The 288,358-nt window shown below is 35.9% G+C and overlaps 1 protein-coding gene and 1 long non-coding RNA gene across 3 annotated transcripts; one reads left to right on the top strand and one right to left on the bottom strand.

Moving 5' to 3' along the window:
* The first annotated feature begins 59,787 nt into the window (after nt 1-59,787).
* Angpt1 (angiopoietin 1) lies at nt 59,788-271,527 on the top strand. Of its 2 annotated transcripts, none has more exons than XM_090339262.1 (9): nt 59,788-60,087; nt 180,788-180,943; nt 189,343-189,464; nt 205,615-205,844; nt 223,020-223,144; nt 228,520-228,621; nt 237,856-238,022; nt 256,751-256,881; nt 269,096-271,527. In XM_090339262.1, the coding sequence occupies exons 1-9, from the start codon at nt 59,788-59,790 to the stop codon at nt 269,254-269,256; spliced, it is 1,494 nt and encodes a 497-aa protein (XP_090195388.1). In that variant the 3' UTR covers nt 269,257-271,527. The 2 variants fall into 2 exon arrangements, with proteins under 2 accessions (XP_090195388.1, XP_090195387.1); XM_090339261.1 differs by having other exon boundaries at nt 205,615-205,847.
* On the bottom strand, nt 138,789-141,302 carry LOC150059121 (uncharacterized). The gene is made up of 3 exons (XR_016536593.1): nt 141,136-141,302; nt 140,069-140,224; nt 138,789-139,335 (listed from the first exon to the last, which is right to left on the bottom strand). It is a non-coding gene; the product is annotated as an uncharacterized LOC150059121 (long non-coding RNA).
* Nucleotides 271,528-288,358: the final 16,831 nt, after the last annotated feature.

Genomic DNA, 288,358 nt, shown 5'->3' with positions numbered 1-288,358 from the left:
CTTGAGGCTAAAAGAACGACCAAGTTAAAAACTAGAAACAAATAATCATAAAGTGTCATAAAAATATTTTCTATATATAGGTAAGCATCTTTATCTCTTCTTCTTTGATAAACATATACATCAACAGATAGATGTATGTATAGTATATTGACATATGTACAAATGTATATACAAATAAAATATATACCTATACAAAAATAGATGTAATCTGTTTATACAGATTACATTGTTTCTTTTATATATGTGCATACATGACTATGAACAGTACAGATATATAATTCATTTATAATAATACTATTAAAATTTAATAAATATATTCAACTAAATGCTTCAAATATCTTGGAGAAGAATGTTAACTCTATCTTTCCTCACATTTTTGAACTGGCACCTTTTTTAAAATATTTTTTATTGTAATTAATAGAAGGGTTACATGATATTTGCCAGATTGAAGGTGCAATAATTTACATATATTGATACCTTTTCACATGTCTTGGTCCCCATTACCCTCCCCTCCACAACCCCCCCCCCCGTCTTGGTTTTCCCCGCTCCCCTATCCAATTTCAAATAACCAAATACAAATAAATCCAATATATCAGATAACAAAATGAGATACTGTAACAATATGAGATAACCAAGGGACAGCAAAAGAGATGAGAGATAACATAGCACACTAAGGAAAACAATCACTCATTATATGGCTTTTGTTTCAATATCCTGGAGGTCCTTTCAATTAGCTTCCTACTATATGGCCTTATGTATCAAGGTTTTGCTCTATTGCAGATCTCTGCTAGTAGAGCCCAAGGTTTCTACTGATTCTGACAAATGAGGGGAACCATGGAGCCTAATTTCCTTTGAGTCTGGCTTACTTCACTTAATATGATTTTTTTCTAAGACTTTCCATTTCCTAACAAATGGGGTGATGTCATTCTTTCTGACATCCCCATAGAATTCCATTGTGTATAAATGCCACAACTTGTTGATCCACTCATCAACTGAGGGACATCTAGGTTGGTTCCATATTTTTGCTATGGTGAATGATGCTGCAATGAACATTGTTGTGGTAGTGGATTTAGTATGCCCTAGTTTCTGGATGGTTGGGTAAATGTCTAGTAGTGGGAATTGCTGGGTCATAGGGGAGCTCTATGTTTAGCCTTTTGAGGCATTGCCATACTGCTTTCCATAGTGGTTGAACGAGTTTGCACTCCCACCAACAGTGTAGTAGTGATCTCTCCTGGCCACATCCCCTCCAGCATCTGTTGTTATTCATTTTCCTGATCCTGGCCATTCTAACTGGAGTGAGGTGGAATCTTAGAGTTATTTTGATTTGCATTTCTTTTATGGCCAGAGATATTGAACATTTCTTCATGTGTCTATAGGCCATTTTTGTTTCTTCTTCAGAGAAGACTCTCTTTAAGTCTTTGGCCCATCTTTTAATGGGATGGTTGTCACTTTAGAGATTAGTTTTGGATTGATTCAATTTTTTGAGCAGTTGATGTATTTTAGATATGAGGGCTTTGTCTGTTGTATTGTTGGTGAAGATCTTCTCCCACTCTGTAGGCTTCCTAATTAGTTTACTAGCTATGTCCTTTGTCATACAAAAGCTCTGCAGTTTAATGCAGTCCCACTTATCCAGCCTTTCTCTGATTTGTTGTGTTTAATGAAAACAGAACAATACAGAGCTTGTCTAATTCAAAGCACATGGCAATTGGAAAAACTATGAAAATCCCGAGTAAGTCATGTTATATTTCGACACTTGTGTATAAGGGACTACAAAAATACTAAGAAGTATTACGTTACTCTAATTGACAATTAGAATATGTTTGTATTATAAGTTTTATTGTCAGTATAAAACCTATACAAGTAATAACTAACCATTTAGTTCCTACTACTTTTATTTTCTGATTTTTTATTGTAAATTTAGCATTTGTTTCCTTACAACATTATTAAGACTCTATTAAGCTCTATATGCTGGTTGGTGCCACTCTCAAGTAATCTTTCCAAGTAAAAGTGATTGCATTGTCCTTAGTAACTTGAAAGTCTAAATAGAAATGTTCACATGGGAACTTGTATTAAAACGTGTGAGTTAAGCTCCACTTGTGTTTCTAATTTTCCTTTACCTGGTTTAGTAGTTATGCATTGTAAATTCCAAAGAAATAAACACAAACCTTTCTTATGCCAAAATTTAAATACCAAATATTTCAAAAATGTATTCACAGACTGTGACTGTCTTCAGAAGTAAACTCTTAACTGCATATATGTTTTCAGAGAACGATAACAAACTAGACATAGTAGCAAATCTGTAGTCCCAGCATCTCAGAACTTTAAAAAGGCAATTTTGAGATCAAGCCAGATTAAATTTCAATTATTCAAAGTATTATGCTTTCTTTCTCCCTTTCTCCCTTCCTCATTCCCTCCCTTCAGCCCTCTCTCCCTATTTTCTGCCTTCCTTCCCTCTTTATTTCTCTCTCCCAAAAGAAGGGGAGAGGGGAAGAAAGATAACGTTAGCCAAATAAAATTGTTGATAGACTGTTACATGAGAATGAATGTCACATAATCCCATACTGAATGTTTACAACATATATTGAATGTGAGTATTAAAATGATACATGCTGAGTATGGATTATTTCTGTCATGCAACTCTTCATTGTTTATTCAACAGGTTGTGTGTTACTTTTATGTTCTGATATACAATTTTAAAAAAACATTGCAGAGACCACTCACATTTATTTGGATTGAACACGCACACAATTCTCATGTGCTTTCTATATTCATTTATGATATAAGGAAATATAAAATTATTTGAAATTACATAAAAAAATATCATTTTACAGGTGAGCGTTTGGAACCATTAGCAATGTGATCCTTGTGAGATCACAAAAGTTTGAACAACATAGAAATTGTACTTCTAAATGGGTTTGTTGACAACCCTTTTGTACAACTACTTAAAGATAATAAAAATTTTATTTAAAAATTAACTTAAAGGCCAAAGGAGAAAACAGAATCAAGGTCACTGACATTTTTGAAAAGAAAGAAGTAGGCAGTTTCCATTTTCTTTGCTCAGTGTTAAACATTTCTTTACATTTACTCTATACATTTTATAAATTACTTCTAATATTTTTCTTGAATTTTAATATAAATTGCATTTAAGTATATAGATTTAATTGAGAAAATTTATGGCTTTGTAATGAGAAAAATGTAGTGTCCATGAACATGGTATGCCTTTGAACTTACAATATCAGTTGTAAAAAATGAATTTTATTACAATATTTTCACACATGTATTAATGTACTTTTATTGATCACTTCTCCCTCTCCCCATAATCTGATTTTTCTTTTGCTGCTTTAAATAGTATTTATGAGCTTTATTATATTTTTAATTTATTGTTGGGGTAGAAGTATAGCACAGACATTTGCACGCTGATTTTATATCAGTCAGTTTACTAACCTGTTATAATGTTGCTATTAGTTTATCTAACTTTTCACGTAAATTAATTATAAAAGGGGTTAAGCTTGTGATATTTCTATGAACATAATGTGTTTGGGTTAATTTCACTCCCTCTATTACTATTACTTTTTTTCTTATGTTCCCTAACTTCATCCTTACACAAACAATTTTAAGTGAGTTTCTTTTTGCTATTTTGAAACATACATACATACATACATACATGTAAGAAAAATATTTTTTTTTCACAATCCCCTTTTGGTAACCATATTACTATTATTGTTGTTACTATTATTGAAATAAGTCTATATGTTTGTTCACATATGACTGAAAACATGTCATATCTTTCTTCTTGGTGTAGTTTTCATTCACTATGCCCTTTTAGAAAGTAACCCACATAGTCCTTCTCTTCCTCTTCTTCCTTCTTCTTCTTGTGCTAAATTCTAGCTAGAGATAAGAGCCTCCTGTATTAATCTCCCTGGACTGACTTAAATCATTGCTTTTCAGAGTTCAGCCTCCTAGACAGTAACCACAGTGAATGCTGAGAACTGCCTTAAATATATTTAATATATAACATTTCTATTTTTCATACTTTATTCCCTTATCCCTCTACCATATAACATTGCATACATTTACTCCTACTTTATTTCTTCTGAGATTTATTATTTTAAAGATATTTTATTAAGTTGCACTTTACTATTTGAAATTTATCAAATTCTGTGTAAACCTCCAATGACTATTCATGTGTTGTATGATAGTGCAGTCTGAACACTTTTACCTCTGAGCTGCACTTTCCCAGATTAAACAACAAACCCAAATCATTGTCCCATTTTTGATATTAATAGTAGTTTACGATATTTTAGTATGACATTATTAAGAATAAGAAATTTTACTCAGGAGGGTGAGATAGGAGGATTGCAGTTCAAAAACAGCCTCGGGCAATATGCAAATAGGTTGAAAAACAAAATTAAGCAAAAAGGACTGAGGATAGGTTCACAGAGCAACATGAAGCCTGAAACCCTGATATTGCTAAAAAAAATAAGAAAAGAAAAAAATCCTGTGCTGTTCTTTCTGCTAAGAAGTGTTTTTGCTATATGTGGTCTTTTATTATTCTATATGAAATTTTGGATTGCCTCTTCTATTTCTTTAAAGAATGGCATTGGGATATTGATGGGTATTGCCTTGAATTTGTAGATAGCCCTTGGCAAGATTGTCATTTTCACGATGTTGATTCTTCCAATCCAGGAGCATGGGAGGTTTTCCCATTTCCTCAGTTCTGCTTTAATTTAGACTCTATTACAGAGCTATAATTATCAAAACAGCTTGGTACTGGCACAAGAACAGGCCTGAAGACCAATGGAATAGAACTGAGGACCCAGATATTAAACCACAGATCCTATGGCCACCTAATCTTTGACAATAGAGCCAAAAAAATAGAATGGAAGAAAGACAGCCTCTCCAACAAGTGGTGCTGGCAGAACTGGTTAAACACCTTCAGAAAACTAAAGTTGGATCCTTCTCTGTCACCCTGCACTAGAATTAACTCCAAATAGATCAAAGACCTGGAGGTAAAAGCAGACACACTGAAAACTCTACAGGAAGGAATAGGAGATACACTAGGCCTCCTTGACACATGTCGAAATTTTCTTAATAAGGACCAAGAATCACAACAAATCAGAGAAAGGCTGGATAAGTGGGACTGCATTAAACTACAGAGCTTTTGTATGGCAAAGGACATAGCTAGTAAATTAATTAGGAAGCCTACAGAGTGGGAGAAGATCTTCACCAACCAAACAACGGAAAAAGGACTCATATCTAAAATATATCAACAGCTCAAAAAATTGAATCACTCCAAAACTAATCTCCAAAGTAACAATGATCCCATTAAAAAATGGGCCAAAGACTTAAAGAGAGTCTTCTCTGAAGAAGAAACAAAAATTGCCTATAGACACATGAAGAAATGCTCAACATCTCTGGCCATAAAAGAAATGCAAATCAAAACAACTCTAAGATTCCACCTCACTCCAGTTAGAATGGCCAGCATCAAGAAAAATAATAACAACAGATGCTGGAGGGGATGTGGCCAGGAGGGATCACTACTACACTGTTGGAGGGAGTGCAAACTTGTTCAACCACTATGGAAAGCAGTGTGGCAGTTCCTCAAAAGATTAAACATAGAGCTCCCCTATGACCCAGCAATTCCACTACTAGGCATTTACCCAATTGTCCAGAAACAAGGACATACTAAATCCACTACCACAAGGATGTTCATCGCAGCACTATTTACCATAGCAAAGATATGGAACCAACCTAGATGTCCCTCAGTTAAAGAGTGGATCAACAAGATGTGGCATTTATACACAATGGAATTCTATGGGGATGTCAGAAAGAATGACATCACCCCATTTGTTAGGAAATGGAAAGACAGAAAAAATCATATTAAGTGAAGTAAGCCAGACTGAAAGGAACATAGACTCAATAGTTTCCCTCATTTGTCATAATCAGTAGAAACCTTGGGCTCTCCTAGTAGAGATTTGCAATAGAGTAAAACCTAGATACATAAGTATCCATATAGTATGACACTAAATGAAAGGATATAGAAACAAAAGCTATATAATGAGTGATTGTTGTCCTTAATGTACTATGTTATCTCTCATCTCCTTTGCTGTCCCTTGGTAATCTCATATTGTTACAGTATCTCACTTTGTTATCTGATATATTGGATATATTTATATTTGGTTATTTGAAATTGGATAGGGAAGGGGGGAAAACAAGATGAGGAGTGGGGGTGGGAGGAGGGAAATTGGGACCCAGACATGAGAAAGTGTGTCAATGTATGGGAATTGATGCACCTCCTATCTGGCAAATATAATGTGACCCTTCTATTAATTACAATAAAAATATATGAAAAAAGAAAAGAAAAAAATCATAATATTTTTTTTTTTTGCCAGTCCTGGGCTTGAGCTCAGGGCCTGAGCACTGTCCTTGGACTTTCTCAAGGCTAGAGCTCTACTACTTGAGCCTCAGCACCACTTCCGGCTTTTTTTTCTATGTATGTGGTACCGAGGAATCGAACCCGAGTCTTCATGCATGCTAGGCAAGCACTTTAACCACTAGGCCAAACTCCCGGCCTCATAATAATTTCTTAAAGATCATTCTTTAATTAGGAAAAAAGAACTTATTACATTCAATTTCCCTTTATTTCCCAGATATGTCATGTTGGATTAGCCATTCTTACTCATGCAATAAATCCTCAAAAATTATTTCAAACAGGTATCATATAGAGTAAACTTGGCAGAAACTCATTTTTTAGTTTGTTCTGGGACTTGAACTCGGGGCCTCGTTGCTGTCCTTGAATTCAATTTGCTCAAGGCTAGTGCTTTATCCTCTTTGAGCCACAGCTCCACTTCTAGTTTTGTGGTGGTTAATTGAAGATTAGAGTCCATTGTCTTTTCTGCCCCAGCTTACTTTGAACTTCATTCCTCAGACTTCAGCATCAGGAGTAGTTTAGGATTACAGGTCTGAGGTATCAATGCCCAGATTTGAAAATCTTTATTTTGCCATGCATATACAACTGTAGATTGCATTTTTTTTGCTGAAATATAGTAGGGATAAGTAAGTATTTGCTGACATTGGAGTGACTACCATGAAAATATATTTTCCCATAAAAATAGAAGAATTCAGAGTATTTAAATGAAGTCAATCATAGACAAAATAATACAAAACCAAACAAGATAGCCCAGTGCTCTTAATCCATATTAATTACTTTAAGCAGGAACACGGAATAATTTATTGTTCTATAAGTTTTGGAGGAAAATAATATGAATTTTAGCTAAATGTGTTGTCAATAATGTTCAGTATTCCTGAATTTCAACTTGGATAGCTATGACACCTTTATTTTTTTCTTAAAAATAGCTAGGAGAGAATGAATTGAAGGGGAAGTACTGGCGTTTGTTCCTTCAGTGCCAATTAGCATCTGAGATTTTAAGATTATAAATTCCATTCACACACAACTGCTTTCCGACTACATCTTAATGCAATTGGATAGTGCAAGAGACATGATAGCTTCCTCCCACATATTCCCATAGGTCTTTCCAGATTGTTGTTTAATCACTTGCTGTGTATGTCTCCCTCTCTCCTAACAACGCAAACTCCTTCTGGAGTGTGTCCCTCATTTCTTCATTCACCATGTATTTATTAAAGTTTGCCTAACTGCCAAGCGCAAAAGCCTGGCCAGCAGGGACATGTGTACTCAGTCAGAATCTGAAGTTGATCAATGAATTCTCTTTGCCTCTAGTTTAGAACATCTCGTCTCATATCATCTATATAGTCACACATATTTTGCTTGCAAGATTTTCTGCATCTTGTTATTAAAATTCCAAATGTTCATGTTTTCCTCTACTTCTGGCAATATTTCCATAATACTTTTCAAGGAAAGATTTGCATATAATTTAGTATATAGAGTTAATGCAATTGGAATTTAAAAAAAATCTGGCTAAGGCTTATCAAATAAAAAAATTTAATTTCTATAGAGTCATAGGATCTAAAGCAACATACAAATGAAAAAAAAGCGACTCACATCAGTTTGATTTCAAAAGCATAGTAATTTAAATAGCATAATGATGGACAAATAGACTAATGATAAAGAAATGCACTCTTAATTATAACGAAATTGATATATTCAATATAGCAATCAAATAAAAATAACTAAAAGAGTAGGGCAGAAGTTTAGCCTAGTGGTAGCCTGCTCATCTAGCATGCACAAAGCCTTGGGTTCAATTCGATATACACAGAAAATGCTGGAGGTGATGTTGTAGCTCAAGTGGGAGAGTGCTGGTCTTGAGAAAGCTCAAGGACAGTACCCAGCCCTACTGGGTATTTAAGGCTTAGGACTGTCAAGACACTGAAAACAAATATATACATATTAATTATATATTCCTTACAAATCAGGGGCCAATGTTCAGTATTTTAAAATAACTAAACAAAAATGATATATTTAATAATTTAAAAAGTTATTCAAAGAAATGTTTGAAACAGAAGCTGTAAAATTCTTCAATTCTGAAAATAGTAATACTTGTGTAATGATATAGCTTTCCACTTCTAAAAATTCCCTTGATCCTAATTATATTGGAGGGTGAAAGGAACAGTATGCTGTTTCAATTAGTTGAGTGATGAGAAAAGGGATGCATTGTGAAATCAGCACTAGCAAAGATCTGTTTTAGAAGCTTCAGTTTCAACCATCCTTTACTAATAATACTATGTATAAATGATCCTTGAAAACAGAACCTCCTGTTTGGGTGTGGGTAGCACTGTGCTAAATTAGCTGGCTCAGCTTTGCAGAAAAGTTTAGTTCTTATTCTGAACCACACCTATAAGAAATTACTTTCTCAAAGAAAAAAATGTGTCAAGAAAATAAACCCTCTCAGCCAAAGAGCTTCAGATCATTTCCTACCAATATGATTGTCTACAGAAGAAAGTAAGATGGTGGCTTGCAAATACAGGTCTTTCTGAGCCCTGTTTGATATTTAGGAATTGATCTTAACGTTTTGACACATTATTTTTTTAACCCTATGAATATTCTGAATTTCAAACCAATATTGTCAACGCTTACGATGAAACAAATAAGGAAGATTTCTAACAAAAGGATGATTGTAGCAAGGAAAAGAATAGAGTTTAAGTTCCTGACTTGGCTTCATGAATTATCTTGTGTTCTCTATGGCATACCCTAAAGACTTTATCAAAGGACAATGGTGCATAGAATTTTGTATTTTTGACAGTCACAAGTTTCTTTTAGCCGTTTTTATGGTTTGATCACAATTTTCTTTTAGTCATTTTAATGGTTTTGGCAGGATTGTGCCATAAACCTTGGCCATATACCAATTATTAGTGTGAACATATGACTTAAATGCTTCTTTTCTTAGCAATCAAGGAGGAGATGGGAAGTATAACAATTTGCTTAATGTCATTTATCAGGCAAAATATTGGATGTGTTTCTGTTGATGTGAGCTTAGTTGTTAGAAACTAACATGGGAGGTACTGCCATTTGATCTCTGAGGTTCCGATTACAGGATTTTGCTAAAGAACAGAGGATAATGGAAAATAAAGTGCCTTGGGTTTTTACACTCCACAGAGATCTGTGACCATCCTGTCTTAGGCACGATTTCAGTATTATAACCCTGGACATGAAGGCCACTTACTGAGCCAAACCACATGTTAGACATGCCCATCAATTCATTCAAAATAATAAATCCAAACCTTGGAGCATATGTGATGTGGATGTAGTAATTACTAAGAGTGGTTTATTGATCACTATAGAAAACATTACAGCTCAGTGAGATGTAGACTGTGCTCTGACCACACAACTGAAAACCTTAGTTCTAACAGCAGGGGTCATGCCTCAGACTTCATGTTCTTCTGCTTACTTTAATCTTCCAGAATGAAGGGGGAAGATCTTTAATTTTTAAATCTACTTTTTTTCTGAACATCATATAAATCCTCCATTCCTTGGCCACAGTATAATTATTAAGGTTTCCCAGCTTACTTAAATATACTAATAAAATGCACATCCATCATTTGAAAATCACTAATTTTTATTTTATTTTATTTTATTCTCCTTATCTTCTTCCTCCCTCCCTTTCTTCTTCCCTCCCTCCCTTCCTTCTTTCCTCTCTCTCTTTCTCTCTCTTTCTCTTTCTCTCTTTCTTTTTCTTCCTCTCTCTCTCCCTCCCTCCCTTCCTTTCTTCCTTTTTGTCTTTGTCTTTTCTTTCCTTCCTCTCTCCTTACTCCCTCACTCCCTCATCCCTCTCTTTCACTCTGTTCTATCTCAGAACAAAAAACAGAATTGGGATAATCATATAAATAAAAATTAACCAGACACAGAAAAATAAATACTGTATGTTAACTCTCACATAAAATATCTAGATTAAAAAATGAAAAAGAAAATGAACATGAAAGGAAGGTTATTTGAATTAAGAGCCAGAGCTATTGGAAATAAGATGGAAAAAAGGGAAGGTGTGGGGGAAAACAGGATCTAAAGCATATTGTTTGCACATAAAAAAGTTGATAATAAAACACATTCAAAATTTTTCAAAGAAAATTTTAAAACGCAACAGGAGACAGGATATGAAACAACAGTAGGGAAAGTAAATACTGTGTGAAAGAAGTAAATAATAACGCATGCCATTCAGTGTTTACAAGTAGAGTATGCGAATAAAATTCCCTGGGTTCAATTTCTCAGTTTTGCCATATTGTACTCCTGGTCTCTTGAGCCTGATAACTGACTTACTTAAACATAATCAGAAATGTAAAACCTGCTACACTGACAAGTATTTTTCTATATTATGAATTACTTATGTAGATTATATGTGAATCACCAAATAATCCTCTGTTTAAAATATCATTAAAAAATTCTCATTTGTAGTATCAATTCTCTTAGACAAAGCATTTATCCTCAAATGTAAAGAGTAAAGTATCCTCTCACTTGGGTATTTAAACTTGATTATGCTTGTCTAATATAAGATCCTCACATATAATTAAGACAATTATCTAAATAATAAAGGTCATATGGTATCTTTTATCTTACATATAAAAATCATTATTCAATTAAAAAATCCCAAAATTAAAAATCCTAGTGGGATTCTCATAGTGATATGCTGATGATTTAAGTGTAGATGAATCATAAACATTAGATTAAATTTTCCCTGAAAGAATCTTATGTTTAAATTCTATGTAGAAATACACTTGGCAATGTATATTTTGAGTTTTATTAAAACCAAAGACTAAGTGAGCATAATAAGATGATTGAGAGATGGTGGAGGGAGGGAAATGGGGACAAAAACATGAGAAGTAATACATCTATTATCTGGCGAATGTAACTGTAACTCCTCTATGCATTACAATAAAAAAGAAAGAAAGGAAGAAAGAAAGAAAGGAAGGAACAAAGAAAGAAAGAAAGAAAGAAAGAAAGAAAGAAAGAAAGAAAGAAAGAAAGAAAGAAAGAAAGAAAGAAAGAAAGAGTTTGTACTACCAACAGTTCAACCACTGTGGAAAGCAGTATGGTAGTTCCTCAAAAGACTCCCCCCCCCTATGACCCAGCAATTCCACTACTTGGCATTTACCCAATCATCCAGAAACAAAGACATACTAAATCCAGCAGCACAACAATGTTCATTGCAGCACTATTTACCAAAGCAAAGATATGGAACCAACCTAGATGTCTCTCAGTTGATGAGTGGATAAACAAGATGTGGTATTTGTACACAATGGAATTCTATGCTGCTGTCAGAAAGAATGGCATTGCCTCATTTGTTAGGAAATGGAAAGACTTAGAAAAAATCATATTAAGTGAAGTAAGCCAGACTCAAAGGAACTTAGGCTCAATGGTTTCCCTCATTTGTCATAATTAGTAGAAACCTTGGGCTCTCCTAGCAGAGATTTGCAATAGAGCAAAACCTTGATACAAAAGACCATATAGTAGGACGTTAAATGAAAGGATCTATAGGATATAGAAACATAAGCCATATAATGAATGATTGTTGTCCTTAAGGTACTATGTTATCTCTCATCTCTTTTGCTGTCCCTTGGTTATCTCATATTGTTACAGTATCTCAATTTGTTACCTGATATATCGGATATATTTGTATTTGGTTATTTGAAATTGGATAGGGAAGGGGGGAAAACGAGATGAGGGGTGGGGGTGGGGGGGAGGGAAATGGGGACCAAGACATGTGAAAGGGTATCAATGTATGTGAATTAATGCACCATCTATCTGGCAAATATCATGTAACCCTCCTATTAATTTCAATAAAAGTATATGAAAAGAAAGAAAGAAAAAAAAAAACAAAAGCCAAAGACTATGAAAATAGTTTGAGACAGTTTGCTGAGAGGAAAACTGGCTGTTCCCTAGAACAAGGAGGCACCTGACACAATTATCCTGAAAGTTTCAAGTCATGAATATGTCAGTAATTTTCTGATCATTTATTGATAGTTTCCACAAATATGGTTTGTTATGTGCTTTTTCTGTTTCCAAAGGAGAGCAAGACACTTTTCATGTTCCTCTATGGTTCTAGATGCCTGCAGAAATTGCTCTTCCATCATTAATACATATCACTCTTCATCTCTCAATAGAAGGGAGTGGGCATTAGTCCACTCAACATCAAGGATTCAAATGATCATGATATGATGTAGAAGATAAGAAGGCAGACCTTACTGTGTTGAAGGTTGGTCTTGCTTAGAAAGAATCAGGAAATAAATGATTTAAACAGGTACCAAAGAATGTATTCAATCCCAGAATGTGACCTAGAGGATACAAGGAGATAGCATTAAGGATAGGTAAAGAATTTTTATCGTCAACTGGAAAGAACATGCATGTATGTGAAGATGTAATTGGGTGTGTGGAGGTAGTGACCTGAATGTGGTTTGGAAATGCTGAACTATATGGTTATGTGGTAGAAAGAACATGAATGATGCTTGAGAGAGTACTAGGAATTTATGGAAGGAGAAGTGTCCAGAAAGAAATGGTCAACAGAAAGTCATATGCTGTAAAGTAATGTGTTTGACCAAGGTCAATGAATCCCACAGAATGAATGTAGGGAGTATAAAGGTTTTTGTGGTTTCGGCCTTAAAATAGACTCAGTCTCAAATTCACTCTTTATTGTCAGGAGAATAAAGGCAGCAGAACTGCTGTCCTTAAATGCTCACAAAAATTGCCTTAATTTACTTCATTCCATAGGTACAGATCTTGCATACATATCCTGTTCTCAGCATATCATATGATTTTTTTCAAATATCTTGGGTTTAATAAAAAGCTAAGTTCATTTTGCCAAGAAAATATCACTGTGATTTTTTAGGCCTGTTTATTTTAGAAGAAATATAATCCTCATGTTTATGATTCATTTACACTTAAATCCAAATACTGCCGAGAGAAACCCGTAGTACATCCAAGACCATTCTTGTCATTCATGTATCGTTTGAAAAGAAGTTTTCCATAAGTTATGTAACTCTGAAGATTAAACCATATCTAATTTAGAAATGTAAGAGATTGTGCTTCTCCATTTAGGAAGTAACATGACCACATTGGATTGTGAGCTTACAGCACTAGAAGGGGCTTAGGGACTTATCTAATACCCTCATTACCAAAGAAGAAGAAACTGAGGAGCAAATGGATCAGCTGACACATCTACTATCACATTATACATAGAGGAGATTAGGAGCAAATGAGTTGTGTGGTATTTAATTAATGCTTCTCTTTGAACACATGAGTCCTTAGGAAGTGATCTTGAATGTCCTATGTGCCAAATAACATTTGCCCAATGAATGTAGCATTAACATTAGTCTCCCCACCTCTCAGATAAATGTGCTCTCATTTGCCATTTGGTATATTCATTAATCCTTTCATCAAGATGGGGTCTCTGTGATCAGCTTTGTGCTAATTTGTCTTATCAGACACAGTTATTGGCCTCAAGAAACTTTTGTCTCCAAAATAGCAAAGCAAGTAAAATATTCAGATATTAAAGAAACAAAATCTGGCAGGTACTCTATTAATATATAAAGAAATAGTTTTCATTTTCTATTTGTCTGAGAATAGAATAAAAATATGCACAGTACATTAAATAAATGAAATACATCCTTCATTTTATATGCCTGTAAAATATATTTGTGGGACAGAAGGATCTAATTGGCCATCAGATCGCTCTGCTAAAGGAAACATTCACAAAAGCATTGTATAAAATAAGAAAAGGCTGTAGACAGGGGCCAGAATTTAAGTAAATGGAATTAGAGAGATGTGTATGGTCATAGAGCTGCGGGAGGTAAGATATAAGAGGAAAGATAGTGTAAAAATGGATTGATGGAAAGAAGGCACATTTTGCAAATGCTAGGGAAAGGATGAGAACTTGACAATTATAATATCATTGATAGCATATAGTTTTTTGTCTGATTTGGACTTGATCAAATGAAATGTGGAAATTTTGTGTTTGGTGAGATATAAGATTTTTTTTTACTCTATCCTTAGTTAAGAAGAACCACTATGGTACCTTTTGATGGCCATTTTCATGGTTAGTATTAAACAGACAAAGTCTAGGTTGTAATGAAGTTGTAATGGTCGTCTATTTGTGCATAGGACCTAAACATTGACATAAATAATGACAAACATTGCACATGTCATAAATATGATCTATTTCAAGCTACCAGAATAGGTGCATTTATTTGGAATATCTCAAAACTACATCTTAGAGAATGTGCGCAGTCATGGTAATTGGTGGAAAATAATGTGCAATGATCAGGATAAAGAATAGGAGAGAAGTGAGATTGATAGATGACACGGGCATGGTACCCAAACAGAGTGAATAATCAACATACAGTTTGAGGTACAGAACTTTTCTTATACAGCCCCAAAAGCTCATTAATTTACTCTGGTGTCTCACAGATACAATTATATTAGCAATGTAAAATTTCAAACATCTTTTTAATATATATTATATACATGTTATATATCTGTATAGTCTATATATAGATATACAATGTATTAAGTTCAAATAAAAATTCTTCCAAATAGAAACTGGCAAAGTTTTAGACAAAGAAGAACCTGTGCAATATAGTTTGTCTATAAGATTGTTACAGAAAGCACCTGAAACACCCAGTGACAAAATTCTGCATTCCTCTGGGAAACCTGAGATCCAGCTCCTGGGCCCACCTCTTCAAATTCTTTACTTAAAGCGAAACTGTTTGTCATGGCATTGGTGTCTGCATATCTGCAGTACAAAGTGTTTTAGAGTAACACCATAGTATTTGAATTTGTATAAGTAACATTTTCTCATTCAATCCTCTTTGACTTGATGCAAAGCTAAATATTGATTTGGCAGGTATGCTTTTGTTGGACATCCTCAGTTTAGTATGAGTCTCACCTTTGTTCTTTGATAATAGCTCATGTTTGAAAATCAGGATCCTTAGGTGTTGTCAACACATTGGTAAAGCGCACACCTCCATTCGTTTCTTCAGATCCTATTGCTTTGGAATAGGTACTACATGTTAGATACTCTGCTGGAAACTGGCAGTTTGTTGGAGAGCAGTATGTTGACTTTGGCTGGATAAAACATAAGTCAGGCCAGGAGTTTGGCCTAGTGGTAGAGTGCTTGCCTAGCCTGCACAAAGGCCTGGGTTCAATTCCTTAGTACCACATACATAGAAAAAAGGCAGAAGTGGTGCTGAGGCTCAAGTGATAGAGCTCTATCCTTGAGAAAGCCCAAAGACAGTGCCCAGACCCTGAGTTCAACACCCAGGACTGGCAAAAAACAAAAAACATATAAGTCATGGGCTACTAGAAAAAGAAAAATGATCAGATTTGGAATTGTCCTGAAGAAAGCAGAAAAGAATAGGCATTGTGAGGGGATGGATGCTAAACACTAGCTATAATTTTAAGTGTTTGAAGGACAATTTTAATATATACAATAACCTTAACTCATTCAACTCCACTTTGTGAAGAACGGAGGCACAGATAACTTAGGGCCAACTTAGCCCTGATAGGTGAGGGTATTGTGATACGAATCCAGGCAGCCAGCTTGGCTCAGGGGTTTGACTACTTCAAGAGATAGGTTCCTGAGAGAAATTGTTTTTTTAACTAAGGCAAAAAAGAATAATCACATGCATGCTTTTGTTTTTTTTAAACAAAAGCAATAATATACTAGGGCATTTTCTCTCTATAACAAATCTCCAGTCTGAATGAACACTATGGGATTTGCATAAAAGCATATTGTGTCAGGACACACTGAACAATAGCTTTAACAAATAGCTTTTTCTCCCACAAGAGATACAATTCTTATTATGTGCACTTCAAATAAGCAGAAGTCATCCAACCATGATCCATCATAATACAAGCAGAGTTTCTGAAACCATCTGGAGGGTGAGATAGGGAATATATTCATTAGACGGTCTAAAATATCAGATGTCTAAAGATTGCACAGGTGCTGGATTTTGTTCAATTTGTAAGCAAATCCTCTCATAACTACCTTTATTTACAGTTTCTCTGTATTGCTGCCTAACCTGAGAACCAGGTGAGAGAAGCAAAAGAGACTTTCTCTGGAGAAAATTGAGAAGTCAGCCTGTTACATCCAGCCCAGAAAGAAGTTCTCCTCCTTACAGTATGGGATAACAGCACCTTTCTCAATGGCTACTAAAACCATCATTTGTCCTTCTTAACACCAGCATTCCTGGACTTATGTTAGATACTGGATGTAGATGAACAAATTGTACTTATCTGCAAAGAGCTTCCAGTATTACCAAAAGTTACCAATTATTTTCCCCCAACTTTCACATGCATTCTTGGTTAAGAATTGAGTTTTCTACTAAAGCTGGATCCTTCTTTGTCACCTTGCACTAGAATTAACTCCAAATGGATCAAAGACCTGGAGGTAAAAGCTGACACACTGAAAACTTTACAGGAAAGAATAGGAGATACACTAGGCCTCCTTGGCACAGGTCGAAACTTTCTTAATAAGGACCAAGAATCACAACAAATCAGAGAAAGGCTGGATAAATGGGACTGCATTAAACTGCAGAGCTTTTGTATGGCAAAGGACATAGCTAGTAAACTAATCAGGAAGCCTACAGAGTGGGAGAAGATCTTCACCAACCAAACAACGGAAAAAGGACTCATATCTAAAATATATCAACAACTCAAAAAATTGAATCACTCCAAAACTAACCTCCAAAGTAACAACCATCCCATTAAAAAATGGGCCAAAGACTTAAAGAGAGTCTTCTCTGAAGAAGAAACAAAAATGGCCTATAGACACATGAAGAAATGCTCAACATCTCTGGCCATAAAAGAAATGCAAATCAAAACAACTCTAAGATTCCACCTCACTCCAGTTAGAATGGCCAGGATCGGGAAAACGAATGACAACAGATGCTGGAGAGGATGTGGCCAGGAGGGATCACTACTACACTGTTGGTGGGAGTGCAAACTTGTTCAACCACTATGGAAAGCAGTGTGGCAGTGCCTCAAAAGGCTAAACATAGAACTCCCCTATGACCCAGCAATTCCACTACTTGGCATTTACCCAATCATCCAGAAACAAGGACATATTAAATCCACTAGCACAACAATGTTCATTGCAGCACTATTCACCATAGCAAAGATATGGAACCAACCTAGATGTCCCTCAGTTAATGAGTGGATCAACAAGTTGTAGTATTTGTACACAATGGAATTCTATGCTGCTGTCAGAAAGAATGACATCGCCCCATTTGTTAGGAAATGGAAAGACTTAGAAAAAATCATATTAAGTGAAGTAAGCCAGACTCAAAGGAACTTAGGCTCAATGGTTTCCCTCATTTGTCATAATCAGTAGAAACCTTGGGCTATACTAGCAGAGATCTGCAATAGAGCAAAATCTTGATACATAAGGACATATAATGTGAAGCTAATTGAAAGGACCTCCAGGATATTGAAACAAAAGCCATATAATGAATGATTGTTGTCCTCAATGTACTATGTTGTCTCTCATCTCCTTTGCTGTCCCTTGGTTATCTCATATTGGTATAGTATCTCACTTTGTTATCTGATATATTGAATTTATTTGTATTTGGATATTTGAAATTTGATAGGGAAGGGGGGAAAACCAAGACGGGTGGGAGGTGTGGGGGGGTAGGGAAACGGGTACCAAGACATGTGAAAGGGTATCAATGTATGTGAATTAATGCACCTTCTATCTGGCAAATATCATGTAACCCTTTTACTAATTACAATAAAAAAATAGAAAAAAAAAAGAATTGAGTTTTCTATCACAGTGTGTGAACTGCAGTCACAGTTTCTTAGTCTGTCATTAATGACAATGGGCTCAACTAATTCTTTGTAGCAAGATGCTATTACAACATAGCTGCATCCTTGGACTGTATGTTTCAGGTGCTAATATACTATGCTCCAGAAAGTGACTTCAGACATCATTTCTGGATGAAAATTATTACATTAACCCATTTCAAAATAAACAAAACAGATGTCAGTGGCTCATTCCTGCGATCCTAGCATCTCAGACATCTGAGATCTGTGAATCACAAGCTAGAAAGTCTATGAGACTCTTATCTCCAATTGACTGCCATTTTTAAAAAAGCCAAACATAGATCTGTGGCTCAAATTGGAAGCTCAGGGACTATGTTCAGGCCCTGAGTTCAAGCCTCAAGACACACACACACACACACACACACACACACACACACACACACACACACACACACACGTGCGCGCTAAGGAAACGTCTCAGGATGATTTGACCCAAGCTTCATATTAAAAGATGTATATTTTATTATCGGTAAGTAGTTGTGTAAAGGAGCTGCCATTTACCAAAGCAGTTTATAAATACAGTGCATATAGATCACTATCACCCCTTTCAATATTCTCATTCACTCCTCCCCAACCATCCCTTACTTCATTTTCCCTGATTTTGTAGGATATGTATTGATTTTTTGCCATTTGACAAAGCAGTACAATAGATCTTGAGCTTTGTCATATTTTCAATATTTTCACCCCCTTCAACCCACTCCTTCCCTTATTTTTCTGAATTTTGTGGTATATACAATAACTTCTTGACTGTTTTTCTGTTCCCCTTTCATTCGCCTACTCTTATCCCCTTAACCCCTTTCCCATCTTTCAAGTATCTATTTCCTGATACTTATTTTGTGGGGCTTTGACTTAGTCTTGTACCCTCTAAAACATGACTGCTATAATGTTCATGTCTAAGGGCTCAGATATTACAGATCTTACCAAATGTGTAGGCCTAATGTAGAAGTGTTTTACAGTTTTACAGAATTTTTCTCTCCTGAGAGGAAAGTTGGTTACCATTGATTACATAGACCTGAAATCTTTTAAATCCTGTTTCATTTTTAATTATTTTCTTAGCTCATCAATTCAGACAGATCCCAAGAGGTGCAGTGAAGTCTTATACACCAAAAATCTAATTAGGTTCATCAGAGACCACCCACTAAACACATTTTTTATTTTCCATGGCTGAAAATCAGGCACCTAAGAAGCAAGTAAAACAACTCCTTCCTCACTTTAGTAGGAAGAGCATAGTAAATATTCGATAGACATTTGTCTTTTCTTTCTTTTTTTTTTTTTTTTTTTTTTTTTTTTGCCAGTCCTGGGCTTGAGCTCAGGGCCTGAGCACTGTCCTTGGACTTTCTCAAGGTTAGAGCTCTACCACTTGAGCCTCAGCACCACTTCCGGCTTTTTTTCTATGTATGTGGTTCCGAGGAATCGAACCCGGGTCTCCATGCATGCTAGGCAAGCACTTTAACCACTAGGCCAAACTCCCGGCCCCTCTCTTTTTTTTTTTTTTTTTTTTTTTTTGAGAAATCCTTCACTGCTTACCATTTCCCAAAAGGAAACACCAGTGGGCTGGGAGTCTGGCCTAGTCGTAGAGTGCTTGCCTAGCATGCACTAAGACCGGGGTTTGATTCCTCAGTACCACATGCACAGAAAAATTTACAAGTGGCGCTGTGGCTCAAGTGGTAGAGCATTAGCCTTGAGAAAGACCAAGGATAATGCTTAGGCCCTGAGTTCAAGCCCCAGGACTGGCCAAAAAAAAAAAAAAAAGATACACCAAGAGCCCTCCTCCCCCAAGGATAAAATATCAGCAGATAGTCTCTTTTTATATAAAAGAAAAGGCAAAAATGAGCACGGGTTTGGTATGCAGTCATGTTCTCTCTGTTGCCAAAGTTAGACAACAAATGTGGCTCTTGGCAAATGTGGCAAAGAGGAAAACATAACCAGTTGCATGATTCGAGGTCTCAAAGGCAAATAAGTTGCTCAAGAGAAATTCCTGGCTATTTCTTGTACCCAATTAGGGGGAAATGTTCAGCTTCTCTTGAAGAAGAGAATCAGAAGAGCTTCAACTGAATTCAGTATAATACTGAATATTTTTGGAGAACAATCTATTGCAATAGTTTCCCATAGGAAGTGGTATGTGCAAAGTCCAAGTGTCTAGAAGATTGTCAATAGGGCATTAAAACAATGAGGTACTAATGATTAAATCCAGAGCTAATAAAGATTAGAGGAATGCAATTACTTACACCTTTTTCAATCTACAGTTCCTAAGCCCATGGGTAGATCTGAATGATGATTCCATTCTTGAAGAAGTAAGTGCAGCGTAGTTCATTTGTGCAATCACAGATTACTAGAGTCATATTCTAGCATACACACATGTGTGTGTGCTAGTATGGGGGCTTGAATTCAAGGTCTAGGCCTTGTTTCTTAGCTTTTCTATTCAAAGCTACTGCTCTACAATTTGAGCTACAGCTCTACGTCTGGCTTTTTGCTGGTTAATGGAGATTTACAGTCTCTTGGAATTGACAGAGCTGGCTTTGAACCAAAATTCTCAAATCTTATCTGCATGAGTAGCTAGTACTACAGATATAAGCCACTGGCACTAGCAAGAGTCATTTTCTTAGTTGGCTACATTGAGAACACTGTCATCTTTCAGAAACAAAATGGCTTACCAAGGCAATGTGCTCTTCTCTGTATTATGGTATGCAACCAAGGCCAGCTATTGGAAAAGGAATAGAAAACTCTTAAAATTACCAGAACACAAACCAAGTCAACTCAAAAGGACCTTAGAGCTTTAAGAGTCCCCTATCATAAAGATGAGTTTTAATGATCTTAAATAATTCCAAAGAAGATATAAATGGAAACAACCATGTTTTTGTTGTAGCATATTACCTAAAAATCTATCTTTGACCTATGGATTTTTCTGGTATGTCTGCTAGTGAAAACTTGTGAGGAAGATTAAAAATGGATGCAAGCTTTTTGCTATACCTCATATTCAGACATGAATACAAGTTTCTTCCCATTCCTTCTCTAACACAACTGATGAAGGTTTTGAGGCAATGAAGTTCCTTTGTACTCAGAAGAAAGATGGTTTTGTTGTTATTTGTTTGTTTGCTAGACCCTTTTAGTTTACATAAATGTTTTGATTTAAAAAAATCTTTCAGATTTTCCCCACCTTCTCCACCTTTTGCTGCTATTATAGCTTGAATTCAGGACCTCATGCTCTGATTTAGTTTTGCTTTTTCATCACTGATGCTCTACCACTTTCACCATAATCTCCCATTCCCTCTTGATAGTTATTTGCAGTGGAGTCTTATAAACTTTTCTGCTTAGGATGAGTAGCTAGAATTATAAACATACACTTTTGCCCTTTTGTTCTCCCTGTTTATCCTTCTTTCTGTTATTTTTTTCTTCCTCCATTCTCCCTCTCTTTTCCTCCTTCTCTTTAATCCTTTATTTCTATTTCCTCCTCTTTCTCCTTCTCTTCCTTCCTTTTCTCTCTTTCTTTCATTTTGGGGCCTTTTCTAAAAAATATATCATGTTTGGAAAAATCTAAGTACTGAATATCTGATCTTTACATTTTGTGGCTTTATAATGAATGACGTATATGTATGCATGTTTATGTATATTTATGACATTCATTTTTACACAAAACCTTGTAAATGTTTAAAAGTTTCTCAAACTATTTACTGCTATTTATCTATTTAAAGGTTTTTTTTTTTTTGCCAGTCCTGGGGATTGAACTCAGGACCTGAGCACTGTCCTTGGACTTTCTTTTTTGTAATTTATTTTTTTTCTAAAGGCTAGCGTTCTACCACTTGATCCACAACACCACTTCTAGCTTTTTCTGTGTATGTGGTACCAAGGAATTGAATCCAGGGTTTCATGCATGTTAGGCAAACTACCATTAGGCCATGCTTGCAGGCCCTAAAGTTAATTTTTATAGTGCACTGGTTCTAATTTCATACAACTAGCAGATAGTATTTAGTTTAATGATAAATTCAATTTCCAAGAGAATGTGAGAATTAGGTAAAGGAATTATCTGATTGATACTTTGCAGTATTTTAGTTTTATGTATATACTTTTGTTTACTCTATCTAGAGCCCCAGGTTGTTTTCATAAATTATTTCTCTAAAAGTAATTGAATTTCAAACTGTCTTCACATAAACACCTTGAAATGAAAAAGCAAAATACAACTCTCCTAATTTGTGTTTTTGGTTTCTTGTATTGAAAATTAAGTTTATGTTTCTATGGCTCTTGAGTCACACTAACATATTGTAAACCTGTTTTTAATGGTTTCTTGAATTTACTTAATTATAAAACATGATGATTCCATGCCAATAATTACTGCCTTGTAGCTTGTTCTTGTCCATCAGCTTGCTCTGAAGCATTTTATATTTGAGAGATCAGACTGAAAATTCAATTGTCCTTCTCTCAATAGAGTAGTGACCCTATAGATGCACAGTTCTTTAAGTACAAGTATGTAAAATTTAATGTGATTTTTAACATTAATTTTTATTGTGTCCTATTATAGCTATGAAGCTTGTATTCTATAACAAGCAAGCCTTAAGGATAATTCATTCTTTTTGAGAACTAATTCAAATTACACTTTTATTGTGAAATAAGCTTTTGTGATCAGGTTATAGGTGATATTTTTGATATACAGACAAAATGGAAATGTCTTTATATAAACAAGTTTCATTATATGAATAACTGTCTTCATTGCTATGATTTCCTTTCATATTAATGAGACCTTTTAAAAAGGAAAATTCAGAATGGCATGAAGATTGAAATGCTAAAAACAATTTGGTTGATTTTATAAAATTCAATATTTGTAAGTCTCATATGTATATGTGTAGTTGCATGCATAGACACATATGAAAAATACTCACAAATGTTGACCCAATGGGATTATACATTGAGTGTGTTTTTTCTAAATTTTCATTAACATAACTAAATTTCTTTAAATGAGCAGTCTTTTGATCTTGATTTATACAGTGTTCTAGGATTAAATACACTCTTTTACAGACCCACACTATCAAAGTTTTTTTAAACTATATATTTGTGACATTTTTAAAATGAAAAACAGCTTCACAAAGCTATGTGTGTTGAGATTGACATATCTAAACATGCAGCATTTTGATCAATTACTCTCTTGACGAAATGCAGTCTCCTTTTCAAATTTTACATTGCAGAATAATAAAATTTCAACACAGCTTGAGAATCACTGACACTGGCATTTATTGTATTGATGAGCACATGGAACAATAAACTATGGTGGGGAGGGAGGGAATCTCTAAACTATTATATCCCAAGTGATATGGTGATAGGTCAGACAAAGTATGAACAGCATAGATTGTGCTCCTTAAATGAATTAAGACTATTAACATATGTTTATTGCAATCTAATTGAGAATGTTTACTAAGTGTCTAGGATTCACAGTTAGTTTTGATTCCCAGGGGACACATAAGTGAATATAAATTCACTAATGAATACTTTCAAGACCTATTTTGTAAATGTTTGATATGCTCTGTAGGGAATCTGCCCTTAGAGTAGCTTAACACCAGGAATGCATAGAATTATAAATGAAAACTCTAAGTTGAAGCTCCTGCCCTTGTCTATACTCAGTCTCATGAAGTGCTACAATACACTAACCTAAATATGCCATAAAGGAGAACCCATTTTCACCTTTTTGTCTGACTAAGACAATGGCTAGTTTTGTCAGATCACTCACACTATAATGGTCAGATTCATCATTATCTCAGAGAAATTGCAACAATTCTACCATTTTAATTTTTGTTCCGAGTCACTCATTTCAGTGGATAAGACACATATTTTAGCTGAGCAAAGGTAACACACCCAAACCATAACAATTGCCAGTTTCACTGTCAGTTTTAGTATATAATCGTATTTGAGGTTGTGGGAAGAGACTACAAGTCCTTCTCTTCATTAAAAAATATGATGTCTTTCTGATATTAAGATTATTTCCCATTATTAATTATAGGAACCATCTTGTTGAAATGGCATATTTTTCTAAAAAGAGGTGCTTTGACAAAATATCTTTGTCCGTTGCATTAGTAGGACATAAAAAAGGAAAACAACCCATGTTGGTGACTGGCCCCTGGATTCATAACTACCCAGGAGGCTGAGATCTGAAGATAATTTAGAGCTGATCCATGCAGAAAAGTCCATGAGACTTATATCTCAACCATTAAAATGCAGTAAGTTGGGGTGGGGTACAAGTGGTAGAGCTCCACCATTCATCAAAAAGAAAATCCAAATGATAATGGGAAACCCTCAGTTCAAGCCCTAGCTAGCACTGGCACAATTTTATTTTAATTAGAGTGACAGAAGTTTAGGGAAGGCTGGAGCTCTAAACTCATCATTTCTTTCTGTCATGTAATCTAGTGATGTCAACCCCTTTGGAAGAACAAAACACAGACAACCTGATACTGTATCTAATATAAGTAAGGGTCTAAAGAATGAAAGAAATGTTAACTTCTCAGGAACAGTGAGAGATCATAAAGAGTATGACTAGAGCTTAATTAGCTGAGAATTTTACTTTTGATGTGTCTTTCAATAAATTTCTTTTTTTTGTCTTTTCTTTTTTTTTTGGCACTGGGGATCGAACCCAGGACATTGCACTTCCTAGGCAAGCACTTTGCCCTCAATAAATTTCTATCTTGCTTAATTTAAGGAATTTAGAAGGTTAGTCTCTTGGCTTTCAGATCTAGCATATCTCAGTAAGCAGATAGTGCATTTCTTCCTTGCTATTAGCTGGATAAGACAGTAACCATCCACAGTTTACACTGTCACCAGTAAATCTTTCCCAGTAACCATACACCATGATTCGGATTCAAAAGGAGATTTACTCTTAACATGTGGGAATGCTTGTTTAAATCTCTCATCACTCCTGTGATATGTGCTATATTTGCATTACGTGTCCTCTAGTGATCTGAAATATCTTTAGTGTCTCATATGAAGCCAGCAAGGAATCATCCTCCATAAAACATATTTGTTTTGTCAGAAAATACATACAAGACCCCAAAGATAAACAAACCTCTTTATCTAAACTATAGATTCCCTCCATCTCTACAAGAACTGAGTCTTGTCTGTCTTTCATTTTTCTTATTTTTAACTTACAGATTGATTACTGCACTTTCTGTTCAGAACTTGGCATTAACTTTGATGGTTCCATTAGTCGCCTGTTCAGTGCACCTGAAATCTCAACTTTTTACCTGTTCATCTACTTGCTTGCCATGTGTCTCTGCTAAACATAATATATTCCTGACATAAATCTCACCACTGGCTAACACATCCCATAACACTATTTTGTTTCAATGTTTGGATGTGGATTCCAGGACAACCAGGGCAAAAGGTGTTGATAACTTGTCTCAAAAACAAGTCAACCTCGGCCTAACCTGTAATCCCAGCTTCATAGGATGCAGAAATAAGAGGACCAAAAAGCTTTCCAGGTGGCTGGGAGTTTGGCCTAGTGGCAGAGTGCTTGCTTAGCATGCACAAAGACCAGGTTCAATTCCTTGGTACCACATACATAGAAAAGCTGGAAGTGGTGCTGTGGCTCAAGAGGCAGAGCGCTAACCTTGAGTAAAAAGACCAAGGAGAGTGCTCAGGCTCTGTGGTAAATCCCCAGGACTGGCAAAAAATAAAAATAAAAATAAATGAAAAAATAAAGCTTTCCAGGAAAGAAAGAATCAGGGAGTAGAGTACCTGGCCAATAAGACGGAGACCTGAGCTCAGCCCTCAGTTCTGCCAAATAGAAATGAGAGGAGATGATTAGGGATATAAAATACAGTCTTTAAGTAGGGAAGTTCAGACAGCTTTATTATAAAAATGTGTTAGACTGCCTGAGAACATCTCTAGCTGTAATATGTGGCATTTCTCAAACTTAATCAATTGCATAATCACTTTTAGTAATAGTTAGACTGGAGATGTGGTTTAAGTGGTGGGGTACCAAACATAAGCAAAAACACCCAATGAGAACACAAATCCCCAGAGTTCAATACCCCATACCTGTATAAAACACACACACACACACACACACACACACACACACACACACACACACACACACACACCCCACAAATAATATGTGGCAAGGTGAGAGTTAGGTAAACGCAAGTTTGAAAGCAATGCTCTAGCAGACAAATGTTAAAGGAAGCAGAAGTATTGAGACTGTAAGTAAGCTGACTACATACATTTTCATTCAAAGCTGTTATTGTTTCAAAATGAAACAGCAAGGGTTTGTGATTATATTAGAAAAGTTTGTCTTTGGGAAAACCAAGCATATGGATACTTATAAGGTACTCTGTCTTAGCTTCCCTGTACATTTAGGGCTGGGCTTAGTGGTAGAACTTTTGCCTAGCATCTGTAAGACTCTTACATCCATTTCTAGCAACATACACATACAGCTTATTAGATATGAAGTCATATTTTATTCTTAGTTATGCATTCATGTTTTTTCATGCATACCCCTTTCTCTTAGATTCTTCAGCTTTCTTGTGAGGTGGAGATCAAAGGAGATCGTACATGAAAAGAGCAACAAGTTAAGCAATCTTTTTGAATAAAGATCTCTTTGGTAACATTATATAAGAAAGAAAATTTCAGAAACAAAATCTTAGAAAGCATGTCTTTCAAAATAAAATAAAGAATTATTATTCCTGAAGTTATTAACTTTGTGAAATTATTTTTCTTAAGGAATAGTTCAAGCTACCATTCTAAAGATATATGAGAGGTCAATTTTAGCTATATCGATGTACTTATGATCATGTTTTTTTTTATAGGGTCAGAATCAATGTTTGCAAAATCAGTGTCTGTCTTCTTCTTCCTCTCTCTCTCTGTCTCTCTCTGTCTCTGTCGTCTCTCTCTCTCTCTGTCTAGGTCATGGGACTTGAACTCAGCACAGGCGCTGTCCCTGAGCTCTTCAGCTCAAAGCTACTGCCCTACCCGTTAGCCAAGCCCCACTTTCCATTTTCTAGAGGTGAATTGGAGATAAGAGTCTCAGGTCCTTTTGTGCCGGGCTGGCTTTGAACCTTGATTCTCAGATCTCAGCCTCCTGAGTAGCTAGGATTTCAGGTGTGAGCCACTGATCCTGGCTATCTTTTCTTTTCTCATGGGCTTAGAAATATTATAACAAATAAGCTAGGTGTGCACTTGGGAGGTGGGGAAAGGAGGATTGTGAGTTGAAGGCTAGCTCATTTGTATAATGAGACAAAAGAGGAAAAGAAGAAAGGAAGGAAGAGGGAGGGTGAGAGGGAAGAAAAAAAGAGAAGGAAAAGGAAAAATAAAGCATAATTTCAACAAAAATTAACCATTTAAATTGTGAAGATTATTTCAAGCGTCAGTGAGCAATCATTTATATAGTTAATTTATATATCTCACTGTGGAAAATTATACCAAAATTATGAAAAAGGCATTTCAATCTTCGTACCATGCTCTATTTCACCAGCCAATACCTTGTTATTCTCCAAATGAAACACACTAATTACAACCATGCTTCAACAAACCATTTTTAAATAAAGCATTTAAAGTGAGGCTTATTGTGTATTTCTTTAAAAAGTAAACCTTATTGGGCTGGGAGTTTGGCCTAGTGGTAGAGTGCTTGCCTAGCATGCACGAAGACCCGGGTTCACTTCCTGGGTACCACATACACAGAAAAAAGCCGGAAGTGGTGCTGAGGCTCACGTGGGAGAGCTCTAGCCTTGAGAAAATCCAAGGGCAGTGCTCAGGCTCTGAGCTTAAGACGAGGACTGGCCAAAAAAAAGTAAAACCTTATTAAAATGGCCCATACAATTAAAGATGTAATATTTTTATAGAGTTTTGAATGAATATTTTATGACTTTAGGAAAAAGGAAGGTCTAATTTTATTAAAGAACATTTTGTTCTCCTATCTCCTTCCAATTTCAATAAATAATGTACTCTCCAATGTGTGAGTACTCACCAGAACTTCCTTATGTTAGTGATAGTGCTTTTGCCACATTAAAAGAAATTCAGTATTAGCATGAAAACTTCTCTGAGTTTCCCTGCAGAGTGATCACATCATGGTATTTCTGAAGTAACAAGACCATCATAATTTGCATTTTCTCTGTTTCCTTCCCTCTGATAGTCTGTCTCCAAAAGAACCAACTAGCCTTGACATGTTCAGACAGAGGACATGGTTTCCTTGGCAACAGGCAGCATAGACCACATGTGACCCCTCTCCAAAGAGTGTCTATGCCTCTTTTTAAAAACATTAACAAACACAAACAGTTTTGCTGTCTTCTACATCAAACAAAATCAAATGGTTGGTATTTTAATGTTGACAGAAAAATATAATTCTAGCTATGTTCTGTTTTATTGTTTGGCAAACTAACTGTGAATTTGATATGCTTGTCCCTTTGGCTTCATTTCATCATCATGAGTAATGTCCTGGATTAGGTAACTATAAGATCCTCAGCTTCTCTCCAACCTTCCGTCTGAAGGTCCAGCAGAGGGAGCCCACACATTATGGTTCCTTACAGGTCCATATAAAATGATATTCTATTTTAAACTTTCTGATAACTGGAGTCACAGTATTTGGAAATTCTAGAGGTTACCCAGCCAAGTATAAATCTTTAATATCAATTTAGCATCCTTATCTTTTCATCTAATTGTGAGCATTTTCAAACTTTTATATTTATGTCAAGTAAATATTTTAGGTATATTTTGTTAACCAATTCAGGACTGTTAGAAACTTCTATGTCATGTTTCTCAGAGTTTTAGCCATATCTGCCCATCCTGTAATAAACCAGTTGGGTTGTGTATAAGCAGCTTACACTCACAGAAAAATTAAGGATCGAGTTTTTTTTTTAATTTTTTATTCAGCATTGAAAAAATGAGGAACCCTAGTTGTTGTTGTTGTTGTTTCTTAAAGAGCTGAAGAGGCTTCCAAAGCATTGTTTCCACATCAAGAAAGATGTCTTTAAAAGTGACATGTCTTCCATAAGAAGCTGTGGGGTTCTGGGACTGGCCTCGCACCCAGCAGACATATTGAAATTCTGGGTGATGTTCGTCAACCAAGGTTTAACCATTTGCTGATGTAGTCCTTTACAAGTGAAACTAAATGAAAGCCATCTCTAGGATATAGAAACAGGAGCTTTATCTTGTGTGATTGTTGTTCTTAATGTACTATGTTATTTCTCTTCTCTTTTTTTGCCCTTATGATTAATCTCATGTTGTTTCTGTATCTAACTTTGTCACCTCGTATATTGTTATATGTTTATTTGTTTCTTTGAAATACGGAAGGGAAAGGGGAAAAACAAGATGATTGGGAGGGTGTGGGAGGAGGGAGACCAGGACAAAAACATGAAAAGGGGTATCAATGTGCGATAAGTAATGCACTGACTACCTGACAAATCAAACTGTAACCCTTCTACACATTATCCCAACAATAAAATTGAAAAACAAAACAAATATTCATCAATGCTCACTTTTAGTCTAAGTTGGAAAAATACTAGCACATAAACAGAACTACCATTTATTGAGTTCTTACATGATAAGTGGTATGGTATACTTTCTTAAATCTTATAACAAATCTCAGATTACTGATTATATCTCTAAAAAATTAAAAATTTCCTGTGGTCCCATGATAATTAGCTACAGAGATTCAATTCGCACATAAGTGTGTAAAGGCCTGAAGTGCCTTGCTGATAATCACTGTGAAGTATTACCTTTTTACACACACACACACACACACACACACACACACACACACACACACAGGATTTTCTGCCTGTTGTGTTTCCCCTTTTCTACTGAAACCAGACATTCTTGTCCTTAGCTTGAAGACAAGCAGGGAATGATGCAAAATAAAGGGGTAATACTAAGTGTTTATCATGAACCAGTCACAATGCTTTTTGTGTCTCTCATCTTTACAACTCTGGGAACATATAGGTTGTCCCTTGATAAATAAAGAAACCAAGACCAAGTGTTAATATAACTTACCCACAATAATACTATGAATCTAATTAAGATTTGAATCTAAATATTTTATTTTACAGTTTCATTATTTTATAATTGTGAATTTTCTTAATTTAATTTTATTGTGAAGATGATTACAGAGTGTTTACAGTTGCTTACATAAAGTAATGAGTACATTCCTTATCAAACATTATTATCCTCTCCTTTGTTTTTCTCACATTTTCCAACCCCCTGCCAGTTGAAAAGTTCATTTCCAACATATTGTCTTGTGAGTATCACTTTTTCATTGATTAACCCTTTGTCCTTTCTCTCACCATTTTACTGTTTCCCTTCCCTTTCCCAAAGTCAGATAAATGTATATATAAAACATAGGGTACAAAAATCAAATACAGTCACAGCAGGGGATAAACTGAAGGGGAGAAAAGGAAAGAAAATAAAAATAACTTTATATAGTGCATTAAAAACAACAACAACAAAGAAAAACCTCTTGTTTTCATTTCTTGCAGTTCATTTCAATCATTTCATATGATCATATGTACATAGATATTGAGATACTATGAGCCTCTTCTAGGACTATCCTAGACATATAATATTTATTACAAATGAAGGAAACTATGGACCCTATGTTTCTTTGGGTGTAGCTTGATTCACTTAACATGAGTTTTTTCTAAGTCTCTCAATTTCCTTATGAATGGGGTGATGTCATTCTGATGGAAGCATAGAATTTCATTGTGCATGTATACCACATTTTCTTAATCCTTTCATTTACTAAGGGACATCTGGGTTGATTCCATATCTTAGTTATGGTTAAATAATGCTGCAATGAACATGGTTGTGCTTGTAGCTTTAGTATGCTGGTAGCTTTAGTATGGCCTTGTTTGTGGTCATTTGTGTAAATGTCCAGGAGTGGGATTGTTGGATCGTATACAAGAAAGTTCTATTTTTAGTCTTTTGAGAAACCTCCATAGTTCTTTCCACAGTGGTTTAATGAGCTTACTTTCCAACCAACTGTGTTATAGCTTTAGATTTCTTGATAATGGTCATGCTAATTGTGATAAGGTAGAATCTCAATGTGGTTTTAATTTCTTTTATGGCCAGAGATGTTGAGCATTTCTTCATGTGTCCATTGGCCACATGTTCAGAGAAGTCTCTTTTTAAGTCTTTAGCCCATTTGTTTATGGGGTGGTTGTTTGAGGATTTGTTTTGGAGGGTTTTAACTTTTTGAGCTGTAAGTATATTTTAGATATGAGGCCTTTGTCTGGTGTGTTGCTAGTGAGGATCTTCTCCCAATCTGTGGGCTTTGTACTTACCTTGCTAGCTATGTCCTTTGTCATACAGAAGCTCTGCAGTTTAATAATCCCATTTATGCAACATTTTGTTGATTTGTTGTGTTTCTGGGTCTTTATTAAGAAAATTTTGACCTATGCCAAAGAACTCTAGTGTTTCTTCTATTCCTTCCTATAATGTTTTCAGGGTATCTGCTTTTACCTCAAGGTCTTTGGTCTATTTAGAGTTGATTCTATTGCAGGGCAATCTATAGAGGATCTAACTTCAGTTTTCTACACATAATTATTCAAATCTGCCAGTAGCATTTGTTGAAGAGGCTATTTTTATCAATCTTTGTTTTTACTTCCCTTATTAAATAATAAGTGGCCATAGGACTGTGAGTTCATGTCTGGGTCTTCCGTTCTGTTCCATTGGTCCTCAGGCCTGTTCTTGTGCAAGTGACAAGCTGTTTTTATTACTATGGCTTTATAATAGAGTTTCATATTTGGCATTGATATTCCTACAGAACAGTTCTGCCTATTAAGTATTATTTTTTTCTATTCAGGGTCTTTTATTATCCCATATGAATGTTTGGATTGCTTCTATTTCATTGAAGAATGATGTTGGGATATTGATGGGTATTGCATTGAATTTATAGATAGTCTTTGGCAGAATTACCATTTTATATTAACCCTCCCAATCCAGAGCATGGGAGGTTTTTCCACTTCTTTAGATCTTCAATTTCCTTTTCCAGACTTTTAAAGTTTTCATCACAGAAGTCCTTCATCTACTTGGCTAATTCCTAGGTATTTTATTTTTTTTAAGGTTATTGCAAAAGGAGTTGCTTTCCTAACTTGAGCCTTGCTCTTCTAATTGTTGACATACATATAATCCATTTGTTTTTATGGATTTGTTTTATTCCCTGCTACTTTGCCAAAGTTTCAGATCAACTCAAGTAACTTGAGAATGGAGTCTATGGGGTTCTTTACAGGATCATGTCATCTATAAAGAGGGAAAGTTTTACTTCATCTTCCTCTATTTGGATATCCTTTATGTTTGCTTCTTGCACTATTGCTCTAGCTAGGAATTCTAACACTATACTGAAGAGGAGGGGAAGGAGTGGATTTTAGAGGAAATGGTTTTAATTTTTCCCATTAAGTATAATGCTATCTGTAGGTTTGTCATACACACTTTTTATTATATTGAGGAATGTTCCACAGATTCCTAGTTTGTCCAGAGCTTCATAAATGCATATTGGATCTTGTCATATGCTTTTTCTCCATCTTTTGAGATGGTCACATGGTTTTTGTCCTTGTGTCTATTGATGTGATGAATTACATTTATTGATTTGCATGTACAATTCTTACACAATTATTTATACAATTATTTCTTCTAATCAATTCTTCAGATATAGTTTTTCAGGTAGTTATTTGGTCTTAGCTCACAGTAAGAAATCTTTGCCAGATATCTTTCCAAATCTCAAAAAAAAATTCCAGTTAAGATTTTAAGAGTATAAAATGAGCCGGATGCCAGTGACTCACACTGGTCTCCTCAGGAGGATGCTCTGGAGGCTAAGATCTGAGGATCACTGTTAAGGCTAGCCCAGGCAGGCAAGTCCAGCATATTCTTATCCCCAATAAATTACTTAGAAAAAGCCAGAAGTTGCTCTGTGGCTCAAGTGCTAGCCTAGAGCAAAAGAAGCTTAGAGACAGAGTCCAAACTCAGAGCCCAGGCTCATATATACACATGTATACACACACACATAAACCCACACACACATATATATATATATACATATATGTATATATGTATATACATGTTTTTATTAATATTTTCAAAAATATAGCTTGTTTTGTGTCTTTCAGAAAACATAAACATTTAATTATTAGAGAGTCATGGGATTAAAAAAAATTGGAATATCTGTGCATCTATTTTTTTTTCAGTCCTTTGGCTTGAATTCAGAGGTTGGGCACCCTCCTTGGGCTTTCTCCAGACTAGTGCTCTGCCACTTGAGCCACAGCACCACTTCTGGCTTTTTCTGAGTATGTGACACCAAGGAATTGAATCCAGACCTTCATGCATGCTAGGCAAGCACTACTCTATTAGTAGGCCACACTCCTGGCCCATGTGCATCCATTTTATGAATGAGAAAGTTGAGATTTAGAGAAATTGGGATTTACTTAAGTTCTCATATTCAGGGAATGGTAGCTCAGGACCACCACTCAAACTCAGGGATGCAGAATGTCCCTGCTTTGTTTCAAACAGAACTTAAAGTTAATGTGCCACAGATAGACATGGTCCTCAAATCTCCTTCTGCTGCTACTCTGATGTTGAATTTTGCAATCTAAATACATTTTCACAGGGCCAAATTGGCAACAGCCAAAAAAGAAAATCAAGTCACAACTCCAACTTTAATAAAATGTACTTCAAAATTCTTTTGAGGTCAAACAAATGAGCCAAAGGCAATAGTGTTTTTAGAAGATTTTATTTGGATATAAAACAAGTTGAACCCTGTAATGAACATTAAAAATACCAAGTTCAGAAGCCAGTGATTATGCCATTGGCTTACATCATAAGTCACTTTTAGCTATATGCATGTAAATGTGCACTATAGATTTTAATTAATGTTAATTAGCCATCCATGATTATCAGGGACTCTTTTCTATCACATGCAACTAATTTCTCAACAGTACAACAATCATAAAGATAAACTTTTGTTTCTATATCCTAGAATTTATTTCACTTAGCCTTATCCTATATGGCCATATGTACATAGCTTTTGAGCTATTATGGTCCTCTATTAGGAGAATCCTAAATGTATACTAATTGTTACAAATGAGGGAAACCAAGGAGCCTATGTTTCTTTGGGTCTGGCTTAACTTCACTTCATATGATTTTTTTCCAAGTCTTTCCATTTACTTACAAATGAGGTAATGTCATTCTTTCTGATGGCAGCACGGTGTAAATATACCACATTTTCATGATTCATCCATCTACTGGGGGCATCTGGGTTGCTTCCATATCTTAGCTATGATGCATACCTGAAAAATTTTCAGAATTGGTCAGTGGCAGAGAAAAATTAAACAATAATAAATGTAGTCACTGTATTCTACATGTCATTCCAAAGAAATTCCAGGTATCAGCTCAGTTTGGAGGAGCAGTACAAGTCACTAGAGGAAGGAAGATCTATGGAAAAATATCTAAAAATACAAGCATTTGTAAGAAAACAAAAGTTCCAACCAACGTGTTCCACATATATGTCATTCTTTTTCATGGCTGGTTTACCATAACTACGTCTCTGACATCAGTAATTTCTGGAATAAATAAAGCTGGCAGTCAATACTTATAGTGATACTTATAGCGCTCTTTGATGCCAAGAGGTATAATGAGACCTTCTAAAATACATTATCCCGTTGAATCCACAGTATGAATCTATGAAGTACTGTTGTGGAACTGAGAGTTTGTCACAAACCCAAGGTCGCACCTTTAGGGACAGAGGCTGGATTTGAAGGGAAAGCTGTTTCTCTCAAGGATGGCGACTTTAATCATCAGGCAGATTTACATTGGAACGCTTCCCTCCATAGCCTAAACAATCCATGTACTCTGTTTCTCCTCACACAAATGCTATTTTTCTTAAATGGCAATAATTATAGCATGATCCTATTGTTGCTGAAACTTTTCCTGACTTATGTAAGTACTTTGGTTTGTTGTAAGTACTTCAGAGCACATAGAGTATCTGGATTTAAATATAATTTCAGGTCACTGGTTGATCCATATCCCAAATTCCTGTGAAAATATTGTTTCCCACAGGGGAATGTCCCATTAGGGACACTGAAATTGGCGGACAACATGTCATTTCATGCCGTGGAAAAAGAGCCAGCCTTTCTCTTTCTACTTTGGATCGTGTAATGCTGTAGCTAGCCTAACACCTTGACACCTTAGCGATCACTTCTTTCCCAAATTTAAATAAAATTTAAACCCAAAGTGAGATTTTGATGTTCACCTCTGAGCTCATGGAACTGTGAATAAGGTCTAAGACCAGGCCAACGTGTTCAAATAGCTTGAATTCAGTCTGATTTCTTTTTTCTTTTTAATTAAAACAGAGATCATTTTCTTTTGCTAGTGAGTGGCCTTTGGGCTGGGAATATTGTATAACCCAGGGAAGCATCTTAATAAATTAGCCAGGAAACTCACTGTTCAAGTAATCTTAGTTTTTTGGCCCATGGGGAAAATACATGGCTAAAGCGCCTGCGCTGAAGATGAGGGTTATAGCAGGTCAAGAAATTTACATGATGAACATCCAAAAATTGCATTTTTTGTGTCTTCAGCATCTCCAATAATTTATTGCACTGATAAAATGCCTATAAATTTATTTCACTGATCAAAGACTTGTGAAGTAACTTTTAGAATGTTGGGTGCATAAAAAAATGGATCACCACTTTGTTAGCTAAATTATCTAAGAAAAGTCTTGTGTTATACAACTAGATAAATGAATATTTCTTCCTCGGTGCCCTTTCGTGATGCCAGACAACACATTTGTTATAGTATTCTTTTAATCTAAGAATTCCTTATTATCACAGGATGCAAGACAAATTAAGGGCCAATTCCACAAGTGACCTCTCTTTACTTTGCCATAAGTATACTTGCTCAGTACAGTTTATTCCTTTGAAAGTAGTCCAAATCAAATCTGATTTTCCAAGACAATCTAGAGATAGAATCTAGAAGCAGCTAGATTCAGCCACCTCTCTAATCACAGAATCTCCTGCTTTTTCAAGTACTTCAAAGGTCACACAGTACAACCACATTAACCACAGTTTACCATTAACTACAATCAGTTAATATTCATCAAACACTCACCAGCCCCAAATGCTCTGAAGTTGCAGGATGAAAAATAATAATAAACATTCTAATTTGAACTAGTAAGCCTTCGTCACCTCAAAGCTCTCCTGAAATGGCTCCTGCTCATTGCTGCTCATGATGCAGAGTGGGAATGATGGGGAAAGGAGCACATGGGTGGAGGCTGGATGGTGCATGGGTACGCGAGACTGCTGACATGGCATTGAGCCTGCTCCCTAAGCACAGGTATTTTTCAGGTAACATACTGTCCACATGCAATCTGTTCCTGTGCTGATTGCTAGCTCTGAACTACTGTCCTAATGGATCAAATGGAAGAACAACACACCCTCTTAACAAACTCATTGTGAAGATCAAATGAGATAATACACACACACACACACACACACACACACACACACACACACACACACCACGTGACTTAGCATGATATATCACAACTTGCATGCCCATAAGCAATGATTGTATACAGTATTTCATTATTACCCACTGTGGCCCTTGTGACAGTAGATGGCTGGCACACAGGGGTTTCTTGGCAGGCTTTAGCTAAGGAAACAAATGGATACTAAAGATAGTTTCTTTCATACAAAATCGGTTAAAATAAATGAATATTCTGCTCAAGTGTTTAAACCTTTTTAATACTAGCATAGTCTATATGCATACATAAGGTATTTGTCCAATGATCTCTGTTCAGGCTGGGAAATATAGATCTTGACAACAGGGAGTACAAGTTCAGAGGGAAACATATTGCATGAGTTAATTTTACACAGAACAAGAGCTGTCGTCTTTTATTATATCCACCTAAACATAGTAAGCTTGGCTGAGACATGCTTCATGGCCAAAACAGGTCTGGTGGGTTGGGGACAAATAAAATGAAGAGCAACTGTGGTTTAAGTAAAATAAGGCAGACATAAATTCAGTGTCCTTTTGTTGATTTTAGGTAGTGTTCAGTGTAGGATTGCATATTTCCACAGAGAAACGTGCTATAGTGAATATTCTCAGTGGTTTCTTTTTCTTCCCCATTCCTAGTAAAAGCATAAATAAATACACAAATGAAAGTGAGAAAGAAATACATGAAAAATTACTAGCAACTTCAGTACATGAAGATGTCAGTGTCGTGAAATATGACACTTGCTATGATTGTTCTTCAGAAAAGTTTTTTATTGTATTTTGAAGTGTTGAGGAATTATGACATTTTACATGTTCTTAAAGATTCTCTCATCTATTAACTTCAGCCTGGTCCTGTTATTTCAGTTCAACAGCTATTTCCAAAACACTATATACTAATACTTTAGTCTCTGAGGAGTTTCAGTTGAAAGATTGTAACAGCAAGGATAACTGTGAGGATATTACAAGAAAAAGCCAAACCAGACCAGAAAGGTCACAGTTTTTTAGAGGAGATGAAATGTGATACATGTTTTGAAAAATGAGTAGCAGTGGGGCAGAAAGCAGAGGTAAGGAGAATGTATTCCAGGGCATTCCAGGTAAAAGATGCAAACATGCCAAGATACACAAGGAGGAAAAGGCTGCTGTGAGGAACTTCAAGTCATCCAGGATTCTCAGAATGTAACCAAAGGGGTGAATAGGGCAGGAAATGCTTCAGGGCAGTAGACTAAGTCAACCTTACTTCATTTTCCAAGCATGATCCATCACCAGGGGCCAGGGTGTTCAAATCATATTCCACTGGCTGTTGATAACCATCACTAGAAAAGAAGGCATTGTTAAGTAAATATGCACTGTAAGTTAAGTACGTATGCAATTTACGACAATCAACATAGGCAGTTAGGACTGCTAAGACAATAATAACTCTGTTAAGAATGGGTAGCTCTTCACGGAAATGTTTTTCTCCTACTTCTGTATCCTGGAAGTCTGAAGTCAAGAGATCAGTATAATCAGCTTCTAGTGGAGGGAGGTACTCTTGTGGGTTTGTAGACTGCACACTTCTTGTATATTTATTTGGAAGAAGCGGATTAGAGTAGCCCTCTTAGGAAAGCATTAATCCTGTTCATAAGGACTCCACCCTCATTATTTAATTACTTACAATATTCACATTGGAAGACCATTGCAGTGGGATTAGAGTTTAAAAAATGATAAATATCAAGTGCTTATCTGAATAATTTCAGGACCTTTATTATTTAAATAGCCTTTTTGGAAGAGGAGAATTGAGATGCAAAGTTTTCCTAGTTGAATGTGAACACAGATTCTGGCAGGATTTATTTTCTGGAACACAATTTTGGAAATCACAGTCTGGCTAAGTTGAAGTAGCAGAGTAGCTCATTGCGATTGCAGAGCTGATGAAAAAGGTGTAAAGAGAAAAAAGTAGATGGGAGTAGATGAAGTATGATGTCACTGTATTGTCCTAGGATGGCCTTAAGTGAGATGATGTTGGCTGAGACCTTCATTCATACATGGAGAACAGAAAGAAGAGGCAATTGATTGAGAAACACTTAGAAACCACAGGGAGCACAGCGCAGTGGATGCTATTCTTCAATTTAATTAGAAGATTACAACCAGGAAGATGAGACAATTGATTGGCTGTAGCAGGAGAAAAGATTAATGAGTATAATAACTCAGATTTGTGAGTTGGAATGGCCAGAAAGTGTTGCTTTTTGTTGAGACCTGACACAATATAGAAACATCTGGAAGAAATAATTACAAAGACTGTATTTTTGACCTTCATTTCCAAGTATCTGTGGAAGAGGAATGTGAAATGTCTACATGACACTCATGTGGGTCACAGGAATGTACAGTGGTTCAATCACTTGGAGTGGATAAGATCAGTCATCTAGGGAAGACCATAGGCAATTTTACCAAAAGACAATTTAGAAAAAGGCATCCCTTTCAAGGAAATGATTTCCAGAGAACTAACCATTTATAAAATTGTGTTTGGCCTAATTGGTCATTGGCTGTAGGCAAATGGAACCAAAGTTACCAGGAAAATGGAACCAAAGTTACCAAAGAGAATGCGGTGCATAGATGGACTTTTGGATTCAGAGATACCAGGAAAAAGAAAACCAAAAGGAGAAGTTGAAGACTTTGGAATGCCATCATATATTTTCTTTATTATAAATTATACTTCTAAGTGGGTATTTATTTATAGAAAAATGGACCGGCTCAGCAGAAAAATTAATATCAATGTATTTGAGCCATAAGTCAGGAAGGTGTGTTTGGCTTGTAATGTACTTCAGTGATCCAAGGTTGAGATTAACTGAACCTCCTTATTTCTATCAATAGGCCAACGTTACTCATATTATCCATTGTTATGGACTCTTACCAGAGCTCATACTAAACCTAGAACTCACAGCCTGCCTATTATAGTGATGAGTGCACATAGCTAGACACATTACACATGCATACAACAAGAGCCAGCATGTTTTAGAGTTGAAATAATATGAGGACTTTATTTGTGAGATTCCTTGCTTAAATAAGACATGGCTATAATTCCTGAATTCTAATTTTGGCTTTTTATAACCATGGGCATGTCATCAGCCATAATAGGAATGTGATGTGGTTTCTGCTAGCCTGTGCCCAGGACCCTCAACCTTCAACGGAGAACAGGAGCCATCATTTGTATTATTAGGTCTTATGGGAGGCTCAGAATTTGCTTGTCTGTTATGAATCAATGGAACATGAAATTGGTCTTAGTAAAAAGGGAGTGCAGGTGTGCACGTTGGTATCTGTCACAAGAGTCTATTTCTATAAAACATTAAAAAACAACAGAAAAAAAACCCTGGAAGTCAAAAGACAAAGTCAAGATGTGCAAAAGCTGTTTCTCTTCCTAACTTCCAGAAGTCTGTGTTTTAAATATTCTGGTAAATAATGTGAACCCATTCCTAGATTATAGGTCCTCGGTTATGAGGTTATTAAAAATATAGGAGAAATACATGAAGGCTATAAATGAATAATGCCACCATCTGTGACTTGAAGAAATATCTCTTAACATGTTTTCTGCCAAAATCTAGTATCCAGACTCTAGATTCTTTTGCATGATCTTATAACATGGAGACATCCTCCCTGTACCTTCTGATGCTTCTATGCTAGCCCCTGGTGTCTTAGGGCAGTCTGTATCCATGCCTGGAATGCTTTCTTCTTACCCATCTAAAATTCTATGTTTTTCCAGTTTGGCTGAAGATTACTCCCTGAATATTTCCTTGACTTTTCTTGTTACTACATCATTGTTCTATATCATTAGCTTGTTGAAATTTTTTCAGTAAAATAAAAATGGTCAGCCATGCCTCAAAATTCATTACTTTATATGTAGAACCCAAAAACTAAGCCTACTTTCCCTATAGAGTTACCACGGTGGGGAGAGGAGGCAGGAGAGGGATAAATAACTAATATGATCTTTCTTTCTTCATGTGTAGATATAACTAGAGATGTAGGTAGAGATAAGAGATGAAGATAGAGACAGGTAGATAGATCTACAGACAAGAGGACGGACAGAAAGCTAGAAAGAAATAGAGGTAGTTGATAAGGACTATAGGAAAGTGATCTGGTTATATTTGGTGATGTGCTGATTCTTTATCCGGGATGTTATTAATCTCTCCAGCCACATTCAAGAGAAAAAAACGTGTTGTTCTATTTCTCTCCACATTGCCAGGGCACAGGGTGTACTTGGGTAATAGGCTTAACAGATAATTGTTTATTGACACAATTTTCCACTTTTTATCCAGATAACTTTGGCATCACAGAAGCACAGCTTTAGTTTCCACTGAAATGTCAAGTTGGCCAAACAGGCTAGCTTAGAGAATTTGTTTGGTTTCATATTTATATGCAAAGCAAGATGCTCTAAATAAACCCAAAGGGATTCAATAACAATTTTTGGCAGCAGTTTCTCCTTCATGGGTCTATTTTTTTTTTTTTTGCTTTTTTGGTTTTCCCCAATGTCCTTGCATTACTGGGAGATTTCTACATCCAGGTCATACAGTTCCACCCAGTGACCTTTTCACCATCCCTCTGAACAGATGGACAAATGGAGCCAGAAAGGGAAGAAGGGTTAAGGCAAAGGTTATGAAGGGCACTCTTTGAGAATGAAAAGGAGCATTGGTGTGGATTAGTTTCTTTCCTCCAGTTAAGTCTCACCCTACCCCTGTTCTAACTGTTCTTATTATAGGGGGGCATAGGTTGTTTTGCAAAAAGAAGCTGGATTTTAGCCCAGGAACTTGTAATGGCACTGCCAGGAAGCACAATAAATAAATAACATAAAATAAAAACAGTGGGAGAATAGGAAAGAAGGACAAGGAAATAAACCCATCATCTCAGGGGGTGGAGAGGAGGGAGGTCATCTCAGTGACTCGTGCCAAAAATTCTTTTGCCAGGCTCTTGTATCAAACATGGGTTCCCCAGATATGGTTTCCCAACCTTAGTGAACTTTCAAATGGATTTAGGAAGACATTCCAACTTATTTGGAGTTGGGAGAATTTATAGTATTCTTGGAAAGGACTTTTAAACATTGCTGGTCCACAAAGAAATAAAACTAGCACCCTGATTTGCTGTTCACTGTTTGCCTTTTCCCTTCTATTTATTAATATAGCCTAAATTTATATAAAAAACACAAATGAAAACTGCACTAATTGGGTGTATGTGAACACCAGGTATTCTGTTTATGATATCTCCACTCCAAATTCCTAAGACCTAGAAGGAAGACACAGTTACCTTGGTGTTATAAAAACAGCTTAGCCATCCAAGTTGGTCACTAATAAAGAGCTTTTCTCCTAAAGCACACAGCAGGTAAGTGTCAGGGCAGAGTTTGAACTCAAGTCTCCATGACTACCAGCCGAGTCCATGAATTCTTTATTTCCTTTCATAAGCATCAAATCGTTCAAGTGAGAAATTCCAAGTATAACACTGATGTCTGAAAATAGAGGTCAGTGTGTCCAGGTTGGCATGCTTTATACGAGGATGAGAGGTTTTAATCTTGTCCGTCTTTTCCTGTAAGGCTATCAGATGATTAATTCAAATGGCACACATATCTTTTGCCCCCTTGTTTAGTATGATCTCTGTCTTCTAAGTCCTTTTTATTTGTCAGATTCCTCCTAGGCCTTGTGAAAGTAGTCTGGCAGTCTGTCTGTTAAGCCATGTTTATTTATAGTCCTGTTTCATTTGGTTTGCCATGTAAGAATTAATCATGATGATCTCCAATTCCCTCACCAGGTGTCAGGTAACTTTGTCATGCCATTGGGAGGTCATTTTCGTGAAAAGTAGGTGAGGATGTGATGAAAAGAAGAGAGAAAATTTACTACCACAGAGTTTAGCAGTGAAGACTCAAAGTAAAAATAAGGAAATAACTTCATGACATACTAAAAACGTACTAGATATTGATATCCTTATTTGGATGTTGTCTTTCAGGAACAAATGATGACAACTGTGGAGAAACTCTTTGGGAGTGAGTCATCCAGTCTCCACTTGAATGTCACTGTAACCTGGGGGAAAATCCTTGAGCCACAGTTTGCATATCTACAAAACAAAAGTTTTTTTTTTCCTGTAGAATTTTATGATCTTTAGGAAAACAAACTTACCTTGGGAGAGATGAGGGAGAATTATGAAAGGAGTGAGATTAATCAAGGTGCATAAACTGATGTGTTAAATTGAAACACTTCCATATTTTTTAAAGGAACTTTAATAATTTATTTTCTGTATAATTGATCATATATTTTTGAGCTCCAACTGAAGACCCATTCCTTGTTGTTTTACTGTTTCATAACTATCTATGTCTTAGAAAATAACATCCCACAAAATATCCTACCTCCTATAAAATGTAAAAATAGCAAGCCCTTAATCTATATTTGGGGTTTCTAAGTTACCAACAATATTATGGATTTAATTTTCTATATCATAGCCCTTTGTGGAAAATAGATTATTTTAAGGATCATGAGCATTAGAGGTTGGGCATGCATACTTGTTCTCTTTCAGTGGAGATATCACTACAATTGTACAGTCCTTCTCTGTAAAGTCATCTCTCTTGGGACCTTTTACCTAATAAACTTTATAGATCAACCCATCAGGAGGCCAGTAACTAAGAGCTGCAGGCATACAGTAAGTGAGAAGAGCCAAAAGTTTGTTTCTTTTGGTGGCTAAATACAACAGCCTCAGTCAAAACCATGGGGACATCTGTCCTACAGAGGTAGAAGTACTTGGTTATGAGATAAGGCATCCAGGAAGCAGTGCAAGAAAGGATGGCTTAAATCTTCATTAGTAGGTAAAAATTAAAAAGTTGTGAACATGTCATTTGAAATATAATGTAAAAATCAGTGTTAATAAATTCCTTAATAAAAAAGAAAAATAAAAAATAAAAAGAAAGGGGACCCTTGCATATAAGCCAAAGACAGAAACATAAGGAAGGGATTTGAGACATGATTTTTCACTGTAATTTGGGAACATTCTGTAGAAGTCATTGAAATTTTATAGTAAAACCATAGTAAACTTATAGCCTTAGCACTTTGTGATGACTTGAGTATGTATGAGAACATGTTTCTCATGCAATTAACCTTGTTTTCCTTTCCTTCCTCCCTTCCTTCCTTCCTTCCTTCCTTCCTTCCTTCCTTCCTTCCTTTCTTCCCTCTCTCCCTCTCCCTTTCTCTCCCTCTCTCCCTCCCTCCTTCTTTCTCTCTCTCTCTCTCTCTCTCTCTCTCTCTCTCTCTCTCTCTCTCTCTCTTTCTCTCTCTCTCTCTTTCTCTTTCTTTCTTCCTTTCCTTTTTTCTTTCTTCATCAGTCCTAGAGCTTAAACTCAGGGCCTACTTACTACCTTGAGCTTTCTCAAGGCTAGCATTCTACCACTTATACCCCAGTACCACCTCTGGCTTTTTCTGTGTATGTGCCAAGGAATTGAAAGCAGGGGTTTGCACATTCTAGGCAAGCACTCTACCACTAGGTCATATTCTCATCCCACAAAAACCATAAAAGTCAACTTAGATAATAAAGGTCCTGAAAATATGCAGAGAAAACACTTGATATTTATCATTTTTTAAACTCTAATCTCACTGCAATGGTATTCCAATGTGAACATTGTAAGTAATTAAATGATGAGGGTGGGGAGATCCTGGAGTGTGGCCTAGTGATAGAGTGCTTGCCTAGCATGCACAAAAACATGGGTCTGATTCCTTGGTACCACATATTTAGAAAAAGCCAGAAGTAGTGCTGTGGCTAAAGTGGTAGAGCTCTAGAGCTGAGAAAGCTCAAGGACAATGCTTAGGCCCTGAATTACAGTCCCATGACTGCACAAAAAAATGATGAGGGTGGGGTCCTTATGAACAGGATTAATGCTTTCATAAGAGGGCTACTCTAATTCGCTTCTACCAAATAAATATACAAGAAGTGTGCAGTCTACAAACCCACAAGAGTACCTCCCTCCACTAGAAGCTGATTATACTGATCTCTTGACTTCAGAATTCCAGGATAGAGAAGTAGGAGAAACACATTTCCGTGAAGAGCTACCCATTCTTAACAGAGTTATTATTGTCTTAGCAGTCCTAACTGCCTATGTTGATTGTCTTAAATTGCATACGTACTTAACTTACAGTGTATACACACTTAACAATGCCTTCTCTCTTAGTGATGGTTATCAACAGCCAGTGGAATATGATTTGAACACCCTGGCCCCTGGTGATGGATCATGCTTGGAAAATGAAGTAAGGTTGACTTAGTCTACTGCCCTGAAGCATTTCCTGCCCTATTCACCCCTTTGGTTACATTCTGAGAATCCTGGATGACTTGAAGTTCCTCACAGCAGCCTTTTCCTCCTTGTGTATCTTGGCATGTTTGCATAGTCAGACTCAGAATGTCACGGAAAAAAAGTTATCCTTAAGATGAATTCACTTACATGTTCTCAGCCAAGGTCTTCAGTGTTTATAGCTGTCCTAGAGTATATTCGTTTGAAATTTAGGCTAGAATTAGTAGGTGTGTCTATGGGAAGATTCCATGGAACAGTGACACTTTAGGGACATGAATGATGAACTATGGGTGCAAGTATAGGGAGATCAGTCTGCCTACACTTGGAAAGAGGAAGGCCAAGGAGGTTCGGAAGGGTAATGAGGTGAGAGGCCATGACTCTTCACTGCTCCGCAAAGATTAGGGTAGAGGAATGGAAGAAAGTGCTCCTAGGAAGCAGGTACATGAAACCTGAAGAAAAACAAGTGTCCTAATATTCATAGTATAGTGAGAAATAATCAGAAGTACTTGGACATGCAATGCTAGCTCCTTAGGCAGGATTTCTATTCTATTCAAGAGGCACACATGGCTCTGGGCTGTTTAAGAGCAGGTACATGGGAATCAATTTCCAGAAGCTTTGTCTGTGCCGTGTTCCTCATCCATGTACTGCTACTGCCTCATTGTTAGCTGGGATCCAGCTAAGAAGAGCGTGTTGCTACCATGGAGAACAGTGATTACTCCAGGTAGCAGCAGGCGGAGGGCTAAATGTGTACCATAGAAGTAGAAGAGTATAAGAAGGGTATACCAGAGGGATGAATTTGGAGGAACTTTAATTCCAGGAATTCCCACTCTTTTATCTCCAATTTTTCTTCTGTTTTGAAGACTGGAGAAATTCTGTAAAGTTAAATAAATAGAGAAAAATAAATGAATAAATGAATAAACATGAACAAACTGAATTTTTATAATTCTCCGTGTCCATAAACTTACTTAGCTAGATTGTTACCTTTTTTTCATATACATTTGCCAGCAAGTCATTTAAAGAAAAATAAAAATAGAAGATAATATAGTTTATTTTCCTGTCTATTCATGATTCAAAAGCATTTCTACAAGTGTCATGTCATTTGCTGATAAGCAGGAGATAAGCAAGGTTTGTGTGATCAACTTTGTAGACTAAGGAATCAAGTTAAGCATAACTAAATTACTGTTCCTCCTGTCACTTTTAATATTTGAAACTTCAATACCTATGGGATTTGCCTATATAAAATGTGAACTCAACTTTATCATTTGCCTGATGCGCCAACACAACCCTATTATCCTAAATTCTATTTATTTTAAATCTTTTGCCATTGATTTAAGCTATATTGAAATTTAAAAGGGAAATTTTCTTGAAACCAGATCATATAAAACTCAAATCAATAGCATTTTTGTGCCACATTTGAATGAAAGAATTGAGAAGGAGTCGTGATTGTCTTTCATGTGAAGAAGTTTTAAATAGAGCCATTTATAAGCCCAGAAGAAAAATTCTTCTGTAGCTATTATTGCTAGACAATCCTCAAACAACAGCATTTTTTTCCTCTTATTTCTTAAGATGTTGCCAAGTCATTTCAAACCACTCAGGAGGTCTTTCCCTATAACTGGTCAGGAGGTGAAGAACCCATGATAATTGAGAAGGGAAATGAAAACAAATACATTTAACTCCTTCTGTTATTCACCTCACCTTTCATTGAAAACTACAAAGCTTCTACCATAAGGACAGAAATGATTTTTATTTCAAAAAACTTTATCAAGCCAAGGAAAAGTGTTGTATTTCATTCGGTTGTCTATAGTTGCACTTACTTTTCTGGCACCATTTTTCTTTGAATAAAGCTTGCTTATTTGTACGAGAGTTGAGGAGAGTATATTGGCAAGTTCAGTGATTGCTTTAGTATGTCTACTGGCACAACGTGGTAGAAAAATAAGAATGAAGCCAACATCTATTAGGTCAGTGTGCCTATGTTAGCAGGTTTCACACCAGGACTGGGGGCTTAACTCCTGGGTCTTCATTTTCCCAGAAAATGCACTGGGAAACCTGTCCAAGTATCTCTTTATGAGTGTTTCCTTCTCTAGGATTAATGTTCCTAGTGATAGCAAATCTATGTAAGGAAGTCTGCTTCTCTAAAGGATCTAGGGACATATCAAGTATTCTTATTTTTCCAAACACTAGTTGGCAGGAGTTGCTCACAGCCTTCCATTGTTTTTCCACCAGCATGAAAAATGAATAAAACTGCATCTTTTTGACCCATTTTCCATTCATCTCCCTCCACTCTACCAGGCCCATGAGATGAGATTGGTTTCATGAGAATGATGGCCACACCTTAAAATTTGTAACCTTGATCACATCCACAAAGTCTTTTTTACAGGAGATGAACAAATTCAAAGGTTCTAAAGATTAGGATGTAGACATCCTTTTTAAATTTTACTTAATTTTTAAAAAATCTTTGAGTAGTTGTACAAAGAAATTGACATTCAACAAAGTAGTAGATAAATACAGTGACTCCCATCATTCTCTCACCCCTCCTAGCTTCACCCTTACCTTAATTTATTAATTTTGTAGAATATATATCGAACTTTATGACTATTCCCTCTCACCAGTGGACTTTATTTTATTAGTTGCACAAAGGAGTTGTCACTTAACAAAGAAATTTATGAATATATCTTGATCAATGTCACCCTAGATATTCTTTAGAAGGGCACATTATTATTATAGCCAACTTAATTGCTTAAATACATGACCAGATATCACTTTTCTATGAAATCATTCCTGACAATCCTATTTAAATCCACTTACATACCACTGTACTCTTCCTTATATTTCTTTTTCTGCTTGATTTAAAAGCAGTCCAAATCACGATAATGTGTATGCATATATAAATATACATAGAGTTTACTTTGTCTCTCTTTTGTAGTTGGTAGATTAACTACATAAGCAAGAAAGTTTGGTTGATTCACTGGCAAATCCCAATAATATCAAAAATAATTTCTGTTATGTAATATTATTCAATAGATACTTATTGAATAAATGGCTAAATTTTACATAGATAAAAGGTAGTTTTAAAATCAAGAAACAAATGTATTTTGATTGTGTATCCTTGTGGTTTCACTCTAGATGTTATAAACCTAATTTCTTGTGGAATCTCACTCACAGTACATTAAGAAATGGAGTTCCTTCTCTTTTAATATAAACACAGTAATGTAGTAGACTCTAAATATTCACAATCATTATAGTGCCTACCTTATGATACATTAACATTTCAGGAAGTTACTCTAAGCCAACAATTTTTACTTTCATAGCTCTTTCCTATGTTATATCACATTTAATTTATAGCATGTATGTGAGTATGCTCAAATGAATGGAGTAAGGCACTTTAGATCCAGGATGACAGAACTGTAAAATCATGTTGGTGATTAGGTACATGTGATATGATTACATAAAACAGTTCATAAACTATTCTAATATCTAAGTCATAATTATGTAAGTATAACCAATGGGGGAAATGTGGTGGGTTTTCCCAGAGTTATGATTGTAGTTTCTTATTAACCTATGATTATTTCAGAATAAGTTAAAATTGCATGTTTTATTTCATAGATGTCAAAAGGTACATGTTTATTTTTTTAAATATCAGGTCAATTAAAATTATTGTTATTATTACTGTATTGCTTGAATTTTGGGCACTTCCCTTGAGCTTTCTCAAGGTTAACATTCTACCACTTGAGCCACAGAACCACTTCTGGCTTTTTCTGTGTATGTGGTACAGAGGAATTGAACCCAGTGCTTCATTCATGCTATGCAAACACTCTATCAATAGGCCACACTCCCAGCTCTAAATTATTATTATTTTTTAAAATTTTATGTGGATGGTAGCTTTCTGAACTTGCTTTGGTTTTATTTCTATTCAAGGAACTCTTTGTCACAGGACTGATATTGGATCAGAGCACAAATCTCCCACTTCTGTCTCTAGCAAGTACTTTAGATCACAGGTATGAACCATAATATCTGGCTTGTTTTATGAGGTATAACATTTTCCCCCAAGTTAGTCTTGAACCACATCCTTCCATCTTTACTTTCTTAAACTATGTTGTGAAACTGAAATAAGATATAAAATCAGTCATTTCAAAACAAAATGCATTGTTATTTAGCAGGGCATAATATTGTATAATCAATTATTACCAATATTGTGTAATCAATCATTACCCACACTTCTTTCTAAGTTATTAACATCATACACAATGAGGCTCTGTAGCTATTAAATAGTCACTCCCTAATTTCCCTATCCAATCTTTCTGTCATTGTGGATTTATCTTTTCCAGGGTATTTCATGGAAATGAAATCATCTATGACCTTTGTATCTGGCTTCTGTCAGCCTGAAGTTTTCTGTGTTGGTCCAGGTCATATAGCATGTATCAATTCTTCATCCCATTTGTGGCTGACCAACATTCCTCTGTACAAATCTGCCAGTTTGCTTATGCATTCCTCTGTTGGTAGAGCTCTGAGTAGTTCCCACCTTTTGGCTATTGGAATGGTGTTTAACATTCATATATTCCTTTTTTGCAACCTGAATGGTGTCAGTTTGGTAGGAGAAAGTACTTGTTACAAGCCTTCATGGTTTCTTGGTGGAAAATGTCAAATCTGTGTATATTAAATGATTAATAATGGAAACACTTCCATCAATTGTTCAGTGAGTTTCAGTCCATCTGGACAAAGTTAGTGAAAACATATCTCAAACATAATATAGAAAATTAAGAAATGTGAGGGAAAGAGTGAGTTGGGAGGGATGAGTTAGAATGTTGAAAGGGGTGAGGTGACACTGATCAAGATGCATTGAATTCATAAACTGCTTTGATAAATACAGCCAGTTAAAAATTAGAATAAAGTGTAAAAAAATAAAGTTAGTTTAAATAAAACTAACAAAGATGCTGAGGGCCATATCCCAAATGGTAGGGCATTTATCTTTTGTGTATGAGGCCTGGAATTCAGTCCCCTACTATTGGAAGAAAGAAGGAGGAGGAAGAGGATGAGGAAGACAAGAAAGAAAGCAGCAGCAGCAGTTGCGTTCCACTCAGGCTTGATTCATTACATCACAGTGTAGAGGATTTGGTATTACAAATAAATTCTCAGCTGGAACTGATGGCAGCCACCAGGAAAATATTTTGGATATTATAGATTAACCTTGACAGCGCGAAGAATTGTTTTGTAAACTGTGCTCCTCATACCATTAGTACATGGAATGTTTAGGTTTCAACTTGTACTTGGACACTCATTTTCACATTCTATACTTCCTTTTAATATATATTTGGGGGGAGGGGTAGTGAAGTATTTGGTTTTCCAGTAGCTATTGCTGAAAATAAATAAATGATGAACAGGTTTACAATTTTAATAAACTTGGACTACAACATTAAAAATAAAAACGGAGGCTGGGAGTGTGGCCTACTGGTAGAGTGCTTGCCTAGAATGCATGAAGACTTGGGTTTAATTTCTTGGTACCACATATACAGAAAAAAGCCAAAAGTGGTACTGTGGCTCAATTGGTAGAGCACTATCCATGAGAAAGCTCAAGGACAGTGCCTAGCCTAAAGTTCAAGCCCCAGAACTGGCAAAACAAACAAACAAAAGACAAAAGGAGTATGAAAACAATGCAAATATAGGAACTATTTTGCAAAATATGATTTCTTAGAATTCAGACATGATCCATCTTTGTCTATCACCAGTAGAAGGAACAGGATAACTGAATAACAGGATGATATGACAATCTTTTCTAATAGTCATTCACCTAATTTCTGCATTAATGCAATTCTACTTTTATAATCTGTTATTAACTATAAAAGAAAATCATGTATTCAATGGAAAAGGAAGTGTTATCTTTTCAGACTTAATTGATACTATAAGTAAGGTTACAATTAAAAAGCACTGGTCTTAGCCAGTGGCTCATGCCTGTAATCCTAGCTACTCAGGAGGCTTAGATCTGAGGGTCATGGTTCAAAGCCAGCCTGTGCATTAAAGTCTGTGAGACTCATCTCCAATTAACCACTAGATAAAATCCGAAGTGGGGCTGGGGCTCCAGGGGTGGGGTGGTAGCCTTGAGCTGAAAAGCTCACGGACAGCGCCCAGGCTCAGAGTTCAAGTCCCACAATCGACAAAAAAAAAAAAGAAAAGAAAAAGAAAAAAAGAAGGACTGATCTTTGCCAGATAATAATTGACCCTGGTTAAAGTAATAATATTTTTAAATACTTTCTATACCACTGGAATTTATTGCCTAATTTAATTGCCAAATTTGTAACCTGAGTAGAGCCTGAGGAGGAGGCAAATTGGCTTTGGAAAGAAGTTGATAAAAATAAGGTTTCCCTTGCTTTTGTACAAGTCACACCAAATTCCATCCTTCTTCTGAGATAAATACTAGAGGGTGTTAGTACATTTTCATTGTATCTGAGGCAAATGCATTATCTCCAAGGAAACAGAATGGAATAATACGTGCCACAATTCTAGACATAAAATTTTTCTTAACAATAATGTCATTTACTTGAAGTCACTGGAAATGAGTTGGGTAACAAGTCATGGTGACACAGCTACAAATGACATCTATACTCGTCCCATGGTTCCAAGGACATCCACTATCACATGTGATTATTTTACATGTCTTTTTGCCTAGCTAGATGTGTCTCTGGCCTCAGGACCTAGAGTACAACATTCTTACTATGTCTATTCCCAATTTGTTTCATTCATTCAACAAATATTTATTCAGCACCCAGCATGTGCCAGGCACTCACTGTTCCAGGTGCAGGAGATACAAGAATGGAGTACATCATTGAGATCCCCGCCCTCAAAGAAACCAGAGTTGTTTACACGACCTATCCTTGTGAAAGTGTCCACCCTCCTATTTTAATATGTACTTCTTGAATCTGCAAATTTTAAGAGGATCAGCAATGACCTTAAACGTTTAAAAGGGTGAAGTGATAGGGAATGGAATTAGATAAACATAGTCATAAAATTCAATTATACAAGGTTAAAGAAGAACCATTTTTTTTTTTGGCCAGTCCTGAGCTTGAGCTCAGGGCCTGAGCACTGTCCTTGAACTTTCTCAAGTCTGGTGCTCTCTGCCACTTGAGCCTCAGCACCACTTCCAGCTTTTTTCTATGTATGTGGGACCATGGAACCAAACTTGGATCTTCGTGCATGCCAGGCAAGTACTCTTACCACTAGGCCAAACTCCCAGCCCAGAAGAACCATTTTTGAATACAAGAAATACATGGAAAAGAAACAAGAACTAATGTTTGAGACACTTTCTGTATTCTCACTGCTCTCAGTACTTTGTAATTATTTTCTTAATTCCTCTTAACGGCATCTTTATAAAGTTAGTACTGTTACAGAAGAGGAAGCTGATCTTAAAATAACTGCTCCTTCAAGGTCATTTGCTAGTACAAACATGGAGAAGAAATGATGAAAACAACAAAATATGAATAAGTAATTTTTGTTCCACTTTAATCATGAAGGAACAGTCAGTCCAACCTGTCACGAGGAAGAGAGATTAGTGTTGTATCAGAAATAAGACTAGATTAACCAAGTACAGTAGAGACATAAAGAGAAAGAACAAATGGCTTTAGAAAAATCTGGAGATCTTATTTCTATAATATATATTTTGTGTTGGTACAAAAAGATGGAAATCCAGGTCTCACACTTGTTCATCACGTACTCTACTGATGAGCCACTCTGCTCATCCTTGCTTTTATGTCAGTGCTGGGGTGTGAACGGAGGGCCTAGAGTCTGTCCCTGAGCTTCTTTTACTCAAGTTAGCACTCTACCACTTGAGCCTCAGCATGTCTTCCAACTTTTCCTGAGTAGTTTATTAGAGATAAGAGTCTCACAGACTTTTCTGCCGGGACTGGTGTGGAATCATGATCTTTGATCTCAGCCTCCTGAGTAGCTAGGATTACGACAATGAGCCACTCTTACCTAGCTTCTGCTAGCCCTTTTGTGTTGGTTATTACTCCTAGGCTGGCCTGAACTGGGATCCTTCTACTTGTGCTTCACTTTGTCCTTGTACATAGTCATTGGCTGAGATGGAATCTTACCTTTTATGACCGTCCTCCCTAGGAGCTGAGACAACTAGCTTAAACCATTGGGTCTGACTAACATAATGTATTTATCTCAACCTGAGTTTACAATGCTTAGGAAGATCCTTTTTTTAATTCACCACTAAAGATTAGAGATTGTCACAAGTCTTTAACGTCAAGATGAAGGCCTTTTCCCTTGAACAGAAAATCCTAGGTCATACATCATTGCTTACTCTGTGTGTGGGGGGGGGGATGTACTTTGTAGCCAAAAGCTGATAAATCATGATCCCTCCAGTGTTAGTTCCAATGTTTCCTGTAAGATTATTTTACATTTTGAGAAAAGATGTGAATTGGAAAGCTAGAAGTTTAGGAATAGAGAAAAGAAGAAGGGAAAGTTAGGAAATATGCAGTTATTTCTGTGCTTTCCTAATCAGATCTCATCTCACTGAAATGAGTTTGAAGTGATAGTCTCTTATTGTGGTATGAGGAGAACATTGGTAACTGCCTTTCTGCTTGATCCAGTCCTCATGTCTTCATTTTCTGATGTGTCTGCTTATGGCACTTATCTCCATTGTAGATTCAGCAAATGATGGGCTTGAAGGTATTTCTGCAATGTTTCTTGAATAGTTTTTTTAACCACGTTCAGGACTATACATGTCTGGAAGCATAAGAAATTATCTTACCACTCTTGGCATTCATTTTGGAATCTATAGCCTCTAAGTGCCTTGTGTGACTTGTCAGAAAATAGAATCTCAGGGTCTAGGAGAGTCAGTGCCTGAAACCCTCTAAACAATAAGTGATGCTGTATAACTTTAGGTCTTCACACTGAAAATTAATGTACAGCATTGTAATATGATCTAAGCCTTCTTCATCTGTGTCAGGAAAATAGGAAACAGAGTGACTGATAAGAGAGACACAGTTTTAGCCCTTGAGACTAATCAAATCTGGAAAATCTACATGGAATTGTGCTTATATCAAGAGTCTGGGTAATCGTAGTTTAGATGTTCCCATGGATAGAGCAAGGACCGATGGCAGTATTTATCATGTTATGGAAGTCATACCACTTGCCCCAAACTATGTTTGAGGTAAACATTATGTGTGTGTGTGTGTGTGTGTGTGTGTGTGTGTGTGTGTGTGTGTGTGTGTGTATGTGTGATTTAATCTTCAGAGAAAAAAATTCACTGCAAGCCTCCCTACTTGACACATCTTTCTTAGTGTCTTCATTCTACACAAACATAAATCCTTTTCCCTTTTGACTCTACTCCAAAAAACGTCCATATCTCTCTGGCTCCAGTCCTCTATCTCGTGATCTTCCATTCAATTTCTCAGTCCTTTCTTTCTTTTCTTAGGGAGGACCACATTAACTCCATCTCAGCTATTTCCACATTGATATAGTTAATAACTAACCAGGCATGCAAGACTTAGAACAAGCACAAGGGCCTTCTCTCCTTAGAAGGCTGGGCCATATTGATATATATGCCTCAGTTCCCCATGTTTCCACCCCTTATCCCACTTGCCCAGTGTCTGCAACTTGTTGCAAAGTCTTTTTAAGAAGCCTAAGAGTTCCTTCATATCTGAGACTTTTTTCATATTTTACGAATACCCATTCAGTATTGTCATTCACTAAGTAACACTCCCCATCTTACTTTAAAGAATTTATTTTCATTGTTTCTCTACGGGTGATGTTTAGAGGGGTTAGAGTTATTTAAGTCAGGTAAAGAGTACATTACTTTTGGGGCCATGCAACACTTTCTCTCACTTCCATGTTTCTTTTGTAGTTTAATGTCTTGTGCTATTTCCATCTGCAGTAGATATCTTTGCTGCCTACATAGTTGAGTGAAGGGGAGTTGGCTTTGCTTCCAGGGACAACTATAGCCAACTATCCTCCCTTTAGCCAGGATGGTCACTTCCATCATTCTGATGCCAGTCTTGATCACTGAAAAATGCCATAGCAGAGAGGTAGCATATGGAACACCCTGTGCTGAGCCACAGCAGGTTCAGAACATGAGCATTTCTACTTCTGCCAGTAACAAGTTTCATATGAAAACCAGGGGAATGTGTCCATATATCTCAATTTCTGATGGTGATGTGGGAAGCAAGTTGTTTAATGAAATTCTATGTATTTTCCTTTTATTTTAAATCATGGGAGAGAATGAAGACTTGTGACAGGTGATGGTAGCCAGAACTAATCATTCAGAATAGACTAAAATCATAGCGTTAACCAGCCAAATGGACTGTGGATAGACACATGAGGAAAAAGAACTGGATATTCTGGCTTAGTATTAATCTCATTTAGAAAGGCTATTACTCTGGGCGAGGAGAAGAATTTAATTAAATTATAAAAGCCATACCGTCCTTATCCTCTAAATTTTAAGGTTTCCTGATTACATGATATATTAACAATATAATCTGATAGGATAGAAATACATACTTCAATGTTAGATGAATCAAGGATCATATTCCACATACAAGTCAAGAGACATTGAGCAACTACCCTTGAAAGTGCCACAATTTGCTCCTATGAAAAATGGGTATAATTAATAAATAACTGTGGTGGTTCCATAAACATTTAGAAATTGTTTAAGGGTAAAATTATTGTGTATTTTTTTTTTGCTAGTCCTGGGCTTGAGCTCAGGGCCTGAGCACTGTCCTTGGACTTTCTCAAAGCTAGAGCTCTACCACTCGAGCCTCAGCACCACTTCCAGCTCTTTTCTATGTATGTGGTCCCGAGGAATCGAACCTGGGTCTTCGTGCATGCTAGGCAAGCACTCTACCACTAGGCCAAACTCCCGGCCCCAAATGGCATTTTTTTTTTTTTTTGGCAGTCCTGGGCTTAAGCTCAGGGCCTGAGCACTGTCCTTGAGCTTCTTTTTGCTCAAGGCTACAACTCTACCACTTGAGCCTCAGCACCACTTCTGGCTTTTTTCTATGTATGTGGTACCGAGGAATCGAACCCGGGTCTTCGTGCATGCTAGGCAAGTACTCTACCATTAGGCCAAACTCCCGGCCCTATTGTGTATTTTTAGTCTAACTCACTTTAGAAAAAATTTAGCATCCTCCTCAGTCCCTAATGCTTAGAGATGCTAGGCAAATTCACCCAACAAATGCAGCAGATATGGGCAATCATTTAATAGCCAGGTAATCAAAAAGCTGTACAAAGTAATTAATTAATCCATTCACTCAATCATTTCTTCTTTATTCCATCAAACAAATTGCAGAAGCGTTCCAGAGAATCAATGATGAAAGAAAGATTAGGAGCTAGCAGCTAGAGGTGGAGCCAGGCTTCACCCTCCACAAAAAGAAAGCAATTAGCAAAAATCAGGACACCTGCTATTTTGGAGATATGAAGGGAAGATTCTTGAAATTCAACAGTGAGAGCCACTTACTAGGCTTTATTGAAATCAGGAAAGTTTCACAAATAACAAAGACATAGGGCCATATAAATGAGGATCCCATATAAATGAAGCTCTGCTTTCACTGGAAATGTTAACTTTTACTAGGACTAATTGTATCTAGTCTAGTACCTTAACACCTACATATCCTTATTTCAGACTACTTATATGCAAAATAATACATAAAGCTTTTGAAATCAATTGAATTGTCTAGTTGCTTAGACTAGAAAGTATTGGCACAAGAATTTTTTTAAACCTTGCTCTGCATATTATTTCCTAAATTTCAACATCTTTTCACTTGTGCATCATTTCTGAAAAAACCAGCAACCAGCAAGAGTGTGACTCTTGGTTCACATCATGGGCCTTAAGCACGTTGTCAATAGCAGAAGAAGACCCTTAGATGCACAAGAGGTAGCTATAGGAACTGTGCTTCTTGATCATCTATTTCCCTATTGATACTATCACATCCACAGTTTTGCATTTTCCTTTCTGGAAAAGAAAGAAATTGGATTCTAGCTCTTTATTTTTTCTGTCCACCAATCCATCCACTTTTTAAAAAGTTGTATTTCAGGTTTCCTTTCCTTAGCTGTGAGCTCCTTTTTCCTCCAGGTTCAGAGTAAGAAATTTACATGGTCAAGCACTTACAGACACTCACACACCACTTACACACACACACACACACACACACACACACACACCATACATGGGTGTGGAGGAACACACTCCACTATCACAGCTGTTGGAAAACACAGGGGGTTTTAATACAGAGTTCACTGCTCATCCTTTAGTTTTTCTGCCAGGTTTCTGCTGTATTTAGTTCTTAACAAAGCACTTAGAACTGTTGATTTTGGACTCTTCTTTCCATGGTGAATTTTCAAGTCAATCAGTGCTGAGAAGTGCTTGTAGAAAATCTGGGCTTGTCCCTTTTCCCTTGTCCTGTGAATGAGCATGTGAAGATACCTGTTAATTTTGGATGTGGGGTAAGGAGAGAGAGACATACAAAGAATTAAATCACATTACAAGGTAAACTGGCTTTTGTAGTCCATTATTTTACCCTACTTTAGGTTTGTTAGTCAATTCGGTGGAGCCATTGGGGGCTCTCTTTCATTCCTCATTGAGGTTCACAGGGACCAGGTTGTCTGCTATTCAGATATATAGGCTATTGTGTCCATTTGCCTGGGTTCATTTATAGACACCACTGTTTGTTAGCTAAGTTACTTGTGACCCATGACCCTTCCCTTGACTCACTTTTCTTATTGATAAAATGGGGTACATGAAGTATACCATACATGCATTAGGTTGTTGGGATGATTAAATGAGATAGTATGGAAGGAGTGCTTATCTTAAATTCAGTGAGTGTCAGTTTTATGACACAGGAAGACAAGCAATAGTGCAGCATGGTTTGGTTGACAAGCTTGTTCCTATTTCTGATCCATCTGAAATGTGGTATTTGGTGGAGAAAGGACTGATGAGTCCCAGCAGGAGTTGTGTTTCTTTTTTTTTTTCCCCCTTTTTTTCCTTCTGAGTAATTCACATTCTTTCTGGAATTTGTTTTGACCTCTCCTCTGACTTTTCCCTAAAGGCTCATCTCTGAGCACCACTGACCTTCACCCACTGCCCTGCTCCCATTCCAGGACATGAGAGTCACCCTGTGGCTTCCGTATACACACCAGGATTCTGCTGCAGAGATCTCATAGCCTAAAAGCTGATCCAGGTCAGGATTTAAAAATCCTTAGGAGTCATTTCTCAGTGTAGTTGTCTAGTCAAGCTCTCGGTGCTAAGTTCAATTCTGTCATTATCTCCCATTCTTTATAGTCTATGGATCCTTTTTGTTTCAGTGTCTATCATGCACAGTTGGGTAATCATCTTGGATCATTTTTTTTTCTTTTATTTCTTTCTTCAAACCACAGAGATTTCTCCTGTGCAGGTCACTGGCATACCTGCTAGATGCTTGTTCTCAATAGTTTGCGCCCACAACCACAGAGGATGTATGTGGAATTTCCATACCGGTGCTAAAGATAGCCATAGCAACACCAAAGAGGTCCTTGTGAATGACATGATTAGCACGTACCACAGGAATTAATAATGCTCAGGCCACTGTCTTGAGTTATAACCACACTGTTTTTGCAGGGAAATTGCTCAATTCACACACACACACACACACACACACACGCAGTATGAAGAGCTGCATTCTAATCAGAGAATCCTCTTCATTTAAAATTCCCATCCCAAAGTATACTTAGATATGCGTGCACCGGGTTGCTCATGAGTGACAAATTATGGTAATTTCCTTGATAATTTGATCCTCGTTCCAGTCTCCAATTCCTGAAAGTCTAAATGAGTACAAAGAAAGAATGCCCATCTCTAAAAGTAGCTTTAAATAGAGTTCCCCCCAGAGTGGAGAAATTAAACAAATGTAATAATGATTTCAGACTCATCATTCACTACCAAATATAATCCGTCATCAGACAACTTCCTTTGTAGTTTTCTGCCATTAAACAGTAACTTTAAAGCTTGCTAGATTTTAGTAGGTCAGCATGCACACCGAAAGTGTATTAAGGTGGACTGCTCTGGGTATTGATTTTCCTTGGATGTGCTAAGGACTCCGGGGGCAACGGTCTGCGGAAGGGGTGGGGGTGGGGTGGGGGTGGGGCGGCCCCTACACGATCCAGGTCGCGCACATCTAGCCAATTTGTAAGCCGATCCCACCGCCCAGAGCCATCAGCAGTCCTTAGCATCGGGGCAACACTCACGCATTCCTGTCAAGTCATCTTGTGAAAGACTGCCTGCTTCCAGCTTGGCTTGGATGTGCAACCTTAATAAAAACTCACTGAGGTCTGGGAGAAACTAGCAGATCTGCAGCAGATAGGGCAGAGGAAAGGGGCTAGAATATGTACACGCAGCTGATTCAGGCAGGCTCCACGCTGCCGCTGCCGCCGCCGCCGCCGCCGCCGCTGCTGCTGCTGCACAGTTACACCGAGAGGAAACAATAAATCTCCGCGACGATGCAATAAATAGCTCCAGTTTTCACGAAGGAAACTTTCATTACAGTGAAATAATAACAATAATAATAATAATAATTAATAATAATAAAGAAATTCTATGTCTAGGCAACATTGTAGAACCAAGCTAACAAATGGCTACTTGGCTATGATTCTTCCAACGTTTTTCTTGGAGGAGGCAAAACCAAACAACAACAACAACAACACGTCCAACAAGCAAGCCAGCCAGCCAGCAGTCTTACCTGAAATAAAGAGCTAAGCGTAAAGGTCAGAAGAGAGAGAGAGAGAGACACGGAAGGAAGGCCGGCGCTGCGGTGGCTGTACAATGACAGTTTTTCTCTCCTTGGCTTTCTTCGCGGCCATTCTGACTCACATAGGGTGCAGCAACCAGCGCCGGAGTCCGGAGACCGGTGGGAGAAGATACAACCGGATTCAACACGGGCCATGCGCCTACACCTTCATTCTTCCAGAACACGACGGGAACTGCCGGGAGAGCCCCGCCGCCGAGCAGTACAACACCAACGCGCTGCAGAGGGATGCTCCCCCCGCCGACACCGACTTTTCCTCCCAGAAACTGCAGCATCTGGAGCATGTGATGGAAAACTATACTCAGTGGCTGCAAAAAGTAAGTGATTGCTTTCAGTTTCTCCCTGCGGGGGTTTGAATCCCCCCTTTTCTCCCCCCCCCCTTTTTTTTACCCTCCTTTTCCCACTCTGCCCGGGTGTGTGTGTGTGTGGGGGGGAGACTTGAAGGAGTTTCTTAGGTGGTGTGTGTAGGGGTGGGGGGGGGACGTTGGTTGGAATTTTTGTGTGTTTACCTTGTGCTCTAAGGGGGCAGTATTTGCAAATGCAAAAAAAAATGCGCTCTCTCTCTCTCTCTCTCTCTCTCTCTCTCTCTCTCTCTCTCTCTCTCTCTCTCTCTCTCTCTCTCCTTTCTCTCCCTCTCTCTCTCTGACTTCCTGGGTAAGTCAAGGTTTCTGGGCTTGTGTAAATCTATGAGTGTCTTGTTTTGCATAGTGGTCTTTGCATGTTTGATGACAGCTCTGACCCTTAAATGTGTTTCTGAAGTGTACTGTCAAGATTCAACTTAAAAAAAAAAAAAGCATACACCTATTGAGCAAATGGCTAAAATCAAACAAGCAGAAAAAAGGCAATATTCATTTAATCTCTAATTATATCTAGAATGGGAAATCATAAAAGGTCATCCCCCCTCCAATCCTTAGTAAAGGTAGGATAAATATAAAAGTTTTATGATATTTGGTTGGACAGAGTATACATGTAAATGAGAAAGCTGTTAATTACAGAGTAGTATAATAGCAGAGGACTTTAAAAAAAGTATCTGTCACATATTTCTTCTTCTGTTCTTGATTCAAAAAAAATCAAGAAGATACATTTTAATGTGTGGTTGTCAGGAAGGGTTTGTCTAGTCACAATTGGAGTGTCACAATGGAAAATGAGCGGGTAATGGCTTCGCGCAGAGTGCACCTGCAGATTTGAGCTGAAAACATAAGCTATGCAGATTCCTATTGGATCTCTTTCCTTGCAGCACTGCTTCCAAAACCGTGTCCTCTGTGAATCTCAGTGGGCTAGGTATTTTTTTTTTTAAGTTCAGTTTTGCAAACTCCAAACACATTATTTCATTCTTTATCCATTGAAACACCAAAAGATTTTTTTCTTGGAATTCTACCCATTATATGCTACTTTCTGAAGTTCATTCTCGCTTTTCTCTATGTAGTTGTATAATGAGTGCATTGGAAATAAGAAATGTATTTCATTGGCTGTGTCACTATGAGGGTGGCGGTGTCCCCATGTCTTTCTCCTCAGGACCTTTGCTAAGCTAGGTGGTATATATAGAAGAAGACAATCGGGTTTCTTGAAGGTAGTCTGTTAACACAGCAAGCATTGTAAGAGGATAAAAGATAGGCAAAAGACAAATGTTCTTTTTTGTTCCTGTCTGGTCACACTTGGCTTGTGCCTGCTGAATCATGCCTAGTAACAGCTATTCTACTTTTGTCCACTAGGGACTGAACTAAGATCACTGTTACTTTGTTTGACACATAAACTGGGACTTGGTGGTTCTAAGTTCCCAAACTTGGAATTGCACTTAATCTTTCTATTGCAGACTACAGGTGGAGTAACAATAGGTGGGAAGACAAAAGAAAACAAACAGAATTCTTTGGTCTTTGGATAATTGTAGCTGCATTTCAAGTCACTCTCACAGTAGTAGTTCATAATAAGGTCATAAGGTATCTAGTTTCTCTTTGGCAAATCCTATTTCCATAGTAAGCAAATGAATTTTATTAAACAGCTTGTTATTATTCTCACTTTTCCATCCATATGATTTTTACAGAGAATTCAATCATGAGAAATTAGTCTAGATTCCTGAGGGATATACAAGGAGAGGAATTTAGGCTTAAATTGTGAATGGATTATTCTAGTAAAAAAAATATAGTGCTTTGTTTAATGCATACAATCAACATGACAATGGAATGATAGTAATGCATATTTTTGTTGCTATGCAATTATTTAGCAGTGACAAGGAAAATACATAATTCAGCTGAGCTCAAAGCATGTACACATTTCATATGTTAATTCATCTTTGAAATAAGCTTGATTATGGTTTGCATTGTTCTTGGTCAGTGATTATGGCATAGCTTTCAGATTATAGCTAGCCATTAAATTGTTCCTCGGTCATATCCACCCATTGCAAGAGTGAATGAAGCTGAGTAGATGCTGAAAATTGTCCCAGTTGCTGTGAGTCAGAGCAGTTTAGCTGGACTATTGTCTGCTCAAATTTGCATATCTTTTGTCACTGTTAATCTGATTGGTTGGGGGAATCAAGAAATCAAATAAATGCATTCATCAAAGTACTTGCTTTCATAAGTTTCCCTTAGCTGAAAGTTTGCTTCCCTCCAAGTTCTAAATTTTATGTAATATATTTATTTTGAGTGTTCAAATGGACATATTTTAGCTAGAACTGTTTGGCATATTTGATTCTGCAACTTGAACTACTTTTGTTTTGATTCATTAGCAGTTGCTCTTGAGTCAGAAGTACTGAACTGAAGAAACTAATGCTATCAGTGTGTAGAAGTGAAATTAATTCATCCATTTGTTTGACAAAATAATTAATCAAAACATGATGATAAGTATACAGCTCCTAGAGTTTCTGAATGGACAGTTTCTGCTCCAGAACAAATGTATATTATCAATGCTAGATGAAAATGAGTGTAATTTAACTTATCTATGAACACTGGTCAAGTAGATTTTTATAAATATTCTTTGAAAGATATTGGCCACTGCTAGAATTCACTTTATGAGATTTATACTCTCAAAAATTTTACTCCAGTTCTTCTGATCTTGAAACTGAATAGGATGAGAAGTGAGGTATTTGAGGAAGCAGAAGATTTATAGGTCACAATAAGTATTGGAATTGTTGAGGCTTGATCTCTTGACATGATGGATTAAATTTTAAAAGTTGAGCTTTGTATGATAATTTATTGGTTAACACAAAGTATATTGTAACACTATCTTGTCTTGTCAGGTTTTAGAGAAAAAAACAAATACATGTCTTCCCATGTGTGATGTTGGCCTTCTGATTCCTTAATCTACTGTTTCATATGGAGCCTTCTTTCATATGGAACAATTGGTTTATCATAATTGAAAAGAATATGCAGATCTCTTTCTTTACATCTTACGGTTTCTCATTATATAAGAATAAAATGAAAATTCCTTAACTTAAGGACCTCAATGATGATATTCCCTATACCTTTCTCTCTCTTTCTCTGGCTTCCACCTTCAAAGGACATTCCTGACACTCCAATGGCATTACCTTTCTTGTGATTTCTTCTACAAGCAAGCTCAGTCCTGCCTCAGGCACTTTAAAAGCTATTTACTCAGCTCAAGAAAATTCTTTTTCCACTTATTAGCATGGATGGCGCCTTCTCACCATTGATCTCTTCACTGATGGAGAAGTCTCCTCAGAAAGACCCCAGCATCATTACCTGCCACTTCCCCACTCTGCCCAGCAACGAGCTGATGTGATGTACTGTTCAGTTGTTTCATGGCACTCACTGCTCCGAATTTATTCTGCCCTTTCCTAGTAACAATGTGAACTAGATCAGGGGCTTTGTCTATCTCGTTGGTGCGATCTGCCCCATATTTGGAGGCATTTATAGCATACAGTTGATTGAGTGTATATTCTACAAGGTTGAGACCATGGCTGCATTCTTTACTCATGTTCATTGATTATTTCTTTATTCTTTTGGCAACAGGTGAGTATCTTGGAACAGCCTAAAATATAAATGGTAGAGGACACAGTTGGCCCTCTATATTTGCAAGTTCTACCTCCATTGATTCAACCAATTTCAAACCAGAAATATTTTTTAATGAATTGCTATGGAACACATACAAAGTTTCATAGTATTATTCCCTGAGTAATATGGTATGACAACTCTTTATATGGCATTTCCATTATATTAGATATGATGATCAAGGGATTATTTGGCATATCTATGGTAGGATGTGTGAAGGTAATTTGTAAATTCTATGTCATTTTATATAGAGGACTCGAACATCCACAGACTTTGTGGTATCCTAAGTATACAGGGAATATCCTAGAACTAATCTTTTCATAGACATCAAGATGTGCCAATGTTAGTTTTTTAACCAATAGGTTAAATGTCCTGAAAGATATGACCTATAAATATATAAAAATAAGGTTCAACAACATTCCATACATTTCCCTTTTGAATATGAAATGGAATAATTTATGATTAATATTATGGATTTCCATCCTTTATATCCAGTCTGTAAATATTGACTTTGGGCCAAATCTTGCCTCTTACCAAAGTTTGTAAATAAAGTTTTATTGGAACAGAGCCACAATCATTTATTTATTTGTCCTGAATTACTATTTTTTCCCCTCCCCAAACAGACTCCAGGGTTTGTAATAGAGACCAAATGGGAATTTCCATTTCATAAAATGCTTACTGACTCTTGCTTTATATCACAAGTGGAATTAGTATATTAATATTGGGACCACCATAAGACAAACTGTGAGGTGGTTGTGTGAGAAAAAAACATTGTCCTCTAGAAGGCCCAGTAAGCTTCAGGTCCATGCCAGTTGGCTGAGAGCCTTACTAAGCCATTTCTTGGCTTGGAGTCTGGCATGCTGTATGGTGAGATTTTAGAGCAGTATAGGCAGGGGAATTTCATGTCTTTTATTCCCCCTGCCTCTTCTCACTTGATCAAATATTCCGATTGCAGATACATCTCAACAGAGAATAATAATGGAGAACTATAGCCTCTGGATAAAAGAGTCTGAGCCACAGGGTCCCTCATTATATGGGCTATTTCTTCCTGTTGTCTGGAATTAGCAAAAATACATGACCAGAGACGGGCTGTGTTCTGTGTTCCTAGAAAAGCATTTCCAACACAGCCTGTTGCATTCTATGCATTTGGAAACCTTTCCTCCTGTAGCATATGTTAAGCACAACACTGGGGTAGATGTTGAGAGGGGAGGATGAACCCATCGGCCACTCCGTGATGAAATGCAGGGCATTATTAATCCCTGTGCTCTCATTTGTGAATTTAGGAAATGTACTTGCAGTTTTTCTTTGACCTCTGTGTAGACATATGAGCAGACTTTGCTAGGCCTTGTCTTCTGCCTTTTCTTTCTTTCTTTTTTTTTGTCTCCCACAAGCTATATTGTGTCATTTGCTATGATGCATAACACTAATTACATCTGACTCACCCTCCATTTTTGTTCCAATACAAGATTATCTTTTGCAGTGAAGTTGGGAAATTCTAAACCCCCTTTGGTTTGAGCCCCATGAACTGTGGGAGGGTGGACCTCTTAGCATTTAAACCTTTTCATGATGTGTACAAAAGATGTGTCCCCTCTGCTGTCAAAGTATTTAAAAGAATGAAGCACTTCATGGGTTATTTAGGGGCTATTCGCATGTAGGGACTGTACCTGAACACACACTCCTGTAACTCTTACATAGAATCTGTCACTTCTAATATTAGAAGTGAGAGGTTTTCAGGCTTCTGTGAGCCTGGTTATAAACCCAAATAATCTGAATTTCAAGCAAATAAAATGGATGTAGAAATCCAGGTACTGTCCTACTGTACCTAATAATGTCACTGATAATGCATTCCAAAAATGCAGACTGTTATTACTGTTTTTAGTAAATATAGACTGAGAGAAATGTTATACATTTACATTATACTAGAGAACTATTTAGGCCACTTTCTGAAGGTGTACATCACAATGCATTACTTAAATTTGTGCTGAATTATTGAAAGATGGTGCAAATTAGTGCAAGCATCAAGATGTATATAAAGTAAATCAGCAATTGAAATATGAATGAAATGTAGGAACTGTGAATACCTCAAATCATCAGTAATACATACAAGCCACCCAGCTGCTGGCATCAACTATGTAAACTTACACATTTATGTAGAATTCTGAGGATGATTTTGGAAGATTCTATATCTTAAACTTTAATGACACATACTTCATTTGTTAGGAAGGAGTGCCCTTTATAAGCTTTATTTCTGAAAGATGAACAAGTTAGAACACTAGACTCTATAAATATTGCAGATTTTCCATTTCCTGAAAATAATTAAGTCTCTTAAAGTCCCAAATTACATTTCCCGTCTAAACTGTTAAAGATAGTTCCAGGATCTTGTAAAACATTTTAACATTATTCTTGTCTTTACTATTAATACACAGCTGACTAAATTGAAGTCCAGTGGGTATTTATTGTGGCTCAAGAATTGCTGAGCCCAGCAGGCCTTGGAATCTACCTAGTCTTAATTGCACAGATAAAATATGAGAGGAACTGTGTTCTTATTACTAATGTCACCAACCTTAATTATTTTTTTACTTTATTTTAATTTAGTGGGGAGAGGGAGGATACTGGGGTTTGAGTAAACAGATGCTCAATTATTTCAAACCATGTCCCCATGCCATTTACTTGCCTTTTCAATAATAACGATGGAGTTGTCAGATGACAGTGTTTTGTTTAACATTTATTGGAATAATGCATACATTTATTTAATAAACTCAGTAACAAGTTGAAATGCCAGTAATCAAGGTTTTTAATAAATGAATTGATAAATACTTTTGTGTGGTATTAGGGAGAATTCGATGTGACTCTTAGGAGTATAGAACTTAATATTCAAAGAAAGGCAGAAGATTCATGTGTCATCCAGAGTAAGTAGTGGATATAGAACAGACCAGGATTGAGGTCCTGCCCTGGAGTCACTCCACTGTGCCTTCCCCAGTGGAGTTCCTCAGGGGACCCTCTTATATAAAGCAATGTAGTTTCAAATAGACATTAGCACTTTCAGGGAATGAAATAGAGGGAGGTAAGGCACTCACCTACGTAAATTCACTGGTGAGCTGGACTTCAAAAAATGTTGAGCCAGGAACTGTGGTTTATGCCTAGAATCCTAGCTATTCAGGAGGCCGAGAGCCCATGATGTTTATCGGAAGCAAGTCATGGCAGGAAAGTTCATGAGATTCCTATCTCCAATAAACTACTCAGACAAAAGCTGGAAGTGATGCTGTGGCTCAAGTGCCTGAGTGCTACCCTTGAGCACAAAGAGGCTCAGGGACCACCGTGCCCAAGTGCTGAGTGCTGGCCTCAGAACCACACACACACACACACACACACACACACACACAGAGTTGAGATTCAGTTCTATCTAGCATCATAATAACTAATTCATAGTTAACACAGGAGCAAGTTGTATAATAATTTAACCTAATTTCTAAATCACCATTTAGATAATGTATGTTTAATTTAGGAATGTAGAGTGCTAGATGATTGCCCAATATTGCAATTTTAATTTAGAAAGAGTTTCCTGTTAAGCTAGCAGAAGAAAATGAGAATTTTAAGTAGGATTCTCGATATTTTCAACTTTAAATTAGCTAACTTTGGGGTTTTGTTGTGTTTTTTGTTTTTTGTTTTGTTTTTGCCGGTCCTAGGGCATGAACTCAGTGCCTAAGCACTGTTCTTGGACATTCCTCAAAGCTAATGCTCTACCACGTGAGTCGCAGCACTACTTCCAGATTTTTCTTTGTATGTGGTATACAGGAACTGAAACCCAGGGCTTCATGTATGCTACAGCAAGAACTCTACCACTAGGCCAAACTCCTCCCACCTTTCTTTTTAATTCTAAGCATGTGACACCTAAAAGGGACACAGATTCTAAGGACTGCCATTTTCTTGGATGGACATTATTACAGTATGGTAGTATTATAGATTTTAATACTTGTTGGGAAGATTAGTTTTGTTACAACTAGAGAAAATTTTCCCTAATTCTTTCCCATACACACCTAAGCCCTGTACCACAAATTGCTGAAGGAAAACAATCACATGAGTTCAGTACCACTAATTCTATTAGCTCTGTAGGCTTTTCGCCTTTCTTTGGCACATGAATAATGCAGGGATATTTGATATACCAATGGAGAGAAGTTCCCACTGTCCAGTTTTAACATGGATCTATTATCAATTTCTCACAATAGGCAATCAAGGATTTTTTTTTCTGATTACACTGGCTTGCTTTTCCCACATTCCACTTGACTCATTTTGTACATTGAAACTTTAAGTCCAGGAAAACAGTGACCAAGGGACAGTTGTCAGAACTGAGAAGCAAAATGACTCAAAGAGACTTCTGCTGTTTGCTTCTCTTCATTTCTCTTCTTTTCTCTGCTATTGTTTTATATAAAGTGCCACCAGGGGGCTTGGCACTTTCCTATCAGCTAGGAAGGGGGAACACAGGAAGGAGGATGAGTAAGAGGGTGGCAAATGATGAGCAAGCCCAGGGGCTCTCCTGTGATAGGCTAGGGGAGAGGGGTCTGATCCAATGGGATAGCAGTGAGTTTGAGCATGGGACTTCACAATGCTGGCAGGGTGGTTGAACTAGGCATGAACAAAGGCCAAGCTGCCTGTTAGCAAGTTACCTAATCAAATAGGCACTGTGTATTAGGTGGTGTGCAGGGTACTGGGAGGTGGGAGGGATGAATCTATGACAGTCCCTGTCACTGAAAATCCTAAACCCACTGACATAGACAGACGTGAAAGCAAATACGTTCCTGTGTCAAATTTAAAGACAGTATGCATGTAGTTATGCTAGAATCAGCCTCCATGGATTTGTATTCTGACAACATCACTTACTTACTGTGTTACTTTGGGCAAGTTTCTTTACTTCCCTGTGCCTCGATTACATTCTGGGCAACATTGAGGCAATAATAGATAGGGTTATTGTTAAGTAGAAGCATAATTCACATAATTTACATTGTATGCATTTTACCACCCTATAATTGTTAAGTAAATATTATTTGGGGGCATTTCTGGATATATGATTAGTTAACGATTGAACATTTTTAACAATTTGAACACTTTTTCTAGACCTTTTAAAGAACATTAAATATGCTAATTATGAAATACTTCTGCAGGCCAATATGAGGAAGACAGTATAATCATTGCTTTATTTAACAAAGAGGGAAATGTTTTTTCAGTCATCTCTGTTGTTTAATCCATTAATTCTTTCATCCTAAGTGAGTTTCCACTTTCTGACGTTCTGCTTTTAGTTGGTCATTGGTCCCTACTCCTGTTCTAAATCCCCGTGGTTAAATTGGCCCTGGCAGCTTCAGGTCCTCTCTGCCTCCATCATGGAGTACAATAGCTGATTCTCCCCATCCTTCCATAAGTCTGTGGACAGACGAGTCAATCTTGTGTCTGCAATGTCTTTTGTTTGTTTGTGTCCAGCCACCATCTTCCTGAAATTATAGAGCTTACTTGAATATATTCATCTAAAATTGAACACCCCTCCCCCCAAGTAGGTTTACAATTGCTTTACATGGAATAAAACTGTCCATTTTAAACATCTATTCAATTTAATTACCTCTCTCTTGGATTTATCTGCAGGCAATTGTGTTTGGAAAAGCAAGAACACATCTTGAACTTAAAATATTGTTTGCATGCACTTTCTTAAGTAAGTCTTGCAGAGAGTTGTAAAAATGAGAAGAAATGCCTTGTTTCCTTAGGCAAGGACTTCTTATCTCATTTCCTATTTTATTTATCATTGTCCCTATTAATTAAACTATTTCTGGTATTTTGGCCCAAAGCCAAGAACACTAGTGCTTGCTGACAATTGTGACAGATCTTTCTTCTTTACTTCTGATCTTGGATGTCTGACCATTCAGATAGATGCCTGGGCTGTCAGGGCTCTGCCTCGGTGGCTGATGGGCATAAATTGAAGGAGATGGGAAGACTCAAGGCTAGTCCAACTTCCTCGGGTCCATTTGGTCCATTCTTCTTTATGGAATCTCAAAGAGGAGATAGAACAACATAAGTTTCTGACAAAATAGCATTCAATTATGCTTTTTCTTTTGAAGTACTTGCTTGACCTCAATTCTCCATTGAATGCTGTGTGCTACCATGTGAGGAACACTGGCATTTAAAGTGTTCAGGGATTGCTACTAGAATGTCTACATGCATAAATACATGCTTCATTGCCCAAAATATGTGGAGGCAACTATTTGGATATAGTGAAATCTAATGATATTGTTGAATGCTAGGTGCCCTTTTCTCTTTATCAGGAAACTATTAAATCAGGGAGTAAATCTTTGTTAGCTGAAAGAATTTATTCCTTAACCCTTTTGTCATTTCATCTACTGTGTATTATATTTGCTCCATTTCTTCCCTTTGGAAGATATAGCTAATAATATAAAATGCCTATTAACAGAATCTTGGCAATCACTTTTTACGCTTAGTTGTATAGCTTATACTTTTTAGGAGACATGATTACAGTTTTATTTCTTCTCATTTATATAATATCATGGTTTCTGCCACTGAATTCGTGATTGTTTTGTGTGTGAACAAGTAATTTTACTTCTAAAGATGGAAATGGATACTGGAATTTGACACAAAAAAGTATAAAAATTAATATGCTATGAAAAATGTTAAGTAGAAAGCAGCAAGACAGATAAGTAAAAACAATTTTATTCACAGTAAATATTAGCAATCCATTTCATGAATATGAAAATTTAGGGCCATTGAAATCAAATAACATTTGAAAATTCATATTTAGTTACAGGTACAGAAGGTAAATGACAGTCTGAGTGTTTAAGTCTGAAACTCTTCTGTATTCTTGTCCATTTAGATCTTATCTTCATGAATTAAATTTCAAATGGTGAAAAGTAGGGAATAGTTTTTTATGGATAATAATTTCTTATAAGCTTTTTGACAAAAATATTTAATAGTTTTCATTATCAATGAGAATCACTTAGCATATATATATATATGAACTTTTATAAGGAGGCTGTTGTTTTTACAATTGCTCACCAGAACTCTTCCTTTTCTAGTATATTTTTTCTTTGTAAATAAATGTGTTAGAGACAAATAATTCATTGCTAGTTCCACTTTTCTCCTCCAAGAAATGAATTACTTGAGACAGAAGTTGTGGTTATTTTTGACATGACAAATAAAGATAATTACATATTTTATCTACATTTTTTTGCTTAGAAATGCATTGTAGTGACAAATTTTATTTCCTTTAGTTAAAGAGTAAAAAGGAATGAAAATAATCAATAGAAGATATAATTTAATATTTCCGTGTTATAATTAGGGTTCTGTTTGTGTTTTGGGGGGTAGAAGAGACTTCATTCTTGGCATTTAAAAAGACTATAAGTCATATGTGTTTTTATTTTTTTTTTTTACAAAATTCTTCAGAATGTAGAAACAATTCTTGAACTCAAAAAAAAAAAAGAAAAGAAAATTAATAAAGACTTCTGAAAGTGAAACTATCAGTATGGCATTCTGACAGTCAAGATAAAATAATTAATTTAAGAGACCTTGTCTCAAATAAATGATTAAAGTTAACAGTCTAAGTGGTTACCCCACACTCCGCCTTTCACAAAGATATCACTTAGCTGAGAACAGAATATATACAAGAGCCAAGAATTCTCTATGTCAGGAAGACAGGGAAATTTTTATCTTGAGACCATTATGTTTCTTATGGGACCAAATACTACAGACTTTGAGTACACAAATCATACTTGTATAATTTTGTAGGGCAAAGGGTCACTATAGAAATGAATTATCTGGAGCATAAATTATCTCTATATATTCATGTGCTACATGAATACATTTTGCAAGGACTTCTCTTGATTCTAATTTTTAAAAGCATGGCCTAAAAGATATTCTAAACAGCTAAAGTAGCCATAGCAACTGTATATTTTTCCTTTAAAAATAGTTTTTTATGTCACTTTTGAGACTTGAAGTCAAGGCCTGGGCACGGAGCTTTTGTGCTCAAGGAAGATACATGTCTAGTTGAGCCACATCTTCCATTCTAGCCTTTTTCAATGCTTCAGTGGAGATAAGCATCCCATGGATTTTGCTGTCCTGGCGGCCTTGAACCACGATCCTCAGGCAGCAGCTTTCTGAGTAGCTAGGATTGCAGGCATGAGCCACCAGTGCCCAGCCCATTTTTACAGTTTAATGTCTCAAATAATTTACTGATACTTTGAGAATCTCTATGGTGTCACACATAAAGTAACTCCATACAGAAAATGAGCTTATCATGTGCTTAATTCTTCACTAACTCTGAGCAGTCAACGGCAAGGAAGTGATATTCTATCAATAATACTCATAGTGATATTTCCACACTCTTTGAGAGTTGTCTTAAATTTTTTTAAGTTCTGTATAAATTTTAAAATTTAGAACCTAAGTGACTGAGCACAATAATGACAAAGAAAATTCAGTTGTCTAATTTACGAAGTTAGAAAGACCAGATAGAAAATATGGCTAGAAGTTAATGGTGTCCCATATTTTTCAGATAGTTATAATAACAAGCTTACATATCACCTCTCTTAAATTAACCCCCACTTACCCTGGATCTCCTGGTTTCATCTCATTTATTACTACCTGCCATATTGGGAGGCTTGAATGACAATGCTGGAAGACCATCATATACTCGGGGGGTTGTATGTTGAAATGAAGTCAAAGGACTGACATAGAGTCAGGTGCTCTGGTTAGCATGTCAGGCAGGGTATTTAAGTTCATTTAGATTAGTATCTAGATGTATGGATAAAGGACCCTTCAAATGATTCTAATTCCCACTCACTGGGTTGCCTCTCTATTTGGAGTCAAATCCCTGGACCTGCTGCCATTTTACTTTTTATGAAACCATCACCCATAAAGTCTGTGAGCTCAATGCACATAATCAAATGACACTAACTTTAAGAAGGGTTACATTGAGACAACAACAGTACCTGTCATTATGCCAATCATTGGATAGCAATACACTCCCTAACCATGGGTTCTGCCTTCTAGAAATGTGTGTTCCAATAGGTAGATTTGGTTCGATGGGTAGGATGAAGTAACTCAATCATGTAGTTCCTTTCTCTATTGTTATTTCAGTTTCATCTAAATTTAGTAAGATTCACTAATTGTGACTTGAAGATAGCATGCTATCTATTTGTTCTTTTGAGTCCGAATTTCTTTTCATCAGTAAAATTTTTCTACCTTCAAAACAGTACTTTTAAAAAGGCTCCAAGGCTCAGAATTCCTTAAAGCCCAAATGATATACTATACATAGATTATGTAAGTTTTCATGCTTACCCATTTTATGATCTTTGTGGTTATTTAAGAATTATGAAAAAGCTCAGAGAATTCAGATTTTTGAAACTCTAGTCATGAAACTATTTTATTGTTCTTCTGTACTACTTAACCTGTCATGTTTAGCTATAAGCTTAGATCCAGATGTTCACGAGAGCTGTTTCTGAGCATGGCTGACTGGTAGTCTCCCAAATGTAAAATGAGTTAGCAGCATCTGTTCAATTCCCAGTGGTTTGGAATTCCTGCAGTAAAATCAATACCAGATTCTCCCTTTCCTAATGGATGAGGCTGAATCTTGACTTAAATGAAACAGGTATAGAGACATTCTTTAAATGTATGAGGTGTTTTTGTTCATTTCATTACATATTTGATTGAAACTTACTAAAAATAGCATAAAAGCTAACACAAAATATAAGCATTGTTGTAATTCTTAAGTACTCTAAGTTCTGACACTCATTGTCCAGGAAAATAATTTGACTGAGTGATAAAAAAATCAATGCATATAATCATATTCCTTACAGCTATTATAACAGGAGCCTTGAAAGAGATGAATGGAGAAGTATTACCCAAGTCCTGTAACTCTTTCTTATGCAGCAGAATTCCATAGAGAAGGTGTTTGAAACATACTGTCAAATTTTTATTAGGCACAGACCTAAGAAGTAATCATGGTGAATAAATGGGTTTCGATGCAGTAGTTGCAATATGGAAGAATGAGTGACTCAAAGCTGGGAGAGGAACTTCACAGCCATGACACTCTTTTAAACTGGTAGGAAGCAGGAAAACAAATGGAAGAATGGGGAAACGCACAATTCACCAGCTAACAGGTTGGATTCTGAGGACAGGATTTTAATTAATTAAGCTAAATAATTTAGATGTCTCTATCAAAGATCATTACTATGGAAATGAAAATTTGCTTGCATTTTTTGTCATAGAAAGCTGTTAACTTTAGGTAGCTTAATGATAGTTCCCAATATTATGTAAGGTGTGATTGATTCAGTCCCATCATTCTGAGAGGAAAAAAGAATAATCCTATGTTGTTTTAGAGCTTATTAACTCAGATAAAGAACTTTTGTATTCCTTCCATTTCTTTGTATGAGTCTGTAGATGGTAACATATAGAATGTGTTAGAGAAATGGTTGAAATTACCAAGTTTTAGATAAAGTTTTAGATAAAATTACTCTTGTCTATTAGACAAGACACATGCTAAATTCCCTTGATGTTATTGGTGTTATATACATAGGATTCATATAAAGACATTTTTGTTTTACATATATATATATTAATATATGCATAGCCTACATAAGCAAATTATATTATTCTTTTGAATTGGTCTGATTCTTACAATTTAAATGTATGCCAAAGGAAAAAAATATAAAGTTTCTTGGTTTTAATTTGAAAATAACTGAAAAATCATTGAAGTACGATGAATCCAACCAGGGAAGCAGTAAAATGAACTAGGTGATATTAGCTGGCCAATATGCCTCCTGTGGCTCTGTTTCCTTTTAAATAATGCAAGTCTAGTCTTGTGTTTCCAATTGGCTCATTACACATTTGTGAGCATATGTGTTCTGTAGTAACCAAGTGTGGCATGTTCTTCAGCACTCACCGAATGGGACCATGCTTTAGAATGTATTTTGTGACTTTGTAGAGCACAAAGAGATTCCTGGTTAATATTAGGACGATGCATGCCATGGTAGTTCTTCAAGCTTCAATAAAATATGTGAATAGAAATCTGGTTCTGTGAAAACATGATCCCACATTTGCCATGCAAATATAACAGTCTTATAACATGGACCATGTGGATGTTTGAGTAAGCACATATTTATACCTAGAAATAAAATATGCTCACAGGGAAACTCACATCTCTTAAGAACACACACTCTTCTTAAATTCTCATTATTTATATGAGGCAATTTTATTCAGGCAAACAGTAATCTCTGGAGAGCTAGAGACCTCAGGCCACGTGATGACCAGTGTTTGTAGGAGTGGGAATGGTGAGCCCATTTACATTCTTTATGATGGAAATCTAAGTAGAGTGAAACAAGAAAGCTCCAACTAGTCTTCTCTTTCTTACCAAAAAGTTGAATTAAAACACTTGCCATACTTTCTTCTCTTGTTAAATAGAAAGTCATTTTATAAGGCATAGATCTCTTTCCTGTAGATGTGTGCAAATATGTTTGTATGAATGCATATGGTTTTATTTTCAGCATGGGAGGGATTGCTAATTGTGAAGCAAGAAAGACTGGACTTCAAATTTATTTTCTTTATTATTATTTCTTTATCTTACTTTTCATTGTTTTATTATCATCATTGACTAGTTGTACAGAATGTTTGCCATTTAACAAAGCAGTTTATGAATGAATCTTCATCAGTGTCATCTCTTTCATCATTCTCTTTCATCTCTCCACATCTCTTCCCTCTAGTTAATTTTGTAAGCTATATATTGTACTCTTTTTTTTTTTTCTTTTTGTGGGTCATGGGGCTTGAACTTGGCCTGGGTGCTGTCCCTGAGCTCTTCAGCTCAAGGCTACCACCCTACCCTTGAGCCAAGCCCCACTTCCTGTTTTGTGAAGGTTAATTGAAGGTAAGTGTCTAGGTCATTTTGTGCCAGAGCTAGTTTTGAATTTTTTATTGTAATTAGTAAAAGGGTTACATAATATTTGCCAGATAGAAGGTGCATTAATTCACATACATTGATAACCTTTCACATGTCTTGGTACCCATTACCCTCCCCCCCATACCCCCCACCTGTCTTGGTTTTCCCTCCTTCCCTATCAAATTTCAAATAACCAAATACAAATAAATTCAATATATCAGATAACAAAGTGAGATACTATAACAATATGAGATATGCTGTCCCTTGGTTATCTCATATTGTTATGGTTTTGAATTTTGATCCTCAGATCTCAGCCTCCTGAGTAGCTATATATTGTATTCTTGACCTGTCTTCTCCTCTTCATTCATCTACCCCTTCCCTCTTAGCCCCACCCCACCTGTGCTTCCTGCTGTTTATTTTGTTGAATTTTGTCTTTACCTTTTTACCCAATTACACTATTTAAGGTCTCCCTTGAATTTGCCATAGTTCAGTTAATAAATTTGTCTATATTGCTTACCACCCATAAGTTTATAGGCTAAATCTAGCTTACACATAGAAGGGAAAACACAAAATATTTGTGTCTCTGGGCCTGATTCCACTTAGCATAATTTTTTCCAAGTCTTTCCATTTCTTTACAAAGGGTACAATATCATTCTTTCTAATGAGTGAGTCCAATTCCATTGTGTATATATATATATCACTAATTTTTTTGGTGGGGGGGATGTCATGGGGCTTGAACTCAGCCTAGGAGTTGTCCCTTCAGCTCTAGGCTACCACCCTACCCTTGAGCCAAACTCCACTTCCCATTTTGTTGAGGTTAATTGGAGATAAGAGTCTTAGGTCCTTTTGTGGTTTGAAACTTGGTCCTCAGATCTCAGCCTAGTTAGTAGATAGGATTACAAGCATGAGTCACCATGCCCTTCCACAGTCTAATTTTTAACACAATCCCAGAAGAATCACAAGCTAGCACCATTCTAAAAATACTTCTGATAAGCACTGCTCAAAAATGTTCTGATCATCATAAATAAATAAATGAATAAAGGTATACTCCCTGAGGAAATGCTGTAAGTGATGGTGAGTCCTGGCTGAGGTATTTGTTGAAAAAAAAAAAGATATTAAGTAAACTTCAGAAAACCTGAAAACCTTGGGCAATTGTCACTAAAATGAATGAGTGAGTGAATAAACAAAACAAACATGCATATAGACCCCAGTAAAAATATTTTCTCTCTTGAATTTGATAGACCAAACTAGTTCTATTATAATGTCCTTCTTACAAAGAGATATACTGTTACTCTCTATGTAATGTGAACAATTCTCTTAATGAGAATCTGAGAACTGCTCAGTTTTGTACTGCTTGCTCTTGATGTTGATTTATTTGGAAAAGAAAACACTTGCAAAAGAGTGAATTTGGCTTATCAGACCTAGAAAGTTCTTTGAAATCACCTTAAATCACAGAAAGTTGTCTTACCTATAATAAACCTTAACACACTTCCTAATATTTATGGATAGTATGGTAGTTATAAGTGGGAAAGTTTATACTCTAATTTGTAGAGGGAGTGGACAGGCAGTATGATAGTGGGAGTAAGATTGATTGGAAATACAGTGTAAACATGTAGAGATATAATAAAGATTTCCCCCCTCCTGTATAATTAATATAAGGTAAGAAAAAAATAAGCCTAGAAACATGGCTCAGCTATTCTACCAGTACTACCAGTGCTAGCTCTTGAGTTTAAACCCCAGTACAACCAAAATATAAAAGAGTAAGCTTATACTTTCAAAAGCAAGGAACACTGTAAATATGTAGATATACAATAATGGATTTTCCAGGTTTCTAAGGATGTGTTAGGTTCAAGATGATGTGTTTTATTACTCACCTGAAATAATGCAATGCAAAAAAATAGTAAATTTATTAACAGCATATACTTGACATTAGATAACGTTTATGAATGTCTTTCTTTGCATTCCCTTGAAGTGTCAGGCTTAAAAACCAAGTAACAAAACTCAATAGTTACGGTTCCTTTCACAAAAGGTGTTTTTATTTTTCCTTAAAGTGCTATGCTTTATAGTAGAACAAGAAATCACAACTATAACATCATGTTATTGAAGTATTTACTGTAAACCAAAATGTCCACCAACATTTTTAGTACATTACATCAGATCTGAAAAGCAGTTGGTTTGTGACTGTGGATACAGTTTTGACGCATCTTTCCTGTAACTGCTATATTGAACAGATTGTACACACACCAATTTTGGAACATTTCTGCTTATTTTAACCTTTAGAGAGTGGTTAAAGGCAATATTCAAGCAAGATGGCAAAATCTGCATCATGTTATCCTTTGTGTGCCTCATGAAAGGGTGTTTTTAAGATGTGGTATGGCATTGTTCTCCATGTTGCTTGATGTCAAATCGTATTGCTTTGGTAAGTCCTGACAAACCTGTTGTGTGTTAGCTAAGAGCTTATGAAGTGCAATTTGACATGCCAGAAATATGGCTTAACTTTTTTTTTTGGTTAAATAAGTAGATTTCAGTGGTAAAACTGCATAGACTAGGGAGGAAAAACATTCTAGACTTTGACCAAGTGAAGGCCTGGTTTATGGGCTATGTCTATTGTCTTTCTTACTTTTTCAGAGATGACATAATCAGTAGCACTGCATCGAAGAGCTTTTTCTTGCTTCAATGTATCTAGATCTTATATGAATGAGTGTAAACCCTCACTTAAAAATATTGGCCCTCACACCCCCTAAACAATGATTCATTCAATGTCACTAAACTTGGATTCGAATTTAGGCTTTCAAGTTTAGAAAGAATACTGATATGTATTGAATTAGCTGAATTAATTTTTTGTCCTGTTATGTAATACATCTTTCATTTTTGTTGCTGTTGCTGGTCATTTCTTTTTTTTATTTTGCTTAAATAAAAGGCATGTCATTCCATTCATGTTATTATAATTAAAAATAGTAAGCAAAACTAAAAAATTGGCTCTCAAATTTGCATTCATTATTTTGTATTCACTGAAGATTTATTGAGTGGTACCATGTGTACATGTAGAGATAGAGTAAGCAAAAAATGTTACAATTCACCCATGATAGGAAATCCAGCAAAGAATGGGATAGTAATTAAGTAGTCACACAGTCAATTTAAGTTAATGGGTCACTGGAAATATATCATAAAATATGAAAATAAAATTTAAAATGAAATATTGAACTGGGTCAAGATGAAGTCTTTGCAGCTACTGAAATTTCACCTTAAAATGATCAGTTCAAGTTGTTCTTATTTGAGTTCTAGATATTAGGAACTAATATTTAGAAGTTGTTCATTCCTGTTATAACAACTGTAATACACTATTGATATGACAGATTATTGGTGGGTGGGGGAGAGGAGAAAAAAGAAAACAAATGAGGCCGACTTGTATTACTAGATCCCATATCTGGTTTTGTGTTTATAAATGGGAAACCCTGGAATTTTGTGGTACTACTCTACCATGTAACCAATTCTTACTGTGAATCCTACTAGTTTTATTACGGCTGCGTCATGCACATAAACTATAGTCACCACTTGAATTTGACTCTCAATCAGCAAGGACTAGGGAGAAAATTGGTTTGTGTACACACTGTCTATATTTCCCACTTGCATAGGGAACATTCTCTTGTAAATTCTGTTATCTTGAGCTTAACTGGAAGCATTCCATTCATTTACAAGTGGCCTCATAACAGCTGAAGAGTTTCTATCTGAGGAAAGATGTGTGCTCATAATGAACTCTGATTTCTCATTGACACACGTTGGCTGAAAATTTCTCCCTATTGTGGTATGAACATATTTTCAGAAACTCCATGTCAACAGCATCTTCTGCTTTTGCAAACTGTGAGCAATTAGAGCAAAGTGAGTGATGGGAGATTTAGAAACACCAATTGTATATCCTTGTGGTTATAGACCCAGTTATCAATCTTGCTCCCTTTTTTTTTTTTTTTTTTTTTTTTTGCCAGTCCTGGGCTTGAGCTCAGGACCTGAGCACTGTCCTTGGACTTTTTCAAGGCTAGAGCTCTACCACTTGAGCCTCAGCACCACTTCCGGCTTTTTTCTATGTATGTGGTACCGAGGAATCGAACCCGGGTCTTCATGCATGCTTGGCAAGCACTTTAACCACTAGGCCAAACTCCCAGTCCCGAATCTTGCTCCCTTTGAACCACTCACTCCTCCTCCTCATATTTCCTATAGTGAGTCTTCTTTCCTATCTTACACTGCCCTGGGTAGCAATAGTATTTATTCTGTATTTACTAAGCTTCAAGGTCTGTCTTTATAGGTTCTTCTTTATTTAGTTATTCAACACAATGCTTATGGGATTCTAACTATTATTATTCCAGTTTCAAAGGAGTGATAAACAATGGTGTGGAAATGGTTCTAAACCATGAAATACAAAGAAGATCCAGCAAATCAGTTTCTAGAGCCTTAGCTCTTATCTACTACGTTAGGCCTCTTATTTAATTCAGCTCACAAGTCAGGCATGACCTTTCGCCTTCATATTCAGTCACATAAAAATAAAAGATAATGTCATAATGACATTGTTTGTACAGTTGTATTATTGTTGAAAAGATACTGTTTATAGAATCCTTGTTGATGCTAGAGAAACTGGAATATATTCTGCTCTCAGGAAGATATTTGAGGATTGTATTAATTCTCTATGCCACATTATAAATTATCCAGAACTTAGTAGCTTGTAACCACACACATTTCTCATCTGAGACCTTTTGTGTTTCAACAATTTGGACACTGTTCCCACGGGTCCTCTGTTTCAAAGTCTCTCACAAGGTCGTGATCAAGACATTGGTGGTGGCTCAGGGCTCTACCAAATGTTCTCCTCGTGAAGAATTCACTTGTAATTTCATGTGGATTTAGCTGCAATAGTTCTTTGTCACTTGGGCCTCTGACATTTCACTTACTTCACTGGAGTAACAATGCTGAAAAGCCAACAGTGTGTCTTAGAAAGATGGAAACAATCTTTTGTAGTCTCGTCTGAGAGGGACAACTCTGCCATGGTCAACTGGAAAACCACTTTATCCAACACTTGCTTCAGGGAAGGGGGGTGAGTGAGTTTGTCAGTTTTAGGGTACAAGTAAGACAGAGGCATCCTAGAAGTCATGCTCCATGCCATACCAGACCCAGAAACGAGAGGTTTCTTTCAGAAAGTGAAAGGGCCTATCTGAGAAATGGAGTTTCAATTTTCAGCAACCAACTTATGACTCCTTCTGGCTTCATGAGAGTTGTATGGGGTTATTTCAATTGAGAGGGTTAATTGGTCCATTAGTTGGTGGTATTGTATTTTCTATGTAATATTTGATATTATTACTCCTCGTAAATTGCAGGTCATCCAAAGGTATTTTTACCACACATGGAAGGTTTCCTGAATGCATACTTGAATAGCAACAAACTCTCTGTGTGTGCATGTTTCCAGGTTTGTAATCATAAGTTTTTCTAAAATAAATGCTCCCCTAACTCACCAATCACATTCTATTGTATTTTCTGAGGATCCCAATAGTGGGAGTTTGACGTTCATCTGCAAGGCAGACGTGTCCACCCTACACTTCATGGGTGAAATTGACCACATTTGACACTCCATTTTCTAATTCCCCCTACTTAGTGCTCAAAAATGCCATGTCTACTTCTAACACTACCCCTGGGACGCCAGTGATTTTCTTATAATGTCTTTGAATAAAATTTCTTATCTCATTTGGATGATCCATTGTGTGTGGTGATAACTACTTTTACTATCTAGGCCACTGGAGAGAGTAGTAAAAAGTCTTCACAGAGCTAACATCGGTTTTGTTTGTTTTGTTTTTTTGTCGGTTGTGGGGCTTGAACTCTAGGCCTAGTCACTATCCCTAAGCTCTTCAACTCAAGACTATCACCCTACCCCTGGACCTGGTCATTGTCCCTGAGCTCTTCAGCTCAAGGCTACCACCCTACCCCACTGAGCCACAGTGTCAGTTCTGGTTTTCCAGTAATTAATTGGCAATAACAGTCTCTTGCACGTTAGTGCCTGGGTCTACTTTGAACCATGATCCTCAGATCTCAGCCTCCTGAGTAGCTAGGATTACAGGTGCGAGCAATCAGGCTCGGCCCTAACATCAGTGTTGGCTGTCAACTTTTATCTCTGTTTCCTCTCACTCTTCACATCCTTATTGCTAATGTCATTGTTATTGCCATCTAAAAACATGCACTTACTTTTCAATTAAACAAAATGACAATAGTTTACTTAGCTCAAACAAAATGGAACTAGACAATCTGCACTATCTGTCCTAGTTTATAAGGCAGAGCAAAACACTTGTGTGGTCATTATACAGTTATGCAAAACACTCTAACAAGTGCCCTAAACTGTAGTTTGTTTATTAAACTAATACTTCCTGCACCTGTTGCTTCTATTCTTTAATAATAAATGGGATTGTTTGTGAACTTAAAATGCCATCTAACACTTTTTGTATACTTTGGTATGTAGAAAGAGTCCCATATACTACCAAAACAGATGTATGTATGTGTATATATATATATATATATTCATTTTTTTAAAAACAGAAACAGCAGTAAGGAAAGTTCAATTAGTATTCAGAAGTCATGTCTTTCATTTGAATGTGAATTAAAAGTGACTGAGCTTTAAAGGATATATTTGGTGACATTAAATCTATAACAACTTTAAATTGTGTAATCACTACATATGTTTTATTGACCCTAAGTAACCCATAATTGTAACTGGCCTCATTGTTTTTGGTAAAGTGATAAAATTATTGCCAAATTAACTATCACATTATCATTTCTTATTACTTGAATTATAAGTGTATTCTGTCTTAGAAAAGTAAAAATATGATAAAATTAAGTCAAAGCTAGTTAAAAGAAATAAGTCAAAGATAAGGAATAATTCAACCACTTTATTTATTGTAGATAAATAAATTAGAATTTTTTTTTTTGCCAGTCCTGGGCTTGAGCTCAGGGCCTGAGCACTGTCCTTGGACTTTCTCAAGGCTAGAGCTCTACCACTTGAGCTTCAGCACCACTTCTGGCTTTTATCTATGTATGTGGTACCGAGGAATCGAACCCGGGTCTTCATGCATGCTAGGCAAGCACTTTAACCACTAGGCCAAACTCCTGACCCCAAATTAGAATTTTTAAGAAGATTTTTAAGAGTCCTAAAATTTTGTTATGTCTGTACTATAAAAATTATTCACTGATTCTGAATCTTTCTTTCTAAAATGCTCCCAAATTGAAAGAGAGGAAGAATGAGGAGAGAGAGAGAGTTAGAGAGAGCAACAAAGACTGAGAAAGGAAGAAAGATAACATATATGGTCTGAAATAATATAAAAACATGAGAAAATTGATGTTATTTTCACATATAAAATAAAACTTCATTTATATATATGAAAAAAACATATCCCTCCCTTAAGGACAACCTACATTTTTTCCTTTGGTTTTGTGTCTCCTAGGTACACTATAGTGTGCCTCTATCCTTCAAGACAGAGTGTGCCTCTATCCTTGGAGACAAAGACAATAAGAGACAATATTAAAATTTGACAAAAGACCTTGATGAATTTTTATTATACCCCTCCTTAAATCTGACAAAAAGCCAACAAGTTGCATAATCTCACTGTTACAGAACGAATTTTTTTCATTAAGCCCTATCTGGATGTTACATTCTTGTGAAAAGTTGGTTAGTGAGAATTTAACTGCAAATTATATGGAAAAGGGAGAAGGCTGGAGTGCCTTTGTTTGATCATAAAAACTGCCTGGAACTTAATCGAATGACTGATGGTTTTTCTTCTAACCCTGTGTGTATTAATCAGACAACAAATTGACTAATATATAATGTTCTTTGCTTAACTGTATATGTATATGTGTGTATGTATGTGTGTGTGTGTACATGCATGGGTATTATTGTAGACATATTTCTTTGAAAAGTCTTTAATTTTCTAATAAGGAATCACATTGACCAGAGTTTAAAAAAAAACAAACAGTGGCAGAGATCCACCCTCATCTGCTTGCTCATTTATCAAGGAGAACTGATGTGTTCATCCATCCATACTCAAATGTACCAGCTCCTTCTATCTCATGAGAAATTAATTTCATTGCATTTGTGATTTTATTCACAATATGCAAATAGGTGGCTGGGAAATCCTTTTATGTGCATCCATAATGTATGCATATTCTGCTCCAACTTTTCCATCCTCAATCCCTCCCTACCTGGTTTATTCTTCAGTAGCTCACCAAAAAGAAATGTCTACATGCTACATGAGCTGATTGTAAATACAGAACCAGAAGTAAACACTCTCCATCTTGAGATTGCTCAACAGTTTTACTTTGAGGATCCCTGGAATGTTTTCACCAGACTCTTACTATGAGAGGCTCAGATTTGCTCTTCTCTCTGGAATGAAAGGATAGCAGCAAACATCCATGTCTAAAATCAAGTAGGGAGATTAGGATCATGTAGTTCACAGGTTTTCTTCGGGCAGGGAAATTCTGCTGAAAATCACTTGATGTCTGTGAACTTGATGACAGATTTTGGCACCCCTTAGTTATCAAGCAGCAGCCATTTGTTTTGTTTCTAAAGCTGAGGACAGAAAAGTGGGTTTTCAAATACATTTACGTTTCCACTGTTCATTTGAGATCTCTGATTCCTGCCATTCCTTGTTCCCCCACTGCTATGGTATAATGACATTCTGGAAAATCAGCCAAACATATATATATATATATATATATATATTTTTTTTTTTTTTTGCCAGTCCTGGAGATTGAATTCAGGGTTTGGGCACTCTCCTTGGACTTTCTTAAGGCTCTACCACTTGAGCCACAGCTCCACTTTGGGATTTTTCTGTGTATGTGGTTGAGGAATCAAACCAAGGGCTTCATTCATGCTGGGCAAGCACTCTACCACTAGACCACACTCCCGGCCCCAGTCAAATGTATTTTGAAAGCCCTAATATTACACACACACACACACACACACACACACACACACACACACACACACACAACTCCCACACGCACATGCGTTTCTGGCCAACTAAATATGTACTATGCTATATATGAAGTGAAAGTAGTCATCTTTGATGTGTGAACACAGAACTTTTTGCACACATTGATAACAAGATACAGAGGGTTTTTTTTCTTTAATGCATGCCCAGTTCTCACACATTGTGGGCTTCATTCTTATTAACTTCTCATTTGGTTGACTGAAAATTGTCTACTTGGTTAAAATGGTTTATCTCTAGGTATTTGAGGAAGAGTAGGACAAGTTAACTCCTTAAATCTAAAATAACAGCAGAAGTTCAGAGAGAGAAAGAGAGACCGAGAGAGATAGGGAGAGGAAAATGGGAGAGAAAGTCAGAGAGAGACAGAAATTTGGGAGGAGTATGCAGAGCTGTTCCTGTCTGGAATCCACAAGCTCCACTGAACATCTCAGAAAATTTGCTAAACATATTTCAGGTTGTAAGTGAAGTAAGCCAGACTCAAAGGAACATAGGCTCAATGGTTTCCCTCATTTGTCATAATCAGTAGAAACCTTGGGCTCTCCTAGCAGAGATTTACAATAGAACAAAACCTAGATACATAAGGCCATATAGTATGATGCTGAATGAAAGGACCTCCAGGATATAGAAACAAAAGCCGTATAATGAGTGATTGTTGTCCTTAATGTACTATGTCATCTCTCATCTCTTTTGCTGTCCTTTGGTTATCTCATATTGTTACAGTATTTCATCTTGTTATTGATATATTAGATATATGCGTATTTGGTTATTTGAAATCGGATAGGGTAGGGGAGAAAACAAGATGAGGGGTGGGGATGGAGGGAGGGAAATGGGGACCAAGACATGAGAAAAGGTATCAATGTATGTGAAGTAATGCACCTTCTATCTGGAGAATATAATGTAACCTTTCTATTAATTACAATAAAAATATATGGAAAGAAAAATGGAGTTACAAACTTTGCTTTGCATTTTAACTATATATCTTGGGTTTAGATTTGAGGTTAGAAAATTAGGATTTACTGGTAGTTACTTCTCATTTTATCATACATTATAATTAAGGGGAGAATAATGGCATTTACTTCATAAAGTTATTGGAAAGCTTGAGGTAGTATATGCAAAGCAACTGAAACATATTCATAATTAGGTCAATTCATACAAAGCTTCCATGTTTATGTGTTTATGTAGTAGGATGACTAAGAAAATGATACTTTATAAAAATTAGTTCCCTTTCATATATATATACATAACATATATATAATAAAGGCCACTTTGCTGAGCTAGATATAATATTTTGATGCATTTAGAATTTTCTTTAAGCACTGTCTCACACCTTATATATACCTAGTCATTCCATTCATACTCAGAATGGATGGTCTACTAGATGTAATTGTTGAGCTTTGCCTTAAGTATTTAAACTTATTGATTTCATTTTCAGTTTAGAAAGCATTTTGTACCTTAGAAAGCTTCTGCTTTGTAAATTAACAACATTTCTAGGTTACAATCAGGTCAAATACTGTAGACTTTCTTTCGATAAGGACAATTGTAAAAGTGTCTGATAAGCTTAAGTTTATTAATATCACAGCCTGATCCAAAAGTCAGGTTTTCGATTAGCATATTCATTATAATAGACGACAAATACAGAAATAGGAAAATCAATTATAGGGACCTTAACAAGAAGTAAACTCACAGTATATTCCTGTATACATCTATCCTGTATGATAATACACAACTATGTCCAAAAGTCCACAGAAGAGACTTACATTCAATCAATGTCAGTACCATGAGTCAACTTGAATTGTGGCTATACATAGGTAAGAACAATTATAATACTAATTTTAACTTCAGTTTCAGAAACTTGAAAAGAAGTCAAATGTCCTATTTTATTTTCAGTTTCATACTGAAAAAATGAAAATAATTTCTGTAAGATGTAGCATTGGTAGAAAGTATTTATTTAGAAATCTGTATGAGTATATATAAGTGGTTAGATGCACTGTGATTTCTCAAATCAGAAATTTCCTGGAAGGTAGTAGACAGCAAAATAGATTACTTATTTCTCTTTAAGATACATAGCCTAATTCACAAGGTAAAGCATATATTAATTGTTTTATTTGACCTTATTACAAAAATGGTGGCTCTGAATTTAGTCTTAGACCTAAAGTCAAACATTAGTGTTTGCCACTTACCTTACGGAAAAGAGATCAGCAAAACTTTATTATTTAAATATTCTTCTTAATGACATTAATTTAGAGTGACTAGGATCAATTTTCAACTCGAAATAATCCACATGGATTAAATTTACTCCTTTTATAACAGCAGCTTATTTAGTGGCTTGACAATCATATCCCTTAAGGATAATTTTATGGCTCATTAGTATTAAAGCATATCATAGTTAAGATGATTATCATTATTTGTGGATAAGGGTAATATATTCTTGTGCTAAATATTTCTGCCATTTTTACAGAAGATTAGTGGGAGAATCCTGTATTTACGTCCCTATTTCTATGAAATGACAAGTATGCATTAGTATACAGAAATCTAACAAATTCATATATGCTTATATATGCATTATGATGCTATACATTTGAATATTAAAAGGACATATATTTAGCTCTAATGTGTTAACGAAAAATATGATGTATGATACATTTCCTATTGGCTGAAGCAGAGAAAAGCAATTTTATTTATAAAAATATTTCTTTATTAAATAGCATTATGCTCAAACTCTAGGGAAAGATGCTTAAAATAAAATTCAGAGATTTACATATTACTTTTTTGGTTTGAATTACTAGATCTATGTTTTAAAAAGTAAATTTTATGTCCTATACACTTTGAGATTTGAGACTCATATTTTAGAAAAATACCATGAAAATGGTAGGTTGTATTGAACATTTTTATTACCAGACCTTGAAAAAAACCTATGCAAGTCAATTTTCATAGTGCATTTCACCTTATTCCTTTTTTTTTTGCCAGTCCTGGGCTTGAGCTCAGTGCCTGAGCACTGTCCTTGGACTTTCTCAAGGCTAGAGCTCTACCACTTGAGCCTCAGCACCACTTCCGGCTTTTTTCTATGTATGTGGTACCAAGGAATCGAACCTGGGTCTTCGTGCATGCTAGGCAAGCACTTTAACCACTAGGCCAAACTCCCGGCCTTCACCTTATTCTTAATTCTATATTATGAATGGTGATTTATTTTGTTGTAGAAACCTCAAATATTTTTAGAAGATATTTGAAAAGAAATTGGGCTAGAGAGCTGAAAGTTCAAATTTGGGGATTATAGTACATTTGTTCTTCTCATTATTGTCATTTTAAGTCACCCATCCATGATTTAAAAGAGAAGTCAGAAAGCTTCTGACCTCTACATCTCAGCTTTTAGAACAGGACTTTTGGTTTCAGATGCTTTTTATTTAGGCCTTGAACCCAGAATACCAATGAGTGTGCAGTTGCTTTTTAAAGAGAAATATGCATGTGGAATGTTGTTGCTACAGAAAAGATTATGCAAACATTTCAGCTTTGCTCAAGACATCCAAGTTCACAGAAAACTATTTGTAACTTCAACTGCTACCCATCTTTCTGTTTTTTTATTTCTTTTTTTTTATGTTGACCAAACTCTGTTTGGTTGACTTGATCTCAAAGTATAAAGAATGTTTTTGAACTATAATTATTTTGCTCTTTACTTAATAATAATATATATTTACATAATAATATTATGATGGCTCTTGAGACCCTGCTGATAGACCTGGTAAATTGAGTACATTCCACACAATGGACAGAAAATCAGTGTAAATAATTTTCTGATCTCCTGTTTTTAGAAAAAGCATACTTTCTGTGGCTTCATCTCCATTTCAAAGTTATCCATTTGAGATTTTTCTTTCTAAGGTTGTCCCTGTGCTTGATAATATGGCCAAAAGAAAATAAGGAGGATAAAGATGCTCCAACATAATTTCTTCTTGTAGATATAATCTTTGATGGCGAGCTTAGTCAGTCTTACTTTCTCGCTTCTTGAAATAGTCTTATGGTAAGATTTGCCACAGTATGAAATATTTAATAACTATAACATCTCTTAAACATTATCTGTATATATTGTAAAGAGAGGACAACAATTACCACAAATCTCTCTTTTCTTATTAATGGTCTCGCCTTTTGAAACACAAAGTCAAAAAATTGTTGTTATTTTAATATTTTTAAAATAAAAAGTTGACCAGTACTTACTTGGTTTTCAGTCCTGGGATATACTACCAGCCTTGAAACACTTATTGACCACAGTGACAGAAAATTCAGTGATAGTTGTTAATCACAGGATGTGGGAAAGTAGGAGACATTTGCTGGAAATGAAGCAGAGAATTCAATTAATACATTGTACAATAACATTCGATATATTGAAGTCACTTAAGAGGCTAAAATATAAGATGGCCCCAATCTAAAATTAGACAAACACTGATATCTAAATTAAAAGTTTAAAGCAAAGAGCTTATTGAAAAATCCAAGCATTACTTGTAAGTAATGTTACTGAAAACAGTTGACTACATTCCTTAACTATTCTGGGAGACATAGAAAGGACCTTCTATGCAGTCAACTCATTGAGGAACATAAAATGTTTTCCCCTTAATCTCTCCCCTCTATCATTTCTAATCCTGTTATCTTATCCAGAAAGAAAGTGCCTGCACATTCAGGTAACAAGACATCTGGGAATCATTTTTCGGTTGAGTACAATGTTTTTTGGGGGGAGGAGTATTTTGAGAAGGCGGGCAGAAAGGAAGACATATTGGAGCCAAAGGTCATCAGAAGAGGGTGAAATCTATTTCCAACCCATTTCATTTCATAAACATAGCCAAAGTTTTGGAGGAAGTCTTCTGGACTATTTTACCCCTTAGACAATTCTCCAGTTGTATACTTTTTTGTCTTCTATACTTAGCAGATAAATTTAACACTGAAATGAATGTGTACCTGCAAACAAACAACAAAAGAGAAGAAAAACAAGAAAAAACAAGGGAATTAAAGAGTCATAAATAAAGTTGGGCAGGTGGTTTCTCAGTGAAAGTCAATGTGCATTTCTATCCAAAGTTCAATTCAGAATTGAGAGACAACTCAGGGCGTGGATTACATCTCAATCCATTCACTGGCTATTTAGTTTGTCTAGCTCACTAAATATTATTGTCAAGTAAATAATGTGCTACTTTTTATATAGAGTGCATTCTATACATGTAGGAAGACCTGTAATGATTTTTTAAGAAAATCAGTTAGAATATCAAGTTGCCTATGACATTACTAAAAAATCAAAGAACAAATTGCAAGAAAATCAGATGAAAAATTGGTCTAAGTAACTTTGTTTGGGAAGTGGTTTTTATTATATATATTATATATGTTATAACAGAGCAGATACTATTGTCCCAGTAGAAGCCTAGGGTCTTAACCTATCTTGAGTAATTGAAATGAGATAAATACAGACAGAAATGAGAGTACAATAATCCCAGTCACTCTGCCAACATAATTCCATCTCCACAATTAGACATATGGGCTTTCAAGCTCACCGAAATATATCAGGTAAAAAAAAATAAAATAAAGGACTGGAGTATAATGTATGCCATGCTCTCTTCTTTCCTAAACCATTTGTCTTGGGCTGTATTTATTACCACTTAAGTAAAAACCAGAAGGGAAATGGGGCATAAATGGACTGCATGTAGTTATTCTTTGTTTTTAAGTAAAATGATTCTCTCATTTTTAAGTGATATATCTTTGTAATTGAAAAATTTGTAACTTAGAAAATATTGATAGGCCTAAAGAAATATAAATCATCTTCCACTGTGAAGAGAAAATCATAGTCATCCTTAATCTTTATGTAATTCTTCACCTTGCTCTCTGAGATATTAGTGTTTCAAAAATATGCTTTTATTTCATGACAGTGCTTTAATTTTTTTAAATTTTATTGTCAGGGTGCTGTATAGAGAGGTTATAGTTAGATTCGTAAGGTAGTAAGTACATTAGTTCTTCTTTTTTTTTTTTTTTGCCAGTCTGGTGCTTGAGCTCAGGGCCTGAGCACTGTCCTTGAACTTTCTCAAGGCTAGAGCTCTACCACTTGAGCCTCAGCACCACTTCCGGCTTCTTTCTACATGTGGTACTGAGGAATCTAACCCGGGTCTTCATGCATGCTAGGCAAGCACTTTAACCACTAGGCCAAACTCCCTGCCCCACATTACTTCTTGAATAGTTACCCCTTCCCATGTTGTTCTCCCAATTTCCCTTCCCCCATCCACTCCCAAGTTGTAAAGTTCATTTCCAGCATATTGTCTTGTGAATATCACTGTTACATTGGTTCATCCGTTGTCCTTTGTCTCACCATCTTGTTTTTCCCTTCCCTTCTCTAATTCAAATAAACATATACATGTATATATAATATACCAAGTACCAAAATCAGATACAATAACAACATGGGATAAATGATAAGAGGGAAAAAAAGAGGAAAGAAATAAGTTCACATAGTACATTAGAAACAACAACCTCACAGATAAACCTCTGTATCCTGGAGTTCATTTTGCTTAGCATCATCTTATATGGTCACATGAATGTAGCTTTTGAGCAATGTCTGTACTTTATTTCATCTTAAAGAATGTGTTTCTTTCTCATTTAATAGCCATTTCACATTCAATTGTTCAAATGTATTCTACCCAACCATTTGCAATTGAATATTGCTATATATCAGCATTATTGCATAATATATAATATAGAAGTGAATAGTTGTATAAATAATTTTCTTTATATTTATCTTCAATTAGTTTTTATATTTATTAAATAGTTTATTTACTTTGTGCCAGTCCTGGGGCTTGAACTCAGGATCTGGGCACTGTCCCTGAAACTTTTTTTTTTTTTTGCTCAAGGCTATCGCTTTACCACTTGAACTACAGCTTAATTTGCAGCTTTTTTTGTGATTGATTGCAGATAAGTGTCTCATAGAATTTTTCTGCCCGTGCTATCTGCAAACCATAATCCTCAGATCTTATCCGCTTAAGAAGCAAGTGGTGTGAATCACTAATGACTACTTATCCGTCTCCAGTTACTTTTTATCAAAATTCTTTTAGGTTCAATTTCTTTTTGTTTGAATTTCAAAAATAACCTGCAGAGATCCAATGACTTCTTAAAAGCAAGTGGTAGCAAATTAATGTATACTTACATTGGCATTCTGTAACAACGAGCATTCCTTATGGCTTAGAAAGTGCACGCGCACACACACACACACACACACACACACACACACACACAAATGCATACACTTATATTTGAAGTATTGGCCCACAACACGTAGAAAATTGTTAATATATTTAAAATCATTTTAAAACAATTTTAGCATTCAATATTATTTTAAGTACTCATGTAACATCTTTTTAGACATTTTCTTGTTGCACAATGAAAGGTAAACACACCAGGTCTGAGAATTGAGAAAGTTAAAGCAAATGGCCTTCTGGTACTCAAAATATCTTCCTAGTTTCTTTTTTTAATTCCTCCCTCCTTCTCTCCCTCCCTCCCTCCTTCTCTCCCTCCCTCCCTCCCTCCCTCCCTCCCTTCCTTCCTTCCTTCCTTCCTTCCTTCCTTCCTTCCTTCCTTCCTTCCTTCCTTCCTTCCTTCCTTCCTTCCTTCCTTATTTTTTTCTTCTTTTCTTTTTCTGTTGTGTGGCTTGAACTCAGGTTCTCTTTGTGCTCAAGGCTATCACTCTACCACTTGAAACAGCACCCCTTCTACTTTTTGGGTGGTTAATTGCAAATGAGTCTCACAGGGCCCTGCCCCAGCTGGCTTTGAAACATGATCTCAGTCTCCCAGTAGCTAGGATTACAGGCCTGAGCCACCAGTGCTCTGCTTCTTCCTAGTTTCTTGATAAGGGATGGGTAACATCCACTTGCTGGTGATTACATGCTATTTGTGTTTCCCTATTAAATGTCCTAGGTAGAAGACCATGTAAATTATTGTACAAAATATTTGTTAAAAAAGTTCTGCCTTCAAGTGAGTCATTCGTATCAGTCATTTTGGGAAAATGAGACATAGAAAACACGATTAATAGATGTAGTGGTAATATCATTAACAATGAGACAGAATTGTCTACTGATAAAGATCTTCCAATATATTAATTAAATGTTGTATTTTGACTCAGTATCTGTTAAAAAGCTTTACTTTTTAAATGCATGATATTTTTTGGAAAATATTCATCCTAGTGTAGTAAGGGTAGTGTGTGTGTGTGTGTTTGTGTGTGTGATATGTGTGCAAACGTAAGTCATATGAGAAAAGTGTCTCTCCTTGTTGTCAGCCCCTTTCCTATACTTCATAGAATCAATACTCCTGACAAGAGAAAGTTAATATACATTTTTAATGCATTTTGTCTTAAATTTAGGAAACCCATACATGAAGCCACTTTCTTTGGCCCTGTTTAAAGTGTAATCATTAAAAACTTGGAGGTGTACTATATGTGGTCAAGTTTTTTACTTAAATAATACTTGAAATGAAATATCACCATACTTCTGCAAAATGTTCTATTAAGTAGGCAGAAGGCAATCATAAATTTCCAATTTGTAACATAATACTAAATTTATGAGGTCATTATGGAGATTAAGTAAATAAATGAAGAGTAATTAGCAGGCTGATTAGACCAGGAATAAGTATTCAAGAAATGTGATTGATTCCCATGTTGCTATAGTTTTAATAGTTCTGTCATTTCCTGTCTAAAACAGGAATAAAAGTATATATATTTATTTCAAATTTTTCACATTTTTGTTTTCTTGGCAACTCTCTTAGTAATATTCGTTTTGAGTCAAGCAAATTTTCAGAATTTTCTTAAAATAAAATAACATTAGACTTTGTTTCATTTGTTTTGGTTAATTTTGCTGTGCATTTTTTAAATTGGATGCTCTTGGAAATTTCATATGTAGTTGTTATTCTGATCCTAACCTTGGAGGAAAGGGAGGAAAATATTCCACAACTCTGCACAATTTACTAGACCACACAGTGATTTATAAGGGTCCCTTCCCCCCCAGTGTAGCTTTTAATGGGGAAAGCCCATCCATATTTCTGTGTCAAGAAATCACCACCTTTATCACATACCACAGACAGAAATGAACCATATTAAAGCAAATAATCCTCAACTCCACTACAGGAAGCTAGGGTAGAATTTGAGCTTTAGCAGATGCTCAGAATGTGTAACTAGCTGTAGAAATAATGGAATGTGAGTGCTAACAAGAAGTAACAGCTAGTTTATGTAGTGCAATGACTTTGAAATAACTTTTTCAAAAAAAAGCCCAAACATTTTCAGCAGCATCCATGCCATTCTAACTCACTAAGAATATAAGTCATTTTCAGGGCTATGGTAACCTTTTTTGAATTTGGGTGGGTCATTTTTGCCACCCCATTGTTTAATGTTGTGCCTTTAATCAAAATAAAAATTTAGTATGGCTTCTTTTTTACATTAATATATTTATTTTATTGTTGGGGTAATGTATAGAGGGGTTACAGTTTCATTTGCCAGGTAGTGGGTACATTACTTCTCGCACATTAATACCCCTTTTCATGTTTTTCCTCCTTTTCCTTCGTCCATCCCATCCCAATCATCTTGTTTTCCCCCTTCCCTTACCTATTTCAAATAAATAAACATATATACCAGGTAGCCATAAAGTCAGATACAGTAACCACATGAGATTAACCAAAGGGGAAAAAACAACTGTATAACTACACATAGTGCATTCAGAACAACAGTCACAAAGATAAATCTCTTGTTTCCATATCCTAGAGTTCATTTTGTTTACTCTTATCTTATATAACCATATATACATAGCTTTTGAGCTATTGTGATCCTCTGCTAGGAGAATCCTAGGTGTGTACTAATTACTACAAATGAGGGAAATTATGGAACCTATGTTTCTTTGGGTCTGGTTTACTTCACTTAATATGATTTTTTTTCCAAGTCTTTCCATTTCTTTAAGAAAGGGATAACATCATTCTTTCTGATGGAAGCATAGAATTCCATTCTACATCAATATTAAATTTTATATTTTAGTAGCATGGATATAAATATTCTATAAATAATACAAATGAATTTTTACAAAATTGAATGGCTAAATATAACATTGCCACATTGTTATTTAATTTTGTGCCTTTAATCAAAACGAAAATTCAGTATAATTTTATATTTCAAAGATACTAACAATTATTGGCCATGTATTCTCAACAAAATATGGATTCTAACATCAAATTGTAAGTGTATTATAAAAAATTGAGACAAGACAAGCCTAATCCAGTGAAAATTATTTGACATCATTTCTTCTATATTCATCATATATAATAAATATAGAATACATCACAAGATAATTATGTGAATTAGTATATGCTGAGAGGACTAACAAGAATGCTTTGACTACTCAAGGAATCAATAAACATTACAATAGGGCCTAACTTCAAAATGTTACCACCTACTATAAGGAAGTCACACAATGTTAAAAAGAAGATGAATCCCAGCTAAGATAAATCTGTCTACATGAGTTGAGGCAGATTTTGAGAAATAGGTTTCATATTATATAACAAATAAATCATGTTTAGAAACTAGTCTCTAAATTTTAATGGTTATTTTTTCTATCTTGTTTGGGTCCCATAATTACAATTCAAATCTTTGAACTAGGGTTATCTCTTTCTGGTGCATTTTTCTTTGTGAATTTCCTAGTAATAAGGAATTTATAATGGCAGGAAAAAAATCATGTCTATTCTCCAGAATGAAGCAGTATATATATATATAAATATATATACATATATACTATATACATATATATACTAGTATATAGGCAATTTATTTATTTTATATGCAATAGTAGCATCGTTGAGAAGGGGTTCTGTGTTTTAGCCTTTGTTATACTGATAACCTTTTACAATATCAGGAACAATATAAGATGTAGAAGAGAAAATGAACAGGTATCTAAAGTAATACAAGGTTCCTCAACATGGGAATTTGCTTAAGGCTACTGAATTTACTAGTTTATATGGCTAAAAGGAATCACTTCCTCCCTTGTCTTCTGTGAATATCATCACATTCCTGCCTACATCTTAGGTCCTCCCTGGTCCTGGAACACACACACACACACACACACACACACACACACACACACACACACACACACACACAGCAAAGCAAGCACACTTTCTGTCTCTCTGCCTCTGTTTCTGTCACCCAATTCTCTACACAGGTCAGGACAGAGAGATTATACTGTTCTGTTCAGAAATCTTCTGAAGTCATTCTGTTTTATTGGATACTTAAGTATCACCATCTATTTAGCTTTCTGTACTCCAAGGTAATTAAAAAAACACAAGAAAGATCAGGGAAAAAAAAAGTTGGAAAGAAATGAATGAATCTGTTTAACCAATATACTCTCAATTTCAGAAATGTAACTACTCCAAATTGAGATTGCTTACACATATAAAATCTACTACTTATCCAAAATCTTAAAAGTATAAAACTGATAAAATGCTGATATTTCAGATATAACGGATTACATAAACTATGCTATTAAATGCCATTTGTGGCACAGTATGCCACATTTAAAATTATACGTATGGCTTCTGATTGTTGGCTTGAAATTTATTTTTATTGTACAATCCTGGTTTTGAGCATGCATTCCACTATGTGATTAGACATATTGACTCTGTTTTCCTGCTAGATTCTGAGTTTTTGGAAACAGAAATTATGCATGATTCCCCTTTCCAAAGTCCAACAGAGGTTAGAATGGATTCGCACAATAAGATTTGATCAATTTTTGGTTGATGCTCATGTTCAAAAACATGTCACCTATAATATAAACATAAGTAGAATTTGAAAAGGCATTTCCTATAGGAGCACATATTAAGGAAGCCCAAGTACTTTGCCAAAGTCAGCTTCAGTTTTACCTAACCATATATAATTTCTAAACTATAAATTATAATTTTTGAAGGAATTCCAGGAACCCAGGAAATCATCAAGGGGATAAAAATATGGATAAGACCATAAGATTCTTCTTTTTCAGTTTTCTACTTTCTCCACCCTCATTGCAACTTTATAGCCCTTCTCACTTAGAAAATAAATTTTGCTGAAAGTCTTTACTGCATAGTATAATGAGATTATGATCCTCTCAAATGGATAATGCATATTGTATTCTAATGGAAAAAAACAATAAAACACTTCCTGACTGTCTGCCTCTGAGGGTCAAGATTTCCATATGACTGGTTCATAGGCAGAGAGAATCATGAAACAGAAAAAGACAAGTTACAGAGTAGGAATTAGCATGTATCAACATTCCCCTTCTGTAAAACACACTGAATATAATGACAAGTTTAATGTGTCTAGACAGAGCTATCTCTGCAGGGGTAAAACATCTCAAGATATGTTAATTTCATGTAAATTTCCTTTGACTTGACCAGTTTCCCCTTTATAGTTCACTCCACAGGGTTTTGATTTCTCCTTTGATCTCCTATGTACTATCCTTCAACAAAGAAGAAGCACAATTTATCTCCCATGATAAATCAATAACTATCATCTAGTAGATATTGTCTTATATGAATAGTCAGACTAAGTTATTTTCATTTACAGACTTGAAAATAATAAAGCCAATGCCTAAACCTGAGATGGAAAACTCTGGGATAATACTCATGAGTAATTAAGATAACCTCTATGAGCATGGTTTCAGATTACATGACTTTCTCTACTCGAGGTCAGATGGACTTAACCAGGGGTAACAATTCAACACATCATGGATGATAGCCTCATAAAGTTTTACTTCTATATGCAAAATGTTCTCATACATTTACATAAATATTTCATTTCCATGAGAACAAAAGTCAGACCTTTTACATCTAGAATGTCGAGATCATTTGTGAGTACAATGGTAATATTTTTCAACAAATACTTTTCCAGCTGACATGGACAGATGAGGGTTGACCTATGACTTGGACATACAAACATGTTCCTGAAAAGGAAGTGGTTTGTTTTGTCCTCATTTTCTAAATCTAGTTTTTTGGGGAGAGAGTATGATGCTCAAGGTTCAATTTAATCCTTATAAACCAATTCTTTCCCCTAGGTATCCGAGCCAAAGTACAATGTACTTTCAGAACTTCCAGTGTTGCTAAATATCTTGCTCAATATTTAATAGCTTGAGGTTTAGAGGTTTTAGTTGATATTAGGCACTGGTGCCAATGATTCAGACGTGGTATATCCACATATAACCCAGGGATAATTGAGCCAAATTCTTCGCACACAGAAGCTATTCTGAGAGCAATCCAATCTTGGAAGAAGTCTGACTTCTTGGACACTTGTGATGCCATTGTTAACCACCATTGTAAGCTATACAAAATAGTCTCTCTCTACTTATTGTCAGTGGAAGAATTTAACCAGAATTATTTATGGTTTTATTAGAATGGCAACTTAATGTTCAATCTCACTTTACCTTTTTTATTAAGGTAAAGTACTTTTCAAAACTTTTACTATCACTATTTAAAACTGCTATTATATGAATGTAGCTATATGCATATTTACATATGACTATAGCTATAAATCTATCTATATACATAAATCTATAAATATAAATAGGGACAGAGACGAGCTTTCCTTCTCTGTGTATAAAGGAGGATTCACTTATAAGAATAAGAATTTTGAATCTGAAAAAATTTGTTAAAGATGATTCAGCTCAGGCTGGGAGTATGGCCTAGTGGTAGAGTGCTTGCCTAGCATGCATGAAGTCTTACGTTCAATTCCTCAGTACCACATACACAGAAAAAGCCAGAAGTGGTGCTGTGACTCAACTGGTAGAGCACTGGCCTTAAGAAAGCCCAAGGACAATGTCCAGGCCCTGAGTTCAAGCCCCAAGACTGGCAAAAGAAAGAAAGAAAAAAATTAAGAAGAGGAAGGAAAGTAGGAAGAAAGGAAGGAAGGTAGAAAGGAAGGAAGGAAGATAGATCATGGTATATGACAATATTTTAAGGGGATTGGTTAACTCATTCTTACTATCTTTGGGCAAATAAGTCACCTAGTAATGAGATGTAACAGCTATGGCACTTATAAATTCTTTAAAATAAAACTAGATCAAAAGAGAAAGTAGAGTTGCGGTTCAAAGTTGTAGAGTACTAGTCTTGAACATATAAAGCTTATGGACAGCCTCAGGCCTTGTGTTTAAGCCCTATGACTGACAGAAGAACCTAAAAACATGTATTTTGAATTCATGTTAAGTGACTTTATAGCCATATGAAAGAATATAAAATAGCATATATTAATGTTTACTGGCCTGAATATCCTTTGTCAAAATGTATTAATTTCTCTGTATCAGTTATAACGTTGAAAATGTTCAGTGGAAATACATTGGGTAAAGTGACACTCGTGACCCCTTTATGAGGCCAAGGCTATGTGAGTAGCTATGAAATGTGCAATTATGTAAATAAAGTTTCAGCTCTTCCTGGTTTTGGACATCTGGATTTAAGAGGTGATGGGAACTCCATTTTAGATCTCGATCAGGAACAGGAACATGTACAACTTCATTTAGTCACCAGAGAGGACTTTTTATTTTTTAGCCTGTCCTAGGGCTTGAACTCAGAGCCTGAGCGCTGTCCTTGGGCTTTCTCAAGACCAGAGCTCTACCACTTGAGCCACAGCACCACTTCTGGCAATTTCTATGTCTATGGTACTGAGGAACCCTGTTCTTCCCGTATACTAGGCAAGCACTAGGCCAAACTCCCAGCCCATCATAGAGGTCTTCTGAGGATATTATTTTAATTGCAATTGATAGATAAGAAAACCAAGACTGAGGAAGGTAACATAAATTATATAAAGATCCAACAGCCTGCCAGTGATAAAGCAGGGATTCAAATAGAGATTGTTCCATTTTGGAATGGACTTTTTATTCTCTACTCTACAGTGCTGTACCTCACTACAAATCCAAAGAAAAAACAGTAGTTCTAGAGGCTTAGGACAATTCACAGGAGAAATGGCCAGAGACAATGAAACTCAGAGGGAGCCTACAGCTTTCATGAAATACTGAATGAATTAGTAGGCTATAATGGAGCTACTATGATTGCTTAGTATGACTTAAAGGAACAGAATCCAAACCAATATACATGTGGAAGTTTTAGGGAGACATAGTTTTATGAAAGAACTTTCCAAGAGAGATGATTAAAGATAGACTGAGCTGCTTGGAAGGTAGTCAGTTTTCTATCATTGAACTTACTCAATTATATAAGCTCTATAATCACTTACTAGTCCATTACTGAAGAACAATGAAATGCAAAACTTATAGCTTAATGAATTTGCCTTTACTGTAGCTACTGATAGATAAATAAGCTGTACAGTTATACTGAGGATCAAGAGAGCAATTAAATGATTTTTCCAAATAAGCAACTGAAAGCTAACAAAGTATATTATTGCTATACTAGGTTTCTATTATACTTATTTCTTTTTCTTTGTTTTTATCTTAGTATATAAAAGATAATTTGAAAAACATATTCTCTTTTCTGCAGTTTAGTGTATCCACATTTCAAGTTAAGCACATATCATGGCTGGGATCAACATTAAAAATGCAGTCATAGCATATGTCTTTAAGTTTAAAAAATAATCTCATACTTCATTATCCCAACTTGCTCCTACTATGACAAGAAACATTTCTAAATGTAGATATGCTTAGATATTATCAGCCTCATTTAAAAGGACAAACTGTAGATAAACATTGGTATTTTGATTATTGTTTTATAGTTTGGGTCAATAATTTAAAATATGCATATTTTAAGTCAGGTGAAGTGGCTCAAGCCTGTAATCCTAGTTACTTAGGAGACTGAGATCTGAGGATCACAGTTCAAAGCCAGCCCAGGCACTAAAGACATTGTGACTCTTTTCTCCAATTAACCACTAGAAAATCAGAAGTGGCACTGTTGTTCAAGGGGAAAGCAGTAGCCATGAGCTGAAGAACTCAGGGACAGTGCCCACCAGAGTTCAAGCCCCATGACCGAACAAAAAAAAGAATATTTTAACTTAATACAAGGCTCTCTTTAATTAACAGTCTTCCCAAATGGCTGGTTTATAAGCATAAATATGTGTTCCGATATAGGATTTTAAATTGTACATATTTGCATTCATTTACACCTGCCTATTTGAAGTTACTGAATTAATGACAAAATGAAAACCTATCTACTAAATAATTTTGAGTTGTCAGGTCACCATTTTGGTTTCTGCTTAGCTATAAACTTCAGGAAAATGATCAGAAATCTCTTACCTTAGTGCTACATAGACCTGTAAAATTTAATACTATATTATCCCACAGAAAGAATTCACAAATACTTGAAAAATAAATGTAATTAGAAGAGTTCCTGCTTTTTTACATAATCTGTGGTTTTCAAGTCATGCTCTCTGAGTAAGTCATGAATGCTTGGGGCCCCAATTTTATTTACCACCCACCTCTGTGTAGACAGTTTCCAGATCTTCCTCTCTTGCCCTGACCTTTTATATTTTCCTGAGTTGCAGATTTCTTTCTGTTTATGGAACATCTTTACTTAGATGTTCTGCCATCTCCTAAATCTAAACATGGCAGGGGGCAGGAATCCATTATCTCTTCCTAGCCCATCTATTCTGCTGTCTCTGCAGCCTGGTTTTCTAGGTAGAGTCTGGACTTTACCTCCCATCCTATTCACCTACTTTCTCCAAGCTATTCCCGTTTTAGTGGATTCCTACTCAGTGTTTCATTCCTCTGCTTCTGAATTCCAACAGTCTCAGCTTGACCCGAGCCCTGTACACCTAGACTCTCTAAAGCATTTCCCCATAACCTTGATTGTATTCTATCGTCTTTTCATAGGCACTATATTTTAAAAGCCATATATTTTTACTTGACTTCCTTTAGCAACAAGACAAACTCCTTTCTGGAGTCTAGTTTTGCGGTCAGCTTGTGCCTTCACAATTGTATTTATTTTTACACGTAAGCTTCAAACATAAATATTGACTTAAAAATTCTGTCTCCCAAATTAGACCCAAAGTTGGTTTAACACTGGAAACAGGCCCTCTTTTATCTTCAATCCTTCTTTGTACAATTTTTAAAAGAATATATCATTAGTATAAAATATTAACAAGCAATAATATATATATGGTTAGACACTATTCTATTTTATTTTTCTTTTTTTCTTTCTTTTTGTAGGTCCTAGGGCTTGAATTTGGCCTGGGCACTGTCTCTGAGCTCTTGGGCTCAAGCTTCTGCCCTACCCTTGAGCTAAGCCCTACTTGCTGTTTTCTAGAGGTTAATTGGCAATAAGAGTCTCAGGTCCTTTTGTACCTGGGCTGGCTTTGAACTTTGATCCTCAAATTTCAGCCTCCTGAGTAGCTAGGATTACAGGTATGAGCCACCATTCCTGGCTACTATTCTATTTCTTAAAGGAGACTAGACATTATAATGAGTATATTTATATAGGAGTATGGGTAATGAATACATGACATAAACCACCTCATTGAACCTCTGGAAAATTTTTCACAAGGATGACCCCAATTTTGTAGGTGAGATCAGTAAGATTAGAAAAAGCCAAGTAATTTACTGGTCTGCACTTGAAGCCTAGTTCTTACTGCACTCGCTTTTAGAATCTACAATAATTGTTCCTAAATGGATGGCATTTCCTGGCTAAATCTGTTCTTAAAACAACTGAACAATTTTCTAAATGGTTTAGTGATCAATAGACAACCTATTTTTTTTAATTTTCTCCCTACTAAATGATTATCTGGTTCTTAACATTGTCACATTGTTATGAATAGCCTTCATTATTACAATACATAAGATATTCCACATATATAAACAGCTTTGTTAAATGGCAATTCCTTTGCATTACTTATTAAAGGTAGTAAAAATATACTAAAAAAACAATACACTTGGAGTCAAAAGGCTAACTCATTTAAAATGCACATTTTGTTTGTTAAATATGTTCTTTTTAGACATGTTGCTTATAGCTATTCTCTTGTGTTAATTATATTTTATTTATTAATCCTGTTTTTTATTAAGTCTTGATAGAAATATCTAGTGATGTTTGTTTTAAACTAAATAAGGCTAGCATTTTTTCCCTCTAAGACCACATGCCACATAAAAAAGATTTCTCTCTGGGGTGGTTTTGTCAACAAACTTCAAAAGAACGTATTAGATAATTTCTATGATAACTATGGCCTATGACCTCCGTTGGTCTTAGATTTATGTAAGTAGTAAAGATAAACGTGTGTGGATTTTTTTTTCTTTTTTGTGTGTGCCAATTCACTGTATTCTAAAAAGACTTCAATAAATAAGTATATGACAAAATGTCTTTAATTTCTTCTTCTACAATGAAACTTCTGCCTCTCTGGTAGGACCCCTTGTATGAGAACATGATGGTTTTGAGCTGCAAAGTAAAACTCTTTAATTATCAGAAAGTACCACTGAAATTATTTAAATGGAAAAGAAATCACCTTTCTTCCAAAGATGAGTGAATAGGATGATGATAGTGATGATGATGATGATGATGATGATGATGATGATGATGATGATGATGATGATGATAGTGGGGCTGAGTAGTGGGGCTGAGTGGTAGAGTGCTTGCCTAGCATGCACGCAAGCCCTTGGTTTGATTCCTCAGTATCACATGCATAGAACAAGCCAAAAGTGATGCTGTGGCTCAAGTGGTAGAGCTTGAGGAAACCCAAGAACAATACTCAGGCTGTGAGTTCAAGCCCCAGGACTGGCAAAAAATAATGATGATGATGATGATGAAGGGGAGAAAGGAAGGAGGAAGGAGGAAGGAAGCAAACAGAGGAGCAGGGGAAGAGAGGAAAGTCAGAAAGACTGAAGAAAATAATGTTAAATGCAAATTAGCATTCCACAATTATTGACAGAGAGTTTTGTGTTTCTCCATTCCCCATCCTTGAGCTGGGAAACGAATCCCAGAGTTTATTTTCCTTCCCAAGATTAGACAGCATGGCGAAGAGTTAAGGTATTTTGTACCTATCAGGAAATTGTGTACTTAGAGGCAGCATTTTGTATGCTCGTTTGTTCCTGGTGTGGGATTTTCCTGACACCAGAGAGTGCTAATCGTCTCGGCCTGGCAGGTCAGAGGGTACTGGAAGGAACCTCCCACTCGCAGTTCCTGCTCTGTGTCTTATGTGTCTGGGTTTGGTAAATGGTCTCCAGTCCCGAGTGCTATCAGATCTGTGCTTTTCATAAACACTTCATTCAGCTTTCCTTTTTTCTTTCTTTTTTTTCCCTCCAAATTCCAGATAACAAGATACCTGCCTATCTCGGTGTCTGCTCTAGGCTATCTATCAGCATCTGTGATTCCTAAATACTAACCTGTCAATTAAACATGCTTACAAAGATATAATCTGTAATAATGTTTTTAGCATGTTTAATAGAATCTAGTTAAGTAAACATCCTCAACAAAAGCAGCAGAAGAAGAGCTTAAAATAAACAAAGCTACTGTGCCAAGTTCATAATTCCTTACACATTGACCACTTTGCCCCTCTTCTAAGTATGGCCATTAAAACCAGATTTGTGTACTTAATATAATTGCCTTGAAACCATAGCTGTTCCAATACCTTAGGCCCTTAACATACTTGGGCCTATATGTTTCCTACTCTTTTTTCCTCCAGCCTTATGAAAACTGGAATGTGTTTCTAAAGCTTATTTTCAGGTAGCCAATGATGAGTTTCCATAAAGCCTTAAGTTGCTAGAAGTTTTGTGAAAAAAATGACCATTTCTCAGAGCGTAACTGTGTTTTTGACAAGTCCAGATTTTCTAAACCAAGTGCCCTTTGGTTGAGTATGGCTGTTTTTATTTCCAAAATTAGAAAGTTTGCATGATTAGGTTCTTAATGGTCTAATTAGGACAACAAATATAAAAAGACGATACAAGCTGGGGACAGTGGATCATACCTGTAATCCTAGCTACTTAGGAGGCTGAGGTCTGAGGATTGCAGTTCAAAGCCAGCCCGGACACTAAAGACCTTGAGACTCTTATCTCCAATTAACCACTAGAAAACCAGAAGTGGTGCTGTGGCTAAAGTGGTAGAGCGGTAGCCTTGAGCTGAAGAGCTCAGGGACAGTGCCCAGGCCAAGAGTTCAAGCCCCATGACCAACCAAATAAAATAAATTAATAAAAAAAAGACAATAGAAAAAATAAGGTTACACATACTTGTATATACATATATATATGTATATGTATGCCTATAAAACACACTGAGGATGAGAAATTGTCAATTTTGATGGACAAGTTGAGAAGTAGAAATAAATTTCCTGAGTAACAGACATCTGACTGGAGAAAAGCTTTTTGGGAGAAAGTACTGGAAATGTCTCCTTACCTTGCTGAACCTTACTTTCTAGTCTTACTACTGTTTGGCAGTGGTGGTAAGAAATATGACTATATTAGAAGATGATTTTTTAAATTACAGATACTAAAAATACAATTATCTAATTGGCATACTTAAGTTCAATAAATATTATCTCTTATGTTTAACTATATTAGCTTATAATTTCTTTTATATATTTCCTATCATTGCACATAATTATAATAATTATAATTATATAGAGGTTTTAATTTTTAGCTATTTCTCCCATATATTCCTAAAGATGAATATATAACACACTATATAATAATTATAATAGAATATATATTTTAATATATAATTTTTTCCATTCTCTGCTTGTACAAGATTTTGAAATCAGGATCTTCTACTCTTGCTTGGCTTTTTATTCCTCTCTCAGCTGGAAGTCTCCACTTGAATCACACATCTAATTCTGGCTTTTGTTTTTTTGTTTTGTTTTGTTTTGTTTTTTGTGAGAACAGGACTCTCACAGGTTTGTTTTCCCAGGCTGGCTTCCAACCAAAATCTTCAGATCTCAGCCTCCTGGATTAGCTAGAATTATAAATGTGAGTCACCACTGTCCTTCAGCTGGGCTTAGTAATCAACATTCTTGTGTACATTTCAGTGGTTTATTTTTGTCCCACTGTGGGCCCTGTAAGCTATTGCATTCCAATGTGGAAAGAATGATTGCCTATAAATGATCACAAAACATGGAGAGGATGTACTGGGTCAGTGTTGGATTTTTATTTAACAATATGATTAGAGAGCTGAACAAGGAAGTAAGTAGCATGAGAAGTATATCTGTGGATGATAAATAAAGATGAACTTCAAATTCCCAGGAGAGGAGAGAATAAATAGATCCTGAGAAGGTTGCTGTAATTGGTAGCAAAGAACAGAAAGAAATGCCATCGTAAATAATGACCTTCCCTATAAGCACAACAGGGCCTTAATAATGTGAGACCCAGAAAGACCAGAGGAGTAACTGATGTGCAGCCCATCTATGAAGTACATTATAGTCCCAAAGAACATAGTATTCTGTGATTATACATGCAAGACGAACTTCTTGGTTCTTGTGCCTGACAGTGAACTTGACCACAGTACAGTCTAACAGTTTAAGTCCTGGATTAGAAACTCAGCCCTAGAATTGTTTGACCTTGAAGAAAGTATTTATCATGCTAATTATTATGGTCTGCTTCTGTTAAAAACAGAAAGAATTGTACTACATGTCTTACAGGATTGAGAAAAAAATGAGTCTAACACCAGATTAAAAATTCCATGACATCATTATTTATGATTTGTTCACAACTACAGTATATCTCTAGTACCTACCATGATGCTTGGTACATGGTAGGTGGTAAATAAAATGTCATCGTAAGATTGTTCAGAGCACTATTGGATATGAATGAAAAACTACTTAGCTTTTATTTAATGACTTGCTTGTTACTTGTCTCTCTACCTAGGATGTGTGATTCATGTGCACAAGAAAATTATCTTCTTGTTCTCTTGATGCAATCCCTGTGCCTAAAACCTTCCTAGATGTAGCTTCTCACCCAGCACCTGGTAAATATCTACTCGATGTTTGTGAAAGTGAAGATTTGTGGATTCAGCTTTAGACTTGCTGAGTTAAAATCCATATTGGCTATCCTGGATCATTTTCACTCTGAGTCCATCTCTTTGTTTCCCTCACACCCCTCCCCCCCCCACTCCGCCACTGGGGTGTGAATTTCGAGCCTCAAGTGCATTCACTTGGCCCATGCTTCTACTCTTTTTTGTTGTTGTCAGAGCGCTACACTCCTACCTAATCCTCAAGCCTAGATGAAATTAAGCACATGAAATCTCATGAGAACAAGCTTGTTCATTGAAACAGGATCTAACACACTTCGTGTCTGTTCTGATTTTACACTGTGTCTTCTCAGTCTCCACATCTGAAGTGGCTGGGATGACGGATGTGAGCCACCACATGCAGACTAACCTCTGCTCAGCCTAAACTTGGGAGAAGCACTGACTAAGAACACACCTTCCCCAGTAGTTTCTCTATAAAATGTCTACTAGATGCATGCCTGCATATTTGAGTGATACACTCAGCAGATTTAGAATCCAGAATCTGGACATGGTAGTCCATGCCTTTAATTCTGGCACTCATGAGGCTGTAGGATTGTGAGTGCAAGGCCAGACAGGGATGCATGACAAGACCCTACCTCATAAACAAAAAGGAAACATCTTAATATATGCATGTACATCAATAATGTTTTTAAGCAGTTTTACTGAAATGTGGTTTATATATTGTCAAACACTACCATGTTATGTGTACTTTCTAAAGACTTTAATCATTCTACAGAGTTGTACAACCTGCAACAGAGAATAGCTGCAAGAAAGTTCATTTGTGCCATTTGATAGGCATTTCCTATTGCCAGCTCTATACTAAGCACTGTAACCATGTTTATGAAAACTCCAATCCTGCTAGTTCCCATTTTGGATACAGAATCCATAAATGAAAAATTACTCCTTTTCCAAATACTCCTCTCTCAATCACACTTCACTAAGTAAATGAATTATTGGTTGAATCTCATTACGGCTAAAATAGTCTTTGATTATTTCTAGCACTTGTTAAGTAAGAATTCAAGAATGCACCAAAGGGAAATTATTCTCTTATAACTTACTTCTGAACTTACTAGTCACACATTTACAAGCAAATCTTATCACTCTAACAAAAATAGAAGCCCTAGAACTTTGGTTTTACTTTTATCCCCTTTAATACATTAATTTCAAATCATAGCTACCTAATCAGATCCAGGCCTCTTGTGTGTCCATATCAACTTAATTAAGTTGCTATTTGAAGTTTTGAAAGCATTTCTTTAAAAGAGTGCATTAGTTAAGATACTGTTTGGACAATATCTCTTTAATTGTCTTCTTTAGTTTCTTAAGATCTTGCCTTGGGATTTTCTGATTAAGGCCAATAAATGATATCATTGATCCCAGTTATGCTGGCTTTATCCCAGCCCTTCTAACATTCCCTAACCTCAAGAGGAAGTATTCTAACATTGGTAATGGGTGTATTGCATACACATTTACTTGTTTATTTGAATCAGGGAAGGGAAGGGGACAAACAAGATGATGAGACAAAGGACAATGAACCAGTGTAACAGCGATATTCACAAGACAACATGTTGGGAACGAACGTTACAACTGAGGAGAGAGTAAGGTTAGGGAAAGTGGGAAAACATACAACAAAAAAGAGGAAGCATTTTTATTCTCTGCTTAGAAGCTTTCTGTGATTGCAAATTGTTCAAGTAAAGAAGTAAAAATCTCCAAAGATTATCCACTCTGTGTTTCCTGTCTCCTTACCAACCATTCCCACCTTCCCATCCAAGCTATTAGAAATGCTACACATCTCCTGATTTCAAACCTGGCCACGTGCATCTGACCTTCTATATCATTGCTCTACTTACATATTAAAATTTTATTGCACAACAACTCAAAAAGTCTCCATAGTCACTTCTCATATCATCACCCTTTTCTCCATCTGAATTGTCCGTTTCCACATGGTATCCATGTAATGGGACTATAGCATATGAGAGAAAAAGGGCTAGATTGTAGCTCATCATGTTTTTCCCACTTTTTGCATGATCTAGATTATATTTGAAGCTTCATAAGGAAAAGTATCAGCAGATGCAAAGTTATTTTGTAGTTCATTTCTGTCCCTTCCAAAAGAAAAATTATCTGTTGAGACTGTTAATTCCTTTAGAGATAGGAATTACCATTAACAGGAGAAGATATCAGTAAAATTGATTCTAGAATCTGGTTTCCAATAGATGTCAATAACTTATTTTGTCATTTGAAGCCACAGACAGTAATAACTGCCTGGAATTCAAAAACAGTCCATATTACAATCCTCTCACTTTCCAGATGAGAAAAATATTACTCTGTCTTCGGAAATTTTCTTTTCACCTTGTGTGATAAGGAGTTGGGGCAGTCCTTTAGTTTTATTCAATGTTGCTTTGTGAATAATCTAATTAAATGTTGCTGTTGCTTCTGGAAATATCCTTTCTCTGCATGGGATTTTGAAAAGCATAGAACTATTTCATGTAATAAATGTGGTCTCCTGGAGAAGAACTTTGCCTCTGGTACTCACTGCATTAAAACTTTCCTCATCTATTGTTTGTCACTCGTCCACTGGGCTTTGTGTGCAATGGGAAAGAATCATGTAACACCAAGTAAAACAAATTCACTTTGGGAAGGGGAGGGAAATTGGGAGGAAAACATGGGAAGGGGTATCAGTATTCAAGAATGTATCCATTACCTGATGAATATAACTGTAACCCCTCTAAACATCACCCTGACAATGAAGTACAGTAAAAACATTCACTTCTGTCTTTGGCCCCTCCTCCACTTCAGTCCCTTATTCATCAATAGTGTTTTTTGGAAACCATTTTTTAAAATGATCTGTTATAATGACAGTAAAATATTATGAATTGCTGCAACAGGTACAAGGAGAGTTTGTCAAGCCCTGGATGTCACAGAAACAGCATCATGAACATTCTCCAGCACATAAAGTATTATCAGGACCCAAATCAGGTTTTCATTCAGAAACACAATAATTCTCACTAGAATTGTGCTCCTGGCACTCTCAAATGATCACCATGTCACATATTACTTTAGCAAACATAATGGTTCCAATAATTTTTAAAAATATATTTGTCAAATTACTTTACAGTACACATCAGAAATAAAATCCTGAGAAGTTTGCTATGTGTGTCACAACTTAAGCTTACTGCTTGCAATGAAAAATGACCTATATGATGAATGACTTCTTTTCCTCTCAGACACAAAATATAAGCCAGTCATTGACCCAGCCGAGTGTGTGTGTGTGTGTGTGTGTGTGTGTGTGTGTGTGTGCACACGTGCACGCGTGGGTTGGATACTCTGAATTGCTTTTATTTTTACATTAATCTTAGCAAGTTACCATATTGTCAGTGTTCGCAAAGAAAAGATTAATGAAAGCTGCTTTCAAAAGATATCAGTGTTCAGAAAACGCTTTCACTATATGAAAACAGCCACCATCTTTTGCTTGTACTCTAGGAATTTTTCTCTCACTAAGACCAAAGCAATCCAGAAACTTCTGGCTGCTAGGGATCCAACAGAGTTGATTCTTTTCCACCCTTCTGGAATTCAGCAATAGGCTTTCATACTTTCTTCAAGCTCCCCTTGGCTCTAAGGAAAAAAAGACAAGTGATTAATCCTGAAGGAAGAAGCATTTCACTGCAGGCTCTCCCTGCTGGGTTAAGGAATATCTCTGAGAAAGAGAGCTTCTTGGAAGTTTACCATTCACAGTGATTATTGGTTAGTGACACCTATTCTCGGAGGAAAGCCTTTAGAAAGCTACAGCTTCCTGGGGGTTGATAATTAGGGATAAAGTTTTCAGTTGTTTTTTCTGTCCAGTTGATTTTTTTTGTTAACTGAACTGTTAAGTGATGAGAAGCCTGTTAGAGAGCCTCACTGAGAAGTCCCGTGACCAATTCTTCTCCTGTGCTGACTGGGCTCCTTCATGGTTTTCATGCACTTCCTCTATTCTTCTCATAGCCCTGTTAGAGGAAATATCTACTCAGTAGGATTACCAAGCTCATAATTCTTAACTAGTTTGGTTACGTACTAGTCCACTCATTTTTTGGTTGTTTGTGTTTATTATTATTACTATTATTATTATTATTATTCTGTGGCAGTAATTGGGTTTGTACTTAGGACCCTTCACTTGCTAGATAGATGTATGATCACTTCAGTTATATCTTCAGATCTTTGGCTTTATTATTTTTTAAATGTTTTCCCCTGGCTGACCAATATTATAATCTTCCTTCTTTTACACCTGAGTACTAAAAATGGTAGCCATTTACCATCATGCCTATTGAAAAAACATTGAGCTGGGGGGGGGGTCTGGCTAACTTTTTGTTTGCTTAGGCTTAAAACTTAATTCTCTTGATTTCTACTTTCTGTATACCTAGAATTGCAAATGTAAGCCACTGCATTTAGTACCTTTTTGTTTTATGATAGCATTTGGATTATGTAGGATAACATGATACATATGATGGACAATAACAAAATAGTCTTCCATTAGAAAAGTTTTTAAGTTTATTGTAAATGGACTCAAGTTTTCAAGAGGCATGAAAGGCAATATGGACTGAATAACATCCCCTTCCAGTTTGTAGGGAGACCCTTGAAGTAGGGAATACTTTTGAACATGTTGTTTGTGAGATAAACGTTGCCAAACTTGTTAGTTAACAAACTAATAGTGAACAAAATAACAAAGAAGATAAACTATAAAGTGTAACTAAATATTGGGGCAGTGGCTTTTACCATTCACTATCAAAATGTTCGGCTCTGTTTTAAAAAGAGCCTCACCTGTCAGCTATCTGTGGGTGTTTTCTTCAATTTTTGCATCTGAAAATGCGAAATGTAAAAACTACCAAATATTACTAAGACCAACAGCAAGAAAAATCATCCACATAAAGTATGTGGAGTGACCAAAGGTGATGGTCTCTTGGATAACTACTGTATTTTCTTCACATATACATAACTACAGCATTGTATTTGTTTCTATCTTAGGAAATCTCTCAAGATAGGATACTAAACTTTGCAATATCTGTTGTTCGAATAAGAACTAGGATTCTATCTGTTCCCCACATTGCAGGTCTAGGATCTCCCATATATTTTATAATCTTTTAAGGTGTCCAGCATAAGCTAGAAATAAGGAGACATTGCACACATACCAAATATATATTGAGGTACAGGTAATCGATAATAATAGATGGCATTACGGGTAAATATCATGTGGTATTCTAAGCAGAAACATGATATATTTCATTATCTGTAGCTTGTGAAAAAGCATTCTTATTTCCCAAAGAGCAAGCTCAGGTGCTTTCTGGTGGGCCATCAGCAGAAAAAGGTCAAAGGAAAAAGGGAAGAAAATGATAGTTGTGCCTGCCTGCATCCTGAAGTTTTAGCTAGTGGATATGCTAGCTTTCAAGTTATAGCTTCTTCATATTGCAGTGTGAGATCTTTTCACCTTACCCTACTCATTAGGCACATCCTTCTTAAAATTCTGTCATTCTTCCCCCCCGCCCCCGGGCCCCAGGGCTGAGGACGGAACTCAGGGCCTTGCACTTGCCAAGCAAGTGTTCTTCCACTGAGCTAAATCCCCAACCCCAAAGTTCCGTCATTCTTAATGAGTCTAAGAACTCAATGTCAATGTTTGCTTATGGGAATTTTGTCTTCCCCATAAATGACACTGAGAATTAGAACTATCTCCCCTATCTTCTCCTTAGGAGAAGACCTCTCCCACAGGAATTTGTTCTTACTGTATGAGCACATCTGAGAACAGTAGTAGAACAATGCAAAATAGGTCCATGTACCAGGTCAATGTAAAATAGCTTAGAGGGCCAACCTTCAGCAATTCTGATTCTTTTGGAAAATCATACCTGGGCAACGGGAAAGTGAACCTTGTTAGAAATGAAGGGGATCAAGTCGGTAGAGCACACTGGGAAGTGACTGAAGGCAGCTGCAGGACTGTCAGCACTGTCATGAAGTGATGAGGACATCTTCAGGGCAGTTTCTGGGAGTGGAAGGAGGAAATGCCTCAAGAGCTGAAGGAAGAGCCAAGGAGGCTCAGGCAATACCAGTGTCTGCTGCACAAAATCATCCACGCCTGCTCCCTGATGCTTGCTTGAAGCTGGCATCAGAGCCCCGCTGGGCAGACGTGTCTTAGCTATTTACAACTTACTGTGGAACAGTGCAGAAGCTCAACAGGATACTAAATGTTGTTGTGGAAGACATTTCAAAAGAAAGTTTTGTTCTGGACTCTGCAGTCCCTAAACTTGCATTCTTAGACATAACAAAGTTTCCTTTACAATTTTACTAAGCCAGAAACTAACCTGTACCTTTTTCTTTTATTTATTTTATTCATTTATTCATTTGTTTATTTATTTTTTGTGCCTTCCCTGGGGCTTCAACCCAGGGCCTGTGCACTGTCCTTGGGTTTAGTGTTCGAAGCTAACAGTCTACCACTTGAGCCACAGTTCCACTTCTGGCTTTTTGCTAGTTAACTGGATATAAAAATCTCATAGACGTTCCTGCCCATGCTGTCTCTGAACTGCAGCTCTCACATCATAGCCTTTTTAGTAGCTAGGATTATAGGCTCAGCTACCAGCTCCTAGTTTACTCATTTATTTTTAATACTAGTACTAGAGTTGGAACTCAGGACCTATGTGCTTTCCCATGGCTTTTCCACTCAAGGCTGTTACTCCACTCCTTGGACCATACCTACACTGCTGGCTTGGTGCTAATTCATTGGAAATAAGAGTATTATGAATGAGATCTTCAGATTACAGCCACTTGAGTAGTTAGGATTACAGGTGTGAGCCATCAACCCTTGACTTCTCTTTGATTTTAATTGTATTATTGACTATGCTAAGTTGGTCCTGATTAGAATTAGCAGAACTCCCTATTGTCATTCTATCCCTCGTACAGTATTAATTTTATTCTGAATCAGCAAACAACAGGGCATGAAGAAGAAAATGTGGACTCATTTTCTTTTACTATATAACAATTATGAATTCTGTGAAAACTGAATGTATTTGCTTATGGAATCAATAATTTCAATATGTATCTTTTAAATATATGGAGAGTTATTTTCTTCTGTTCTTAAACTTTCCTCTGGTTTACAGTCTACCCTACCCAATACATTGGTGAACTCTTAGCAACATAGATCCTGTATTGAAAAGATAAGCATTTGCTATTCCAGTTAAACTTTTTGATGTCTTCAGGATCATGGTGGAAAAGAGGACAGCCTCATCATTTGTTACTGTGTGGTCCTCACTCCTCTTCTTTTTGGAGTATTTGTTCTGTTTATTTTAAAGACAAGAATAAACCATTGAGATCTGATGGAGTAATCGAGAGAATAGAAAGCACATGTAGCACATAAAAATCCTGGGACTGGGGCTTTGAAGTCTCTCCTTCCTAAAAGCTCAAAGCCTAGGAAGCAGAGGAGGAGGAAGAAGAAGAGGCCAAGCAAGAAGAGAAACAGAGGTAACTGGTGCATTTTAGGATGACTTGGACATGGTTTCTCCATCTTGCCATTGCGGCTCCAAGATTCCTATGTCTTTTCCTTTGTCTTAATTTTTAAATAGGATAAACTCACTCATGCCTGTAATCCTAGCTACTTAGGTGACTGAGATTTGAGGATAACAGTTCAAAGCCATTCTAGGAAGGGAAGTCTGTCAAACTGTTATTTCCACTTAACCACCAAGAATGAGAAATGGAGGTATTGCTCAAGTGGTAGAGCTCTCGCCTTGAATACTAAAAGCTAATGACATTACCCAGTCTCCAAGTGCAGGCCTAGTACTGTTACAAAACAAAGTAAAAATATTAAAATAAGATAAACTTTCTCAAGGAGCTCTTTATCCCTAACCGTAACTTAAGGTGAAGAACTCATAGTTTTGAATCCTTTCCTCTGTTAATCATCTTGTGAGTGCTTGATTACACTTAAGGAAGTCTTTCCTGGTACCATGATTGCCTGTTTCCTGCTTTTCTCCCTTGCCCCCACCCCATTGGACTTTCTATACATGCATTGCTGGAGACAAACTCATTTTTATGCTCATGCTCGTGATTGTGAAGAGATTTCTCTGTAAAGAGGGGCAGTTTTCAAGTGTACAGTAATTCTGTGTCAGCCTTTGTGACACTACCAAAGACAAGGCTCTCCAAAAGTCTATTAATTTACATTTTCCTTATCTTCAAAATAAAATAACTGACTGGTCCTTTGAAGATCCTCAAGTAGCATAAGATTTGGACCTCATAAAACCTTGAGTTCTGGCTGGTTGCTTACAATAGTGAGTGCTTTCCTTTGAGGCTCAAGACACTTGAACCACTCTGTGTGATAGATTGATTCCCATACCAGCCACAAGAACCAGAATGCTTGGTGTTTCAAGAATGAGAATTCAGAAACTTTGGCTCTATTCTTGCAGAAATGAGAAAATAACCATTTGCAGTCTTCCATTGACAGGTTTTTCAGATCTAAGAGATAAGAAATTTGGTTGGGATAATCCAAAAATAGGCCTCAGACAGGTTTCACTAAAGATTATGAGTCCAAGCATTTAGTTTCAATGCTGGTCTCTGACAGAGCTGTGTGAAAAGGATAATGAGGATGAACCATGTGAGGACAAGTGTGAAAACAAATACAGAACACCAGAAAGAAATCCACTAAATCAATTTTACTGTGAAGTAAATTTACTTCTTTGCATGTGTGTATATTTAATGAAATGGTGGCTTAAGAGACATACCTTCTCTCATTTCTCTCAGTATTCTGAGTGCTTTCTGTAATATCTTGCTCAGAGATGCTTGAGGACAAATGAATAGATAGAAATTAGGTTGACAGTAGTAAAGTATGTTTGATAGATTACTAATGGAGCCTTCTGAATTCTGTGCTTGGAATTATAAAACAATTAGTAAGGTTCCTTTTCTAGGATTTTTCAAAGCAGGGAAAAGAAAACATTAAAAAGGATAATCTAATATGTTTGAGATTTTTTATTTAAATGTACAACCAATATCTGAATTCTTATGGCTTAATTTTGAAACATTCCTCATGGGATGCTAAGAAATATTATGATTCAAAATAAAATAGTAAATCTCTTTGCAGTCATCATGGCATTCATGCATAACCAAGTATGTATTCAGACTATGGCCTTACTGAGACAGGAATGACTGCCCAGTATTTCTCAACTGCAGTTTGTAGTGAATCCATTCAAGAAACATTAGGCTTAGGTACAGTATAGTCTCAAGAGAGAAATAAATAGTTATCACATAAATTTTTGATTTTGTGTGAAATTGATCAAAGAAGTCTTTTATCAGCTAAGCAGATTAGTGCAGAAATTTCTTGCTCCTCCTTCTGGGAACAGTGGGCTATCAATTCTGAATTTATGTTATAGTGAAAGATTCCTGGATGCACTGTCTTCTTAGAAATGGTTGATGTGTTTAAGGATCAGCAACTATTTTTAGGAAATTATTACCGTTTTTTCATTACTTCAGGCATGTTCAACCTTTCCATTTTTTTGGATTCTTAAAGAAATTTGGGAACCCCCAAATTATTGGTTCAAATCCAGCATTTACATAGTAACCTAAGGCGACCACGGAGATAAGCATGATTGTTTTCCACAGAGGAGCCGTTTTCAACTTTTTAAGTTAGAAAAGATTTCCAAAGACATTCCTTTCTATTCTCTCAGAGAATAGATATATCATTGACATCTAATTTGTGTTTTTTGCTCATAATATGGCAGGTAAGACTACACGGATGTCTTACATTAGGCTCTGCAGGGACAGATTATGGGAGAGAGGGATTTTTGCACGTATTTCTGTATAGGAGGGTCTACTCTCAGGGGGAATATTTGGTGAAAGAGAGAAATGGGGAGTCAAGACTGGGCCAAGGGAGAAGGTGCATTCTGATGTGGTTGCAGTTAGTCCTACCAGCTAGACTGGTCTTTTGGGGGAGGGGAAGGGTTTTATAATTTCACATCTGTCCAGTGAGGAACAAGATGTAATCCTGAGCAAGACAACACCTTTAAATGATTGGAAAGCCACAAAGAAGAGACATCTGTGAGCAATCAGCAGTTAGACTTCTCTGCATCTGGAGAGATAAGAGCATGCCCAATGGCCACTGTGAATTATTATGTCATTCTACCAGAGTTGTGCTGATAAATGTTTAATAACTGGATCTAAACAGGGGAAAATAGAGGCAGGATTGATTTCCAGAGGATAAATGCTCCCACCATGGCCAGTTTCAGGTCCCTCAAGTTGCTATTAGTAAGCAGAACATTGAGGAGAGATGCACATATACAATTCCCTCATACCATTGTAAGGATGATCCAGAATCTAACCTCTCCAATTCATTTTGGTAAAAATTGTTTTCAATGTATGTTGTGACATGGGAGAATATATAAGAATGATATTGCTGAATACAGATGTTATGTGAAATTACTAGGAAACTAACCAATTTAGTGATCCCCAAAAATCTCTACAAACAAAAATCCAAATTTTTACATTAGCTTTTAGACCTATCTATCTCTCTCTATATATTAACTTTTCACACACACACACACACACACACACACACACACACACACACATTTCCCAAATGCCATCTAAATTTAGAGTTGGGCATTGGTGATGTGTGTTCTAGAAAAAGTTCACATTAGACTGAAAACCATGTAGACTCCAAACGGAAATCTAATCTGAATTCCCTTGTTAGTCCAGACCTTTTCTAAAACCCAGTGTGATATTTAGAGGTTTAGAGATATTTGGGAAGATAGGCAAACTCACAAAGGTAGGTGACCCATCTTACAAACTTATCTATAGGAAGCTCTCAGAAGATACCATGGCACTGAAAGTAGATTTGAGATCTGATGCAGAAAATGATACAAGTATTAGCTGTGCTCTGAATGTAGTCGAAATGGGTTTTGTACATTCCAATAACACAGTCTTTTTTATAAAATAGTTATTGTCATTATGCACAGGTATATTAGTTTACTAGGCCCTGAATTCAGGGTTTGAGCACTGTCCTTTGCCATTTTTTGCTCAAGATTGCTACCCTACCATTGAACCACAACTCCACTTCCAGCTTTTTAGTGATAAATTGTAAATATGAATCTCATGCACTTTCCTTTCCAGGCTAGCTTCTAACTGTGATCTTTATTTCTCAACCTCCTAAGTAGCTAAGATTGCAGGCATGAGCCACCTGTGACTTATTTTTTTTTAAAGATAAAGGAACACTACTGAAAAAAGCAGAATGTATTATAATGAGGAAACTTGAAATATTCCCATTGGAATTATAAGCAAGCCAGTAGGCAAATGGTAAAGAGTCCTAGTCTCTGTCTGCTTCATCAGAGAGCAAAATTACAGGTTGATTATAACTTTAAAGGTGGCAGGAGATTACCTTCCATTCAAGTGTATCAAAAATTATGACAGAAGGAAGATAAGCATTTGGAACTGGATATAAAGTTTCCAGTGGACTACACTAATTGTCTTATGTCCATATATTTTTATTGTAATTAATAGAAGGGTTACATTATATTCACCAAATATAGGGTGTATTACTTCATATACATTGATACCCTTTCTCATGTCTTGGTCCCCATTTCCCTCCCCCCCAGCCCTGCCCCTTCTCTTGTTTTCCCCCCTACCCTATCCGATTTCAAATAACCAAATATGCATATATCCAATATATCAGATAAAAAGGTGCAATACTGCAACAATGTGAGATAACCAAGGGATAGCAAAAGAGATGAGAGATAACATAGTACATTAAGGACAACAATCATTCATTATATGGCTTTTGTCATAATCAGTAGAAACCTTGGGCTCTCCTAGCAGAAATTTACAATAGAACAAAACCCAGATACATAAGGCTATATAGTATGATGCTAAATGAAAGGACCTCCAGGATATAGAAAGAATTGTTTTAATTTGTGTGGAAAAGAAAAATATTAGTCGAGTTAAATTAGAAGGGTTTAATAAGCAAAGAGCAATTCACAAGTTGGGTGACTTTGATCCACAACTTGGTCAAGTCAACATCTAGGCACAGTAGAGGAGAGTAAGCTATAGAGGCATCCTAACTCATTGTGACTTTGAGTCCTTCTTTCGAATCAGATGACCACTTTTGATCAACTGACATTCAACTGTTATAATTGAATAAGACAGAGGTATTCTCTCAAATTAGGCATTGAGCTAGTTTACTATATGCACACAGTAGACCACAGTTCCTTATATAAGGAAGGAACTTTGAAGGCATGGCTAGACGTGGTTTAACATTTTTATTATGTTTCTGGAATTAACCTTAAAACCTGGAATAAACTGTTTATGTTTATAATAGATGATATTAGTGAACTCTCATATGGGCTTGTCCTTGATAGAATGATTCTCAAAGAACAAACTCTAATAGGTGTTTAACATGGAACTCATTAAAATTCTATAGCACAATTCTACTCCACAAATGGAGTGGAAACAATGAGTGGCAGCCAGGACAAATAAGAACATCTCAGTCCCTCCAAAATCGGATAGAAACAAAATATGTAAGTTATCATGTGCAGGCATAGTATGTAGCAAATGTACTTTGTTTTCAATGTAAACACTCAAATCATACAATTACAACCAACTTAGCACCATCTCTTACTTGTTTTACTGAAAGCAGAATTCTTGCTATGGAGCATCATGTTGTACTGAGTCTTGTGACACTCTGAGCTGCAGATCCACTCTATTCACTGAGAGATTTTATTAAGTAAGCAATTCAAAGAGCAGCTTTGCTTTTGTACCAGGCCAGATATTGACAGATGCTAACCTTACCAGCAAGACTCCTCTTTTGTATACTTGTGATGAGGAAAGAGATTTTCATTCCCTTTTCTAGCTTGGGAGAGAATGGACAGAGAAATCAAAGTTGATTTTTTCATATTCCTCAATGTGCTTTAGAAGACGTGTAATTGGTGCTGAGGAGTGGGACTTTATTGTCTTTATTCTTTTCTCTTCTCCAGATTTTACTTTGTTTTGGCTGGTATGCTTAGTCATAAATCTTCATAAAAGCCCACTGGACATTTTTATTAGGCTTGATGAAAAATGTTATTTAACTTTCTTTTATTGGCAGTTTCCAGGCAAACTGTGACTAATACCCCTTCCATGGTTATTTGATGAGAGAAGAAAAGACCATTTTTCATTGAAGATAAGAAACACTGGCAGCCATTGTATAAATGATGGTTGTACATGTTACCTTTCAATGCATTGCTAGTATTCTTAATATTCAATTGAAATAACATTTTCAATACTATCTAGGAATATGTAAATTGTATCTTCTCTGACAAAAATAGTATACTGTATTGCTCTTTCTATCAGAACATACTTATGTAGGGGCTCAACTTGTGAAGGCATGTTTAGGCCAAACTTAGTTTAACATTTTGTAATAGCTAAAATTTATATTAATCTTTAGAAAATTCACAACAGAAAAATATTTCTATTCTAGTAATAGAATTATTTTTCTATTTGGATAATAATAAAATACTAGAGTCACTTTTATAGAGTCACAATTATAGAGACACAATTTATATACCAATAATGTTCACAATTTATATACCAATAAATGTTGGGTGGTAGGATTATTAATGAATGAATGAAGTTCCATGTGAGATGTTTCTCTTAATGATGAGCAGTGTAGTAACATTTTTATTGAGCAGACTTGATAAGTATGCTTTATTTTAGGAGCTAGGATGATTATAACATTATAAACCTTTATTGGTAATTTGGTGACCTACTTGTGTGTTCTTGTGGAATGAAAGGACACTTCAAAACCAAGTATGTCATGACACTCTCTCTAAAGACTATCCATGAGTGATGATCTCAGTGACAGATTGAAAACATAGTTATGGCCCCTCCCCAATTCCTCCAGGGTTGACAAGAAACATATTGTATAGAGGAGACAGTGTGAACCCCAAGGCTGTTCTTCTTCACCTGGTTGGAAATGGATACAAGTTTTAACAACTTACTCTTTCAGATTTATGAATAGAAGTCAGGTAAATGAAGGAGATACTGATGACTAACAAAGTACCTTCAATGTTTTCCATGGACTCCTGTGGTTTTAGTAGTGACTCAACTAAGTCCTGTTTTCATGAAACAACAGTTTTATTTCTGTATCATCCTTTCTTTTTTTCTTAAAATTTCTGAGAACTTATGGTCTGTACATGGTAAATAGCTGTTTTGTCCACAGATTAAAAACACTCTTTATATTGAGACTGGGGATGAACAAAGCCAGGTACTTTTCATTAGCTATTCATCAAAAACATACTTTTCAGTACTAACAGTTATATTTGCAAATACTTTGTTTTATACCAAATATACTTATTAAGACAAATGGTTTCTGATGGCAAGTCAAATGAACATTAACATCTTATCAATCAAACTTCTAGGAACTATGGGCGATTTCTAATGTGCAAAGGCAGTATGGCATTCTTCCCCAACCCCCACTCTCCAGAAAGCATCGTGGTTGTGGTCATTAGAAGTCAGAGTCAATCCCAAGTTGAAACACTGGCTTCTATTGTAATCCTCTTCATATATGAAACAGGCTCCTATTAACTAATGGGATTATTGCAGATGTCAAATAATATTGATAGAAATTAGTTATCCTGTTCCAGTTAGCCTACATAGGAAGTGTTATGCATTAGCACAGTATGTGATGTATTAATTCGGTCAATTATCCCAAACCTAAAAATCTGAAACCTAAAATGATCCAAAAAGCTGAAATTTCTTTCCACGAGTAAAGCTTTCCACAATTGACCTGGTAGAAAATCAAGACAAAATATGGGCACATTTATGATCTAGAATAATATTTTAACTTAAGATCTGTATATGACCTGTGTAGGAAACAGAAAGAGATTTAATGCTGTGCTTACATCTAATTCCATTTCTTGTTATATATAGACAAATATTACTCTATACCATAAATTCTCTAATCTGAAAACCTTCAGATCCTGAGCATTTTGGATAAGTGATTCTTAGACAGGACTATGACGACAACTGAAAAGCATTATTTCATGAAATCTTTTAAGTCGACCCCAGATTTCTGATCTTTTCAATGCTTTGAACAGATTGAAGCTCATCCAGCTAGATCGATTTGTGCACTCTCTCTTCTCCATCTTTAATACTCTATAAGGGAGAAACGTTTCCTTATAAATTACATAACACAAAGCAAAAAGTATACAGATGTCATGCATCTCATGAAAAGAGATGCTCCAAAGAAGCAAGAAAGCATGGCTTTTTATGTTGAGGTTGATGTAGAATGATGTGGAGAAAAGCCCTTGAGGGACTTAAAGTTCTGGTCTAATGATAATACGCTTAGAAGAATCTAGCAAGGTCCATTCATTCAAATTCTTCTGTCTCTGTGTCATCCATGATAAGGATGCTCTATTCCTCTGAGTCTAGTATGGGTACTTCTAAAAAGAAGGGCTTTAAGATCTACATCAGAGCTTGGCTAGATAATGTCTTAAATGGCCTGATTCAGAGAAGAATGGCAAGAGAATGTCATGGAGTCCTTGTTATTTTTATGGTTTCTTCATCTGTTAAGCTGTAAATCTCATTGAAAGAAGGGTCCCTCATATCATGACATCATCATGGTCATCATCATGATCATCATCATCATCATCATCATCTTCATCCTTCTCTTTCTTTCTTGTGTCTTTCTTTCATGGAGATCCTTTCTCCTATCTCTCTTTTTCTCCATACTTATACATGACAGGATGAAATCATGGCTATAGCTAATTTAGATTTAGGAAGTATGTTATTGGTAAAATCATTAATTAGTTCCCATGGTTAAGATACTTGTTTTATTTTCTACATCAGAAACTGTCAGTCTGTTTGTCTTTTATATAAGGAACTGAATGCATAACTCCCACAGGAAGTATTCCTTTGCCTTTATTTTGAAAGTGTTATTGCCCTCAGGTAGTTTTTATAATTTTGAGAAGAAACATATCTCCATTCAGGAGAACTGAAATCAGAGTGCCACTTTACAGCTGGTGACAGAACTCAAAATTTTGTCTTTGGTTTTAGCTTGCTTTATGACAGTAAAGTGCAAGCTTCCCTGGAAAGACTGAGTATAAAGTTGTTCTTTTCATGTGCCTTTTTCTTACTTGTTAATTGAATGTGAAGTATCACTTTATTTGAACTTTCAAAAATTTTCTGATTTTGAAATATTACTATCTTCCTTACTAGAGTTTTAAAATAGTTTTTGTATTTATCAGAAATGATCATACATCAACCTTATGATTACTTACAAATAATTAGTCAAGCATGGTAGTACCCACGTAGGCTAGTGCAATGTCTTTTCAAATATGTAAGATTATTCTAGTCCAATACCAATTACATTGAAAGGCATATAATTACCAAGTGATTTTGTACTGTTTAAACCAGAGAACACAGAGACATTCATGTCTACTTTTTTTCTAAAGTTCTTCCATCAGAAATCGATGCTGTGTAAAGTGAAGAAGCTGCGATGCTTTTGACTTAAAAAACTTGTACTAGTTTCAGCTCAAGAAAATTACCATGGAAAGTGATAAAATGGTGGAAGTAAGACTATCTAAACCAAATAACTCATCAGTTTCCATTTAATTTAATTTAATTATCATAGTTGCATATCTTGTTTTATATCCTCTGGGTTGAATAAAAGAAGCCCAAATCTTCTTCCTAATATAAAATCAATCCCCAATTATAAAGAGGAAAAGTATGACATAATATGTCTGTCACTTGAAAAAACTAGAAAATTTTAATTTCTAGGAATGATCCGAAGGTAAATACAGAAATTTCAAGTTGAAGAGACAGGTGAATTTTATCTGCCTTCCTTAATATATTTATTATTTTGTAAGATAAAATCTGGGTCCAAATGCTCTCATTTTATACTGTGAATTGGGATACAATTTTTAAATTCCATAATTTAAAATAATGATGGTATTTAAGTTGCTTGTTAGATTGCTTGAGGTTGAAATGACTGAGCACATTCAATCACAAAATATGTTTGCCCTGTCTCCTGACTTCCTGCTTTTTGTTGCAGATTACAGCATGGCTTTCTGATATTTATTGTTCAAATTTGATTCCCACAGATGAGCTTATAATTTTTCTTTAGGAGATAAGATTCAATCTTCCCATCAGCTGCTCTTTGTAGTTGTTCCTGTTCATAATCTCTTTGAGGAAAATAACACATAAGTGTAGACAGATGGGGAATTCTGTTCCCAGAAGTAAAGCATCACAAGGGGTGGGAAAAATTTATCTTGAGAAATTTTTGAGTAAAGAAGACTGGAATTGGTATGCTGAAGCTTGGAATAATCTTTGTAGAGAGAAAAATATTTTCCAAGTGCTAATACAGATGTATCTCAACTTAGAATGAATCTAGGGTTTGAAGAATGCTCTGCAAAAGTTGAAAATCTCACAAATTAAAGATGATTTAATATCTTTTGGCCACTGCATATCACAATTCAGCCTTTCTTTGCCTTGCTCAGAGCACACAGCTAATTTACAGCTGAAAAAAATTATCAAATACAAAGTCTACTTTATAATAAAATGCTGAATTATCATTTTTAAAAATCTAATCATTATTTTCAGTACTTGTATTTATTTATTTATTTATTTATTTATTTATTTATTTATTTATTTGCCAGTCCTGGGCTTAAGCTCAGGGCCTGAGCACTGTCCTTGGATTTTTCTTAAGGTTAGAGCTCTGCCACTTGAGCCTCAGCACCACTTCCAGCTTTTTCTAAATATGTGGTACCAAGGAATCAAACCCGGCTCTTCGTGCATGCTAAGCAAGCACTCTAGTACTAGGCCAAACTCCCGGCCTCTAAAATGCTGAATTATCTTAAATAATTCACTGAATATTTATTCCCCCCAAAGTGCTGACATTATAGTTCACTGTATATATCACTAGTTTACCTTATTGTTATTGCTCAGCATTGTGGGAGGTCATTCTACATATCCCATTCCATGGAAAAGATTAAAAAATTGTGATGGTTTTCCCAAGAATTGTGCAAATTTTTTTTGCTATTTTTATTGTAATTAATAGAAGGTTGCATTATATTTACCAAATAGAAGGTGCATTTCTTCACATTGATACCCTTTCTCATCTTTTCCTTCTCCCTACCCCCTCCCCTCATCTTGTTTCCCCCCTTCCCTAAGCTATTAAATAGACATATATACAACATACCAGATAACAAGGTAAGATACTGTAACAATATGAGATAACCAAGGGACAACAAAAGAGATGAGAAATAACATAGTACATTAAGAACAACAATCACACATTGTATAGCTTTTGTTTCCATATCCTGGAGTTCCTTTCTTTTGAGAAAGCATGAGTTGATCCAGCATGACTCAGAATGCCCTTTCCTGGAGTCTTAGAGTTCTATACAAAGAGGAATTCTTTTCTCAAAGAGTTTAGGTCCTGATATTGGCAGCAACCTTTAACTAACTGGCCTTTCATCCATCTGTTCCAGTGGACATAATACATTTTCTTGTAAGTAGAATTGCATCAGGACTTCTCTTCGCAGGAATCTAGAGTAGATACCCAAGATTCAATTCTTCTCTTCTGTAATACTGTTCTTATATCACAGGATGATAATCATCCATCTGTGCATCTGTAGTTTTGTTGCTTTTGTGTGCACCAAATTCGCTGATGAGTTTTCTGTATCTTAAACATATCCTAAATTTTCCATCTCATCTCTCCAAAGCCCTACTTTTACCTTAAACATTAAAAAAAAATTGTATCAATATGATCACTCCCTCATCTAAATTGGTATTTCTTTTATGACACTAGTTATAGGAATATTGGCTCAAAATACTGACTTTTCTGGTCATATTGCTTCATCATATAAACTGTGGACTCTGTAAAGATAGGAATTGTATGTTGTGCACTTATCTGTCTCTACTAGTGGCAACATGGTTGCAAATAATTGTTCAGCAACACCATTAAGATTGTGTGAAGTCCTGCCCACTATGGTTACCTGTGATGTACATAGAGAAGGATTGGTTTCAAGGTGTGGGAGGGATTTGATGTGTAGAATAATTGATGTTATTGATGCCACACAGTATGGGAACAGACAAGTTTCTTTGCATTGTTTGTCCAGAAAGAGCTAAGTTGTGACCCTTCACTCAATCACTTCGCCTTATCAGTGATATATTCCATTGCTTCCATTGAGAAAGATTTTAACTTCCTGGTTAAAGCAAAGCATGGGCAATTTCAGACTTAAGTTACATCATGGAACAGGACACAAGAGATACTTGATATCCATTTGAGTGAGGTTTTAATGGATAAAATAAGCCTTTTCTGGCTACAGGGAATACCTTAATAAACTCACTTTGTATGTCACTTGGTCTGACATACAAAGCTCTGAGATGTGAAATCAGAGTATGGTCTTGGAAAGGTTTCAGGTTCATTTTATAAAATTATCAATGGTTTCCATTTAGGGTAGAATGTCACTAAAAGAAATCATAGTTGACTCTAAATACAAGCTTAGATAATACTAGAAGTTACTGAGCTCTTTCATTCAATTTAAAATTAAATTGTGCTTAGTTTCACTCTGTACAAAACCATCCCACACAGACATAACCCCTTCTGTGTGACATGTCCATGCATAGTTTACCATATAATCAGGGTGAACAGAATACTCTGACAGGCAACTAATTTTAGTGCTGTTCCTTTCATACAAGGTATCTTTAAGTCATTCTGGTTTTGAATCAAACAGCCCACATTCTTTTACTTGGGGCAGTGAAAAATAGATTTGACAACCACTTAGTGCAAGCAGCCACTTAGGATTAAAGTTATATTTTAGGCCTGCATTGTAATTGTGTCTATTTATTGTATATAAACCAATTCACCACATTAGCATTGGAAGCCATTTTACATTAAAAAAGTGGCAGTTCTACAGGATGTTGAGTGTCATGCTCTGCCCTTCACTCAAAAAGGCAGATCCTTTCATATCTGGTGTTTTCTCAGATCTCGATTTCTCCCCCCTCCTCTCTCTCTCCTCTCTCTCTGTCTCTGTCTCTGTTTCTGTCTCTGTCTCTCTCTCTCTCTCTTACTCCCTCTGTCTCTCCCTCTCCTCTCTCTCTCTCTCATATCATTTGACAAGTAGAATGTCTCTAAATACTTTAAAGATTTATGTTCATACTTAGATATTTAGTGCTTAGACAGGCTCTTAGAACCATCAAGTGCTCTGCTGGACCACCACAGTTAATGTGAATTCATGGGAGATTACATAATTTTCTGATTTGTTTGAGCTCTTAGTTTGGTCCTATATTTTCTTTTTTAAAATTGTAATGATTTATTCTTTCTTTCTTGCTTCTGGGATCCTGTGGCTCAGTTTGCAGCCACTGATGAGATCTGCTTCTGAGAGCATGCTAGTATATGCTGCTTGGAGAGGCAGCTCTGGCTTTCATGGCCAGAAAAAAAAAATCTTGTTTCAAAATTTTTAGAATAAAAACATGTCACAGCCATGACTGTCTATTCAAAGGAGAGCTCTGACAAAACACAAGGCTCTAGAAATATTAAAGGAAGAAAAACTCCCCTGCATGGTGAGTTAGTATTTTCCCTCTGATTAGACTGGAGCATAAACGGATGACTTCTCGATCTCAACTTGCCTGCCATGCCAATTTTTTTTTGAAAATTAAATTTTACTTTTATATATTCAAAAATTATCTTTAGTTATACAAAAGAAATTCCATATAACAAAGCAGTTTGTGAATACAATGCATCTTAATCAGTGTCACCCTCTCTAACATTCTCAGTCTCCTTTGAATTACCCCTTCCCTTATTTCCCTTGATGTTATTGCATTTGCAATGAATTCTTGGCTTCATTTTCCTTTCTTTCCCTCTTCATTAGTCTACCATTTTCCTTTTGATGTTGCCTCTGCTCACATATGTGCACATTTCCTGGTGTTGATATTTTCGGCTATGCCTTAGACTTTCTAAAAGTTATACTATTGGAGCTCCCCATAGAGTCTATTATAATGCAGTTAATTCACTCATAACCACTTGCATACTGCCCAATATATTTACTCATAGATTTATAGCTACATTCTAACTACTACAAATTAGGAGAAACTAATTTGTTTCCTTTGTTTCCCTTGGTCTGGCTTACTTCACTTAATATAATGTTTTCCAAAACTTTCCATTTCCTTATGAATGGGTGCATTATTATTTTTTCTAATGGATGAGTAAAAGTCTATTATACATATATACCTACATATGGAGAGATAGGAATATATGCATACAAATATACATACATCACCACTGAGGGGCAGATGGGCGGATTCCATCTTTTGTCTATGGTAGTGTTGCAATGAGCATGGTTCTGCTAGTTGCTTTACTGTAAGCTTGTTTCTGTTCTAATGGGTAAATGCCCAGAAGTAGGATTGGTGGGTCATAGGGTAGTTCCATATTTAGTTGTTTTTTTTTTTTTTTTTTTGAGAAGCTCCATACTCCTTTTCAGAGTGGTTGAAAAAGCTTACTTACATTCCCACCAACAGTGTAAATATTATAGTATTTTTAATTATTTATTATCTTTATTATTATTTATTATGAGGATTCTGGCAGAGGACTTAATACTGTTGCTACGTTTTCTTTTTTCATCTGGTTTATTTCCTGTGATCACTGTTCTGATTTCAGTGTCCTTTGTGTTGTAGATAAGTTTATCTGATTTGGGAAAGGGTAGGGAAATCACAGTGAGAAAAAGGGACAGTGGGACAAAGGGTAAACCAATGAGATACTCACTAGACACTATGTTGGAAAGGAACTTTACAACTTGACGGGGAGTGAGGAGAGAAAGTGAGAGAGAAGGAGGGGGTGAGTAATGCTGCTGGAAAGGAAATGTACTCATTACCTTATTTATGTAATTGTAACCCCTCTGTGCATCACCTTTACAATAAAATAAAATTTAAAAGAAAAGGAATCTTGGCAAGAACAGAGAATGTTTTCATAGGAGGGAGGGGTATATTCACTGCATCAGATATATTAAGTTGCAGAAGCCTTTTCTTTAAGGTATTTAGTTGTATTAACAGAAAAAGAAGCATCCAATCCCCTTCAATGGACGTGGTATCATATAGCTGCAGAAAATCTAGCCCTAGGATAAGCACCAACATTGTAGATTTTGAAAATAAGAGATGCAATCATGATAGGAAGTAATTTGAATATATTCTGAAATACCTAAATTGAGTAATAATAAAACTACTCTTCACTATGGACTTTCCCTTATGTTATTTCCTTACTGCCATGTTAACTTGAGCTGAATTATTTTTCAATATCTATTAAAAGCACTTCAATGTAGTATTTCTTTACTACATATCAGGAATGAATCCAGTTGCTGATTCTACTTGACCATTAAACAAAACATTCTCTAAAAACTAGTTCTATGTACAAATTTTCTATATAGACACTTATATTAGTACATTTTATCCTGAATTTTTTGAGAAAGCTACTAAAGTTTTGAGTATAATATAAAGTCTACTGTTATATATATATATATATATATATATATATTTAACACAGCAAGAGAAGGTTTTAGTTAATGTCTTTACAACAATCATTTACTGAAATTTAAATAAATACCTTGATTTTTAGACAGGACAGTTTCATCTGTTGAGACAATTCATGTCCACTTGCAGAAAGATGATGGAAGGAGAGATTTAGTAATTAGTGAAAGTGATGACATTCATATGTCATTTGTGGCCCACAAGAGCAAAAGGTTTTTTTTTTTCCCATATGTAGCTGGATGTAGACAAAAACTAACCTTGGGCAAAAGGAAATTTTAGAGTTTCAGGATTCTGACATAAGAACTTTCTCCTTCTTTCCTAGAAGATAATCTTAAGAGCTGCCAATCACCATGAGAAGGTCTAGTGGGGAGAAAGTTATGGGGTTAAAGCATCAAATGCCTTCTTAGCTGAGTGAATACAAACAAGAACCTTGAAATTGAAGGTAACAGTTTAAAATGCTTTCCAAGTTGTTGCAGGTGTCAGGAGCCAGTGATTTGTGAGCTCTGTCCTTGCTCTTGCTTCACCCTCTAACCTTTGTCCAGGGCTGGCCTCACAAGTGGCGCAAACAGCTGCCAGTGGAGTGAGATCTGAAGGGCAGCAAGAGACCTAGTTGGCCCTAGGTATTTTCCCATGGGTCTGTCTATATTACTTAGCACAGCATCTGGATCAATACATCTTGGATGGATAGGTGGATGGATGGTTAGATGGATGGATAAATGGATGAATTTATTCAGCATATATATACAAATGTGTGTGAATATATATGACTTACATGTATCATATGCCAAGTATTTTGCAAAATGTAGGCAACCCAGAAATAAATACAATCACAATGTTTCTAATTTTCATGAGATGCACAGTCTAGTTAGAAAAAAGTAAAATCAGTACAAATTTATAATTGTATAATAAACACAAATAATTAGAATTATAAGAAAATAAAATAATTTCAATTACAATTATAATACAAAAATTATACATTAACTAAGACATAATAATTATAATTATAAATGTAAAAGTTTAGTATATAAAAGTTTCTAAGGCTCATGACCTTTAGCAAACTATTTGTAATTGTAATATAGTGACACTCATTGAAGTATAAAATGATTGGTAGGAAAAGAATTATTATTTAACATTGTAGTGACAAAAATGTAAAAAATTCAGGAAATAACTAAGAACTTCTGATAAATGAAATGCAATTCAAGAAGGGAAAACCTGAATGCTCAGACTGCTGTCAAAGCAGAGTTGTACTAACTAGAACATGAGGCAGAAACCATACAAACCAAGACAAAGCCACCACTCCTGGAGTCAGGGGCTGAAGAAGCTGGAGGATGGAGAATCAACAGATCAGAGTCCCAATGATAAAACTACTGGCATGCAATCTTAGCAGACAGGCTGTCCACAAAGCCCCACTCTGAAAAAGTTTGCATGAAGAGCTTCTTTTTTTTTAATGGAAATGTGAGAACTTTAAAACACACTGCAAATTGCTAATACACTAAGTATTACAATGAAAGCTTAGGGTGATTTCAAATACATGATTTCTTCACTGCAGACTAGAGTATTTCTTGTCATTTCTAATGCTATCTGATATTTCATGTCATTAGGTTAGTCAGCGAGAGTTATCTAAATAATAATAAAATGACTGTCATAACCGGCTATACTTTATCTTTCCAAGGTGGCAAAGCTGCTACTAATTCTACTGAATGAACAGATGAATACACACAATCTGGTGATATTTTCTATCCTGAGATCCATTAGATTTATGGCACATTCATAACATCATCCTTCATTTCAGTTCTACTCGTGAGAAAATTATAAAAAAAAAAGACAAAAGCAAAAGACCCACAAAAATGTCCAAAGCAATTTAAAAATTCCCTTGAATTCCTGTTTTTTTTTTATGTAAAGTGCCCTAGCTTTGTTTTTGTATTTGATTAGTCAGACCTTGGAAGCTCTATTATGTATTTCTGAAGCACATCAGCATAGCCCAAAGTCAGCTTTTCAGGGTAAATAAGTCTTCAGCTAAATTTGCCCTGCTTCCTGGTGTCTATTTTAAAATTCCGAAGATAAGAGTCCCCGTATGTACAATCCATTATCACTAAACATCTTTCACTGCTGAAGTTGTGCTTTCTAAGAAGTTGTATACATTGAATTTAAACTGTTCATAAAGACAGCCAAGGCCACTTCCCCACCATATCTCCTTCTTTGTTTTGCTATTTTCACCATGAAGATTCTTTTTAAAATCAGATGATGGGACAAATGAAGGAAAGTCAAACCTCCAAAGCAAACATTTTTTAATGTGTTAAGTTTCTCGCTAACAAATTATGAGTTCTGCTTTCTAACAATACCCTCAGAAAATTCTGGAACATCATAATAGCTCTCACACAATGACTTGAAAAAAAATAACTGAATTTAAATTAGAAACACATGCATAAAATAGCAAACATTTAGAAGTCAGTGAATTAAACGGAAAACACCTCTGAAAATACATATTATATTGGTATTGCAAAACCACAACTTTCCTAATATTGAATAGATTCTGAAAACAGCTGGATTTGGATTTTCTCTAATTTCGAGTGACCAGAGTGCCACCAAAAAAAAAAAAAAACCCAGATGATTAGCATTTCTGTACATCCCTCTTACTCTGAGAACTAAGTAATGAGTAAGAGTGAGCTGCCAGTCCACAGCTGGGTTTTTATAGTAATGGAGTAACAATGGTCTTTGAAAGTCACAGATAATCCTCACTTCTCCTTGTGATCATCTGTTTCAACCCAAACTTTCTCTCTGGAACACATAGCAAGATCCAGAATTGACTGATGAGCTCTGTTTCCCCTTCCTGACCCTGGGTGCACACTCCTCTCATAGAGGTGCAAGTGACCAAAAAGCAGGAGTGGGAGGAAGACGAAAGAAAAACAAACCAAGGGATCAACCCCCAAGTGACTGCTGGTTGGATGTTTTCTATTATTACCTCATTTGAGCTGTTTCAGATGTTCGTTCCACAGACTTTTATGTGGTATTTTCTTTCCTCTTTAGAGCTAACCCGACATTTTCTACATAGGCTGGCACTCAGGATGCTCTAACATAGTATTGCCCTCCTTTCATTACACCTCCCCTCCCCCGAAAACAGCCTTCTAACTTGTACATGATATGATGCCAGTGATGAGCTAAATGCAAATCAGATAATAGGGAGTGACAATTGAAAGGCAGTTCTTCCGTCCTGGGTATTTTAATGTAGCTCTGAAATCACAGAGAATTTTTTTATAATCTGCTCTTTGGCATTTGGTTACATCTGCCATAAAGGGTAATGTGCAGTTTATAAAAATATGATACTTGCTGAATTGTGTTTGATCTACCCTCTCTATCGGGGTTCTTTCAGATTCCTGTATCATGAATTAAACATAGGAGGCTCTCATTCATTTAAATAAAATCCACCTACTGGGGCCATATGTAAGGCCTGGGTCAGATTTGTGGAAGTACCATTGTGGAAGAGAACGCCCTCTGACCAAGTCTTTTCTGTTTCAATTGTGCAAAGGCTAAGAATGAACACCAAAGAGGAAGGAACACATCAATCTGAGTCACTAGCACTTCAAAGGTGCTGCTCTTTCTCAAAGGACTAATACACTGCCAGCTTTCACCAGATATGGACTAACTTAAAGGAGGGTTTCCTAAAGGAGGCAGACTTTATGTAAAACTGCTTTGTGTTTGCTGAAGGATTTAATGGTAGAGAAATTCCTTTGTAAAGGATAAGAATACCTTAAAAAGTCATTATTATGATGATTTATGAAGTCAAACTTGTGTTCCAAGCATTATGCTAAGTGCTTTTCGGAAAATCTATGATTTAATGATTTTAAAGAACTTCTCTTTAAAAGAAACATTATTCCTCATCTATCAGAGTAAATAAAAAAAAGACAGTATAGGGAAATACTTGCCCAGGTTCCTTTATTTTCTTCCACAATGAAATTAGGCCTGGAAGAGCACATACTTGAATATTTTATAGGGATACTTAAAATTGTCTTCTAGAATTTATAGATGATGATACAGTTCACTTTGGGGATTCTCAAAAGAGACATTTTCAGAAAAAAATTATTTTGACTACTAGTGGTCACTTATAGTAATGTGAGGATGTCTTTGAACAAAATATTATCTGTATATATGGTGAGACTCAAATTGGGATACTTTTAATATTTGTTTTCACTTTGTATTGTCATACTTTTACTTAAGTTAAATCTATTTCTTCATGTGTCATGTTTATTAAAGGGAGAAATATAGAAAATAAGAAAAATCAGGTAACTGAATAAAAGAAGTTATCAGGAGCAGGATGAAGGAATCCAAGAGGGAGTAAATTTGAACACACCCTCAAACAGGGTTAACTAAACAATATAATACTTTACTGCATTGTTATAATATTAGACATATGGGCACTTCCAAGCAGAAGGGGCGAGAGTATGAATTAGTGAAATACATCCATCCATACATAGAATATAAGATATAAGTAAATCCAAGGCATTGCTATTATTATAAATGTTTGCCTGAGTAAACCCATGAAGGAAGTTAAAATTATTCATCTCAGAAGTCCAAGTTAAAACAAATACAATGGCTTCCCTTCCTGTCTGACTACGTCCTGTTCTACTGATGGTGGAAATTACAGTCATTCGCAAGCTCTGATGACTGGAGTTTGCAAGTGGGTCACAGACACAACTTTAAATGGGATTTTCTTCAGTCATAATAATTACTTCTATGAATAGATTGCATAAAAATATCCATGCAGGAGAATAAAATTTGACAAAATCTTCATTGAGTTTTTTTCCTAAGACTGAAACAACAGGGCAATAGGATGCAATGCCAAAATAGTAATACAACATATAATATGTAATATGCAATGTTCACATATATAAGGTGATATTAATTTTTCGTAATATTAAATGGAACATACAACATATAGTCTATGCTTTATATAATGTGCAATTATATAGGTAATTCAAAATGTGCTGCACAATGTACTCTAGAGTTTACAGAGAACATATACAAAAACACATGAGAAGCACAACAAAGTGTTAACACAATTGAGTCCTTAAATAAGATTAAATACAGAAAATATCTGAAGAGTTAAATCTGAACTTTAACAATAGTTATTTCTGTAAGCCACGTGAAGGCCATGGAGGAGGAATTTTATTTTCACCTTTTATTATTAATAGCATTTGCAGTTTATGCAGTGAGACATATTTATGTATAGCAATGAGAGATATCTGTGGATAACATATAATTAAAATGATTTAAAATGTTTAATGACTAAAAGAAAGTGTTAGCTATTTGCTTTAGCCAAACACTAAAATATTGGCACATATCAACAAGTTGTTAGAACTGTGAATTACTTCCTACAAAATATGAATGTTTTCCTTCTGCCTTAAACTATTTTAATTTTTGTGGCCAGCACAAAGCTGATCTTGGCAAGAACAGTGAGTGTTCTCATAGGGGGGTGGGGATGTATTCACTGCATCAGATATATTAAGTTGCAAAAGCCCTTTCTTTTAGGCATTTAGTTGTATCATCATCTCTTTAACAAAACATTTTTATTTTTCCAGTTTTAATATCCTTCTGTGACCATCTCACTTGATTTCTCTTTGGTCCTTCTTCCTGACAGTAATGCAAAACAAATTTTGATAAGAACGTCTTGTTCACTTTTTGACTGCTCAACTCCTCTACAGCCAGGCAGAGCCAAAAGAATGTTAATATTTTGATAGAAAATCATTTTATTCTTGAATTAGGTTGATTTTCAAACTGAAAATAGGCACATTTTGTTATAAATACAATTTCAACTTATTTAGATATATAATGGTATACAAAATAAAAAATGAAATGTACTCTTAATTCTTTCCCAACAAGATTATATCAGTATTGTATGTTTTTGTTTTAGGTGTATCAAATTTCTTATAACTTGGTTATTTTTCTATATAATTTCCTCATTGTTCTTATTGTCATTTATAGTAGCTACATGGAACTTTGCTATATGATATTGCCTTTTTAGACATTAAGTTTTGTATCCACTTGGTAGCCAATTTGACTTACAATAACAAAGGCTGAATGTTAGCTGTTCAATTTTCTTGAATCCCAAATCTATCAAATAGAGTTAAAAAGTAAAGTTCTGTGAGGCTGGGTGTGGTAGTAACAGAGGCCTCCAATCCTAACTACTTCAGAGGCAGAGGTCAAGTGATAAAGGTTGAAAGCCAACCTGGGAACAAAAGTTCACAGGACTCCATTTCAACCAATGTCCTGGCTAGGTGTCAGATACCTGGTACCCTAACTACGGGAGAAGCACCTGTGCCTGTCATTCTTAGTAACCTGGTAGCATAATTAGGAGATCCTAGACCAAGCTAATCTGGGCATAAAAATGTGAAAGCCATACCTGGAAAATAACCAGTGCAATAAAAGGTGGGGGAAGGGGGAGTAGGGGCTGGAGGTATGGCTCTAGAGTTAGAATGCCTGCTTGTCTAGCAAGCCTGACATATTAGGAGGTGGGAAGGTGGAGCCTTGAGATAGGTTTCTTCCTTGATAGGAACAGCAGCAGGGGCTGGGAGTTTGGCCTAGTGGTTAAAGTGCTTGCCTAGCATGCATGAAGACCCGGGTTCGATTCCTTGGTACCACATACATAGAAGAAAAAAAAAAGTCAGAAGTGGTGCTGAGGCTCAAGTGGTAGAGCTCTAGCCTTGAGAAAGTCCAAGGACAGTGCTCAGGCCCTGAGCTCAAGCCCAGGACTGGCAAAAAAAAAAAGAACAGCAGCAACAATAAATAGACATGCTTAGAGAAACTACCTTCTTCCATTTGGATATAACTGAGGTGTGGTATATACAGAGCTGCAAAATCATTTTATGACCATGGGGAATGAAATCTAAGAACAAAACTATATTATCAATAATATAATTTGAAGAGTAAAAAAAGTAAATTGCTAACATCCTTTTATCTTTAAAAACTCAATATGTAACAAAAAAGTAACGCATGACCTATTATCAGCTGGTTTAATTGCATAGCCTAGGGTTTATTATTGGTCAGAGACACTTATAGTCACTATTTAATTGAATTCAGAAAACAGTTCTAAGTAATTGCTTTGCACCAAGCTTAATTCTTGATTTTTAAGCACATTGGTGTTTGAGCCTCTGTCAGTGGTCTTCTGAGACCTGGTTAACACAGGCATTCTGAAAAATAATTTTCCTTAAACCCAAAGGTTAAAATTATTCAGGCAGCATAGATAGAACTGAAAGGTCCACCAAATAATGATCTCCCATGGTTATAGAAAACGAACTATCAAGGTAAAATGGACAGTATGATTGAAAAATAATCTCCTGCCTTGAAAATAAATTTTAACATTGGACTTTCATTTTTGAGGTTCTTTATTTGCAGTTGGACTTGGAACTCAAGGCCTCGTGCTTGCTAGACTGATGCTCTCATATCATCTATTACCCCTATCACTTCTTGCTTTCATTATTTGCCTACTGCAATCTTCCTATCTATGGCCTCTGACATAATTAGAATGACATGCCAAACTCATTTGCTGAGTTTTATATGAAGTCCCACTATCTTGTACTTTGGCTAATAACTATTAAACAAATCTCACTTTTGCTTTATGCTTTTAAAGGTTTGAAAGTATGTTGCTTCAAGGGCATTAGAACAGTATGTCTTCTCTCTAACCTACTCAACAGTATATGAGAATCCTAAAATGAAACAGCCAAGAATTTCCTAGTGATTTTTTCCAGTAAAAACTTACATTTTAGTGGTACTGTGAGATTATTTTTAATTTTGGTTAGTGTTCTTTTGTGTGTTTGTTTAATTATTTATTTTCTCTTGAGAGGGTATTTTCATTCAGAGTGTGAAAAACAGATGGGAAGAGAAGGTTATATTTGTACTTTGAGTCTTGAAAAATATAATCAATAACAAGGAAAGACCATGCATATTCCACTTTTGATTTAATGACATGTGGTAAGTTAATATAAATGAATAACCCAGAATATTCCACTGAACAGGAGAAAAACAGTGTAAGAACAACAGAGACTTACACTACTGATGGTTTGGGATAATTTTTACTAGGTTTTCTTTACCAAACGTAAGTCTATGGACTGAAATGACTAAAAGTTAGCAAATTACCAAATGTATTGCAAAAGCAGCAGGCACATACTTCAAAAGTATGTGACAGGATAAAGTTATGTACTAGGGTAGTTAGAGTACATTTTCATGTTTTTGACAATCACCAGTGATTTCTTCACAAGCCCAGTATAAATCTGTCAACTTTGCAGTTATTTGTAGGAAAACATTCATGTACTAATACATGCAGACATTTTTCCTTGCTTACAAAACCTATTTTCTATAGCTATCCTACTGTGTTTTCTAGTTGATAATTATTGTCTTCCAATGGCTATAATGTTTGAGGTTTACTGCTATAGAAATGTACCATTCAAGCTGAAAGCATTCACTCACACCTGTACTCCTAGGCTATCTGAGGATCATGGTTCAAAGCTAGGTCCAGCAGTAAAAACCCAGAGATTCTTGTCTCCAATTAATCACTAGAAAACCGGAAGTGGTGCTATGGCTTAAGGGGTAGAGTGGTACCCTTGAGCTGAAGAGCTCAGGGACAGGGCCCAGGCCCAGATTCAAGTGCAACAACCAATAAAGAAAAAAAAAAAAGAGAAAGAAATGTACCGTTCATTTTTTTTTTCATTAGGTTTGTTGACAACCTACAGTTACACTATTGTCCACTATTTTAGGCATTTAAAATATATAGCAATGAATCAAGCAGTCAAAATTGCTTCCTCTCCTAGAATGTCTACAAGGTAACATGCTGGCCCAGGCATGCACACATGTTAATATATTCATGGAGCATATTGTTGGAGTTGGATCCTTAGTTTACAAATACACACACACACACACACACACACACACACACACACTCACACACACATTTAATGTTTCTATAAGGAATTTTAGTGTAAGTTATCCCCTTCTTCCTCTTCTGACCACTCACAAATCAGAGTTGTGGGACTTACGTTGTGCCTCAACTCTCAAACATAAGATGGTATGTGTTTAGTCAATTGTTACATTTTCCTGAGGATGTCTGAGTGGCTCCAGTAGGTTTCTTGAAGCCCTATGTTTGGATGAAGAGAAGAGATACATCAGTCTACTTTGTCATGTGGACTCTTCCTGACATGTGGGAACTAGCCAGTTTGCTCCAGATTTTACTAACTCCTTTGTGCTCTACAAGTGTATTATGTATTATGTATTATGTATTAACCAAGCAAGACACATCTTCACATAATCCAATGCCTTCTGCCATGATGGTGGATCATTTGATTGCCTCTGTCAAGTTTTGACACTTCACCAAACAGGTGATCAGAACCCAGGTTCTCACTGAGGAGAGCCAGGGCCAATTCCTTGGAGATGGTGGTAGCTGGAGCTTGGGTAAGCCACTATTGGCAAGTTCTAGGACCACCTATACCCTCATTGTCAACAAAAGATCTAGAATCATCTCTAGTGTTTCATCTCTGTGAATCTTTTGGTCCCCTGAATTCAACATGGTAGACTTAGTAATGGGAAAATAATGAAGAGTTTGACACAATGTTGGACAGATGAGTATATTTCTTCATACTGATGAATACCAAAAGAGCAAATCTTTTTTAATAGTACAATAAAAATTACAACCATTTATTTTGGCAGCTTCTTTGTTTAACATGTTATGATATCCTTGGAACTAGTTCTTGTTTTCAGGGAAAAGTTTTTAAGCAATGCCAACTGTCTTCTTCTGTTTAACTCTCTCTTCAAGCCTATCATAGCCCTTGACTTTGCCTCCAAAGCAAAACTTCTAGAATAAGAGATGAAATGAGAACTTTACAAAGTTGTCCCCTGCATTTTTTCTGAACTAATTCTGTCCCCTAGTTATATTCAGTGTAATGGTAATGTGTCATTTAGTTTGGAAATTAACATGAATGTTTTGAAAAAACCAATGGAGGCTTGGAAATGTGTGTGCTTGTTTTAAATAAGTATTCTAATTTCTGTTACATTTTATCTGCTCTTGTTACTTCCTAATTTGGATATTACAGCTACTGAAATAACTCAGAAAGAATTCTCACGATTTCCCACAACAACTAAACTATGGAATACGGAAAATGTCCCAGTGTCGTGTCAGGTTCACTTTCCAAGTATTATGGTGACTTCTCTTTCCTCCTTCTGCGTATTCTTTCAATCCCACCACTGGAGAAATAATAGAAAAAAGGAGAAGTGTTAGCTATAATTATAATAACAGTGATAATAATAATACATGAATAAATACCTAGCTTTATCTGGAAATTTAAAAAAATAATTCTGGTTATCACTCTGTGCAGAATAGTTTGATTTAAGTCTATTTTGAGACCAGAAAATGGATAATATGACCAGGATAGAAACCTTTCATGCTTATGAGGCATGAAAAAACATTCTTTGGACTATTTGGTTCAAAAGGCATCATCACACTTGGCAGAAAATTTGAAATCATAAAGAATTATAGAACACATAGATGATTTCCTTTTTTACAAATACTTCCAGGAAATGTTGATGCAAGGTTCTCTCCCTTCAAGTAATAACACAAGCATTTAAAACTATTTAATTGCATTCTTCAAATTCATTTGAGGAAAATTTTCACTTAACTCTAGTATCCAAAATAATGTATGTATCACCTGCAATGAAAAACATTTCTTTGTTAAAATGAGCTAAATAAGGCTCTTCATAATGCTACAAGTAGGCAGTCTAAAATTATTTATTTGTATAAGGTCAGAAATTTCCATTACTATTTTAAATAGAGGCTGTTTGTGAGAAAATATGCCTGGGATTGTTCAAATTGCCCAAACTCATTAATATGTTAGATTATATTTTCATATTCTACATGTCTTATGATCAGTTAGAAACTGCAAAAAAATACGTCTCTAAATGAATCAAAGACCTTACTTACAAAGATAACTAAATTTTTGGAAAGTACTGCTGCTTGAGGCGAATCCACTACATCTGGTCATTTTGCCTGTAGAAGTTCCTAAGACTTTGCTTCATCCAGGATACTCAGAGATATCATCAGAACCTGGGTAAGGGCAGTTCGGAATTAATTCGCCTCCTAATAAAGGACAAAGACAGCACAACCCTGATAATCTGATACAATTTACTTTAGTTTTATTTCAACTCTGGTATTTGAATCACAGGACACCAAAACCTTTATACGCATGGACAAGTTGATCATTTAGGATATTTTGTAGTTGTTGCTTTTGAACAGAATATAAGGTATTGAGAAAGAAAATCTGAGTCTTCTTTCATTGAGGTTTCCCTGTAACCACTAAACCTGATCCTAAGAAAAATGTAAGTCTAGAATGGGGGTAAAGATAGTAGAACCAGATGAGAAAATGGTTCCAATGGGACAGACTGATCAGTAGACTCTGAGACCTGACTAGTTCTTTCCATTTCCTTCCTTACTCAGGAGTGTAAACTTATTTACAACTGCCCTTTTTCCTTTTTTTAAAAGGAAAATAAAACCCCTACATCTTACTCTAAGAAAAGGGAAATGCTTGCATAAATGAGAAACATCTGGCTTTGTTTTATTGGAGGCTAAAGTTTTCTACTTGGCATCATTCTGAGTGCTTGCCATAGGCCTTTCAGATGTCTATGGCCTGTCAAGTATAGGTACATTTATGGAAGGAGGAATAGATGAAGAACAAGTAATTACACATGCATTTCCTTTAACAAATAAGTTTTGAAGTATTCTCATGTTAAAGTACAAAATAAATGAATCACATATTCCTTCTATATGTGACTAATGTCATTATTGAAAAAGTAAAAAATGATCCACTCTGCAGTTCTCCAGGGTAGGGTTATAGCTCTTTACACAGCATCCCTTTGTTCTCACTCTTATCAGCATTTGCCTAATTCTCTTTGGTGTCATCACAGAGTACAAAGGAGAGCTGCTGAGCTCTCAACCAGTTTTTACTTGGTCTTATAAACTACACAACAGGAAACAAAACTATAAGCACTAACCATATTAGTCTGTGATGGAAAAGTTTCAATAGAACAATGTTTGTAGTTATGTTTGATGTTCATTTCTTTATATAGCTATTATCTTTCAGTGAAAGATAACACTGATTTCTTATTATAATAGGAGTTGAGAATCTTGGTTTAAATGTCTAGTAATCTTGAAGGTAATATCTAGAAGGGAAAAAAGTAGAGATAAGTGAAAAATAATTTGGTTAAATGAGTACTATTAGCAGCCCCACTAAAGATAGGCAAGGGCCTATTCTGAATTTCCTCATGTGATGCTCAATCCATTATTTTATTTTCTTTTAATACCAGCAAATAGACAAGAGCTAATATCCACTAGTTGCCTAGTTGATATTGTTATTTTGTCATTATATGTTCACTCACTGGCTATGTCAGACATTATTAGCATGTACTCTCAGATAGTTGTATCATTAAGGCAAGCTTTTCTCTATGTCATTAAAGCTCTGAAATGTTTTCTAACTCAATAGCCAAAAACATCTACTAACAGAATAACACAGTTTTCTACATCGTTGAACTGAACCTCATTTCTTGATGAGGGTACCTAATGATTACAAAGTATATGCTGGCTTAAACAGTTTTCTCTGAGAACTGTCAATTTTATAAGTTGTTTAATGGTATATACTGGATAAGTTTGAGCTAAATCTATAATCTATATGGCATGTTTCAAATCAAGGCATATATAATTATGTTAACTTGTTTCTTAACATGCAGAAGTGTCAATGTATGTTTATTTTAGACATTATGAATTGCCTTAAGTTTCACTCAAAGTGAAATATTTCAAGCAAAAGTTATTTATATTTTCTGTTATGACTTTTTTGTGTGCTGGTACTAGGGCTTGAAATCAGGACCCACCAATCTTGCTCAGCTTTTCTGCTCACACTTGATGTTTTACCATTGAGTCACACCTCCAATCTCTCATTCTGCTGGTTGAGTAGACATGGAGTCTCTTAGACTTTGCTTTCTGTGGTTGGTTTTGAACCATATTGGACAGCAGAAAATAAAATCATATTGATAGCTAATTAGACATCTTACTGATCTCCACTGGGCATTTGTAAGTAAAAAATATAGAAAATGCAATCAAACAAGAGCATAGAAATGCAAAGGATCTTAGAGATTACTGTCTATTCCTATATCCTAACATGCAGCCTTTCAGCCACTCCTTGCAAAAGTCTGATGAAAGACTGGGCATAGAACCCCAAGGCCCTGAGTTCAAACCCTAGAAAATCCAATCAACCACTTGATCTGTGCGAATCTGCAGACATAACATTCATATACTACTTGAAGGAAAAATAGGAAGCACGCAGGCTGAACTTGGGCAGAGAATTCCCTTCAGAAATGCTCATTACATTTTGAACAATTCCAGCATTTTGCGTGGTCTTTTCTGTATTTCTCTATAACATTCACTCCTTCAGTATTTATTATTAGTAATATCATCTCAATATCCTTCCATCTATAAGCCACTTGATAGAATTAACCAGATCACTTTGTCTAACTTAATTACTCTCGGGATTTTTAGGGGTGAAAGGGTCCATAAGGAAGCTTCAGAAAGAGCCACTGTGTTTTCAAGTGTATTATTAATGTTCCATATTGTTTCAATATTGTCCAAATAATGAATGAGAAAATTAATGTAATAAAGATATAAATACAAAAGAAAAAGCTTTGCAAAACTGTCCTGAAGACTAGAATAATTTGGGAAATTTAAAAAATCATGTAAGTTTATTATGCACTTAAAGAAAATGTCCAACGGCATTAAGAGCTAATCTGTTTGGTCAGGATGGCTCCTATCATCTTACCTCCAGATAGCCTACATTTTCACAAGTGAGAAGAAACAGGCACTTTGTCATGATATCCCTTAAACACATTCTCCTTCCCTGCCCCCTCCCTACTGCAACTCTGAAAGCTCACTCCTCTTGGGTAAACCCTGATAACATGAAATCTGGAGCTACCATGGAGGCTGTTTCAATCACCATGCTCCACCGCCTGGCCTTCTGTCTGAGATGAGATTGGGGCTGTTCTCTGCAGAAATTCTCATTAATCTTCCCCTGGCTCTGGCCCCTGATCTCTGAGAGATAGTCCAATGCCTGGCTTGTATGTATTCTAATAAGGGTCAGACTGGAGAAGGGATTTAGCTAAAATGCACTGATCAAAAGTAGACCAAGAAGGAACAGAAACTCTGTTGTTCCATGGCTCATGCAATGGGAAGTTTATCTACCTTCCTGCCTCGAGACAAAAAATAACTTCCAGCTCTAATCCTAGTGTTAGGAAAATAGCAGTTTCCATAAAAGCTCAGAGGCTACCACTGAATCATTCCTTCAGGATAAGCAGCCTCTCAGCATTATGGAAGTTAAGCAGTTAAACTCCTATTCTTTCTAAAGAGTTTAACAGCATCAATAGCAGAAAGTCCCCCCATCCCACTTCGTTTTCCTTAAGGATCTGCTCCTTTGCGTTATTGTGTATTACAGAAGTGGGTAGGGTTATAACCACGCTAAGAACCACAGTTTATAATCATCCTAAGGAGATTTTAAGATGCCAAAAAAAGACAGGTTTATCATGGCTTTTGTTACTTATACAGCAAATGACTAGAAACTTGTAAGAAAATATATTTAAGAACAGTATAATCTTAGTGAAATTGTAGCTTCATTACTGATAATTAGGATTTTTTCCTCATTATTACTTAAAATAAAATTGTGTGTTGGGGGGGAGGCAGAGGGAGGGAGGGAGAGAGAGAGGGAGGCAAAGAGGGAGGGAGGCAGAGGGAGGGAGGGAGGGAGGGAGAGAGAGAGGGAGGGAAGGAGGGAGGGAGGGAGAGAGAGGGAGAGAGGCAGAGGGAGGGAGGGAGGGAAAGAGAGAGAGTTAGAGAGAGAGAGGGAGGGAGAGAGAGAAGGAGGGAGGGAGGCAGGGGGAGGGAGGGAGGGAGGGAAAGAGAGAGAGAGAGTTAGAGAGAGAGAGGGAGGGAGAGAGAGAGTGAGTTAGAGTTTTCTTTTACCAGAGTTTGAGAGTAACACAATATATTTGGAGTATGTGGGGAAAGATGTAGTTTAACACCTTAGATGTATAGATGACTTCTTCCATGACTTTGAAAGAAATCTGTCAGAAGTGAGATTTGACACACCTTTCTGGGACTAGGTCCTACTAGTACTTATACTATTCTGTAAAGGACTGTTTCTCAGGCTATTTAATACATTATTGTGTGAAGGGTTAAGAGACAAGTCTAAGTTCTTTCAAGAATGAAATAGTTGAATAAACCGAGATGCATTTACTTTTATACATTGTGCTGTAATAACAGGGAATGAACTACAGGACTCATTTGGCTCCGGTGATACCCATTTTCTTTTGCAGAATCCTTTTATCCACTAGTGTGTATATTACAAGCTCACCTTTGCCAAACAATATAGCTGAGTGTCAGCTTGCTACCTCAGGTCCTCAGGGACATCCTAGAGGAGGAAGTCACGTGTGTGTGTAGGGGGGGTGTCCAGGTTATTGTGTGTATTTTTCTTTTTTTATTGTAATTCATAGAAGGGTTACAGTTATATTCGCCAGATAGAAAGTGCATTACTTCACATACATTGATAACCCTTCTCATGTTTTTGTCCCAATTCCCTCCCCCTCCTCTCATCTTGTTTTCCTCCTACCCTTTCCTATTTCAAATAAACAAATAAACGTATATACAATATACCAGATATCAAGGCTAGATACTGTAACAATATGAAAATAACCAAGGGACAACAAAAGAGATGAGAGACAACATAGTACATTAAGAACAACAATCATGCTTTATAGAGCTCTTGTTTCCATATCCTGTTTTATGCCTATTCTAATGAATGTCATATACATTTTGAAGTTCGTAGAAGATAAAGTAGAAAAAAAACAAAGAATAGGCCAGGCCTCCTGGTGATCTGGGATTAAATTTTGTTTTGGTTTTTGGTTTTATTTGTTTATTTTTTTGTCACATAGCCTCATACTCTGTGAAGTGTGCTCATGAGTCTAGAAGCCCAGCCTACATACAAGTAGGAGTTAAAGTTGTGAAGCTGCAAAAGAATTAGGATCATAGCCAAAGACAAATTCTGGTCTTGGTCAACTAATTGTCAATTTAAGTAATTCCTTACTAGTAGCTAATTACTTATTTATTTATTTATTTATTTATTTATTAAAATGATATCTGGTAAATCATATGAACTTTAAGGAAGTACCCTTCAAACAATTCTTTCAAAGCCAGTTGTTGTGGCTCATGCCCATAACTCCAGCACCTTGGGAGGCAAAGAAGAGAAGGGCTTAATTTTGAGATCAGGTGGAGAATAAAAAAAAGTTTGTGCAAAATTCATCTCAACAAAGGTGGGTGTGATGGTGTACACCAGTCATTCTAGGTACACAGAAGCCTGTACATAGGAGAATCATGGGCTGAGAATGGCCTTCGCAAAACTTGACATGCTATCCCCCAAGTAATTAAAAGATAAACAGGGCTGGAGGATGCCTGAAGCAGTAAGGCCTTTCTTTGCTCAAACAAGCTCATGAATTCCAACCTCAATACTACCCCAAAGTAATTCTTTGAATATTCAAAATTACAACTCTTAGTCAAAAGGGTCTCTTGTTTCCCAGGCCTTTTTTACTCATTCAATGAACAGAATCCAGATTGTTCAGACTTGTTGGACTCAAAGCCTAACCTGGTTTCTTACGAGATCTATGATCATATGTTAATTCCTCAATATCTGTGATCTCAGATTTTCCCACAGCAAATGAGCATAAGAATAGCTCCTACATCAAGGGTCATTCTGAGAATATAAGGAGTTATTATTTGTGAAGCATTTGGCATAATGCAGCAAGCATAAGTTGCTATTTATTTTTGTATCAAATAATTAAATAGCAAAATTAAAACAATCCTCTTATATGCTGACCATTTTGTATCATTTCTGGATGATGCGATGTGGATTTATAATGGATCCCTTTCAAGCAATGGATTCTCTGGTGACTTCATTCTATGTTTGGTTTCGGATAAAATCATGGTTTAGGTAATATCAATTACCATACAAGCTACAGGAAGACAATACTTTTGATCATTTATTTCAACAATACTATGTAGAACAAAATAACTTTCAGAACATTTACCCCAATATTTTCAGTCAACTTAACTGAATGGTCCAGGAATCTTAGTATGATGTTCTATTTTCTAATCACAAAAAAGTGATTATTGTTCAACTGTAAGTTCGTGTTAAATTCCAATGGACTCACTCTCATAAATCTCAAATCTATACTTAGTAGTCAGCTATGAGTTAGGAAACGGAGTTGAAATAGAAATAACTCTCCTGAGAATGAGATTAAAAATGAAGAACTCTAGAAATTATTGGCAAGCAAATGATGCATTAAAATTTATGATGAGAAATTTACCTTATAGTATGTGTGGCCTGTTAACCATTAGAGGGAATGCAGTTACTGAGTTTAGATGTAAAGCCTTTGAAATGTATAATTTGTTACATGTTTTGGAAAGGAAATAAGAATTATAAGATGTTGATTTTATGCTCTCAAAACACTGGCTTCAATATGATTTTCTAAAATAAAAACAACCTTATGCTTTAATATTTCTGGCATGTTGGAAAGTGTAAAGGGATATTATAATATACTTGCCACATTGTCTTGTTCAAAATTATGGGACAAATAATTGCAACCTTTTTCTAAAACTCTATTATATGAATTTAGTCTCAAATATATTTGTATATATATATGGATATATATCCATATAGAGTCCTAATTACATTTTTAATATTTCTAAGGAGCTACAAACATGCTGTCTTGCACAGACATTTACTTTGGCAGTTTGCAATTGTTTTTATTATATGTTATCCTCTGTTTGGCTTTGCTGTAAGCTAAAATAGAGAAAAGATGTTCAGGAAAATTAAGCCAACTCTCTCGTCTGAAGATGTGAACAGTTCCCAGTGGAGGATTTGTGATGGAACTAACAGACACTAAGAATCCTCTTCAATTTGCTATTTATCAAGGTTCTGCCACATCCATTATTATGAAATATAATTGCTTTATATATCAAGTTTATTCCTCCCAGACCTAGACTTCTAAAGAATTATCCTTCTCTCCATTCCAAGGCTGAGTCTGGATCGCCAAGCTCCAACATGTTATGCATGGCAGACCTAGATACATCCCAAAGAAAGGCAAATTCTGATGGCTAGCCCTTCACACATAGCCATTTCTGTGATAAAAACAAACTCATAAAGTAGGTAGAGGGCGTGTTTTACCCATTTGATACATGAGGAAATAAAAGACTTTAACTTAAAGTATCTGGTAGTGACAAAGACAAGATTAGGGCCAGTTTCACAGCAATAGTATATCTCCATTTTCATGGCACCACATTTTTATTCTGAAAAGCCATATCAGTACAGGGTGGTCTTGATCATGCAGGAAATGGAATCAAAATACTGGGCTCATTTGTTTAAACTGAGTTACTATAGATTCTTGTAACTATGTGAATTGATGTATTCTCATTGTGTGTACTGCCACATATACCTATATTAACAAATTAGACAGAATATGACAACTTCCTATTAGCCAAAGTATATAATAACTGAAAATGCATTACTGAAATGCTACTCACATCTAAGAAATAAAAGAAATCTCTCTAATATCAGTTTGATTCATATAATTTAATAAGGGTTTTTTGGCAACAGGAAACACAGAACACATGAAATGCTGCACAGTTTTAGCCACTCGATACAGATATACAGCCAATGCCTGCAGAGGCATTGTGTTACTTCTTTAATCTTTGTCCTGACTGAGTTAAAAATTCTGTAATACAGGAAGTTTATTCTACAGTCTATGCTATACAGAGAGACCAGACAGGTAGACAGGAATGATAAAATCAGGCAGTCTGTTCATACAAATGAAAATGGAGTAGGGTGCTTTGGAATAAGATTTAAGGATACCTTCCTGCTTGCTTTAGTTAGACTCTACCTCCAAAAGTTTCTATCTCCCCCCAATAATTGCATCAGATTAGGAGTCTGTCACTGAATTAATCCATTGGTTCTGTCAGAATCCTCAAGTCCCAACCGTTTCATCAATTCCATGTGTCTGGATCTACTCTATGAGAACCATGACTACAGACAGAGTATAATACACTTCTCAGACAAAACTAGTATCTGATAAATTGTTCTGAATAAATTAATAAATTCTCATCAATATCATATCATCTTGCCTTAGAATATTCCATTTCTTCTACATGTTAAATTTGAAGATATCGCTCCTTGGTAATCTACCAAAGCCTTCTGTATATGAATATTAGTTAGTTATTCACATGTACAATTGTGCTAGTATAATAGTAGTAACATATACTGACTTTATTATATGCTAAATCTTGCTGCCAATATTTTATATGTGTTGGTTCTTCTCAAATTCTACGACAAAATTATATTTCACAGCATTGCTATCACCTCCTTAGTCAAGTGTTTGAATGAAATTCAATTATAATAAATGAACTCAAGTCATGATTTTTGATCATTTTATATTATTTCTCCCAAATATACACATAGATAGAAAGCTACTTATTGGATTCCTTCTTTAATAGGTAACAGTAGTTACCCAATGATTTTGAATTTCAAGATACTATCTCTTCCTGTTATATTTTTTCTTGTGATAAATTTTTATATAACATTGGGAGGTTTACTATTATAAACATTATCTGCTACTGCTGAATTTGTGTGTCTCAGATGAGAGTGGAGAACAGACTACAGAATAGATTTATATACTTACTAAGCAAGAAATCTTATTCTGGAAGTGGTGCTGTGGCTCAAATGGTAAAACTCTAGCCTTGAGCTGAAGAGCTCAGGCACAGTGCCCAGGCCCAGAGTTCAAACCCCATGACCCTCCCACTCCCCCAAAAAAGAAATATTATTCTTACAAATAAGAAAATGTTATTTACTTTATAGCCAATTGTATCTTTTACAAGTCGTAGATACCCTTCTTGATTATGATGACCTTTTGCATTGTATCTATAAGTATTTAAGGAGTTGGAAATGGATTTTATTAATTTCAGGTAGGTTAGTAATTAGAAGTTATTCCTCATACATATTAAGAATCATCTAAGTATTTCTTTGCTAGCCATGGGTTTGTCCTTGGACTTTTTCTCAAGGCTATTGCTCTATTACTTGAGCCATAGCACCACTCCCAGCTTTTTTCTATGTATGTGGTACCGAGGAATCAAACCTTTGTCCTCATGCATGCTAGGCAAGCACTCTACCACTAGGCCAAACTCTCGGGCACATCTAAGTATTTTAAAACACTCCTATCTTCCCCTAATTGTGCAGATTACCTGGAGTCCCACTCAAAACAAATTATGCAGAATTCCTGAACTGGAACACTAGCATGTGTTCCTGTGTGACATAAGACCAACAACTACTGGGTTCCATGAATTACTCAAGATTTCGAATCTGAACACTCAGTTCCATACTTCTGACTCCAGTGGTTTGGGGTAGTGTTATGAGGTCAAGAGGAGGGGATTCCACATCCTTCCAAGTGGGGATTCCATGTCCCAGCAGAATCCACCACATAGAGAGTTTCATATAAAAAGGTGAATTTATTGGGGAAGTAGATGCTGAACTGACCGGCCAGGGACACGGTGCAGACTCGGGAGCTGACACTGTGACCCTGAGCGGATATCCCCCCTCCCTGGAAGGGCAAAGGTGGCTGGGCTGTACCATTGTCGACCTTCCACAATGGGCTGGGAACGCTTAGGTATTGCGGATGGCGCCAGTCCCTGCTCCCCTTAACACTTCCTGCTCCCCTTAACAGGTAGGCCATGGCCACCTTTCAAACACAAATCAGTTGAGGTGTCCTCTCTTAGAGACTGTGGATACCTTTAATTATGTTCCCACATATGCAATGATAAGACTCTTGATCTTGAATACTAAATTTGCATAAGCTTTCATAAATAAAATACTGATTGCTTAACTGCTTTCCTCTGGAACTTGGGTTGTAGAGAAATGCAGAGCTATAGGAAGTCACACTCCTCCTACCCTCAAGTTCCATCCACTCTTGCAAGACTGTTCCATAAACAGTTGAAATAAATCCCTATGATTATTAAGCACGGGACTCCTAAATAGGCTAGTCATCCTCCTTTCCAAAACTTCATGGATCAGACTGCCAAGTGAAAATAAGTGTTAAGTGTCTGGATAATCAGGTTTTTTTTTCGTGGTGGTTCATGAGTTTTAGAGAAGGTGTACAAATGCTTAGATAATTCTAACCTGGACCCATAGTTGTTAGACCTTCAAATTCAACTACCAATGAGGCCTGGAATATAACATACAGCTGCCAGAGGTACTGTACTGACTGTCAACATGGAACTGGGTGTCCCAGTGAATGAGCCCTGGATGTCACCCTGGTTAGGATTAGCATGCCAGTTTCCCTAACTTTGGAGATCTCAGCTCTACATCCCCCCAGTTCTTGGATCTCTACTTCAAATCACTCTCTTTTTTTTTTGTGGAGACACAAAATCAGTCTAATGCTCCTACAATATGTCTCCCAGTAGAGCTATTCACTTCCTGTGTCTTTACAAGTCATGGTTAAGATCTCAACCTAAACAAAATAACTACAGGGGTCACCTGAAATCAAGCCACCTCTGTGGTTAGCCCCTAGAGCTAAAAGTCTTGTAGTTTTCCTTCCTGTTCTGGTTATCTATTTGGTACACAATAAACTGCCCCTAAACTTTATGGCTTAAAATAAATGGTCTCTCATGGTTCTTGACTGGGCTTAGCTGGCCAGTTGTTGTTTGGCTTTCTCACAGGCAATTGCAACCAGATGTCCAAAGAGGCTTGGGGTTATGCCTGGGGCCAGACAACCAAGATGATCTGCTCAAATGACTGGCAATTGATACTAGCTATAGGATGAAGTCACCGAGCTCTGGTGATGGAAGAAGCTACACAGAGTATCTCCACATGAATGTTTGTCTAGTCACATGGTGACTCTGCAGGTATACTACGAAGCTTCATGAGACCAGTTCACATGGTGATATTTCTGCCACACTGTACTGATAAAAGCAACTCAGAAGGCCATTTCAAATTAAAGGAAGAATTTTTAAAAATCCCTCTTCTTCATACAAAGAACAGCAAACTCTTGAAAAGAGAGAAGAACTGTGGTGAGCATCATTAAGGAATTGTCCTCTTTTAACTCCAATGTTTTACTGCTTTGGAGGGGTCAGTTGAGACAAATAATCCTGAAACCTTTCAATCCCAGAACTCTTTTACAGTCACATTTGTGTCTATGGGATGCATGTGCTGATATTGATTAGAGACAGAGTCTTGCAGTAACATGCTAGAAACATGGAGATGTGATACTGCTGAAGAAAAATTGCTAATTCCATAACAAGTGTAGGGGTGAGGATTATCTGGAGAATGACATAGTGTACTTAAACTTAAAGCATATTTGCTATCTTACTGAAAATAACAAGAGGAAACTTAGTTATCATAAGTGCTTGACAGCATAAATAACAGGTTTGATTGAAAGATAGCTGTATTTTTCTAAAGCAAAACCTTTTTGTGGGTGGGGTGGCATTGTTTTATACTCGTGTAAATCTCTTTAATTGAAGACAGCTGGATCTCCATAGTTCCTGAAATTAACCAAAGTATATGAAGAAAATTCAGAAATATGTGAGGGTAAAGAGAATTTTAGCAATCTCTTCAAAGTAGTTCTAAATAGATACTGCTCTCATATACACCAAACATGTACATATTTATTTAATGTAACTGAGTTGTAGAAGCTTAATTCATGTCAAAAATATTTTATACATTCCGTTTTATTAAATGTCCATTGGTCTAGCTTACACTTTGAATAGAACTTTAACATTAGAAATCTTTTACATTCCAACAGAGGTTTAAACTGTTGGAAAGGATCTGGTTTACTGTGGCCAATGTGGGATCTCAATACTCTATTCTCTCTTGAAAGCTTGAATTTTATAATCCTAACAAATACTGCCTTCGATAAATAATGAGTGAATTTTATTCATTTTTGAAAAAATTGTCAGATAGCCAGGGTCTGAATTTTCAGTTTGCCTTTTAGACATTCATGAAGATAACCAGGGCTTTATGGAACGGAAGGCAGATTTATCCTGAAAATTCATATATCTCATAAATGATTTTCCTTAAGTCTAAACAATACTTTTTTCATTTATTCACAGAATGTTAAACTTATATACCCCTAAAATCAAGGTTTGTTAAAAAAAAACCTTACTATTTATGGTTTGAGCGTGAACTTAGGGCTTCATACTTTCACTTGACATTTTTTCTCAAGGCTACAAAAGATAAAATAATAATTTTGCATTAAATATATATATATTATACATACCTGTACATATATATGGCTCTCAATTAATCTATATATCAGTATGTATGACATGAATGAGTGTGTAATAAATTATGTTTTAGTATAAATGTGTGTATTTACTCTGATATAGGAAAAAAACTAAATAAATAACATTAAAAATAGGTGTAATAGGTGCAGAAGCAACATTTATTCTAACCAACCAATGAAACTCACTTAAGTTTTAAAAGGAACACCTTAAATTGGGTATCTTTTGCTCTTGGAAAAGTCCTTTCTCGTCTCTCATTCTTGTCCTGCCCACCATCTCAGTACCCAGTTGTCATAACGTCCCAGTCTGACATGGAAGAATGTTCCAGTTTGCTTTTGGCCATGTGATTCAATCTCACTGGCAGGGATTCCTTTGAAAGACCCTTGACCCATTCTCAGGATGCTCTCAGTTTGCCAGAAGCAAACAACAAAGGAGATGGAGTTTCACAAAGAGAGCCTTCCTTAGTGTAATTCTTCTTCAGGATTGCCCTTGCCCTGGTGCCAAGACCCAGCAAGGCAATTCAAGAGGGTACCTAGTCTTCTTTCCCAGAGCTCTCCAGTTACTGCGGCTCCAAACTATGAAGCAGGAGTTCAGTAAGCATAAAGTGGTTCTCAGGAACCTTGAGAGAAGCCAACTGTGACAGGTAATGTCACAGCTGCCTAGCTCTATCCAGCAGGGCTTTGCCCTGGGTAAATTCCCCGTACATACAATGTTGCACTTAAGTCCTGCTGATTTGGATTCAAGATTTTCCCTTTTAGCATTTTGCCTGAAGTTTCTGTTTGACTTGGAACTCCACAACTACCAAATTAAGTGAAAGGAACTATTTTTTCTTAAGTTCGTTGAAATATACCACATCCATTTGAAGAACTTTCCAGTAAAACCAGAAAAAGAGCCAATGGCTATCTGCCCAGTGACACAAAACAAAGAACTACCCACTAGGAGATGAAATTAAAGCACCAAAGAACTAGCATCAAGAAGAATATATCTTTTCTGTAGTCTCCACAGATTGAACTTCAGGCCTTTTCAAAATCAGAAAAATTCATCTGGAAGCGTAGTCAATGTATTCCTCAACAAAGATGGACTTGCTTTTGTTTTGCTAATGGCAAAGTATTAAACTGTGCATAGACAAAATTTTACTTCATAGCAGATTAGTGATAATTGGTTTATTCAAAGCTCTTAGCCCGTATAAGGTCACTTCACCAGGAGGTGCATATTTTTAAATTTTGGACTCTATGGCTCTGCCCTTCTTAGTAGAAAGCTAGGAAGGTTATAACTTGGAGCAGAAATAATGATGTGACCATTTTCATAGACTCATCACCTATTTTATAACATAAGAAAGAACGAACTTTTGATCATATAAGTTCTTGACCATATAAAATCAAATTATTCATTGGGTTGTTCGGGTTTTAAGTTCCTGGAACATAAGTTTAATAAACTTTAGTTATTGCTATCTCTCCCTATTTTATTTAATTATTTTAGTAACATTTTCTTGACATTTTCTCTTGACTATTTGTAGTTTTTCACTCTCTTAAAACACATTTTCAAAAATGGAGATATCCCTGGGCTCTAGTATCTGATGATGAAATACATTTGCCAATTGTTTTGCATTGGATATTCTTAGTTATAACATGTACAAAATTTCTTAGATCTTTGTATATTACTTCTTTCATTATTTTTACCAGTATCCCTTGGAATATCTGAAGATCTCAACATGTTCTTAGTGGTCCCTTAGGAAGGCATTTTGTTTCATTATAAAATGTTCTGCTCTTTTAAAACAAATTATAAAACCTTATTTGCATGTTTTAGTAGCTTCAAAGGCTGAGCACAATTCACTATTAACATTAGCTTATACCATGTTTATACACATATACAAATATATGAATGTGTAAGTATATATATATATATACATGTCTATGTACATATATGTGCATGTATATAATATATATTCATGTAGGACAACTTATATGTAATAAACAGTAAATGATAGACAACAAATAATTAGTTAATATAATATGCCATGTGACCCTTAAAGGCAACACACCTGCTCTGGTGTAACATGAAATTTGAGGTTAAAAATACATATGCAAATGCATTGGGGAATTAGTATGCAAAAGATAGAAATAGCTGGATTACTCAATAAGATCTATAGAAGTTATCCAGTAGTGGGAGAATGAATAATGTAAAACAGCTGTGTGAGAGTGAGAGCATACAGGAACAAGCTTAACATCTGTAGACTTGAGGGTAACCCGCCTTATATCGCTTTGATGTTCAATGAATTTTTTTAATGTTCTCATCTCTAACACTGGCAACCTCTTTAGCCAAACCTTACCTAGCACATATAGCAGGTTCAAGAGAAGATAAAGACTAGAGTCTTAGTGTTTCATCTTTGCTTATGCCAATGGCACAAGGCATCTGGAAGGAAAACTCAGCATTTTAATTTTTGAAAAAAACTTCCAGTGTATTTATTGTATAGTTATTTTGGAATTTAAGACAAACAAAAGCTATATTTCAACATGAAAAAGCTGTTGATAGATGCTTGGAAATTTTTGGTATTCCAAAAGAAATAGAACATTCCCTAGCAAAAGTGTGTATTGAAGTGAAATGAAACAAATGGTCTTTATTTATTTAGACAGTGGGTATATTGCATCATTTATAGTCCATCTTTACACTTCATTACCAACAAAAAATGGTCTCTGATTGTAAGTATTTGGATAATCAGTGATGAGCTGTGTTTTGAGATGGAGTGGTACAGATTAAGAAGTCAGAAAAAAATAACATTGTACTTGATCTTTTGGAACATTTAATGAATGCTTGATTCAAAATTGGAAATTTCCTAAGCTACAAGTTCAAAAGCCTTTAGAAATACTATACTTCCCAGACTCATGGAAACACAAATCGCATGTTGACAGCTTGAAAGCTATGTTTCCAATGATTCCATTTCTTTTTAAAAGTTTTTATTGTTTTTACTTTTTAGAATCTAGTTAGAACCCAAAGTCAAATTCGAAGGCCTATGTCCTTAGATTTCCTTCTTTGTCAGTGGAATAAATTTCAAATTCTCTCCAGCTATCATTAAACACCTGCCACACTTAGGCTGGGTCTCACCATATTGCTCAACAGTTTCAGAGATTCTCGATAAAGTAGAATATGCATTGTTCTCTCCTTATGCACCAGAAAGGAGCATATTTCCTCACTTTCAAGTCTTCAACTTTTCTACATGTGTTTTCCTTTCCATTCCTTTCTAAGTATTTTTTTATATTTAACTTGTAGTGTTACCATAAAAATTCTCTCCTCTCAACTGAAGTCATTTCTTTTATAAGTGAACTCCTAAGATTTACTACTTCCAGGTTGAAGCCACTTCTGAAAATTTTGCTAAACTTTACCATGCTCTTGGATACTTCTCTCCCAACCATATAGAATGTAACTTGTGATGAGAAGTATAAGTTTATACTTTCTTCCAATATGCACAGCATTGGTTTTATGGCAAAATATAGGAACAGAAGATAAAACATAGAAAGGGATAGTGCAATGATTTGCTACATTCCTTCTTTGTGGTATTGAAGCAGAAACTCAGGGATATACACATTCAAGACAAGTACTCTACCACCCAGGGGTGCTTTCAGTCCTGTGCTGAAATTCTTATGTAACTATATGATATGTCTTTACCTGTTAAAATAGGATAGTTTAAAGAAGTTACACTCTTGTGGGGTGCTTGTTGAAGGAGATAGTGACCTGCTGGGATAAGAATTGAAGAGGTAGAGTTAGTTATTGCCCAAATAAAGAAATGCTAGCTGGACACGAGTGTATCACACTCATAATCATAGCTACTTAGTAAGTTGAGGTCATGATTCCTAAACAGTCCAGACAGAAAATCTGTGAGACTCCATCTTCAAATTGGATTTTTAGTTTTAGCAACTCTAACCTTTCTACACTTCACTGCTAGAGTTTATCTAAAAGCTATATATTAGAATTTGGCACAAAAATTCCTACTAATAACATTGTAGAATTTTATGCAGTTGTTCCTGGGATTTATATTTTCTTAGAGCACTTCAGGGGTTAAGATTATGGTTAAACCAAAAAAAAAAAGATTTAAGCTTTTCTTTTCTCTTTGAATTAAATAGCACCTAATACCAGCCCAGTTTTCATTATAATTTTTAATAGTAAGGAATAGTTAACGCTTGCCCCTTTTAGGGATCAAGTTTGAAAATGCGACCTTGAGTCAATTATTGGGTTTACAGCCATGTGTTGTAAACTGTTGTCTAGTAGAAAATTATTCAACGATAAAGTTCTTCCTGACTAGTAAAATCACACATTGGAACCACAAATACTCAAGAAACGCTCACTACTGACTTATGTACTACTTCTTTTTTTTGTAAAACTAACATTAATATTTTTTTATGTAAAACCCAAAAAACAAACCCAGGGCTTTTTGCATGCTACCACTAAGCCATATTCCCAAGCCTGCTATGCACTAGTTCTAAGGCAATTAGCTAGCCTAATTTCTGCCAAGCACTAGCTTTAGAAAGCTAAAAATAGATTGGATATCTGTGCCTACTCATGCCTGTGCCTGGACAGTGTTGCCAGGACAAAGCCTACATGACTCCATAGTAACTTCCAACAGAATATGAACATGTTGCTTTAATTCCTTTGCCTTTTTAAAGCTATATTTCCTTATGAGAAGTGTCACTATATAAAGTACAATTAAATATAAATATACTCTCTAATCTTACAATAATTTCCTGAAAAATGTACTCAATATGCTAGACTCTAGGATTATTATTACAATCTATTGCAGTTGGCTCTCCTAGTTTCCTATTTACTTACCACATATATATTTAATCATACTTTTAGGGTGGAAATAACCTGGTCTTAACCTATTTAAAAAAATGAAAAAGTTGGAAAGCTTCTTTTATGAGTAAATGGAAAAGATTTTGAAAGGCAGAATATATATATATATGTATATATATATATATATATATACACACACACATAGCACATTAATCCTAACCCTTCACTCTGTAAAATGGGAATTAAGGTCAACATTCTTAAGGCAGCCAACTGAAGTGGTGCTAAGTTCAGAAATTCTTTGGTAGGAGAAACAAACAGCTGGCTTTCACTGGAGGGGAAAATATTTTAAGAATTGGGTGCTAGTGCTGGTATTACTTCTAACTGGATCATTTCTCTTAGGAGAATAAATGAGAGGCCATTTAAAACAAATCGCCATACCCATCTATTTAATTCTTTTCTTCTTAATGAAGTTCTTCTACTTCAGGATACATCAGGTTTTTCTGGTAATTGTTTCCTAAGGGAAAGTCAGGCATTTGAAAAACAGATGGTAAATCTTTCAGTCCAGGATCATTTTCTGGTGCACTAAATCTATATTGAAAAAAATCCCCAGGAAGCAAAGCTTCCAACAAGGTAGAAGTTAATTTTTTTGAGGCCACGGTAAATAGTAACTTTTTGGAGAGAAATGTACAAATGGATCCCTGGACTCCGTCATTTTACTCCTTACATCTACATCTCTCCTTTCATGACAGAGAGAATCACATTCAGACACACCAGGATCACACTTGCTGTCCAATTCCCAGTGTAATCAACTCTATACAGTTTGGTGTTCCAGAGTATTTTTTTTATCTATCTTCCATATTTTGCATATTGTGACTTAACTAGTGTATTGGCAAAGTGACAGTGTTCCTTCAAAAATCATCTGTTTTTTTCAGGTATCTCCAAATACCTTCTCTGATTCATGAAGATAAATCTGTTCTGCACTCAACTAAATATAGTGTTGAAGTTAATTCCCACTTAGGAGAGTAGAGATTTGAGATACTGAAAAGAACAGTTAGGAATTGGAAAAGGATTTACACTTTGTCAATTAGGTCCTTTTTAGCACCTTATCACAGCAACAACATAAAACTCTTGGTAAATTTAATTTTGACAATTAGGATTATCGCTTTTTCTATCTGAGCCACAGGGTACACACGTATTCCCTACTCACAATTATCTCCAATGTTTTGAGATGTCAATAAGCTAAATTTCATTTCAGTTGTACATGCTAATAAGTTGTCTTTGTTCTACACATGATAAAAGTGTTAAAACTGAAGCAGAAAAGCTTAGTTTTATCTCTATGTCATGAAAATACATAGCGGAGTACAAAATAAGAGTCATCAGTTTTGTATACCAACTTATAAATAGAACACCCAATACCTGGGGAAAATACATCAGAATATTGTTGAGCTACCAACCAGAGGAAGTATTTCTCATTGTCCCCTACTCACTGGCAGGCAGGTGTCATAGACATAAATTCTAGTTGCTATTAGATCATCAGCATTTTTTTTGCCAGTCCTGGGCTTAAGCTCAGGGTCTGAGCACTGTCCTTGGATTTTTCTCAAGGCTAGAGCTCTACCACTTGAGCCTCAGCACCACTTCTGGCTTTTTTTTCTAAGTATGTGGTACCAAGGAATCGAACCTGGGTCTTCGTGCATGCTAGTCAAGCACTCTACCACTAGGCCAAACTCCTGGCCCAATCATCAGCATTTTTATAAGAACTTCTGGTTCTACAGGAGAGATGATTTCTAGAAACAGCAGCCATGGTCATTGTCACTAGACTCTCTGGTTTTATCTTGAAAATATATGACAAATGTTCAGATATCTGATAAGTTAAATACTAGACCTAAAAAGTAAAGTCAATTTAACTAGATCAATTTGTTTGGTTCTATGGTAGAATAATGGTTTTAGGGTGTGCTAACAGAGCAGTTGCAACTGAATTTCTACATATAACTTTTTAAAAAAAATTTTTGTCCAGGTAATGTGTAGAGTGGTTACAGTAACATTTGCTAGGTAGTAGGTGCATTACTTCCCACACATTGATAGCCCTTCTCATGGTTTTTGTGCCCATTTCTCTCCCCCTACCCCTCCCAATGCGTACAACTTTTGATTCTTTGTTTTTCTCTAATTCAGTTTCAAGTGATCTGCAATTTTTAAAAATAACCAGTGAGTGATGAAGAACAAAATAATGACACAGAGATTATTAGATTGACTGGCAAACTATTATATACTAGCTACTTAAATTTACAAGTCTGAATCATTCTTAAATTACATCACCACTAACTTCTAGTCTGTACTCTGAATATGGGTCAACACTTAAAATAAACCATAGGACTGTGTGTGTGTGTGTGTGTGTGTGTGTGTATGTGTTAGGGCTTGATCTTAGGATCCTGTACTCATGCATGGTTTTTGGGTTCTAGGATTGTGCTCTATTCAAACCATAGGTCCACCTCTCTGGCTCTTAACTAGTTTTGATTGTAGATAAGCATTTTATACATTTTTCTGTTCCAACTGGCTTTGAATTTTCAGATCTCAGCCTCCTGTGTAACTAGGACATAGGTGTGAGCCACTGGTGTTCAGCAAACTATCAGATTTTGTAAAGTAGTTCATGACTTACGTTTTTTTTTAGTTCTTTCATTTTTCCAACATGAGAATTCTAGTCCTTTGGAACTTATTTTTACTAGTAAAGCTGCTATAAAATACTAACATTTTCAGAGCAAATTTTGTTGAAGAAGCATCCTGCAAATTTAGATCTATAACCCTATTAATGACCTAGCAATTATTTCCACAAATCTTGAAGTTTAAAATATCAAACTTTTGTTATCTCACATGAACTGTGAGACTGGAGAACTGAGGACGCATTAACTGAGTGGAACTGGTTCAGAGGTTACAGTCCCTGAAGACCTGCCTGGGGTGGAAGGATCCATTTCAAGCTTGTTCATTTAGTATGGCCAGAGGTTTTAATTTCTCTCCATGTGGGCATCTCAATACCCTTCCAATATAACAGCTTCCCCTAGAATGAGTGGGGGGGATGATAGGTGTTAGATAGATAGATATATAGATAGATAGATAGATAGATAGATAGATAGATAGATCAACAATGAGATACCTTCAAGGCAAAACAAGATGGAAGACATTGTGTCTTTCATCATTTACTATCTTAATTGACATGCTGTTGTGTTATTGGTCATTTGGACAAGTAATGATTAAAAAGCAGGAGTCTTTATAGGCATGACTATGAGAAGGCAGAGCTCAATAGACTATCTCAAAAGTGATTACATAATTAGCTCAGTCCACTCAATTTAGTTGCTTTATGTAATAATAAAAAGTGAGCTTTGCGGGGCCGGGAGTTTGGCCTAGTGGTTAAAGTGCTTGTCTAGCATGCATGAAGACCCAGGTTCGATTCCTCGGTACCACATGCATAGCAAAAAGCCAGAAGTGGTGCTGAGGCTCGAATGGTAGAGCTCTAGCCTTGAGAAAGTCCAAGGAAGGTGCTCAGACCCTGAGCTCAAGCCCATGATTGGCAAAAAAAAAAGTGAGCTTTGCAAATAGTAATTTAAAATTAATTACTTTGATTAGAAAGAGGGAGTCCCTATTCTAAAACATCTACATCGAAGCTGCATGACTTGTGAACAATAATTGTTTAAAAGAAATAAGTGGACATATTTTAGATTTTGTCAGTTTGTATATGATATCATGATACTTTTTGAGCTGTGCATTTAGAGTTCTGTTTAGTCTGTGGTGAGATGCCAACTTTTGGGGTTTTGCTGATATAAATATGGTTTTGAACATTAATTAGGGCTGATTAGTTCCTGCTCTCCCTCTCCAGACTGTAAAGTCAGAACTGAATTCTGATCTCATTTATAAAACAGACACAGAGTAGACCTTGATTTTATAATTATTTGATGCCTCGGTGACTTGATATACCGACGAGCACCATCTCAGACCCAGGGCCCAAACAAAAGAAACAGCAATCATAATTATGAACATCAGCTTTGAATTTTCTGTTTTTTAGCTAAGTATATGATTATTGGGAAGCTAAGAGAAAAGGAAATAGAAGTCCAGCTTTATTATATAAATGAAATAAAATTGGACAATGTAAAATATATAAACATCGAAATCTTATGCATGTACATATGTGTGTCTGTGTGTCTGTGTGTTTGTGGTATTAATTCATTTTCTCAAAACAATGCCTCATACTATATGGCTTACAAAAAACATGAGAAAGCCACTAATCTAACCTGATATTATTATTATTATTATTTTAAGTAGTTGTTCAAACTTGTGTCAGTTCAACATGCCAGTTCATGAGCACATGCATCATGTACAGTGTCACTTGACTTTCTTATAGGTTTGTTTTCTCCTGAGGAGAATGAACCCATTCTCTTCTAGTAATTATGTCCCTAAGTATTTTCAGAATATTTTAATGTCTCTGTGTGAGCAAATCACTTTCGGTTTTAAAGTCATTTATAAAGATGAAATGCCAATGCCAATGCTACCCTTCCATGTTACCCCGTTACTCATGCCCTAACTGAGACATGGGCCATTGCATCCTGCCTAATAGCTTGCTGTTTACAAATGCATGGATGTTGAGAGTCAAGAAGTACAGAAATCTCAAAGGACTCCTCATTTGCCATATTTTGGATATCAAATAAGCATCCACTGGGACATTTTCGGTTGTGGGATCAAATAAAGGATTGCTAAGCTCCTGAGGTTTAAATAAATTTAAACATGAGTCTCTGTTAACGGAACATTTGATTCTCACGAGAATCATCACCACTTGAAGACTTACAAAGCCATACGAAGAAATGTTTTTAATTATTTGTATGTCATACTTGTGTTTTCTTTTGTATCCTTAGTTATATCAATGATCTGAAGTGCTTCAGCTTTAGTATATCAATATGTGCAACAATGTATTAGAAAAAAATCTTTAAATACTTGCAATACTCTTACTGGGCTCTTGTAATCTGAAGGAAAGTAGTTGATATTTTATTGTTTTTAATATTTTATTGTAATTAATAAAACAGTTACATGATATTTGCCAGATAGAAGGTGCATCAATTCACATACATTGATACCCTTTCACATGTAATATATATAATTTTATGCTTTATCCGCTTTGAAGTTAGCTGATGTGCTGACAATAATTTTCCAAAGACAATTACCCTATCTCCTCCCTCTCATGCAAGCCCACAGCCCCTGCACTCTCATGGTAGTTTTGTAAAGGAACTTAGCCACTGAAACCATTCAGTTTAGTTAAAGCAAACCTTTACTCTGAACCTAGTAATTCAATGACACAATTTCCAGTGCACACTTAGTTGTTTTAAACTCTGAAGGAGTTTGTGTGTGTGTGTGTGTGTGTGTGTGTGTGTGTGTGTGTGTGTGTGTGTGTGTGTGTGTGTGTGTATAACAAGTGGCTTTCTGATATTATAATAAAATACTATTAACTTTGTATAGACTTTTTGGCTACTGTATAGCACATAGGTATATTGAGATCATGTTGCAAGGAGAGATGCCTATTTCCCTTTAAGAATGAAGATTCAGAAACTCTTCAGTATCTGACAGACAATGTAACTCAGAGAGCTACCTTATGCTGTCATAAATCTTTCATATTTGCATGGCTATTGCTCTGAAATAGTTTTATTATAATCTGACCAAACTACTTTGACATAGATATTCGTGCATTCATTTTACAAAGGAGGAAACTAGGTCCAGATTATTGAAGTGATTGGCCCAGAATCACAGTAATAAAAGGTATTAGAAGCTAAACTTCATGTAACAAATCACCTAACAGTGTTCTACTGCTCTGTATTCTCTCACATTTTTCTGACTGTGAACATGTAGGCTTATTTCTTTTTATTTGAAATTTATTTTACTTTTCAATATTGGTATATTTTTATAGGATTTTCCCCAGTTTATTAGCCAATAATACTATGATATGGGTCCATTCTATGTTCATTTTTTAAATGCACAAGATGAAGCATCGAGAGGAAAAAGCAAGATACTCAGTAAACCAACAGTGGAGTTCATTGTCAGTCTTGAGCTGTCAGTTTAGAACTCTGCTTTTAGTGTGATATTTCTCATGTGGCTACAAATTGAGACATGACAAAAGAATACAGTAACACATACTAAATGGTTCATGGCTTTCTCAATGAAGACTATGAGGCAGTTATAACAGGGAATTCATATGACTAACAAATTCTAGTAAATTCTTAAACTGCTTTCTCCTTCCAGCCACACCAAACTATCCAACATTCCAACACTTGACAGATGGCCAGATTATTTTGACACTCATATTTACTTTGATTGTTACAACAAACTTCTGAGGTTGTAGGGACAGATAGAGTTAGCAAGATGATTTTCTTTATGAGAAAAGTTTATCTCACAGAGACTAAAAAGACCTTAAAATTTACATGGCTGATATTAAAAAAAAATCACTTAGATCTCCTGATGACACCCCTGGGAGCTCTCCCCAACACCAAGCTAAAGATAGCCCTGCATGCTGCAAGATTCCACCTGCCTGTGAGCCCTCACCAAGACCTTCCTTCACTTGAGAAGAAATCAGGGAGGCTGTAAAGATTCTTGCCTTTGATGTGAGACTTTTACAATTGAGCTAATAGGCCTGGTGTGTATTATCCCAATTGTAAACAAAATGGTTCAATGGTCAGCCACATTTGAACTGGGTTTACTGAAATTAGCAATCAAATTGAATTAAATCTTCTCTAACTCTCCATTTGCTCCTCTTAAAGATGAAATAGTTATGAAACATGTGAATGAAAACAAGCATGATTTCCTGATATGAGACAAAAGTTTCAGCATGTTATCAGAGCTTTTAATAGCTCTTTGTCTGGTACTATGCTACAAGAACTCCTAGCCTTAAATCAAGAATATGAGGGCTCAGTGACATACTAGGATTTAGAATGTTCAGGTTTAAGGATTCCTAATGTAAATGCTAATGTTAAAAATAGGTCATAGTAAGGTTGTAAATGCTCAGAGCAGTCACCAGTGGGGTTTGCCATAGAGGGGGAAGGCAAGGGGGGGGACAAATGTTGGGAGAAAAGGGCTGGGAAGCCCAGACATTCCTCCAATATGTGTCTGTACTCAGCCAGGTGGAGCTAACAGAGATAAACCTGTGAAACGCTGTCTTTTCTCTAGTACTGTGTGGATTGAAAGTGTCACCAATTTCATAGATTTGTGTACAGGTTTACTATCTTAAACAGACTTCATTGCTATTAGTTACTACTTTATGATGGTGTTATCTGAGTATAGACAGTTTTCTACCAACGAACTACAAAAGAACTATACTTTTAGCATCTACAACAAAAGACTTGCTAACATAGAAAATGTGTAAAGTTGCTCAGCATTTATCCAAAATAAGAATGACTATATATGATACATATATACACATGTCTAAGAATCTACCATGTGTACACATGCATGTGTCTTTTCTGATACTTAAGCTACAATTTCATGTTACTGTATTGGCTAAATAAACAAAGCATTTTAAGGGGAAATAATTAGAGTCTATTACTTTATACATACCTTCCATACTAATAGAGGACTCATAATAGGTACATACAAAATATATGTGTATAGATTATACACATATGGGTTATATATATGTATATATAAGTCAAGAAATCAATAGATTTCTTGCATATGTATTCTAATTCAGGATTATATAATATATATGCTTTCAAAATAACTATAAATCTTTTTAGATTAGCAGAGTTTTGCTTTTAACAAGCAACATGCTTTATGAACAATAATTATTGAAAATTTAGCTTCAAATTAGCTTCAATTTAGGTATAGTTCAGCATGTCTTAATTTAAGAAATAAACATATTGCTAAAATGAATAAAGGCTTATCGAAGGGTTGAATCATTGAATTTTGTTGGTAAATCTTGAAAATTACTTGTGTTCTCTAACAATAAGTTTTCTGCTATGTAAGTGCATGTATGAAATGCTAGGGTGATTCTTTTTTATATCTGAGTGGATTTCAAAGAGTGAACAGAACAAGTATGACATGAGTCCATATGATTACTGAAAATGATATCTACTTTCTGGTTGAGCAAATGAAAGGACACATTAAGCTTTTCAGCAAAAGTAATTAATGTGGTCATAAATAGCACATTACTTTGGCGGTGAGGAAAGAATAACAGCCTCTAATATAAATAATTGCATTATATATTTATGCCAGGCTTAGGGAGACCCAAAGGCCCCATTATATAATTAGCCAATCATTCTTTTAATGCGATAGAAGAAAAGAGAATTTTTCATTGCATTTAGAAAAGGAGAGCAAGTAAAGTAAGAATTTTTATTTTAAATTATCAGAATTTATTAAAAAAACAATTAGGTGTCTTCATTCCTGTTCCAACTGGTGAACAGTGAAACAACTTCACAATTTTGATAACATTGACCAAAATCTCAAAAACAATAAAAAAAATGCTCTAGCACAACAAAACAGTTTAGTGGACAGTTCTGAGCAGGAAAGTTCCTCTTTGCACAAACGAAGAATCTAGGGCCAACTAAAGTTGAAGGATAATAAGATGGCATTAGCCTGGCCACTGGGAAGAAAATGGAAGGAAGTATCTAAAGAACTCATCTAGCGGGTTTTCTAATCCTCAGGTAGTGTTCAGTTGTCAATGCTTATTGTTTTAGGCTTTCTACTCAGCCTTCCACTTTAAGGGAAACCACCTGTAATGGATTCTTTGTTTTGTTTTGCTTTTGCCTTTCGTTTCATTAAGTCAGCAAGTTATAGGTGGTAGTCTGGGGCCTACAGGGCAGGAGGAAATCTCACTGAGACTACGATTCCATCCGCAGATGGCAGGATGGCAGTTTCCAGAAAACCACCAAACTCTGCCAGATGTTCATTCATTTATGACTACAAATTTAAATGCACTCTAAGCACATTTCTTCTCCTACTTTATCTTATGCATATAAAAATCAAAGTCTCATTTTCTTAAAGAAAACAGACATTCCCAAACAATTTTAAGAAAAAAAGAAATGCAATTTCACCTCTACTTCCTTCAGCCAGAGATAGGTACTGCTCTCAATGAAGTGTTTTTCCCCTCTACCAATGAATACAAATATATATTTAAATACACTTACCATAATTGAGAACACACTAAATATATCATCCTCTATACTGCTTATTATGTTGAGCAGAAAGGGCCTTGTCTTTAAGCCCATGGAAAGATGGTATTTTTTGGTCAATTTATACCTTAACATCTAGAATACAGAGTCTTTTCAAGAGAAGGTTGCCTATAAAATTGGGAGGGTTGTCTTTATAATTGTGGTTATGGGGTTATTTAAAACCCTTAATGTAGTAATTTATGTTTGAGAAGAACTATAGAATCAATTTTTAGTTCTGGTAACTTGTTTCTCTTTCTTTCTCAACCCCTTAATTGCTCTCCCTGGGAAATAGCTATTTGCCAAAAATAAAAATATTCATTCAGATTCTTGAGATAGTCTTTAAATGGGGGAAGATTCATCATACAGCTTTCTTTTAGCAATTTAGGGAAGAAACCCTGAGGGCTTCATAAAAGTGTGAGAAATAATTTGTTCCTTCTGTGTGTGAGCTAGAACTCAGGGTAAAAAGAGTTGAATAGGCTGTGCTCTTCTCCAAAATGAGCCAGGCCTTGAGCTACAAGGACATTTTATTAGTAGTTTGCATTACTAAACCTAAGTCAGTTATGTAATTTACAATAAACCTACATTGCTAATGTATCTAAAACAACACTGATTTAAAACATTTGAAGAAGTCATTCAATAAGCTAACAGTTTGATAAATCTTGAAAATATACCAGACTATATGGGTTATTATTTTGGGTGCATAGACATGTAGCAAAATTCCATCCCAATGTCAGGATTAAGATTAACTGTAGTTAGAAACAGCCTTAAGGATATATGATATCTATTTAATATAGTTAGTAGTTTTACATTAAGTATTATTAACATTAGATGATTTTAAAAATATGCTAAGAAGTCAGGATTTAGACTTTCCAATGAATTAGAATGGCTTGTCTTTAATGAGTAGAAATGGTAAGATTCAGTTCTCACAGCTTGTTGAGGATGGGTAGTTACAAGGTGACATGATATCCATCTCTCAAGACACGATTGATAATTTTTTGGAAATTTGACTTTAACAAAAGAGGCAATGTTTCTAGATCTCTGGAAGTCTATGCAGCAGTGGGAGAAGATATGTTTAGATGCTCATATTAGTTTTGATCATCTCTGGTGTATTGTTTGTTATTAAGGCAGTTTGAGCTCTGTCCAGTAGTACATAACAGAGAGCAAGTATTGCTAGGGTATCAAAGGTCTTGATCAAAGAAGAAAGAATTCTCAGGGCCTCAATCCCAGGATCAATGTGAGGGAAAAAGGGATTTTCCTTCACTTAAAAGGTGTCAGGAATGATTTCCCCATTCTTACTCTTTGAATGACAATTTCTATGTTAGTAATTCTTCCAAAGAAAATTTAAATAAGAACTACTCAAAAATATTATTCAAGAAAGACTTGTCAGACCTCACACGTAATGCATTGGAATGTTTCCTCTCTGGTGACATTGACAGCTTTATGCCTCTTCAAACTTATTGGGGGGTCTGTTGAGTAATCCCATATTGTAGGAGAAAGTACAAATACATGCACATACATTTTTACCATTTATTTTGTCTGTTTCAGTTGAAGTAAGAAATATGTAAAAATCTCATAAATTTAAGTGTCATTATAGGAGAGAAAAATAATAGTTTTATGTGAAGAAGAGATGTATATTCATGGTAAGGTGAAAACCCAAAAGTAAGAATGTTGAACAAAAAGATTCTATTGGAATGATGTTTGATTTTAGGGGCTAACATTTGGAAATCTCATGCAAAATACCAGATTAAAGGGCTGGGAGTTTGGCCTAGTGGTAGAGTGCTTGCCTAGCATGCACGAGGACCTGGGTTCGATTCCTTGCTACCACATGCATAGAAAAAAGCCAGAAATGGTGCTGAGGCTCAAGTGGTAGAGTTCTAATCTTGAGAAAGTCCAAGGACAGTGCTCAGGCCCTGAGCTCAAGCCCAGGACTGGCAAAAAAAAAAAAGCAGAGATCTGCAATAGAGCAAAATCTTGATACATAAGGCAATATAGTATGAAGCTAATTGAAAGGACCTCCAGGATATTGAAACAAAAGCCATATAATGAATGATTGTTGTCCTTAATGTACTATGTTATCTCTTATCTCCTTTGCTGCCCCTTGGGTATCTCATATTGTTACAGTATCTCACTTTGTTATCTGATATATTGAATTTATTTGTATTTGGTTATTTGAAATTTGACAGGGAAGGGGGGAAAACTAAGACAGGGGTGGGGGGGTTGGAGGGGTGGGGGGAGGGTAATGGGTACCAAGACATGTGAAAGGGTATCAATGTATGTGAATTAATGCACCTTCTATCTGGCAAATATCATGTAACCCTTTATTAATTACAATAAAAATATATTTTAAAAAAATACCAGATTAAAATAATAGACTTGAAGGTTATTGAAAAATCTAAAAGGATTTTAGATATTAACATTGTTGAACTTTGATTACTGAGCTACTCAAATCATCTACTGAGTATGTAAATTTCTCTGATCTTTACTATAAGATGTCTTCTAATGCAGAATTTCTTGTAAAGTTCAGTATGACAAGCTATTTGTTTACATCACTGCTAGTTGACATAGAAGAAAAATGTAGTTTGTAGAAGATCATTTTTAGAAGAATTAACCTTGGAGAAACTTACTCCATCAATCATTCACAACCTACTGTCTGCAGAGATTGTCTCTAATTCTGATGGCAAGTTTCTATTGTTTCCTTTCCTTTCTTTTCTTTCCATCAAAATCAATTCAGAAAGAATTTTGTGTAGCATGCAAAGGGATTCATTTGCATAGACAATATAAATAAAAAATACAAAGAGCATTCAAGAAAGACATTTAACATTTTCTACTCGAAACAATCTTATTTTAAAATGATCACTTCCAAATTGCTTTGTGATTCTTTCATTTTTAGTCATCTAAATATAAATATAAATTCAGAATTAAGAAATAAAATCTCTAGGTTATTAGACAAAATACTATATCTGCCTATAGTGGTTGGCATTACTGGCAGTAATTAAATTTTATGTTAAATATATCTCATTTATATAAAGTGAAATTTTGGTTATTTTAAAAATAGATCTTTAACAAAATAAATTACTGTTAAATGATCAAAATCTAAAATGTGAATGTGTAACTGACACACATAGGTTGGGGAGATTGTGAGAATATATTGTGCAAAAGCATAATTGTGCATAATTAAATTATGCATCTATATACACGCATATATAACTATACACAAATATAACACATAGGCTCACACTCACATACACACATTTGTACAAATACACATATATATTACTGAGCTTGTGAAATCTGTGTTTACTATATTTGGAAATGCAGTAAAGAACCCAGAAATTATATTTCTAAAGTTTTGTTGTGAATCTCAAATTAAAATTCCAACATCCTATCTTTGCCCTGCTCTTGTGGCCTCAGTGGCATACCCTGCTTCTAATTTCCTTGGATTTTTTTGAGAGAAACATTCCAGCAGCTAGGCAAGAAAGTCAGTTTCACTTAACCAACACAGCCACTTGTGTTATGTCATAGCCTCTCTGTTATCCTTTCTTATTTCTTAAGCACTAAAATTTTCTGACATTGCATATAAGCCACAAAACATGCTCAACTTATCTTCCTACTGTATTCACTTGTGGTTGCCCCTGTGAAGATTTTTTTGTTTTTAATTTTTATATCATATTTAATATATATACACATATGTATATATATACACCTATGTTGTTGTTGTTGGTCATGAGTCTTGAATTCAGGGCCTGGACACTATTGCCGAGCTCCTTTGCTCAAGGCTAGCACTCTATCACTTTGAGCACAGCACCACTTCCGTCTTTCTGGTGATAAACTGAAGATAAAAGTCGCACAAACCTTTTTGCCTAGGCTGGTTTTGAACTGCAATCCTCAGATCTCAGCCTCCTTCGTAGCTGGGGTTACAGGTATGAGCCACTAGTGCCCAGCCTGGGAAGACTTCTTGCTCCTTTATTGTACCGCATCTGGTAGGAAGGCTAGCCATATACCTTCATTCCACTATTGACATGATGCTTCTATGATTTAACTGGAACTGAATTTATTCTCCTTTTGGCTTTATGTGTGACACACTGGTTGACACAGTTTTTAAAACACATTTTCTAGATTTTGCTTCTTAATAATTATTCATAGTAAAGGTGTTTTCAGAAAGAAAATTGAGAATATGTGTCTTCACTTTCATGACCTAGATACTTCTGAATCATTTATATTCAGAACTAATAGTTGCTAGCTGGTTGCTGATAATTCATGCCTATAATTCTACTCAGGCTAGGTTCTGATGGCTGATATTTGAAAGCAGCGGGGCAGAAAATGCTGAAGCTGTTATGTCCTATTAACTAGCAAAAAGCTGAAAGTGGAGGTATTGCTCAAGTGTTAGAGCACCAGCCTTGGGTGAAAATGTTAAGTGACATAAGGGCCTAGGCTCTGAATTCAAGCTCTAGTACCATAGAACCAGCACACACACACACACACACACACACACACACACACACACACACACTCAAAATAATTGTTAATATGATATTTCTTACAGAACATGTATAAAGTTTCATCTAGAAGCTATCAGTATTTTCATGCACAAACACATTTTGTTCATGCCTTACTTTTACTTATCTGAGCAGTAAGTATCCACTATCCATTCAGTAATAGGAAGTGGTATTGTATTAGACAGTGTTTGTTACTGAGGAAGCAATGGGTACTTGAGTGATAGAATGCTATTTTGAAAAGTAAGGCAAAGGAAGGGTATTACAGAGAGAGGATGCAAAAATACTTTTTAGAAGAGGAAGAGGAGGCTTGAACTCAATTTTGAAAAGTATATCCTACCCTCGAGAATGGAGATTAAGATGGAGAGGAAGCATTCCCTAAGAAGAGTCAGGAAGAGAGAGAAAGGAAATGTGGACATGTTTGGTGGAACACAAATGATCTGTTAATTCAGTGTGTCTGGATTGTGGCATCCAGTGTGCAGAGATATAAAGAATCCAGATTGTTAAGAATTTTCTATGATGGTTGAGAAGTCCCTGACAGAGTTTAAGTAATAAACCAAAAGGCAAATTTTGTGCTTTAGATAGATTCGTTGGTTATGTCACTGATGATGGATTGAAGGAAGCACATCTGGAGTCAAGAGACTGATTATGGGGCTATTAAGAAATCCAGGAAAGAAAAATGACAAGCCTGTCCTAATTCAGTGACTGTGAGGATAAAAGAATATGATAGAGAGGAAAGGAATGAGGATGAGCGACCCACCTAGGCAACTTGAAGACACTGAATGTAAAAAAAAATGTTATGGAACAATTGTAAGGTGTATTCATAGTGGCTTGAAGTAATAGATGGATGGTGTGCTGTTATTTATTCAAAATACAACAACAATAATAAGTAAGCCACATTGTGTGGGAGAAGATAAGGTATTTTAGTCATAATGGTGTGTGGGGATTAAGAGATTCAGAGATTCTGGCACTTTATATTAAAACAGATGTGCCTGGAGTAGAGAGTTGATCCATCATTTCTGTAGTGCGTCTGTCTCATTGCTTCTTTTGGCCATTAAGGATCTAAAAGACATCTTTTATTGCTAAAGATGCATGCAGTACACTAGCATTTCCTCTTGTATGTTTGTATTTTTTCTACTAAGTTAGAATTAAAATTTAACTAACTCCTATATTTTATAAAGGATATTTTGTTCTTTTCAAGGAAAAATACTTTTATTAGCCTACATTGCTTATAAAAGGAAGGTTTAATTGTGACATCTCCACATGCATATACAATGTATTCCATTTAAACTCACTCTGTCACTCTCCCTCATCCCACTTCCTGCTCTTGAAACAATTTCAACATGTTTCATTGTTCTATTTTCATATATGTAAATAGTGACTTTGACCATATTAATCCTTATTCCATCTCCTTATCATTCCTGACTTTTGCTGGTACCTCCCACACACATCAAAAAAGGGCTATGTTACTCTCCTGTTATTGGCTTATTACAGTGTTATTTAGATGTAGCAAGGCATTTCACCATGGTATTTCCCATGTGCATAAATTATATTTGGATCAGAAAGTTTCCTCAACTCCCCACCTCCTATTGGTCAAAAGCTTTCACTGAAGTTCTCCATGACATATTCATCCAAAATTGCATTGTATTTTAAAATTGTTCACAATGGAACACAGCATATCATTCACAGAAAAGCAGATGGAATTTTAGAACATCATATTGAATGAGCTATACCAAGCTCTAGAAGCCAAATACGTTTTTTGCTTAAAAGAAGATACACATATCCATGTATGAAATATGACTCTAAGAATCAAATTAGGTAGAAAAGAGTGAGAGCAAGAAGGAAAAATTTAAATTCTTGAATCAAAAAATAGGAGAGTTGGTCTGGGATGTAGCTCAGTGGTAAAAGGCTTTCCCAGCAAGTGCAGCATCCTAGGTTTGATCCCCAATACCAAAAGAGAAAAAAAAGGAAGAAAAAATACAGTTAAAAAATAGATGAGTTTTAGAAAAATGTCAGAAATAATTAAATACAATTTTTGTTTGTTTTTCAATTTCATAGACACAGATGTGAATCCCAGTTTGTTTAACTGACTTGTTCAAGTCAATGAATTATCTTTCTATGTACCAATTCCCCTTTAAAATATGTAGGGTAAAAAATTAAGCAGACCCCCCCAGTGTTTTCTAAGATCTCAATGCTGACATTTCCCTGGTATGAGAAGGTGGGTGTAGAAGGAGATGCCAGGCTAGTAAAATGTGTTTTGGCATGGCCGCAGTTCATTTGTTTATGCAGAGAGAATGGCTTTTTTGGGTTCTGGCCAACTCTGGGGCACCTCAAATGTCTTTAGCCACTGTTCATATGCACAAAACTTCAGTCATACTAAAAGGTCATGACCAAGAAATATGATATATGATTTCCAGAGAATTTTGTTTATTTAGGATTTTACAATATACCTTTGATAATTCTTATGCTTCAACCAAGGTGTTGCTACTGCTTCTTTGAGAGCAATGCAAAAAATTTCTATTTACAATTTTAATATTGGTAGCTGGACGTATCTCACATCACACATAAATAAGAGTATTAATAAGACTCCATCAGAGCATTTGTTTCTTCTTTTCATGTGTATATCCTACTGGATTCAACACTGTACTGCCTGTCATATGCTTAGGCCACAGTACACATTCATCACAGTTATACTGAAATAAAGAAAGAAGAAGGAAAGAAAGAAAGAAAGAAAGAGAGAGAGAGAGAGAGAGAAAGGAGAAAGAAAGAAAGAAAGAAAGAAAGAAAGACAGAGAGACAGAGAGACAGAGAGACAGAGAGACAGAGAGACAGAGAGACAAAGAGAAACAGAGAAAGAAGGAAGGAAGGAAGGAAGGAAAGAAGGAAGGAAGGAAGTTACATGGAACATAATAGCCTGGAGTTTAGTTCTGGGTTTGCCATTTGATGATGCAACCTGTAAAGAAGAATAAAATCAAAGGGTTCCTGAGACTCTATGACTAAGGGGCATCTGATGGGCATTAATATTAAGAAGTCAAGTTAGGGTCCACAAAGGGAAATCAAGATCACTAAGGTTGATAGTGATTGAAAGAGTATTGTGAAAGGGGAGCTCACAAATCAGAAGCCAGTAGACACAGAGCCAGTAGGAGAAACTGGGGAATTAGATAAGAAATGTGAAATGGGCCATGAATACCAGCAGCCATTGTTATTGGCTGATGTAAGCCTAAGTTTTCCCACACACTGACTGACCATGACCTGGCATTTGACATTATTAGCTATTGCACCTTGCTTTGTGTTCCCTCTCTGAACCTCAGTCACTATTGTCTATTAAATGAGGTCCTTAGAACTTATAACATTTAATGCATCTTTCAACTCTCCTTTACTAATGGCTTCAGATACCAACATGATTCATGTCCTGGATATCAGTATAGAAACTGTTTCAAATGTTAGCCAAGTAGATAATTCAAGTTTTCCAGTAGGTAAAAAGAATAGTTTATTGAGAGATCTAATAATAGAAATTCCTAAAAGTAATGTACTTAGTTGGCCTCTGCCATCTCTTTTTATAATACTGTAAACCTAGATATTGTTATAGTTTCAATATTGCCACTGATTTATGAAGCAAGAACATTAGACACAGACCATCAACATTGAAGACATTTTTTTGCATTGCTTTACCTTCTTATTTACCCTTTTGCTTTATTTCATGGTTATTTTGCCATAACTGAGTAATACCATATGCACCAAGATTCATTGAAGTCCCCTTAATCTGCAACATATTTCAAGCTAACAGTCCTTTGTCAGTTTTTATAGGGTTTAAAACATTGTTTTCTTAAGAATTACATGGGAAAATTACATTCTTTGTGCTTTAAGATAGCTCTGGTTTAAGGTTTCCTTGAAGTGATCTCTTGAAGTCAAATGACAGAGAGGACATTTCACAAGCAAGACATGTCATAAACTTGAACAGAGTTTGTTTCTCCAGTGAAAGAGTGTTCCTTAAACTCTGTCACAGAATGAAAAGTCATAGCATTTTTTTCTCTCCTAGTCACTCACTGGGTCCTAGACAGAGGCAAACAATTTGTGAATGAACTACAGATGGCCTACAATCTTGATTCCTTCAAAACATTTTTCATTGGCTATTTAATACTACAACTTGTCATATCATTGGCCAGATATAGGCTTTCTCATCACCTATAACATTTCCCAGGATATTACACTCATCCATCAAGGGACAAATGTGTAAATTGAAAAAAAAACCAGCCCTGAAAATTGTCCACCTTCAAACATGCTTCCCTTCATCATTTTCACATTACCTAACCCTAATGATGATTGTGTGCGACCAGCATTTATCTGTTACACTGATAGCTGTGTGCTGCTGCTTGATGGGTAGACTTCCTTCAGAATAGAGCATGGCCTTCTGGGAAATCTGGCCTCCTTCAAAGCTACTAATGCACTGCATGATATTAGACTACTTACTGACCTTTCCTAGACCTCTGTTTCTATATTAGCAGATGAGAAAAATAATATGTACGGTACTTTGATTGTAAAATTTTGGGGACAAAAACCCTGAGTATTTATAGAACCTAGTATATAACAAGTCTTAGTAGAAGTTGAGCATAATGCTACTATATTATTTTATATTTTACAGTAGTTTCTAAAAATATACAATGGATAGAACAGAGCAAACAAATGCTACAAAAATTGTATTAGGATGGTAAGCAAAGTAATATCTACATGTACCTGATCCTAGGCCCTCTCATCTCACCCCAGAGTATCTTGGCCTCCAGTATAAGTGATGCTGAGTGAAAGCAACCACATTCTATTGCTTCTTCCTTTTTGGTAAGGAAATAAAGGAACAATTATGAGCTGACTACAAATGAAAGTGATCAGTTATCGAATCAGCCAATCAAGCAAGAGAGAGTTAATCACAGCATGGAGGACAATGGATCAGTGGAGCTGAGTTCCTTCTCTGATTTCTAGCAAGTCAATCTAAGGACTGAGTTTCTTAACCTGTCTAATACAACCAATGCTCCCTTTGTGGGGTAGATGGAAAGATGAAGGCAGATAATATATATGGAAACACTCTGTAAATTCTGAATCACTTTACAAAGTAGATACAATTTCCTTTTGTAAAAAAAATCATCATTTGTTTCAGAGGGTTATGGTGTAAGGTTTGTTTATTTGTTTGTTGTGTTTTCCTGGTTCTGGAATTCAAACCCAGGGCTTTGAGCATATTAGGCAAGTGGTCTCCCACTGAACTTCACTCCCAGATTTAAAAATCACCATTTATTGCAAAGTTCTAGTGGCTAATGCCTATACTATTAAGTACTGAAGAGGCTGAAATCTGAGGATCAAGGTTCAATGCCAGCCAGGGAAGGAAAAATATGAGACTCATGTCTAATTAACTACCACAAATCAACTGGTAGAGCACCAGCGTGGAGTGAAAAAGCTAAGGGAAAGCATGTGGGTACCGAGTTCAAGGCCCAGTACTAGCGAAAATTATATACATATATATATATAATTTATTAACTATTTTAATTTCAAAGTAATCCTGTATCTCTTCTTAGTCTTTTGTCTAAGTCCTGGAGTCAGATACAAACAGTTTAGTCAAATCATTCATTACTGAGGTTCTAAGTCTTTCATTTATAGCTCATTAGCTCTTGTGATCAGTTCCTTCTCATTTAAAAAACTTTTTTAGTTAGCTATCATTTTCTGTAACCCTACCTTAGAAACAGTAGGGAATATATGAAGACAATCTCTTTTGAAACAACCTTTTTGTTACACCTCAATGATCAGGTGTGTTAAGATGGAGTTCATAGTTATGCTTAGAGATAAGATGAAAGCAGTCTTCATATTCATCACACGTTGTATATTTGACTTTCTGCCTCCCTGCTCAGCCTTTAAATCAATGGTATCTGTCTCCTGCTACTTAAAAGCACCATTACCTTTCGTATTAAAAGGCAGTCGCAATGAGAAAAAGCTACCCCATTTGATTAAAAACTAATTAACTAGACATAGTCATGCTACTCATCATGGCAGCTTACATAAGACATTTAGTGTCAGCTACAAAGCTACCTTATGCTGGCAACAGGGTCAACTACATCTGTGAGGCTGTGTGATGAATGACTGTGATGAATGCTGACATGATTTGGCTTTGCTGAGGTTAACTTTTACAGTTGAAAAGAAAAGCTCAATAATACATAACAACATCTGCAATTTAGGAAGTTAAAACTCTAAAGCAAAGCAGCTGAGCCTTCATGCAGCCACCCTTTGGCCTGGCTATCGTCCTCCAGGAACCCTGGAATATCCTCAGAACAAGGCAAGCTCTGGGAACTGACCTCTAATGATGAATTGCATGAGCCATTGAGGTATAATGATCCATTTTCATATATCACATTATGGACCGGAGTTCATGATTTACTGGAGTAAATTCTTTTCCAGATGTAAAATCTGCATAGAAAGCCAAATCATTATTAAATATCTTGGTAAGAAACAAATCTAAACTGTTGGTGTAATTTTGAGGGGCTAAGTGGTGCCACTCAAAGGAAAATATTTCCATTTGTGAAAAAAATATTAAAAAGTTGTACAAAATTGGAAATTAGAACACCTCTTTCTTTATTGAGAAAGTCTTATCCATATGTGTTGTTTGTGGAACAAAATAATGAAATTTATGACACAGATAATTTAGGTTCCAGCACAAGCTCCTCTTTGCACAATGTTTACAAATATTTTTTACACAGGCAGCTCCATGTACCAAACTTTATGAAGTACTTGTTCTTTGCCTGAATCAGTATTACATTGGAAGCCTTTTTAAATGTATGATTTCTTGCCATAAGTTCTTGAAAATTTCTGGAATGTGGCTCCTCCATTTGCATTTTGACATTCTCCACAGGTAGACTTTTGTTTTGTTTGGGTACTTTTCTGTTTTTACTTTTCTTTGTACAGTACTAGAGCTTGAATTCAGGGCTTAGGTGCTGTCCTTTAAGCATTTTTGCTCAAGGCTGGCACTCTACCACTTGAGCCTTAGCCCTACCTCTGGCTTTTGGCTAGTTACCTGGAAATAAGAGTTTCAAGGACTTTCCTTCCCAGGCTATCTTTGAGCCGTGTTTCTTATATTTCAGCCTTGTGAATAGCTAGGGTCCTCATAGCACAGCCTCCTGACACATTAGACATCAGACACCAAATGTCTTACTTTTCATGAAATTTTGATGAACAAACAATCAAGGACTAGTTGCTGCATACATACCAAAAATACACACTGGATAACTAGGCAGTGCTAGACAGAATACACTAATGGTTAAGAATTTGAGGAAGTGGTGCTGTGGCTGAAAGCGGTAGAGTGGTAGCCTTCAGCTGAAGAGCTCAGGGACAGTGCCCAGGCCCAGACCGAGTTCAAGCCCCACCGCCGACAGAAAAAAAAAAGGAATTTGATTTGTGAGTGCTAAGGAAACTCATTTGGAGGTTTCTAAGCCTCAAACTCCACATGTATAGCAACTTGAACGTGTGATGTTGCAAAATCAAAGTATTTAGCTCAGCGCTTGTTGCGTAGCAAGCAACTGATAAATGTCTACTGTAGATGTCGGATGCCATATTGTAACAGAATGGTACTCTCATTTTCTAGAGTCTATATATTCTTAAATAGCTTCAAATACTTTGAACAAGCAGGGAATGTATTGCTAATATTTGATTGCCTGAGGTTTCTTTTTGTCAAATTCTATCAAATCTGATAATTCAAAGACTTTTGTAACAAGTGTTAATAAAACATAAATCAATGTGATTGAAGGGAAAAGGAAAGAAAACTTGGCAGCTAAGAACAGATTATTATATCATGTAATTTACAGTTAAATGTCCAACAGTTGATCTGACTAACCATACCTGCTTCAAAATGTGTCATTTTTCCTCTATTGCTTGGCTCCATATGTACTGTAAAGGAAAAAAAGATAACTTCCCAAAGTTAAGGGGCACCATTAGGAAAAGGAGGACATATGTGGAGTTCAAAATGACATTCAAGGGCCAGGAGTTTGGCCTAGTGCTTGCCTAGCATGCACGAAGACCCGGGTTCAATTCCTCGTGTACCCTACATACATAGCAAAATGCTGGAAGTGGTGCTGAGGCTCAAGTGGTAGAGTGCTAGCCTTGAGAAAGTCCAAGGACAGTGCTCAAACCCTGAGCTCAAGCCCAGGACTGGCAAAAATAAAATAATATAAAATAAAAGTTAGAAAATACTTTTAAAAAAAACAAAAAAACCAAAATGACATTCAATTACAACTTTGACCTAGCCTCGTATTTTCTACCCTTCCTTTCCTGTTTAAATATATGAATTCAACTTTAGCATAAATATAAGCTATAAAAGACTTATAATTTATTAATATAACTTCCCAATATTTCTTATAATATATTTTATATTTGTGTTATAATAGACCTGCACAGATTAAATTCCTCCCCCTTCCCTATTTTTCTCCTAATTTTTGACCCTTATACTGAGAAAGAACAATTCAGATTTCTTCACAACAATGTAAATTTTGATCCTAAGCTTTCAGTTCTATAACAGGCAGATTCCTGTTTGATAAGTAGAGCTAAGCCAGGGATGATGTTAGAAATTGAACTGCCAAAGATTCACAAAGAGGACTATACAGTTAGACACTATTTATTATCTGACAATAGCAATACTATGGATGATAAAAAAAAAACATGGATGCATTATGGTTCACTCAATCAGTAAAAATCACGTAGCCATTAATGACTTGGAACTCAGCTTGGTAAGCACGACTTGGCAGAGCAATCAAGTGGTTAAAAGTGTTGGTATGAAAGTTGAGGAACTGAGCTATTCAAATCCAAGTCTGGCTGTTTTTTGTGGTGTGTGGCCTTGGATCTAACTTCTCTGGGATGTGATTTCCTCATATATGTAATTGAGTAATAAACCGTAGTCAGCACGCAGTGAGGGAGAGGTGAGTGAGCTGAGTGGGGCAGGGGGAGTGCGGCTGCTTCTGCCTTTATCAAGCCATGGACAGGCACAACTTTATTCTCCCAGATGCTTGACAAGCTCCCCCTCAGACAGTCAGTTAATCATTCTTCTTGGCCCCTCTGGTACTATTCATTTTATCACCATAATGTTCTCTTAAGATGGCATCATGAAGGGATGGGTATTACTCAAGGCAAGAAGGGGAAACTGTGCTTTATGAACTGCATTTTCAATGCTCATTTTTAAGCTTTCAGAAGAGCAAGCCCTCGGGTTTGGCAGTTTGCCTCACATGTACATCACTGCCTATATTTTAATATCCCTTGAAAGCTTTTATTTTGGGCATCTACCCCATCAATTTCCCCATTGTAGAATGACCTTTTATTTATCACAATAAAAATGAAGTGAGTACACTGAATTTTTCTGAGATGTGTGGTTAGCATGGCATAGGACGAAGTCCAAAGCACTAAGATGGAGATGAAGTGCATTTGCTAACTCTGCTACATTCTTACTGGGTAACCTCAGATAAATCATTTAGTCTCTCGGTTTTTATTTATCAGTCAGAAATGAACACGAAGGAGACTGTGCCTAAATCACATTTTAGCTGAGAGGGTTAAATGAGATAATGTTGCCAATAAGAAAGGAGGATCCAAGCGCAACTTTTCATTATGACCAGCACTGTTTGATATATTTATCCATACATTAGGAGTTGGTTAGCAACGAGACTGCTGTGTGTTCTTCTCCCATTTCCCTAACTCCCAAAGACTGTAATGGATCCCTGCCAGATAACCAGTTTGCCAGCTGTGTCTTGTTTGGTCATTGTAAATATTACATGGCCCGAGTGAGAGGCTTTGCTTATAATGTAGCGTGCTTTGTCCTTTATCTGTTGCAGCTTGAGAATTACATTGTGGAAAATATGAAGTCGGAAATGGTCCAGATACAGCAGACGGCGGTGCAGAACCACACGGCCACCATGCTGGAGATAGGAACCAGTCTCCTATCTCAGACAGCAGAGCAGACCAGAAAACTGACAGATGTTGAGACCCAGGTATGCTCCCCTAGGCCACAGTCCACGTGCTCAATGAGAGGATTTTTTTTTTCTCCTTTCTGAAAAAAAAATCTTTGACTTCCTCCATAAACAAAGAGCACATGTCACCATGGGGACAGAGGAAATATATACATTTTTGTTTATTGGTAATAGCAACAATGACTGGCTGACATGCTATGCATGGTTCTTTTGACTTAATGAGGCTTGATATATTTAGCTTTGTGCCTGTTTGCAAAAAACAGGGCTAGTAAAGGACCCAGTCAGCACCAAAGTTTAAATAAATGCTACAGTTGCCCACTGTGATGTGAGATTTGTCAAACAAAACAACACTTAGGTCAAATTGGTGCTTTGGATATATATTTGTGACCTGTCTTGTTTATGCTTTGGGAATGTTGGGCCCACTAGGCACCTGCCAGAGTTTCTGTGCTCAGTGGATGTAAAGAAAAGCCTCAAGGCCAGGTGCTGGTTGCTTTCATTTGTAATCCTACCTATTCAGGAGGCTGAGATCTGAGGTCACAGGTGGAAGCTGGCCTCAGCAAGAAAGTCCATCTTACCTCTATTGCCCACCCAAAAGGCAGGATAGAACACTAGCATTGAGCATAAATGCTCAGGTACAGTGCCCAGACCTTAAGTTCAAGTCCCAGGACTGTTGCGCACGCAAACACACACACACACAGACACACACACACGCGCGCGTGCGGAAAGGGGACCCTCAGATAACTGAGCAATATACATCTATGTTTGAATATAGATCAATTAAAAATAGGATGCTCTATTAATCACTACCATAAACTCACACATTGTAGTTGGCTACAAATAGCATATGTCATTTCTGATGATCAGAAAATGACTTCTTAGCATCCTTTATAACAGACTGACTGGTTATTAAATTACCATTCTAAAACTAAAGGGATGATTTTGTCCAAAGTAGCTTATGTCTATCACAAAATATATAAATGAAAACACAGGGGTAACTTTATTTCTATTTGATTTAATCTGTATGAATTAGTGGCATAATATGTTATATGTTGACTTTTTAAAAAGATCAATGAGAACTGATATGGATAGAGCCTTTTATATAACAAACACTGATTTCCCTCTACAAAATATATTTAGAAAAAGCATGCAAGTGAGGTTTGAGGGAAGTTGTCAGACTGATGAAAATAATAAGCAGAATTGAGACTTTGTCTCTCTTTTCTTCTCTTTTCCATTCTCTTTATTTGTAATTGCTAATTACCAATTAATTTAGAGCTTCAATGTGGATGATATTAAAGAAGTAAATTACAAAGGCTTTAGAAAACACTTTTTGCTGCACATTCAAATCAGATAAATACAGTGTGCACAGAAGTAGGAGCTACATATTAGTATAACTAAACATTACAAGGTCATTTTAATCACTTTATCACAGTTAGCAAGGTTGTGATCTATGCAATCAAAACATTCTCATATCCTGAATAAACCAAATAATGTATACACACACATATATATACATACATACATAACTCGATTGCATATATACATTTTTCATACATGTATAATATATATGGTAGGGGTTGTTTAACCATAGTTCCATTTCTTTATATTCTCGCTTCAACTAGGAGTTGAAATTGTGAGAGGGGAGAGATAACTTGCTATTGTTAGCTTTTGAACCTCTAAATTGTAAAGATGCATGCTGGGTGAGATTTTAAAAGAAGCAACTGGTTCTGCATTCCTATAGTCATGAGAAATCAATAGTATAAAAAAACTGTACAAGAAATTCAAATAAAAAATACGACTATGTAGAAAAAGCTAATTTTCACTACTAATGACCAATTAATGCTTATTAGGTAACACACAATCAGTTTTAAGGTATCTCAAACTTGTAAAAGTAAAAAAGAAATCACAAACCTATTAGAACTAATAACGTGGACTGAGTATAGAGAAGGAAGAGAATGATCAAACTCTATCCTACCTTAAAAACATGTTGCTTAGCTTGGGTGCAATGGCTCAGGCTTGACATCTCAAATACGTGGGAGGCAGATATAGGATTAAAGTTTAAGGCCAGCCAGGGCAAAAGGTTAATAAGATCACATCTCAATAAACAACATAGGTATATCGGACACAGCTCTCAGCTACACGGAGTTCGTAAGTAGAGGTTCTTAGTTTGAGGCTGGTCAAAGCCAAGGCATGACCTCATACCTGAAATGTCACTAAAGATGAGATACAATTTGGAAGCATGGACAAAGAGCAGAGAGGACTTGCCTGTTCAGTTCAAACCCTTGAAATTTGTGTTCATTTTCATTTTAACATTTCCTGATTTTTATGCTGTTTTTAGCTCTGGTGCCCCATGTCTTTTTCATCTCAGCGTATATGCAACTGGAGGAATTCTACTTCAACGTAGCCACAGAAATGCACACAAAAGTCCTGATGCAGGCCAACATTTACTACACAAATCCTCAATTATTTCTTAGCCAAATGCACTCTATTCACTTATAACACATGTCTTTAAATGGACAGATCAGTTTTGTTGCTATCTTATGATTTTGCTTCTATAACTTTTTCATAACTGACATTACTACTTCAATTATTTCAGGGACTTGAATTCATAGCAAGGGTTTTGCAAAACATTAGCATGCTTTAGCTCTCACATGATGCTCTTATAAAGATAAGTAACTTATTGCTTTCTAGTCCTCTGCTGACCTTTTAGAAATGCACTTTAGCAAAAGGTCGGAGAGCTGTGAGTTTGCTGCAATGCATATGAAACTTCTATGTTTGGTGACAGATAGTGAACGCATCAGCAAGAATCAGCAATGCACACTGAGTCCTTTCCTTCCTCCATAGTGTGTTAGTGCTGGTCTCAGTCTTTTCTCAGTTTGCACTCAGATTACTTCTCCTTCAACTTCCTCTTTCCCACTGTGCAACAGATGGCAGGCTAGTTTCAGCAATGATAGATGTGCTTTCCTATCACTTCTTTCTCTGGCAAACTTGGTTTGGGGCTAACCATCAGACTAACATATTCTTTGAAAATCTACCTCTACTTACGTGTGGGTGGCTTGCTCTAATCCATCATATGTCTATTAGATATTTTTAAAATATCATAAATCACTTAGGGGCAGCAAGTCCCATGGTGTGTTTTAAAGGCAAAGCAATGGAAACTGCAAGAGGTGACACAACTTAGCCACAGAAAGATGTTAGGTTGAGGATTAAGACCTGACAGGAATGTCTCCTTCCATGCTTCCAAGTGTCTGTCAAGGCTGTCTCTGTCCTGTGGTTTCCTTCTTTTTCCAAGGCAACAGCATAGTATAAAGTCAAAGCTGAGAGTAGATGGAATCAGGCCAAGCAGAAATCAAGGTGATGCTAATGTCTCCCATAAATGAGAAAGAGGCTTCTGCTGTTCTGATGACTGGTGATTCTGTCCACTCAGTGCCAGTCTACCATTTTCTGGTGAGGTCACCGCATGCAATCCTACATGCAGGGATGGCCTCATCACTCTCCAGCTGTGTCAACTCTAGAGTGGCTCCTCAGACATGGTGGCCAAGTTTCCTCTGAACTCCAATAATTTTTAACACTCGGGTGTGAAAATCAACCTCAGAGCGATATAGTTTGAGTATTTCTATGCTACAAGATATTTCCATAAGGTACTCTATAGTGTACAATAACAAATAAGGTGGCCCTTACATTCAGGGACGCATGAACATGAGCAGCCCTTAATATTTATGTGGCAAAGTGTCACTACATCATTTCTCTTTTTAACTTTCTGTCACATTAGTTAGCTATAGAGATTTTCCTCACATCCACGAAAATGCACTTTTTCAGTCTCCTGCTCAAGGGAGTGTAATTGACCAGTGAGCCCAGCTGCTATGCTCTGAAATCCATCATGTGTTGCTAGAAAGACCGCAATTCCCGGTGGCCACTTCCAGGCAATGAGTCACTGTGGCAGGATCCTTCGTTCTGCTCCTGAGAGCTGAAGCCCTACATTGACACATGACTGGCTAAGGGCTCCCCAGTGCCTTGGCGAACTTTCTCACAGTTGCCCTGAGATTTAATACTTCCCTTCAACCATTCTTCCCTTCTTTTCTTCACAGTCATTTCTCCTAATACATTTATTTCTTCCATGGTGGAGATAGTATTTAGACTACAGAAGTAGAAATTATGGGTTGAGAGTAAGTGGCCCGACACAGGACCACTCAAAATGGTCAGAATGGAAACCGGATAGCTGGTTTCCAGAATAGAAGCATTAACTGCCTTTTTATTTTATTGTTGGGGTGATGTACAGAGGGGTTACAGGGACATTCATCAGGTAGTGGTTCTTGAACATTATTACCCCTTCCCATGTTTTTCTCCCACTTTCCTTCTCCCCACCCCTTCCAACTCATCTTGTGCCTTTTATAACATGACTAACAAAAACAATGAATCTCATAAAATTATCTCATCACCACATTCATTTTCTCAGTAATTTTAACTGAAGTGTTACAGATTGTTCTTCAAGGTTTAATACCCCTATTTAATTTGTAAATGGTCTTCCAGCATTTTCCCCCAATTTTGACTGACAGCTTTTTTTTTAAATAAACTAACTTATTTGCTTGCGTAATTTCTCTCAGATTCTAAATTTGCCTGAGAATTTACTCTGTCCTTTGATTTATTTTTCTATCATCTGTATTTTTTAAAACTGGGTTGTTACCACAGTTTAATCAATACCTAAAGTATTGATTAGGCCTAGTTGAGCACTGTAGGGATACATTATCTAGTTATTAGACACATCTTCTCAAGAGGCAAAAGTGCTCAATTGGCACACCTATAATAACAGGAAGTTTAATGATCATGACTGAATTAACAATGACCTATGCTCCCTCTGGGAAATGAACAAAGAATCTCAGAGTGATTCCTTAGTGCATTGCCTATCACCAGACAAAGACCTTGCCTCAGTGATTCTGCAAAAAATAGTGTTTTGTCTGTGTGTGTGTGTGTGTGTGTGTATGTGTGTGTGTGCACGCGCATAGTAATGCTTGCCTTCCTTCTACACCGATCAGCTCCCACAATTTACCATATGTCATATTCTATGGTTTCATATTTTATGGTATTTTTTTTACTGTTTGGAAAAAAAAAACTAATCAAAGCAAAAGTAAACCCAAGTCTACAAATAAAGCTGACTTATGGTTACTATGGTATTAAAGAGATTCTTTCTTTCTTTCTTCCTCTTCTTTTTCTTTTAGAAACTTTGTGTAGATAAATGTCTTCATTATATTTTCCTTTTCCTTTTTTTTTTTTTTGGTGTGTGACAATTCTGGGGCTTGCCTCAGGGCCTAGCCTCACTAGTCTGGCTTTAAAACCCAATACTCAAATCTTTGCCTCCCATGTAGCTAGAATTATGAGCATGAGCCACTAGTGTCCAGCTACCATTCTTTAAAAAATATTTAATGAACAATTTGTTTTTAAGTAGTTATACAAAGGAATTGCCATTCAACAATACATAATAAGTACAATGTACCTTCATCAATGTCACCCCTTTTTATCATTCTTCCCATCCCTCCTAACCCATTCCTTCCCTTCAATTTTCATGTTTCTTGTATTCTCAATCTTTATTGTTCTTTAGTAAAAATATTAAAATCAGAGCTACTTTTAATAGTATTAAGGAAGTCTATCTGAGGTTTTGTAGTTTCTTTTCTCATGGGAACAAATCTTTTTTTTTTAAGAATGAAATTAAGATTTTAAAGTCTATAAATCTTCCCTTTCATATTGTATGTCCTCCTTACTCTGATATCCTCTGGAAATTTTAAACTTTGGCACTGTTCCTTGGAGGCTTGTTTCCTATACTCTTTGCTCTTTTTTTTCCTTTATTTTTTTCCCCTAGAGATGTGCTTTTGGGATGTGTTTAGGCTAAGAAGGAAATGCCTTTTGTCATTTTAATGGAATTCTTTGGTTATTGCAAAGCAGCAAGTTCATAGATACACAGTAAGGAAGTGGTCAATTTATCATAGTTTGCTGTACCATTCTTTGAGTTGCCCACCTTTGAACATTAGGTCTGTTTGAATACATCTGCAGAGAGAGTTGAAATAAAGCAGCTATCAGGTCAAGGTATTTGGGAAAGAAGAGAACTGATTGAAGCTCTAGACTGTTGTAACCAAGAATTATCCTGGACATTTGAGATTGCATTGTCTTTCTTTTATGTGGCAGCATGGTTTTAGATTTGGGCTGATATAGTTGAAATGTAGATTAATTTTCATATTAGCCTGATATCCTCCCTCTGACAATCACCTACATTGAAGAGCAACTTGTTGTCAATTGTCAGCATACCATCTACTACATTGCTAAGATTATTAGTATGTCGAACCTTATGCTGAAATCTGGAGGTACAGGGGATTCCACACAGATTGAAACCCTCGTAGAGAAGAAATATGTGAGTGAGTAAATGAGCAGGATTATCTTTGGCAGTGTGGGACCAAAAAAAAAAGAGTACTGCAATACTTCAGAAATCATGATTAACAATTCCCTTTCCTCCCACCTGCAACAAGATGAGATTAGCAATGAGAAGGAATAACAGTTCCAGACAACATAAAACACAGTGGAATGGGAATGGTTTTACAATAGTAAGGTGACAGAAAGAAAGCTATGGCATTGCAGTACATCAAGGAAGGGAGCAGCAGGAAGTGAAATCCAAGAAATAAGCAGAGTCCTGGAGGTCAGGCTAAGGGTTTTGGAATTTTAACTAATTGCACAGGGATCCATTAGCATATTTCACATAGGAAATGACAACATCGTATCTGTGTTTAAAAAGATCTTGCTGGTTACTCTGGTTAATGGACTGAAAGTGGGCAAAGAATTGGGAAGATCAGTTCATAGCTGAAGTGGTCTTTATAGTTCAATGTAGGCAACGACATTGTTAACTTGAAATGGTTCTGTGCCATTTTTCATGAACATGAACAAGACTCATTTTTCTTTGTATCTAAAAAATGGTGTTGGCAGATGCCACAAAGTAAGAGAGAGTTCAATGAACCAAGAAAAGTGATTGTAACTTAGTGGCATGCATTACCTTTTGTTCAGTGGTGTATTGTGCCCATCAAGTCATAAAGTGCTAGCCTAGAAAGAGAAAGAGAAAGAACAAGAGACCTTGTATTCAAATTCCTGGTACCAACACACACACACACACACACACACACACACACACACACACACACACACAACCAAAAGCAAATAAAAACGCTTCTAAGCTACTTTCCTCCATCAATCCACTACTACCTTATATCTGTGGGGGCTAGAATTAGGGTAAGGCAAATAAGATAAGGGGAGACTGAATCAAGTAAGACCAGGGTCAGCACCTGTCTTTTTTGGAATGATATTCTGTTCTGAATGCATTTTTGTATTAATTGTCATTATTGTTATGTTATGATATAATTTATTTGGATGATCCAGGTTTATGAGCAATTTTTAAGTTTGCAACAAAGGCTATTGCCTGTCTTCCCTCAGCCTATTCCTGCCTTATCCCTTCAAATTACATTCCATTTTCTTGCTATCTCCATTAAGTAAAGCCCAGCCCTAAGTTGGCAACAGTTTTCTGTGTACGCCTGATATAATCCCAGATTTCATCAGACGGCTAGAAAAGAGGAAAGATCCAAAGTATAATTATAGATGACAACCCTATATATTGAAAATGCAGCTATAAGATGTAATGTAGGATATTTTCTTTTTCACTCTCATTGTTGCTCAGGAACAAGGCTCTGAAAGAGTGTGACAAACAATGCTAGGACTGCAGTCTGTTGTCTTTGCCAGAATGATAGGTTTGACTGAGGGTTCATAGACTGTTCACAGACTTCAATGGCTGGATTCTCCCTCCCTCCCTCTCTCTCTCCCTTTCTCTTTCCATTTCTGTCGCTCTCTCAGTTTTCTAGGTAGAACTATATAATCAAGTCAGACTTCCTTGTTTGAAAGTCATTTGGATTCATATACATTTGGGCATCTCTCTGAAATCTATTTTCCTCATTTGTAAAATTGTGGTTACAATTCCTTCTTCAACAGGTTGCTACAGCTAATAACAGTGTCAAGAATTTTTGTACAATTCAAATTGGCTCTTTTATGGTGAGAGGGCCAGTTATCTTTTACGTGCCCAATAGTTATTCCAAATAATGAGTAACATTTAAGACCTTTTACTAATAGAAGTCTACACTTATAAAATGACTAGTACAATAGGTATCTTTGGGTTTGGGGACACAAAAATTGAAATTAGAAATGGATTTGGCAAATCAACTTTTATCACAAACCAATGGAGTGTTAAGGAACATGTAGAAGTTTTTTGGGTACGGTGTATGTTCTATAATTCATTATCATTTTTAAAAAATCAATTGAGAACAAAACTGAATAAAAGCCATTTTAATCCTTTTTCATTTGTGTCTGAGGTTTGTAACACTTGTATTTTTTATCTTAAGGTACTAAATCAAACTTCTCGACTTGAAATACAACTGCTGGAGAATTCTTTATCAACATACAAGCTAGAGAAGCAAGTTCTTCAACAGACAAATGAAATTCTGAAGATTCATGAAAAAAACAGGTAAGGATTATTGTATTCTACAAATGTTTATTTATGAATCTTTTTTTTTGCCAGTCCTGGGCTTGAGCTCAGGGCCTGAGCACTGTCCTTGGATTTTCTCAAGGCTAGAGCTCTACCACTTGAGCCTCAGCACCGCTTCTGGCTTTTTTCTATGTATGTGGCACCAAGGAATCGAACCCGGGTCTTCGTGCATGCTAGGTAAGCACTTTAACCACTAGGCCAAACTCCCGGCCCCTATTTATGAATCTTATATGTGGAAAATAAAAATTAAGAGATGGTTTTAAGACAAAAATATTAGAGAACAAATTATTATGAACACCAGGAAAGAGATACTTGAAAGGCATTGAGTGAGGTCATCGGGAAAGAGACAGATGAATAAAAGGAAGAGGAGAGGATAATGTCATCAAGAATTACTCAGACAAAGGACAAAAGGCAAACCAATGCAACAGGGATACTCACAAGACAATATGTCAGAAATGAACTTTACAACTTGGGGGGTATTGGAGGAAAGAGAGAGAAAAATGAGGGGGGGTAAAATGTTCAACAAAACATGTTCTCATTACCTTTCATATGTAATTGTCACCTATCTGTACATCACCTTCACAACCAAATTAAATTACAAAAAAAGAGAACTCAATGTTTATCATACAAAATTAAGAAAAGTGAGGTAAGAGGTGAAATGGGAGAGATGGGTAAGAGCCATGAAAGAGTTGACATGGACCAAGAAGCGTTGTATGCACTGCTTTGTTAAATGATAGCTCTTCTGTACAACTACTTCAAGATGATAATAAAAGAAAGAAAAACTAAAGAAACCTTAACCATAAACCTCAACAGTAGCAGAACTGAGGAAATGGGAAAATCTCCCATGCTCCTGGATTGGAAGAAGTAATGTTGTGAAAATGGCAATCTTGCTAAGGCCTATCTATAAATTCAATGCAAGACCCATCAATATCCAATGTCATTCTTTGAAGAAATAGAAGAGGCAATCCAAATTTTCGTATGAAGTAATAAAAGATCCTGTATAGCAAAAACAATTCTTAGCAGAAAGAAAAACCCAGGAGGAATTTCAATTCCGAACTTTAGATTCTAGTACAGAACTATAGTGACCAAAACAGCTTGGTACTGGCACAAAAACAGGCCTGAAGACCAATGGAATGGAACTGAGGACCCATATATGAAACCACAGACCTATGGCCACCTAATCTTTGATAAGTGAGCCAAAAAAAAAATAGAATGGAAGAAAGACAGCCTCTTCAAAAAGTGGTGCTGGCAGAATGGGTTAAGCACCAGCAGAAAACTAAAATTGGATGCTTCCTTGTCACCTTGCATCAAGATTAACTCCAAATGGATCAAAGACCTTGAAGTGAAAGCAGTTACATGGCCAACTTTACAAGAAGAAATAGGAGATACACTAAGTCTCCTTGGCACAGGTCGAAACTTTCTTAATAAGGACCAAGAAACACAACAAATCAGAGAAAGTCTGGATAAGTGGGACTGCATTAAATTGCAGAGCTTCTGTATGGCAAAGGACATAGCTAGCAAATTAACTAGAAAGCCTACAGAGTGAGAGAAGATTTTCACTAACCATACAACAGACAAAGGCCTCCTATCTAAAATATATCAACAGCTCAAAAAATTGAATCACTCCAAAACTCATTTCCAAAGAAACAACCATCCCATTAAAGATGGGCCAAAGACTTAAAGAGAGTCTTCTCTAAAGAATAAATAAGAATTGCCTAAGGACACATAAAGAAATGCTCAACATCTCTGGCCATAAAAGAAATGCAAATTAAAACAACTCTAAGATTCCACCTCACTCCAGGTAGAATGGCTATGGTCAAGAAATCTAATAACAACAGATGCTGGAGTGGATGTGGCTAGGAGAGATCACTATTATACTGTTGGTGGGAATGCAAACTCGTTCAACCACTATGGAAAGCAGTATGGCAGTTCCTCAAAAGACTAAGCATAGAACTCCACTATGACCCAGAAATACAATTACTTGGCATTTACCCAATCCTCCAGAAACAAGGACAAACTAAATCCACTAACACAACAATGTTCATTGCAGCACTACTTACCATAGCAAAGATATGGAACCAACCCAGATTCCCCTCAGTTGATGAGTGGATCAACAAGATGTGGTATTTGTACACAATGGAATTCTATGCTGCTGTCAGAAAGAAGGGCATTGCCCCATTTGTAAGGAAATGAAAAAACTTAGAGAAAATCATATTAAGTGAAGTAACTCAGACTCAAAGGAACATAGGCTCAATGGTTTCCTTCATTTATCATAAACAATGGAAATCTTGGGCTCTCCTAGAAGAGATTTACAATAGAACAAAACCTAGATACATAGGCCATATAGAATGACGCTAAATGAAAGGACCTCCAGGGTATAAAAACAAAAGTCATATAATGAGTGATTGTTGTCCTTAATGTGCAATGTTATCTCTCATCTCTTTTGCTGTCCCTTGGTTATCTCATATTGTTACAGTATTTCACCTTGTTATCTGATATATTGGATACATGCGTATTTGGTTATTTGAAATCGGATAGGGAAGGGGGGAAAATTAGATGAGGGACAGAGGTGGGGGAGAGAAATGGGGACCAATACATGAGAAAGGGTAATAATGTACGTGAAGTAGTGCACCTTCTATCTGGTGAAAATAATGTAACTTCTATTAATTACAATAAAATATATGAAAATAAACCTCAACAGTTGGATTCATATTGCTGCTTGCATTCTCAGGATACTTGCTTTCATAATATTTACCATTATAATCTGTCAGAGGCTGTTGTTAAAATCCTACCACTGGAACAACAATTTCTTTGATCCAATGACTAAATTCAATCACACCAAATGTTGACATTTTTCAGGAGGATGTAAATCTATAACCATAAAGAGTAGATAGAACTTTGTGAATTATAACTCAGTACATTCAGGGCTTTTTGCACAAATGAAGATGACTGAATTCAGACATCTTGCACTACAGAAAAGCACATTTTATAGTCTTGCAGAAAGTTATTTGCCTATAAAACTAATCAAGAATATTTTTCTTTTCCATTTTAAACTGTTTCCTCCAGACATAATAAATTTCTTTAGTTAGATTTACAGATGTCATCACTTCATTGTGTTTTTGAAAACTGTGAGTCACTGCACGCAAGTGAAATAGGACTTAGAGATCCTGAGAACTGAGACTTGAAACACTATCTTATTCTCAATTCACTTTGAGAATTGGTGATGGTTATTTTGATCAAAGCACCAGCTCTACATCTTCCACTGTGTATTTAACTGCATTTTCTTCAGTATTGGAAGACCTGAGTCTTTTTAGCTTTGTGTACATGTTTAGCTAAAGACCACTGCATATATAGATAGAAACTAGTTAAATGCCATTGGACTGACAGAACTAGAGCATCTTCCAGAATCCCAACCTGAAAGCAGCCAAGAAACTTGTTAGTTCTCCTCCTAGTTTACAAAACAAAGGAAATGAGTGACATAGACAAGGTCACAGTGGCAGAACCACAAATCCAATCCAGGTTTCTTAGCTTTAAACTCTCTTTTCACTCACATATGGCCTCTTCATTTCACCTGCAACCTGAAAGCCATCTCCAATCTCATGCTAGAAGTGAATGCCAGTCATTACCATTAGACTTACCCAGGAAGAAAATAAACAGAGTGTTGGTGTAGTATCTGAAACAGGTCACTCATAATAAATACCATGACTTGTTTGGGTAAGTTTTCCATTTATTTATCTTTGTATAGTGTCATTTGGGTAAACTGTAAAACTGTAAATAAACTTGACAGAACTTGACCTTAACTGGCTGGTTGATAAAATGTTCTAGAACTGAAAATCTTGCTGAAACTGAAACTTACCCTGCTGCAGTTTCACAATAACCAAGCGGACGCATGAATCTAACAGGAATGCCCTACTTCAATCATCTCCTGATTGAGGGTCACCAACCTATGCTTTCATTTCAGAGATAAAATGAAATCTATCTTCAGTAAGGTATTTCAAGAACTGTTGTGCAAGAACTGTTGTGCAAGAACGTTGAACAAATAGACAATGACAATGGTACCCTGTTTTGGTGTATCGTTATTTTAGGATTATAGAAATAGCACACATTTTTGTAGAAAAAGGAGATAAAATGCAAGACAGAATTTAAAATCAATTCCTAGTACACAGAAAGAGCTACATACTTTACTGAATATTATATATAAATGTTTTCACAAATACTCTTGTCATACTGTGCAGATTATTTTTTCAGCCTGCTTTCGTAAGAAATATATTTTAGAGCCAATGAAATATCTCTTTAATATCTTTTTTCCCCCTCAGAATTAAGGTTTGAACTCAGGGCCTCAGGCTTGTTTCTAGCTGGTATTCTACCACCTGAGTTACATCTCCAGCCTGGATTTTTGCTGATTATTTTGAAGATGGAATCTCATAAGCTTTTTGTTTTATAAGAGTAACTTACAGTTGTTTTAATCTGTCTCTCAGCAGATATATAACCACCATGATTGATTTTGTAAAATGTTGTTGGCATGGATTTACATTCTTCAATGCATCCCTGTTTCTGGTTTATCTCTGACTTCCAAGCTGCCAGAATTTACTAGGCATCTTTATCTAGTTTCTGTCTTTTGTCTCATACTCATTATTTTTACCTTTCTTCCTTTTAAATAGTATGCAATTCTTTAAGCTTAATTCTTGCATTTTTGTTTTTCCCATTATGCTTTCTGATATAGCACCTGATACCATTTCCTGTCTAGAAAATCCTGTCTATGAAAAGTTACTAGTATTTGTGTGCGTGTGTGTGTGTGTGTGTGTGTGTGTGTGTGTGTGTGTGTGTGTGTGTGTGTCCTGAGGACTGAACTCGGGGTCAGGGCACTGTCCCTGAGCTTTCTTGCTCGAGACTGGACTCTACCACTTGAGCCACAGCTTTACTTCCAGCTTTTTTGGTAATTAATTGGAGATTAGAGTCTCAAAGCCTTTCCAGTCTGGGCTAGCTTCATAAACCTCAGTTCTCAGCCTCCTCAGTAACTAGGATAATGGGTGTGAGCCACCAGCACCCAACTGAGAAATGTTATAATTTTTTTAATAAGCTTACTGTAAATTAGGGGGTTTACATAATTAAACTTTGCTTCCTTCCCAATGAATGCAATTGGCTGAGTGTGGATGTATGACTTACCACAGTCCTTTGTCACCAAGCAAGTGGCTAGCCCTCAGTAATGACTGTCACTTCTTCTACAGAAAAAGGAGAGTTATATTATGAAGCATACTACATTATACAGGCACAGTGATGTAAACTTGTTATTGCTGTTCCATTCATAAAATTGAGTCCGTGTAAGCTCACCAAAAATTGGCACCTTGGGAGATGTCTGGAGGTGTCCTTGTGTAATGATCTCTAAGAGGAATTAGGTTCTAAATAGCCAGCATGAGCTTTCTTATGTATATAAATAATTTAATTGATTGCTAATGACATTTCTCTCAGAATCATAACAACTATCTTTCCTAGTAATATCATTCTTTCACAAGGAGGTTTAATGTGACTGCATATCTAAATATATATGTACGTGGATATATACATATATATACATATATATATATGTGGTTCTATCAATTCTTGCACCTCCTGACATTGCTGTATAGTTATCTGTCTTACTGTAGAAGACTCCAATATGTACAATGGACTGAAAGAGTAGTATCTATTCTTAAAGTAAGGAAAATTATTCCTTGATCACTCCCCCCACCCATGGCACTGGGTTTTGAACTGAAGAGGTCACCATTGACAGAGGCTCTACCACTTGAGCCATACCTCCCAAGGCTTTGTATGTTGTAGATATTTGTCGGATAAGGCCTTGTATGTCTGCTCTGGCCTGTGATCTTTCTATCATATCTGTTTGTACAGCTGGTATGACATATATATATACATATATTATTTTATTGGTTGAGAGAGTGTCTTATTAATGTTTTTACAGACTGACCTTATAATCATCCCAATTTCCACCTTCTAAGTAGTTGAGGTTATAGACATTCCATTGCTGAATCCACTTTTTATTTTCTTACAGAGCTCAGATTTGAACTTGAGGGCTCATGTGTGCAAGACAGGTACTCTACCACTTGAGCCATGCCTCCAGTCACTTTATACATTGGCTATTTTCAAGGTAGATGCTCTCTTTATGCACAGGCCTTCCTGACCTGCAATCCTCTTGCTTATACTTCCCTGTGTATGTGATGTGGATGCATAGCAGTGTTCCCAGTCATTGCGCCCAATCATCATGCTATATCTCAGATGGCAGGCACATGCTTCAGGCACAAGCATCCCATGGACTTGTATGCTCACTCAGGCTGCTCTTTAACCACGATCTCATGATCTTTGTCCCCCAAGTACCTAAGATGATAGACTTGAGCTACTGTGCTTGACTTAAATCACTGTTTTACAAGTGGGTTTGTACATGCATGCTTGTGTTTTCTGTTATTGTTTTTTCCTACTGGGAAGGCAGAGAGAAGAGAACTGTATCAGAAATCCAATTTGGATAAAAGTCAGACTGTGTCTCCAAATCAAGCCAAGCATAGTGTCACATAGCTATGCCCTCAGTTACTTAAGAAGTTGATCTAGGAGGACAGATATATTTTCTCACCCACCAAGGCTAGGTTTGCCTTAGACTATATCTGAAAAAAAAAAGGAAACTAACTAAAAGCAAAACTGGCTACACATTGCGGCTCAATGTTTGGAAAGCTCTGATTCAATCCTTAAATTTGTTTGTTTGTTTGTTTTCTTTTTTGTTTTTGATTTTTTGTGGGTCGTGGCTTGAACTCTGCACTCTGGGCCTGAGCACTGTCCCTGAGCTCTTCAGCTCAAGGCTACCATTCTTCCCCTTGAGCCACAGTACCACTTCCAGTTTTCTAGTGGTTAATTGGAAATAAGAGTCTCATGGACTTTAGTGCCAGGGCTGGCTTTGAACCTCGATCCTTAGATCTCTGTCTCCTAAATAGCTAGGATTACAGGCATGAGCCACCACTCCAGGTTCCATCCTTAGTTTCACACACACACACACACACACACACACACACACACACACATCTAAAGTACTTAATTGTGACACCTATCATATTTCCCTCTTGTGTTTATTATTAGTATTGTTTATTTTCATTCATGTGTATAATGGTGTGAGAGGAATTTGTCCAAGCACTACTCTAAGGCTACACAGAGAGTCTTCCTTCCTTTGAAGTAGGGAGAAGTTCAAAGTTAAACGTGAACATATTTAAATTTCTTACAATATTGATGGATCTTCCCTTCCTATTCTCTGTGTGACTCTTCATACTCCAGAAGCCACAGGAATCTAGTTCCACATTGAAGCATCTCTGAAATGTAGGAACAACATGCCTTCAGTCAGTCAGGTCTGGTTTGGATCAGCTAATACACTTTGCAGAGAGGATTATCTAAATTAAGCTTTGTTTCCTCCCCAAGGAATGTGAGGGGTTGTAAGTCTGTCTATGACTTACCAGCCTTGATTATGACACAGGTCTTGGCGGCCAAGTCAGTAAGCTTGTCTTTGGGATTGTCTACCACCTCTTTGGCAGAGAAAGGAGGAATATTTTATTGTCAGGATTATCCAACAGAAGCATGCAGAGAGGGCCTGCTGACTTACATCCTGACAAATTAAATGCATCACTTGTAAGACTGACAATGAATTTTTAGCTTCATTAGATTCACTTTTTTATCCCGGAAAACACAAAGCATATAAAACAGAATAAGATTAGCAACATTTATTCTTCTGTTTGTTTTCCTAACAATCTAGGGTGGACTTTGAGAATCCTCCAACTTGCTTTCCTTAAGAATTGTTTTTCCTTTTGTTAGATGCTACCCTAATCTCAAAATGTAGGTTTGTTTCTTGCCTCAAGGGATAAGGAAATTAGGGACCATAGCCCACCCACAATTGAAGTTACACAACCAAGTACATGGGAAACACTAACATTTATTTTGTTCAGATGGAACTTGGTAGAAACCTAAAGTGGGACACAAAACTGCTGACTTTATTAGATTGCTCCAGTGACTTATGGGAAAAATGGAATACAAGAAAGTAAGAGACGGTAACATAATGCATGTACTTCCATTCAGCTGAGGCATTATGAAACTCAAGGTCATCTGACCAAAGTTTCAAGGTGCCTGTTCATCTCTGACATGACCATAAGTCCTTCCAAAATGGGAGAACAGTGAACCACAAGAATAATCCAGAAGAAATCTTTCTGCCATCACAAAACATATAGGAAGTCTCTATTCCATGTATGTGTATTCAAAACAAAAGAGAGTATCTGAGCTTCCTTGGTAACTATGTTGGGTATGTAGAGTATAGGGAAACTTGGTACTATCATTCAAAGTGAAGTAGAACTAGGAACGTGATGGTGATTCCAATATAGCTGAGTAATTCTGGCTGTAGTCTAGCTTTTGGTTACCATGTAAACACATGCATGATTGACATTCCCTATCCCCAGTCCTACAATCAGTCTTCTTAAAGAGGTGTTCTTATTTTCATTGTGCACATTAAACAGCTGTAGCTTATAGTGGTCAAATAACTTGATCACCACCAAATTAGCTATTGTATGGCAGAGTTAACATGATGATTTTCTGTGTTGATAATAACAAAAAACAAGTTTCCAGCATGATACCACTTGAAGTATAATTGATGTCGTTGTCAAGTTACTCTCTTAACACAAACAAATATGAACTTGAAGAAAGAGATAGACTGGTTATTTTTGGCCTACCATTGTTCAGATCATTATTTAGCCTTTCTAATATTGGAGTAAGGAGATATAAACTATTTATTTTACATTGGGAATTCACTGAACTTATTTGACAAGCCTCATATATCTTCTAGCTGGAGTTATGGGAAGTTACTAAGTTAATTAATTTTAACTGATTTTAGCTTGTACAATTTCAAAATACCAAATTATGCTTATAAATAATTATAATGACATAAGTACTAATGATTTAATAGTTAATATAATAAAAACATTAAAATCGTTTGAAATTAAAGCTATCCTCCACTTATTAAAAAATTAGAGAATATTAAAGCAAGGCCTTCCTATCTGCCTGAATTAGCCTAGGTTTAATTATTTTAGCTGTGTACAACAGGAAAAAATATCCTTTAAAATGTACGTTATTCTCTTCTATTCCTTGTAACTATAACACCAAGGCTCTCTTTGAGAGAGCCTTGTCATTCTCTTCCTGTTTTTTTTACTAGTCCTGGGGCTTGAACTCAGAGCCTGGGTACTATCCTTGAGCTTTCTCAAGGCTAATGCTCTACCACTTGAGTCACAGCACCACTTCTGGCTTTTTCTGTGTATGTGGTAACCTGGGTATGAACCCAGGGCTTCATACATGCCAGGCAAGCAATGTACCACTAGACCAAACTCTGGTCCTCTTTCAGTTTTTTTTTTAAATATTTTTTTATTGTAATTAATAAAAGGGTTACATGATATTTGTCAGATAGAAGGTGCATTAATTCACATACATTGATATCCTTTCACATGTCTTGGTCCCCATTACAACCAATTTAATGGCATACAGCAGGTACTTTGTTTTCAATTAAAATAACCTTGGGATCTCAGAGTAATAAGATTCTGATCTATGAGGAAATCCAAGTTCATAGTACTTCTTCCTTCCCAAACCTCTATAAATAGTAATCAATGCTGATTTCTATCAATTCCACATACAATTTACTTTTCTCACCCATACTGTCCTTTCCATTTCCATTGAGTATATCTTAAATCAAACTATTTTAAAGTCTTGTCTGAGTCATTGCAATGGTCTCTGTGCCTTAGGCCTTACGTTAGCTAGATCTATTTTTCAAAACTCTGCCAAAATATTCTTTGTGAAATTCAAAACTGTTTTTTCTCTTTACATCACCTTCCACTCAGTCAGTGGTTCTGTAACTGACAGAAAGGAGTTGACCATGCTTAGCATAGGACATAGCCTATCACTGTTTGGATGACAATTTTCTTGTCTTCCATATTTGGTATATCCTATCCCTCAGAACATTAGCTGTGAGATCACACTACCTAGGGGTCACTTTCCTACAACATAACTTGTCACATAGCATTTGTGCTACATGGGGCAAGTTACTTAGACCTCTTAGGTTACTTAGACAAAACAGGGTTTGTGTTTCTAATTCATAACACAGGGATAATGATAAACTGTGTGAGGCAGGTATGGAGATAAATTTAGTGATCTATACACACACGCACGCACACACACACATATAAATTTATTTATTTATTTATTTATTTATATAACCCTATTTATAAATATGTGTGTGAGAGAAGTACAATGCCTAGTGTGCCTGGCAGTATTTATTGATAATAGTTCTGTGTATCATCATGAACATATGATGCAATTTCAGATGTATTTGATGACATGGCTGACATTGCTTATCTAACTCACAAAATTCTATCTGTCCTTGAAAACCTAGTGCACACATCATCTTCTCCAAGAACCATTCACTGACTCTGCCAGATAGATTTGCTCAATGTTACTTACAGAATAGCAGCATATCTGTTTGTCCATCATTTCACTTATGGCATGACATTTTGCCATGGATGAGTTTATGTTGCATGTGGGCTTAATTATAGAGGTCTATCCTATTCGGCAGTGACCTTCTGCAACAGAAATGTCTATGTGTATAGGAGTAGAGATTGTGATCCTTTCATTTCTTTCCTACTCCCAGGAATAGTTCTTTTCATCCCTGTAGACATAGAGCTTTAAGTGTATTTTGAATATTGAAAGTTTAACCTGGAAAACAGTAACAATTGTTTGCCAATTATGTTAATGTTACACAATTTAAAAGTTAAAGAATGAAACATCTGTAAATAAGTTCAGACACGTAAAAATGGAATGGCTTCTACATTATTCCACATCTTCCTCCTTGTTTAAAAAGCTACATTTACACACACTGAGCTCGGGCTGCTCTCACCAGTACAAGTTCATTGGCTGCTATGTTAAGAATTCTATTGTGGGAAACAATTTGAAATTGAGAGCTTTTTATGTGCAAGTTTCAAGATGCGTTCAACAACTTAAAGTATTTCCAGTAAGATATGCTGTAGCAAGCAGATGTGTAAGGGGGGAAGACATTTAACCAAAAAAGTTGGAAAAGGGTTTTGTGTATACTCATTTAGAACCTTTTACTCAAGCACAAAGCCTAGATTATCTTGTTTATTTTATTCTTCATTAAAGTGCACCTCTGCTTCAAACTAAAAGTTAAGTGCCAAAATTCTAGGCATGTCTCTTCTCAAAGTGTTTCCAGAAAGATGGGAAACAGGAAGTACGCAAAGTCCTGTGAGAAACTCTGGTTTTGAATTTCTAGCTCGATTGGTATAGATTTACTGCACAGTTTCATAGATTGTTGCTCAATGGAATCTTAATCCTCAGAGAAGTATCTTAACAAGAGCTTTATTTAATCTAGTATTCCCCAAACTTGACAATGTGTGATTTTCTTATTTTGCCTATTAGAAACATATTAATTTAATACATTAAAAAACACACAAAAAACACTACACGGGAGTGTGGAGTCAGTTTCCCATTATTTTACTTTTGTTAGTGCACATTTTTATATGTTTTATTGTTAATATAAAGGTTATGTGCTGAGGGGTTACAGTTACCTAAGTCAGGTAGAATACATGTCTTTTTGCACAATGTCCCTTACTTTCTCCTAACTTCTCCCTCCTGTCCCACCTACAAGTTATAGTTAATTTTCCACATATTGTACACATAGTATAAGTATCCAGTTGTACTTTGAATTTAAAACCAAGTTACAATTGTTGGAGGCTGCAATCAAAGAGACTGAATACTCTGCCTATCTAAGGATTCTGGAGCTATATTACCCTATCAACCCCTGTATCCAAAGGCCTCTGTGCCTAGCTGAGGTGGTTTATAACAAACATACTTGATTAAGTGAATAGTAGAAAGATCCATTTCAAAAAGCTCTGAAAACAAAATGAAGTATTTTCAGGATAGTAAATAAGATAATTAAATTTAATGATAACTATTCCAAGAAATAGCAGTATTTAAGAAAATCAAATTCTGATTATAAAAACTGTTTAACAAGAGAATTTTGTTTTAGGCATTCACAGATCATGAATGATAAGTTTATTCACATAACCAGATAGAGGGCAGAAAATATTAAGGAAATGCTGTGGAAATACATTAATTTCTGGTATACTATAAACCTGTAGAACTTGGTAGAGGTTATACTAGACTACATCAAGGAGATGAGAGGATATATGTAATACTCACTTTTATTTTCATAGTAGCAGGAAGACATGGGTAGATTTATAGTCTATTAAGTTGGAACACATGGCTTTGTAAAGGTCCAGACACGGTATCTACATGATTTAGGAAAAGAGATGTAGATTGTTCCATGTATACCAGTACTTGAATATTTATGCAGTCTTTATCACTATATTGGTTGAAAATCAAAGGAGAGGAGGGTTTTCCTTAAATACTGCCCAATTCTCATTATATATTACAAGGGTGTGATAATAAGTACAGAGAGTATGTAGACTTTTTGGCAAGTAAATTTTGGATACACATCATTTGGAAGAAATAAAGAGGAAATGCTCACTTCCAAAGTAGATAATATTTAATGGATGAGAAGGATCAAAGAGAAGAGAGCAGCCTTCTGGAATCCAAACAAGAAAAGATGAAGCAGGAATGAGCTACGTTGAAGGAGATAAAAAGGTCAAGAAGACATGGTCTCCCTGAAGAAGCCTAAAAGAACATCATTAATATAAAAAATTAATAACTGCATTAGTAGAGAAGGACTGGTATACTGAGTAAGAAATAAAAGGGGAAATGACTGGAAGAGATAACTTCCTGGTAAGATCACTTCCTGTCAATTAGGGCCCTTTTTCCAATTGGCTTGTAGTTGTCATTGTAGCCAAAGGAACTGAATGACTTCTTTCATGAAAATTACTTATGCAATCAACATTAAAGTTTCTTTCAAGATGGCACATTGTGCAGATAGTCTAATACTCTGTATTTGTGGTGCACTCAAGGTTATTTAGTGGCTTATAAAATAGATGTTCCAACACGTTAATATCTTTTGTCAAGAAAAACTAGTCTCCTTATTTTTCAACAAGACAATATCCAGAATTATTTCCTTGGCACTAGAACTTACTGATTCACTTCCCATTCTCAGCTATTTCCAAATTCTTTGAAAAGTGAAAAACTAATGTCCCTTGAGGTGGCCGCTCACACACCCCTTTTTTGTATACAAGACATATATTAAAAACAGAAAGTAGAAAAATAATGATACAAAAATCTGAAAATACACGTCATATATGAAACAGAAGTGTCTTACAGCTTGTATATTTTATTAGTTTGGGGTTTTCTCTCTAAAAATAAATCCTTAGGATAACAACGTATTTTCTGTAACTATTTAACACTTAGCAACCAGTAAATAGAATTTATAACTAAAATTTGATATTGCTTACTAATTAGGAAATATGGAAGGCAAGGACTTACCTCATTTCACACAGAAAAATGTTAATTTGGAGGTAATGACTCGTGCTATTTGATTCTATAATTTCCAAACTTTTAACCAGACATGACCATGACTTGATAGTTAATAATCTAAAATTTCCTTACACTAGATATCCTGTGAATATGAAAGATATTTTTCCTATATGTTAATGACTCTAATTTCTGAGAATCCTGAATCTGATCACAATTTTAGAAATTAAAAAGGAAACTAAGGCTGAGCCAAAACATCTGTTGTGGTTAATTCTCAGAGTAAACACCAAAAATCACCAGGCACAGAGAAAACCTTTGCACTTACAATTAATACTTTCTTCAATAAATGGCACGATATTTTCAACTAACAGAGACCAGGGAGGAATCTTTCTTTTCTTCCTCCTGCCTCTTTCCTTCCCTTTCCTTCTCTTTCCTCTCTTTCTCCCCTCTCCTCTCTTCCTTCCCCTCTCCACTCTTCCCCTTCCATTCCTTTCTCTCTCTGTGTCACTCTCTCTGTCTCGCTCTGTCTAGTCTCTGTCTCTGTCTGTCTCTGCCTGTCTCTCTGTCTCTGTATCTGTCTGTCTCTCTCTCCCTCTTTCTCTCTGTCTGTCAGCATGAACTTGTCCAGCACTAAGCAGTTATTGGCCCAGAGGAAATTCAAAGATGATGAATCATACTTTTCCCTTAAATACTTTTCCTTTCATCCTATTCTAATTTTCTTGTTAATTTTTTCCCTTTTAAAATCAATCTTTAAAAAATTATGTGACTACCACATGTTTCTCAAATCACTATACTAAAGTCTATCCAAATTTTTACCTGGTCACTTCAAATAGGGTCTCATTTCTACTGGGTTTCCAGAAGAAATATGTGGTTTTTGTACCTTACAAAGACATAGATAATCACCTAATACGTGTCAAAGTGAAACATTCCTATGAGGAATCTACACTGCCAATATTTTTAATTACTAGCTTCATCTTTTATACCAGTTTAGCTTGACAGCCAACTTTTCTGTCATACTCTGGTCCACATTTTCTTTTGGATAACAGCTTATTAGCAAAGAGCAAGAATATCAATGAGTAATTTTTGCTATATTTCTTCATCTGTATAAAAACTCATCATACATTACAGCTTGTCCCATAGTTCAAGCAGTTGGAAAGTTTAACTCTTCAAATAATCATTGTATAATTTAAGTATTAATTTCAAAACTCTCCCTAGTGTCTCCTTTTCTGAAGACTTAGAAAAATGATTCATTCTATATTTCTCCAAGGTAAATTAAGTGCCCATTCCGGTATGTTGCATTTAAATAACACCTTGTAAACCAAGTTAGGATTGAACCTTCTGAAAAATGAACTAAGAAAATGAAATCAGCCTTTTTTCCCTGTGGAATACTATTATATTAGACACTCTATAAAGTGTAAATGCTTTTTATTTCAGGTTCTTAGCTAGAATCCAAGAGTGCTTCTGCACTCTCTATCATGTCTCAAGTGCAATGTGCATAGGGAGTATTATTTAAAGAACTCCAAGACAAGGAAGGTTCTTATGATTGCATCAGTTTGAGCACAGCATATCAAGTCCATTTTTAAAGAACATACATAATCTTCTTTTCCTGAAACATTGACATAATGATTTCACAACGTGTGGTGCCGGGAAACCTCATTCAGAAGTTCTACTTGAGAAATGAAGTAAGTTAGTGCTTGCAGTGCAGAATCGGAATTCATAAGAATTTGGATCTTCTGATAGTTTACTTTTTGCTCCTATAGTTTCTCCTAAGTCATTTCTGTCTTTCTGCATTCCTCAGAACAGCTATGAACTGTAGTCAATGTGAATGTTTTGAGAATTTCACATGAAACAGGAAACATTAAGACATTAAGGATACTTGGTACATTTGTTCATGTGCTTCTCTATACTGTTTTGTTTCTCATTACACCCATTTCCTTGCTGAAAGTTACACTGTCATTTCTCCAGATTATAAGTGCCTGAGCCAGGCATGATGGCTCATGCCTGTAATCCTAGCTACTCAGCACCCTGAGATCTGAGGATTATGGTTCAAAGCCAGCTGGGGCACTAAAGACCATGAGACTCTTATCTCCAATTAATCACTAATAAAAGAGAAGTGGGGCTATAGCTCAAGGGATAGGGTTATAGCCTTGAGCTGAAGAGCTCAGGGACAGCGCCCAGGCCTAGAGTTCAAGTCCCATGACCCACCTACCCCCCCAAAATTGCCTGAGTCTAATTTAGCTACTCTGGGTATAATCCATACCTCAGGCAATACAGTATATTTAGGAAACAAATATGATTTTGTTCATTACCAGCATAGTAGTTCTTTTGAAATCAGCATATGTTTGTTTGACAAAGGAATTCCATTATGTGATATTTCTCTGCATAATTGGAATGTTCTTTGATCAAATTCACCCCTGTATTATTCATCATGTGATCTGCTGTATATATAAGTCAAAGTTTAAAACCAGGTAGATTCATCTGTATCACTTAAAATATTTTCATGATGAAATATTTAGATGAAAATTTGGGTCTTACACACAGGTACAAGTAGAATAATTCTATGAAGTATGAGTAGCATGGAGAATTGCTATATAATACCTGTAAAACACCTAAAATAATGCTTCTTTTCACTTTCTTCTAGTTTATTAGAACATAAAATCTTAGAAATGGAAGGAAAGCACAAGGAAGAGTTAGATACCTTAAAGGAAGAAAAAGAGAACCTTCAAGACTTAGTTACTCGTCAGACATATATAATCCAGGAGCTGGAGAAACAACTCAACAGAGCCACCACCAACAACAGTGTCCTTCAGAAGCAGCAGCTGGAGCTGATGGACACAGTCCACAACCTTGTCGACCTTTGCACTAAAGAAGGTGGTAAGAATTTCATCCTGACTGTAATTTCATAACTATTGTAAAGGCAAGTAGAGATTCAGTTTTAGCCCATTTAGCACATTGATTGCTGTGGTAAGATGGCAAGTGAACTTTACCTTGAGAAACATTTATTAGGTTTTGTTGACAATTTTTCTGTTTTTAACCTTAGACAATGTATTCCTAAATTTGAAATTTGTAAATCCAGACAGAATATGTCTCAAAAGAGACTTTCTAATTTCGTATTTTCTTCTTGGTCTTTTCACCCTTACGTCTCTTAAGTCTATTGCAATGTGATGGATAAACATTTGATGCTATGATACTAGACACCCTACTATATAGAACACAAACTAGGTCACAAGACAAAGTCTAGAGTCATGGGAGAGTTTCAAGAGAGGGCTTATTTTATAACTATTGGGACAGTTGCCAACAATCACTGTGCATAAGAATATTTTTTCGAGTACAGGGGTTTGAATTTATGGCTTGGGCACTATCCTTGAGCTAGTGTATTAAAAGATAGTGTTCTACCACTTTATCCAGAGGGCTACTTCTTTTCTGGTGGTTCCCTGGAGATGAGTCTTATGGACTTTCTTATCTGGGATGGCTTTGAACTACATCCACAGATCTCAGGTCCTAAGTAGCTAGGAGTACAGGCGTGAACCACTGGGGAGTGGGCTAAGAATTTCTACAATCATTTTTACCTCACCTTGTGCAGAAGGCTCACCATGGCATCTAGGGATGTTAGTGCTTGAATGTCTTTATAGTGGTGTCAACTACAAATCTTTAAATGTCACTAGACTGTCTGGGTCCTTCTAATCACTGGAAGATACCTTCAGAAGTATACCTCTTTAGGAGACACTCGTGGTTCTTTCATACCATCCTCCTAACAATTATTGAGTGAGTTGCCATCAGAACCTCCCTCAGCCTCAATTCAGGTTTTCCAGTTCAGAGCTGCAAGCCATATAGTTCTCCTCTCAAATCAGCCATGAGTGCAGATGGAATGACAAGTGATGGAGAGTGCAGGAAAATAACACATCTGGAAGTGACTGTGACCTTCAAAGCTAGTCACATCATGGCTGAGTCTGTGTGTATGTGCAATGCACTATGGTGGAGCCTCCTCTGACTTGATATTACGCTTGAGCTGCATGAAGAACTCCTCACTCAACTGCATACTTTCCTGTGGAGATAGGAATATACAAGATAAGTCTGTATTAAATGATCTTGTTTTCAAGACATTTCACATTTCTCTGTTACAGCCCATTACTGTGGAGATATAAATTTATATCTCCTTTAGATAGTCTAAACAAGTCTTTAATATACTTTGTAAAGTGACATCTTTTAAACAGTGAGCTCTGAGAGTTCCATTTGGGTGTGCTCAGTAATGTGATTGGGAAGGAAAAAACCTGCTGATCACACAGAGTCTGCCAAAAGCCCGCATGAGCACCCACGGGAAGGAAAGCATGGTGGGATTTTGCCAGAGAATTTTAATAGAGCTCATGAGTATTTATAAATTAAGTATTAATATGAGACCTATCTATTCTCATATTGAGATGAATACATTCGGGAAAGATTGAAACCACATTTTTCTTATCATCCTGAGACTTAAGCAAAAGGAGTTTGGTAGTGTTTTGTTCATGATTTCAGAGACATCAAGCTCTGGTGATTCTCACAGAGCTCATATGTCTACCCACTTATCACAACTGAACTTAGTTCCTGAGTATTTGTCTAATAAATATGCCTTGAAGCTTTTGGAGGCAAAGAGTGTGACTTTAAAATATCTGCCTCGCTTTGGAGTTTGGGATCAGACACCAGACAACCAAACATCTGTTCAAATGACTCCAGTGAACAATTTTGATGGCAGTCGTGATAGATACTTCCCTTCCCATTCACTCTGGGTGTGAGAAAAGAAACTGCGTCTATGCTGTGACAGAGCACATCCTCCAAACACTACCAATAATAACAGAGTTTGAAATTGTCTGATGATACCAGTCTCCAGATATCTATTGCCCTTTAATGATGCAATCCTAAAATAAATCCTTCTTTAAGTGCAGGATTTGTGGGACTGCCCGGTTTTCTAGTAGAATTATTTTCTTTGTTGTTGTTCTCATAGCTATAAATTTCATTTGCGTCTAGCTTAATCTGTATTTCCCTTGAATCTCTATTAAATAGTCCACTGAAATAATTTGTTATTATAGGACTCACAACAGACATAAAAGTGGACAGTGGCTCTCAAGAAGGCTGCTCTTGTTAATTCTCTGCATGTCTTAATGTTCACCAGAGCCTCACTGGTGTTCAGTTATTTTGAACTTTAAATGTTAAAAGCAAATAGCATTATATTGAGTTAAATATCAGTTATTAACATGAACATTGATTGTCATTCTAATTCTAAAATCACAGTAAGACATTTGTCTACTTGATGACCCAAAATTTATCATGAAGATTTTATTTATTGAATAATATGTATATTACCTTTAAAGTTATACATAAGTAAATATTCTATATGCCATAGTAAATGCATTTTAATGTATATTTGAAAAATTCAAATCGAGTTCTCTGAGTGATCTTCCAAAAATATCACAAGCTGTATCAAAATCCATCATACCAAAAATTTTAATTGACCTTAAAGGTTTTCTGGCTTCAATCTGACTCAATCATTTATCCCAAGAGCCTGAATATAGTATTATACAATGTAAGGCAATAGATTTTTAGCCTTTTCCTCTGTCATTGGCAAATATTTTAACTTTAATTTTTGTGTCATTTATAAAGTCAGGATAATTATGTATAGTGCATCATAATGGGAAAAGAATTAAATTAGATGCTAGGAAACAAAAGGTCCAATGCTGATGCCACTACTCCCTCTTTGAACTTGACCCATTCATTCTCCTCTAGAGGACAAGATTCAGTTAAAGACAAATATAATGCTCCCTATAAGTAAAACTCCTGCCAGAGAAAATGTCTAAATGTAATACCCTCATCTATTCAACTTCTTTCAGACTTAGTTTTCTGATCTCTAAAACAGTATAATTTTTACCTAAAGAGTTGGTTGTGTATCATAAATATATACAACTTCTGTTCATCGTGTTGGTTAAATTCTTAACAAGAGTGAAGTTGAAATCACTGAAATCAAAGAAGTAATAAATATATGACAACATACTATTACATGGTACAAAAGCCACTTCCTAGGATGTGTTGGTTAGACATATGCCCCCATCTAGGCAAATGGTCCAAACACTAAATCTGTCTTTGAAGATGCAGAGTGCTTGTGTTTAACTTCATAGCACATTTCCTGCAGAAACATCCAATGTCACAAGATAAACTTATGCTAAATGCCACTATTAGAAGCAGTTCAACAAACTTTCCTCTTCTTGTTTCAAACAGTCAATAGTGGTACTTTAAGCAAGTTGTCATTTCAAACTGCATTGCAACCATGCCATTCAGTTTCTAGGTAATGTGTTTATTTGGGGCAAACTTTGTTAGCAAACATTTGGTCTCATTTATTCTTAGAAACATTACCCACTAAAGAAATAGCATCTTCAGAGTGCTATCACAGTATCCGAACTTAGCTGATTGCTTTATAGTTTGGACAATTCACAGTTATTGCTGGAGTTAAATAGTTTACATGGATACTGGCATGAGAGTAAGATTTGGAATTTTAGTTGGTAATAATTGGGTGATGGAGTATCATTGACCATGACTTGTCATCAGTGTACATAGTGATTATGACATCACCACAGAGTCTGAACACATGTAAGGCAAATACTGTATTTTATGGTTGAGAGTTAGTAACAGAATATGCAAAAAGGAAAACAAAGTAAGGGAAGAAAAGTAATTTTTCAAGAAAATGCTATTCAAGCTCCTTCATAAAAGAACACAGACCGATTGTCTCTATGTCCAGATCAGCTTGGAACAAATTCTTGCTATGCTAAAATTCAATTCACAAATTTGTCCATTCATTCAAAAACAAAAAGACCTCAGCAACAACTGTTCTTTTTTAGGTTCTCTTCTGAAAGATAAGGATGTTTATCCTATTTTCTTTAACACTTATTTTGCAAAGCTCCTATAGTGTGCCAGGTATTGTTCAGATCACTGAGAATAATGACTTTTAACAAGTATTTTTTAATTTGTGGCTTCAAGGAACTTTTTTAAGTTTGATGGGGGAATAAAACAATGAATAAACAACTATATTCCGGAATATAGTTGTCCAGGCACTAGCAAAGCACATAGAGCAATAGTAAAGGACAGAATTCGCATCCATAGAGACTTCTTGGAGAGATTCATTAATGCCCATAGGACTCTGGCATTGCTTATTCTTTACTTTTATTGACTTAGTCCTTTCTTCAACAATGTAAGGGAGGTTGCTAAGTTCTGTGCAAGTAATGGGGCTTCAAAATTAAAAAATAAATAAATAAAGTAGAAGGCCCTGCAGTGAATACAAACAACATGAGAATTTGGGAAGAAACTTGATAGCATGGAATGGAGGTGGTATATGTACTCCATGAGCAACATCTCAGAATAAAGATAGTAAACATAAAGTTTAGGTAAACTGAGGATGACCAGAGAAGTGGTATTCTTTATCCTTCATAGCAATAACGAGGCATCATTATTGATGTGTAATAGTAATGGTCACATTTCATTTTAGAAAAGTGACCCCAATAATTACTAATATTTATAGAAAGAATGTGCTGCACAATTGAAAATCCTGAAACCAGGACACTCGATAGATGTTTGTGTCTGACTTTCTTTTCTTTCTTTCTTTCCTTCTTTCTTTCTTTCTTTCCTTCTTTCTTTCTTTCTTTCTTTCTTTCTTTCTTTCTTTCTTTCTTTCTTTCTTTCTTTCTTTCTTTCTTTCTTTCTTTCTTTCTTTCTTTCCTTCATTTTTGTTGGTCATAAGGCTTGAACTCAAGCCCTGCCTGCCGTTCCTAAGCTTTTTCACTCAAGGCTAGTGCTCTACCACTTTGAGCCACAGCTCCACTGATGATGTTTTTGTCATTATTATGTTAGTAAATTAGAAGCCCAAGTCAAACTTTGAGCCCTTTGCGTATATTAGCTCATTTAAATTTGATAGCACTCACTGTGAAAGCACATGTGTTTCCCCCAACATCTTTCATATTCTTTCATGTGAAATTAAGAACAGAGAGTAAATAATCTCTAAATAATAAACTGCTAGTAAGTGGGAAAACTGAAATTTGAATCCAAAGAGTCTGGTTCAGGAGAACTCAATATCCACTCCACTTTGTTGAGAATGAAACGTAAAATTAATGGGTTTCATTGGATTCTCAAAGTGATCTCTTAGGACAAATATCTGATCCAACAAGGTAAAAAGAAAGTTTAAAGAAATGTATTAAGCATACCTGGTATATTCTATATACATTTATTTGTTTATTTGAAATAGGGAAGGAAAGAGAGGAAAACAAGATGGTTGGGGGAGGGTGGGAGGAGAGAAATGGGGACAAAAATACAAAAGGGATATCAATGTGCAAGAAGTAATGTACCTACTACCTGACAGATGTCTAACTGTAACCCCTCTATACATTATCCCGACAATAAAATGTAAAAAAAGAAATGTATTAAACCAAGAGTCAACCGGAGTAGCTACTTATTATAATAGGAGAATCAAATACAATAATCTCAAATTCTGGGTGAAAAAACAGAAAACATTTACAATATTACTGAAACCCAGCAACAACTAAGGAGGTTGCTGGAGGAAGACCAGGAGTAGTTTTGACCTATTTGACCGGGTATCTGCAGGACAATGTGACAAGTAGAGAAATGGGTTTCTGGATGACCCAAAGATTCTTTTCAAAAATGAAAGTGGTGACATTTGGGAAATGTCTAGAAAATGACTCTTTAACCCTTTGGGACTCTGTAAGTTTAAGAAAAAAAAATAAGTCCTTGGGCCTGGACTTTGGCCTAGTGGTAGTGGTTTGGCCAGGCATACATAAAGACATGGGTTTGATTCCTCGGCACCACATACATAGAAAAAAAAATTGGAAGTTGTGCTGTGGCTGTGGCTCAAGTGACTCTAGCCTTGAGAAAATTCCAAGAATAGTGCTCAGGCCCTGAGTTCAAGCCCCACTGCTGGCAAAAAATGTTCTCATCACAAAGAAATGGTAAGTACATAGTAAGGCATTCATGTTACAAGATTAAAGAATGCCTAGGATATACTGGCTACGAATGTAATGATTCACTGCAGAAGCCAGTATAATCTGTCTTCTTTTTCCTTCTCACCACAATCCCATAGTGTAACCACACAGACACAAGTTTTGTTTATATACAATTGTAGTAAATTTACATACCAAGGTTATGAGCCCATTTTACAATGTAATAGGTGTGTGAAATCAAATCAAGGCATGAAATTTGGTATTCTGTATTGAAAAATGGGAAAAAAAATGTAAGCCTAAAAGAAAAATAATGAAATGTGAAATTTAGAGCTGGGACAGGGCCTGTACAATGGCACAGGATGAGACTGAGATAAATGAGAGCAAGTGAAAACCAAACCATTCTTTCCCTCCACACAAGAAATGTGTGTGGTAACAGAACAGGTAACAATTTTAGTAGGGAGAAGTACAGTGTAAACAGAAGCAAAAGGAACTGAAAACCATAACCATGATTATATGTCTAGTTTCCTTCTAAGAAATTTAAAATCCACGTCTCAGGAGCTTCCCAGGAGTGTCAGTTTAAAATAAAAACTCGCATTGTATAAAATAGACTTATTGTTCAAATTTTTAAGCGATTTACATGATTTGAGCTAGTGTTTTTCCCAGGGGCTGTTGTGATGGTATGGAACGTTTGATCATTATTTTCAGTCCTCTAGCCTTCTTAAAAGGGGAAATGAAGCATTTTCTCTCTTCTCTGTGCTGAGAAGTCATTTGGCTCTGTTCTCAGGATCACTCTACCATCTGAAAGGAATTTACCTCCCGTGCAGTGTCTATTGACTTCTTGAAGTAAATCATTCAGTTAAATGATGAGGTAGTTTGAACTGCTAGTCCCTTGTGTTAAGAATGACTACAAACATCGAAAGCAGTGAGAGGAAATTAAAACTTTTTAATGTCACTCAGAAAAATATTGACAAAAACATATCACTTTCATGGATTGAGGGATGGACTGAGTGAAATACTCCTTTTGTCACTACTTGTAATGTGTAATTTAACATTAGAAAGAGAAAGAAAAATGCAGGAAGTCATCTGTTGAACACAATAGTGATCACTTGTTCTCATTTAATGAAGGAAATGCTTTATCTTGGCAGAAAATTCTATGTCAAACATTTACAATTTCCTTAAAATGAGCCTCACTCTCTTGCATTTCCTTTCATAAAACCCAATGGCTTCAGGGGAAAGTAACTGTTTATTTTGGGAAATAGTATATTTCTTCTTTTTTGTAGGAACATAGTATTTGCCTTTTGAGAAGTCATAATTCCTGCAAAAAATAAAAGTGTAAAGAGTGGAGAGCTGAACTGATGATAACAAAATTAAAAAATAATAGCCTTTGACCTCTCCCATGAACTACTTCTAAACCACATTTTTGGGCGGAGGTTTGAAATTTTATGGTTATTCTCTTCAGGATTAAGAGCTTCAATATTAGAACTATCTCAGAAAGTATATATCCTGGTTCTGGATGGGTTTGAATGTCGCCAGTGGAAAGGATCACCAAAAATAGTTTATTTCCTCGATATTCCAATGCATCTAGGAGCAAACTACCTCCCAGCTTCCTTTCGGCTTTCTTAGTGAGGTTAGTAACAAAAACACAAAAACTTCGAATAGAATTTAAAATTTAAGTCATTTCCTAGACACATACACATGCAATCAAATTAAGTAGCTAGTTATAAATCCATGGACATTAGTTAAAAAAAAAACTTATGGTAATTTACAGTGACCCAACTGACAATGGTGCAATTGTATAATTACTCTGAGAGCAAATAAAGACAAAATGTTTTATTATCATTATTTATTGTGAATGTATCTCACAGACCACTGAGTGAATTCATCCTGAAATTTGTTACAGTTTGAGAAGAAATAAGAAATATTTTAACCATATATCTTTATTTAAAAGCATAAAAGTAAACATTTATTTTTCTTATAAGAATTTTCTGATAGTTATAAAGAACTTTTAAATCCAGTGATAAAAAATATTTTCAGTTCTCTTATGTGAACTCATGATTAACTTTAAATAAAAGAAAACAAATATCATATTTTATATCACACATTTATCTTGCTGAGTTGAATGTTCTCATTCTCAGAGGGATTATTTCTGATAGCAAGGATGGTATACCTTAGTAATGGATTTATGAGACCAAATTATTCAGTGTAACATCAGTTGATTCAGATCTTCTTTCATATTTGTTTCTATCTTGAGTTTTCTTGGACTCATTACTACTTCGATTTGAGCATTTAACTTTGACAACCAGAACAGGATTTGAAACTTGGTTTCAAGTAGGGATATGGCCTCTTGTTTTCAAGTAGGGAAAGATGAGGTGTGGTCAAGGGAAGAGGGGTAGACAAATGGAGAGGAGAAGGGAGGGAGGAGAATGCAGTCAATTATTCAAGGTATATACTACAAAATAAAGTGAGGAAAGGATGGCTTGGGAGGCGTGGGTGAGAATGTTGAAAGTGGTGGCATTAATCAAGGTGCAGTGTATTCATAAATTGCTTTTTGTTAAGTGGAAACTCTTTTTTTTTGCCAGTCCTGGGCTTGAGCTCAGGGCCTGAGCACTGTCTCTGGACTTTCTCAAGGCTAGAGCTCTACCACTTGAGCCACTGCACCACGTCCAGCTTTTTTCTATGTATGTGGTACCAAGGACTCAACCTGGGTCTTTGTGCATGCTAGGCAAGCATGTTAAGTGTCAACTCTTATACAATTATTTACAATTTAAAAGAAAGAACACACACACACACACACACACACACACACACACACACTCATACACAAAACAAATCTTAACTGTGATTAATCCAGGATTTAGACTTAGATGCTTTGCTCCTCAGTAAAAGCAGCTATGATGAATACAACTTGAAGAGCAGGGCAAGGCAGTTTTCAAAACAAAAAACAAAAAAGAAGCAGAAATAAAGACATGTGAGTCCCATTGAGAAATGCTGCAAGGTTGCATAACATAAAGTACCAAGCTATGTAGTGCATCTGGTGTTCCAGACGAAAGCCCATACTTCATGGTTTGGATCATTCAAATCTTCCCTTGCTTTTGCTTGACACTCAGTGTCTCCAGTAGCTCTCTGATCCGAGTGGCATGTCATGTTAATGGAGAGCAATCAAGTCTATTCTTCACATACACTATACCACAAGCAGAAGAACCAAAGTGAAAAAACCTGTGGTGACAATCAGATCTTATTAGCTCAGCACATCAGAGTGAAGATGTATGCGTGTGTGTGTGTGTGTGTGTGTGTGTGCATGTGTGTGTGTGTGTGTGTGTGTGAGAGAGAGAGAGAGAGAGAGAGAGAGAGAGAGACACAGAGAGTCAGAGAGACAGAGAGACAGAGACAGAGACAGAGAGCATCTGACAATTGCTTTCAATGTTCACTGTGTTGCTCAAGGATTTTCCCTTTTTAACAGCCTTTGCTGAGATTAGTTATTCCTCCACTCATATGAAGTCATAAAAAATACCCTTTAAGCTTTCCCATATGGAAAGGAAGTCTTGTGCAAAATCAATATATTTCAACCAGGCTGAAAACATTACATGGAAAATTAACATACATGAAACACCTGAAATATCTTTGTTAATGAAATGACCCTCTGAATAAATGGCAGGGGACTTTACAACATTCACAATTTCCCAACAGGGTGTTCAGAGAAAAAAACACAGAGATTTTTTTCAAAAAATACTGAATGCTTAGTTGATCAAAGAAAGCTTGCAACTAATTCCATTTTCAATTTTTAGTTATTTTTCTATTCTTGAATATTAATTATGTTATACACAGGAGACATTAGATATATTAATGTGTTCAAATATACCAATATGGAATATGTTGAATACAGTAGAAATATGTAGAATTTCTTGGCATTTTATTAGTTTTCCATGTCAAAAATGTATCATGAAATTGAATATCCATCCATGAAAGCAAATGAATTTGCATGTCTACATAGACTGTATAGCCTATCTACCATGTATATGTAATTAAAATATTATATACATATAGTCACATATCACGGAGGATGCATTCCTCAGGTAACTGAACTAAGTCCCTATAAGTAGAAAAATTAAGAAAATTTAAAATTATTTTGATAGATGTTCTACATGACTTTTAAAAGTTCCTTTGCTTTTCAAGAGAAAACTAAATAAAAATATTTTCCTACTAATTTAAATCATTATCAATACATAAAAAATAATTCATATTATAAAATCAGGGATTCTTTGAAACTGTATACAATTTGTCTCTTTATTTAATTCTCACAATATTACTGCCTCTTATTTTTGCCTACTTTTAATTTTTTGCTTCTTCTCATATCTACACAAGCTTTCTATTATTAATTTTCAGTTATCCTCATATCTGCTATTAGTTGACCCTAAATCTACACATACAAACAAAAACACACACCCACTATCCTTTCCTTTAAACATGTAGTTTTTGGCAATAATCTAACCACTCAAAAATCAAGCAAATAAGCTTTATATATTTCTATTATATATATGTTTATATTTATTTTCCAGTCTGTGGAAAATAGATGTATGTGAACATGAGATGTGTGCAATTGCCATTTTTGTAGATGAATCAACCCAGAGATAATCAGATTTGCATGCTTATGTTTTATTGTGAGATAAGGCACCAACCTTGAAATTTTCAATTCACATGCATAAAGATTTCATTTAAGTATTTATGCATGTTTGTATATGTATTTAATAAAGTCACTGATAAATCTCCTTCATCCTCTTACCTGCCAACAAAATATTAAAATTTGGATCACCCAGAAATGGTTTAATTTTCCACATTCCTGAAATGGAAGGAATTACCTTCTCCCACTCCTAAAAGCCCTTTCAAATTGGTTAGGATTCTAGAGAGTGTCTTGAAAATGGCACTTAAGAAAATGCCCTCATTCCCTTGTGAGAATAACAGAACTAATTAATCAATTGTTTGTTTGCACCTTGTCAGAACCACCTCCACAGTTTGACCATTTTTGCTCACCTCTGTGCTCAGTGACCTTCAATGACCTGTTGAAATCACAGGCTTGGGGTCAATTCCTAATTCTATGATCTTTTTAACAGAGTGATACAAAAAAAATTTCACAAGCATTTCCCTTGAACAAATAACTGAGTCCACATGTATTTTCATGTTTGCTAAATACTGGAAAGATATGAGTCATTAGCCACACTCCAAATTTAAAAGGAATGAATAATTGATTTCTTACAGAAACTTATTGAGAAATGGATAGAGAGAAAGGCTCTGGTATTTCACATTATCTTTGGTAGCAAGGATAATTGTTCTTTGTGTTCTCTGCTATGGTGCTTGAGACTCAAAATTATCAATTTAACATTCAGGAAGTTTTCTTTTGATGGTTCATGTGAAGTGAAGTGACCCTCCACTTCAGCTTTTATGATCTTGCCTTCAAGTGGGCCTGGTGGTTTGTATACCATCTGGATTGAAACTGGTGGTTCATCAAGTGAAGTAAAGATTAAGATACAGTCAACAACAGCTGGCATCAGAGGCTCAGGTTGCTTATTGCCTGAATGTTGGCTGGTGAAAGACAGACGTGCACCTGCTATGTCCCCATTATTTCCTTTTAGATGGCAAAGATTTGTTTGTACAGATAAGGCTCAAAGAAAAGAATAAATAATGGATCCCTCCTAAGACTCTCTAGATTTATTTGCTGATACTGGTATGAGTGAAGTCTTTGAAATGACATACCAGGCTCTCAAACTGTGAGCTCAGATAAATGATTGGGCATGTTTTGTTATTTCAAGTGTTATCTCTTCTGGCCAGCCTTCCCTGACTCTGCTTCACAGATGGAGGCTATTCTCCTTGCATGTTTCCAATGTACCTGATTTGTGCCTTTGCGATAACAATGGTCTGTCCACTTTCTTTTTCTACTATGTTTACATTAGTAACTTTATAGCTTCGCAAGTTTTCCCTATCATCTTGTGACCAGGTAATGAGCCAAGAAAAAGTAAGTCCCAAAGATAAAGGAACAGATTCCTAGTTACATTTCTTGAAACTTGATCATGCGTTGCCTAAACTTTGCTCCTGGTTTATTCAATGACATCATCTAATAAATGATCCTTTTTGTTAAAGCAGCTGCAGTGGAGTTTTCCCTTGTCATGAAGATACTAATTCTGAATAGTGTTATCATGACCTATCATGAAAGGCCCACTACAATAATAGATATTGCTCGAATCAAGCTATGAACGCAATATGAATACATTTGAGTTTTCTTGTTTCTATATCTCCATTGTCTAGTGCATGTTAAGTTAATTAACTAAGACCAATGACAATGCCTCACACTTATTGTCTTCTATTTACACTGTATTAATTTTTACCCAGTGACAGGGAAAAGAAATAAGAGTGAAAGGAAAAAGAGAGAGAGCACAGGAAATATTAGGTATCATAAAAGGAATAAAAGCTGAGATAGCAATAGAAATTGACCAAGAGACAAGTAGAAATATACATCAGGATGTCAAGATAAAGGTAACTGTACACATTGCTAAAATGCATATGACTCATAAAAATCTCCTTAGAAGTTTCAAATCATGCTAGTTTGTACAAGATATATAGATATAGATATATCTATAAAACAGAGATCAAAAGATGGAATCATAGTAAACATCTATAGGTATACAAGTGAGGGGAAGAAAAACCAGTAAAGATAAAGAGAACAATCATATAAACAGAAAAGGAACTAGGAAGGAGAGACACACACAATCATGCGAAGAAAAGATAAGCAGAAAATGTCTGAAATACGGAGGAAAAGAGCCAAAGAATCAAATGGCTTTGTAAAATCAGGTAGAAAGGGGAAGATTTATTTTAGTCTTGTCAAAAAGTAGAAAACCTGAAATATATTCTGCAGAAAGAAATAAAAACCAATGCAAACATGACATTGACTGAGAAGTGACACTGAAACAGAATACCAGATAATTGTGGCAAGAATCAACAAGACATAGTCCCTATTGAAATAGATAAAATGACAGAAGCAAATGCCTTTCAATCCTAACTCTCACCATCAATGGATATTCTTTAATCATAGTATATAGCAAAGGTACCAAGATAAAATGTGGGTGAAAATTTAATTTTCTTAAAATCCTGGATAAACTTGTAAGTATTGTTTGCTAATTAGACTTAAAAACCAAAAGACAGGACTGGGAGTTTGGCCTACTGATAGAGTGCTTGCCTCGCATGCACTTGATTTTCCTTGGTACCACATACATAGAAAAAAGCCAGAAATGGTGCTGTGGCTCAAGTGATAGAGCTCTAGCCTTGAGAAAGCCCAAGGACAGTACCCAGGCCCAGAGTTCAAGGCCCAGGAATGGCAAAAAAAAAGATAGTGTTTTGAAAAGAAACTATATCTTCTAGACCGAATATATGCCAGTTTTTCAAAAATTCAAATTTTAATTTCAATAACATAAGATCAATGTTACTTCAAGAACACAAATGCATAAAATAACTGAACTATCAGATGTATCTTTTTGTTATATCATATTCAAATTATTTTTCTGAGTAGAGAACCTCTACTCTTATTTTGGGAAAAATAAGATAAAAGCCTGCATCCGCCCCCCCTCCATCATTACTTAAAATATGTAGCAAATAGCTTTCCTTTCCCACACAAAAATCCCTTACCCACATCTTTCTGAAGTGTAAAATATAAAAGAAGAGGAGGTGGGAGAGAAGAGTGAAGGCAATATGTTCTTACATAACCACATCCAGGAGAGCAGGAAATGGTATATTTAACAAGAGAAGCATTTTTTCTACAGATAAATGACTTCTAGTATTTCCCACCCAAAAAAGAAAAATGGGTTTACCAATGTGTTCCTGTTGCCCACATCTTCCTGTGGTTTTTATTCTCTCAAAAGATCATAAATTTTAGTTGACATTGCTGTGCATCCCTATTTTTGGTATCTAATTAGGTTAGTTTCTACTTTTACAATGAAAGAAAAGACCAAACTTTTAATAATAATTTCTCTTTGAAAAACAATGGCACACAGAGTTAAAATGAACAAACATCTTGAGTGCATTAATGCTTTTGAATACTATACTTAAGTATAGTGCATGCCCACTGGGATTAGAAAAAAGGGCTTTTAAATATGTACATTTTATGCATATCTATACGTCCTATAAAATACTTCTTCACTATTGTATAAACCAACAAGACTTTTTAGTTCATTTATTGTGTTAATAATAATTGATAAATTATTAGTATAACCATTAGCATTTATCTGAATTATATAGAATATTGTGTTATTAAAGGCTTTAATCCCTGTTTGTTATAGCAACATATCTACCATGAATATGTTTTGAAACAACTATTCTTGAAAATTTGAAACATAGAGTTTTCCACAGTGATTCAGCTGCCTACTACTTAAAAATTAGTAAATATTATGAAGAGAAAATGCCAACTGAGCATTGTTAATTTTTTCTCAAGTATCAAAATCAACTTAGAAACATTGGTTCAAAGTATAACTTAGATATTTTTATCCCCAAAGCTGACCAAGAATCAATGAACCACAGGTATTTATTATGTAACAGTACCTGTATGGGCTAGATTACAAAATAATTTTTAGAAAAAAGATTAAATGAAACAAATTACAAAGATAATTTATACTTTTTAAGAATAATAATTCATAAAAATGTATGAATGTCACATGTTAAGTAAGACATATAAGCAAATTGTAAGATTATAAATGTCTTTTTTTAACTAAGACCTACTAAACATGAGTTGTGTTATATTTTTATATCATTAAAATATTAATAATAGGCTGGGTGCCAATGTCTTACCTGTAATCCTAGCTATTCAGGAGGCTGAGATCTGAGGATCGTGATTCAAAGCCAACCCAGGCACAGAAGTCCATGAGATTCTTAATTCCAATTAACCACCAGAAAAAAACAGAAGTGGTACTGTGGCTCAAGTTGTAGAGTGCTAGCCTTGAACTGTAGAGCTCAGGAACAGTGCCCAGGCCTCATGACCAACAACTGTGTGTGTGTGTGTGTGTGTGTGTGTGTGTGTGTATTTCTAGAAATTAAGGTAACTAGTTTTCTTTGGCAATTTAATTTATAAATCTAATTATTCATTTTTAAGGTTTTATACAACCTGCTTAAGGGTCTTAGACTCTATCACCAGATAGAGGGTGCATTACTTCACATGCATTGATACCCTTTCTCGTGTCTTGGTCACCATTTCCCTTCCCCCACCTCTGCCCTTCATCATGTTTTTCCCCCTTCCCTATCCGATTTCAAATAACCAAATACGTATATATCCAATATGTCAGATAGCAAGGTGAAATACTGTAACAATATGAGATAGCCAAGGGACAGCAAAAGAGATGAGAGATAACATAGTACGTTAAGGACAACAATCCCTCATTATATGGCTTTTGTTTCTATATCCTGGAGGTCCTTTCATTTAGCATCATACTATATGGCCTATGTATCTAGGTTTTGCTCTATTGTAAATCTCTGCTAGGAGAGGCCAAGATTTCTAATGATTATGACAAATGAGGGAAACCATTGAGCCTATGTTCCTTTGAGTCTGGCTTACTTCACTTAATATGATTTTTTCTAAGTCTTTCCATTTCCTAACAAATGGGGCAACATCATTCTTTCTCACAGTAGCTTAGAATTCCATTGTGTATAAATACCACATCTTGTTGATCCACTCATCAACTGTGGAGCATCTGGGTTGGTTCCATATCTTTGCTATGGTAAACAGTGCTGCAATGAACATCGTTGTGCTGGTGGATTTAGTATGCCCTTATTTCTGGACAGTTGGGTAAATGCCAAGTAGTGGAATAGCTGGGTCATAGGGGAGTTCTATGTTTAGTCTTTTGAGGAACTGCCATAATGCTTTCCATAGTGGTTGAACGAGTTTGCACTCCCAGCAACAGTGTAATAGTGATCTCTCCTGGCCACATCTCCCCCAGCATCTGTTATTAGTTTTTTTTGATTCTGGCCATTCTAACTGGAGTGAGGTGGAATCTTAGAGTTGTTTTGATTTTCATTTCTTTTATGGCCAGAGATGTCGAGCATTTCTTAGTGAACTCTTTTCTATCTTCCCATTTTAATTATTTTCAATGTACTTTGTTGCAAAGAAAAAAAGGAGCTGTTTAATGCTACAGAAGAACTGTTACCTATATTTTCAGCATTTTAAATTTCCATAGTCCATTTTTAATCTTACTTTGTATTTCTTCTTTTGTTTGTTCATTTGTTCATTGTAGCTCTGTGTGTGTGCTTATGTGCTTCAGTGTGTGTTGAACTCAGAACCTAATATTCCTTAGGCAGAAGCTGTTCCTGCTGAGATAGCCTTTCAACCTTGTTTTCTGTGGTTATTTTTTGAGATGGGGTCTCTATACAGCTCCTGGGTATATGCCTGTGCTCCATCTAGCCTTTAGGCTTCCCATTATAGGTAGGATATCAGGCCTATGCCACTACCTCCAATGTCCATGCATTCCTTTGAGAAGGGATCTTGAGAACTATTCTGCCTGGGCTGGCCTCAAGCCTGCATCTTCCCATCTCTGCCTCCCAAGTGGTAAGAATGGCAAGCACAATCCACTAGCACTTGGAAAGTTTTAGTATATTTAAAAAGGCTCTTCCCGAACTGTGGTTCAGTGATAGGTCTCAGGTCTGGCATGTGGGAGGCTCCTGTTCATCCCTGCAACTACAAGAAACAGTGTCATACGAAATGTAAATATTTTTGAAATTTGTAGAACGTAACACTTGATATAAAAATTGCTAATAGTTGCAAGTGTTATATAACCAGGTCACTTATCTTTTGAGCTGTTTTGGAAAATATATGGAGAAAAGGCCAAAATTGGGAAGATAGAAGAATGTATTTAGTTAGCAATGATTCTATAGCTTTTTGTCCATTTAAAAAATTGTAAAACCTTAATATCTGTTGTTTTGATGTTTTAGTAGATGCACTAGTGACATTTAAATGAAACCATTCTTTGCTAAGTTTGAAAGCCTTCAAGCATTTTGAGTGCCAGTGATACTGATATTCTTACTTATGTTTTGCAAAAAATTTTTTTTACAGTTTTGCTTACGGGAGGAAAAAGAGAAGAAAAACCTTTTAGAGACTGTGCAGATGTATATCAAGCTGGTTTTAATAAAAGTGGAATCTACACTGTTTATATTAATAGTATGCCAGAACCCAAAAAGGTAAATGTTTCTTTATACGATGTACATCAATCCTGGTTGAAATATCATAAATCACATTATGAACTTGTGAAACTGGATGTATCTATCATGTTTTCTCTCTCTCTCTATCTAGATGGATATCTATCTATCTGTATATATACATATCTATATGAATAGATATACAGATATATTATATATTGCATACATTGTTTATACATGTACATACAATATTCTCTCTATACATTTGTCTCAGCATTTTTCTCCTAGAGATATTGTTTCTCCAGTCTGTAAGGGGTGGAGTTTTGTTTGTGATTCTTGGGATGTCTCATCGCTTAAAAGTGTTTATGTTTCAGATTCTAAGTTGAGGTCACATTTTCTTTAAATGTATGGAGAAGAGTTAGAAGTGATCTTCAAAAATCCCAAGATCTAGGAGGACATAGCATCATCCACACTGTAGATGATGGGAGGGAACGGGGCATATGAAGTTATTTTGACATTGGCTTCTCTGATGAAAATGAGAGAAACATATCCTATCTTAACTTGTCATCTTGAAAGGATTTGCTCTCCATATTTACATTAGAGTGGATGGAGGCAGAGTTCATCAGTTTGTTGAAAAGGACCCAAAGAAAATTTAGAAGTAAGCAAACACTTTCTTCCGGCTGTCACTTTGTCTTTATATATGACATACCCCTTCCAATTAACCATGGAAACATCTATCCTTGCCATCCTTCATCACAATTCACTGCATATCATTCACTTGTCGATCATTATCCAGTGGAATAAATATGAAGTAAGTCTCCCCATTGGGTAAAGACGATAGAACTTTCTACAGGTAATTATAAAATACTCCAGAAGTACCATGATACGGATGCTTATTAGAGAGAAAGGTATTTGGAGACCTTTGAAGTGAAAAACAAAACAAATCCCTTAAGATGTATAAAAGCTTTGGCTAAATATCCAAGGTACAAGAAGACTGTCTGTTATTGTAGAACGGCATTGATTTCTTTTACTCCTGGCGTAAAACAGAAGTTCAAGATTGTTCTTGAATAAGTATAATCTAAATACACAATAGTGAATGTTTCCTGAATAAAGTTTCCAAGGTTTGGGCCTAGGAAATAACACTAGCCTAAACAGAATAGCAGGATTATCAGTATGTACCAGGAAGAGACAAACTATATTCCTGTGGAAACCGCTCTTAACACATGGCTTTCCCGAGGGAAGGCATTCTCACACATAATCTGTAACCTTCCTATCATTTTAATTCATTTCACTGGCAATAAAATAGGTAACAGCTGAGTGTGTCTACTTTGAGAGATAACTGCCCATGCTCTGTGACTTCCTTCTTTTGCTTTATCTTCATTATCTTGGATAGTCTCACATAAACTTAATGTAGTTCTATTATTCACAGTAATTAATGTGCCTACGATATTGGAAGGGTAGAATATCAATTTCTTTTAAATCCCTTATTGAAATCACTTATGATGACATTGGTAAGGAAAAAAATGTCTGTATGAATTTCACCAATGTATTTTAGAAGCTGATGAATACAATTAAGTCATACAATGAATATGATGAATCAGTTGTGCTGATTATTTAACAGCTTCCTAGGTCCTTTTACTGAGCTTTCAGTGTGTAAGCTTTTTTTAACAACTCAATAAGATTTGGGTTCCCATTATCTCTATTTAAAAATAATGACTTGCCCAAATGGTATAGTTGATGAATATGAACACTGCCTTTGAAACATTTCACTCTATTGCTCCATTTTAGCAAGAGGTCTAAGCCAGAACTGTATGTCTATGAACAATGATTACAATGTCAACAGTCATTATTTTTTAATCTGACCTGTTGCTCAATGAAGTAGTAGATACATGTGTGCCATAAGTGGTACAGGCAAGCATTTACTCTTGGAAAACTAAATATACAGATTCATTCTCTCATTTTAACCTTACTCCCTTCCACTTTGAATTGCATTTCCTTTTTCTCTTTTGAAGTTCCAAATATTCTATTAATCAAAGACTAGCATCAATCGACTCAATTATACAAAAATGTTGAAAATTATCTTTTAGAACTTTAGCTTTCTAAACCATACATGTCTTTGCTCACTCTAATGCCTTAAGAAATTTTGGTAAGACAAGCAATTCAAGCAGGCAAACAAAATAAGTCATGATTATAGACTAATATATGTATGTTTAGAGACTAATTGATAAAACTGGGCTATTTATGACTCCTGATAAAAACACCAATGCATTTTTAAAATATTTTAAGCAGCATAAGACTTGCAAGTATAATAGTTACTGTGTGGGCTGACATTGTGCCCTGTCAAAAAAATAAATATTTGAAAGTATTGTCTTTTCAAAATGTGATATGGAAAATCTGGGACAATTTTCAAGCAGTCAGAAAGTGAAAATTTGTTCTTATTTGATGATGTGAATGGCTCATGATTATTTCCTTCTGTCTTCTATTCAATGCTATGGGAAGTAGGATTTCTCTTTTTATTTCATAAGTTTCTAAAATCAAATCCTCTATACCCAGCTTAGTTTCATCCAAACAATTAAACATTTCAAACAAACAAATAAATCATAAGTTTCACTGTACAATACTAAAGTTTGGTTTCTGAACTTCCAATTCATAGAAAAATACTGTAACAAATGTGTTGACCCTTTTTCAATGTAAGGTTATGGAAAAACAATTAATGTCTACAATGCTAATCATTTCAATTTGTATGGAGCACAACATAAAAGCTATGTGAATCAGATTTCCCCTTTTTGTTTGGGTTTAAACCTCTGTATTATGTTTAAAAGGTGTTTAATGCTTGAAAGCTTTGACCTTGCCTGGGACAGGAGCCAATTCAATCCTTTCTTGGAAAGAGTTAAGCCAGAGTTGACAGTCAATACATGCCACAGGCAAAGCAAATGCAGTGGAGATTTGACTATGGAAGACCATGCCAGATGGCACAGACCACACAAAACTGGCAAATGAACTTTGCAGGACTTTCATGTCTCAGATCATTTCGAAACTGACCATTAATTGTTTGGAATGTCCTACATGTATTCAGCAAAGACTTTTTATTTCACTTCTGACTGTAGATAAAATAGTAAGTGTGCTTTTTTCTTCTTCAATGGATAATGACTTAAAAGTAGCATGATCAAAATTAGAGATGCCAATAGTAATAAGGAGAAGCCAATAATATCATAAGGAAATATTATCCAACTTCTGAATATTTTTGTTTTGGATGTTCCAGTCTATTGATAATAATTTTTAATAAAATTATAAAGTCATATACATTCAATATACTTATAAATGAAAAATATAACATATGTACAACAGACAGCACATAATATAAATACATGTATTTTGTCTGTAAAGTACATCCAAAACATAAGAATAATGTGTATTATACACCAAACACTACTGTAATATGGTACATTAGCTTAATCTAAGTAAAAGTTAAGAACAGAAGTAGAATTAGGATTATAGTTTATATTGGCTGGTATCCTCAATCTCTCTACATCTCAGCTTCCAACCCAATAACCTTCCTTGCTAAATTCTATCTCCTCATGGTTTTTTTCCCACTGGGTCTTTAAGATATAATCTCAATATCTCTTAAAATTTACTCTATACCTTCTTTATTTTAATCTGTATAATGAAAATAATACTCATCTATTTTTAGAGTTGTTTTAAGATTGTCAATGCATGTAAGCTGTTAAACATTCAACAAAAATATCATAATTGTCTATTCCTTCCTTCTTGCTTTGTTTTGTTATCTATATATCCTTGATCTACTTCTTATAAATCATCTCTCACTACTCAATAAACTTTTCCTGTTGAATTAGTATGCTATAATATTCTATATCAAGTGCTGTATATTCAAAACCATGATCATAAATTAGATTTTCTCTCAATTTTCTTATTTTAATCACTGCCTCTATTGTTCAGATTATTAGAGTTGAAAACAAAAGATCCCAAAGTCCCCTTAATCCAGTGGAATGAGTTACTATTGAAATTCTGAAGTGCTTTGAGGACACGATGAGGAAATCATCATGATTTCCTCCAATATAATACAGAATTAATGCTCAAGAATGCTCATTGAGTGAAAAAAAATAAGAGAAGGGATGAACTAGAATTAATGAGGATGAAAGCCTAGCTAGAGATTATATTAAAGACAAAGAAAAATGGAGACATTTAAAGGATTAGTAGGAGGGGAAAAAGCAGAGGGGATGGGACTTAAAATTTTTAACCTGGGAAATGATTCATTTCCTGTTGATGAATATCCACAGCTAGGTAGTGTTGTCAAATTGGAGGACAAGTCCTCCTGCAAGCAACTGTCCTGCTCGCTTAGAAGAGCATGCCTTTGATTGTCTGGGAATACTTGAGTTACTTGTCCTCTGATTGACAGTTTCTTGAGGTTGTCCCTTTAGTCAGAGCGGATTTCTGTCCCCACACCGCCTGCTATCTCTGTTGTCTCAGGCACACCTTTAGCCAACCCTCAAAATGCTTTCATTCCCAATTGTTGGGAGAATGATGTTTCCTATAGCCCTGGCCTTACATCTTCCAGGGGCAACATTCAAGATATGCTAATTAGAGTGCTTGCTTTCCAAAGATAATCCCATTCTAGAGTCTCTTCTGTGGTGAGCTCTGGGAGAAATAAATCCATTTTTAAATACATACAACTATATTTATAATAATTGAAACAAATATGAATCTTTAAATTATTTGGCTAACTTTTCCTTGTGGAAAAGAAATGATTGTGGCAGTCAGAAAGAATGCACTATGTCCTGTTCTCTTCATACTATTCATGACTAAACATTAAACAAATAATGTGTTCTCCACATACTAAAAACCAAAATTGTGCCTATAAGTGAAGTTGGCCAATCAAGAATAATTATTTTGGTATGTATGTCTGTAGTAATAATGCAATGAAAATGAAGTATTTAAATGTCACAATCCAAAAACTCTCCCCCCAATTTTTTTCTCATAAAGGTTTTGCAATTTTGACCAAAGATTTAGAAATCTTGAGTCATAAAATGGCCTTCAGTTTGGAAACTTTAGTAGTACTCTTAAACCTTGTATTTACATAAGTGCCTATTTCCATTTCAGATAAAGATTTTTGAAAGTCCACAAAGGTAGAAGCAGATTGACCATGAGACTATTCATTTTTTATCTCATCTGACTTTCTACAAGTAAATAATATAACTGTGATGAATTTAATTAAAAGCAATTCAAATATGACTAACTGAAATAATACAATGTTTTAATTAACTTTTTCCAATTATTTTTCTTCTTCTAACAAGCCTATAGACCCATCTATATGATTTCTGCTTTAAAACTTGTTAGATAGATGTTTCTTTAAAACACACATAAATTGTACTGACCTTTACTTTCGGGTTGTCTTTCAGGTGTTCTGCAATATGGATCTCAATGGAGGAGGCTGGACTGTAATACAACATCGTGAGGATGGAAGTGTAGATTTCCAAAGAGGCTGGAAAGAATATAAAATGGTAAGTTGGAAGAATTTGAAATGTTTTTAATGTTTTATCCCAAGGTTTTCTTCACCAAGTTATAAGAGAAGCCTATGGAGTAATTTAAAATATTAAATAATAGTAATATTACCAACATTATTTTCATTAGACACAAAATACTCATAAATCATTTTCAGTAAATGATTCCCATATGCATGTGGGAAGGAAAGGTGCTTTGCTAGAGTTATTTGGTGGATTGTGTGGGTCTGTTCCTAGTTGAAAAGAGGGTTGAGGCAGCCAGAACCCACACTGAGGTAGGCCAATTCCTTGAATGGCAATTCTTCCATATAGCTCATTCATTGGTTTAGGCTGGCTTTAGGGATTCAGGTTTGTCAGACTTCTCATGTCACATTCAGCCACCCCAAATAAAGAAGTAAAAGTCTTCAGCTTTTTCAAATTTTAATAGACCCAGAAACGACACTATGATTTTTATTGAATATTATTGGTTAAATTTGATAACAAGGCAAATCCAGATTCAATGTAATAGGGATGCATACGGCAAGAATTTCAAAACTTGGTTGGCTTATTGAGTTCTCTAAAACAACAATAATGTCACCACCACCACCATCATCATATCCTCCTCCTCTTCCTCATCATCATTTTATCATCATCTCTAATCTTTTTGTACATAATTATTATGTACATAAATCCTTACATAATTTTTGATACCAAACATTAAAACTAACATTACCCCTACTTGAAGAGGAAACTGAGATTAGGAAGATCAACATTTCTAAGAAAATAGAAAATGATGGTTATTTGAAATTTGATAGGGAAAGGGGGAAAACAAGATGAGGGGCAGGGTGGGGGGAGGGAAATGGGGACCAAGACATGAGAAAGGGTATCAATGTTTGTAAAGTAATGCACCTTCTATCTGGTGAATATAATGTAATCCTTCTATTAATTACAATAAAAATGTATGAGAAAAACAAATAAATGTATATGCAATATACCAGGTAACAAGAAAAATAAATAAATAAATGAAACACTAAAAAATCAAAGCCAAGCCAAGGAAAACAGATCTACCCTTCTGCCTTCCATTTTCTTGACTGCCACCCAAAGATGTTAACTCATATTCTCTTTTGTATTCAGTGACTTTAGAAGTCACAAAATTGAAGATGAGCTATCTGATGGTGATAGTTCACCACCATTCAGGCATGAACTAACCACCAAACTAAGCAGTCAAAATGAGCAGCGCAGCACAGAGGTGAAATATTCAAGTGTCAAAACTCATACAGCTGTTGTGAATCAACTGTATTACACAATTTGTTAGGCCTAAAGATGCTCTATTACAGTGCCTTTCATTTTATGCATACTACAAAACATATTTGTATTATTATCAAGTAAAATGTTATCACAAATATAAAAAAATAGAAGTAATATCTAGAAAAAGTGAATGCTGGGTACTGTTTAACCTGGAGAGAAAAAAATAATTAAGTGTAAATCTGTCTGATGCTTATTGAAGTGGCTGAATAGAAACATTTATACTAGAGCTTCTACTGACAATGTGAATCTGCAATGTCCTTCTTATCTGAGAGCTTGCTGGTGGAAATGATGGCCTCAAGCTCCATCTCAGCCCTCTGAATTGGAATCTTGAATTTAACATGGATTTAGAGGTCATTTCAATCATGGATAGAGAAACATTTCAGGGACAAATATTTTGACTACATATGAACAAAATCTTTCGATATTGTTATGCTGATATACTGTTAATACAGTAATCATTAATATAATTATTTCTAACAAGAACTGACTTCCTCTCAAGTAGCAAGTCATGTTCTTCTTTGATAGAAAGAACTCAGCCATCATTCTGAATGATCACGGATACTGTGATGTTTCATCAGTTCCTAAAGCCCCTTGCTGCTAGCTGGATTATAGAAATTATGGTAGTAAATTACTCACTCTATAAAAGATTAAAATAGCTGAGTGTCCACAAAGCTTCCTTTCTTTGCTCTTTTGTAATCTTTTTTAATTCATAGTCATTGCTATAGGTAAGGAAATATGAGTTCACTGAGAATCATATTGAAGATTCACAAAAATCTAAATGCATTAGCATTAAAATTATTACAAAAAATGAATAGATGGCTATCACTGTGATTTTTCAAAATGGTAAATTATTAGCTGTAAACATGTGCTATCTGGCAAGCTAAGCTCATTAAGAGATACTGACTTGTTAGGTATGAAACTGATTCATTTCTCAAAGTGCCAAATGTATCAATTTTTAAGAAATCTCTTTTTTATTATTGGAAAAAGCCTGGCATTACCCTTTAATAATAGATTTTTTTTGTCTTTTGGTTTTTGGGGTTTTCTTTGGTCGGTTTTGGGGCTTGGACTCTGGGCCTGGGCACTGTCCCAGAGGTCTTCAAGCTCAAGGCTATCACCCTACCCTGTGAGCCACAGTGCCACTTCCGGTTTTCTAGTGGTTAAATGGAGATAAGAGTCTCATGGACTTTAGTGCCAGAGCTGTCTTTGAACCATGATTCTCAGATCTCAGCCTCCTGAGTAGCTAGGATTACAGGCGTGAGCCACCATGCCTAATAATAGATTTTAATGGAGTTTAACCCATTCTCCTATTTTAAATGACAAAGACTGTTATGATTTATCATGGTAAGAAAAATGACTTCCACTCCAAAATTCTAAAACATTTTGGCACAAATGAATCTGAAGACTTTTGTTTTTTAATTGAAAGGATTCATAATATGTGACCAACTTGGTTAACAACGCATGGTTAAAATGAAAGTGTTTTTAGCTGCTTCCATCAATCTTTATGCCAAATCTTATCAGTCATACCTACTGCTATTTCCTGTGACTAACCACTCAGTTCAGCTGAGGGGCAGAACCCTTGAGGAAATGCAGACTTCCCAGCATGTGCCAGGACATCCTCGTTCCCTGGTCTACTGTTGAATAATCTAGGACTATATTCCTGCACTGAATAGTACTGTTTCTCACATCTCCCTTCCTGTCTTTCCTCTCTCCTTCCTTTTGTACCCCATGTACTCATGGAGTGTTTATGACCTATGTGGTTTCCATAATTATAAGATAATCAACATATGAAATTACAGATATGTATTATATATTATCATTATTTTTTAAAACTCTTTCAACATGGAAGGTTAGAAATTTCTTTGGCCCGCAACATGGATTTTAAGCCTGTGGGAGATTATTTATTACCTGAGCTTTGCTTTTACTTAACCTCCCTTAGAAAGAGATCCAGCAAAATCTTTGCCATGAATTTGTGAACATATTTTCTGAGAAAGAAGTCTGTAGAGATTTTCTGTTTGCTTTGTCATGGGATTTGAATTCTGTCTGCATTGAGCTCTGTTCCTGAGCCTTTTTGTTCTAATGCTAGTGCTCTACCACTTGAGCCACAGCATCACTTCCAGCTTTTTCTGAGTAGTATAATGGAAATAAGAGTCTCATGAACTTTTCTACCGGGGCTGGCTTTGAACCACAATCCTCAGAGCTCAGACTCCTGATGTTGAAGTGCATTTTAACATAATCACATTTTAAAAAGTACAACATAGAAAATCATTGCTTTTTAAAAATAAATACTTCTTAACATCATTCGTTGGCTTCATGGGCTGGATGTCTCAGAAGTTAAAAGATACTTCTAACTCATATTTGATTCCATTCAAACACCATTAGAAATTCAAAGCTTAGCCTTATGAAAGAAAGATGCAACCTACAGGACACAGGATATGTCTGGTTTCAATTTCATTTTTCTGTAAAAAGTCAATAATTCCTGTGAGGATTATTAGACAAAACAAAGTATCAGAGATAGTTACTTAATTAACTTAGCAAAAGCACAAGCTAAATTTGAACATTTGTTCAGGTTTTAGCAAAAACTAATGAGTGTTGGTCTTTACCTTAGTGTATCTTTGTGTCTTCCATTCCTTCCTCTCTCCTTCCCTCCCTCTCTTCTGTCCTTCTTTCCTTCCTTTCTTCCTTCCTTCCTGTTGCCATTATTTTCAATTAAATTCCAGTGTTTCTTTTCCTTTACTCTCCTTAAATATTCAGTGGAGAAACCAGGTGCCAGTGGCACAGGCCTATAATCCTAGCTACTCAGGAGACTAAGATCTGAAGATTGCACTTCAAAGCCAGCCCAGCATGAAAGTCCGTGGGACTCTTATCTCCAATTAACCACCAGAAAATCGAAAGTGGTGCTGTGGCTCAAGTGTTAGAGTACTAGCCTTGAGCTGAAGACCTCTGGGATAGTGCCCAGGCCCAGAGTTCAAGCCCCACAACCGAAATTTTAAAAAGTTTCCTCTTTTATTTGTGTATGTTACAGAATCTTTGTAATTAAAAACACCTTTGAAAAACTCAATTTTAGATTCATAATCAACATTTGCCTCCTGCTATTGAGCTCATTATGAAGCAGTGGTTTTATGCCTGCTCTACTTTATCTAAGGTATTAATTGGAATTGTACCTGGAACATTTATTCCCCTCCTTTTTATACTACTTTCCCTCTTTGGTTTATAGCAGACTAATCTGCAATTCCTTTTAAATATACTGATGTCTAAATCTATTTCAATCACAATGAGGTCACATTTCCATGGTGTACTAAGTCATCTCCATTTCTGATATGCACTTCAAGCTGAAAACAACTATCAGAAGAAATAATTCATTAGCATAAGTAGAATTCATCTTTTATAGATCCTAAAGTGTATAAAATGTAAAGAGTACAGGATTAAAGAAATGAGACCAAGGGAAAGTTAAAGACAGATATGTCAATATTAAGAACCATTGATAAGGATGCGGAGGTAGTTTCTGCTTTTATATGTACTACTGTTGAGCTCCACTTTCATAAATAATTCATTTTAATTTTTCATAGGATATTTTCTCAAATTAAAATGACAGTTGGGCACAGGTGGTTCATGCCTATAACCCTGCAAGACCTACTGCGAAATCTATGATATGAGGATTAAGGTTTGAAGGCACCATATGCAAGAGAGTCCATGCAATTTTTACCTCTAGTCCCCAAAGCCAGAAATAGAGTCATGGTTCTAGTGGCAGAACACTAATCTTGAATACATAAAGCTAATGAACACCTCCAAGACCTTAAGTTCAAACCACAGTCACAGCATACACATAAACACACACACACAACACACACACACAAACACCACTACAATCACCACCACCAACAAACCAACAAAATTTGTACATTTGTATAAACACTCCACTTGTCATAATAGTACAGTAGTTGCCAGTATATAATAAAAGAGGTGATGATCTCGATTCATTGCACTCATAAACTGACATGTTGAATTTAAAAGATAATATCTTTTAAAAACTAAACATGCTTCTTAAGTAATTATTTTTATATTCTCTTATTTATGTTTAACAAAGGCAAGACCCTAACATATTTGGTTCCCTGGCTCATACAATGTGGAAAGGTTCCTGAATAATCTCAAATATCTCATAGTCTTATGGAAGAATGGCAACAAAACAGAAAAGAATGCATTGTGCTATATCTTTCAGTTATAGCAACAGATTTTAGTCAAGTGCTTTTCATCCCTCAGCACTTTGTTAAGTGATTTACGTATATTGCATTCTCACATTTATGGAGATAATTTTTTTCTAATTCATGCTTTTCAGATAAGAAAACTGATGCTCAGAGTAAAGTAGAAAGTTCCACAGTAAATATGTGACCTAAGAAGGATTCAAACTGGAGCAGAGATAAACAATGAGGTTATTTAATCCAACCAAGACTACACGATTCTACATATCAGATTTTTGATCATTCCTGATAAACTATCCAATAGACAGCTTACTAAAGTGAGAATAAATTTCCATTTAGCCTCTACTGAAATAAAACATTTTTCATCTTTATGATGAAGTAGTTGCTTCTGCTTCACTGTACTTGGCTATTAGATTTCTTCCCTCCCAGAAATCTCGACCAGCCATATTGATTCATTGCCATCAAACAAGTGTTTATATGGGTTTTTGTTTCCGTTGGTGGTAGATTTTCTTTTGAAAAGATGTTTAATATTAAAATTTGGTTCCTTGGGCCAGGAGTTTGGCCTAATGGTAGAGTGCTTACCTAGCATGCACAAGGACTGGGGTTCGATTCCTTGGTACCACATACATAGAAAAAAGCCAGAAGTAGTGCTGTGGCTCAAGTGGTAGAACTCTATCCTTGAGAAAAAAAAACGCAAGGACAGTGCTCCAGCCCTGAGCCCAAGCCCAGAACTGGCAAGAAAAAAGAAAAGAAAATAGGTTCCTAGTGCAAATTTTCTTTTACTTCTTTCACTAAATTGTTAGTTAACTTTTCAGGAAAGTCAGTGAAAAATAATAGCAAACTGTTTAGTAAGTGCTAGTTTTCTCTACTCTGGGAGACATACAGTTTAGTGTGCCTTGAATAGAGGCTTTTGTAGGAATGAATGACTGTGTATTTACACACATCTGAGGCACATCCCAATACATTGCCCTTCTCTCTGAAGAAGCCGGAGAGCTTTATTCACACAATGCTTCCAACAACATGGAAATGTGTGATCTAAAAAATAACACTTCATCGTTCCCAGGCTTTTCACTTAACTTAGTATCATTGCTGAGTCTCTTTTACAGTGGCTGTAACAAAGTGGAGTCAGCAGTGGATAAAGGAGAGACAGTGGCTGTGACTGAGCTGACAGGGACTGCAGGGAAACCCCAGGGGTGTTCAGTCTCTTCCCAAGGGCTGCTGCAATGGAGGCTGTGGTAACTCTTGAACTTTTAGCCCCAAGTCCTTTGGATGTTGCTTAGGCATTTAAGATGATAAGATTTCTTCTTCAAAGTTAATACAGGGCAGGAAGTGCAGCTCTAGTGCTAGCATGCAAAAAAAAAAACAAACCGGAATGTATGTACCACATACAGAGGGGGGAAGAAAGCTAGAAGTGGTGCCATGGTTCAAATGGTAGAAGGCTAGCCTTGCAAAAGCTCAAACCAGTGCCCAGGATCTAGGTCAAGCCTCAGAACTGGAAAAAAATAAGTTAGCACAAACTTCCATAAGAACATTTAAAATTCTTATCCCAAACAAACAAAAAAGATTGCTCTGCTTTTTTCCTGCTATTCTTGTGTTTTTGCAAACGATGACTAGAGTACCAGAAACAGAGACACAGAAGTCACTGGAGTGTTCATTTCAACCAGTCCTGTATTTTTCTCTTTGATATGGGGAGATGGGATTCAGGCAAACAGATGTGCAGTGTAAGCCAGACCAAACAGATTCAATTCAAACTAAATTAAATTGAGGAAATCACTTTGAAAGTGTGTCTATGTATACATATATATGCATATTAATATATTTCACTTTAATTTTAAATATAAATTGTTGAATGTAAAGCTACAGTTTGGGATTCTGGGTCAGGAGTTCTCTCATAAGCTGACTTATAATAGAGCACATTAAAACTCTAATTTTCAGTCCCTTAAAAATAATACTGAAAGAACCTTGAAAAGTACTCTATGTTAAATGTCTCGAATTTTTTTATTCTTTCTTGTCTTAGAAACATCTATTTTTTTTAAGATTAGAGACAAAACATTTAAGTTAGGCTTTTTAATTTTTTGAAAGAAAAAACCTTCTTTCCTCATTGATATATAACATACATAGTTCATATACAATAAAAATTGTTGTCATGATAGCAAAACTGATTAAAAAAATTAAGGTTGACACCAATTATTGCTGGTCTTTGGGAAGTAATTCCATTTCAGAGGCAATAGGGCATGCTGTATTTAATGCAATTTTAGTATACAGTGCACTTCAGTGCCTTAAAAGAAACAGAGAATGCTGATTCATTAATTCGGTTGGTGAAACAATACAGTGGAGAAAATTATTATACATATAGTTCTAAAAATTAGATAAAGTTTGGAAAGAAGCAACAGTTTTCAAGTTTCGTATACAGTGAAAAAATTAAGAATGCTTTTATTATTTTAAGCATTTCCATTGTACTTTTTTTTGTTGTTTTGTTTTGTTTTGGCCAGTCCTGGGCTTGAGCCCAGGGCCTGAACACTATCCTTGGACTTTCTCAGTGGCTAGAGCTCTACCACTTGAGCCTCAGCACCATTTCTGGCTTTTTTCTATGTATGTGGTACCGAGGAATCAAACCCAGGTCTTCGTGCATGCTAGGCAAGCATTCTACCACTAGGCCAAACTCCCGGCCCCTCCATTATACTTTTAAATGTAGAATGAAACTTTTGTTAATAAATGCCACTTTTCATTATAGAGACATTTATAGCCATATTGGTCTAGAACAGTTATTTATTTTTTCCATTTCTACAGAGGTAAATGCACTCTGTTAAATATGTAAGTTCTTATCTACATGGATTTGATTACAGGACTTAATATTCTCTAAATAATGAAAAAAGAAATGCACTTTTAACTGGAATCCATTTCTTTTTGAAACATCAGTTTGTCTCATAATAAAACTGGAATGGTCTTTTAATATAAATAGTACACAAAGCAAATCAGGGACTTTCTTCACATGCACACTTACATGACTTTCCTCGGATTGAGGAAATATGGAACTAGGCATTTACTTTTCAATCAGAGCAACTGAATTCAGCCACACTAAATGTGTTGTAAGGTTACTGCCCTAAAGGTAAGTGTAAAATGCATACCTCCTTCTGTTATTGTTTCCTTCCTTCCTTCCTTCCTTCCTTCCTTCCTTCCTTCCTTCCTTCCTTCCTTCCTTCCTTCCTTCCTTCTTTCCTTCCTTCTTTCCTTCCTTCCTTGCCTCTTTCCTTCTTTCTTTCTTTCCTTCCTTCTTTTCCTCGCTTTTGCCTACCTGCCTTCCTTTTCTTTCAACTTCAATAAATACTTAAAGTGCTCAGTGTGTGCGAGCTGTCCATCAGGTGTTGATTCATAAAAACACAGCTTTTATTGTCAAAGAGCTCATATGTGGATAAGTAAGACAAGCATGTACCCAAGATTTAAACTGATTCCTCAGGTATTACCTTGCAATGCCTTCTAAAGAAATTGTGGACACCTAAAATGTAGTAGTTAACTCTGCTGTCTCACAGTCTTCTCAAACACAAATCCATGCCAATGAAGCAACATACATGAGTTTACTCATGGACTTATAGGTTTGTTTATTAATATATGTATATATATATATATATATGTCTGAGAGGAGTATCTTCCTTTTAACTAATGACATTTTATTGTTATTTAGAAAATTGATGCTGAACATAAAAAAATAATTCTCTCTGGATTACAAATGTATTTCTGTCTTCTTTCCCAGGGTTTTGGAAATCCCTCTGGTGAATATTGGCTGGGGAATGAGTTTATTTTTGCAATGACTAGTCAGAGGCAGTACACCCTAAGGATCGAGTTAATGGATTGGGAGGGAAACCAAGCCTACTCACAGTATGACAGATTCCACATAGGAAATGAAAAGCAAAACTATAGGTAAGTCATATCTCAGGGCAGTACTCAACTGCCTTTAATTCTGCCACTGAGGAGCTTGAGTGGAAGAGTGTGAAAACAATGAATGATTAAAATAGTCCATAAGATGAAAATCGCTTCTTTATGTAGGTCCATGACAAAGAAATACAGAGAGCCTGTAAAGATTTCTTGAAAGTCTTAAATATCAGTTTTCACAGACTGCCTGACTACCTTTGATGTTGACTCAAATTCTAGAATTAAATCAAGGATAATATTATTGTTATTGGTATGTTCTTACCTAGGAAGGTGAAACAGGCTCGTATATATGACTCCTATCAGAAATGACACAAACATGGCGGTCTGAAATAATAATCTCTCCCTTTTGCCCAAGAATTTTCTACTGCTTTATTTACCTTTCTTACGTTTATTTTTTAAATTATCTTGAAGGAAGGAAGGATTATGCCTAGGCGTTGGAAAGATTTGCATAAAAGAAGGGATATAAAGCATATGTAAGAGGGTTTTCTTTCATTGTGTAAACAGTGTAAAGGACAAAAATAAATCCAACTAATGTTATGAATATACATGGTACAAGGTATAAGGTAAAGCGTCTCCAATATGAGGATCTGAGTTTCAACGCTAGTTTCATCAAAAATAGGGCTGGGAGTTTGGCCTAGTGGTAGAGTGCTCGCCTAGCATGCATGAAGCCCTGGGTTCTATTGCTCAGTACTACATACAAAGAAAAAGCCAAAGTAGTGCTATGGCTCTAGTGGTAGAGCACTAGCCTTGAGAAAGCCCAAGGACAGTTCGCAGTCCCTGAGTTGAAGCCCCAGGATTGGCAAAAAAAAACCAACCAACCAACCAAACAAACAAATAAATAATATGTATCATAAGTCTACTTAAAATATGAGCTATAAAAATAGAATAGGACACTAAATTTTAAATATTTTTAATTTTCAATTTAGCTGCTTATACACTAGGGAAAAAAATAAATTATGCCGGAGGCAATAATGTCATAAATTTATTCCATGAATATTTTCTTGTGCTACTTCTATACATTCCAAGAAATCTTCTGGCACTGGCCATTGGGCAGTCAGTGATGACAAGTTGTCTAATCTTGCAGAGCTCACTGTTGAGGTTTGTTATAAGGTCATAAAGGCATGATTGGCATTCCTTGGGCACACCCAGGAAGGCAGATAGGATATTTTATTCAGGCTTTTATCACTATCATTATGGAATAGTTGCAGAAGTCATTATCTATACATGCCTCAATTCTATACTCAGCAAATTTTAACTTTCAGTGTTGTGCTTACCTCTGCCTTGGAAACACAGTTGTATGTGTGAACAGATGACACTGCTTTTCAAGTAACAGCCGCAGTAACCAACTGACACCCTGTGCTTTGTTCTGTCCAGGGTGGATGTCTCCTCACAGTGCGATTCTTTCTTTTCCAGACATAACATTCCTTAGGAGTTAAATTCTGCATCCTTTGCATGGCATTTCATTTTAATAGATTCATTTCATTTTAATAGATTTTGTATAGAGTTAGATCCTTGGAGACATAATAATCATTTTCTCAACAAACAGTGAGTATGTCACCCCAACGGATGAGAAATAGATCTAAAGAGTTGATGTTCCCCTCGGAGCAGTGAGGGTGTACTTGACAGCAGCTCAAGGAACCAGACATTTATAAAAGGCAATGCAGTGTAAGAAGAAATGTTTCCAAGGAAGTCAATATTTTGAGAGTTTTCTAGCATGCACACAGAGACACACACACCGCTGAAAACATCAGGGATACTGTTATGTAAATGTTTAACTGAAACTTGAAACTATAGGAAACTTGGCTAATATCAGGCAGCTTGACAATAGGACTAGCAAGTGATTAGTCTATAGTCTTTTTCTAGCTCCTGAAAAATTGGCTTTGGTTCCTTTCCAGAATCACTGTGTTCTCTAAAGGTGGGGTGTGTGTGTGTGTGTGTGTGTGTGTGTGTGTGTGTGTGTGTGTGTAGATAGATAATGGTTGGTTGCATACACACATATGTATAGGTGTGGTAGAGTTAAGGAGATGTTTGGGCAGATTGAGGAGGATCACTGACATTCATTGTAGAAGTGGGGTGTATTCAGTGAATGGATTGTGGGATCAGCATGAGAAAGAAATACCAACCTCCTGTTTGAGAGCCCTCTTCAAGCTTTGCTCATTCTGTCTATGATTGCTTATTCTCAGCCCTGTCATACAAATCCATGGTCAAAATGTAAATCTTTCTAGCTGGGGTAGATCTTCATTTTTCTTTCCTGAAAGATTTGTGTATGTTAAGGATATGAATTATAAAGCTAGAGATCGGGGGCCGGGAGTTTGGCCTAGTGGTAGAGTGCTTGCCTAGCATGCACGAAGACCTGGGTTAGATTCCTCGGTACCCCACATGCATAGCAAAAAGCCAGAAGTGGTGCTGAGGCTCAAGTGGTAGAGTATTAGCCTTGAGAAAGTCCAAGGACAGTGCTCAAACCCTGAGCCCAAGCCCAGGACTGGCAAATAAAATAAAATAAAATAAAATAAAGCTAGAGATCCAAATTAGTTTCCATATCTCTGATTTTATGGGAAAGAAAGCTGAGTTTTGGTAATACCCACCATTTTTACTCTGAGAGAACGAATTTTGTCAGTATGATTTCTATTTCTGTGTTGCTGTCATAGTGTAGCTGATTCTGGCTCTCTCTTCTAACAGAACTTAATAGAGGATCAGCCAATCATCAATTTCTCATGTAATTAAAATACGATTTACTTTTGGAAATTAGAAAATTTATAATCCCTGGGTCTCATAGAAGTTTAAAATATGCTACAAAAACAGTGTAATTCACTTTTTCAAATAAAATGGACCTGAATCTTAGAGAAACTGGCTTCCCTACCTGCACCATTGCTGGTCCAGGGCCAGTAATGCCACATGATGCCTCAAGCTGTCCATTCTAGCCTGAATATGCCTCTCTATGCGTTTTCATCTCTCCTCTCCTCTCCTTGCTTCTTTTTTTCCTTTTAAATTCCTTTTGGTTTTCTTTTCTTTTTTCTTCTTTCCTTTTCTTTTTCTTTTTTTTATTGCTTGCTTTCCTTTCTTCTCTTTGTTCTTTTCCTTTCTCTTCCTTTTCTTTTTTCCCTTCCCTTCCTCCTTTGCCTTCTCTTCACCTCCTTCCCCCCCAACCCTCTCTTCTTCCCTTTACTCTTTCACTCCACTTCCTTCCCTTTTCTGTTTTTTCCTTTTAGGTTTTTATAAAACTGGGCTTTGAATTTAACACTGTATACTCAAGTACCCTACCACTCAAACTGCAACTCCATAAATATTTCTACCTTTACCTTTCTTTTTTATTGCAAATTTTGTTTTCAGAAAGAATGTAATGCTTTTTCCTCAAGTTGTCCTTGGGAAGCTATACTCTTCCTCCTGAGTAGCTGTGATTATAGGTGTATGCTCCTATTCTTGACCTGAATGGATGAGAATACTCCATTTAATATATTATGTAAACTATTAATATCAAGATTTGCATGATATTTTATACATGATTATTATTTTTAATTTTAATCAGTACTTATAGTGATGTTTAAGGGTGTGTGTCATTAGAAACAGTTGAAGGAGCAGGAAAGAAGTTTCAGTTCACTCTTTTTCTCAAATTCAACTATTTAAATTATAACTCAAATTAAAATTTTAGAATTTGGGGTAGATTCTTTTTATATTGTAATATTTTCCATATTGTGAATTCAATCCAGAAGAGTTTAGAGTGTTTTCCTTAAAAAAAATTCTTCCTAAAATTGTTTTGTAAATTTATTTAGGTCTAGTCATATGATATTGATTTAATTCTACAAAAGTGAAGAAACCATTTTCCCAAGCTCTAGATTTCTACTGATTAAAAGTAAATGTTGTGAATGAATAGATGAGACTTCAAATGTGAAACTAGAATATACTACTTTCCTTTTATCCTCTAAGGAAACTTGAATGATTTTCTCAGAGAGAAAACAAAACCTACAGAACCCAAGAGAATATGGATAAATAATCATGTAAGAGTGTGGTGATACCTGTCATGTGAATTAGCATACAATCACTATGAAATCATTACTTCCCATTCCCCTGAGAGGTAACCTTATCCAAACCTTCATCATCTAACACCCAGACTATTAGGGAGTCTTCTTGCCTCTAATTTCATGTTCTCTGATGTTTCTCCATGACCTCCACTGCCTCTTATGTGCTATTGTTGTCTTGATGTTTTTCCAACAGACAATGAGGCTTTCCCATAAATTGGAACACTCTCCAAATATTTATAAGTTAAAGTGGACAACTCATTTTATGATCTGGCCAGTCCCTTACCTAGCTATTACTCTTACATAGTCCCTCTAACCTTCCTCTTTCTTAAGTGGTTATATTCCAGTAACAATAATTTTTCAGTCTTTTACCATATGCTATATTTAAGGATAGACTTATAGGCACATTCTAGTTACCACAAATGAGGGAAACAATGCAATCCATATTTCTTTGGGTATGGCTTACTTTGCTTAATATTGTTTTTGTAAATTTTTCCATCTCCTTACAAATGGTACATTATCATTCTTTCTGATGGAAGCATAGAATTCCATTGTGTATATGCACCATATTTTATTGATTTATTTACAGCAATGGGGCAACTGGGTTAATTCCATATCTTGGCTATGGCAAACAAAACTGCAATGAACATGGTTGTGCTGGTAGCATTAGGGTAGCCTTATTTGTGATTTATTGGACCTAGGAGTAGAATTTCTGGGTCACAGGAAAGCTCTATGTTTAATCTTTGAGGAACCTCTATACTGCTTTCCAGAGTGGTTTAACAAGTGGACATTCCCACAGTGTAGTAACATTTCCTTTTGGGTACATCCTTGCTAGTATCTATTATTGTTACTTTTCTTCATAATGGCCATTCTATCGGGATGGGGAGGGGGAGTGGAATCCCAATTTAGTTTTGATTTGCATTTCAAAAATCTGAAAAAATATTGAATCAGGTTTAAGAAAATGGAAAAACTTTCCACGTTTCTAGACTGGAAGGATTAGCATCATTAAAATGGTGATACTGCTCAAAGATACCTACAAATTCAATACAAAATCCTAACAACAATCTTCAGTGATATAGAGAAGGTAATCCAAAAATCTATATGGAATATTAAAAGACCCTGTATAGCAAAGACAACCCTTAGCAGGAAGAACAGCATTGTGTAATATAATTACCAAACTTCAAACTTTTCACTCTTTGGCTGTGCTTGACTTGAGAACATAATCATTAAGATACGAGTCTTATTATAAAACTTAGCCTGGCCTCAAGCTTATGATCAGATTCAGTCTCCCAAGGACTGTGATGACATTCATGTGTCACTGTGTCTGTCTGTGTTGTTCCAATTTAGTAGGTGTTTTAATTTTACATAGAAAGTTAACATTTTTATGGTTATTTTCTAAAACCTAGAAATAGTTTTTTTGTATGTACGGGCTAGCTCTGGGGTCTGAACTAAGGGCCTGAGCTCTGTCCCTGAGCTTCTGTGCTCAAAACTAGTTCTCTACCACTTGATCCACAGTTCCACTTCTGGTTTGTTTCTTTCTTTTTTTTATTTTTATTTGTGTGTGTGTGTGTGTTTTGAGCACTTTCCTTGCCCAATCTGGTTTCAAACCAGACTTTTCAGATCTCAGCTTCATGCCCTCCAAATGTTAGAAAATTCTCTTGACTTTAGTACAGATTAATGTCAGTCTCTGTTATTTATTGAGGTTAGTGTAAACAGGTACCCCTACATTATTAGGATTCACAAAGGATTCTCTTTCAGAGCAGTAACATTAAGTCTCAGATGGTTGTCTTCTAAAAACTTGCAGCTAGGCAAATGTTGCAAAAACCAGTTGACACTGCCCTTAGGGGATGACCCATGATCCTGCTGGTGATGTCCTGTATCTGAGTGTGTCCATGGATACATGAACATGTGGAATGAGGAAAGAAAGAGAATGAATGGCAACCACTATCCCAGGAACACTAATAAAGATAACTGCCATGGATAGGAAGTCCTAAGCAATTTTGAAAGGCTGGGGAGGCTCACTAAGAATGCCCTACGTTGTTATAAAAGGGAATAAGTTGGAATTAGTTGGTAGATAGTTCAGGGTGAGGGAATTTCAGGCGTGAGGATCCAGAAGTTAGGGAATCAGTGTAGACTGAATGAGTCCATGGCCAGTGCTTATGCTAAGAACAAGGGAGTCAACTCGTGGAAGACTTAGAACTAGTGGTGGCCTGGCCACGGGGAACAGCCCTACTCCCTTGATTCTTCTGCAATTCATTCCCACTGATCACTAAATACAATTGATAACCATGTTCAGGACACGGTGGTGGAAACATGTGCTAAACTCAGGCCCATCCTTCCAAACCTTCACCTCTACCTGACTTATCTCTAACCTTTAAGTCTCAGTTCTGTCTTAGGGATTCTTTGTCAATGTGCTGCCGTTACATTCATGTGTATCTTTGTCACAGGTCTTATCACACTGGGTTATAATTCTTTCATGGTATTAAAGTACCACCAATAGAAGTTCAGAGGCCTCTTCACATGTGTCACATGTGTCTGGAGAAGAAGCACTTTCTAAAAAATGAATGAAAGACACAGCAGGACAGATTTTTTTTTTCTGCGAATTCATCAAAGACAGAAGACCAGTATTTCGAAATTAGTAATCTAGAATGCTAGAAACTCATAGACCATCAAGTCAAAATTTGTGTTCTCTGAGGCTTTTGACATAGAATAACAGCACATGTCCGTGTGTGAGTGTGTGTAAGAATTTTTTATGAGGTTTTAATGAGGTTCTTTGTTTATTGGATTGTTGCTGACATGAGCTTCATTTCCAGCTATATTCAACTCCAGCCTCTCTCTCCCTCTTTCTCTTTTCTTTTAGTCTTGCCTATAAACAATCAAAAATAATTTCCATATTGCATAAATGTCAAACAAACAAGTTAAAATACAATACTACTAAGATACACATATGACTTTGTATTTTAACTGGATTTGGCTCAATGTTTACTTACATAGCCTTAAGAAATTTATTCTCTTAAAAGATGTTCTATTTATTTTGAAACTGAAATCTGCATTCATTCATTCATTTTTCTAAGCACACTGCCACCAAACATTTATCATATTGCTATCATGGCTGTGTGTGTGTGTGTGTATGTGTGTGTGTGTGTGTGTGTGTGTGTTTGTGTGTGTGTGTGTGTGTGTGTGTTGTCTTGGGGCCTGGATCTTGTCCTTGAGCTTTTCTTTTCTCAAGGCTAGTACTCTGCCACTTGAGACGCATGTCTATTTCTGGCTTTTTTGTTTGGTGGTGAATTGGAGATGAGTCTTAGTGAATTTCCTTCCTGGGTTGCCTTTGAACTGCAATCCTCAGACCTCAGACTCCTGAATAGCTAAAGTTACACATATGAGCCACCAGCACCTGGCTTACTAATATTTTCTTGACTTCATACCACTAGTTGCCAGACTTGAGTGTGCATAAAGTCAAGTAGGTCAGTTATTTAATATGTATATGTTATATATATGTATGCGTGTGTTATATAAGCATATATATAAATACATATATGTATATGTGTGTATATGGCAGTTTACCTGGAATAATGAAAAAAGCACAAGATTCTGCTCACATTTATGGTGATTCAACTCCACACTCACAGCCCCTTGTAAAGAACACTTGGAGTTAAGCTGTTGTTGGATACTTATGAAAAGTGATCAAGTCTGTTTGGAAGAGGAGGCATGGGGGCATTATTGAAGGAGATGGAGGAAGATAGGGAAGGCTTCAGAGAGGAAATCTCTGGTGATCTGTGAAAGGATATGTTTGTGAGACAAGTGTGAAACATAGAGTCAGGAGGGAAGGGATTGGAGACTCCAAGCTAAAGGATCGATGTGGACAAAACACAGGTGAAAAAGACTGTGGTATTTAGAGAGCACCAAGTGTCTCCTAATTATGCTGCTGATAACAGGGGCCCTAATCTATGATTAGGAGAATTCAGACTCCTACTACTTGTGAAGAGAAATAAACATACTGATGATCTTGTTCCTAAAAAAACCTGCTTAAGCACAATGGAGGCATGTTTGCAGAACAGGCTGTAACACATTTTACAAGTACAAAAGAAAATATTTTCTCTTTTACGAGAAATCTCCAACAATGCCTTCCCAGTGGATTTTACCATGGCTCATCCACCCCTCCACCACCACCCTTTCACCTAGGAGAGACTGCAAAAGAAGTTTCTTGCTGCTTTTTAAGTAGAAATAAAATTGTGAACAAAGGCTACTTCCCTTGAACTTGTTTATTCTACAAAAAAATGCAAATCTCAAAATTTACAAAACTGTAACCAAGTTTTTGGTAAAAGTCTCTGAGGTTGGACTGTACTTTTAGATACTAGAAGGGTCCAACCGGTGAGCCACTCCTCAGTGCTGACTCTCAGTCATGCAAGACCACAAGGGGATTGAAGTATGCTTAAGGTCCTGGGGTATGTTGTTTGTTTGTTTGTTTTACTGTGTTTTTGTGTGTGTGTGTGTTTTACAGAGGTCTTAGTGTCATGCAATTCATTTTTGCACTTAATTTATGATTATTATGTATTATATTTCTGAGCTTTGGGAAATATAGATTCATCGTTACAGATCTCAGGAAGACAGCTATAAATAAACACACAAAACAAAGTACCCTCTCAGCATCTATACAGGCAACTAAAGACAACAATACATGGGTTCACTCTTGCCTTTGGAGGAGGAACTTATCACACAGTTTGGATATGTAAATGCTTCGATTCTGCTATGAAGAAACTCAAGACAGGATTTTGCTGGGATTTAAAAAGAAAAATTACTTGTGATATTGTAACTAGGGTCAGGAAAGTGAGACATTCTCATTGGTTAATGAATCCATTAGGTAAACATGTGTGAATGGAGAGATAGTGAAAATCTATGTTATGCAAGTTTCAATAGATGAAACATCTGCACAATGTGTTTATTAATACTTAAAGTTAATAGCTAAAATAATCAGAGAACACGTGAACTTGAAAGTTACTTGTTACTTGGGTTGAAGTCGCCGTTGTTGTCGTTGTTGTCGTCGTCGTCGTCGTCTTCTTCTTCTTCCTCTTCCTCTTCCTCTTCTTCTTCTTCTCCTTCTCCTTCTCCTTCTCCTTCTCCTTCTCCTTCTCCTCTGTCTCCTTCTCCTTCTCCTTCTCCTTCTCCTCCTTCTTTTCTTCTTGTGATGTACAGAAGAGATAACCAGGGCATAATAAGAAAGGCAATGAGTACATTTCTTGTTGAATATTTTCACCCGCTCCTCGTTTTCATCCACCTTTCCTCTCTCAGAACTACATGTGGCTTAGTGTGCAGTGGTTTTTTAGTAACTCTATTAATGGCAATACTGGTTTGGAGACTGTGATTGACACAAAATGGGTTCTTGTTTTATACTTGTATATTTTTCTATACAGATTTATAGATGAACAGCACCTCATCATCTAAGGCTTAAAAATGAAATGATTTCCTTATTCTTGCCATTATGGTTAAGTGAGCATGCATCAATTCTAGTATTTTTCTCAATGATCCAATTCCTTGAATATCAGTTAAGGAACATTTAATATGACAAAGTTTTCAGGAAGTAGAGATCACAATTAAAGTACAGATTGACATATGATATTTTTAGACTTTCCTCATATCAGTTTATCACCAAATAAAGAAAACAGAAATTGTGCTGTATGTAAAGCACAATGATATACAAAAAGAAAAAGTTAATGTTCTCAAATGGTTTGAATTTTGTTTAAGAGATAAACATTTGAATTAAACAATTGTTTTCCTTATCTTCTAGTTAGAAAATAATATTTACCTTAGACTAAGTGACAAGTCAGCAAAGCAACTCTAGGGTTTCTTATTCTTTGAACTTTTCATTCTGCTTGCTTCATATAAAAAAAGAACTTTCAAGGAATACATAGCCTTATACATTTGAGAAAATTGGTTCTTTAGGACTTTAATTTTCCCTGTCTACTTGCCTATCTTAATTAGTTGTGAATCCATCTTATTTTCATCACTCTGCTTCCACATACGTTCTTATAAAGGTCATATTTGTTTAATTTAGACATAACCACTTATACAGTTCATGTTTTCTGAGCTACTGTATGTTTTATAATTATTAGTGAGGGAAGTTTGAGGTTTATTTGACTTTTTAAAATTAACATTCAAGTACTTACTTTACATGAAGTAATCTTCATGCAAGGGTTTTTCTGACTATTGCTTTCTGAATCTCTACAATGATATAAAGAAGTAAAATGAGTCTGTCAGATACATTTTAAACGAGACTGTAAGAATCAAGAAGAGATGGGCTGTGAACAGCATAGAATTCTGAACTCTATTATGTTCTAATGTTTTTATTGCTGTGTATATTTATTAATTTATAATAAAGGTGATGTACAGAGGGGTCATAAGTACATAAGTCAGGAAATGAAAACATTTCTTTTTGAAAAGTGTCACCCCTTCCTCCCAGCTCCCTTACCTCACAAGTTATATAGTTCATTTTCAGCACAGTATCTAGTGCATATCACTGCTGCATTTGTCCCACTGTTTCTGTACTCCCAGATATCTTCCCCCAAATCGGATAAAATAACATACAAGGCACAAAGTACAGAAATGAAAAACCAGCAACAAAGGAAAATAATAAAATAAAATCCAAACCAAACTAACAAAAAAAACTGTCATTTCCCTTTCTTGGGGTTCATTTTCATGAACTATTATTTTATATAATCATGTGCACATTGCTATTGGGCCTTTGTGATCCTCTCCTAAGAATATCCCCTTTCGATCTTTCTGTGTAAATGTTTATTTAATCAACCCAGATGCCCCTCAATAGACAAATGAATCAAAAACATGTAGCATATATACACAATGGAAAGCTAGGCTTCTAGTAGAAGAATAATGTTGCACTCTAAATGAGGAAAAGGGATAGCCTTGGAAAAAATTATATTAAATAAAGTAAGCCAGATCCAAAGAAGTACAGGGTACATGTTTTCTTTCATCTGTAGTAATTAGAATGTGCCTATAAATCTACAGGTAAGCACAATGGAAGGTAAAAGTCAAAACAATTACACTTGGACATGAAAAATAAACAAGGCTCACTTTTAAGATACCAGTGTGCTAATGTTTGATGTATTTATTTTCGGATATCTAGGAAATGAAGGAAAACAGTAAGAATTTTAGTTAGAGACTTTATCAGCAGTAAATTCTTACATCTTTATTTTCTGCTGAACCACCTCTATTTGATCTTAATTCATTATTTAGATATCTGTAAGTGTCTGTCTTTAATTTTTAGTCAAATAGTGCATTATCACTCCTTTCGATCATCATGCTTTTAATTCCTTTACTTTTGAAACTTCTTTTGCTTCTCCTTATTAATTATATCTCAGAATTCTGATTGTCATACCACTGTCCTAGACATATACTCACTTACTACATTTATTTTCCTATCATTTTCTCACAGACACATTGATAGGCTTTTGCAAATAAAGTATTCTTTTAACTTATGGACAACTGAGTGACACATTATTTCTCCAACATGTAAAAAGAGTGTTGCACACAAAACACAAAATTAAGAGATTATCCCAAAAGAGGTGATGGTTTTCAGTGTCAACACTGAAAACCAAATAATATTTTTTCTTCTGAAAGAGAATCAAAATAAATTCCTGAGTTCCAGAGGAATTTATTTAGAAGGAAAGGCACTTCTATGTTGGGAGCCAGAGTGGACTCAAACTGTACTTTGATTTGCATCAGATAATTGCTTGATTGTCTTATTGTTTTTTGGCCTTCTCCTGTTCGATTGATCTGAGATTTACCATATGAATGTAACCCCCAACAGTTCCCTGATTAACCATCTGGATGTAACACCTGGCAGTACCCTGGTCTCAAGAAGGGATATAAGCTTTGAGTTGATAATAAACGCGGCTGCAGTTTTTGCCTGGGCTGCAGACCTCCCGGACCCGATGTGTTTGTCTCTCTTCTATTTTTTCCAGTCCCTGCCCCCTATTTCAGGAACCCCAATTTGCTTCCGGTAGGCCCTGGCACTTCTAGAGATACAATTTGCTTCACATAACTTGATGGATTATTTGAGGTTCTGTATGATTTTCAGTAGAGTATTTAATGAGACATTTTTCTTCATTCTTTGTCTGTTGGCAGGTACAAACTAATTTCATATTCATTATAGAAGTTCCCCCAATATGATCTGAACAGATCAGTAGATAATTAACAGTGGAAACTTTCAGATAAAAAAATAACAACAATGTACTTGGGGGTCTTAAATTCTAGAGAGTTGCGTTATCAGAGTTAAGATGTTATTGCATTTAAACTATCTCTTGACATTACTAAAAATTTAATTCTAAACAATTTTTGCTAATAATGACTTGATAGTTATTTATCTTTCTTTAATGTGTAATATACATAATATATGGAGTTTACAAAGATAGCTGAGGAGTACTTGTTAGAAATTCATAGCTGTAGTGAGGGACATAAGGAAACATAAATAAACAGGATTACATTAGGCAAAATGAGATGTACCAATAAAAAAACACTTTATTCTATGATAGTTTTTAAGTGAAAGGAAAGACAGGATTTTCTTTATAACACTTTACCTCTCCTTGGAAGATGGTGGATTTTGAACTTACGAAAATGAGGAAGAAGCTGATAGGAGACTGGTTATTTATAAGCACAGGCTATACTTGGATAATCATGGATAGGAGGATAAAATGTCATCTTCAAGATGTCATAGTGGAAACATTACTTAGCTAGAAAGAAATGTACTGTATTAGTAAATTCTAATAGGAGAACCATGTTTTTCTTTTAGCTAAAATGAATTTATACACATCCTTTTATCCCAAGGCTTCAGGTATTACTATACTATCTTAGATTGTAAATACCTCTAAAGTACATTTTCTGTTTTTCATGTAATGCTCCCAATGCATTCATCAAATAATAGACTCTCCTTTCTTTCTTATCTTTTCTCAATGTTAGTTAACTCAAAACTTGCTTGTGTTGAGATTTTTTGCAATATTTTGCTGGAAATCTCTTTACTGTCCCTTTTCAATACTGATACTACATCCTTGAGAATTTCCAACCTTCACCAAACTGCTTTTAAAAGTTTAGAATCTGCTAATGGTTTTCCTTACTCCATTTCCTTCCATAAGAATCATTTGCACAGCTCCTAATGATATATTCATAGTGCCAAATAGATACTTTTTCCTTCCCAGAAGAAGTTTATAGTAACTACAATACTGCATTCTTCCTCTTATATTGTCAAGAGAAATCGTGTCTTCCTTTCTGGGAAGAGATAGCACTTACATCACCTAAACTCCTAGAACTCAGAAATGCTTCAAAGGCCCTATTTGCTGATACTGCCCTTCTCTTCATGTCAGGTGGAGTGGGGTCAGGGAGGGTGGGTTATGCACAGGCTGGCCTGGAGAAGTAACCAGGAGTCATAGCCATGTCAGGAAACTGTCAGATTGAGTCATTGCTACCACGCTCTGAAAGGGAACCATGGGGGCATTTTGTATTTTCTTCAAGTAATTGTGAGAAAGACAAACTAGTTCCATATGGTGGCAGAGAGAGAGCTCAGCCAAAGTAGAAATCTATTCACCTTGTGAGTACCAAGAACCTTAAAGCTCAGCTAAGAATCTGACTACTACTTAAAGAGCTGAGACTAAACTTCAGTTTGTCATACATGTACCTCCTGTTGCCCTGATAATGGAGACACCCCCCAGATGGTAGGGATGTAAAAATGGGAAGAAGATGGCAGTCCCTTAAGTACACAAAGTAGTAAGAAATGAGTTTAGGAGTCTGGGCTGCCTCTTTTAATGAAAAGAAAGTTATTGAAATGCTTGCATGATATATAAGGATATAGTAGAGTGTTTTTCCATAATGGAATGCACAGTGGTCCTACCTTCATTAAGAAATACAGTGACTTAGTGTTTGTAATTTCCAAAAGTGAAGGAAAAGAGTAATTATATTTTTCATCCAGAATGACTAAAAAGCCACAAGTAATTTCAAATGTTCATGTTCATTTTCCCATAAGATACTAATTGAAAAACTCAACATTGGCATTCTTTATAGAGATTGGCCCCAAATTGTTTTTCTTTTTGCTTTTGGTTGCCAGTATGTGGTCTTAAACTTGAGATATCACACTCTTTTTTCATATATTTTTATTGTAATTAATAGACGGGTCACATTATGTTCGCCAGATAGAAGGTGCATTACTTCACATACATTGATACCCTTTCTCATGTCTTGGTCCCCATTTCCCTCCCCCCCCACCCCTCATCTTGTTTCCCCCCTTTCCTATCCAATTTCAAATAACCAAATACACACATATCCAATATATCAGATAACAAAGTGAAATACTGTAACAATATGAGATAACTAAGTAACAGCAAAAGCGATGAGAGAAAACAGTATATTAAGGAAACCAATCACTCATTATATGGCTTATGTTTCTATATCCTAGAGGCCCTTTTCATTTAGCATCATACTGCATGGCCTTATGTATCTAGGTTTTGCTCTATTGCAAATCTCTGCTAGGAGAGCCCAAGGTTTCTACTAATTAGGACAAATGAGAGAAACCATTGGGCCTATGTTCCTTTGAGTCTGGCTTACTTCACTTAGTATGATTTTTTCTAAGTCTTTCCATTTCCTAACAAATGGGGTGATGTTGTTCTTTCTGGCAGCAGCATAGAATTCCATTGTGTACAAATAACACATCTTGTTGATCCACTCATCAACTGAGGGACATCTGGGTTGGTTCCATACCTTTGCTATGGTAAATAGTGCTGCAATGAACATCATTGTGCTACTGGACTTAGGATGCCCTTGTTTCTGGACAATTGGGTAAATGCCAAGTAGTGGAATTGCTAGGTCATAGGGGAGCTCTATGTTCAGTCTTTTGAGGAACTGCCTTACTGCTTTCCATAGTGGTTGAACGAGTTTGCACTCCCACCAACAGTGTAGTAGTGATCCCTCCTGGCCACATCCCCTCCAGCATCTGTTTTTATTAGATTTCTTGATCCTGGCCATTCTAAGTGGAGTGAGGTGGAATCTTACAGTTGTTTTGATTTGCATTTCTTTTATGACCAGAGATGTTGAGCATTTCCTCATGTGTCTATAGGCCATTTTTGTTTCTTCTTCAGAGAAGACTCTCTTTAAGTCTTTGGCCCATCTTTTAATGGGATGGTTGTTACTTTTGAGATTAGTTTTGGAGTGATTCAATTTTTTGAGCTGTTGATATATTTTAGATAGGAGGCCTTTGTCTGTTGTATGGTTAATGAAGATCTTCTCCCATTCTGTAGGCTTCCCAATTAATTTACTAGCTATATCCTTTGCCATACAGAAGCTCTGCAGTTTAATGCAGCCCTACTTATCCAACCTTCCTCTGATTTGTTGTGTTTCTTGGTCCTTATTGAGAAAGTTTCGACCTGTGCCAAGGAGGCCTACAAGAAGTATTCCTTCTTGTAAAGTTTTCAGTGTGTCGGCTTTTACCTCAAGGTCTTTGATCCAATGAGATATCACACTCTTATTTGGATTTCTTGTTCAGGACAAGCATTTTGCCACTTGAATTAGGATTCCGGGTCAGCATTTTGTTGATTAATTAGAAATAAAATTTCACAGGCTTTTCTACCTGGGCTGACTTTGAACTAAAATGTTCCAGAGTTCAGCCTCTTGAGGAGCTAGAATCACAGGCATGAGCTACTGGCATCCAGCTCATAATTAGGTATTTTCTTAATTAGAAAAATTACATTGAAGACAGTAAACACTGTGATTCAACTCTGGATGCCCTTCTTGTTATATTTAACTGCCTCCTCTACAGTATACTTGTTTATTGTTTATTTGCTTTTGTTGTTGCCTCTACCCCAGGCTTTTTTATTTCTGTTCCTAAGTGAAATGTTTTTGCTCTAGAGAAATGTTTTATATTTCCATCATAATGTGTCTACACTGAATGTGAAGTAAATGAGCAGGATTTATATAGTTTTGTTTGGAAGAAAAGTTCTCTCAAATGATTCACACATCAAATTGCCTTTCACCATAGTCAGATGCAAAGCCAATTTTGGCCTTCGGTATATTGACTTTCCTCTTTGCAAAGCAAAGGTTGACTTGGAACAATTACACACTGTACTGACAAAGGCATGAGTTTTTAATTATATAGGAGGACTTAAATTATCCAGAGCCACTATTTTAAAGAACCTGTGAGCCAGACACTGGTAGCTCATGCCTGTAATCCTAGCTATTTAGTAGGCTGAGATCTGTGGATGGGGATTCAATGCCAGCCTGAGCAGAAAAGTCCCCATGAGACTCTTATCTCCAACTGACCACTCAAAATCAGAAGTGTACTCTGGCTCAAGTGGTAGAGTGCTAGCCTTGAACACAAAGAGGTCCTCAGGAAGAAGGGGCAAGGCCACAGAGAAATGAGTGTCTATTGCCCTGAGAGAATTAGTGCTTGGGCAAAGATCAAGCAGTGTGTGTGTGTGTGTGTGTGTGTGTGTGTGTGTGTGTGTGTGTGTATGTAAATAACCAGAGATACGAGGTACTGGTGATATGGGAGAAAGTAGGTAAATACTGGACAAGGGCAAGGCTTCAAGTGCTTTGGAAATCATGCTAAGTAATCTAGTGACATGCTAAGTAATCTAGCGAGGTTTTCTCTATGGAATCTATGCGAGTACTCCTACTCCTGATCAGCATGATATTCCCAATTTGACTATAAATGAATACTTAAAAAAAACATGATATTATTCAGGCATGGTGGCTCATGCCTGTAATCCTAGCTGCTCAGAAGGCTGAGATCTGAGGATCAAGGTTCAAAGCCAGCCTTGGCACAAAAGGACTTGAGCCTCTAATCTCCAATTAATCTCTAGAAAATGGGAAGTGGGGCTTGGCTTAAAGGTGGGATGGTAGCCATGTGCTAAAGAGCTCATGGACAATGCCCAGGCCCAGAGGTAGGGCAATTGCCTTAAGCTGAAGAGCTCAGGGAAAGCACCCAGGCCAACTTCAAGCCCCATGACCCACCAAAAAAAAAAAAAAGAAAAAAATTCATGGCATTAGTTTCATTAATGTGTCTATGTGTCTGAGAAGAAGGGATCAGCTTAAAACTTTGTATCTGTAAGGTGGTAAATTCATGGAAGAAATATGCCCCAGAACTGTGGTTGGTGATTTTCCAACTAACTTTCTTCTACTGAAACACACTTTTATAAGGGCCTGGCCACAGCCTTATGAATAAATTGGCACTTACCAAAAATTACCAGCAGGGCCAGGAGTTTGGCCTAGTGGTAGAGTGCTTGCCTAGCATGCACGAAGACCTGGGTTCAATTCCTCGGTACCACATATGTAGCAAAAATCCAGAAGTAGTGCTGTGGTTCAAGTGGTAGAGCCCTAGCCTTGAGAAAAAATCCAGGGATAGTGTTCAAGCCCTGAGCCCAAGCCCAGGACTGGCAAAAAAAAATTACTAGGGACTTTTAGAGTATCCCACAGTATCTCATACAGATGCTTGTATGAGATAATTCAGTATTAAAAGGTCACCATTAGACTTACTTTTTTATGCTGTGAAGTGGAAGTTAATCAAGTGAACCCAACAAATCCTGATCAGAGTTTAATTGTATATTTTGCGTTGGCTCAAAAACCTCTGGAGAAATTTGAGAAATAACTTACACAAACATAGAACTGTACTGTTGCCAAAACTAAGACCAAACATTACAAAATAATAGTGAGATGTATGTGTGTGAGCCTGCATGTGTATGTGTGTATGTCTGTCTTAAGCTGATTTCTCCCAAAGCATAGACTGTCTTTCTGTCTACCAACTTCCAGGAGGAAGTTACCTATGTTGTGCACATATATATTTAGGGTCCCTTTTTTATACCATTTCTTCAAATTCAGGAATTTGGTATCACCCACATAGAAGGAAACCTCATCAAATTAGATTAACAGTTGGAAATGATTTAACAGAGTGTTTAACAGAGAAAATCTTCTACTAACAAGGCATATTACTTCCATTGGTGATGACAACATCTACCATAGCATAACTATTAGTGGAGTTGCATCAGCACTCAAAGGTATTTATGTTTTGAAATTAGTACATATGCTAATCAAATAAATAGCTGGGTGCTAGTGGATTACATCTGTAAACCTTGCTACTTAAGGAGGCTGAGATCTGAGGTTGTGGTTCAAAGCCAACCTGGGCACAAAAGTCCGTGAGACTATTATTCCCAGTTACCATCAGAAAACCAAAAGTGGTGCTGTGGCTCAAAATGGTAGAGTGCTAGCCTTGAGCTGAAGAGCTCAGGGTTAGCACCCAGGTCCAGAGCAAGGCCCATGAACAACAATAAACAAACAAACAAATAAACTCATTTCCTGACTTATGTTATTATAATTCTTCTGTACATCACCTTTAAAATAACAACAAATTACATTCAAAATAATAATAATAAAATAAACTGTGTTACGTTTGTACATTATTGAAGAGAAATGTGAATGTTTTGTGTGCCTGGAGAACCAAACATTAATCATGAAAATCATCTCTATTCTCTTGCCTCTCTCCTCCCTTTCTATATACTTCTTTTAACATTTGTTTTGAGAGATTGATTTGTTGGAAGGATTAAGTTCAAAGAAGACAGAAAAATGAAGAAAAAGTTAAACATTCAGCAAGTCAGTCATCTGGGTCTGTTATTCTGTCAAGTGACTGAATTTTTTTTTCTTTTTTAACTTCAGGTTATATTTAAAGGGTCACAGTGGGACAGCAGGAAAACAGAGCAGCCTGATGTTACAAGGTGCTGATTTCAGCACTAAAGACGCTGATAATGACAACTGTATGTGCAAATGTGCCCTCATGCTAACAGGAGGTAAGTCCTGTGGGACCCTTCTCGAAGCTATGTTTCATTGGTCTGAGGCTTGAGGTTTCTTATCTATGTGAAAAGGGTATGATCTTCTGGTCAGGAAACTTAAGTGCAAGTCCCAAGGGATCATTTTTGTTCTGCCCACTAATTTACCCTGCATTCTTGTGAAAGACATTGCTGGCATACTTGGAGGTTTGCCTGCCTCCATCAACATCAAAATGGGCTACACTTCATTCTGAATAAATGCTCTGGAAATGTAGAGGCTCTAGTAAATCTACCTTCTAAATAATCTTTATGACAGCCACAGCAGGAAGAACAACAATTTAGGAATACAAGATTTGCAGCAGTTATTCTTTTTTTTTTTTTTTTGCCACTACTGGGCTTGAGCTCAAGGCTTGAGCACTGTCCTTGGACTTTCTCAAGGCTAGCACTCTACCACTTGAGCCTCAGCACCACTTCCAGGTTTTTGCTATGTATGTGGGGTACCGAGGAATTGAACCCGGGTCTTTGTGCATGCTACGCAAGCACTCTACCACTAGTAGGCGAAACTCCCGGCTCTGCAGCAGTTATTCTTAAAAATTGCTTTGCAATTATGTAAGAGTTCATTGATCATGTTGTTAAAAGAGGATAAAAAAAGTTGTGATAAACTTGAAGATGATATATATGCATATATACATGATGTATATACATAATAGGTATCTAGTATATGTACATACTATATACTATAATATGTGCTAAATCCTATATGTATATATGTATATAGTATATAGATATGTGTGTATGCACACACATATAGATACATATAGTGTGTATACTATGTATGTATATATATATGAATATGTATCATACACATGTATATATACATTTATATGGCATATATACATTTACATTGCATATATAGTATGTACTAGCATAGTATATACTGTATACATATATACTATAGTATACATGAATACTAGTATATATATACTATATATGTATATATGTCTATATAGTGTATAATATATGTAGTATATATAACATATATACATATATAGTATATATGTATATAATGTATTAGTATATAGACTATATATGTAGTATATATAGTATGTATGCTATATATAGTATATATATATATATATATACTATGTACATATATACTATATATGGCAAAATATTTTAGTAGGTATAGGAAATACCATTAAATAATGTGGTATCATTTTTTGAGAAATAATCAATTGTTGGCACCGTCTCAATATTTTTTTCAGTCTTCTGATCGTGTCAAAGAAAATCCTGAATTTGATGCAAGAGTATCTGTAGTGTCTCTTGCCTTACCAATCACCCTCACTAGGCAAGAAAGAATAGACCTTTGTCCTTAGTCTCAGAGCCTTGAAAAGACAATGCTACCAATCTACAACCAAATGCTATTTTGCTTTAATTTAATTCAGTATGATATCTGTCTTCTATTATAGCTAGTATACTGGTTTTTCTGTCGAAAAAGTTTATAAGCTTTGCATTTTGAAGTGCATCCATCATAGTTTGTATTTACCAAATCATCAGTTCAGTGACAATTATAAATTAAATATTAACAAAAGTTATTAGTGATGGGTGTGGGACTCTAAACTAAACACTCATAACAAATGTTGCGATTTATTAGCATTACAGGTTCTGGCAAGGAAGAGTTTGACACTTTATAATATGAAAAGGAAACTTCTCCATTTTCTCATAATTTTCTGTTTTTTCCATCTCTTAACAGAATAGCAAGATTATACTGTCAAGAATTCCATTTTTCTGTCATTCTAAAACAAAACATTTGCATGCCATTGAGGAAGAAACCATTTGAATATATTATTTTCCTACCCAGCATGATATTATGACCATTGCCATGTCATATTATTATAGACTACTCTAACTGATATACTTACTATCTGCTTAAACTCTAGACTAACTCTGCTACCCCAGTAGAGAAAGAAATTCTGTACTTTGAATAGAAGGAAAATAATAGCCAGTCCATGTTCACTATTTTATCCATAACCTTTAGTACAAAAGCTTGCCATGTGAAGGAACTTGTGAGAAGTTTGGCCCATGGATGGATGAATGAATGATTAAACACCTTTCAATCCTAAAATTGCCTTCAAAATTTAGATCTAATCAAACAAATCTTTAGGTTCATATTTCTCTCATCCATTAACAGAACATAGAAAAACATGGAAGGAAGTTTTTGAGTAACCTTTTCATCTTCTACTCCACCTATCTGTTGCTGCAGTCATCAAATCACAGCCACTGATTCTGATCCAAGCTCTCTGTATTGATATCTCACTAGGAGAGAGCCTAAAGAGTACCAAAGATAACCTGCAGCAAATATTCCTCTTTTAATCTTTCTCATAATCCTGGAATGTAGCATTTTGGGATTATAATGAACTTACCACATATTTTAAATTTGCCTGTACTTAATTTGATAACCCCCACCTATCCAAGATAAATCACTATAAATCTAGGAATTAAAAAATGATACTGGTAAGATCTTGAGCATTAATACTGAAATATTTCTTTTCATTATTTCCCTGGTCCTAGAAATGTAATAGGCAGTAGCTTTATACCCTACTCCCCCCAAAATTACTTTAGATTTTTCTAAAGTAATTACTTGGAATTTCTAGTTTCTTGCTCATTTTTAATATTGTATACATACTTTATTTTCTCCATGTTATATTTCAAAGATAATATTTCTTACCTAACAAATACAAGACATGAAAGATCAACAGCAAAGTCTTTCAAACATGTCTTCCATAGAAGCCCATTTCGGTATGTTCATATTCCTGTCATAATAATGAAAATATGGAGGGAAACAGAGAAAAAAATATACCTCTTTGTTGTTTAGAAAACTTTATCACTCAGATTTATGGCTTTATTTCTGCTTCACATGGTTGAACTTTTTCATGTTCTTTCATCCATAATTATTCTTGGATCTGCTTCTTACCCACCAATAAAAACAAGTGTTAGAAAGAAAAAATTTCCACTCATTGCCTGGGCAAAAATAGTTTCAGTAAATGTGTTTTTGTAATAAACGCCATTACACTATCAAATATCCTTCTGAAGGAATCCAGGTCTTGCAAATCCATTCACTCTGAAAAGCTAAATCGTGGAATGTAGATAGTTGGAAGCTGGAAAGCATAAGGATGGATGTCCATGACAGTCCAAGTAATGGGAGCATTGCTGGGAACTTATGGCCCAGTTCTCTTCTTTCAATTACTGCTACTTCTTCTCTGTCAAATTTTCCCTGAAAGCCATTTTCATTCTCTAATGATGATTCCTTGCTTTAGAAAAAATACAGTCGTATTTTAGTGCTCTAAAACTGGTCTCTTTAAGAAGTAGCACTCTATACACTTTGAAGGGAATAACTTATTTATTTATATAGTTTTTCTTTATTTCTTTGAAAAAGAGTTGAGGTTAAAGTAAGATTTATTGTTCACTTAATGTCCTAGATAGATTTTTGTCAAGTATATACAAGGATTTTGCTGGGATTACATGCTGTCCTTGTTCCCTTATCTGTTAAAGACTGAAGACAGCTTTAATTGTAAGCAGAAGTTATTTCAACTAGATACATTCCTTCTTTCCTAACATACTAACTTTTTCTTTCTATCACTTTGAATTATTTTGGAAGTTAACAACTATTAAAAAAATTAGCTGGATAGAAGTATTTTGATTGAAAGTGTCAAATAAAATAAATAGACAAGGATACAATTTTGACCTAAAACAAATTCTATGGAGAAAAACATGAAACTATAATAAAATTACTGGCAGAGGAGGGAAGAGACTTTAGCTGGAGCAGTTAGCTGTAATGGATTACTAAGAAAAATTGAGCATTCTATGTTCTGAACATCTGTGAGAAGAAAACAGAAGTATATTTACTGGAACATTGCTTGTAATGGTGGTTCTAGTAAAAATACTCCCAAATTTTCTCCTTATTTTTAAATGCTGTTTATTCCATGTCCATATTGCAGCTATCAGTAGAGACAGTAGGTGCTAGGATTGTTTTTAATACATAGGTGGTAAGTCATATGCATTCACATTGTTGATTTGAAAGGAAGCATAGAAATAGCATATGTTTGCATTATTAGAAATACATGTCTTATAAGACCATCTTTCCCCAAAATGTGCAGACTTAGCAGAACTCCAGCAATTCCTCTTTCCAATTTAAATATTGAATATCCTTCGTGTTTCATTACAAACCTTAATTGTATCACAGCATATATTTTACACACTCAAATCTAGAGAAATTACCTCTTAACTAAACATTAAATAGAGATGATTTGTCAGCAAAGATTTATAAGCTATCAAGATCTGGACTGTGAGTACAATTGACGTAAAGCCCATTTGTCAGTTTTCTCCTTAGGTTTCACCCTTCCCAAAGAATATTGACACAAAACTATATTCAAGAAGTGATTGCAAAGAAATATTTCTCTGGTACCTCAAGAGAGTTCCTGCTGTGTCATCAAAAGCCCAAAGAAAGCAATCCGTTTCATTAAAACTGAGCACATTTGTCTGTCATTTAATATTGGAAGGCAACTTAACTGCATTCAGGGCTTCTTTTGTCATCATATATACTATATTTATTGTATTTGAAATAGATATGCAAAACCTTCCTTTCCCTTTAAAATCGAGGAGAAAAAAATTCTTACACTACTAAATTGTTAAATTCCAAGTGAATTTATAGTCAACATAATCTTTGGTACTAAATTAAGATTCCTCAAATTAAACATTTTAAAACTATTATCTAAGCTATAAGTAAAGGCTACACTGATTACATTTATACTAATTGTTAAATAATTATAGAAATAGTTATATCTGCTAGTAATAAAAAACAAACAAACATTATACTGTTTTATATCCCCTTTCTTATTTTAGTTTTTCTTTAATGAAATGTCCAGATTTAGTATATAATATAAAAGCTGTATAAAAATATAAGATAGCCTTCTTCAGAATCTATTACAGTTGAAACTCTGATCTCTTTTCCCACACATAAACCATGTCAGCTGACAGACAAGATTCTCAAAAGCTAACAAAGGATATTTCTCAGTTTAGTCCATAAAAAGGGGATAAGGCCATACACATAAATTTCAAGGAGTGCCCCAGAAATGACCAGCTGCTAACAGCAGATCTGAGAAATGCTTGCTTCGCTTGCTCTATGATCTTACAAAGGACTAGCTTCTTAGCTAGCTGGTTCTTCAAATGGTGAGTGACTTGGAAGTGACAAATTCTTTGGGAAAATATGGTCATCAGTCTTTTTCATAAGTCATGAAGGATGTGGAAAACATGAGAATGCCACCTTTAGGTGGTAAATAAGAATGCTACAGAGAAAGTTCATGTGTATATTTTGAGCTTCCTTATAGAAAAGCTACAAGGCATTACTTTTATTTTAACTTAATTTTTGTATTTAGCATAATGCTTATGACTGTCCCACCAAATGTACTTTCCATGAATTTGGGGTCTTTGGGCCAAGGCCTGCTCTTAAAAAGTGACACACAGTATTCCCTCAATTAATATTGGCATATAAGATAAATATGTTATCAGTATCATAAAGGATACATAAAATCACATTTGATTCTTATGAGAAGACTGCATAAATGTCAGTTCTTAGATATAAAATATATAATCAAATACATATACTTGCATACACAAACATGGAATGAGGGATTGCATAAATATCAAATAACTTGGAATCAATTTTAAGGATCACTAAATTTAAGAATGCTAGATTCCAGAACTGTAAAAATTTTAGTGTTAAGCTCCTGAATTTCAAATAGTTTTGAGCTTTCTTATTACAAAGTTCAGAAATACCTTCCTATTTTCTCTGATATGGTTAGTTATTAGAAAGACTAGCAAAGAGTATCCAAGGATGTCTTCCATAAATTTGGAAAAGAGTACTAATTAATATCAACATGCCTGTAGTCTGAAGCTACAACCAAAAACTAATGGCAGTGGAAAAAAATAATAATCCATTTTGCTTGAATTATAATCTATAAAATAGCAAGCATTCATTGCGATATTATTTTCTAACAGATGTTTGCTGCATTACCTTAAACATTATATTAGTAACACTCAAAACTTACAAAAGCAAGTTCTAAAATAGGAGACATAGGGACCAGAATAATTCCTTTCACAAGAACTGAGATATGACAGTGGTATGATATATGCTTATAATCCTGGGTATTCAGAAGGAAGATCTTGAGTTTGAGGCCAGCTTCAGCTCGAGGATGGGAAGCACGACTCAACAGGTACAGATCTAGGCTAGGATATGTTAGGCTCTTGGTTCAATCACTATTACCTAAAGCACAAGAGCAACAACAAGAAAGAACTGAATGAGAGAAAAGTTAGATAATTCTCCCATGTTCACAGAATTAGTGTCCCACATAGGATGTGAACATAGCTACTCAACTCCCACAGGTCATCAGCCCATCAACTCTACAGCTCTCACTAAAAGGCGGAACTTTCAAAGAGAATGATGGACGTCTGTTTGCTAGCAGGGTATTTCCATAAGCATTTCCTCACATCAACATGGTTGAAAGTGAAATGAGGTCCAAGGGAAGGGAAAGACAGTAAAAGAATACCTAGAAGTTTGCAATGAATTTGATAGTACTGGCCAGAATAAACAAGTTTTCATCTTTGAAACAAAGGGAAGAGAAAGAAATGGTGGAGGGAGGCATGCAGACCTTAAGCTGACAAGGATGTAGTATGAGATGACAGAAGGAATGCAGACCTTTCGCCTCCCACACACAACAGCCACAAAGCTGCTCCTTGAGGCTAGCGGTGCTCAGGGCCAAGTATGTACATACAAACTCATCAAGTGGTTCTTCATTATGGTCACCCTGATAGCAATTGCACCCTCAATTTAATTCAGTTCATCCTCAGTGATGAAAGAGGATGGCTTCATTTCTGTGGCAGACACTTCTGCATACTCTTGATTAGATTGCATGTGTTATAAATGAATGGAAGTTACATCTTTCCATTTGGGTGTATTTTTAACCTAAGGGAGGAATCATGTGGAGAGGCATTTTGTTTAGGATCAGACTACTTTGAGAGTTAGGTTTCTTTACTTTCAAATAAATTTGAACTTCCTGAGTACAACGTTTAGAATCAAATTCCCATTTTCTGGGCAGAGTTTCATTTATTAGTGATAAAATGTGAATTTTTCGACTTCAAAGATAAAAGACCCAAATAATTTTTAAAGGCCTGGGAAGCCTGGGATAGTTATTACAAAACTAAATTTTAATGAGTTAAGTGTAAATGAATTAGAAACATGCATCTCGGATTTCTTATTAAAATATACATGAGGTTATGGGTTATAAAGAAAAATGCTTGGCAAAAGTTTGTCTCAGCAGTGGCCAACCTTAAAACATTTGAGACATTTTATCAGTTCTCCCAATGGCAAATGAGAGTTGCTTTCACTTCATTGCTGAGTCCTTTTAAGCTGAAAATGGCTTTCCTAGATGCTCTTCTTCAGCATATGTCATATTAGTTATTCCCAGGGACATAGAGATGAAAGTACAAAGTTAATATTTTCCTAAGATGAGAAAGACAGGAATTACAAACCCAGCCTCATTTTTCTGCACAGTAATGCCATCCAATTTCGTCCCATTTTAAACTTAACATATATACTAAGTACTTAGGACTGTCTATGGAGTCCAAAGAGTTAACTAATGTCTAATAAGCCTTTGCCTGCCTCAGATAAATATGCTTTCATCAGCTACTTAAAGGATGTGTTTGTAAAAGACCTGGTTAGGTTGATTTTTCTATTGTTGACAGAGGGAACAGTACTAGAATTATATGATACAAAGAAATTCTGTGTTTGTCTAGTTTGTTTAAATCCATATGCAGAAAACAAAGTCAGAGAATGCTTCCCTGCATAGCAGAGCTGCTTCTGCTACCTTGAAGTTTAGAATACAGAGGACCAAAATTATGAGAAATAATTGCTCAGGTTTTTTTTGACAGCTTTCTTCTACATCTTTGTTATCATTAGTGGATTTATCATCACTTACAGAATACACAGGCCAGTGTTCTTTAGATATAGGAATCACTGAACAAGTCAATATCCGAGTCCTCATAAAATTAAAAAAAAACACTGAAACATGCACTCTACATCTGGTTATTAAGTGCAGTGCTTTTCTAATATAAGAAGGATAATCCATACTCACATCTTCATTATCTTCATAGTTTTCCTTTAGATCCTACTAACAATGTAAGTGTCAGCATTGATGGTCTTTCTGTAATATTAAACCATTATAGGGAAACACCATCTAGTCTTTTTTTTTCAATAATGAACCGTTGTGCCTTCTGCCTCCTCTCAATTACACCACGTTCATCAATAGTATTTTACAAACTTCAGTGATCAATGCCTCATCTTATTTGATTCTGACAGCTGTGGAAATGGTTGATCCAACCTTATGAGTCACACATTAGGAAAGTGATCTTGGAAATTTTCTTAAAACTCTGAACATTAAAGTCTGTGTTATGGTTCTTGCTACATCATGAAAGGCTGTATGTAGAGGAGAGGCAAAAGAGACACAGATCTATGAAGGTATGCATATAAATATTCACACAGTCCCTGGCATATTCACGCAGTCACCTCCGCAATAAATACCAAATAATATCGGTATCATTGCCTAAGATCCATTGCTTGTTGATGGATCAAGTCAGCATCTGTCTAGGGCTTACTGATTCCTAGCTCCCCAGGCACCCATTGTTCATAGGAAAAACTCTAAAAGTGTACTATAAACCTTTCTGACCCTTTCCCCCTGACTTTCTAGCCAAGGCAAGCTGCTTAAAAATATTCTCTTCTCTTCTGCTCTTCCAACGTACACATTATATTTAGAAACTCTTTGTGTCCATTGAACTCATGCCCAACATTTAGGACACTGCTTCTTAAAATGTTAGGCCCTTCTGGTTCTTTATTTCTATAGTGTCATTTTAAAACTACTTGTTGATGACTATTATCTAATTTTAATAGTTTTTCTCTTACATAAAATGACACATGCCACCAAGTCATGGTGGATGCCTGCTGAATGAATTCTAGAGTATTCTCCAGTCATCATGCTGGTGCATATATTCAGGATGGCTTTGGCAAGCTCTACATATTTATTAGACATTCAACCTGGCTAAATATTGGTTGTCATTGCTATACAATGTTTTACTTGTTCACCTGGACAAGTAGACTGGCTAAACTATAAATTCTTTTACAAGCACTCTTTCCACAACTGCCTGTTGTTTCTGTCCTTTCATTTCCTGAAAGTCTCTCTTAGTTCATGATGAACCAGTCACAGTAAAGGTGCTTTTCCTCTCAACCCCTCCCTCCTTCCCATGGCAATATCCTGGTAGAAGAGCCTCTCTCTTTCTGTGGCTGCCTCCTTCTTCAGAACCCATTACATGCTGTTTTCTTCCATGACTGTGAAAAGTTACGTTATTCTCTCTGAAGTCCCTATCTTCTTCAGGTAATTATTTGGTCCCATAGTACAGCTATTTAAATGAAAGCTATTGCTTGCATTTTTTCATCAATTTCCAACCCTGGAAATAATTTCCATGAGAGCAGAAACCATGTATATCCTGCAGAGTATTTTGCATAAACTTTTGAACAAATAAGTAAAGAAAAAGTGACTGCAATGTGTGGAGGTGTTCTATTGTTGCTGTAGCTCCTAAATGAAAAGATTTAACTAAGTAAAGAACTTCACAAAATGAGGGATGGAACAAGTCAGCCAGCGAAGCAGTCAAGAAGTCTGTAATTCACAAGTGTTTTCTGAGCAGGCTCTATTAGATGTGGCAGTTAGTGTGTAAAATGGGTCGTTTTATAAACCATGGCATCCAATCAGCCTTAGAAAAATGAATAAAAGGCTACTTCTTTTACGTTAAAACCCTCTCATTTTGGGGAGACTGTTTCTCTTCATGGTGCTGATGCAGCAGAAGTACCTTCTTCCAGTGTCTGTAAAATGCCAGTCTCGGCATAAATATGAAACATAAGATGGGTTTCACCTTATTTTCTCACTACTCCTAGTATCTTTCCTAAACTCATCCACAGTTATCATTGACCGTATCCATTCTCCTGAGTCCTTTCTTGATGGCCTTTTGTTTTGCCTTTTCTTAAATTTAATTGGTTAATTGGGACTTATTAGAAACTAGGTAAAACACAAATTCTTATTATCAGTGTCCAAACATGATGCAGGTGATAATTCTATGAATCTTCACTGTGTTGTTAATAGAGTAAATAAATTTGCCTCTGCAAATGAAGTAGATTGGAAACACTGAAAGATTTGTTCATGTGAATCACAAATTTACTATTATGGAAGAGTGCCTCAACAACACAGGAGAAATGTCAAAAGACAGGAGCTGCTGGGCGCAGCTCTCACACCTGTCATCCTAGCTTCTCAGGAAGATGAGATCGGAGAAAAGAGCTTCAGAGCCCACCTGGGCAGGCAGGAAGGGCTGTCAGACTCTTATCTCCATGAAAATTACCAAAAAGACTAAAGTATGGCTGTGGCTCAAATGGCAGAGTGCTAGCTTGAGCAAAAGAAATTCAGGGATAATGCCTAGGTGAAAGCAATCAAGTTGGATTGTATTAGATTTTCATTTTATGCCATTAGAGAGTTTGGGGGTAAATTCCCTAAATGAAAATGCCCTTTGTAATAAAAATAGCACATTTTTACTAGGAATACTGACCAATATGAAGGAAAGGAAGATGGAATTTTACAGTTAATCTTTTTCTTTTTCCTAACAAAATGGTGCTTGTCCCCTCTTTTGACTGTATGAACATTTGTTGTTTGCATACAGCATTTCTCAAAACCTGCTCATTGTGTGTCTAGCTTAACTTTATAAGTTCAAAGCAGTTATACTCATCTCTCAAAATTAAAAAAATTTGAATTAGCTTTCCTGCATTTAACTTTTCCTGAAGTTTCTGCACAATGATGCTCATGTTACAGTCAAACATCGACTGCACAGTTTTCTCTTTCTTTTGCTATTAGTCCCTTAGGTATAGCTCTGTAATCAAGGAGAAGTCAACCATATCCAAATAAAAATATGCCAGAATGTTTCTGGAATAAATCTCTCCCTAAAGATTTCAGTAGTGTTACTTGAGGAGAGAGAGAAAAGTGGTATGTTCCATCCGGGGGGGGGGGAAGCTTAAGACTTTAATTCATTAAAAAAAAAACAAATCCAAGTTATCCAATTATCTTTATTATTATGCAAACTCAGGATTTCCATTTATTCCTAAAGTTGTTTGCTTTCCTTTTCCTAAACTTAGAAAAAAGTTTAGCAGTTGTAGACAAAATATAGCTATCTATGAACCATGAATGACTAAGCCATTCCTATATTTCTCTACATTATAGAGAGGAGAGTAATTAAAGTGAGCACTATAATCCAATCTCAATAACCAATTAGGCCCAGTTCTTGATAAAGTCATGAAGCCAAAGGAAACTATTAACATATCCTTCCTACAAGAAAGTGTCTAAGTTTTGAACTTCTGAACTTTTTCACTAATAATTGTTCTATTCTTAGCAACAAGACTCAAGATAGGAAGCATCACATGAGTACCTGCATTTTCCTAATCGTATTTTAAATGCCAACCCAATCGTGTGTGTGTGAGTGTATGTGTGTGTGTGTATGTGTATGAGTGTGTGTGTGTGCGAGTCTGTGTGTGTGTGTGTGTGTGTGTACAACCACTCATGGAGCTTGAACTTGATGACTGGGTATTTTCCTTAGTTGCTTTTGCTCAAGGCAAAAGTCACAGATCCTCTTCCAGTCATTTGGTGGCTAATTGGAGACACATGCCTCCTAGATTTTCCTGGGCAAGCTGGCTTCAGACCAAAGACGTCAAACCTGAGCCTCGGTAGTGGCTAGGATTAAAGACATGAGCCACCAGTGCCAGTGCCCAACTTGACTTGGATTGTTTCTTAGAGTTCTGAAGAGTACCATGGGAAGTCAGGCTCAACAAGTCTCACAGAGAGATGGTTTTCATTTTCTTTTAGTGATTACTCATATATATATATATATATATTATATGTATATCTTAAACCAGTGTCATTTAGAACAACTCCAAATTAGGAGCAGGCTTACTAAGTGCTTCCTATTTGCAAATTATGATACCAAATATGAAAAAGTTCTCTATCAATTCATTCCTGTGGTTTCCAAATGTTCAACTCCTTTCACTTGTCTCTTCTACTTCTTTTTTTTTTCATTCTTCACTGGTGTTTTTCAGGCTGGTGGTTTGACGCTTGCGGACCCTCCAATCTGAACGGGATGTTCTACACTGCTGGGCAACATATTGGAAAGCTGAACGGGATCAAGTGGCACTACTTCAAAGGGCCCAGCTACTCCTTACGCTCCACAACTATGTTGATTCGACCTTTAGACTTTTGAAAGTACAATGCCAAAAGTGTTGATGACAGCCACAAAGAAATCCAGAGAGGAAGCTGCCGGATGAGAAACTGTTTGAAAACTTCTGAAACAAACAATAGCATCTCCCATCAAGTGGTCACTATGTGATGTTGCTGAGGTTCTTGACTGTGGGTTTGGAGCCTTTTGAGTTCATGAAAGTCTCTACATGGGTCACTGTGCTGGCATGGCTTGACTGTTGAGACTGTCCTTCATTGTCATGCTTTAGAAAGGAAAGTGAGTGCTCAGCTTGCTGTTTTAAACTACTACTGCATTCAATCTGGAAACTATGACAGCCGGAGGATAATTAAGGCTTACTGATTTTTTTAAAAAAAAAGTAAAATGAATAAAATAAAAGGATACACACGAAGAATAGAAACAGGCTTGCCATGATCCTGTGGAGAAGATGTGTTTGACATGGAGATTATCTCTATACCAACCTACAAATAAAAACTTCAGACCCTTGCACAAGTTTGATGAAAGCTCTGAAAACAACAGCATTGTTACCTGAGTTGGTAGATGTTGTTAATGGATTTCAGAAGCTCACTTCCAAAATCATACTTGTTGGTTAATTTCATTCATCCCAGCGCCAGATGTACATTTCATCTTCATAAGTCATAAAAAGTTGTAGATTATGAGAGATAACAATGAAAGAGGGAATGATGTCTATCCCAGTACTCTGTGATTTTTAAAAATATGACATATAATCAATGATGGAGGTTAAAAAATACTAGCATATACTACTATCTCCATTGACTCCGCTGACTGATATATATATATATATATATATAAATGTTTATAGATGAAGCGACATGTAAAAATGTGAACTATGACATCAAGTTCTTAAATATTCTTTTAGCAATAAACAGGGAAGGGAAGCAGTATCGGGAATGTATTAAGTTGGGGTAAAAACCATGTGAACTGGAGCCGTTTGTTATACATCATCTTCTTGCATGTGTAGACCTATGTGTGACTTCATTGTTTTAAAAGTATTTTTATATCTTCGATTCTTCACCATGTTACTTCATGCTAATTTAATAGTTTGCTAATTTTGTAATACATGCATGCCAGATTCACCCTGTCCCAGTTTTTATAAAAGACATATTTTGAAGTCTATAGAAAATTGAAAAAGTTTTAATATCTTTGTACATAGCATCGCTTACACCATCCACAATAAACCTCATAGCTGCTTGATTGGGAATAAGCAACATGATACATAATTCATGCATCTAATACAAGTGTTCAAACACATCTACTATTTTACTTGATTAAATATACTATGCTTCATGGCTTTTCTCTTTCAGGCCCTGATTTTTAGACAAGTTCTACTTTAAAAACTAATTCTATTTAAGAGGAATGACAAGACTATTATATATATGGGAAATGCACACAAAAAATCCTAGGCATCAGAATAACTGAAAAAATTCTTTCTACTAGCTGGTATAATTCTCTTAATTAAACTATTCCTTAGGGAATATTGTAAGTGAATTTGGGGGCACAGATTTTGTAGCAATTTTAAGGTACTGTTGTACTTTATCTAGAAATGTTCTCTGCCTATGTAAGTTCACTTTTATAATAGAGAAGAGTTTCTTAATAAAAATGTGAGTTTTTATGAAAGAAATTTTAAATAGCTATTGGGTCTCCTTTCTTAGAAAAGGGAAAGACTTTTTTAAGTAATAAGGCCAAAACTTCAGGCTTCACAACTTTGTCCATTATTTTTATGTGACTTGGCTCCACTTGGGAAAATGGACATTTTTTAAGAAAATGGCTTTTTATATGTTTATCATCAAGTCTTTTTTTATATTTATATAAAATGTCTGATACAGCCTCACTTTGCCTTACAATTGATATTTTCAGGTACTTTACATTTTTATTTTAACTATTAATGTCTTCTCTATGGCATCATTAGATTTCTCTCTGTAAAATATTCTTGATTGTTTTCAATTAAGAGAAACAAAATAAGTGAATTGCTTTTCTATTAACTCTCACAGATTGAAATCAGCCGTTAGAAATACTGTTTTCCCAATCCATATTAGAAATATAAATGGAATCATGAAAGAATTAAAATGTGATATTTACTGTTTTGTTATCTGGGTTTGAAAAATTGATATATTGTTTCCACTTATTTATAGTAAAGCAGTATAAACTGTTTTATGACTTCATTATGTGCATTGTGTAATACCTACATATTTGTAGCAACTTAATGTGTACCTTTTGTGTTTAATTGTTTCAGGATAAGAAAATTACATACTAGAATTGTGTCTTTAAATTGTTATTTCAATAAAATCCATGTGATTTCTCTGTGAATTTCATTACACTATTTGATTGGGGATTTTTGTTGTTTGTTTGTTTTGGTCAGTCTTAGGGCTTGAACTCTGGGCCTGGGTGTTGTCCCTGAGTTCTTCAGCTCAAGGCTACCATCCTACCCCTTGAGCCATGGTGCCACTTCCATTTGATTTTTTTTTAAATTGGAAATAATATGAATGCTATTTCATGGTAAATATGTTACAAATTTTAACTTTTAATCTCTGAAAATATGGAATCACTGAAAAAATTGACAAAAAGACAAATGGCTCAATCTTTGAAGCATTTTCAGCCAGGGATGGGATAAGAAATCTAAGACCTATTAGAATAACACTGAAGGGGTATATATACATTGAACATACTTACTACATGAGTGTGTGTTCTGGCAATTATTAACTGCTTTGTCATCCTGTGATCATTGATCACTTAACCTTGGAACTTTGAATGTGACATAAGACAATGTGAGTTGATTATCTAGGTTAGACACAGTGAGGAAGAGGAAATATGTGAATGCAACTCACTCTTCACATTTTCCATGCAATCATTGGCTTATCAGTCACTGTAAGGAAATGTCTTACTTTGCTTAAGACTCTGATTTGATTGAAACCTTCATTTATCCTTACATCGATGATTGGAAAAGATGCTGCTCTTCTCTCGGGTTTGAGGAGGCTTCAGGGTCCACAGAGCAAGAGACCACCCTAGACCATCCAACCCTCTGAGGACTTGTGGTTAAGTCTAGAATCATCTCAGCAAGGGTCAGTTGAGCCTGGCCCAGTTCTCCAAACTGCCCAGATAACATGCATAATCATAAGAAAATACATGAAATCTTTCATTAAGTACTTAATTTTTGAGTGCTTGTTAATCATCAACTATTTACTAACTAAAATTTTTATTAATTTCATTATTAATAACAATGTAAAGAATATTGTCATTCCTACATACTCCATTCCCATTCCCTGCCATATGACCTAAATTTTAAAAAATCATCTGGAAGGATGTTCTTTTCCTTCAGAGTATCAGTTGCACCAGAATCCCTTCCCTGAATTCACTCCTATCCACACACAGGTATTCCTATAGCTCATAGCATTCTTTGCAAGAGTGTCATCAAACCTACTGCTTAAAAAAAAATTCTCCCCTTAGTCCCATCCTAGGGCTTGAACTCCAGACCTGGGTGCCATCTCTAAGCTTCCTTTGCACACTAACAGTATTCTACCATTGGAAAAACAGCTCCACTTCTGGCTTATTTTTTGTTAGATTATTGGAGATAAAAATTCTTATGGACTGCCCTGGCCATACTAGTTTTGAACTATCATCCTCAGATCTCAGTTGTTGCTTCTAAGCCAAGGTCATTGTTTTCTCTATATTTCTCTGTTTATTACTTATCAATTACTTCCTGTGTATCAACAACTGAGATAATGACCAGAAATATAATGTCATAAAGGAATTCCTAAAAAGAAAATTACTTAACCCATTCTATCTCATGAATTCTCAGAAGAGACTATAGTGTGTAGTAAAATGAACCTCAGTGAAAAACTTGATGAAATAGAAAAATTCTAAAGATCAGGTAAACAAACAGCGTTGAAAAGGAGGTGAAAAAAAAAGATGCTTTATACAACAGGAACATCAGGAAGTAATGGAAAGACAAAACTCAGTGAGTAAATTACAGCAAAAGTTGGGGAAATACAGTGTACCACAGAGAGCAGAAAGTGTTATTATATTTGTAAATTGTCTACTGGATTTGTCATTCAAGGGTCCCTAGGTGAATTTTGAAAGCAGCATTGAAAGCTAAGAAATTAGAATCAAGATATCAAGAGAGTTATGCATGGATGAGAATAGGAGGAGGGAAGAGGAGAATTAGAATGTGGATTTTGAAACTTAGATTTCCAGGAGAGCAGATTAGGCAGGAGGTGTGACAGAAGTTCGGGTAGACCCCTGGGTTCCACTTCAGATGACTGAATGCATTTTAACAAAATCTTCAAGTAAGTTCTAGGCACTGAAGTTTGAAAGGCTTAATATGGGTGAAAGAAACTACAGTGATCCAAACAAGGACAGTGATGGATTGTACAATGAGTGGTGTCAGAGAATACACTTCCTCACCAAGGATAAGATCTTTAGCAGACTTGAAACCACAAGGAGAAACAGAAAGGCTCTTCATAAAACAAGTATTTTGAGGTCACTGAGGAACAGGATTAAGAATAGAAGGAATGGGGAGGCTAACGTAAGTAGGAGGAGAAGCATTTTCCTCTATGAAAGGAGATGATAAGGTAATGGAATCCCGTAGGAGGAAGAGCCACCACATGACCTCCATCTAACGGAAGAAAGGGGAAAGAAGGAAGCCTGATGAAACTGTAGGCAATTCATTTCAATGGTGTTTGAAACTGGCTTCACAGCAGTCATAGAAAACCTGGGAAAAGCCTACTTGCCCAGAATTGTGACTTTCCAGAGATATACTGAAGTTTAATGTGGATTGGAATCATAATTGTTAACAGAAGAATTCCCTCTTGGTCCATGAATTTTCGGTATATAAAAATAATACAATGAAAACCACCGCATAGGCTTAACAAGTGTGGATGGAGGGAGAAGATGGGATCGATGAGAATGAGCGGTAAGTCTGATAAAGAAGCACTGAATACTTAAAGAAAAACAAAACATGTTAAATTGTTTGCCCCCCCTTTCAAAGTTCAGAAAATAAAAAAAAAAAAACTTAGCTGTGTCATTTGAAGATGACTTTACATCTCCGGTGTGGTTCAGGTGACAATGTTTGTATATACAAATGAGAACATCCAGGGACATTTGATTCTTCTTTCCCCTAAACTCAGTTTGCAAGTTGTGTGTTAGAAATATTGTAGGTTTGGTTCCAAACCGTTTACATGAAGAGAATAGTGTCATAAAATGTATAACCTTTTTCTTTACATTATCCTATGTAAAAATGACAGTATGTATTTTTTTATTTTATTTTATTGTTGGAGTGATATACAGAAGGGTTGTAGTTACATTCACCAGATAACACTATACTTAAAGATCTGTATACCTTAATTAATACCAAATTGCTAAAAAATGCTGAAAGTCACCTGAGACCCCTCAGAATCTTCACTGTTTTACAGATAAAGGGGCTTTTTTTGATACTGTTAGCTGCTGACTGATTGTGGTGATACTTGGCAAAAGGTGGAGGAACTGCCTGTTTCTTAAAATAAGACAATGATGACGTTTGCCATATGAGTTAACTAATTGACTCCTCTTTTTCTGGAAGGTGTTTTGTTAGTAGAGATGCAATTTTACAGTGTTTTACTCACTTCATAACTTGAAACTGGTTGCTGATCTGTCAATTAAATTTATATAATATTCTAAATCCTTGGTTGCCATTTCAACAATACTCACAGTATCTTCTCCAGAAATAAAGTCTACTACAAGGGACCACTTTCATTCAGCCATCATGGTAAATAAGTAATACAAAAGAAATATGGGTGTGGCTCAAATGGTAGTGTCTGCCTAGTATGAGTGAGGTTGTTGGTTTAAACCCCGATTCTGCCAAAGAGAGAACGGGAGGATCACTTTCTTTATTCACTTTCATCTGTTCCAATTTTTATTGTGAGATCGTAGCTGTTCTAGACATCTTCAGCCTTTACTCCCACATGTAGACCTCCTGCTATGTTCACATCTGAAGTTAATTCCCACGCAGAAGTCTTGAGCCCCATAAAATTACCCTTGAAGGTCAGGAGCAACCACTTCCAAACTTCTCAGCGCTGGTGGGTATTTTGATTTCCTTCTGTGAATCATGAATGTTCTTAATGGCATCTAGAATGAGAAAAAATTCCTTTCCAGAAAATTTTCATTAGTTTCACCTAGATTCACCAAAGGAAATCACCACAACCATATAAAAAGTGCGTGTGTGTGTGTGTGTGTGTGTGTGTGTGTGTGTGTGTGTGTGTATGTGCACATGCAGATCCTGGGGCTAGAATTGAACTAAAGGCCTAGGTGCTGTTCCTGAACTTTTTTTACTTATTAAGCCACAGCTCCAGGAAGAGAAGGAGGAAGAGGAAAAGGAGGAGGTGGGAGAAGATGGTAATTAAAAGTCAAAATGACTCTTTGATCCCTGGGCTGCAGAGAATGAATGTTAAGGTAGCAGATAAGAAAACAAGAATGATTTCATTGTACATGTCCATCAGAGCTCTGGTGTGACAACATGCTTTGAAAATGAGCAACAATGTTGTGAAGAAATCTTTTCTCGGAACAGAAAGTCTCAGCATCGGATTTAAAATATTTAGCAAACCAAGCTATAAACAGATGTGCTGTCATCCAGGCTTTGCCGGTGAATTTGGAGAGGAAAGGCAGCACAGATTTAGTCTAATTCTTAAGGACACTAACATTTTCAGGATAGCAAACAAGCATTGATTTAAACTTGACATCACCCATTCCATTTGCCCCTGCCAAGAGAATCAGACTGACCTTGGAAGATTTGAAAGCAGGCACTAACTTCTCTTAGTTATAAGAGAATACCATGGCATTTTCTTCCAAAATGAGAAATTATATAAGGCTTAAATTATGCAAAGTTGTTTCATGTACATTGAAAACCTAAGGATTAGTACAGTCACCTTCATCTGTCATCTTAGCAAACCCTTTGGACACTTTTTCTGAATGGCCTCCATCAGTATTGGCTTCATCTCTTTATTTCTTTATAAACATTACTGAGACCCTTTATTTCCTTAAACCGCATGAGCCAGCCTCAGAGAGTATCAAGATTGTCTTCTACAGCTCCCTTGTCTCCTCAGCCTGTATAACCTTGATGGAATTGCTGCTTTACTGTGGAGTAGGGTAGGCCTTGGCTAAAGGAGATGTTGTGGCTGCTCTGATCTTTCAGTAAGAAGGCAGTTCTGTTTCCTTCCATCCCTATATTCACTGAAGTTAGTGCTTTGCATTTACTTCAAGAACTTTTCCTCTGCATTCACAACTTCGCTAAATGGCACAAGACGTCTAGCTTTGGGGTTCTCTTCTACATAATGACCTCTAAATTCATTCCTACTTCTTTTAACTTAAAGTGAGAAATGCAGAACTTTTTTCCCACTTAGACACATAAAGATCATTACAGGGCAATTAATTTATCTAATTTCAATAGTTATATGTTTCAGGGACTATAGAGGCCCAAAAGTTAAGTAAGACACTGCACAAGCCGGCCCCTAGTAGCTCTTCCCTGTAATCCTAGTTACTCAGGAGGCTGAGATCTGTTGATCATAGTTCAAAGCCAGCCCGGGCACTAAAGTCCATGAGATTCTTATGTCCAATTAAACACCAGAAAACCAGAAGTGGCACTGTGGCTCAAGAGGTAGGGCAGTAGTCTTGAACTCAGGGACAATGCCCAGGTCCAGAGTTCAAGACCCACGACCAACACAAACAAACAAACAAGAAACTGCATGACAGCCTGTAAGACAGTAAAAAAACAAAAAACAAAAAACACATAGCATTTCTTAAATAAACTCTCTACCTGTCATGAGGTAGAAAATAATCCAATAGCCGGGCAGGTGTGGTGGCTTATGCCTGTAATCCTAGCTACTCAGGAGGCTGAGATCTGAAGATCAAGGTTCAAAGTCAGCCTGGACAATACAAAGCCGAGAGATTCTTATCTTCAATTAATCACTAGAAAACAGGAAATGGGGCTGTGGCTCAAGGGTAGGGCAGTAGCCTTGAACTGAAGAGCTCAGGGACAACGTCCAGGCCCGAGTTCAAGCCCCATTCCCCTCCTGCCAATCCAATAATAATATAAAAGATCACTGATCACACATCATCATAGCAGATATCATAATTTTTAAATGTCTGCAACTTGATGAAAACTACCCAGATATTTCAGATATAGGACCTAAGCACTTGTGGTTAGAAAATGGTGTCAATTGATTTGCCCAATCCCTGGTTGCCACAAACTTCAACTTACAAAAATCAGAATTTCTACACAGCATTTTATATTTATTTACTTTTATTTACATTGAAAAATTTTCATCGCTTGACTTGTCTACTCAATTGTTGATTACCTTGTTTACTCTCACACCTTGATAAACGCTTTTACATCAGAGATTAGATTTACTCAGATTACCTTACTGGTGTTATTTAGTTTATTTTTGATCACAAAGAACTTAGTATCGTGCTTAAGACATATTTGAATTCCAATTAAGTATCAAGTGATTTTTAGCTGTCCTCTTTTGCAAACTATAAGCTCCTGGAGTTTTTGTCCCATGTCTTATATTCCTGGGTATGTGTTTAGTTCCAGCCACAGTCTGGAAATAGTAAACAAAAATAAATTAGGTGATTTTTTTTTTTTTTGATAGATTGAATGGACGTGACACATGGAAAAAAAAAAAAAACCCAACCAGGAGAGAATGTAACTGTAACCCCTCTATACATGCTGAAAATAAAAAATAAATAAATAAAATCAGATTGAATTTTAGCATATTAAAAAAAGGAGAGGGGCCAGGAGTTTGGCCTAGTGGTAGAGTGCTTGCTTAGCAAGCCCAGGACTAGGACTAGCAAAAAAAAAAAAAAAAAAAAAAAAGAAAAGGAGAAACTGAAATGGTCAATAAAATCACTTTTAAATTTTTGTATTAAAATATGTAATTTGGGGCCGGGAGTTTGGCCTAGTGGTAGAGTGCTTGCCTAGCATGCACGAAGACCCAGGTTCGATTCCTCGGTACCACATACATAGCAAAAAGCCGGAAGTGGTGCTGAGGCTCAAGTGGTAGAGCTCTAGCCTTGAGAAAGTCCAAGGACAGTGCTCAAGCCCTGAGCCCAAGCCCAGGACTGGCAAATAAATAAATAAATAAATACATACATACATACATACATACATACATAAATAAATAAATAAATATATGTAATTTATATTTCAATATAGTATTTCAGAATAATTTATTTAAATTTCAATCACATGTCTTCCTGCTTTTAACAAGATTATAAAGATACTTTTCCCAAACATCAAAGTGCTCATGCAAAAAGAAATTAGAATATTTAAGTGCTAATGTGAAGCATGTGGCTGACATTTCATCACAATTAATGGCTATCAACTAACAACATTAGATCCTAGCCTAAAACATATCGTTTGATGTTTGAAATGCCCATGTGCAAGCTGTGACTAACAGAGAATCGGTATTCAGAAAGCAGCAATCTTGTGTGACACTCTTTCCTTCCCTTTGACTCCAAGAGGGGAGACCATGTTTTAGTCTAGGGTAGGGAAGAGAAAACACAGGAATTTCTATTATTCTATGAAAACAAAAGTTCCCATTTAGTCCCTCTTGGACTGATACTCATTTGTGGGTTAAGAAAAAGAATAGGCCTCTTGGATGAGAGGGGGCTTGGTAGAAAGAACAAAAATCAATAAATTTGTTGACTGACTCGGGATAGATTTCTGCAAGACACTGAGAAGCATAGAAGATGAGAGCAGTGTCTCCAAACATTTAACTATGCAAAAGAGGCTGTTACTGGAAAAACCTGTACGTCTCAAAAGTCTCTCCCGCTTTTCCCCCATCCCTTCTCCTCCTTCGTTCTCTCTTCTCTTCATCCTATTTCTTTTTCCCCTTCCTCCTCCTCCTCCCCCTCCTCCTCCCACTCCTCCTCTTCTCCTCCTCCTCCTCCTTCTTCTTCTTCTTCTTCTCTTCCTCCTCCTCCTCCTACCTCCTCTTCCTCCTCCTCCTCCATCTTGTCATCCTTTTACAGTCTATTATGTCTTCTTACTCCTTTCTTCCATCTTCCTTTTTTTTCTCTAGCTCTTCCTCCTTCTTCTTTCTTCTCTTCTTCCTTTCTTTCTTCTCCTTTCCCTCCTCCTCCTTTTCTTCCTCCTTTTTCTTCTTCCTTCCTTTCTTCTTTTTCTTTTCTTTCTTCCTCTCCTCCTCCTTTTTGCTCTCTCCCAATGTCTTTCTTTCTCTTCCTTTTCTGCTTCTTCTACTCTCCTCTCCTTTCCTCCTCTTTCTCAATAGCCCAATTACTAAGTGCTTAGGTTCATGGTATATCTACATGAGCTCCAAGAACTGGAAACAAGAGGTTCTTATTATATCCTGTATGTAGTTTTTTCTTTTTGTTCTGTTTTTAGTTTTCTGTACCTTTGCCTTGTAAATAAATTTATCCAGTCCCTGAAAGGGCAAGGGAAACAGAAACACTACTTCTGTTTTTATGTGTGTGTGTGTGTATATGTTTCTGTCTGTGTGACTGTGTGCGTGTGTGTGTGTGTGTGTGTGTGTGTGTGTGTGTGTGTGTGTGTGTATGTGTGTGTTTAATTGGAGAGCCTCATAGATTTTACTGGCTGCGCTGGCTTTGAACTGTGATCTTCAAATTTCAGATTCCAGAGTAGCTAGAATTATAATTGGGAGCCACTAGCACCCAGCAAAACATATAACTCAATCTTCAAAGACATTAGGTAAAACTCAAAATAGTTTCTAGCAACACAATGGTAAATATTTATTTGTCTTAAAATATTTCAAGATGTTTTTCCAGTATAAAACTTTACTTGTGCAAGGAAGTTTTTTGTAAATATTTATTTCAAATTCTCATTTTGTTTTGCAAGAATGCACTGAGCTTCCCGCTCCATGAGCTCTCAGGGCCAACAGACTACATTTTCATCTGGAACTCAGGGCCCCACTTCTGAACATACTATTGGCAGAACTAAGTTTCAGGGTTGTAGAACTGAAGTTCTATTTTCTTACTTAATGGAGGGTGATGGTCATAGTTAGTTCCTGGCCACTGATTATCTGAACAGGCTTGACCTAAGTACATAGGTTTATCAAATGTCAAAGGAAGATACCAATGGAAAGAGTCCAATGCATCACACTCAGTCTTGGGAATTGTACAGGGCAAGTACAACAGGAGGAAGAAGAACTTAGGGTTCACCATAGAATTCTGCCTATCATGGATGCAAACAGAGAATCTAATACTGTGCTACAAGAAAATAATCTTCAGCTTTAGAAGTGATGTGTAGGCAGCAAAACCTTTTTTATCTTTCTTTCATCTATCTCTTCTATCATCTAGTTTATCTACCCTATCTGCAACTATGTATCTATTACCTACTTTATTTATCCTGTCTATCAATCTATTTGACTGCCTTACAGCCTGTCAATTTTAACCTATCCCTTATATCTGTCTTATCTTATCTTATCTATCTATCTATCTATCTATCTATCTATCTATCTATTTATCAGCTATCCTAAGGCCAATGACCCAACACTGATTTTTTGTACTAAAACATTTTTTTAGGTTCTTTGTAATTATCCATTCAATCATTAATCTGTGATAAGCTTTACTTGTATCCACTTTCCTGACTTGCTTTCAGAATAAAAGTGAGATACAAGTATTTATTATAAGTCTTATTTCATACATCATACATATATGTAATCAAGGAATAATATAGTATTTACATTTGAAATAAAATTGCTTTGTTTCTATAAATCTTCACAACTCCATCATCAAAACTACCTTAAAGTAGCTTAAGGGCTCTTTTCCCTTATCACGGTATAAAAGTTCTGAAACTATATTTGGCGCCTTCAATATAGATTCTATTTTATCATATTCCATGTCATTGACCTGAAGACACCTCCCTCCATATTCACATTTCTGGTCAGCTGTGTCAAACATATATGACACTTAGGACCAAAAATCAAGAAGAGTGCTAGGTGAGGTGGCTCACACCTGTATTCCTAGCTACTCAGGAGGCTGAGATCTGAGGATCACGTTCAAATCCAGCCCAGCCTGGGGCACTAAAGACCATGAGACTCTTAACTCCAAGTGGCACTGAGACTCAAGGCAGTAGCCTTGAGTTGAAGAGCTCAGGGACAACACTCAGGCCCAGAGTTCAAGCCCCATGATTATATATATATATATGAAGAGCAACTCAACCAGGGCAAGACACCCAAAATAACCACTCTGGAAAGGAGGCCTCTTTCAAATGACCCTGACATATGGCGGGGCGGGTGGGGGGAAGGGGAACAAAACAGAAATTTCAACGTCAAGTTTTATTTATGTCAAGAGGTATAAGAAGTTACATTATAACATCGCCAGCACAGGGTCCACTCTCCAAGGGCAACCTACTCCCCCATCTAAAAACCAGGACTGTTTGGAGTCATACTTGCTGAACCAACTTCCTGGAAACCAAGTATAGTCTCAAGAACTCCAGGTTCTCAAATACCACCTCAGACAAAGAAATCTATTCAAATTAATTCAGACTTTAAAATATCTGTTCTTCAAAGTAAAGGAGCAAGAAATCTTACCTTTCTCATGAGTGAAAGAAGAAAAGAAGAAAAAAAAAAACAGAAGAAAAACAGGCAATATCTCCAGGATTATTTTGCTATCCACAGCTTTTAAAACTATGTAACTAGTCCCCTCTCCCACTCTATCAACCCTACTTATACTGGAATACTCTACTGTATTCCAGAGTAATGGCTAGATAAGTGTATTAGGTTACTTGGTTTAGAACAAGAAGGCATGGACGTGATCTGATTCACCCTATTGATTCGCCTGAATGGATGACCTCTTGACTTTTCCTATGCCTCCTTCATATACAACTCCCCACAATGTCTGCCATGTCCATTGATAACAAGGGATTCGAAAAGGGTCTAATTGCTACCTTTGACTCACTTGAGTTGAGGATGGGTCCTCAGTCACAGGCTATCTGTTTAGAGTCATGTTTGTATACCTAAGCCATTGCAGCAGTGCTTTATAGATGCTGTGTCTTAGAGGACCAGAACTTTGGCTGCTGCTGCTGCTGCTATTATCACTGCTAGTGATTAAACAACCACAACTACAGTTTAAAGAATTAGCATGTATCCAGAGTACTAGTAAAATTATTAGTGGTATGACCACTAATTATAGGTACTCTTTATTTCATACTTACTATTTGCCTTTTTACCTGTGTGATGCCATGATTGGCACTATTCTCATTATGCAATTATATATGTGGAGAATTGAAGAATGGAAGGTAAAGAGCAACTCAAGGCGCTATAAATACTAAAGAGTGGTTCTTATAATCAAGCCCATCATGCAATGCCACTGTACATTGATCTCAATGTACCCAAGGTATATTGTCATACATTTGGTAGGTGGCTCATCCAAAAGTAAGATGTGCTATACTGTAAGATCCATCCCAGATTTGGACAGCTTTTTTAGAAGGATGTATAATACTTCACCAGTTTTGTATTGAATACAGATTCAAACATGTTGGGTTCATTATGTATTATTGAAATTTATCATACTTGTAGATTTTGCTCTTTTATTACACAGACTAAAAAAATTAAATACCATGTTGTGGGGCACGTCACATCAAAGGTAAAAGGCCTACCTCATGGCCCAGTGCTCACTTCCTGGTTTTGGAGATTCAACCTGCCTGTCTCCTGGTTGGGAGGTTTGGCTATGGTTTGTGATGTAAAATAAGGCTACCTCGAACCCATGGATTGGCCTTGCTGCCCTCTCTGACAGCACCTACCTCCCCGTGTCCTGCCTACTTTTATGTTAATAGATTCCTGCTTCTTACTTTAGCCCCTGGTATCTTCCCATTAAACGAGTCTGCTGTGACATTCTCCCTGGCGCATCTGTGCCTTCCCTCTGGAGAAGGGAGGGCTGGGTGAAGGCGGCCAGCCCGCCCTATCCTTTCTTGGTCTTGTCTTAGTTGGGGTGTGTTCTCTTTGCCCTTCCTGCTGGTCAGGAGGCAAAGAGTGCTAGAAACCCCGACACCATGTAACATGTAGTATATTTCTGTTATACAATAATAACTGTAGAAAGCATGTATCTAGGTGTCCCCTCTACCATAGCATCAGTTCCAAGACTAGATGTACTAGACATATTACTTTGTCTAGGCCACCGATAACCTGACAATGTCCTTGGATTTTCTCAGAAAATAAATTGCAACCATAACCCCTCTGTACATCACCTTGACAATAAAACTAAGTTTAAAAAAAATAAAGCAAGGAAAGCCAATAAAACAACAACAAAAAAGAAAGACATTGGAAATCAGCATGGGGATACTTTCAAACTCTACATAGTTCTGCCATACAACCCCACGGTATATATGAAGTCTAAAACAATCGTCAAGAGAAACACATACATATTCATGTTTATTGCAATTCTGTAAACTGTGTAATCATCCAAATTATCGAATTAATAAGGATAGAGAAAATATGGTACATATACAGCCTACAAAATCATCCAGACATGAAAGAATGAATTTACATCATTGCAAGAAACTGGATAAATCTGGATCCTGTTGAGTCAGGTAAGCCAACCTCAAAATATTGCATGTTTATATTCCTATGTGGAATATAGACTTGATAAATACATACGTACATAATTGTGTATATATATATTTCTCATCTATCTATCTGTCTCTGTTTATATTGAGACAGAAAGAGATAGACAAGGAGAGCATCATGGTAATTGTGGAAGTCTTTGATAGAAGAGGGGAAGTAAGGAGAAGAAAAGAAAATGGTGGAGACAGCAATAGAATAGATGAGTAAATAATAATATACGCACATTTATAATATCACACACAGAGAAAATCCATTATACAAATAATGGACATTAGCAAATGTAAAACAAAGAGTGAAGGAAAGTAAATACAAGCTCTGTTGTGTGGCAACCAACTGAGAGAAAATGAGGGTAAATTTAATGGTGAAATGGAGGATGAAGACATGAGAGACAAAATCAGTTTGATCACAGCACTTGTATGCACCTACTGGAATGGTACAATGAAATCTTTACAACTAGTATATGATAACAAAAATTTCTCTAAAAAGTAAGTAAAAATGAAGAGTAAGTTGTAACTCAACAGTGGCGTACTTGCTTAGCATGCAAAACATCCTGGGTTTAGTTTCTAGCAAAGACAAAAACATGCAAAGAAAAAGAAAGAAAAGAATTATGAAGATTTTGTCAATGACCAGACACTAAGGAGCATTTCTGTCTTGATTCCTTGCCCAGTGTTCTTTACATTCATGAAAAATTTGCATAATCCATATTATGCAAATGGTGAAGGAACTCTTTGATACTTTTATATCATGTGCTTTCTAGCTTGCCAAGCAAACATTAATAAAATAGTTTGGTCTCCCAACAATACAGCATTATAAGATTAGCCATAAAAGAGTCTTATCAGTTTAGCCTGACATATCAACTCACAATTTGATTACAAGTCTTCACACTCCATTTTTCTTTTGGTGTAGAAAGTTCCTGGTTGATTTCTTATGGTATACACTCTCTTTGTTCAAATCCTTGAAACCTAAATCGAGAAATCTTTTTTATACTAATTTTACATGAACATGTTATCAGTTACTTGCATCAGATTAATAATTTTATTGTTCTGAAAGTTTGCATGTTCATTAAAAAGTAGAAGAAATTGGGGCCGGGAGTTTGGCCTAGTGGTAGAGTGCTTGCCTAGCATGAACGAAGACGCGGGTTCGATTCCTCGGTACCACATATGTAGGAAAAAGCCAGAAGTGGTGCTGAGGCTCAAATTGTAAAGCTCTAACTTTGAGAAAGTCCAAGGACAGTGCTCAAGCCCTGAGCTCAAGCCCACGACTGGCAAAAAAAAAAAAAAGTAGAAGAAATTGTAATCCAAAAATCAAAATCTGGAAGAAAAGAAAAAGATGAAAAAAGGGAAAGGGCAGTGGAGTCAATTCAGAGCCGCATGAACTCTTCGTAAATGACTTACCAGCAGATTTATCTTTAGCTTGGATTTTATGAAGGCCTTCCTTATATATAATATACATTGTGGCTTATGATTTTGTCATGCCCTGCTGCTGCTAGAGCTGTGAATATTTCTTTTCATCTTTCATCATTTGAAGTTACCTCTATTTCCATTTGTTCTCTATCCATAGGGATCTGCCATTCAGAACATAGCTTTGATATACTAGAGTGCTAAGAGCTGGACCAGAAATGTATTCCAGCCACATTTTTCCAAGTGTGATTCCTGAAACATAAATGTCATCCACATCAATCCCATTTCTTTGCCTTTGGATCTGACTGTCTGGGATGCCTTCTATTTTTATGTCCTGCAAAAATGCTATTCAGAATTTCCATTAAATCCTCTAAGACTTTGGTGAAAATTCATTCTTCTGTTCTGCTTTCCACTATTCTCAATGCTCTAGCTTTACTTCTCAACATTATAGCTTCCCGTTGCTACAAAACTAATTAGAACTAGAATAAGACATTTTCCTCCTTAAAACATTCCAGTGGTTGCTCTTTGTTACTATGAGTGTTAAATTCATTCTGTCAGCACTCCACAATTTGGCCTTAACTACCCAAACAACTTCTTGGTTTTAATTCTCTAGTACTCTGAAGTGTAATTTCACCCCACTTAAACCAGGAGATTTCACAACAAATTTCCTTAAGGGGAGCTATATGTCATCATGGCTCTCTAAAACTTGGCTCTTCAAAGTACCTGACATACATATTAAAATGTCACATGTATCTGTTACCATTTTGAAACTAAACTCAAACCCTAAAAGGATTATTATTATCAGTAATGCTCAGTGTTTTTTCCTACATCAAAGGCAGCAGTAGAACTCCAAAAATCATTACTGGGGAATTGCACTTGTGCTTCTTTTGGATACTTAACATCTATGACCAAAACAAACAATACTTCTTGACCCCTACTTAATTGTATTATTAGGTTGAGTCTCTAAAAACATGCCTGAAATTTAAAACTTCTCCCTAACTAACCACTACTTATTGGCCTTAAATAATAGCCATAACTAAGAGAGGATTTTTTTCCCTTACTTTAAGGATTTCTGTATAACTCGGACCAAAACACAGTGGAAATGTTTCAAAGCAGAGCTCCAAGTTTTACTACATTTGTAGTTCACAAAAGGCATGTACAAGATGCCAATAACCTCCAGTGTTATAATACTTGAAATTCCAAATTTTAAGTCAATATTTGTGGAGCACCCACAGAGTGGAAAATGTTGTGGTGGCACCATGCATAAAAACAAAGTAAGCATTTTATTACAAGGAATGATCAATTCAGTTGGGACACCGCTGTGTCAAATCCTAAGTATATGCTAGTCAGTTGGATATAAAATTGAATGGCATGTTAATAAGAAAACTCACTTGAGTATTCCTTGTTCCTACAACAGTAACGTCTTGCTCATAATTCTGTCACATAGAAGATACTGAGGAAGGTGTGCTGCCCTGTCCTGGCATCCAGATGAGCTGTCTCCATCAGTCCCACCTTGTCAATAAAATGCTGAGGAACAATTCCCAGTTTCAATTTGACTAAAGGATATTAATCTTTCCTTGTAACCTCGTAAGTCTAAAGACCAGATTGCAAGTGTTAAACAAAGAAGGTGAAAAAAATGTTATTTTAGCATCTTAGGGAGTGTGCCTCAAATTGAAAGGAATAACCAATGATATTTATGTCATTTTGTAACATATGGTCATGACTCATACCTGTAATACTAGCAATTGAGGAAGCTGAGTCCTAGAAGATCCGTGATTTGAAGCTGCAAGATGCCATCTCTAATTAACCAGAAAAAATGCTGGACTGGAGGGATGGCTCAAATGTAGGACACTGGTCATGAGCAACAAGTTGAGTAGAATGATTGAAACCTAAGTTCTAGCACTAGTACCAGCACCAAAAAAAAGGAAAGAAAGAGGAAAGGAAATGAAAAAGTCTTCCCCCAACTACAAAAAACATATATGTATATCTGAGCAAAAAATGCTACTGGTATACATGCTTGAACTACTGGAGAATTCCACCCAAAAATGTATAGCTGTCAGAGAAGTTACATGAATGAAACCTTCATATAAAAAGCCACCAACAGTTCCTCTGATGTTGCAAGGAAGCCTTGGATATGAATATGCATCTAAATTCCAGTTTGGAAGCCCATTTAGAGGAACTTTGATATCTGGTGAAAAAAAAGGATTTGTACTAATATTCTTTTCTGCAGTTAAGGTAAATGACAACACACTCAGAATTAGTTTTTTAAATATGTCATAAACAAGACAGAACAACATTAAAGCCCATTTCAGGATAAAATGCAGCAATGAGAGTAGGGAATAGAAGACAATAACAAGATAGAAAATTATTTTAACAAGATGCCGTGGGTAAATGGTAATATAGTATAAAATCCTGTATCCACTGAAGGAACAGGTCGTTTTCATGCCAAACCATTGCAAAGAAAATACTGACTGGGAGAAAGTCAATCACTAGTTCTAGTCAGCACTAGAACTTTCTGAAGAAATGAGAGGGCAAATACTTAAGGAAGAGAGAATTCTAGAGGAAGAAAGAGCACCTGAAGGCAGGCACCAGCCTGGTGTGTTTGTGTGTGAGAGATTGTCACGGAGGAAAGGGATCAAGTAGACTGTGGAAGTTAGTGACAACTATGCTATGTCCATATGTGTGTAGTAATGAAGAAATTAGGCTTTGTCCCAGATGATTCAGAAGGCAGTGGATAGCTGTGAGCAGAAAGTAATATGATCTGATTTTTTAAAAGAATTATCCAATTATTCCTGCTTTCAGACAAGACTTACAGCTGAATCTGTTATAGCTTGATTCTTCTCTGGACATTTATATTACTGTGGCACAAAGCATATGTTACACATATTCAATTTTTTTTCTTGAAATAACTGCCAATAATGGATGGCTTACAGTCATCAGAAGGTATCTATGTGAGGAAAGTGTTAGGAGTATAATGAGTACAAATCATCTTTAAAGACGAATTCCATGAAGTAAAACTTTCCAGGAATAAAGGGGTCCATAAGGTGGAGTCCTCAAGCAGAATGCTGTTAACAACTGAGTATACACTTGTCCACAGAAAATATCTGGTAGAAATTC

Source organism: Megascapheus bottae, chromosome 9, assembly GCF_031878675.1.
Source record: "Megascapheus bottae isolate mThoBot1 chromosome 9, mThoBot2.hap1, whole genome shotgun sequence".
In the NCBI taxonomy this organism is placed as follows: domain Eukaryota; kingdom Metazoa; phylum Chordata; class Mammalia; order Rodentia; family Geomyidae; genus Megascapheus; species Megascapheus bottae.
Note: the sequence above shows the minus strand (reverse complement) of the source record. Positions and strands in the feature narration are given on the sequence as shown.

What these genes read in the sequence shown, in the direction of transcription:
- Angpt1 (XM_090339261.1), top strand. Translation starts at nt 59,788, where the DNA reads ATGACAGTTTTTCTCTCCTTGGCTTTCTTCGCGGCCATTCTGACTCAC. An exon ending in TGACAGATGTTGAGACCCAG is followed by an intron (nt 180,944 to 189,342) that starts GTATGCTCCCCT and finishes TTTTATCTTAAG; the next exon opens with GTACTAAATCAAACTTCTCG. An exon ending in GTATGCCAGAACCCAAAAAG is followed by an intron (nt 223,145 to 228,519) that starts GTAAATGTTTCT and finishes GTTGTCTTTCAG; the next exon opens with GTGTTCTGCAATATGGATCT.